The following is a 288358-nucleotide window of genomic DNA, read 5'->3' as shown; positions in this document are numbered from 1 at the left end:
ATTTGCATATGCTGATTCATTACTGCACCTGAAGAATCAATCCCACTTGGTAATGAAGTATGACCCTTTTAATTGGATAGTAGAATTAATTTGCTAGTATTTTGTTGATGATTTTTATAAGAGATATTGACCTATAATTTTCTATTTTGTAGTGTCTTTTTTCTGGCTTTGGTATCAGGGAAAATCTGGCCTCATAAAATGAGTATGGAAGTGGTTCCTCCTCTTCAATTTTTTGAAAGTGTTTAAGAAGAATTAGTGTTAATTCTTCTTTAAATATTTGAATAGAATCCACCAGTGAAGCCATCTAGTGTTGAGCTTTTCTTTCTTGGGAGGTATTTGATTACCCATTCAACCCCCTTAATAGTTCTAGGTCTATACAGATTTTCTATCTTAGTGATTTTAATGGTGTATCAGTTAGTTCGTGCTGTATAACAAACCATCCCAAAATGTAGAAGTTGAAAAGAAGGACTATTTAGCCAGATCAGCTAATTCTTCTTGGTTCTCATGTCTCTGGGGATCAGATGGGAAGTTGGCTGGCAGCTAGATGACCTCCTCCCTCACATGATGGTTGAAAGCTCTTTGCCACCATTCCTTAGTTTTCCCCTATGTGGCCTCACATCCACCAGCTTGGGCTCATTCACACAGTGGTCTCTGGGTTCCCAGGGCAGCAAGAGTGAACACTGCCAGAGCTCACCATGTGGACAATGACACGACTATTTCTAAATATTTCAAGGAAGAGATATGTCTTTGAGATGATTCATTGAGTTTGAGAAAGGGTTGAATCAACATGTAGACCCTGGAAACAATTGAAATGGGGCTAAAGTGGAATACAGGGCTGCCATCATTCAATGGATACATTTTCACTCTAAATGTAATTCATGTATCTCTGAAAACACTGCCTTAGATACAGACTGAGGGAGAACATAGCTCCATTTCTTTCATACTCTCAAGTGGATACTAAAGGATTTATATTCTACCTCCAAATAGCAGACATTTTAGTGAAAACAGTTGTAATAGAATGTACTATTAAAAAGAAAACCTGACTTGTTTGCACTATTAAGAAAAAATTATTTGTTATTGTTTTTATTTTGCTTTCTTTTTGTCTGTTTTTGCTTTTCGCATTTTGTTTTGTTTTTGATGATGTACGCGTACAAGAAAATAAAAACCTCCTCCTTTCTCCACTTTTATCTCAGATAGAAGTTGCCAGCATTTTTGTCTTTAAAATCTAACCTCTCCTTCTACCACAGCTCCAGGAGAGAGTACACAATTTCTCTTATTTCAAACCCACAAAGATAGGATACATCAGAAAGAGTAGAAGGTGATGCTTTGAACTGAAGAAAAATGCCCCAATCTCTAGGGTGGCTTCCTTAAGTTAGAAAGAAGTCAGTGATGACAGGTTCCTCAGAAATGGGAATTGTACACCCCTCCCACCTATACCCAAAAGGCAGCAGGACCCCTGAGAAAGGGCTAGATAAAGGCTTGAGACCTGACCACTTAGAAGTCTTCCTACCCAGGGCACAGAGCCACCCACTTCCTAATGGAAGATGAGGCCTTAAGCAATGAGCATCTCAGAAGAGACGATGATGGACTGAAGGCCAGAGGATCTTCACACCAATCTTCCCGATTGCAAGAGCCCCTTGGTTGCTGTAAAGACCATAGAGGAGGGTGGACAACCACCAAAATATGAGCAAGTTTAAATATCCTACAGAGCTTGATGAATAGAAACAGACAAGTTTATTTCATTTAAAAAATAAATATTGAAGCAAAGAAATATAGATTACGCAGCTTCTTCCGTTTTTATTACCGAGCCTCTCTCTCTCTCACACTTCCTATGATCTAGGCAGTTGGAACTGGCCAGGGATGAATCCAAAAACAAACAGTAAGTCATATTCAGAGCAACCACTTTCCTCACACAACCACTGCTTTGTTATCATGCCAAGCTTATCTCCCTGGATCTCTGTCCCTGAGGAAAAATTCTCTCCCAGGAGATTCAACAGTGTCTACTGCAATAGACCACTGGTATGTCTGCCACATCAGTTAGCCAAATGTGCATCCAGATAGCTCTGAATTCCAGAAGTGGCTATACATGGGACTCAAGCCCTCATGTTGAGGCTCATAGGAAATATGATGCTGAAAAAGTCAGGTCCCTTGACATATTAGTAAGTAGGTCATCTTCAGGAGTTGTACTAAGTGCTAAATGTTGTAAAAACCCCAAAATCTCAGTGGACAAACACATTCAGAGTCGATTACTCTCTCACATCACAATCAAATGAGGTCAGCAAGGACCTCTGCTTCATGCAGTCATTTAGGGATGCAGTCTCCTGTCATCTTAAGGTAGTGCCATCTTCCAAGGATTCATCCTTCTCTGCAGCCAGTAATGGGAGGAGAGTCAACAATGGAACAAGAGCATGAAGGACTGCATGTGAGAAGATTACATGGGCCAAGGCTTGAAGTTGTATGTAGCACTTACCTCCAAATCCCACTGCTGCAAAGTCAAGCACATGCCCACTACAAAGAAAGCTGTGAAATGCATACCCAGGAACTGGTAGAGATTCATTTGGTAAACATCTAGCCAGGCTCATGTCTCAGCCACAAGAATCATAGTTCTTTCTCCCTGCTTATGTTTCTTCATTCTCCTGGATTAGGTGAGCTAATAACTGAGGAAATCACAGAAGAACATATTAAATTATGACTACTTTCCAGTAACCTATACAACTTACAGAATCTTAATTCTTCGTGTGAAAGTTAAGTCCTATAAATAGATGGATCAACTCCTCATTTTAATAATTATTTCAAAGTAAATCTCTAATCATTCTGGGGTTATGATGACCAGGCAATGCAAAATACTGGAAATCCAATTTTTAGTTCCTCAGAAAGGTACAAACACTGCCTCTCCTAATTTCATTAATGTGATGAGAGATTAACATTTGATCTCAAAAGCCTCTCCAGATTGAGGTCACTGCTGTAGGCCCTGGAAACTTCACTTCAAGAAGCCAAACCATAGACCTGAAGGCTCCTGGAACAGAATTGAATGTGCATACCCTTGGGGTAGGAGTATCCTTATCCAGGATGCTAATGAGTCTGCTCCTCCTGCTCTGGAAACCTGAGAAATGATTCTTTGAAGCCAAGCAGGTATTCTAGATGATCTCCCCTTGGGAGTGCTGGAGACAGGGCATGCTTTCCTGCCAGATTCCTTTTCCAATATTCCATGCTGTGCAGCCCTTTTATTTACTACATGCGCTCACAAGTCTACACTGGGAAATTAGTTTAGGAAAGGTCTCAGATAAAACTTCTCTTAATAGTTTAGGATTTCAGTCTATCTTCACTCAGCCTCCAAAGAATGCCTGCTTCCCTAAATATATTTGAATTATTTCATTTATCTTACTGTTAATTTTTTTTCCAAGATCCTGTTCAGCTAGAGGCTGCCTACTATGAAAAATAACTATAATGTTTCAGAGACCATTGAAAATGCTTAGGGGTTCAGAAAAATTGACACAACTTTCAAAGGAGAAAAATTAAAAAACATTTTTATAGTGTGGTCCTCTGATTTCTGCATAAAATTACCTGTACTGCTCTTTTTACAGTGTAGATCCCTGGGCCCCACTACAGGCAGATCTCCACATTCAGACACTAAAGCATAAAGCCAGGGTTCAGATTTTTAAAACAAATTTCCCAGGTGATTTTAATTCACATTAAAGCGAGAATCAGTGAGCTAAAGGATGTTTGGGTCTCTTGATAAAATATATTTATCTCAAGAAAGAACAGGATATACAGGATATATAGGGTAAGGTAGATTTACAGCTGTTCATATGGAAAATAATACAATAATCAAGTAATAATACAAGAATAAACTCTGTGTTTCATGTATTCACAACTGTAAACCTACCTTTGCCCCACCCTGTATTTATGGATGTTTGCTATCTGAATATTATCATTATAATATGGGTAGATAAAATCTATCCATTTATGATATAACTCTCAGCAAAGTGGGAATAAAGGGAAAATACCTCAACATAATAAAGGTCACATATCACAAACCCACAGCCAACATCATACTCAATGGGCAAAAATTGAAAGTGTTTCCCTTAAGATCAGGAACAAGACAGAGATGTCTGCTTTCACCACTCTTATTCAACATAGTACTGGAAGTCCTAGCCACAGCAATCAGACAAGAAGAAGAAATAAAAGGCATCCAAATTAGAAAGGAAAGCTGTCACTATTTGCAGATGTCATGATACTATATAGAGAGGACCTTAAAGATTCCACCAAAAAATTACTAGAATTGATTAATGAATTCAGTAAAGTAGCAGGATACAAAATAAATATTCAGAAATCAGCTGCATTTTTATACACCACTAATGAACTATCAGAAAGGGAAACTAAGAAAACAATCCTATTTACAATTGCATTAAAAAACACACACACACAACTAGGAATAAATTTAACCAAGAATGTAAAAGACCTGTACTCAGAAAATTATAAGACACAGAAGAAAGAAACTGAAGAAGATACAAATAAGCAGAAGCATACACCATGTTCATGGATAAGAAGAATTGACATCATTAAAATCCATACTGTCTAAAGCAATCTACGGATTTAATGCAATTCCTTTCAAGATACCAACAGCATATTTCACAGAACTAGAATAAATATTCCAAAAATTTATATGAACCACAAAAGACTCCAATAGCAACAACTATCTTGAGAAGGGAAAAAACAAAGTGGGAGGAATCACGCCACCTAATATCAAGCTATATACTACAAGGCCATACTAATCAAAACAGTGTCGTACTGGCATAAAAACAGATATAGAGATCGGTGGAACAAAATAGAGAGCCCAGAAATACACCCACACCTTTATGGTCAATTAATAGTTGACAAAGGGGGCAAGAATATACAATGGGACAAAGACAGTCTGTTAAATAAATGGTGTTGGGGAAATTGGACAGATATGTGCAAAAAAATGAAACTAGACCACCTTCTTACACCATGCACAAGAATAAACTGAAAATGAATTAAAGACTTAAATGTAAGGCTCAAAACCATAAAAATCATAGAAGAAAACATAGACAGTAAAATCTTGGACGTTTGTTGTAGCAATATTTTTTCTGATATATCTTCTTGGGCAAGAGAACAAAAGAAAAAATAAACAAATGGGACTACATCAAACTATAAAAAGTTTTTGCACAGCAAAGGAAACCATCAACAAAATAAAAAGACAAATCACTGATTGAGAGAATATATTTGCCAATGATACATCTAATAAGTAGTTAATATCCAAAATTTATAAAGAACTTATAAAACTCAACATCGAAAAAAACAAACAATCCAATTTAAAAATGGGCAAAGATCTAAATAGACCTTTCTCCAAAGAGAACACACGGATGGCAAATAGACATGAAAATTGCTGAATGTCAGTAATCATCAGAGTAATGCAAATTAGCCTTTGCCAGGTGGCCCTGTTGGTTGGAGTGTTTTTCTGTTCACCGAAAGGTTTTGGCTTCGATTCCCACCCAGGGCACATACCAGTCCGGGCAATGACTGAACATAAGTTTCTTGTCTCTGAATCCAGAAATTTTCTACCATACTACATTTTTTTTTCCACACTGTGGTGCACCAAAAGAACTGAGTACAATCATACAGGTTGTATCTGGCTGTGTCTCCCCATTAAAATCAACAATATTTCCTTGCTTTTCCCTCTCTCTTCAAAGAATATAATTTGACTAAGTTAAAAGAAGAGGTTCATAGATAGAATATAATTTCCACAAAATGCTAGAGGGAGGGAATGCGGATATAGTGGGAGCTCTTATCTGACATCATTTAGCATTAAGTACATAGTATAGCAAAGAACCAAAACAGCCCGGCCAGGCGTGGCTCAGTGGTTGAGCGTCGACCTAGGATCCAGGTGATCGGGGTTCAATTCCCGGTCAGGGCACATGCCTGGGTTGTGGGCTGCAGCCGATCAATGACTCTCTCATCATTGTTGTTTCTATCTCTCTATCCCTCTCCTTTCCTCTCTCTGAAATCAATAAAGATATATTTAAAAAATAAATAAAATTTAAAAAAAAAATGACCATGAACTTTCAAAATAAATGTTACAAATTTTCAAAACAAAAACAAAAACCAAAACTTATCATCTCAGTAAAAAAATAATTCACTTATTCACTCAACAATATTTATAGAGCATCTACTAAGTGACAGACACTGTTTTAGGCACTGAGGAGCAGTGGTAAATATGATAAAGTCCTTTCATTCAAGTAGATTACAGTCTAGTTTGGGAGACTGAAACAAAGACATAAAAAGGAGAATTTCTGAGAGGAATGGGTAACCAGGTATATATAAACATGATGCTTAGATATGGGATAACTGCTAGGGGAGAGGCTCCTTTGAAGTGGATGGTCAGGAAAACTTTTCTGAGGAGATGACATTTCATCTGGATCTATACAATGAGAAGGAGCTTGCCATGATAAGCCTTAAGAAATATCATTCCAGGCAAATGGAACAGCAAATACCAAGGCATAGAGGCAATGTGATTTTAAGGAGAGTAAAAAGGAAAATTGAGACAGAGGAAACAGCTTGAGGGAAAGCAAAATGATAACAATAATGTTTTAAAATATGAAAGTACATGGCATGTTTGGAAACAAGTAATTCTGATGTGGCTGAAATATGAGATGGATGGGAATGAGGCTGGAAAACCAGATTGGAGGCAGTTAAAGACATTTGAGAGTCTAGACTTCACTTTTCAGATCATGGGAAATAAAGGGATATGCTGGAATAGATGAATGCAGAGGATGGATGAAAGCATAATCAGACCAGAGGCAGGAGTCCAAGTAAAAGACATGGATTGCCCTGGTCCAATTAATATTGGGAGGCAGAATTAGCACAGTGGCATTGGTCTTCGAGAGGAGGAGAGAGAATTGAGAGACATTTCAGGGCTGGAATCACAGCGTGCACCGCGACCGATTAGGGAGGGGTTATGTTTTCCAAATTGGGCAGCGGTGGAGGGGAGAAGGGCAGTCAACACATGGAGGGGCGATTCTGTGCGACGAGTTCAGCTCAGGCCACATTTGGAGGGTCAGACAGCTGTGGAATAGCCAAGGGGAGCTGTCTGGCCAGCTATTGGGATACAAGGTCAAAAAAGAAAAGGGGAAAGAAGCAGATTTGGAAGTCTTAGGCATATAAAGGGAATTAAAACCATGGGAATGGGTGAGGTCACTCAGAAGAGGAAGGGAGACTGGAAAGAGAAAGTTGAGGAGAAGAGGGCAGGAAAGACGACGAGAAGAAAAGCGTAGGGAATTATTTCATTTAAGGTGTGAGAGAACGACAGGGGAGTAAAGAGGAGCAGAGAGTGGCAAGAGGGAAATCCAAAGAGATCGCGGCAGCAGTGACCGAGTGAGAGAAAGTAAGTCAGGAGTGTCAAAAACTATCAAGAAGAGCGTAGACCGCAGCGGGAGCTGCATAGTTATTATTCCCGTGAATTGAGTAAATTCTATTCAGGGTGATAGTTAGGACTACACTGCAGCTCTGAAAATAAAGGCAAATTATGCCAAAGTACATGGTTTTCTGCTATAGTGTAAGCTTTGCCAGCTGTCAAATACCAGTAGTTTTTAAACTAAATAAGGACATACTTCTATTCCTTTCCCTCCCCACCCCCAATGATTTCATGCAAATTATGAATAAAGAATGTAGCAATTTAATAATGCACTGCACTTTTGAACTTAGCTATAAAAGGAATCCACCAGAAGAGCGATTTAGAAGAAAAACTATAAAAAGTATTCTGCTTGTGTTGATTTGAATTAAGGCTTATAGGGAGATAAGTGAAATAGTAGTTTGCTAAAAATAGGGTGCTTGGAACAAAATAGAAAGTGTCTTGCTTGTCTTGTGTTTACAATTGACATAAAGTAGTGTTATTTAGCTTCTAACCATCGTCACTAGAATTGATGATCGTCTCTGAATTTTTAATTAAAGTTGCAATCTGAGCCCAAAGTTAATATCTATCAAAATAATAAACTTCATTTTTGTCTGCGTTGTGTAATTACCAAAGTGATGTAATATCCTGCATAGAGCATTATCATGAACATAAGACCATGATCTTTCAAACACATCATTTCCCTTGGACTCACTCTTAACGTCAGTCATCTCAAAGGGTCTCTGCTAATGTCGTTACAGAAAAATAGCAAATGGGGTCTGCCAGGCTATTAGCATGGTGTTATTTTGCAAAGAGAAAAATCTAATAGGAATTTAAAGAAAAGGGGTAGGTGGGAATTGCTAGAAAAAACTATCAAAATGTGAAAATCAAGTAAGACAACTTGTTCAGATTCCAACAGTCTGCAACATACCACATTACACCAGTCTCGTAAATTTCCCTTTAGCTTAGGGTAGAAAATGAAATTACCACATTTCTGTGATTTAAGAACTTTGCATTTGGTTTGAATAACGGTGTTTCTGAGGTTGCTTCACTACCTTTTTTCTTATTAAGGTAAAGCTTTTTATTATTGTAAGAATTACACCATAGTTTTGGTCCTCTAAGATCTTAAAATGTGCCGTGTCTAATAATTTTATTAAAAAGGACGTTAGGTAATTATAGTTACTGCTGGTTATCTATCCAACAACTACACCTTCTTTCTTCTACCCTGGGAAAACCCTGGTTAGCCTAAACCAACCCTGAGCATATCAGTGCCCAGGAAACTGATACTGGTTCCAGAATGAGCCTGTGGCCTAAGTTGGCATAATCAAATTGGAGAAAAAGGTTTATACTCTTTCTCTCTCTCTCCTGCTGGGCATGAACAGGGAGCATAAAGTCCCAGTTGTCACGATGAACCATCTTGCTCCCTGAGGAGAACCTGTCTCAGAATCAAGAATGACAGAGCAGAGTTACAGAGCAGAACCTGAGTTTTCAATGCTCCATCGATCTGCTGTTCATTACACCCACAGCCCACTTTACCGTTTGCTCTACCAGAAATGAAAGAAAATAAATGTCCTTTTTAAGTCTATTCCAGTTGAAATTCACTTTGAATTCAAACATTTGCCCCCAAATTACAGATCAGTAGAGAAAAAATTGCAAGTGCTCCTAAAGTACATTTTGTGCCTAATATTCCTTGAAAATATCTTACATTTGCTATTGAAATATGTCAACATGCTCTATGGGGGGAAGCCCAAGTTCCGTGCCTTCCTCTATTTGTCTCTTCTAGTTTTCACCAGTTTCAGTGAGTGCAATGAGTTCTTCATCTGGAATTTGTTTTTGACAAATCAACACAGGCAGAAAAATAAATGAATGAAAGGTATTTGGTTAGCTGCAACTAGTTGTAGCCATGATAGTGTCTAAGTGCATAAAAATTTGGTATAAATAAGAAAAAATGTATTTGACCATAAACAATTTAAAAAGTAATCCATATGAATTCATCAGGAAGAGTAAAGAATATGTTTTCTTTTTCAAATTCATTTCAATTGAATTAAAACCTTTTGGGGGGCAGGAAGCATCTCAGGACAGTGGATAGAACAGTGGAGATTTGAAATCACACATATCAGAACAGTAGCCCAAGTATTTCAATCACTTTGGGACCTCTGCCAGCTTGCTTATTGATTCTCTCTAGGCCTACACTTCCCATCTGTAAGATAAGGATAATAATATCTACTTGATGGAATTGTGTTGTGAAGTGAAAATCTAAGTATTTGACTCATAGGAAGCTCTCAATAAGTATTTCTTCTGTTTGTATTTCCCAGCACATCCAGCTTAAGCTTCACATAGTGGATACTTAATGAAGGTTTCTTAAACAAAATAAATTTTAATACTATATTCGTTCTATGAAATATGTGCTATTATACGAGATCATTACAAATAGTAGGACATTTTTCACTTTAGATTCTTCTGAACTTTACATTGCTTCCAAATGCTCATTTGTATTTATCCCATCTTCCCTTTCACTCCTGAACAAAAAAATGGAAAATTCATGCATGATTACAATTTTTTTTCAAAATGTATTTTTATTGATTTGAGAGAGAAAGGAAAGGAGAGGGAGAGAGAGAGAAAAAAAACACTGATGAGAGAGAGAAACCTCTCTCAGCTGCCTCCTGCGCAGCCCCTCCTGGGAATCAGGCCTGCAGCCCGGGCCATGTGCCCCGGGGAACAGAACCCGCACCGCTCGGCGCATGGCACGACACTCAGCCAACTGAGCCACACCAGCCAGGCCCAGGGTTACAACTTAAATGTACAAACACCAGTCTGGGCTTGGTCAGGAAATCAAAGGCAATATCAGCATTATGGGGAAACTGCTGGAATATAGAAATTAAGAATGCACAAATCTGAGAGGCAGCCGTGAAGGTTTCGGAAGATGGTGGCTACAGTGTCCGTCTACGAGAGAAGGGAAAAGCCATTTATCCCTGTGAAGTCTAAAAAGTTGCCACAACCATGAAGTGGGACCTTGCGGAGAGGTCTGGAAACCACTTCCTCTGCCACAACCTAGAGAAATCATGGTCTGGGGAAGTCTGAGAAAGTGCCAGAACCACTAAGTGGAGCTTGTGGAGAGGTCTGGACTCGGGCTGCATCTAACCCTCCGGACTCCCCCGGTAGAAAAGCATCCACTTCACCTCTACCTTCCCAACCTCACTCAAGTTCCTCTCATGGGCAAATCGTAACCCAACGAGGCACAGAGAAGGGGACGTAGGGAGATGTGGTTCCCTGCCTTGGAAGGAGCTGTTGGTGATGGCACCAAGTTGAAAACGACCAGCACAGTCCCCTGTTAACTCACTGACTCAGCATCCATCCTATCCACACAACCACCTTTAACTTCCAAATAAACATGGTGACATCATGCTTCTAGCTCAACTAAAGCAGCTGTCCTTTATACAACCAAAAACAGGCTAGCCAGTCAACGAAACTGGAGACAGGCAAAAGTCCAAGTCACTGCTAATTCTTTAAAATAAAAAGTAAGAGAAGCCTATTGTCCAGTGGTCATGTAATGCTGGGCTTCAGTGTAAGAAAGATCTCGGTTCAGATCCTAGTGCTCGTATTTGAGCATTGTGTGACCTCCAACAAATTACATACCACTCTGAGCCTTAACTTCTCCAACTGAAAAATGAGGAAACCTGACTTCTGTAGCTACTATAAGGATTAACAATGTGAGAATCCTGGCTCATAGGCAGTGGTCAGCAAGTATTAGTTTTTAATCTCTATTCCTTTTAAGTGGCATGGTTAAGCTAGTATTTCTTGCTGATGAACTGTCCTGATGTTCAACAGTATATTAAATTGTTTTCGTACCCAAATGTATATATGTTTGCATATTGCATAAACTTTCTAGAAAAAGCATTTGCTGACATGCCCAAATTTAAATGATCAACTCCTTGGTCCCGCACAGGTGGTCTAAATATTAAGATACAGAAGAGTGTTTAAACAGTCAGGAGTTGACAACAAAATCTAAGAATAGGAGAGGCTGAAGTTCTGAATTATGTACAAGTTGCAAGATCAGGCCCTGCATAAAAGGAAATTAACTGTTTACCCAAAAAGGCAGCAGCTCTGTTTTATCTAAATTATGCCAAGAGTGCTTCAGGAAGGAATCAGCTTTCCCAGCTACAAACATCTAACCCATAGGTGTGTAACTTAATACTCTGACTTCATGTCAGAGGAGAAAAATCTCAATTCAATTATCCTACCAGAAAACACAAATTTGTTGACTCTGGCAAGCTACAACACCATGAAAAATTATAACTGGAAAGAAAAGACACACACACAAAAAAAAACCTGTGGAAGTCAGAATACTTGAGATGTATCTCTTCCTAACTTGGAAGGTTGTTCTTTTATTTGGACAAAGCATACTGAAGATTTTTCAGTGTTTTTACTGCAACTCATCCATACTTATGATATAATATCCAAAAGGCAGCCAGAAATCCCAACCTTTGAGGCTGCCAACCATCAAAAATTACTTAGCACAATGATCTTTCCTAACCATAAACAACGTTATCTTAGGCCAAGCTTCCTAGATAGTCTTGGATTGAAAAAGCACCTACTGTAGAGCTATTGACTGTGTAATGTGCAAACTGAAAGAAGAAAGAGGCAAACACAAAATGGAAGCGAGCTAAATTAACTCGTAAAATACCAGAAATTTTTAATAAATTGGGACATGGGTGGTAGTCCTCTGAGTTAAGACAAGCCATTTTTTGCTATGTGTGCCAGGTATGCAAAAATCCTAGAAATTATAAGATGCTTAAAATTATGTTATGATTTCAAAACTCAAATGTACATGACAAATGTAGGTTGTATAGACAAGTTTCAGTGAATCCCAGTGTAATATTTGGCTCTAACACTAAAATAGCAGGACTTACGAGAAAAATGACATTAGAGGCATAGCACTCAAAACTTAAACACTTTGAAACCAGAGTCGCCTCTACGGTAATCCTTTAATTTTTGGATGTTTCTAATGGTTGAAAACTTTTCCGTTGTTCCTAATGTTGCCTCCTGGAAAACTGGAAAGAATATTTTTCTATTTGATAAGAACTCTCAAAATGATACCATGTTTTCTTTCCTCTTAGCTAAATATGTTAATTGTTCTTAATATTATCTAGGTTTCAAATTCCTTCTTTATTCTGTGTGACTTTCCTTGAAATTTTTCATTCTATCTGTATCACCTTCTAAGTACAGCATGCAAAGGAAGTGTGATTGATGAGGTGAGATATGGCCCATAGGCCATTATTACTCCATACTTGTCACCTCCCTGTCACTGTGGCCTACCAGTCTATTTATAAAGCCTAAGCTTGAATTAGGTTTCAAGCATACATATGACATCATTGACTTGTCATGAGCTCATGATTGACAAAAACTCCTAGTTATTTTCATAGAAATTAATGTTAAGGCACATCTTCTTCATTCTATATTTCTTCAGATGATTTTTTTTAACTCATTGTAACACTTTATATTAATCCCTATTACATTTTATCTTGTTAAACTTGGTCTTTTATTTCAACCTGATTCCAGATCTCAGTTTTGTTATTCAGTATATTAGCTAAACCTCCAAAGCCCATGTTAACTCCGTTTCCTAAGCACGTCAACGATGTTGAGTAGACATAATCTCAAATACCTGCTGCACGTAACTAGCCACCTCCTCGCAGTCAAAGATATTGATTACTTTCCACAGGTGCACCCTGGCATTCAATGACCCACAAATTCCCTGAAATATTATCATCCTGATCACATGTCTCTTTTTTGTCCACAAATATATTATCTCTATAACAGGCTCATACAGAGTGGGGTAAAAGTAAGTTTACAGTTATGAGTACGTGAAGTACAGAGTTTATTGTTATGTTATTTATTAATTATTACACTATTTTCCATACAAACTGTAAACTCACTTTTGCTCCACCCTGTGTGCCTGTACTATCTTCTCCATCATTCCACCTGGAAGCTTTACTAAACAAAGGAATTTGGGAAATTCGAAAAGCCTTGTTCTAATTGACTTCTGCTTTTCCAAAGGACTCAAAAGATATCTTTTTATTACTCTGTCAGAGTATTTTTTTCCCAAATTGATCATAAAGCTCATCAATCCATAGTGTTCAAAATCTCTTTTTTTTACATTTCTGGATTTTAATATCTATTTTGGCAGCATTGGCTCATGTCTAGTTTTTCAGCACTTCTATCATTGTCTAAGGCACTTCAAAACGCCAGAAGTTGAGAAGCTCACTGCCATGTTCTCCGTTCATGAGGAAATGTAGAAACCAAAGAGGATTACTGGAGAGCAGGAATCTATTCCAAAACCATATCCCCCAGATTCAACATTGCGACATAGTGAAGAATGAGCACATTGGGGTTGGAGATTTTTGGGGTATTTCTAACAAAACAGAAATGGGCAATGGAATAAATACCTCAAGCTCAGCTCAGAGGACGACGTTTTCCACAGTTCACTACCTGAATTACTCAAGCTTCATATCTAATCTTGACATCTGGTAAGGTAAGTCCTTTCACTTGTTATTAATCTTCAGTATTATTTTGGTTATCTTTGACCTTTTTCATTTGCACAGAAGTTTTAGAATTATCCTATCAGCTTACTTCCACATAAATGCAATGCAAGAACATTGAAAAAGGTGCTGAACTTTTTATTGCGACGGCAGTAAATCTAAATCAATTTGGGAAGAATAAAAATATTAAATTTTCATTTATTTAGATCTTTTTAAAATTTTGCTCAGTAATGTGCCGTAGTTTTCTGGTACAGAGGTTTTGCACATCTTTTGATAGATTTGATAGATTTTTGATAAATTCATTTTTATAATTAAAAATTTTATATTATTATAAATGGTATTTTTAACTCTCTTTCATTTGTTTTTACTTGGCATATAAAATAAGAATGATTGAGGTAAAACACAACAACTTTGCTAAATATACAAATTAATTCTTGTAATTTAACATTAGGTTCTTGAATTTTTTACCTAAAACTTAATATCACCTCAGAATAATTATAACTTTCTCGCTTCTTGTCTAATCTTTATAGCTTTTACTTGTTTTTATTGCCTGCTTGAACTGACTAGGACTTCCACTAAAATGTTAAAGTGCTAATAGAGGCCACTTTTTCTTGGTCGTAATCACAAAGGGAAAGTTCTTTCTATTTTACCTCTGAGTCAAATTTAGCTTTGGTAAGTATCCTTTATTTGAGAAACTTTCTTCTTTCTTTCATCTATACTAAGAATCTTTGAATCATAAATTTTCTCAAATTATTTCCCATATATTTATAACATTTTTGTCCTTTGATATTTTAATGTGATGAATCACATTGATTTGTCTTCAAAATTTAAACAAACTTTGCATTTCTAGAATATAAAAAAACTTAGTCGTGGCATAATATACTGTTAGATTTGGTTGGTAATTATACTGGTTAGGGTTTTTGGACACTTGTTAAAGTGTGAAATTATCCCATAATTTTTCTTCCGTTGTCTGGTTAGAGAAGTGCCATAGAATGTGACTGGGGATTGTTCCCCATTACTATTTTTGGAAGAATTTGTGAATCGTTGCCACTAAGTTGTTGTTGTTTTTTTAATGTTTAACAGAATTCATTAGAATTTAGATATGCAATGTTTTATTATAATTTCATTATCATAGCATTCATTTTCAAATATATGATGGTTTTCTATTTTTTATTGATTTTTAGATTAATTGCACTATGATCAGAGACTCTCTCTGTGTATTTCGATCATCCCGAGCCTCCTCTACCTCCTTTCCTGATTCTAATGGAGACCTTCCACCCATGTTTTCTCCCTACTTTGAAGACCCCTCATTTCTCTAGTCGAGCTCTGCTCAACAGAACTTCTGTGAGGACAGAACTGTCCCAGACCTGCACCCCCATCCAGCAACCAGTAGCCACATGCGCTACTTAGCACTTGAAATGTGGCTAATGGAATCCAGAAGCCGAGTTTTAAATTGTATTGCTTTTAAATTACTTAAATATGCATCTAAATAATCAAAGTGACTAGTGGCTGCCATATTGGGCAGCACAACCCTAATCAACTCTTCCTCTCTCTGTCGGGATCCAAGTCAGGAAGGAGTGATTTAAATAGAGAGAAAGTAACAAATAATTGTTAACTAAAGTATAAATTTGTTAATCAGAGAAAAACAACACTCTAAGACATCCCAAAAGTAAAACCAAAGGAGGCAGCTTCCTTCCCTAAAGCTTGAGGAACAAAAGCGAGACTAGAACAGTTAAACTTTGCTTGGGGGTGGGGTCCCCATGAGCGGGGCCTGAGGGCCCTGCGGCAGAGGGAGGCTGGGGGCAGGGGCCGCCCGTGGCAGCTGGGCGGTGAGCGCAGGAGAAGCTGCAGCCCTGCCGTTGCTGCCAAGGTGAAGGAGCGCTGCCGGGGGGTCCTGACGTCAAGCAGGAACCAGCAGGAACCAGCAAGAGGATCGAGTCCCTTCAGCCTCCTGGCCCCGGCGGGCTCCCTCCCAGAGCCACAGCAGGCACACTCTCTTATTTGTTTCTCCATTCTTCCCTCTTCCCTTCCCTTTCCCAAGCCCAGCCTCATCTGGTCTCTGGAGAGGAAAGCAAACCAGTAGGCATGCCTCTGAGAACCTTCCATTGCTTCCACTGTTCAGCTGTGTCTTAGGTCTTCGTTTCAATTTCAGTGGAGAGAAATTTCATGGAGAAAAATTGGTTTTCCGTGTATCAGAGAAAAGGAGGGGAGAGAATCCACAAAGGACAGCTAACTTTAATGATGTAACCTTGATAACTTTTTACCCACTTTTGATAAAGACACTGGGAGAGAGAAATATCTTCTACGAAGAGAGAAAAAGCAAGTGCAATGAGTGGGAACTGACGCCCTCGGTGTTGAGAGCTGGTGAGGGCCACGGAGAACACATGCCTGTCTAGAGGGGGAGCACTGCCCAGCCAGCAGAGCCGGCCGGGGGGTAATGTGAGCCCAGTGTTCCCAGATCTCCTCATTTTTTGAGAGATGCCAGAAATCTGGAGTTTTATGTGAAAGCTTCCAGTTTCAACATGTTGGCTCAGTGATTTTTTAAACATTGTACAAGCCAAATGAAACACTGGGATGGGCCAAATCTAGCCTGTGGGCCATGGCTGGGACTTCTGCAGAGCAGCATGCAGATGAAAGGGGATCTGTGGTAATGTAGAGACCTCGAGGATCACATCACAGGGCCCATGGCAAGAAGAGCCTAGATCAAAATTATGTGATAACCAGAATTTTAACGCAATGTTGGTTTCTTGTGTTAGGTTTCTTTTTGCTCTCCCTCTTGTAGTTTCCCTTTCTTTCTTTCTTTGGTTGTTTTCAGCTATTGTTGGTGATCACGTTAGGACAAGGTCAGCCTAACCTAGCACTGTCAGCCATTAGCATGATCACTTGCTTAAATGTGGAGTTAATTAAAAAAGAAAACTTTGGGTGAAATAAACTGTATAAATCAAATACATAATCATTATTCTGAAGTTTTGGAATTTGCCTCAAGAGAGTTGGCACCTCTTTAGTTTCACTGTGAGAGCAATAGTCAATCATTGAGACATCTAGTAAGATATGTAAACTGGAGGCAAATTGGAATAAATACTAATATATATGCATATATATAAATGCTAATACATACACATATATGCATTGCACGTACTACATAATCATATATTAAATCCCATGGTCTTTGGCAGAAACTTCTGTATAGCTCTCTTACAAAACAATAAAGCATATTGCAAAATACAATGTTTAGACATTAAAACTTGAATTCAAAATTTGGGGATATTTGTCAATTTTTGTCAAAGTTTTCAGTAGGTTCTTTGATGCTTGATTCTTTATTTCAGTATCAGAAAATCTTTTTCCCATATGGAAGCTTTACACATATTCCTAAGCCACATGGAACAGACACTTCGACTTGTACACAAAAGATTTGTGATCTTTCCTAAGCCATCTTAACTTCTCCTGTAGCACAGATGAAGCCACAAATAAATACATGTACACATGTTGTATAAACCACATCATGTGTTTAGTATCTTACTTTCTCTTACTCATCAGAATTAACTCACTACACAGGCCCACACTTTAAAGGAGCCGTAAACAGTGGGTTTCATCAAATACAATATTTCTCTTCCTTTTGGCCGCCATCCAATTCAAATAAGTACTTTACCTAGACAAACTGCCATCTACTTTACCTTTACTGAAGCTTATACTTGTAAAAGGGGGATATTAGGGAGTATTGAAAGTATAATTCATTTTCTCCTAAAACTGTCTTTTTTTAAAATTTCATTTATATAAACTAAAGAGGTAAGATAATCACTCTGCTAGAAATCTAGCAGACTGCATCTTCAGGTCTCCCTCTATTATGCTCTACCTTTGTCATATGTCCATGCTTAAGGCTCTAATGATAATCAATTCACAGGATGAAATTCTCAGAAAGGAAAATAAAGTAGGACTTTAGATGATAACACCATCTACTAGTAGCAAATGCAAGGTTTTGATACACAAAAATGATAGCTTCTGTTCAAAAGTTTACTTTAGTTTTAAAATTCTTATTAGGGTAATAAATTCATAAACCTAACTTCTTCTTAAACTTTTAAATTCAACATATAAAGCTTATTACTTCATTTATAATGCCAAAAATTGTTAGTGGTCATTTTTAAAGAGACTTGGGTTAATTTATAAACATTTAAAAACTTAATTATATAGTTATTTGGGTATTTAATTGTCCAATTAAAAAAAATCTTTCCAAGTGTTTAAGTAATTCTATATACAATATGTTAAACATAAATATAGCGGGCATCAAGTTCTCTTAACTTTTCCAATATTATTCATAAACTTCCGTCTTTGACCTTAAAATCACAAGTCCAAATTGATGGTGCAGATCGTGCATTTTACATTAGAATCTTTATCTACTATTATGTACTGGCTGATGGTAAGCATTAAGGCTAATAACCAATAACCCATATTTCTTCCTTCCAGATTCATGGTAAAAATATGCTTCCCTGTTCATTGAAGTTAGGCCCAACCATGTGACTCGTTTTGGCCGATAAAATATGAGAAGCAACATGTGTCACTTTCCAGTCAGAAAACTTCAAGAGCCAGAGCTACGTTCTCGAGGCCCAGAAAGAATTTCTCCAACAGGCTGCCTTCGCGTTTCCTCTGCAGCATCAGCTCGTCCCGATTCTGCTGCTCTGCTCTTGGACTCAAACTGGGACGTCAGCTCCCCTGGGTCGCCTGCCTTCTGGTCCCCCTACAGATTTTGAACTTGCCAACCTCCATAATCACGTGAGCCAATTCCTTGTTGAAGAGACCTTTCTCCAGGTATCACATCCTGGCCGCCCTGATTCTTGGTGAAGCCTGTCTGACGGATCCCCGTTGTTCCCCAGCCTCCCTGGACCTTTGGGTTGGCTCCCATTTGTCAGGGCTTTGAAAGGAAATAGATTGGAAATCAATATCTTCTTATTCTGCCTCCCGTTTATCTTTTTTTTCTTTTTTTTAACTATTTAGGAAAATGTGTGACTTTGGTGAGAAAATAGTAAAATGACCTTTCTGTATTTAACTGTTATAGTCCTTTCAGAGTATAATCTCAAGATTCTTTAAAGCAGCTGTTTATTTCAGCAATTTTACTGTGCTCTTAATACTAGGAGTTGCTAACCTATGTCTTTGGAGAATCTGACATACAAATGAAAACGGATCCTCTTCTAGGGGTCTTTCTTCCTACCGTGAATTCGTGTGCTGGGTAATTAGACTTGGGGGGAATTTGTAGATCAAATACTGCTTTACACCATGTTGAACAGACGCATGAAATGGTACAATTGGCCAGAGGAACAGTTGAGAATCTGTCCTCTATTTATCCATTGAAAGCAGCAGAGGGAAGATGGTCCTGTAGGTTTAGAATATTGTTGCCGGGCTGGAGAAAAAATTAAAAGATAGTAAAGAGCTTAGATGCTTCTTTTTAGGAATAAGACCTCTCTTGCAGTCAACTCAGTTTAACCATTTATCTCACAATAATGTGCACTTAGGGGAGACTATGGGCATTATCCCTGACCCGGTGAAATAAGCTTGCTACACAGGAAAAGATTGAGAGCCAAATCCATTTCAGAGATTCTTATATTATGTGAATAAATGCAGAACAAAACTCATTTTATGCAGTAATTTGAGGGTTTTTAACAACCCTTTCTTCAAATAAGAGAAGTGATGAGGTGTGAAGGCCAAGACAACAGAATTTGGAATCATGAAAATCAGGTTCAGTTGTTGTTAACAAAGCCATGTGATTTTGTTAAGATCCAACCTCCTTGCCCACAAAAGAAGATAATCATAATTTCTCTGCAGGTTTGTTACTAGAAGGAAAGCTAATATATGTAAAATGCCTTAGAGTAGGTCCTGAATAAATAGATGCTATTATTTTAAACAGTTTTTAAATCACAGCTCTACCCTGTGCGAGCTGCATCTCATTGCCATGAACTCATGGAATATGGGAAGATGTGTTGTTTTGTTGGGTTTTTATTCTAATGAAGTGCTTTGCTAGAAATTGTATCATCTGCCTTCAGGTTTCTGGGTCAAAATGAAATGAAAGGCCTTAATTTTTGTTTCTCTGATGAGGGAATTAGAAAGTGGAAAAAGAAGTATTCTAGACCAAAATGATGGGGATAGAGAAAGAAAGGCAATAAAGCAACAAGTATTGCAACAGACTGTCATTCACTTTCAAGGACGGTTGTGCACACATCTTGCCACAGAGATCTGGAATCTTTCTGTTCTAGGTGGAAATTGGGCAACTTGCTTTCCTAGGAGTATTTATGTTGTTTTAAGTAATGAGGGGTGAAGTGTGGTGAAAATTGTTCCAGGAGGCAACAGCAGAGTGGTAAGAGAACAGCTACTGAAGTCACACTTCCCAGCGCTATGAATTCCTAGTTGTATGGCTTGTGTGAGCCCAACTCTTCATCCATGAAATGAGGATAATTATCGTCTCTACCTCAGAGAGCTGTTGGGAGAATTAAATGAATTAATATATGGAAAGTATTCGGGATGGTGCCAGGCATGTACTAATGTGTATTACTACTTGTTATCATTGCTGATCAACCAAGCACCAAAAAAGCAAAAACTCCTACCCTATCTTGGGGAAAAAAGGCCCTAGAGGGGAAACTTCAGAATCAAGATCAAGCCTGAGAGTGTTGTAGGTCCTGGATAAACCTTTTAGAAGCTAATTTTCTCCTTCCACGGCATTTTCCTACAGGTTAAGTCAAAATAAAACAAACACTAAAGACAGGCTCAAATAAGTCAATTAAGAGACATCTAGAAACCTGAGAGTAGTAAGTGAAAAGGAATTCAGAGTCCCATTTTTGTCCCAATTTGCATTTGCCTTGCTTGTCTTGTTTAGTTATTGACTGTATCTGTCAGCTTTTGATACAATAATGCTGTATAAGAAGCAATCCAAACTCTCATTGGCTTATACAACTAAAATTTATCTCTCACGTCTGAGTTTGTGAGGCAGCTACACTGACAATGCTCCAGGTTCATGTCCGTCATTCTGGGACGTACAACATCCCTCACAGACTGATACACCTACAGCTACCTAGGATAAGTTCTTCTCAGAGCAAAGGGCAGAAAACACAAGAGATAAAACCTAATGACATAAACAAAGTTAAAATATTACTTGAACAAGAAGTATGTCATATTTGCTCACATCCCATTGGCCAAAATCAATATCGTAACTAGATCCAACAACTTTGGAACAAAGAAGTAAACACCTCCGGTGCAGGAGTAGTGGGGGTAGGGGGGCAGTATTTGCTGAACAATAATGCAATCTATCACACTTGCCAACTGCCAGTGCCCCATTAAGTTCAAGACCACTTCAATTAAATCTCTTTCTAGTCATGTGAATCTCAAATGCCAAAGGACATCAAAATCATCTTATGAACTGTTAAAAATATAAATGACTTGGCCCTCCCAGTGATTATGATTAATAAATTTGAGAATAGAACCCAAGATCTGTATTGTCACCAACCTCACCAATAATTTCATCATACACCAAGGTTTGAAATCACTGGGGAAAGCTATGCCTAGAGATCAGAGCAAGTCACTGCTGAGAGCAATTGCCTCCCTCTCCTGTCTTGCTACCCCAGTGGAGAAGGAAGAATCACACAATGACAACATTCCTGCCTGCAGAAAACGAAAAAAAAAGAATTGGGGTTTCTGATGGATTGACTTATTGGCCCCCAGCTCTTTTTCTCTCCAGGTTTCCACACCCCTGCCACTTGACTTTGCACTACCTCCTACTAAAATGTCCTACCTCATTAAGGTTAGCCATATGACTCACTTTGGCCAACAATATATGAGTGGAAGTAACAGCATGCCAATTTCAAGTTTAAGCCACATTCTTGCTTGCCCACCTGAATTTCACCTTGAGAAGAGTGTCCCCCAGTAGCTGCTGCTTCTCCATATGGGGCCCTAGAATTAACACTCATTGACAGACCTAAGTGTAAGAAAGAATTCAAGGCCAGCTGGACCCAGCTGGAAACAGAGCTGCCTAGCCAAGACCTGTTAGATCAACCAACCTCCACCTGAAAATTGTATTTATGCAAGAAAATATGATTGCTATTTTGAGCCAATAAAACCACTGGGGCGGTTTGTTACTCAGAAATGCTAATTTGCACAAGGTTTAAAAGTCACTTTCTAAGACACTCTCCTCTCTTCCCAATTCCTGTATCATTTGTGTAGCAGTAGTGGAAACTCATCCTCCCTACATTGAAATGAAGTTCAGGCTTTAAGTAAAATAATTTTTTTTAATTTTTCTGAAACATTAAGGTTATATACCACTAGAAACATTTTTATCTGAATTTATACTATGCCATTTATTTTAATATACCTGAAAAAGAAAGCAGATGAATGTAGACGAGTGAAATAAAAGAAAAGAAGAATATTTAGGTCATACAACAGCACCACTTTTTTTTTTCTTCAAAATAGAAACAGATTGTTGTACAGAAGCCAGCAATTCTGGTGGAAATACTCTGCAATGGAAGCATGTTTTCCATTAACTTAAATACTATGTTAACCTCAATCAAAAATACACTTTCTTAAACTGAATACAGAATTTATAGCCTAAATGTGCAAAGGGTCTGATGCAAATGACTCTGTCCCACGTGATTAAGAAGAATTCCTAGTTTTATTATATTGAAATGAAATAAAAACCTAAAACAGCATTTATTCTCCCACCCAACCAAGCATTTTAGCATCTTCTAAACCTGCAGAGTGTATTTTCCTTCCTTGCTGCTGTCTACTGTCTTGAGGTCTTAAGAATATGATTTCTCTCTATTCAGTAAAACTATTCATGAGAACTTCTCAAATATACAGTCTCTATCATCTCCAGACTCCTGGATGCTGACACTGCATTGCAGTGATCTTTATGCTAAGCTAGTGAGGCCTAGAAGTATCACGAAAGACCTGTGCTGTTAGAAATTGCCATGACAAGTCATAGTTGGTCTGAGATGCATCCTGGGCTTTGGGGCTAGTGGGGTCATGTCCCTATGGAGGAGAGCGATGCATTCTATAGAGCAAGGTGGTGCCTTCGTGGAGGGACTCAGGCTTCAAAGGCTGCAGCCAGCTCTGGGTCTTGCCAGTGAGTCTGTTATTTCTCATGTGCTTCACCTTTGCCCTTTGAGGTGCCCAACAAATGTGGGAACCATTAATCACATCTTAGAAAGAAATGAAAACAGGCAGTGGAGGGAGGCAAATGGAGGGCTGGATGAAGGAAGTGTAAAGGTCCAATAGTTCTTTTGTGAAAATTTGAGACAAAAAATGAACCCTAATTATGAGATAGACATTTCAGGTTAACCCTACCAGCCTTCCTCCCTTTGCAGGTAAACTCTTCCTCTCATTACTGGAAAAGTCTCCTACAGATATCCAGGCCTGGAGGCAAACAAAGACTGATCTACATTCATTCTATGTAAAATCAACAATTTGTGGGATTAGATGAAGCTATTTCCCAGGCTAGACAGCCATGGAGATGAATACAAGCTGGATGACTGGCAGTGGGTGTGAAAGGTGGATTACCTACTGTTTACAATGTCTTCCGAAGACTCACAGTGCTTAATACTAGTTTCCAAAAAGCTGAGTTCGGTAAAACAACACCAGGGTCCTAGTCATTCCATAAATCTCATTTATGCCCTTTAGTCACTAGGACACTTGGCTTCTTTAATTTAACGGTTGCTTCCACAATTGTAAACATAATCCTCTGAACCATTTCCACTCTTTGGAAATGTTGTTTTAATGTTACACATAAATTCTGCCATAGAACCAATATTTATCATTTAATTTGGAAAATCTTTAGGCCAACATATGGTCTTTTCTATCATTTCAATGGGAAGCCAAAAATTGTTCAAGTCAGTTGACTTCTCCCTTCTACAGTGAACTCTAACAACTCTAGGTCCATCACTCATATGAGCGGTCATGTCCATTTTTTAAAGTGCACATTGTTTTTCAAGCAGTAGACACAAACATTAGAGTAGTCCCACTTGCAAACACTCCGAGACAGGAGCATAAGCTCACATTGTTACCGTTCTCATTGCTGTTATGCTTTAAACATTTCTCTATTCTTTCACTCTAAAACAAATTTTAAATCATTTGGAACTTCCATTTGTTGAGTCCTATCTCCCTCTGGCTCTCTCCCACCCTCTGCCTCACTCAGATTAACAACTGCCCCATGTACCAATCTATAAGGGGTGTGATCTATGACTAGGATGCTAAATTTCCACTGGAAATTTAAGAAGATGAAAATATATATATTTACCATAAGATTTTCAAGGAGAAGACTTAGTGTGTTTTATGAGAACTTTGTTAGGTCCTTTTTGGCCAAGAAAAATCTTTAGGTGGATCCTGGCATTGAACACACATGCTTGTTCAACTATCCCAGGGGTGTGCAGGGCTCTTGTTTAGTAAAGGAAGACAGATAAATTTGGGGCCGGAGCTGAATCGCCCTGACAAAAGAGAGTGAGCTCTGCCACCAGGTAGCTCTCCTCCTCTGCTGTTACCCCAGCAGCGCCCAGCCTCTCCTCTAAATACAGAGCAAATATTTAAAGGTGAGTGGCATAAAGTGGTGTGACACTAATAGGCTGTCCAGGGCACCTGTATCAAAGCACCCAGATGCCCTGCTTTTTCTCTCTCTTTGTTTCCTGTTCTCTTCTCATTTCTCATTGTTTGTTTTATTTAAAGAAATTAAAACCCCAAAGCTTCCTTCACAGATGTGAGCTAAGTCTCAGCCGTTCCCTTAATCTCCTATTTCTGATTCATCTGAGCAAACAGCACTACCTCCTCTATAACGAGTTGCCCCTGGCTCTGTTATTCCTCCTTCCATATAATAAAAGGAAAAAGAAAAAAGAATGACTGTCTAGGTGTTTCACCAAGCACTTAAGTCATATTCTTCATAACTATTTATCTTCATAGAGGAACAACTGGCTTGTTGGGTTTAGGGTTAGGGTTGGGTTGGGGTTAGGGTTGGAGTTAGGGTTGGGGTTGGGGTTGGGGTTAGGGTTGGGGTTGGGGTTAGGGTTAAGTTTAGAGTTAGGGTTGGGGTTGGGGTTAGGGTTAGGATTAGGGTTGGGGTTAGGGTTGGGGTTAGGGTTGGAGTTAGGGTTAGGGTTGGGGTTGGGGTTAGGGTTAAGGTTCTCTGATTCAAAAAAATGAACTTAAGATACATTGGTACCCTCAGCAACAGTCCTAACCAACATTTTGCTCATATGCAAACCAGTTTTATGATATGTAAACACTAGATAAGTGAAAAAATTATGAAAATGTTGACATGTCTCTTGCACTGTAATTGTTAATATCTTTCAAGACTTGAAGAGAAAATATGCATTAGACTTAACTGCTCAGATAGCTTGAATCACAGCTCAGTCAAGTACCTAACTCATTCAGAGGGAGATCAGAATGATTCCCCCAGTGAGACTATCTGGCCCCTCCAGAGATGAATGAGAAACTTGCTCCATGGTCTAGCTCCTTCTTTATCCACATGAATATTTTTTAAGTCATTTTTGTCTCTAGATTCTAGCACTTCAGAATTATTTGCTAAACCCAGTAACTCTGAATGATCAATTAATAACACAGGACCCTAGGAGCCAGAATGCATTGATGAATTATGGGAAGCTTACACTCTGTGTATGATTTAGCACATTTACCAAGAGCTTCAAAACAACTGGCTTGTTCCTCTATGTCTAACACATGCTACAAACAATGTATTTCTTTAAATATGATGTTCTCAGTGAAAAATGCATCCATCCCAAAAGTCTAAAAACTAGGTCCCACTTGGTAGAGGTACCAATTATGTCAGGCAGACCACAGCCTGTTCATACCAGCCCAGTGTCCTTCTTTTGAAAAACCCATATATGTTTTTGATGTGCATTAAATATCCAAAATGACGGCCAGCAAGATTCAGTGATGGGGACAGGGTATCCATCACTGACAATAGACAGAGGGCAAGTTGAACACAATATTATAAGATAGAGGCTGACGTGACACAGCCCAACCTTGCTCTGGACTTTAGGACTGGAAGGACTGATCTGGCGGGGTGGCTAAGTTGGTTGGAGAGTCCTCCCGATGCTCCAAGGTTTTGGGTTTGATCGCCTTTCAGGAGTCAACCAATGAATGCATAGATGCATGGAACGACAAATCAGTGTCTCTCTCTCTCAAATCATTTAAAAAAAAAACAAAAACCTATAAGGACTGGTGATGTATTTTAAAAGAGATATGGGTAATTTTCTTCTCCTGATCTTGGGATCAATTTGGGGTTTATCAACTGCTTGCTTTCCAAGTGATAGGCAGACTTTCAGGGACGGATGACCTAACTAGGAGCTGGGAAAGCCACGAGCCTTGGGCCCTGTCCACCCTGCAGGATTGAGAACAGAACGCTGAGAGCTCATTTTAGTTCCTGTGGTATTGGAGCGTGCTTTTTAACTTGGAGAGAGAGAGTTTCCCTCACCTGCAGAGAAGAGAATAAAAGTAATCCCGAATGTTACATCTCTGTTAGCTCTTCCCTGCAGGGCCTGGAGCTGCTGCAGGAAGTTTCTCATTTGTGAGCCTGAGGTTCTTTCTTTTCCGTAGCCAGCTCCTCCTGCAGGGCCAGCAGGGCACTACACTGCCTTCTGGAACTCACTCCAACACAGAACAGAATGTTTTAAGGAACCTCGAATGCTTACCCCCAGTTCCAGTGGGTGAGCCTTCAGAGTCAGGGGCAAAGCTCCAGCAACAGATAAACGAGGTAGAATCTGAAACAAACCGACCTGGTGCATCAGTTTGGTAGGGCGGCCACAACGAAGGACCACAGACTGGGTGAATTAAACAATAGACATTTATTGTCTCTCAAATCCGGAGGCTGGAGGTCTGTGACCAAGGTGTTGGCAGGGTTGTTTTTTCTGAGGCCTTTCTCCTTGGCTTGTAGATAGCTGTCTTCTCCCGGTGTCTTCACATGGGCTCCCCTCTGTAATTGTGTCCTAATCTCTTCTAATAAAGACACCAGCCCTATTAGATGAGGTCCCACCTTAACTGACCTCATTTCCCCTTTAAAGATCCAATCTCCAAATACAGTCACATTCTGGGGTACTAAGGTCTAGGACTTCAACATATGAATTCTGTAGAACGCAATTCCGTTTATAATGCCTGGAATCTCCGGTGGACCACTAATTCCCCTGAGCTCCCTCCAAACCCCAGATCAAATGGCCAATTTCCCTCCCCTGCCATGATGGCCTGCTACCTGTGGATCAGGCTCTGTTTTATAAGGAATGATGCCGGGGGCCTGACTGATGATGACCTTTCGTGTTCCAAAAGCAGTAGCACCAGCAAGGGAACAAATAGTAGTAACAGAAGGAATAGTGCCAGAAGGATAACAAATCGGTTACGTCACAGAAGTCACAAAGAGCCGTAGCAACAACTCCCTCTTCCTGGTAAATTTAACAAAAGGCCATGGTAAAGGGAAGAAGGAAAAGCTGTGTGATGTGCGCAGGAGAGTTGAGACCCCACTGACTCTCCAGATGAGGTAGAGCCTGTGGTTGAGAACTTGCCCTTTGGACACGCACACTTAGGTTCTTTTCAGAGGCGGCCAAAGAAGGTTGAGACAGGGAGAGTTTCCTACTCTCCCACAACCTGGCTGCGAGATTTTAATGAAAACAAATGTTAGTCCAAATTCCCTCATACGGTCAGACGTTTCTTAGCAAAAACTTTAAGGTAAGAAAGCCTAAAACAGTTTATACGACTTGTTCTACACACTGGATATACACTTTTGGTGGTCCGGGTATGAAAGTTTACCTGAAACAGACCCAGCAAGTTTCTGAGGGAGGATCCTGTGCCTTGAGAGCACCATGCAGTCAGAAGTCCTCCCAGCCGATGTCTGGACTGAGAACCAATTAGGGCCTCAAACTATGAGCATCGTCCCGAAAAAGACCAGTCTAGGCCTCTCTGCCCTGTTCAAAACAGAGTAGAAGCCAATCCATATGTTCAAAATATGTTCAGTTGCATCCGTGAGAGCTACAGCCTATTTCTAACATCCATCACGCTAATGAACCACAAGACTCAGCAATGGAAACCCAAATTCGGAATCAACATGCTAAGCCATAAAGCGCCCATGGCTAGTCGAGGGGACGTAGAAGCAATAGGCCCGTAGAAGGTGCGCGTGCGGTGGGCCCAGCCCCATCATGCGCCAACACCAGCACCATGTCGGACCACACAAAAAGTTAAAGCCTCACTAGCTGGGACATACCAGTGCCACCAGGGCTGTGAGCACTCTGAAGTGAGTTGCAGGGATCGTAAAGCCTGTTGAACACAGAGTGAGGCCCTGGAAGTGGAGAGCACGCTGCACAGGGGCTAGGCACCCAGGGAGGATTCTAGGGCGGGCCTGTTGGACACAGCTTCTCTCTGGGCTCCGTTTTCCTCATTCAGAAAATAAAGGGGTTGACTTAGATCAGATGTCTCAGATTTGTTCTACGTAACCTTGGGCTTTATGGAGGAGCTCCAGGAATCTTACAAACTTGTCACTTATATTTTTATATAATTGAACTATCTGTAATGTATTTTTTCAAAAAAACAGAAAGAAAACGTTATGTGTCTGTAAGCACCCACCGAAATTGAGCAAAGTAGAAACCAGTGCTACCGGAATAACTTGTTTTCATTCAGATCTTAAAATAAAGCTTCTCTTACCATATCTGCAAATGATATATAAATATATTGTAAACATGTGTTTGAGGAGACAAATTGTAGTTCAACATTTTTTTTAAATTTAGGCTTATGCATGTCAACTCATGTAAAAGTACGTGAGAAAGGACATGACTGGGACACATGTAATGCACTCAGATGCCAAGAAAGGCTTAAGGATGGATGCTCTCATCACAGCCTAACTGTCAGTTATGCAACAGGAATGCCTCATACTTTGTGCACTTATTATACGTTCTGGTTACAGTTTGACTTTTTGTGTTAATTATAGAGTTATTGTAAGTCTTGGGGTCTTTTTATCAAATTTTTCTTCTCCCCAGGTAAGAATAAATTCCATTAAGGCCAAAAATGAACAGGCATCACTGGTTAAAATAAAGTTTCAAAGAAAATTTGTTGATGGCTATGATGAATTGATGAGGCTCAAGTTAAAATGTCAAAGTGTTCAATTACCCCTGGCTGATGGGTTAACTAGGGATAGCTCTGATCACAGCATGGTCAAGGAAAGCAGCGCCTCTCAAGTTGTAAGTGGAAGACAATAAAGTGTGATGGTACCTTGCCCAAGTCTTCCATGGGTGGCCTTACGAAGCTGAGAGAGGCTCCTGGCTGACAGTCAGCAAGGAAACAGGATCCTCAGCCCTGCAGCCACAAGGAACTGAATTCTGCCAAAAGCCTGAATGAGCTTGGAGCCCGCAGGTAACAGCCCAGCTGACCAAGAACTTGACTTCGGTCTTGTGAGACTCATAGCAGAGAATCCAGTCAAGCTTACCTGGACTCCTGACCTACAGAACTGTGAGATAAGAAAGACTGTTTTTTTAAGGCACTAATTTTTCAGTATGGTATGGTAACAATAGAAAGCTAATACAATGCCTTGGGAAGCCCTCACCTGAGTCAAGAAACAGAGCTTTGCCAGCCACCCAGAGCCCCTCCACGTGGCCCACCCCAAACACAGCCACCCCCTTCCTCACAAAGAAGCCACTCACTTGCCTTTACAGGTAATTGCCTCATTGCATTTCACAGCCTTATTGCTGACGTGTTAAGCCCCGGGCAGTATCTATAGCTTAGTCTTACCCAAGTTTTTAAAAATCAGCGTGTCTGTTAAGTAACTTTCGATCTACAGTGCCCCTCCACTCCCTTCTCTTTTCAGTGGATCTGTGGAAGAGCCCAGGCCAGCTAACTTGCGGTTCCCCTGAGCTGGGCCTTGCTGACGCTCACAGCGCAGTTCACCACGTTTCTCTGCCCTCTCTGCTTCCTGCGAGTTGGCAGCTGGGCCCTTGATCCATCTCAGACCTGACCCCTTGGTGGTGGCATATTCTTTCATCAGGAAGCACTGTGTCTGTTTTCTCTCTTGTGACATTAGCAGCTCAATGCCTAGATCTGTCTTTCACGTGTGTTGTAAAATAGTGATATTATAATTCTATTTGTGCTTTCTATTTATTCATTGGGATACTATTTTTTATAAAGAGGAGCTTCTCATTCACCATTTGTTACCCAGTGGGACAGTTCACATGGGAATGACAAAATAAATGCTTGGTTCTTTCCTTTTTAAAAAAAATTAGTCTCAAGACAAGGAACTGATCCTATCATCTTCTGAAAATGACCAATTGCTTTTTTTAATGATGGATTTAAGGATTTAAATACATGTGATGGTGTTCACTTTATTAAAGCTCATTTTATCACACCTTGCCCAGTAAGTTGGCCTTATCAAGTTGGCTCCTGGTGGTCTCTGGCCCTGGTGATCTCAGATGGCTTCCTTGAAATATGGCTAACAAGTTGCTTTAGGCTAATTTTGTGTACATCCTGCCCCAGAACCTGGAATCAATCATTTCTCCAAGAAGCCCTGGATTCCTATAGTGGAAATAACATTTCAACACCACAATCTAGGTGCTAGGATTAATGATGTTTTAAAAAATTGGAACAAGCTCAAGTTGGCAATATACAGTTAGTGATTTTCCTGTGATTCAGCAGCAGGTGAAGTGTCAGCAATGATGTTAGATTATAAAGTTTGGACCCAACATGCAAAACAAATACATTTTACTCTTTTGAAACAACCTGTGAATATCTAATAAGATGACATTGGAGATAGCTGAGATGTTTTTAATGACTTTGTTGAATATTTTGCAATTTCTAAAAATACGTGTTTTCACCAATGAAGTAATTTTAAACTGGTTGAAAAATCACTTACTCACCCTCTCCAAATTCCCAATTTTATTATACAGTAATCCAGAAAGCTGCTAGGTATTATTCATGATCTGACTTAGAAACAAATTTCCTATTACTCTTTTTTCAATCTTCCTAAATGGCTTATTCAAAGAATATAGTACACTGGTTCAGTATACAAGTTTAAGAGGCAAAATTATAGTCATTGACTAAATCCACGTTTAACTAAAATACTGTATCATTCATGTTATTTACAGTACCAGCTGTCCCTGAAGATTCTTTTTTAAACTGAAATTCTATGACTACCTATATATTATAAGTTCATTACAGCAAACATTTAAGATTCCTATTCCAGGTATGTGCTAGCTACTAGTGGGGTGGAAGGAAAGGCATAAAGAAAAAAAAAATAAAGCAAAGTAATTGCCCTCAAGAATTATAATTATAATGTACAGAAACATTTAAAATAAAAATTAGATGTATACAATTATTAAAAATCCTTTCCTAGGAATATATTTACCATATATACTTTACTATAGGGAAAGTAAAAATATAGAACAGTATGCATATTTTGCATATTTTGACACAAAATGTGTTTTTATAATGAAAGTAGGCACAGAAGTTTAAAACAAGATAAACCAAAATGTCATTGTATGTTTTTATGTGTTTTAAATATTTTAATACTGTAGCAATTCTTTAATAAATGTTCATTCCATTTTTAATTTTAATAAAATATATATAAATATATAGCATGTTGCACACAAATGCTTGTACATGAACGTTTATGGGAGCATAATTCATAACAGCCCAAAAGTTCAAACAACTTAAGTATTTATTAACTAATGAATGAATAAACAAAATGCATTATATCCGTACAAGGGAATAGGATTCTATAATAAAAAGCAATACTGAGCCCGGCTGGCATGGCTCAGTGGTTGAGCATCAACCTAGGACCCAGGAGATCGAGGTTCGATTCCCGGTCAGGGCACAGGCCTGGGCTGCAGGCTGGATCCCCAGCAGGGGGCGTGCGGGGGCAGCCGATTAATGACTCTCATCATTGATGTTTCTCTCTCTCTCTCCCTCTCCTTTCCTCTCTCTGAAATCAACAAAGATATATATTTTTTTTTAAAAGCAATACAGATACGCACTATAACATAATGAACTTGAAAACGTATGCTCAGTGAAAGAAGACAGTGAGCGATGGCTCCAGTTTGCGTGCTTCTATACACAGGAAAGGCCCAGGACAGGCAAATGGGCAGAGGTAAAATGGATGAGTGGTTGCCAGGGGCTGGGGATAAAGAGGAATGGGGAGTGACTGCTAATGGGCACTGGGCTCCTATGTGCGATCTTGGGAATGTTCTCGAATTAGGCTGTTGTCATGATTGAACAACTTTGTGCAAATACTAAAAACCACTGAAACGTACCCTTTAAAGAGGGGGAGCTTTTCTGGTAGTGAATTATATCTCCATTAAAAACGAAAAATATGCATAACATGAAGAGGGAACATCATTCATTTAACAAATATGTTGTTTTTATACAGACCTATTCAAATGAGAAGGTAGGAGGAACCAGGAAAGTCTTTACAAACAAGGTGGCATTTGTGAGGGGTCTCAGATGTAGAAACATGTCAACACCTGCCCAAATTTTAGCAAGCGTAATGAATTATCCAAGCAAATATTCTCATAGCAATAAGGGCCAGGCTAACAGATTGGTAGCATTTTTAACCTAACAAGGATTCATTTTTAAGCCAGATCAACTGGAGGCTAAAAAGTCCTGCCAAATACCAGGTATTGATAAGCCCCCCAAAAGAATAAGGAATTTTGTAGACTGTGCATGTATTTCTTACGCAAAATCTCTGATTCTCCTTCAACATTTCCATTGCTGCAGTGATGTTACAATGATGCCCATGAAGCATGCCACAGCCTGCCAAGAGTAAACACATTCTTATCTTCTGGAAATCCCATCATTTCGTATCAGCAGAACGTGCAGAGAAGCATGCCTTCTTCCTGACCGTGTTCAACACAGGGAGTCCTCGCGGGCCAGCTCATCTACATAATGTGCCCTGCCTTGGGCACGGCAGTGACACAGTCGCAATCGCAGTCATCTGAGACGCGCACAGATCAATCACATTTTACACGCTGTCAGAAAATATGACAGAAAGCTCTCGTTTTAGCCATCTTTAACCAGTGTTTAGCTGAGTTAAAATTCAACATGGATTTTCCACTTTACTCACACAATCAAAAGAGAATTGTTTTTCAAAATATTTTCAGGCAATATGCCCACTTAAAGATTTACTTATAAATCCAGGACTAGTGGGGTGGTGTAAACAAAACATTGGATCATTACCAAATACAGCTGCTCAGCTATCACGAGGTAACTCCAAAGGCAGATCCTCAAATAAGGGGCACCTCTCTGTCATCACTGGCCTGGCCAACTGTTTCTTGGGCAATTTCATTCCTCAGGCACACTGGGCATTTATATGGATACTCTGCAGATCATTTTCTGTTTTCTTTCCATTCTTTTAACAGTTAATGTATATCTTTGCCTTGATTTTTGTCTGTTCAACATACAGAACTTACTCTGACCTAATTTGCAGGAATGTCTTATAGGTCCATGAGCTACTATCCCATTTAACATACGCATCATCTTCGAATGCTCTAAGTACTATAAGAAACACAACAAATGGAAGGCACAGGATATCATATAGGAGAGCACTAAGACGTCATCAGCATTACAACTTCTACTCCTTAAAATTCTCCAAAACTTCCTTCCATCATTTCTGGTGAAAGTTTTCAATCCTTAGCATGGTCCCAAACCAGCCATCAGCTGGCCTCCGCCTCACGTTCCTGTCCTCTCTCTTGCCACTTTGCTTGATACACTCCAGAAAGTACTTGTACTTGCATTTTCTAAATGTTTAGTCTTGTTTCTCTCTTTTTTCACTTTTTCTTCTCTCTGCTGGGACACCACTCTCTGGTTCTCTGAGTAATTCCTACTTCTTCAAGATTCAACATTGTAAAAGTTCATTCAACTTTCTCCTTTTGGCAAGCTAGGCTGTCAGGAATGAAGGCCAATACTGTGATCTTTCCTCTTACCTTTCTTGTGCCCAAATACCTCCTAACAGTTAATCCTTAATGTATTTTTCTACATGAGTAAATAATGAACTAACAAACATATATTCGGCAGCACATGTAGTTTTAACAGGAACATGGACTTTAGAATCCACTGAGCTCAACCACTTGTTAGCTGTGTGCTGTTGGAACAGGCTTGTGAGTCACTCTTTGACTCAATTTTTTCATTTTTATACTGAAAATAATATGAATTGATTACCTCATAGTTTTAAATTAGTTAAGATATTTTGAAATGTTTAAAATAATGCTGAGCACAGTATAAATCATGTTAGTTTTTATTGTCATTATAATTATAATTATAATTACTAATATTATAGGGTGCATGCCAGGAATATAAAGACTTGGTTTTATCTCTTCAAGGGACTTAAAATGCTTTTGAAAAAAGGAAATGAGGAGTGTTTATATAATACTGTAACTAATACAAGAAACAAACCAAAAATTGCAAGCTCACAAAAGCTAAGACTGAACTATTAAAAGGTTAATGAAAATCAATTATTTCCACTCTATCTTCTAGGAACTATTTAAGTAAAAATATTTTTACCTATTAGATGTATCATAAATAGACCAATTTTTTTAAAAACATACACTGAACCATGAGTACCTACCCCAATGAAACCTCACCCCTTGGGTAGACAAGGAGGGCACACAGCGAAACTCATCAGAATTCACATTATCTCATGGTTTTGCTGTATTCTTTATAAAGTCAACCAAAATGCAAGCATCCGAGGAAGTTTTTCACCTCTGAAGTTTTCACCTCTTAACATTATGCACATATTTTAACCCATATAACCATTGTTCAAAATGTTGTTGGAATTCATCTTTTGGAATGGCCTTCAGTATCACTTCATGAACCACAGAAGAAAATCTAAATTATAGTTTTTAGTTAAAGTCCCATTTTTAATAAAATCATATGTGATCCATTCTATTCAACTGAGTTAAACTACACAAAAAGTTAAAGCCTAACTAACCAGCAGATACCAAATGACAAAAGAGCTAGAAGTACCTTAAAGTAAGTTACTCAGATTGACTACAAATGAGCACTACTCATTTCCAAATTTCAAGCCCCCTCAGAGGATTGAGAGCATTCAAGTCGTGTTCTAAGACCATTGAACAATATTGGAGAAGTTGAAAAAGTTGTCAGAGACATCTGTAATTCAGAGATTAAAAATGCAGATCAGGAAAAAAATATTTGAAGAAAAAATATTCTCATTAATTGTCATCATCCTGTTTGTATAAGTGCCTCTGTGTACATATATAAGGAGATATTAACGAGGATTAGAGAGTACATTGAAATATTTTTTAAATAATTAGCTGCTCCTCCATATGAGTTTTTCCTACTTGCTCGGGCCCTGCTGGTCCCTCCTTGCAGGAGGATTATAGTACTCACTCCATCAACATCTAGCTTAGCCATGAGACTTGCTAGGACTGATGAAATATGAGTGGAAATATCACAGGCCGCTTCTGAACAAAAACTTTTAGAACCAGAGTGTTTCTACCATTGCTCTATGCTTCATGCTCCTTCAGAGTGAGGACATGGGTCAGAGACCCGCCCAAGCCGTGTCCAATGTTACACAAGGGAGAAACACATCTTTGTCGCTGTAAACCTCTGAGGTTTTTAGAGTTCTTTGTTAGTGTATCATAATTTGGTCTACACTGACTTTTTGAGGGGGCAAAAAAGAACAAAAATGAGTAGATAATTTGAAAGCTAAGCTGATTTCATTGTGGCTTTAACATTTAGGATTCCTACCACTCCCCTCTCTCTGGGCCCCAGGGAACAATTCTTATTAGTTATACTGTACATTATTACAGTGCACTTACTGTGCCTCACTTATACTTGCTGTGTAGACACTACACAGATAAAATGCACTGTAGGTAGGTTATTCACTGGTACCCTCACTGAGTAGCAAAAACGAGAAGCAGAGGGCATGTCACAGCTGTTACAAACTGATGCTATGGGACATGGAAAGTAAGAACCAGCGCCCAGGCAAGTCAGGGTGAGCAGTACCGCGCTATGGCACACTCGCCACCCAGCGGGGACCGACTCGGCAGGCCCCCGAGCAGCCGAGCTCGGGCAGGCAGGCTAACGGGGAGAAGGCTTCTCCGCCCCCCAAAACCTAGGAAGTTAAGTCACCGGGTGTGCACCACAGAGGCTCCTAACTCAGTAAAGCCCAAACAGATTATGAGGGCTGAGAAAATACTGGAGAGGACTCTATAACCACATTAAGGGGGAAAACTAAACGCGCTGAAATTATCCAAAAAAGACTCTGAAGACAGTTAACTGGGCCAAAATGTACAGCTAAGTGGATCCGCCTCCTGAGTTCGCATATATTTTAGTGGCATTAATATGGGCCAAACAAAAATAAGAAAGGACAAACATGGTTTTTGTAAAGTCCTATTGACATTTTGAGGTTTGAGGGAGGTAAAAATAAAACTGCATGGCTGGGCTTTAGTCCTGTTTCGGGTTCTTATCGCATTGAAGAGAAATTGGTTTGCCAAGAATATATAATCAATAAAAGGATGGAGAGTCCAGAAACGTATTTAAGGAGAAAGCTTTCAAGCACAAGCACGTCCACCTTCCTGTCAAGCCTGAGGTTGCGGACACCGCAGGGACAGATGGCTCAGATCAGGCTTGCCGAGCCCAGGACACGGGAACAGTAAACACCGGGCTCGTGTGCCAAGGATCCTCAAGCAAACTAAGCTCATAGTTTTACTGTGAAATCTCTAAAATATTAAACATTCTCTCCATTATATTTAGACTTTTTCCATACAGTTTAATAGACTTATGTCAATTTTCTTTCCCCCCAAACATCTAAATGCTACCTAAACCAGCAACTGGCCTGAAGGCGAGAGAGCAGAGCCAGCAGCTCCTGGCCACCAGAGCAGGCGAGCCTTCGCAGAGCACCGGGGAGAAGCTGTCACTAGGGCGTCTGCACCCCTTTCCCATCTTCTCTCACCAGGGGCCAGTGTCAGCTCCACTGCATAGTGTCCCCTGACGTCCTCTACTCCCACCTGCCACCGACTTTGTTCTCACAAGTGCACCTCTGTTGCAACTCTCATCACAATCAATGGTATTTGAAGTATTGGTTATACTTTAGATTTTTTTAAAAAAAAAGGAAGGCAAGAGGATAGCCCTGAAGAATCTCTGGCTAGGGAGAGGGAGTGCTTAAGAAAGGGGGGGAGAGGTGAAGGGATTAAGGAGTAAAAATTGGCAGCTACAAAATAGTCACCGGGATATAACGTACAGCATAGGAATATAGTCAATAAGATTGTAATGACTATCTATGGTGCCAGGTGGGGACTTTGTAAGTTATATAAATGTCTAACCACTATGCAGGACACCTGAAACTAATATCATATTAAATGCCAACTATAATTGAGAAATTAAAAAAAAGAAAGGGGAAGTAAGCATTATCATCGTAGCTCTCTAGATTAAGGCTCAGGAAAAAATAAGTCCCGCCAGGTTAAGCATCAGCATGGCAGGTGCCACACTGGGTGCCCGGCTTCCTTTCGCTAATACAGGCTTTACAGTAATGCTCAGGGCAGGGGTTACTGACACCCCGACTCAGAAGAAGCAACTCGCCTGAGCGATTAGTAAATAAATGCGGGAGTCCCCCTACCCCTTACCCCCAGCTTCACTTTCCAAGGTTTCAGTTATCCGCAGGCAATCGTGGCCCAAAAATATTAATTGGAAAATTCCAGAAATAAACAATCCATAGGTTTTCAATTGCGTGCCTTTCTAAGGAGCTTCATGAAATCTCAGGCAGTCCCGCTGCACCCGCCCAGGCTGTGAATCATCCCTCTGTCCAGCGTCCCCAAGCCCTCTGTGCCCCCCGGTGAGTCTCAGTAGCCCTCGGTTATGGCACACGTTGTCGCAGTCTCACGGTGCTTGTGTCCCAGTAACTCTTATTTTACTTAATAGGGCCTCAGAGCGCAGGAGCGGCGATGCTGGCGATGGGGCTGTGCCAAGAAGCCATAAGTCCTTAGATGTGAGCAAGGACAGTAAGGTGAGAGAGAAAGGGACCACGTTCACATAACTCTACTACAGCATATGGTTAGCACTGTTCTATTTTATTATTCGTTATTGTTGTTCATCTCTTCTTGTGCCTAATTTATAAGTTAAACTTTACCATAGGTATGTATGCAGAGGAAAAGTCATAGTACACATAGGGTTTGGTGCTATCCACGGTTTCAGGCATCCGCGAGGGGACCTGAAACTTATCCCTGGTGGCTAAAGAAGGGACCGCTCTATTTTGCTCATCCTTTAGCTGAAGATAAAGAAAGGCCAAAACCCAGGCCTCCCTGACTCCGGTTCCAGTGCTCTCCCCATGGATCCAAGACAAGGGAGCGCCTCCCTGAGGCAGCTCCCCCTCCACCCCGCTTCTTACGTTCCCCATTCCCAGCATTTTATCAGCATTCTCTGGCCCGGGAAAGAACACGGTTTTTATAGAAGTGCGTTCACCCCGTGTAAAATTTATTGGATGCTCTGATACAGAGTTAGTTACAGAAAAAAAAAAGTGACAGTGTAATAACATTATATTTAATGAGGTGAAACATTTTTCCAGCCGTCCCCCGGTATCTTGGACATCCTACTCTTAGGCCAGAACACCAGCATTTTACCCCGTGTTCATTAGCTCGCAGCTTATTTGATCATGGTCAATGTTAATTGATATCGTGTACCTATGACACAGTGTCTGCCAATGTCACTTTACAGTGAAAGTGCTGTCTAAAGTATTATTTGAGACTGTAAGGGATGGAAGAAATAAAACCCTCAACCTACAAACATTAGCTGGGAGATCAAGTTCATGGAAACTTCTGGAGCCTTGGAAATTAATGAAATTAATTGAATCTTCCTAGACCAGTAGAAGAAAGCCCGGGGTAGTTAAAAATGCTGACTTTCTACAAGCTAACCCTAGTTGGGGGGTATAATTCAGACCACAAAGAAAACTCGTTTCCTTCCCACTCTGGTTCCTTTTCAGCTCTCCAAATTCATAGCTTTTGCAATTAAACCTCCTTATACTCATGAGGCGTTTTCTAAGTGCCCTGAGACTTCAAATAAAATGTGCAGCTGGTTAAAGGTTTGCTTTCTTTGTCTCCTGATAGAAATTTATATTGGATCTGGGACACCATCTGGGTAAGACACGAGTGATTACGGTGGTAGCTCTAAACTTCTTGCTTAGCAATTTTACTAGATGTTATGTGCTTTTTACCATGATGTTCAGCATGTTCTGGGAGGTTCTGGCAAATACTTATTCCCTTTCTGCTAGGCTTATGAAAGGCAGGTAGGCTTTGAATGGACACAGTGGGGGAACGTTGTCTCGAAATCAAATTCTTTCAGGTTGGCCTAATTCTCCCCAACTTCCAGCTGTCGTCTCCTAGGAAAACTGTTGGCCCTAAAACGTACTAGAATTATTCTTCAGTAATTAAAGCCAATCATTTAAAATAAGTGATTTACTTTAAATAAAAATCAGGGACAAAGTGTACAAAGTTTCAAAATAAAGATGCTGAATGTAAACGTAACTGAGAATGTCCTGGTCCCCATACCAGGGGAGCACGTGAAGGCAGCAGGCGCTGATGTTTCCATAGCCTGGCAAAGCTCCCGGCTGGCTTCGAGCGGCTCTGGCACTTCTAATTTTACATCCAGAGTAGCTGCCTTGTTCCCTTCCCGCTGCTGCTATCATTTGTACATTCTGGTCTTTCCTCTGGGCACCTTTGGCCCTAAGTCAACACAGTTGCATAAGGATGAAGAAACAGAAACTGCTCTTCTCACTCCAAGCAGCTTAGTACATTTTGGGATTTTTTTTTTCTTCCATTTTTCATGTCCCACCTTGACCCTTCACTGTCATATTATTGTACCAAGGCTTTAAAAATTAACCCCCCAAAATTTATTTACATGCCTTTGGACTCATTCTCATGTGTAAACGACAACTTACATATCTATGTGCCTTAAACACAATGAATTATATGGTTAATTTAAGTAATTTTTAAAACTTAAAAATTTGTGACTTCCCTTCCCTTTACCCCCTGAAAGGAAAGGCAAGCTTTGGGAATGACTTTCCCAGGAAGCTGCCTTCCTGCCTCACTCACTGCTGATCCCAAAGGCTTAGAAGCAGTTTCCAATGGGGTCCTCATGAAAGAAATAGAAAAGCAACATGTGCCGTGTTGGCCGCCTATCGTATTATTTGGTCAATTGATGTAGATAGCATAAACCCCAAAACAGTGCATTTAAAGAGAAAATGAAGAGCTGGGGGTTGAGTGATCAATTTCAATCCAGCTGTATTTATTTTCTACCATAACAAATTACCACAAATTTAGTAGTATAAAGCAATACATTTATTACCTTGCATTTCTTAAATTAGAAGTCCAATAGGGTCTCACTGGGACACAATCAAGGTCTCCACTGGGCTACATTCCTTTCCAGAGGCTCTAGGAATAAACCCATTTCCTTGCCTTCACTGGGTTCTAAAGGACACCCATGGTCCATGACTCATGGTCCTTTCCTCCACCTTCAAAGCCAGCAATGCTACATCTCTAACATCCTTCTGTAGTTACATCTCCCTTTCTCTGACCACAGTCAGGAACGGTTCTCTGCTTTTAAGAACCTATGTGATTAAGTTGGATCCACTTGGATAATCCAAGAAAATGTCCCCATTTCAAAGTCCTTAATATCACATCCGCAAAGTCCTTTTGCCACATAAGGTAACAATATTTACAGGTCCTGGGATTAGGGCATGGACATGTTTGGAAGGTCATTACTCTGCTCACCACACCACCTGTCAGAGCTTCATTCCTGGTGGGAAGAGTCATAGCTTTGTTGTTTCACTTTGCAATAAATAAGTCTAACTTCTAATGGGAAGTCTCAAGCATGGAACAGACTGAGGAATCTCAGAGGGAAGGTGGGGGTGGCTGGGTGAGTGGGGAGAGATTAACCAAAGAATTTATATGCATATATGCATAACCCTTGAACGCAGGCAATAGTGTAGCGAAGGCCTGGGGTGGAAGTAGGTGCAGAGTGAAAGTGGTCAATGGGGGGGGGAAAGGGACATCTGTAATATTTTCAACAATAAAGATAAATTTTTTTTTAAATCAAATCTGTCTCTAAATCCCATCTGTTTTCATCTAGAAGAGCCCCTTGGTGTGTTTCTTGGAGCATTCAAAAGCAGTTGGTTGCAACTACAATAGCATTTAACCTGCTGCACAATTTTTTTCTCCATGATGAAAGATCATCTGAAGACTCCATAGTATCTGGTTGTATTTTCTGAAAAATTGCTGACCCTTGTTAGATCTCAATCAAATGCTGCTGGCGTCTTATCTCACATGCATCTGGAGGAAGGGTGCACTTAAGGTACGAGATGGCGCCACTCTGGCAACTTGACTCATCCTGAGAGCAGGATAACCCAGCCGGTTTTATAAAGGTTCCTTTCTTGCATTGTTCAAGTCTCTCTAAAATGTGAAGGCTTCTCTCTTACCCATCTTTGAAATCACAGAACTTCCTAAACTTTTTAAGAAATAGATGACTTTCCCAGACTTTACACTCTCTTTTTTATTTCCCCCTCTTCATGGTCACAATCACCACAGAGAAAGAAAGCCTGTACTTTCAAAATAATAATCCCAGTTTATAAAATTATTATTTGGAAGCTAAATACTGAATTTTAGGTACTCACTCTGAACCACAAAAAGGTAAAATTGGCATGACTCTTTATCATATTATTACTACTGTATCTTCTTCTTGTCACATGTCCTCTAGTCTACCTTGGAACTCTAGGCCAGTAGGAAATTGCTTTCTGCTTTAAGATAAATGTAAACACCCTAGAGACTGAAAGAATATGACAGGACCTTTGAAGAAGTATATAATCAAGTGCAGAGAATGTGGGAATGATATTTGGATTCTCCAAAGTCCAAAGTTCCCAAACTTTTTGGCTTCTGCATCCCTTTACACACTCAAAAATTACTGAAGACCCCAAAGGGCTTTTGTTTATATGGATTACGTCAATTGATATTTCTTATTGGAAATTTAAGTTGAGAATTTTTAATGTTTATTTATTCACTTTTAAATAACAATAATAAACCTATTAAATATTAACATAAATAATATTTTTATGAAAAATAACTATGTTTTCCAAAAATAATTCATGAGAAGAGTAACATAGTTTTACATTTTTGCAAATCTCGATTGTATGGCTTAGAAAGGCAGCTAGGCTCTTAAATCTGCTGCTGCATTCAATATGTTCAACCTGTTGTTTTGGTTAAAATATGCAAAGAAAATTCAGATATTCGGTTAGAAATGGGGGGAGTTTCTTAATCACCTTTTCAGATAGTATGGATATTCTTCTTTGATACTACACCAAAACTCAAAAAATGGTAGTTCTCAAAAGTTAGCTGCAATGACCATTCCAGACTGTACACTTGTGAAAGAATGTAAGCAAAAAGGTAAATCGTATCTTAACACTATTATGAAAATAGTTGGGACTTCACAGACCATGTGACTTTATATCAGGAACCCCTGGAGGTCCCCACCCACCCTTTAAAACCCACTGCTGTGTCTGCTGGCTGCTTGATAAGCAAACTCAAGCTTTCATTGTGTTAACCTTCCTTAAGTCAAAATAAGTCAGGACAGAATCACTCTCTTGAAAACAAAGTTTAGTAGGTTCTCTCTTCCCAATAAAATGTTCTACCACATAATATGAAACTTATGTGTGGAGTTAAAGAGCTTTTGTTAAAGATCTTTTGAAAATCAAATTTTACTTTGGTTTGGTTCCTCCTCATGAAAGTATTTTTGTCTTCCTCTCAAAGGGAACCTTCTTCCACCCATTGTGTTATCCATGCTTGTACCTTATCTTAGAATTTCCATCAGGGTGTTCCTGGTTATGATCCCCAACACTGATTATGATCTCCAGGGAATGGAGAAAAACAGCAAATAATCCTTCATGTGGGTACAGGTTAGGCAGGGGCAGCAATGGGCTCAAACCACATTTCCAGGAGGATAGTGATAGCATCAGTTATGACCTAAGAAAATGGGGTACAAATCATCATGATGTGTTCTTTAAAGATATTTATCCCTTGGGAAGGCATAACAACAAAAATAATACTGGGCATGAGCAAATAAAGAAAGATGCTAAAAGTAAATCGTAAAGCCTGTTGTTCCTCATGCAAAGCTGACTCACGCACCTGGAATCCTGTAACTAATTCTGACGGCCGTATCGCAAAGAAAACATAGCTGAACTGGAAGAAGTCCAGGGAAGTCAACCAAAATGCTGACGAGAGCGAGCTTAAAAATGGAAAGAGCGCCTGGCTGGCGTGGCTCAGGGGTTGAGCGTCGACCCATGAACCAGGAGGTGATGGTTCGACCCTGGGTCAGGGCACTGTCTCAGGACAACCGCGCCTGCCATTACCGGAGTGCCCCTTGGTGCAGTAAGGTAAAATATTTTCCTGTACTCCTACTTATATAGTTTAAATACAAAGATTATTTTGTAAGGATCCCTTACCTTTCCCACTCTTCTGTCCTATGAAAAGGGCTTTAGCTTTACTCTGTCGTCCTATCTTCTGACCTCCAAGAAGCTCCCACTTCTGCCAGACTGGCTCATTGGGGCTCTTTTAGGTAGAATCAGGTGGGCAGAAAAGCACAGGAAATAGGAGGGCTGGAGAGAAAAGCACAGGAAATAGGAGGGCTGGCGCCAGGGGAGGAGTTTTCCCAGGTGACGGACATTTGAAAACTAAAGGCCCAGATACACCTGCAGAGAATATGCACCGTGGATGGGAGAGAAGTGGGAAAAGGAATTTTTAAAAGCATTGCTTTCAATAGATGTAAAGGATTTAAGTTACTTTGAAGCAAATTTTGGTTTCGGCGCTATAGTCTTTTGACCACAGTATACCTCGGGCCTGACCACACCAGTCAAGACTTTGCAAACATTCCCCAAGTGTGCTCCTCCGGTAATGCCCTTTGGAATTCCTTGTTAAAACACCTAGAATGCTTAGTTAATCTTCCTGCTCTCCCACATGACACTTTGCAGTATAAAGTGGTTAAATTAAACCCCTTGGAGGACCTCATCAGTTAGGTAATTGGAGCATAAGAAAGAATCTGTCATCAGATGCCTTTCACTGAGTTAATTACAGATAAAACCAACATGCAGTGGTTAGAAGCCGAGGTTAAAATTTCACTCTCTTGGACTTTGTCTAATAATGAATTAAACTGCTGGAGTGTATGGCGGTCTGCTGAGAACAGGATTTGGAAACAGAAAACCCAACCAATGCGTGGTTTAAAGGTAAAGTCACACAAGCCTACCAACACTATACCTCCCCTTAATTTTATAATGTTCTTTGTGATCGGAACTGCCAGATGAATCAGAATCTATATACACCTTCTCAGGTAGAGATATTTTCTCTCTATATCCGTGGACAACAAATCGCCAAAATACTCGATAACTCAGGCACTGTGACCGCAGTTCAACACCAACACATTTCTTGAAAAATTAATGAATCCAGGAATCGCCTTTAAAAGCAGCCAGTACTAGGGAGGGGGGCAAGCAGTAGAAGTGGAGAGAGAATCGGAGGACAGCGAGTGCTCCAAACATGGAAAAGGGACTGAAAAGGACCAGTTTTCTGTTTTCTCTATTGGGAGAGAATCGAGCCTGCTTGGGTGCATGTACTTCATGTGAAATACATTTGCTGGTTTTTAAGACTTTGGGTAACATTCCTAAAGTAAGAACCCATCCAAATTCCACGTCCTTTATTAGACGGGCTTTGCGTGGCATAGTTGGGGAGGAAATTCTCCTGATTTTAACTACGTGGTTAATGCCTCCGGTGTTCCGTGATAAGGTTTTATAGCCCTTCCTTCTGCTGGTGGCACTTACTGAACAGCCAGACTCCAGAGCCATGTTGTTTTTCACGCTCCTTACAGTCGCTATAAATTCCAGACCCTGATTTTTAATATGTTCACCGTTAAAATATATTAGCTAAAAACTCTAGGTACATTTAATAAAAGTCCCAGGCCTCTACCACATTCCCCTCTGGTAAGACCCTCTTTTCCTTCTCAAATACCACCTTCTCTTAATTGTCTCAGAGACGCTTTCATTACTGTATCTGACTCAGAAATAAAAAATACTTTCTGTAGGTACGAAAGGCACTGTGGATACCATCAGTGAGTTCAGCTCTCGTTTTCCCCTGTTCACTAACAGCTTTCAGCTGCAAGTATCTGCAGCTCTGCTTGAGGGGCCTTCTCACTGCGGAGTGTGTTTGGCCCAGGAGCAGAGCAGGCCAGGCCAGGAGTGCTGGGGAGTCCAGGCCCCTTGATCAGCCCTCAACCACTGGCCGACTGACTGATGTTAAAGGACTCTCTCTCCAGCGTCCTTGCCTTCAGGGCAACCACCCTGAGGCATGTTCTACACAGCCTCCCAGGAGTCCCGGAGGGAATGAGCCATGGTCGCCTGCAGAGGCTACCTGGTCACCTGCCTCGCTGCTCAGGATGCACCTGTCCTGGCTCCCTCTCCCTGAAAGGCATTTCCTGGGACTCCCCCCGACAGAGAGGAATTACTTGCACCCCAATCCTTATCTCAGGATCTCCTCCTGGGGGAGCCCAACTTAAATCAGGGTATACGGAACAAGCTTCACTGATGGGAAAGAAAAGTAATTTTTTTTAAAAACTTGTAAAAACTATTCATGTACAGAAGGCTGCTAGGAACAACTTTAATTCAAGTCTATCTGTGGTATGAACTCACAACAGAACAAGGCGGTTTAGAAACCACTTGACAGGGATCCAGAAAAGCTTCAGCAAGGAGGTCATGCTCCAGAGGTCTCAGAGGATGGCTACAAGTTCATCTGGGGCAGAAGTGTTCAGAGGACATCCAAGGCTGAGGGACAACAGATTTAAAACCAAGAAAACACAGCGCCCTTGGGGTGAGAGGACAATGATGTCCTCGAGGCAGGAAAGTGGCTCGGGGCCTTGAACACGACTTCGGATTCTCAGATCTCTCCGGTTCATGTTCTCCTGACGTCCTGCTGTTTCCTTCGCCACCTGCCATTACCCACCTGTGTGCCGACTGGATCGTGTGCCTTCTTCTCTAGCCCATCTGCTCTATGAAATGCATGTAGCAGAGGCTTAGAAGGATGTGCTTAAAGGAACTATTTTAATAAGTTAGCTTGCCTCGGGTATCCCGTTAGTTGCTATACATGCGTTATCTATTTAGGACCATATACAGCTAAGAAAACTAAAGCCGAGAGACCCTTAAATGACTTGCTCAGTCAGTAATGATGAGCCTGGGTTTGATTCCCAAGTCCTCTGACCTGAGCTGACGCTCGTGACCACCACCCTGCCCTGCCCGGGAGAGCAACAGGCGGCACTGACGGGGTTCGTGCGACTATTAAGAGTTGTGGGAAAGTTTTTCCACTTGGTATTTTCTGTTATATCATTGTCTTGACCCCTCTTCAACAAAAATGGCCTTCTCTGTGACAGGGAACTTTTTCTAAGCTCTATGGTATGCAGATTCTAATTTACTAACTAATTTCTTAGTGTGCTTTTCCAACTTGGTTACCTGGCTTCCCCCTCTACTACAGTATGTCATTCCAGATATGTCTTTCCTACTCTTTGCCTATGTTTTCCCCTAATTTTTATAAACATGCAATAATTTTACAGTTTAATACACTACCACTAAGGCTCGTCAATTGTGGTACAAAAGTATAAATACATTTTCCAGTACAGGTAGGGTATGGAAAGTGTTTTAAAATAAGGCAGGAAGAGATGGTGAGACAAGGCTGAACTATATATCGAATAAAGACTAGAAAAAAACCAGTTCCAGTTGGAAACAATGAAACCAGCTAACATTTCCAGTTAAAAGAACAAACTGCTTGAAGCATGCCTACAGTAAACACCTACAATGCCTCCAGTGGGATCAAGAAATACGCAGAAGGCTAAAGACAATCTTTACTTTAAAAAGGAAAATAAATCGTTTGATGGTCACCCAAATGAGAGTTCAGTGTAATGGGTAAACTTGTATAACAACAGCATCACTATGTATTTTAAATACGCTGCTGTTTTGTTAATGAAAGTAGAGACATTTACAATATATATATATTCTTTTGTTAGTTTCAAACAAAATGTGATTTGGCCCCGGCCAGTGTGGCTCAGTGGTTAGAGTGGCAGCCTGAGCACCGGAGGGTCTCGAGTTCTATTCCTGGTCAAGGGCACGTACCTGGGTTGCAGGTTCGATCCCCAGCCCCGGTCAGAGCGAGTGCGGGAGGCAACCAATCGATGTGTCTCTCACATCAATGTTTCTCTCTCTCTCTCCCCACTCCACTCTCTCTAAAAAAAATTAATGGAAAAAATATCCTCAGGTGCGGATTAACAACCAAAAAAGTGGTTTGAAGAAAGCAAAAGGGTGAGGTCCCAGTGAATTAAGAAAATCAGGTCAACTTGATTAATGGTGAGACAAAGCAGTAGATGAAAATACCAGCAATTCTTGTCTAATCTGTCATTGATTGTTTGCGACAAGCTCAGGCATGGGCCATGGTATTGTACTAATCAGACATTTTATAATTTTACAGGTAAGTAGTATAGTGTCAATAATAAAAATAAAGCAAAAAAATAAAATAAAACTGTTACTCCACTCTTTTAAATGTTTCCAATCAAATATAAATCCCAAAGGAAACTGATACCATTGTCCATTTATAAATATAAATGTACATACATATCTTGCTTTATAATGTTCCTTGAGTTCATATTTCCATTTCATTTTCCCCATAGAACTTTATCCTAATAGAATAATATATTATACTTGAAAGAATTTCGCTAAATAAGCCTGTCTCATCATTGGCTGGAAAAAAGGGTGTAAACTGACATTTATTTTTTAATTTCCTGTGACCATACAGGTTCAAGTGTTTTCTTCTGACAAGACATCATTATACTTCTCAGTTAGTACACAATTAATCAAAAAGTTACAAATATATTTTTAATGTTGATAAACAAACATACAAATCCAAATTCTACTAGAAATTCAGTTATCAGTGAAATGGACAGGGCTGGTTTGTTTCCTTATTAGTTCATCTCTTCATGAAAGAATATTACCTGTTGCTAGAATGGGACAGAGGCCATAATTAATGTTATTCCTCATTTAAAATAATAGCACTGAAAGGACTTGTTTTAAAAGAAAAAAAAAAAAAAGTAGCTGGAAATGGAATAGATTCTGTTATAATAATATCTTTCAATACTTTGAACTTTTTCAAAGTTACATCCAAACATAGCACAGTGTTCTGTCGTCAAAGGTTATTTGGAATAATCTGAGTAGCTCCTCAATGTTGTTTGCAGCAAAGAATTAAAAAACCATCTAAGTTGTAAGAGGGCGTGTTTGCCAGGCCCAGCAGTTTGCTTTCTCGGTGTCAGTATTTCACAGAGCCCCGGGGTTTGGCTCTCAGGACAACAAGAACAGAGGTGAGTAAGGGGGGAATGGGGAAAGGGCAAGTGTGAAAAGAAACCCTACAGATCGCGAGTGTGTCTACAGGCAAATCCACTTGAGAGGACATAGGAAATTTGAGGACCTGGAGCTGGTCTGCCTGACAGTGCCCATGTCCCGGCAAAGCCCCTGGGAAGTCGGAAACCCAGGGAACACACGCACAGCCTGTTTACAGTTCACTGGCCTTGGAGCAGACTGTGATCCCCAAGTCCTTCTGAACCTGGCCTTGTGGAATTCAAAGGCCAGGCTTTTGAAACCCAAAAACTGAGAATGAACTCTTTGGTCTGGCCATCCTTTGGACAAATTAATAAAACCCTAATGCTCTGGCAGCTGCCTGGAAAGGAAGAAAGGAACAGGGGGCAGATAGTTACCAGAGAGAAACAGTGCATTAGTCGCATCGCAAAGTTGCTCCCTGCCACAACGTGAAAGAGCCGCCTCAAAACAGCACGTGAGCCGCGCGCATCCCGGGTGTCACAGGGTCCCCCAGGGCCAAATAACCTGAGCTGGGCTTTCAGCGTTGAAGGAAAGGCAGAGGGCAATACGGTGGCAAAAGTCGGGGCACTGGAAATCACCAAGGATGTTCAGAAAAAAGTGGAAGGAACAGTGTTGGTGATGTTCATGTGACAGAAAAAGGCGAGGCAACAGAGAAGTAAAGGGGCAGAGCAGGATCCATGGGGATGTCCACGGGGTGCCCGCCGTGGCCGTCGTTAATGATCGGTAACGTTCGTTAAGGCCGAAGAAATATGGATTTTGTGCCATTGGAAGTATGTCAGGAAATTAAATAAAAGCCACAGGAAGATAACTCAGGAGAACAGCCTGTGTAAACTTTCCCGTGACTGGTTTAGGCTTCTATGGGTGTTAAATGTACCTTAATTGTACATGTAGTGTGTGCAGGCAAACATGTAATAACCTGAAACAGCCTGCTGCTGTTTAATTACAGCGAGACGTGTGTGGTTTCAGGCAGCCTCAACCAGGCGGTTGCTGATGATTTCTTTCAAGAACGGTTTCTTTGTTGAATTCAGAGTGATTCCTTCTATCGTGGGGCAAGTGGGCGCACCAAAGTGGTCTCGGTTTGAGTTCACTCAACTCCAATAGTGCATTTTACCTGGAAGTGTAAAAGAAAACAACAATAAAATGTATTCTATCTTTTCTAAACAATAACAACGGTAAGGACTTGGTCGCATCCCGGCCTTGATACCCACGACTACCGACCTTCAGATAGAGACACCGGGACTCTGACATTATGACACTGCAGGCAGCATTCTGACAGTGCCGTGGTGAGCAGAGTAATGCCCCTGCCCTGAAGGAGGCCCACGCGCTCACCCCGGACCTCTGACGATGTTATCTTCCGCGGCGAAAGAGACTGCGGATGTGATAAGCTAAGGACCTTGAGACCGAGAGGTTTTCCTTCATTATCTGAGTGAGCTTCATGTAACCACAAGGGTCCTTAGAAGTAAAAGAAGGAGGCATGAAGGTCAGAATCAGAGGAAATGTGATGACAGAAGCAGAGATTGGAGAGATGTGGGGCCACGAGCAAAGGGATGCAGACAATCTCTGGAAACTGGGAAAGGCAGGAAAACAGACGCCTCACCCCCTCCCCCAATCTTCAAAAGGAACCAGCCCTGCTGACACCTTAATTTCAGCCCAGAAAGACCCATTTCAGACTTCTGACCCCCAGAACTTCAGGGTAAAAAATTGTGTTGTTTTAAACACTCAGTTTGTGGTAATTTGTTACCATGACAGTAGGAAATTAACACAGTACCCTAATTAAATGACAGGTATTCTTACAAATTAACTATGTAGACATAGCACATATTAACTATACATTAAAATGCAATCCTTTTTAATAATTATTACCTATGACTTTTGATTACCCTATGTAATCTAATTAAGACATGAAAATAAATATATCACCAGGGTAGGCCCGAAGGAAATTGAGGAGGGTAGCAGAAATTGAAGATTATTAAAAATCATGAGCCCCCCTAAAGGGCAGGAAATTTATCAACTGTGCTTTTCTTTTCTACTCAAGAAATTACATATATTTGCCCAAAAATCCAAGAATATGAAAGAACTCTAAGTATAAAGTATATCTTCAGTGGACAAATACATGTTTTTTCCCTAAATTCATGATGTAGAGAGCAGGATCAAAGGGCCAGAGATTACTGGAGGTGGGAAGGTATCAGATCTTTATTTTTTATTTTTATTTTTAAATATGTCTTTATTGATTTCAGAGAGAGAAAGGGAGAGGGGGAGAGAGAGAGATAGAAACATCAATGATGAGAGAGTCATTGATCAAGCCCGAAACCGGGAACGTGCCCTGACCGGGAATCGACCCCGATCGCCTGGATCCTAGGTCGACGCTCAACCACTAAGCCACGCCCGGCTGGGCAGTATCAGATCTTTAAAAATGGATATAATCCCAATGTCATGGGCCGGCTTGAATTTGGGTGAACCTAATGATTTTTTGAAAATTTTCTGTTAGAACTGCTCTCCATGCCAGGCCCCAGGGGAAAACCACAAGTTTTGAAATTGATCTGTTGTATTTTATAAAATCCAAATGCTGTTTTCCTGTTTTTAACTTTAAAAAAACACACAACAGAATCTGAAATAGGATATAAGGGGAGAAATCCAGACGGCACCTTTTAACCTCCTCTGGCTGCCAAGCCACGAATCTCCCCGCCTTCCCTCCACAGGGGGTCAAGCAGTGCCCACCCCCCGCCCTCCAGGGAGCCGCGACCCCTAAGAGAGGCAGCGCAGTGTCCCTCCTAGGCCGTGTTTGAAAATGCCCAGGAGTGGCCAAAGCTTAGGCATCAAGTGCGCACTCATTTAAACACACTAAGCTGAGAAAGACGGTGAGAAACAGAGGACGCTGAACTGGTGGTAGCCTCGTTAATACTTTCTGGAAAGTCTCTAACTATTTAACGGTCTTCTCGGCTTCTCTCTCCATTGCATGCCGCTGTGGTCGGAGGGGAAAGCCTGTCTCTTCTTGAAGTGGCCTCAGCAGCTGCTTACACCCAAAATTCCTCCTGCACTGTGGTCATCTAAAGGTCCAACTGGGTGAAGACTGGCTTCCTGTCGCGGACTGTTGGCTGGAAGTAGCTCCTCGCAGGCTGTTGGACTTGGGGCCACAGCCCCTTGCTGGCCGTTGGCCAGAGACGTGAGTCCCTTGCTCTGTGAACCTCTCCATGGGACACTTCTAACACAGCAGCTTGCTTCCATCCAGAGCAAGGGCTCTAGGAGAGAGAGAAAAGAGAGGGCCAGAAAGACAGTCACTGTCTTTTTGTAACCAAATCTCAGAAGCAAAATCCCATCATTCCTGCCATAGTTTGTTAGAAGCAAGTCACCAGGCCCAGCCCACACTCAAGGGGAGGGGAGATGACACAGGGACTTGGATACCAGGAGACAGGGATCACAGGGGACCGTCTCAGAGGCAGCCCACCATGGCAGACAAGCCCTCCCTCTGAGCAGCTTGCCTCCAGGAGAGATGCAGAGACTGGGGTGCTCTACACATGCTCTTGCACACCCACTCGTGGGTAAATAAACTGACTGAGGGAGGGAATGGTGCAGAGAGGCTATAAATACAGGGAGCAGCGGTTCCCAACACTCACAGTACCCTGTTTATACTACAATGTCCATTTTAAAGAGAGAGAAATTAAAGCTTGGAGAGAGCGGAGAACCCAGGGTCACACAGATACTGCGTGAGGGAGCCCGAATCTGCAAGTACCCACGCCCTGAAAAGCTGCCCTGCTCTGTATTATAATTATCCTTCCCCGTATTCAGAACCGCTTGGAAACAACTATCTGATGAAGACACTTACACTTGCCAGTGAAAATACCTCATTTCAAGAATGGGGCTAAATAAATCATTTCTTCCGTGTCCTTAAATGTCCCCCAAACCTACGTTTTATGGCGGCGATGAAGCAACAGCTCTGCGGGGAAGTGAAGCGCACACCTGGCGTGGAAGCGCCGGTCACCGAGAGCGCTGCTCCTGGAGGTGCTGCAGGACCCGGAGCTGCGGGGAGGCTGCCGCCCAGGGACTGCCAGCTGCTCGCGGCACAGAGCGGTGCTGAGGGCCAGAGCTGGTCCCGAGTGCTCGGGTGGCGCGTGTCCCTCCCGATAACAGGTCGCGAAAGCACTGCCTCGAGCTCGAAACTAGATACCTGCTTTCAAGGCCTAGCGGTCTCCCGGCCCTTTGTTCCTGGATAAAGGCTGTAGATCCCAGAGGGCAACACGCAGCCTCCCCGGCCTTTGAAGTGCAGGGTCTGTGAGCAGCTCTTTCTGGCTCTGCCTGCTGCACAGCGACAGCCCGGGGACCTCTGTCTCGCACGATTTTGCACCCTTTTTTAAAGGAAATAGACCCCAAAAAATGACAACACTGTTTTAACCGCGGTGTCACTATGTGTGTACTCTCATATTTCGTCTCCTTTGTTCACTCGATATTTGAGTGCCCACGTGTGCCAGGCACTGAGATGTGTGCTGAGGGTCCGAGAGAAATAAAACAGAGGACTTGCGTGCCAGGAGCCCAGGGCCTGGCTTGGGGGAGAAACACGTTGACTCCCAGGGACAAAGCAAGGAGCGCTGTTGTGAAGGGTCATCCCAGGCCATGTGGGGTCTCCAAGGAGGGCTGCACACGTGAAGGGGACTCTGGGTCATGAACATACCTGTGTGTCTGCCCCTGAGACCAGGTCCACTAGCCTGTTCTTTCCTCGGCCAGAGCAAAAGCCTAGGATGGGGGGGGGGGTGGAAAGGAACCAGATGGGGGCCCGCAGGTCAGGACAAAGGAACTCGTGTAAATAAGTTTTTCTACCCAGAGAGGCAGGTGTAAAGGGTGACCCGCGCGGCTGGGATGTGCACCCAAATCCTGTGAGATCCCCACCCCCGATGGAAAGGTTCCATCTGAACGCGAAAAACCCAGGCATTTGGCGAGTCTCAGTCCTGATAATTATTCCCCTCCGCGGGATGCCCCACAGAAAGCTCTCTCCCTCCGGGTCGCACTTTGCTGTTGGTAATACACAGATTCTTCTAGAATAACAGCTATGCCAGACTGAGGCTCTGCTGGGGGTCAGTCCGCCCTCTGCTCCCCGCCTCCCCGCCAAAGAGCAGCAAAGCGAGCAGCAGCGAGGGCGCTGGGGCAGCTCTCGGCCTTCACTTCCCGGACAAAGCAGAATTCCTCCCGCAGCAGCCCGCAGCAGCCCGCAGCTGGGGGCGGTCCAGCACCCCGAGCATCCAGGAGTCTGCTTCTCCCGGGCCAGGCCTGCAGGTCGCTGTGGTATCGGCGAACCCAACGACGCAGTGGCCTCGCATTGCTCAGGTCCTCCATCCCTGCCTTACATTTGCTCTTTTCTCTCTGGGTTACTAATGTTTTGAATTAAGTTCCCTACCCACTGCCCACCGGCAGTTTTTTCACACACAGATTCTTTCTCCTCTGACCTTTTAATGGCCTGCTTGTCCTCGCAAGCCACTGCCCACTGCTCTGCCACGTCATTCTTCCCACCCAGCCCACGCTAGTCTTCTAGCGACCCCCATCCCCACGTCGGTCCCCTCATTTCCTGGCTCCTTGGGATGCTGGAGGTAAGCCCCCATCACAGCCCTTTGAAGGAGATACTAACATTAAATGTGAGAGCAGTCTTCCTATTGCTAAAATAGCACAGGAATTGAAATTTCTATATCCAAGGTCCCCAATATCCATATCGGGAGTTCAAAATGAAACTGAGCCACCCACATGTTTGTTTCACAGACCTACCTGTGCATCCAGGGGACATAAAATAGGCTGTAGTCCGCCGAAGGAGAGGCCCAAGTTTGCAAAACGGCCTCCCTGAGTTTACGGAGGACACTTCAGACCCTCATGTGGAGACACCTTGCACTTATTTATAAATGTCTGTACAACTCTCCACTCTAACACGAGCACACCACTGAAATCTTTTCATCTTGATGTTTCACAGTTGTCTGCCACAGCCTGTCTGCTTTTGGCCATAATCGGAAATTTGACAACTTTCTTTTATTTTTTTATATTTGCAATCACTATTTACAATTTTGAAAAGTTGGGTTGTTAAAATAATTTACCCTGAGCTTCTGCTCATAACAAATGTTTACAAATTCACTATGTTTCATGAAGTGGAGAGGCAAGGAGGCATTCTGACACGGCCTGTGTAATAGTCCTGATCAAAACCATGCCATAGTTTTTATCAGCGCTAAGGCAATATGCTGCCTGAATATCTCATTGAAATGAGGTCTTCACATGTTCAGCACAGCCAGTTCCGTCCTTTCTAAATGTGATAATGTGCCCATTAGCATTAAGTAAAGGCATGACTGGGTGGCTTGGAAACAACAGGTATTCATTTCTCACAGTTTGGGATGCTGGGAAGTCCAAGACCATAATCCCAGCAGATTTGGTATCTGGCCAGGGCCCTCTTCCCGGTTCATACTGTATGGCCATCTTTTCACTGTAGCCTCAGATGGCAGAAAGGACAAGGGATATCTCTGGAGCCTCATTCATAAGAGCATTAATCCCATTCACAAGGTTCTGCTTTCATGCCTTAATCACCTCCCAAAGGCTCCACCTACCAATACCATCATATTGGGGATTAGGATTCAACATGAGAATCTGGGGAGATACAAACATTCAGACCATAGCACTCATGATTCTGCAGGTCAGCGACCTAGACGAGAATAAGTGGGTGCTTCTTCTCTGGGCTGAGCAACCTCAGGGATCTGGGGTCAACTGTGGTTGGTTTTGTGGCTCTGCTTCTAAAGGTCAGCAGGCTGTCAGCGGGATTATTCAGCTCTGCTCGATGTGGTTTCTCATTCTACAGCTGGCTAGTCTGGGTGTGGTCCCATGACCTTGGAGAAGCTCCAGGAGAGAATGGAATTGCATAGGTAATTTGAGGCTGTCTTGGTTTCCTATTTCTGCATCATAAATACAATGAACTTAGCATCTTAACACAATAATCATTGATTAGCTCACAGTTCTGTAAATCAGAACTTCAGCACATCATGACTGTCTCTGCTCCGGGCATCACACGGCTAAAAACAAGTCAGGCTCCATGGAAGCATGGATCAGACTGATGAATGTCAGAGGGATGGAGGAGGGCGGGTGGGTGGAGGGGGAGAGAGTAACCAAAGAATTAATATGCAAATATGCACAACCCTAGGACACAGACAATAGTGGGGAGAGGGACTGGGGAGGGGGGTGGGATGGGGTGGGATGGGTCATTGGGGAGACAAAGGGACATCTGTAATATTTTAAACAAAAATAAACAAAACAAAACAAAGAAAAAAGATGAAGGGATTGAGAAGTGCAGATTGGTAGTTATAGTCAAGGGGATATAATGTAGGGCACAGGGAATATAGTCAATAATATTGTAATAATTATATATCATGCCAGGTGGGTACTGGAAATATAGGGGGACTACTTTGTAAAGTATATGGTTGTCTAAACACTATGCTGTACACCTGAAACTAATACAAAATAATATTGAATGTAAAAAAAACAAAAGAAAACAAAACAAAAAAAACAAGTCAGACTCTTAGCTAGAGCCTGGGAGATGGTGGGAAATCCGCTTCCAATCTCATTCTCGGCGTTGGCAGAATTCAGTTCCTTGTGGTTGTAGGACAGCGGTCCCTGTTTCCTTGCTGGCTGTCAGAGTTCACTCTCAGCAACTGGAGGCTACCCACACTCCTTACCACAGGGCCTCTCCAAGGCAGCAAGGGCAACTCAGTCATTCTCATGCTTCAGATCTCTGACTTCCTCAGTCTCTGACCCCTAGATGCAGCTTTAAGGACCCCTGCGAGACTAGGTCAGGCCCACCTGGATAACTTATCTTCAGGTCAACTGATTTGAAAAGTTAATTATATCTGAAAAATCCCTTCTGCTGTAACACAGCTCATCATATTCACAGGTGCTCGAGGTCAGGCAAGGAGATTTCACAGAGGGGGAGAATCCCTGCGGGTCATCTTGGAATCCTGCCTACAGCAGGGGCCTGGACTCCAGCGGTTCATCATCATTTCTGCCAGACTCTAAAGACCAAAGCAGATGAGCCCGAGCACAACCTGTGGGGAAAGAGAAGCTACCTTTTTGATGGAAGGAACTGCAGCCACATTGCAAGCGGGCATAGACACAGGAGGGGTGAGGGATCGAGATGATTTTTTTTAATTTTTTTTTGCAATCTGCCGCAAACAGTGCGCCCGAGACTTGCCCATACCTATAGCAGCTCCTGTGGCAACCAGGCGACCTGGAGAGCAAGCCCGTTTCTGTTTACGAGGCTGAGGCTGAGGCTGGACGGCAGGCAGTAAACGTCAGGCGCACGCTGTCGGGGCACTAGGCCCAGCTCCCTGACTCCCCCGCCTTTGCCTCCTGCCCTCTCATCAGCAGTAAAACGTGAGGATGCTTTTACACCACACCTGAGGGGGCTCCAAGTGAGGGAGCGAGCTGTTCCCAAACTGGAAACCTGAGCATGTTAATATCCTTTCTAGAAGCCCTGCTGACTCTGCTCCCAGAGGAAGGGGTGAGAGAGGCAAGTGCAGAGGAAATAAAAGCCGCAACCAGCCCAGATGGGAAACTCAAAACGGGCAGATGGGGTTCCTTTCACCTGTTGATATTTCAAGATTCCTGGGGTTTTAAGTGTTATCTTTATCATAAGTTCTAAGAGTTCTCATCTCATGGCCATACTTAAAATTGAGGAGCTGGGGAGATGTAAAAGAAGCTACCCATCAATTCTGAAGTAGAAAGAGAGAAGAGCCCCAACTAATACAAAACTCTTAGAGGGAAAGAAAAAAAATATTTTCTGTCCTCGGTGAAGTTTTATCTAGTCATAGTTAATATTTTTGAGGCTTTGGGGGCAAGGCCAGAGAAAACAAGACTTGAAATAGCAGCCTCTTTTTTATTTCTTTATGATTTTGGAAGTGCTGAAATCATGGCCTGCTTGTGTTTAAATGGTTTTTCAGAGCTTAGTTAGTTCACAGAATGTTTAAAAAGAAAAGAGAAAAAAAGATAAGCTGCTCTAAGATTTGGGGGCTGCCTTGGAAATAGGCACCCACTTTAGAGTGAAAGCTTGTAGGGAACATATAATTTTTTTAAAGAACTTGCAACAGCTGTACAGAATCATGCCTTTACATACATCACTTTAGTGCTTTCACATCTCAGCCAAATGGGCTAAACTTACCAAGCTCTGCACAATTTCACAAGCCGGGCCTGCCAAAACTCTCAGAAGTTTCCATTGCTGATTGGAGCCTAGCCAGTGATATACACCTAACATTCCAGAAGGGCAAGAGGGGAGCTCCAAATAAAGAATCATTCTCAGGGAGAAATGCAGTCAAGAGCAGGTTGAAGGAGAGACACCGAGGAGCGAACTGCACTGCATTTGTATTTATTTGGAGACAGAATTATCGGAGGGCTTAGGGTTGTTTTGTAGCTTCTTCAGATGGCATTCGGATCATTGTTGCAAGTGGAGAGATCAGAATAGCAATAACTTGCTGGCAAATTGAGCCCCTTTTTACGTATTAATCTTTTTGTCACCTTCCATTTATGTATGTGTTATTGAGGTAGCGAGAGACCTGTTTAACTTTCTTTTTCAGAAAACTATTAGTTTCGCTGGTGGTCTGTACTATTTCCACATTTAAGCAATAAACCAGTCTTTCTTTCTAAAAACCTGACCTTTTTCCAGTTAAGTTTGTTGCCAGATCTCCCCAAAAGACAGCTGAAGTCTATTAAATACGTTGGTCGCTATTATTTAGGGAAGGTGTTGGCAACCTTTTGAGTGGGGCACGATGTTGCTGATGTATTGGTCTTACAACGCCAAGATGAGATGAGATGAGATGAGATGATGAGATGAGATGAGATGAGATGAGATGAGATGAGATGAGATGAGATGAGATGAGATGAGATGAGATGAGATGAGATGAGATGAGATGAGATGAGATGAAGGGCAAGGGATGGCAAACTGGGTTTTGCTGTGGAGCTAGGGGGTGACTCCCCTCTCACTGCCATCCTTCTACTGTCCATCAGCCAGAAAGTCGATTATCTCTTTAAAGAGTAAATCCCAGCAGGGACCCTTGGGTCAGACTTTCAGAAACCAGTCTGTGACACAGGAGACAGCCACATGGAGAGGCCAGGAGCCTGGGCCCTCATCCTTGGGCTATTTAATCTGAGGCACAGCCTGACCCTTGGTCCCCAAAACAGTAGGGCCTAGGACCTAGAAAAATCATCCTGAGATGGCCCTGATCCCCAGTGCTTCTAACTTATAGCGTTTCTCACCCCGTAATAATATCCGAACTGACTCTCACATTTAAACTGCAATAGGAGCCAACAACAACACAGGCACTTTGGGGATACTCTTGGGTTAACAATGGGAACAAAACAGACAGCACTGGTCCTTGGGGAGCTTGCTTCCTAGTAATTTTAATGCATTTTGCTTTCCATTTGTTTTTCCAATAGAATTATCAGAAAATGACCATTTTGACCTTTTTTATTTTTATATTGTTCAAAATATTACAGACGTGCCCTTTTCTGCCCATTTACCCCATCCACCCCGCACCCACTCCCCCTTATTTTGACCATTTTGATGGCATATGATCATTTTGAGATCATTAGCTACATCCCGAAATGTACTTATACTGACTGGGTTGTAAATTATGGTTAAAAATTAAAGGTCACTTTTTCCTGAAGTTAATGTGTACTTAAAGTGAAACAAAAAAAACAACAACTAAATTAGGTATTCACAGATATCCTCTTGAGAAATTACCGAGAGCAACAAGGTAAATTGACATGCACGTTTCTGACTCCATTTACCTAAAAAGTTTCCTCCCTCTTAATTTTCTTTTGCTAAACCACAGTGTTTTCCTGTTTGGCACAAATTAAATTAATTAATTAATTAAACACTAAGACAGGTCTTTCTTTTTTGCCTGTTTTTCCCAAGGAAAATATGGAATGAGCCACTCAGTTATCACACTAAGGATTAGTGCGGACATTTCAAGCACAAGTAATTAAAGAAGGGTTTCCTAGAATTAGTGTATTAAATTTAACTACATTAAAAGGAACTAAATATAAAATGATACACATAAAAATAAACAGAATTACTCAAAAGGAGCACGGAGGTTTTGAGTGAGTGCTAATTAGGGCTGAAGAAACGGGGGTTTCTGAAGAGATGTTATTCTTTTTTAAAATGTCTCATTGGAAGAAAACTAAGTCTTCAATATTCAAACAACTCTGAGACTCAGAAGCCTGGAGCAGACTGAGGGATCTCAGAGGGAAGGCAGGGAGGGGGAGTGGGTGGGGAGAGATTAACCAAAGAACTTGCATGTTTATCAGCATAACCCTGGACACAGACACTGGTCTGGGGAAGGCCTGGGGGTGGGGTGGATGCAGGGTGGAGGGGACCAATGGGGGTATAAAGGGGGCATCTGTAATATTTTCAACAATAAAGATAAAGAAACTTAAAAAAAAAACAACCATTCAAACACATGGAGGCTAAATAGCATGTTCTTAAACAATGAATGGGTTCCCAATAAGGTCAAGAAAGAAAGAAAAAACCTCCTGGAAACAAATGAAAATGAACTCTCAACAACCCAAAATCTATGGGACACAGCGAAAACAGTCCTGAGAGGGAAGTTCGTAGCACTGTAGATCTCCCTCAAACAGCAAGAAAAATTATTAGTGAACTCTCTAACCCTACAACTTAAAGAATTAGAAAGCTCCCCTGAGAAGCCACCCGGACCAGGGCTTATGTTTGCTAGGATTTTTTTTATTGCTGCTTCCATTTCATCAGTTGTTATTAACCTATTCAGGTTTTCTGATTCTTCCTGATTCAGTTTTACGTGGTCTCACTCATATGTGGAATCTAATAAACAAAACAGACCGAGGAACAAAACAGATCCAGAGACACAGAAGCGTGGAACAGACTGATGCGTCTCAGAGGGTAGGGGGGTGGGGAGCGGGTGGGGGGAGATTAATCAAAGAACTGATATGCAGATATGCATAACCCACGGACACAGGCGATGGTGTGGGGAGGGACTGGGGGGGCGGGTGTGAGGTGGAGGGGATCAATGGGGGAAAAAGGGAGATATCTGTAATACTTCGAACAATAAGATAAATTTAAAAAATCAATCAATCAATCAATAAAAACAACTCTGAGCAAAACTTTGATCTGCCACAGGGCGCTGATCTCGACAGGGCGCTGGCTAACAGAATGTTCTGGGCAACAAAAATGTTCTGTATCTGCTGCCCAATAAGATAGCCACTAGCCACGTGTGGTCATTTAAATTTAAACTAACTGAAATTCAATAAAGTGAACAATTCAGTTCCTCAGTCGCAGTGGCCCTATTCTGAGTGTTTAACAGCACGAGGCGAAGTGCTCCCGTGCAGGGCAGCACAGCTCTGAAAGCTAGGAAAGGCGTTTCGGTATATGGTGAAAATACGTTTTCAAACTTCACCAAATAAGGGTGGAAATGGAAACTCTTTCCCCAAAAACCTATATGGAGCTAAGAGAAAAAGTCCACTTTGTATCACCTGAAGGATATTTTTCTCTTTCCACCAAGCTTCAGCCAATAAGTAAACCAAGTTAGCGTCCCCACGCCTTGAGCAAACGCTCAAGTCCTCCCGGGAGAACTCCCCTGATACGGGTTTACGCGGCCTGTCCGGAGAAAGCACGCTTTCCAGGCACCCAGTGTATGTTTCATGTGAACTCACTTCTCTGGTCCTCTGAGTATATTTACCATGGAAACTCCCCCTACATAAAGCCTATCTATATCTCTGCAACCACACTTTCCAAGGCTGTTCCATGAAGCAGGTTTCTCTATTTAGTTTTGTCTATTTCTGCAACCCAGACCAGGCAACAAGATTTCCAAACTGGCCAGAAAGATGGAAATAGACAAAGTCCTCGATTGTACCGGGAAGGCCCTGGAATGCCTTTACTTCTCCGTGAGGGCTGACACAAAGCAGGAATTCAGACGACCCCGTGTCAGCATGTCAAGGCCAACCACAGACTTTAGCCTAGGTTTCAGTCAGTGGGTATCATAGTCCACATACAGATAATGGACTTGATTCATAAACTCATTCATACCAAGTATATTCATACAAAGTGTAGTTTGAGGGGATTTTGCGTGAGAGAAGAGGTACCTTTAACCAGCCTCAGTTTCATGCCCAAGGGCTACACTCTTATAATGTTCTTATAAACTTAAACTCAAAGTGAGACCAGAAGCTATCAAAAAGCATCCTTCCATCTCTATGTGCCCCTGAAGAAGTTTACCAGAGTCGATGCCTGGGTATGATTTGCTTTATTTACCTGGGCCCTGCCTCAGTCTGGATAGGTGGGAAATAACCTAGCAGGTCAATCCCCTCAAGGGAATCTCTTCAAGAAGCAAAACAGTTTGAGGTCACTCAGGTCTGCCTTGAGGTAGCCTTGAGGAGCTCACATTTGCTGATTTCCACAAGCTCATCGGCATTATCTACATTTGGACCATCTTCAACCAAAGAACTGACATTGGCAAGTGGCCTCAAGTGAACCACATTTGTAATTAGCACCTGTAGGATCTGCCTATTAATAAATGCATCACCTTGTTGAGAATTTCTTAATGCATTTTGTTACATATGGGGCACTGTTCATGGATAAATGTGTATGTCCGTGACATCTAATATAATTACTCACGTAATCTACTCCCTAAGCTGGTTGTTCATTAATAAGCACACGCATTCCCTCCAAGGTACCTGAAAAGCATTTGCTCCACTATCTTCTACTTACTTGGCCAGTTCCAAGCATAATCTCAAGTCTAAACCCTGATTCCTAAGGTGGAGCCCAAACCATATGGTGCATGGGAAGAAATAAGGAAAAATGAGATATGCCCAGGCCAACATTATGGTTAGACTCCTCTGCAATATCAAGCTCAAGAGTCAGTTCCCTACTCTACCCGTCCTGACATTTTACCTCCAAAAGAAATAACACAAGATCATGCTTGAAACATATGTGGAAAGTAGCATATTTGAGGAAAAAGGCGGGGAAAGCGAGGGTGGGCAAAATGTCTACAGAGGAATTCAAATCTAACGCAGAGGGAGTCTTCCTGAGAGCAGATGTTGGCAAGCTATTGCCCACAGCCAACTCTGCCTGCCTGCTTTTGTAAATAAAGTTTTATTGGAACATAGCCACGCCCATCTGTGTCCCTATTGTCTGCAGCTGCTTTCCAGAAACAACTACAGAGTAAAGCATTTGCCATAGAGACCACATGGCCCAAAAAGCTGAAAACATTTACTGTGTGGACCTGTCCAGAAAAAGTTTGCTGACCCCTAGTTTGGAGTTTTAGATTTTGCTGAAAACAGTCATCAATGGAGTTTCCTGAAGCAACTGCTCTCTCTGATAGGAAATGCACACAGTCTGTACGTCCCTTGAAGAGTAACACATTTGCCTCAGCCTGAAAGGCAGTCCTCCGTCTCATTACTCTGTTGCCCTGAGGTCTGAGAATTATTATTTCTTTGTTAACATTTGGTAAACTTATCTTCAGGAACTTGAAAGGAGGTTGGGAACATCTCAGGTTTAATTTCAAAACAGATTTCAATCTAAAGCTGGGATTCTCCAAGTGGGTAGCTAGAATAACAAAGTATTTGCCTAAAGGCTTTTCGAGGGGCCGGTGCTGATTGGGACTTTATAGTACAGGCCACGGGAGTGAACTTGAAAAACAGGCATAATTGCTTTTCCAAGTTTTCACCATAAATAATCATTTTTTTAAAGGTTCCAGTAACTTGCCCACTAGGAAAAAAGAAAAAGAAAAAGGGGGGGGAACAAACCTACGTGGGACAATGACACGGTGGTTTTGCTCTAAAACAGTCATTCGTGATGTCGCGCTGCCATCTACAGGATTGTGCTAGTTCTACCCAAACGCGGGAGCTCAGTGAGCTCTGTGGGTGCGTGGCCATCTGCGCAGGGAAGCTTTCCCAGCAGAACAGCACGGGAACGTTTTAGACCCAATGCTCTCTCAGGTCACCGTCCTCCCTCCCCGCCACCATTTCCTGATGGCGCTCATGTCCACGGTGACACCGGAGAGCGCCGTGAAGGGGCGAGCTGGGACTCTGCCTCTCCCAGGCAGGCAGCTCCCCGGAGCCGGGCGACAGCCTCCGTGGGGCCCGAAACCCAGGAAAGCCAATTTTTAAAAAACTTTGGCACCTTTGGGGGCTGAAGACTCTGAGGGGAGCGCTCATTCAGCAGCACGTACACTAACGTTGGAACAACACGGGTAAGACTGAAGTAGGCCCTGCGCAAAGATGCGGCACAGATTCCTGAAGGGTTCCGTTAAAAAAATAATAATCTAAGGGGATGTATTGGTTTGCTAGGGCTGCTGTAACAAAGTGCCACAGATTGTGGAGTTTAAACAACGGAAAATGATTGTCTCACGGCTCCGGAGGCTGGAGGTTCAAGGTGTCGACAGGGTTAATCTCTTCTGAGGTCTTCTCCTTGGCTTGTAGATGCCTCCTTCTCGCTGTGTCCTCACGAGGTCTCTCCTCTGCACCTGTGTCCTCATTTGCTTTGTAAGAACATCGGTCATTAGATGAGGGCCCACCCCCAGTGAACTCATTTCATCTAAATTACCTTTTTAAAAACCCAGCCTCTAAATACTGTTACATTCTGAAGTTCTTGGGGTTAGTTAGGACTTTAATGGGGGTGGGGCACAATTCAGTCCATAACAGGAACTAAGGAATTCAATAAAGTACTTGCTTCTAATGTTTGGATCTAAAATGAATGGAATACGGTAAATAGCAAGGCATTTGGAGCCAAGAAAGAAAACAAGGAGGGAGGGAGGGAGGGAGGGAGGGAGGGAGGGAGGGAGGGAGGGAGGGAGGGAGGGAGGGAGGGAGGGAGGGAGGGAGGGAGGGAGGGAGGGAGGGAGAAGCTTGATGAATGACCAGAGCCTAAATTGGTCCAAACAAGGTCTTGCTTAATTAAGGAATTCACCCTATCTGTGCTGTATCGTCCAATAGTGTTTTAAAGCCACAGTCACTATGGCCACCAGGTTCTCTACTGCGCTCTGAGGCTATCAAAGAAACCATACGCTAGGCAGACTCCAGAAGGAAACTGCCCCCAGAGGTGTCCTTTTACATTTACACTGGAGATTCAATCCAAATTGAGCAAAAGAAAAAAATATGAATTTGCTATTTCAAAAGGTATTAAGGGTTCATTGCTGAACGCTGTGGTCTGCATATCTACTAAAGGGTAGAACCCGAAGTTGTTTTTTATGCCCTGACATAGTCAGCGAGGGAGGCACAGAAGACAGCTCACCCTGTGATGTTTCCGCTAAAGCAACGGCCTGGTTCATTGGCCTCTCCTGAGCCACACTAGTAAAGAACTGTTGCATTTGCTCCCTAACCTATTATTTCTTCTTAATAAATAGAAGAGCGGCCTCCATTTATCACGATCCCTGCTATGCGTGAGGTTTGTGCTGTGTAGTTCACGTACATTCTCTTATTTGATAATCACCTTTGCAAACTTTTCAACCACATAAATGCACTGAACAGAGAGCTATTTTATATAAATGGTTATAAAATATGTAAATTATAAAAACCATATTTTGTAACCACTTTGTTTTACGCTCTCCTAAAAAATCCATAGGCTGCGAATCCAAGAGTAAATTATGAACTGAACAGTTTCGTGTTGTTTTTGTCTTGCAATGGGGCAGAGTTCATATATTCTGGCTGCGGGGATGTTATACATCAACTCACATGCTGCTTAGTTTGTTTCTGTGTTTTTTCACTGATAATGTTGAATCATCAAATGCACAGTCACAGACGATACAGCTTTTAGACTCCCATCTTCCTAAGACAATGACTGAAGTAGACCTAAAGCAGCCACTACTAACAACAACAGCAGCAAATGTATTATTCATTTGGGGGGAAAGTGCTTGTTATAAACTTAATTCCAATTACTACTGCAAATAGGAAACACGTGATTGTAGTAGTGTTTAGCTTTCAAGATTGAACCTTTTGGTGCAGGCTTTTTGTGGGGCAACACTGCCATCTGGTGGTGCATGTAAAGTATTTCACATCAGTTGGAGAGAGTCTCTCCCAACCCTTCAAAATGTTCTGGGTCTCCTTTTACCCATTCTTTTTTTTAATATATATATATGTGTGTGTGTATGTACATATATACATGTATATATATATACACATATATATATATATTTTTTTTTACTTCAGAGAGAGGAAGGGAGAGAGAGAGAAAAACATCAGTGATAAGAGAGTCATTGATCAGCTGCCTCCTGCACGCCTCCGACTGGGGATTGAGCCCGCAACCCGGGCATGTGCCCTGACCCAGAATCGAAAGGTGATCTCCTGGATCCTAGGTCAACACTGAACCGCTGAGCCATGCCGGCCGGGCCCTTTTATCCACTTTATTACTTCCCTGATCTATAATAGATTCAGAGAATCTGATTTGTACACATAAGCATCACAGAATCTACCTGTTATCCAAAGCTTAAGGGTGACGTTCTGGCCTTCACTGCCTTCGACCCAAACAAGAGGGGACCTGCTCTGCGCCCACCCACCTCCTTCTTTAGAGGGTTCAGCTCCGACCTTCCCTGGCCGTGACCCTCCCTGAGGGTCAAGCAGTCTTGGGGCCACGGGACATGCGGCCCAAACCCACACCCTTTTCTCCCTGCTCCTCACGCTCGGCCTCACCTCCCGCCAGCTCCACCTCCTTGCGTCCTGTTAATGCACTAATGCTCTCATTTTGCCTGGGGTTGTAATGAATAATAGCTGGCTCCCGCTTCCCAGATATCATTTGCATTAGAGCAGCTTCCCGAAATATGACACACCCCTTCCCAGCAACAGCAATAACGAGAGGGAAGTTTACAGTGCAAAAATAGACCCCTGGGACAGCTTTCCTCGCCCCTTCAAACCCTATATTGCGTCTACCAGAGCCCGGGGGCACTTTCCAAACCTCAGGCCTCTGCTCCGCCTTCAGAACGCTTGTCCTAACATCATGTTCTACTGCTGCCGTTTACGTCATCAAAACTGTGACAAAGTTTCAGTCTACCGGATGAGTGAGTTGTGGAGACCAGTACTGTGTTACACACTTGAAAATGTGTTAAGAGGGTAGATCCATGTGTAGTCTTCTTACAATAAATTTTAAAAAGCTATTTAAGACAGGAAGAGGGGGAGGACGGGTGAGGACCATCGGGAAGGAACCCGTCTGAACTGCCGTGGAGACAGCTAGGAAAGGAGTGCCCGGCCTTCCGTCTGTGGTATTTCACCAATCTTGTGACACATGTTATTTGCTACTTTATCAAATAATAGAATTATAAAAATAGCTAACACTCTAAGCAATGCAGATATATATGTCATAAAAACATTTAAATGTCATGTTTTATATATACAACAAAACCAAATGGATATAAATGACGTACACACCCTACAGTCAGAACAGCTGGTGCTGACACGGTGCCTACCTGCGGGGGCAGGGTCACCCTCCGAGGGTGGATCCTATTATTAGCCCCACCTACTTACAGAAGAGGAAACTGAGGTTCCGAGAAATTAACGTGTCTCGAGTTCCGCAGCCAGTGCATGACTGAGCTTGGATCTCAGGCCTGTGCATCTGCCTTCTGAATACTGATAGGGAAAGAGGAGAGCGGAGATAAAAGGAGAAATAAAAAATAAAGAAGAGAAATAGAGCCCGGCCGGGTGTGGCTCAGCAGTTGAGCATCGACCTAGGATGCAGGGGACCGAGGTTCGATTCCCGGTCAGGGCACATGCCCGGGTTGCGGGCTCGATCCCCAGTCGGGGGCGTGCAGGAGGCAGCTGATCAATGACTCTCTGAGCATCATTGATGTTTCTATCTCTCCCTCCCTCTCCCTTCCTCTCTCTGAAATCAATATATATATTTTTTTAATTTTAAAAAAAAATAATAGAAGAGAGAGGAACAAGAGAGGAGAGGAGAGAGAAAACAAAGAGAAGTGAAGATGGGAGAGAGAAGAGAAAGGTGAGAGTGAGGAGAGAAAGGAAAAGAGGGGAGGGGGGAGAGAAAAGCAAAAGGAGAGGGAAAAAGGAGAGGGAAGCAGAGGTGGGGACTCCAAGGTGGCTGCAGAGTAGCTGGAAGATGCACCTACTTGCTCCCAGATTCAAACTGGATTTACAGCTAAATTACAGCGCAATCACCTTGAAAAACAAACTGGCATGTCGCTGATCTGAAATATCATAACCAAGGAGCACAGAAGGAGCCACGTATAGAGACTGCCCAGAGGGGCGAAGACAAGGAAAGGGACGGCCCCCTCCCACAGGTGTGGCGGCTGAGAAGCCAGAGGAATATTTCTTTTGGCTGCAAAACTTCCCCCCCCCCCCCCCCGCCATGAAGACACCATGCAGAGGAAGCCTCAGGAATTACTGATTCTGGTGTATCAGCCAGGGCATTTTTGATTGCAAGAAACTGGACCTACAATTTTTAGTTGATAGAAACAAATTAACACTTGCAAGAGGCAAGTTTAAGAGTGGATTTGGACCTGGCAGGTCCAGGTTCTTACACTCCCACAGTGGGACCGGGTCCCTCTCCAACCCTCCATCCTGCTAAGAGCCTTTGGGTGGCCCCATTGACAGGCACAGTCTCTCTCGACAATGCCAAGCTGACACCCACCCCCTGTCCATTCTACTAGGAGGGGCTTCTCCTTTCCTTGGGTTCCATGAAATAAATGCCTTTGGCCTTGCTTGGGTCACAGTCTCATTCTGGAACCCAATGGAGCACCCAAAAGATGGCTACATGTGGGGTCAGGACTGAAGAACTGTTTGGACTGGAAGCAGGTGACGTCATTACCAAAGGGAAGCCTAGGTGCTGGACATAGGTGCTTGAGCATGGGAACAGATGCTGGCTCCGGGAAAGCAGCAGATTCCACATCACTGACGGCCCACTGAACAGCTGTGGGACCTGAAGCCCACAGAAGGAAGGGGTTCCCCTGGGGTCATGGGCTGCAGACACACGTTCAGTGCTCTTGCTGTCCTCCCATAATGGCAAGAAGCAATTCCACGTGCTGAAAAAGCAATGTTGCTGTTGGTGATACACTCAGGGTTCCTGCCTTGGGCATCAGATCCTTGCATCTCAGAAGAACCCATGTGCCCCGGGAAGGCAAACAGAGCTCATTCGCGTCCCTGGGAGATGGGAGCCCAGGAATCACACCTGGCCCAGCCGCAATAACCAGCCATCCCCAAAGAACAACGCGGCTCATTCCCGTCTCCTCTCTCCCTTACCGAGAGCAGAGACAACGGCGAGGGTGGCAGGGAAATGCTTGCTCGACGAAGCAGCGGGAGGCTGAGGGATTTATTTCACACCATGGAATCCAAGGTAGGCCAGCTTTCTAGAGGCCACAGGGGCTGGACCACGGACACATTCGGGTCGCAGAGACTGCGGCCTCGAGTGAAACCTGTTGGGAGATGCAGTTGCTGCCATATCTTTGATTCTTAATGAGTATGAATGTCAGAGGTTTGTTACAACCGGAAGGCCAAAGGATTGCAGGGTAGCAGTCTGCTATATGGTTGTGGCCACGGCCACATTCAGCGTTTGGAGGGTTATTAATCTCCCTTGGCAGGCTGAGGCTGTGAAGGAGATGCTTGTCTCACCCTCCTGGATGTTGGGAATTAAAAAATCCCAAGGCACTATGTTGCCCAGGTAACCGTCCAATTGCCCAGCTGCGAGGTCAGCTTGACAGAGCCCAGGCTGCCCGAAGCTGCAGGCCTGTTGACGCTATCCCAATGGCCAGAAGCATGCCATTCTGAGGAATCTGGTGAAACCCTGTGCTGTTCCTCTGTCCCTCCTGGGAGATGGGTCATCCCTTTGTCTAGTGCATCTGCACTGGATGCACTGCCTGCTCCTGGGTCCCTTAGCGGCCCTCTCAGTTCTCAGATCAACGCAGGACTGCAGTGCCTGTGTTCAGTGACCGTTGTAGGAGCCTAATCTACATCACGAAGCCCAACCATTCATTTCATCACGCAGGCATTGCGTCACCTCACACCACCACAAGAAGAAAAAGCGAGCACAGTACAATGAGGTGTTTTGAGGAGAAACCACATTCACACAACTTTTATTACAGCATATTGTTATAAGTGTTCTGTTTTAATCTTAGCTGTTGTTAATTTCTTACTGTGCCTAATGTACAAATTGAATTTTATCATGGATCATGGATATGTATTTATAGGAAAACACTAAGTGGGGATCTCTGGTGAACCCTTCACCATCACCGAAATCAGGTGGCAGTGCCACCGATTCCTGGAACTATATACCCTTTCGCAGTTCAAAAGTGCTCCACTCTGCAGCCCTGTGAAAAAGGCCCTGTGGGCCGGGTGCCTAAGGGAGGACCGAGGGGCCATGAAAATTGATCAGGACCCAATGGGCAGGGCAAGAATAAAGGGGCTCCCAACCTGTGCGCATCGGTGCTTTGGGGCTGAGGGAGGAGTCCTGCCCGTTCCACTCCTGGACACTGGACTCAGTTCCATAAGGGGGGAAGTTACTTCTATCGTTTTAGCAATTTAACATACTCTTCTCTTTTCTCTGCTCATTATGTTTGGGGTCTGCTTTTTCTAGGGGGGGTTGAATTTCCACGGCCATCTTAAATTCCTCCCTCAGCAGAACAATTAAGTCAAAGGATGACATCCTCGTGTCTTCTTGGCTCACCCTGTTTGCCAGTGCAACACCTCGCCAGCCACTCACCATCCTGGAGCTCCAGAACAAAACATCTCTTTTCCAAACAAAACATAAATTGGATTTCACACCTATGGCCTGTGATTCCAGGTACATTCTCCTAACCAGAAATCATGACTCCAAGGAACCCAAGAGTGCTCCAAGACTAGTTATGGCCCAAATCCTGAGTCTAGAACCAAAAGCAAAGCAAAAACAATTATTCACTCATGTCAAAATGGGTTCTGTAAAGCAAGCAGATAATAGGCTGTTTATAAGGTATATAGCAAACCTTCCACGTGGGAATATGGGGCTTGGGTTAGAGTGTGATGCAGACAGCAGATCCTGGGAAATACTTGTCTCTCTCTCAGAGACGTCCACTAACAGATCAAAATGAACCTACAAGTCCCACTGTGAAGAAATCTTATTATTTGACGCGATTGTTCCCAGTTATTAGACCACTGAACCTTTGTTGGGGAAACATCAGTTAACATGCCACAATACCAGTGCCTTTTAGAATACATTCTAGAAAGCCCTGGTTCAAGACCATGTGGCCCAACATATCGTTAGTACTGTGACTTGCAAGTTTTCTCTCTTATTCAAAACACCGGTCCTTAGCACACTGGGGAGTTACAAAGCCCTTTGATGACAGCCACCAGAACTTAACAAAAACTCCTCCTGTTCTTCCACATGTAGTTTTCCTTCCGCATGCAGTTTTCGTACAGACCCCTGCTCTCCAGCACAGAAACTGGGCGTGGGCTTCCCACAGGATTTGGGACATGTGTGGCAAGAGTATCTGAGAGGGCACAGCCCTCTTCTCAGTGCGGAGGCCTCTTCAAGGCCCTGCCCCAGCCCTGCTCTGCAGGAGTGTCCACAGGAAGATCGCTCCTCGGCCCTGGGTCAGCATGTGATCTGATGGGTGGGTACACGGCTAAAAGGGCTGCCCCACCATGGGGTGGCGCCTGACTCTGATCCTTACTGTGAGGCGGTAAGGTAAGGATGTGGGTGTCTCCACAGGCAAGGTGGTCCTGGGTTACCCAGAGAGCGAACTGTGCAGGAAGGGATGGGACTACCTGTTCATTCACCTCGCGGACATGATACACTGCGCAGAGAATCATGTGCGCAGAGTGGGGCCCCCGTGGGAACTGGGGAAAATGCTCGCGTGTCCCTGGACTCCAAAGGGCTTGAGGGAGGGCGGGCTTGCGTGTGGCGGGGCTCTGATGCGACCTCTCCCCACAGTGATGAGGATGGGCCAGAGCGGCCTCAGTGTTGGGGACACTCACCAAGGGGCTGGCGGGCCGAGGGTGCAGTCCAGCACCCCCTGCTGTTCCCGCTGCGGCCAGTCCCACTGCATCATCGCCCAGGGGCTCACCCTGACGTGCGTGGGGCGGCAACCAGGGCCCAGGGTGACTGAGAACCCACAATTAACAAACTTGAGGAACATGACATATTTAGAGCTTCGCACTCAACAGCAGTAGGACACACACTGTTTTCAAGTGCGTATGACTACAACTGATATACTGAGTTATAAAACAGGAGTCAACAATTTCAAGGGATTGAAATCACCGTTTGCTCTCTGACCCTAGTGAAATTAAGCAAGAGATCGGTAAGAAAAGTTAACTAAAACATCCCACCTTTTGAAATTAAGCCACACACCTCTGAACAGCCCATAGTAAAGCAGAAGAAATCATAACAAAATTTTTTAAATGTTGTAAACTGCATGGTTTCAAAAATATATCAAAATAATGTTGTTGCAGCTAAAGCAGTTCGAGAGGAAATTTCGGTTTTTGATGCATGTAATAGAAAAGGAAAGAGGTCGGGAATCAAACAATCCAAGCGTCTGCCTCACGGAGGAAAATAAATCCTACCCCTCCCTCACACCGATGACAGAAGTCAACTCCAGGTGGAATGCTGGTCTGAGTGCAAAGGCTAAGACAGTGCAGGCTGTAACAGAGAATACAGAATATCTTCGTGATCTCGGAATAGGCAAAGATTTCTTAAACAGGACACAAAAAATACTGAAGAACTTCCGTTTATCAAAATACTCTAAAGAAAGTGAAAAACAAGCCACAGAGTAGAAGACAGTCACAAGATAAATATATGATAAAGGGCTCCTAGTCAGAGTATATCAAGAACCCCTGAAAAATTAATTGGGGGAAAAACAACCCTAATAGTAAAAAGGGCAAAAGTCTTGAACAAGCACTTTAAAGTAGGATAGCCAATGGCCAGTGAACACATGAAGCTGCATTAGCCATCAGGGAAATGCAATTATCTTCACACACACACACACACCAGAACAAGTGAAAGGAAAACACACAACAGTCGGTGTTGATGAGGCCACGGAGCACAGAGACATGAGGTTCTTTGACTCTGAAAAACTGTCCATTTCTAGCAAAGCTGAGCTCCTTGGTGTATACTCAGCAGAAGCATGCACCAAAACCCACACAGAAATGTTTACATTTGCACCAAACATAATAGCTGGGAACTGGAAACAACCCAGCTGCCCACCAAGAGTGGAATAAGACACGGAAGTTGTGGTACGTCCATACAGTAAAATACTACATAGCAACGAGAAGGCAACCACACTGCACACAACTCATAGACAATTCTCACAAACATAATGTGAACTAGAGAAGGCAGACACAAAAGAAGTCTTAGACCATCCAGCTGCCATACCAGAATGCCAGAAGGGGTGGCTTACACAAAAGACATTTATTTCTCACAGCTCTGGAGGCTGGAAGTCCAACACCAAGAAATTGACCCTTTTGGGCTTTGGTGAGAGCCAGCTTCCTGGTTCATAGACGACCACTTTCTCAGGGTGTCCTCACATGATGAAGGGACAAGGCACTCTCTGGGGTGTCCTTCATGAGGGCACTAATCCTATATGAGAGATAATACCCTCATGACCCAGTCACCTCCCAATGGCCCCCGCCTCCAAATAATATCACATTTGGGGCTAGGATTCAAATTACAAATTTTAGGACACATTCGGTCTATAACAAATATACACTGCATAATTCCACTCACAAAATGTCCAAAACTGGGTAAAAGTAATCTATAGTGTCAGAAGTCAGGCATAACTCTGGGGAGTTGGTACTGAGTGGAAGGGGCACTTGGGGGCATCATGTGTGAAAGCGTCTTGACCTAAGTACTGGTTACGTGTGTCTACATTGTGAAATTTCATGACTTGTGCGGCCTGGGGTATGTATTTTATATTTCAATAAAAAATTAACTAAAAATCCAAACAACACACACAAATATGGATGTGCACCTACTAGCATGGAAGTTTCATCCTAATATTAGATGAAAACACAATGTTCCTAGTATGATCCCATGCTTGTACAAATAATGTACATGCACAGAAGCAGGACCTACATGGACCATTCATTTATTTAAAAATATTTATTGAGATGTACTATGTGCCAACACATGATTTATTTGGAAGACATCTCTACAAGGTACTATCTCATGCAGAGATCCAATGCATGCATTGCCACCTCGAGGTCCTGCACGGCTCTGTGCAACCCCACATTCTGCGTGTTGAGTGGATGAACTGAGGGCAGGAAGGACACCATTAACACATGATGCACGAACAGTCACTTTCACAGGAGTACAAGGTTGACGCGTGTGTCCTATGAGTGTAGAACTAGACCTAGCTTAGGAACACTGTGCCCCCAGCCTACCCACAGGGGGGCAACTGTGGACACCACTGGTGGACACCTGGAAACACAGCCTACTTCTAGAGGACAGACACAGGCAGTGACAGTGGCGAGGGCAGCTGAGCGTGTTTGTCTGTGGAGACCACAGAGAAGGTTGGTACCACCTGCCAAGCAGAGTGAGCATCCGCAGGCTTTCACAGTAATTAATGAGTATTCACATCAGGTGTGATCTCCTTCGTTCATGTGCATTCCTCCAACAAACTCACACTGCTTCCCAAACAGAACTTCAACTGTCATCTCCAGATTGGAAAGACTTTTTCTCCAACCTAGGAAAGATAAAGAAAACAAATCACTCAAATAATAAATTGTTAACGTTTGATTAACACACAGTATTTCCTACTAATAATTTAATATTGGACAAGAGAACGGCAATCAGGTGCTAAAATTTTTTAAATGACAAACTTTTAACATAAAATTACCGTAAAGCCAAGCACCAAACAGGTATCAAAAATAATGGAAAATCATTTGATGATTTTCTTTTCCCTCCTACATTAACCCTGAGTCTGAAGAAGAGAATCCATTTTCCAGTGGCTTCTGAAGCCTAAGGCCCCACCAGCTGCACTGTTTCACCTGTGGGAGCAACGGCTCCTCAGTTCTCAAACCACCACCTGGTCAGAACATGCCCTTCACACTGAACAGCTGCACACCCATGGCCTGTGGGCACCAGGAGTGTGCCAGGCTACATGGTGGCTCAGCCCTCGGCCATTTCTCTCCACCGAGAGAAATCGATACAAAAGGGATGGCCCCCGGCCTGGTCTGGGTCTCCTCTCACTGACTAGCTGTGTCACAGAACAAACCACTTACCTCCCTGCATCTACGTTTCCTGTTCTGGAAATAACAGCAGCCACTTCCCATCATGAGGGTTAGAAAAACGATGCAGACAAGGCATGGCCATGGTGTCAGGCCAGGGCAGGGATGAGCACCCACCACTGTGATCACCACAGACCCATCCCCCAGCCCAGCACCACAGCACATGACTTTATAGCTAAATATCTTACTCTCTGCGACGTGGGGTCCTGTCTGGAAGTGACAGACCAGCTCAGAGCGACAGACATGTGCCTCCTCCACACTGGGTTTCTCTGCAGCACAATCGAGCCTGTGAGCACATCCCCTGCGTAGACGGGGACGGGCTCATCCATCATAAACAGCACCTGCTTCCAGTGGGTGGTGCTACAAGACACAGGGGTGGCATTACTGGAGCTCCCTCCCTGGGCCCAACTATTCAGGGTTACTGCAGGACAGACACAGCCCAGTGAGGACACAGCACCTGGACACTGCTCAGGTTCCGGGAGAGGCAAGGGGGCTCACCCTGATGGCCCAGGGGACACTGGGGTGCTCAGGCACATGGTCAGACACAGGGTTCCCATGTGATGCCTGTTCCCCGGCCCCTCAAAGGGTCAACCCAGCCTCCACATCTGGGCACAGCAGGCATCCACCCCAAACCACCCAGCTCCTTCTCTAAGCCACTGATGCCCGCAGTTCCAGTTTCTGCAGTTAAGAAAAAATGCACACTGATGAAACTGTCCAAAATATGTTGTTATTTCTGTGAAAGTTAGGTTTTATGTGTAAGAGACAACTCTGACATCTGGGGGAAACAGTAACACTCTGGGACCCTTTAAGTTCTGTAGGCTCTGGCCCCGGACATGTACCCCAGCACCCAGTGTGGCCTCATGGTCATGCTCAGCTGAGGCGCTGGCCGCCTCGCCCTCCTCCTCGTACACCTGTGTGTAGTTAACCCCCTTCAGACACTCAGGTGGAGAAGGGCCCAGGCACACACCGCTCACCATTGGTTCAGAGGTGAGCGCTCACATCTGCGCAGTGGGTGCGGCAAGGACTGGCTGCAGTCCCAGCCCTGCAACCTCCAAAGGACGCTTTAGACAAGCAGCTCTTAGCCTCACCCTCCTTTCACAGAATGCCAGCCGGGGTCCTTCAGGCCCAAATATCACAACGACACCCCTCCCTGGTACCTTGCTCACTTCTGACTGACCCCTGTGCCTGAGGGGAGTGTCTAGGGCAGTTACTGAAAGTCGCCCACAAAAGCAGAATTTGCACGGACTGCTGGGTCAGCACCGTGAGCAGACATCAACTCCCGGCGTGGGCACGAGCGTGCAGCCACAAAACTCTTGCACAGAACGTGTGTCTCAAGAAACATCTGCCTTCCATAAGAAAATCTGAGTTAAAGCCCCTGGAGTGCTGCTAACTGTGAGAAGCTGTAGCAGCGTTTAGGGCAACTGAGAGAAGTCAGAGTCTGCTCATCCCGAAGCCCCGGTTTGTTTATCTAGGGGGTCCAGGAGCAGTCTGAGCAAGCCCAGAGCAGGGACAAGTTGGGGCACTAGACCCCAACTCACCGCCACACAGCCTGGGCCCCGGCGCCCACCCGCCTGCACACCTAGCTCCACACCTCAGCTCCCAGCCCAGGGGTCAGCTGGTCTGGAGAGATTTTAAGTCAACTTTCAAAATTACTAGATCTTTAAATTCATGACTCGGTCATGCTTTTTGTCATGCCTAAAACTTGAAGGCAAACCCTTATACACTCCACGGAGAGCCACCCGTGTACCCGCGGGAGGAGCAGAAACTCACGGGTGGAACGGTCCCGTGCTCAGCACCAGCTGCGGCTCCTCCTCCTCTAGGTTCTGAAAGCGGACACTGAACCAGGCCGTAAATCCATGCAGAGTGCCAGCTTTCTTGATATCAAAGCACAGGTCACCTTTCATTGTCTATGTTTAAGCAAAAAAAAAAAAAAGAAAAGAAAATGGAAACGGATGCACAGGCACGTGACACAGGCTACCTCAGGCTCTGTCTGAGCGAGGCTCAGTCACTTCCTCTGCTTGGGCACATTTCACAAACCCTACAACACTGCCCAGAACCAAGATCTGTACCACCTACCTCAGCAACTATGAAACAAACCTACAACTTGCTAGTTTAGCTGAACATATTGAAATCCATATAGAATTTCCTCCTAGGGAAAGTAAATATTAACACTTGGCATTGTGAATTCAAATATAGCAGACAATCAAGAAAGGTTTCAAGCAGTCTGGGCCTTGTTTGCCTAATTTTCTGCCCCCAAATTATGAATACTGTCTCTTCTCAGTTCTTTGCATAGAAAGTTCAAGACTGGGTTGCTACAATTGTAGCTGAAACTAGCTAAAGCCTCAAAACTTCAATTCCCACACTATTTTGCCCATCAAAGTTCCAGTTGGGGGTTTTCAAACATTGGCTCCCCCAGAGGTTCCTGAACCCACACACTCCCCCTTGTGGCAAGAGAGGGTAAGTAAAAGAAATAACTAAGAATTTTGTAAAAGGTAGCTAAAATAACTTAGAAAAAAATTGTAATTCAAATTCCATCATGAAATTGGATATAATTTATTTGAATCTGGAGATGCTGATAATATTAAAAATAATGGGAGATGTTAAAGAGGTTAACTAGAAAAAAATAATGGAAAAATATAAAAGAAAATCAGAATAGAACATAAGAAAAAAGACTGGGAAAATCAATACCAGAAAGTGTATGAATCTGTTTATTTGCATAAGTTTCACACATGTGCGCACCGACTATATAGCCTCACCTCCAGATCAGCGATCTGCACTGTCCTCATGTCCAGCTGTAATATAGTGCACGGCTCAGAAAGACAGTCTTCTGGTTTCAAAATGTGGTTATACTTGGGCTTCGAAAAAAACTCCTTAATTGCTAAAGATCTGGGAAAAAAGTCAGAATAATTACTCAGTCATCACCAACAGCTTAGGCTCTGACACAGGTGTGACAACAGGGCATGCTTTCTCCTCTGTATTATCAGGAATTCTAAACCTCTGTCTGTGGCCCTGGGAGCCCAACTCTGGGTCTTCCCTCCAACAGCCCTGCAGGCCGCAGGCCGGCCTGGGCGACAGGCAGCCTGTCAGATAACACGGCCCTGGCCCTGGCCCTGGCCCTCCCCCCTCCCCCTCCTCACCCCCTTCCCTCACCTTCTCTTCCCTTCTTTTCATAAGGTCAGAACACAGGGAAACCAACCTTCACCGAACACCCAGAATATACAGGGCTGCAGTGTGTTTTCTTCAGTTTTAGAATCTACCTTATTATAAAATAATTTTCATGGATCTTCTATTACACAGCAAATAAAAAAGATATTCCTGTTCTAGGTTACTCTGTAATAAATGCAAGGAATCAGCAGGACTGAAGGCACCCACTTGGGCCTAACTCAGGAGACACAGCTGGGCCTCTGCACGCCCCCTTTGCAGGCCATCCCGTATAATACTCCATTTCACAGGCTGCCCCTGTGCTTGCCCGAAAGTAATCAGTTATTTACTACAGAAATGTTGCAAAAATTAAGCACAGCAGTAACTTCTGAAATAGCAAATAAAGGTAACCATTTTAATAAAGATTCCACTATATGTACACATTTTCATATTTTTTTCTTATGATAAAAATAATTATGCACTTAAAAGGAATTTAGAAAATATAGCATATTAACACAAAACTCTTAAAAATCCACATGGAATTAAGTTTTAATATGTGGTGTGAGAGAAGAAAAAAACTTTCTCCAAGGAGCAAATCAATTGTCCCAGGATAATTGCCTGCCTCAGCCCTCACGCCCCACCTCTCCCACAGACTCCAGTTCTGCTGGACCTTCCTGTCCTGATTTGTTCTGCTCATCTGTCCTTTCTGGGTGCAGGACCAAACTGCTTTAATTAACCTGACCCTATCATAGACGTTAATACCTGAGGAGAATAAGAACCTCCTCATGGCTCTTTTCATAACCTGCCCAGCCCTTCCTACCCATTTTTTCCTAGATGAACTACAGAACAGCTGTCAGGACCTTCCCTCTCCACTCCCTCTGGGATCTGGGTTGAGAGTACAATGATTCAGGGTTAACTTGGGAAGATTTCATACCTCTGCATTACTATTATTGACCCTGAGAAGAATATACCTGCCAAGGACTCCCTGTGGTAAACTGGGCTCCAATACAGAACCAGAGTCTAGCAGTCATTGTTTGCCAGGGGCCTCTCAGACACAGCGCATCTCAGGGAGGAGCAGCAGGCTGACTGCCTCTCCTCCCTTATAAGAGAGCTCCTGGTATCCAATTCAACCAGTGGGCTGAAGGCCTGTGGGCTGAAGGCCTGTCCATCCAATGAGATGTGCAGCTATATCCTCATTTGCATCTTTGCTCACCAATCAGAATTCATGAAGCTGACCAATTAGAACAGTGCTATTTGGACCAATCAAGCTGTACAAATTAGGATTCCTCGTTTACATGAAAATAAACCAATCAGGGACGGGGGCAGAAACCTCTCTGTATAAGCCAGCCTCCCCTCTGTCTCAGGGGAGCACCATGGCTGCCTTCCCAGGTTTGCAAACTGAGCTGCAACAGGAGCTGTTTCACTCAATAAAGTCTTTCCTGTAGCGCACTCCTGTTGGTGCTGAATTGGCAGCAGTAACCTTTGGTTGACACTTTTCTCTTATAATAAACCAAAAGGCCCAGAGGCCCGTCTTGCTGTCTACCCCCCATCTGGATGTCTAGCAGGCATCCAGGTTCACCTGGTCCTTGCTACGAGTGGAAGTTTCTTGCAGCTTCTGATAAAAGGGAGCCCTTCCTTAATTTCCGGGCCTGATACTGGGTTTCTCCTGCCTAATTCCCATGGCACTCTCAGAAGGAGAAGCAGCCAGCTTATGTGGCCCCCATTCTCAGAGGAGGCAGCATAGAAATATGAAGACCTTATCAGGAAATCAAGCCTAAAGCTCAACTGTACAAGTGTATCATCTGTTAAAAACCAGGAAATCAACTATTTTGAAGCATTTCTTTCTCTGCAGAACTCCAGGAATGACTTTACTAATACATTTTCTGATCCTTATTTGAATTTATAGCTCTCCGTGGGAATATACATTTGTTGGAATGGCCCACACACTTATAAAGGCCTCATCTGTAAGTGTGGCCTTATTTTCCCCATTATATTTGGGGCCTTAGAATGCAAAAGACAGTTCAATTCCCATCACAGCTGTTATCAGTTTAAAGGCATGAAAGGCAACATGCAAAACTCTTAGGCACGTGAGCAAATTTAGATAGTTTCATGGCAAGTTCTACAACAGCATACATTATTCTGCCCTAGAAACGCCTGCAGCTCACACTGTGGAAGGACCCAGGATGCCTGTGCGGGCCTGAGCCACGGACACTCACTTGAGCGCGCTGAGGTTGAACTCGTAGGCGTTGTCCCAGAAGAGAACCTTGCTGCGGTAATCTTTGTCGGCACTGCAGGGGACGAGGTGCAGTGCGGCCGTGGTCGGCCAGATGATCCCGTCCTCCTTCAGCCACGCGTCCCGGGCGTACAGGATGGACTCAATCATAAACTCAAACTGCGCGAGAGGGACAAACCCATGGGAGACATGGCACCTGAGGCCAGTGTCTGCACAGACCTCCCTGCTGCATTTGGATGGTCTGGGATCTTCACAAGTTTCACCCTCAAGAGTGTTACCAGCCAGGATGAGCCCTGCCCAGCCAGCAGGTCTCAGAGGATTTCTCTTACACCCACACATTAACGGCCACTTCCTATCACATCGCTCCGTGTTAGAATTCAAAGCTGGGTATGGCTAAAGGTTAGGATAGATCTTCACTCTCGTCCCACCTCAGCCACTCAGTAGTTACTACTACATTTTAAAAGCCCCGAAGTTTTGAAAGGGTTTTAACTGTCCAATGAAATCAATTTGGTCTGGGGTATTGTCAGAATATTCACAACCCTTTAAGTTGACTGAAATCACTGCTTAAAAACATAAAAGGTCAAAGCAGGAGTGCCACAGAGACTCATGTGGCACTTAAGTCAGAGGAGCAGCCAAACGCCACCTCGTGTCCCCTCAGAATGCCCCCAGACACAGGTAGCATGTGTCACCAACAACTGAGAACCCAGCTTTGTGTTTGAACCAGAGAGTGTGCCAGGGAGTGAGGAGGAGGCTGGAGGCCCTTCATCCCGTGGCCGATGGGAAGCCACAGAGGGTTCTGTTTTTCTTAACCTCAGGCAGGTTTACTGTAGAAGTCATACATGTTCAGTATGGGAAAATTTAGAAAACTCAGAAAAGCACAAATAAAAATAAAAATTATGAATACACCCAGCACCCAGAAGGAACCATTGTTACTGCTTGAAAATTTTCTTCAAGGATTTTTCTTCAAACACACACACATACACAAATGTGAAAATTATATGTGTAATTTTTAATTTTATTCTTAAACTGTCACACAGTAAATCCAGTCCTCCCAACTTCCTCCTTTCCCTCCATAAAGTCTCCTCTGTTGGACTTGCCTATGGCTTTGCTATAGCTTGCTTGTCCCAAATTTCAATTCTTTGCCATTCCTGAATAAGTCAACTTTTGCTAAATAACTGACTTTTATTTTTAGGGTCAACAGTCCTTTCCTGCTAACTTACTGAAGTTATGTATGCAGATAGAACCAGAGAAGGAACAATGATAAACTCAAGACCAGGTCAGCGGTACTTCAAATTCTGGTCTTTCCCAACCTACCTGCTAAAAAAGGCATTTTTCACAGTTCTCAAGTAGCTTCTCCCTGCACCCTGTCCTGACCAGCAGCTGTACTCAGGGGGAGAGACAGGGTGCGATGTGCTCGCTCCATCTCACCTGCAACTGAAGCTGGGTCACTGCTACACACGATTTTAAAAATAAAATTGCAATCATGCGCCTGGCCAGCGTGGCTCAGCGGTTGAGCGTCAACCTAGGATCTAGGCGATCGGGGTTCGATTCCCGGTCAGGGCACATGCCCGGGTTGCGGGCTCGATCAATGACTCTCTCATCGATGTTTCTATCTCTCTCTCTCCCTCTCCTTTCCTCTCTCCGAAATCAATAAAGATATATTTTTTAAAAAAATAATAATAAAATAAAATTGCAATCATACTGCAATTATTTTTTGTGCTTTTTTTTTTTAAATCAACAAACTGTCACTAACTTTTCTCTAAGTTTATTAAGAATCTTTCTAAAACATAAATGTAATGGCCATAGAGTACTCTCTTATATGGAATGCCGCAGTTATTTGTACTTTTTCCAATTTTCTTCCATTTTAAGTGGTGTTGCCATGTACATTTTTTTAGCATAAATTTACATAAAAATCTGGTTATTTCCTTAGGATAATTTCATTTAAATATTTGTAATGCTTCTTGATATATCCCGCCATTTTCCTTCACAAAGCGGTATCAGTCTACACCGTCAAACAGAGTATGACAGTTTCCCCAAAACCTCAATGACACAGTATCATCAGATATTTGATGATTTCTCAGCCAATTTGATATCTCAAAAATCTTTAAGTTACCTCTTTGATTATTAGTGACATTAAACAATGTTCATGTGTCTGGTCTTGTGCCTTTTCATGCCCCTTGCCCACCTTCCTGGAGTTACCTATCTTATGCTTTTCTTACTGCCTTATTGGAGCTCTTTATGAAACAGGATATTAGTCCTTTGTGATATAAGCTGCAAATCTTTACAGTTTCACTTACCTTTTAATAATCTATAGGTTGGTTACGTACAAAGCATACATCTTTGGTCAAATATTTTATTTTATAGTTTCTTAATGGGCTTTGTTCTTAGAAAAACCTTCCTATCCTAACATCAGATAATTTTTTTAACAATTGTTTTATGTTTTATGTTTATGTAAATCACTCATGAAAGAGATCCAGATTCTTATAAAGGCATTTTTTTAATCAGTTAAAACTAAGACATTGGGCCAATGTTCACATAAAAAAATAAACTGCACCTGACCTTAGGGAAAAAGTCAAAATTAATTATGATTTGTGAAGATTCCAGAGACCAGACCAGCCACTTCCCACCCTTACCAGCAGGCAGGTCCCCATCCACTCGGACACCAGCACGTCCACCTTCTCCGGCAGCACCACGTCCTCGACCTTCTGCTGGAACACGGTGATGATGTCGGCGAAGCCATTCTGCATGACCAGCTGCCCCGTGTGCTGGGCCATCTCGCTGGCCTCCACCGCGTACACCTGCATGTGGCAGAAGGACCATCAGTGCACAGCAGCCTGTCACCACCTCGACTGAGTCAGAACCAGCATCAGACAACATGGCAAATGGCAGGAACAGCAGGAGGCGGAATGCTGCCAGCGGAAGGGCCAGTGTGCTGCCTGTACCAGAGGGAGCCCTGGAAAGGAGCTGCACCTAATCCTAACTCCACCTTCTGCCTAAAACAGACCTGGGGCTGCAGGTGGACAGAAGCCTCTGCACCCACATGGGGCCTCTCGCCCGCCCGGCCCTAGGGCTCCTCGGTAAGGCCAGCACCCAGCAACAATCCCTAACCGCTGACGCAGAAGGTCCTTGGAACAGTCCAACTTCCAGAATACCAGCGGCTTCTGACATAATTTCAAATCCAGGTTCTCAGCGGACGATCCTGAGCACTATGTCCTGGTTCCAACAGGATCTGAACTCAGGTGGTCCCTGCACTGCAGCCTCACCTGTAAACTAGGAACTATCTGCCTGGTTTGGGGCTGCCAAGGTGCTGCAACTCTGCACAGCGCAGATGTGCTTTAAAGAGAGTGAGGTCTGTTCTGTCGCTGCCAGGCAGTCACTTCTTGGGACAGGCACGACACTTGGACGGTGACCTATACACATGGGATGCATGTTTCTATATTAAATGGAAATAAACATTTCACAAAAACTACCACCACATGCAGCTCACTGGGACATTTTCTACCTGTCCTATCCCACTCTGTGCTGTTTGTGGCTCGTTAACCAATGCCACAACCTCTGACCAACTCAGCCTTCAAGGACATGCTGCCCGCTTTGTCAACACGATGCCTCGTACACAAAGGACATGTCACTGAGATGTAGCTCTGAAGCTCCTAAAGGGATGGCCACTTCATTCTCACCGCTTTGGGCTGTGCGTAATGTGCACAGAAGAGGCTGATGATCCCGGTCCCACAGCCGACATCCAGAATCACTTTGTCTTTGAGAGACTCCCTGTTCTGCAGGATCACGTGGTGGTATTTAGTTGTTCGTGGCTGGTCTGTTAGCATCTCCAAGTGAAGTTTCTATAGGAGAAGCATATTAAGTCATTGCCTATAATTAGAGCTACGCCAAGCTGTGCTTTAAGGTGGAAGATGGGGGCCTACGTTGACTCTTTCGACCCCACACATAAAACATGAGCAGTCAAAAGACCAAAATGTGCCAACAGATAAATAAAAAATAGACAGTGAAGGAATAACTGGAAGTTTCTGGAATCCTTTGGCCTTGGTAAGGTGCCTGCAGCTTCTCCTTGCACCTCCCAGTGAGCCAGGTGAGCAGAGAAGCAAGTGTGGACCACTAGGAGGCGGTGGAGACTTCACCCTCCTGATCCCTATTCCCACCTGAGACAGAAGGAACTGCCACATACCAACCAGGCACAACCTGGCTGAGTGTTACCCAAGAGAGGGCAAAGACAAGCCATCAGGAGAGATCCCAGAGGAGGCACACAGGGCCCCACCCTAGAATCCTCTTCACAAAGGGCCCAAAAGTCACTCTCACACATAAATCTGTTCCTCATTTGCTTGAGGAGTATAAAAACTGTAGCTCTGGAGGGAGGTGACAACCCCACCTACCTTGGAGGTTCAGCTCAAGGCCCCCAGCCATGTCCAAAATCTGAAACCCAAGGACATACCCCAAGGGAATTGGGCCAATGCCCAGAGAGGCAGAGAAAGGCTCCTTTAGATGGTTCATGAAGCCAGATGTCAGTCAGAGCCCTGACTGCTGGTAAAGCTGTACCCACAGCCACATCCCCCATGCCCTACTGCTCAGGTCACAAGCTGCAGAAAGCCTAGCCTATAAGCAGCATCACTCAGAGGGAGACACACAGCCAGGCGACCCAGACTGTGTTAGCATAAACTGGGGGTCTGAATGGGCCTTCACAAGGCCATGTTGGCTCCTCACAAAAACAATGTTGACTGGGGAAAAAAGGGACTCCACCAGTGGAGTCAAGACCCAGCTATCCTGCCTGCAGCAATCACCTCAATAGAAAGTCAGAGCGAGGATATGGGGGCATGCTGAGGCCAGGGGAAGGAAACTGGGGTGGCAGCATTACAACCAGAAAAAATAACATTCAGGGCAAAGAATGTTCCCAGGAACTTTTGTTCCTAATAACAGAGCTTCAAAATACACAAAGCAAAAACCAACCAGATGCAACAAGAAATAGACAAATTCACAATGATGGTCAGAGACACCCTTCTTTCAGTAATTTATAGAAGTGGACAGAAAATCAGTGCAGACATGGACCTGAACAACATTATCAAACAACTTAGCCAAACTAGGAACAGGTTTAACAAGAAAGGTACACAACCTTGTATGATCAAAACCTTAAAACTCAGAGAGACATAGCCTGGCCAGGCGTGGCTTAGCAGTTGAGCACTGACCTAGGATCCAAGAGATCGGGGTTCGATTCCCAGTCAGGGCACATACCCAGGGTTGCAGGCTAGGCAGCCGATCAATGACTCTCTCATCATTGATGTTTCTGTCTCTCTCTCTCTCCCCCTCCTTTCCTCTCTCTGAAATCAATAAAGACACGTTTAAAAAAAACAAAAAAATCAGAGAGACATAAAGCAGGCTTCAGAAATGGAGTCAGTGTGATATTACAAACATGTCACTTCTCCCTAAATTAATGTACACTTTCATCCAATACCAATTAAAATGCCAAATAATTTGGCATGGGGAGGAGGGGACACAACAAATGATAATAAAATTAGTTTCTGAAAAACAGACAAAGCTAGCAATGATAATGCTAAAAAAAGAGATGCTCAAGGCCTAGCTCCCCCAAAAGTTAAAAAGCTACAATAATGAAAAGCCTCTGGAACTGCAGAAGAAATAAACAGATCAATGAAACAGAAGATTCCAGAAACAGATCCTAGAAATTTAACGTATGATAAACGCGCATTTCTATGTCAGCAGAAAAGAAAGTTCAGTAACCAATGCTGGAACAGCTAGATATTTGTGGGGAAATCAAGTCGGAATTTTACCTTATTCTTTACAGCAGGTGAATTCCAGATTGACTTAACTATTTTGTTGTAAAAAATGGAATCACAAAAGTTCTAAAGAAAAGCTTGTTATACATTTATATTTATAATCTTGCAGTGAAGGAGGTCTTTAAAACCCAGAAGCCACAAAGAAAAGAAAGACAAATTAGACAATATAAAGATAAAAAGTTTCATGGGGAAAAAAGAGTGGCAAGTGATAAGTTTAATAGATATCATAAATATAGTCTAAACTGCTTGTTTAACATTTAAATCAACAGAAATCAGAAGAAAAATGGGAAAATTGTATGAAAGTTTTCCCAAAAAGGAAGAAATACAAAAGGCTGATAAAATATAAAAGATGATCATTCTCACTTTTAAAAATGGAAATCAGAGATACTGTATTTTACCTTTAAGACAGAAAATTGTTTCCCTTTGATGCTTTGCAGTGGTGAAATAAGCTCCCACACACCACTAGTGGGTGTACAATCAGCAAATCTTTTGGGAGGGCAAACTGGCAAGATCCACCAAAGTAAAAAACACATACACACACCCTACAAATCTACCCAATGGAAATTCTAGCAAAAGTTTAGCAGGATTCATGTAGGAGGACATCCATCACAACATTGCTTGTCATGACAAAGAGCCATTAAACAAGCACAGTCCACCAACTCGGTTTTTTTATAAGGAACACAATACTCTGCAGCTGATGGAAAGAACAGACCTTCAAAATAGCACAGGTACATGCAAAGAGCGAGGTGAGAACAGTGGGTGCTGAATACTCCTTTTCTACAATTTGAAAAACTAAAACCATTGTAGCTTAGACCTGGTGCAAGCATAACCAGTGCTGCTGAAAGGAACCTCAAGGCACAGTGACCTCTCTGGGGCGGGAGTGAGAACACACACTCTGGATCCTCAGAGGAACTGGGCCCCTGATCTCCTTCAGAGTTTCGCCACTTGTATACACCCATCACAAACAATACCTTTTCACTTCATATAACTGAATCAAATGTTAGTTATTCTTTGATGTCTTGCTTCTTTCACTCCACATTCGGTTTGTAACATTCATTCTGCAAGTATCTGTTTTTATCTAGTTTTAAAATATAAATGGGGTTGTCTGGACCATAGGATTATGGATCTTTATCCACACTGAAAAAAAACAAACTAATAAGTTAGTTATTTAGAGATCGTATTATTGTTGCTGTGTCTTTTTTGTATTTTCTTTTTCAATGTATAACTTTTTTTTAAAATACTGAGAAAAGTTCATAATCTCATTGCTCAGATAATATCCCTAAACCAGGGGTCAACTACACTACAGTCCATGGGCCAATCTAGCCCACCACCTGCTTCTGTATGACCTGCAAGCTAAGGATGGCTTTTCCATTTTTAATTGGTTTTTAAAAATCAAAGGAAGAATATGACACATAAAAATTATATGAAATTCTAATTTCAGTGTCATAAAGTTTTCTTAGAATACAGCCATGCCTCTTTATGTCTTGGGGGCCGCTTTCACACTACAACAGAGCTTAGTAGCCCCAAATCAGAGGGTGTGGCCTAATAAGTCCTGTTTCTACAGTGAGTAGAAGCCCAGAAGTTATTTTGAAAAGTTAGAACCTAAAACTAGAGAGAAGAAACCACCACCTGGCGAGCTGAACAGGGAATCTGAAAGCAATACCAGAGTTCCGTAGCTGCCGAAGTACTCCTCATCCTGCCATGTGTCCTCAGGGTCACACTCCTCCAGGTCCTTCCCAAGGTGGTTCGCTGGTATGTACCCACAATAACCGGCGCGCTCGCCCCACCACCAGTCAGCAGTAGTTTGTCTCAGGATGAGAATTTTCTCCCCTCTTAGAAAACTGAGCTGTAAACACATATATAGAAGTGAAAATTTAAGAAAAAGTTGTAGTTGTCATTTCAACTGTGGCTCTGTGATAAATCCCCGATCACTGGGGCCCAAATCACAGCAATTTCAAAAAGAAGTCAATGGGTAATTATACCAAGTGACAATTTATGGAAATGGTACCAGGATTTAGAGGTTTTTGTGGAACATCTACACGAAAGAAAATCACAGCTTAATTGATTTTTTTTTTTTAAAGATTAAACATTTTCAAATGGCTTAGGACAGAAATTCTCAACAGCCTCTCCACCGTAACTCAACTATGTGGTAGCCGATTCAGTGACTGGAGGCTTAGGCTAAGAAATTCCTGTTACAGAGTAAAGAAAGTCCAATTCAAACAGATATTTTTATTTATAGCCTTACTTTTTAGTAATGAGAATAAGTTCTTAATCAAGATTGCCAAGTAGAAACTGGAACAGGTGCTTCCTCCCCCATTCCTCACCCAGGTATCTGTCACATCAGGCTTGGGATCACAATTTGTTAGGCTGGCAAGGGAAGGATCAGCCACTCACAGGCCTCATGTGGCTCTAAACATCTGAATACTTCTTTAACTTTGGAATGGCTTCTGGAAAACTTCACCTAATTCTGAGCATGCTGGAATCCACAGAATATGGACCTGATGCACACGGCTACCTGTGTCTCATCGGTAGCAGAATAGTCTGCGATGGCCACAAACTCCTCAGGGTGCATAACCTCCGGGAGGTGCTCTTCACAGTGTTCCACAGGTTCTTCTCCCTCCTGCTCAAAGCCAAGGAGAGAAGAAAAAATGATTATGGGGCATTTATTTATTTATTTATTTATTTATTTATTTTTGTGGCTCCAGGTTAATTAGGGTGGTTTCATGAACATTCAAGTTTTTATCATACAAACAACTGGGTCATCCTCACTAGCAGAATTAAGGGGGCTCACCTGCACTCCGCCTGTACTTCTTATCTCTAGTACAAAATGATTTGCAACCTCAAGAGAACATCAAACAAAGAAACAAGAAAGAGGCACTTTTAGTGTCTATGAGGTAAATGAACCACCCTGACCAACTGAGACGCTCAACAAACTGAGCCATACCAGTTGGGCTACCTGAGACTCTATTAAATAACTAAGAAAATGTGCTTGTTTCACCAACACAGGTACCAAAATTAAACCTCAGGTTCTTGGGAAATGTTTACAATGCCAAGTTCAGAATGTCATCTGTAATCCTTACAAACACTGAATTTCCTGTATTTAAGCATCCCATGATTGGGAGCCACCTTCCTCAGTCTAAGGAAAACGCCATCACTCTGGGCTGATCTCAGCTCTCTGTAATGTTGACGGTCTTTAAGTATAGACTCTTACAGACCAGAACTGAAATTACCTGAGATTCACTTCCGGGGCAATCACCTGATGTTGCCATGGTTCTTTTAGGATCTGCCGCATAGCTGCCACTTTTAATGTTTCATTTTCCTCTCCATTTCTACATTAAAAGAGAGAGAATGAGAAAATGATTTGTTACATCGCATAATAATTAAGTTCACTTTGCTTCTAAGGTCCAGGGAAAGGTCCTCTACTAAATGGAAATAAAACTTATATATGTAAAGAATGGAATAGAAATAAAATTTATAAATGCAATTCTTTACAAAAACATCTGAAAGCAGCGAAAATGTATGAACTTCAAAGAAGTGTGTGTTTTCTTCACCAGTCTGCAAGGTGTTCGTCTCAGTCATTGGCAAACGAAGCCTGTTAAGTTTCCGTCAGATCACTGGGTTGACTTAAAGCACAGCACTGGAAAATCTTTTCTTGGAATCCTGTTAGTTTTAATTCCAATTAAACTTCCCTACCTGAGGCTTTAAAGTATTTCCACTAACATGAACCAAGGTCTGCATCTTCCAACGGCTTTTCCTTCTCATGCTCAAGTCTTATTTTTCCAGTGACAGTAATCTGTATTAGACTCCGAGATGAATGTGTGTTTTCTTTTCAATTCAGTTCTGTTTAAAATACGTGCTTCATTTATCAATCAAGACCTAATAATTATTTTTGTGACACTTATCATTACAAATGCTAATACACGTACGTTACATTTTCATTGGAAAACACTGCTTTGGGACCAGGGTGGATCAGGGCCTGGGCGGGGCGAGTTGATGGGGCGGCGCCTGGGCGAGGCCGGGCTGATGGACGTGGAGCTCCAAGGCGGGGTGGGGCCAGGTGATGCCCAGGCCTGCACAGGGGCGCAGGCTCCGTGGGCTGTGCGATGAGTGGCCCCGGGATCGTGAGGGGCACGAGAGGATGTGTGGCAGGTGGAGGGAGTGGATGGGTGGGGCGGCGCATGGGTGCAGCAGGTGGGGGAAAGCAGGGAAGAAAGTGTGACGTCGCCTCACTGCGGGCAGAGGACGACAAGGGGGCGCAGACCGTAGGGAAGTGGGCGTGCCCGCGAGGGGCGTGGCTGGAGGGGAAAGGGCGTGGTTGGAGAGGGCGGGGCCCTGGAAGGGGCGGGGCGCCGAGCTCGGAAGCGGCAGCCACGGCACGAAGCAGAGAGGCGGGGAAGGAGCCGGGTGGTCTCAACGTGGGGCGGAGGCCTCAGTCCACTGGCCACGCACACACCAAACGAAGACCTGTCACTTGGCCCGTCCTGCCTACGCGCGGTCCCGCGGCCGGAGCTGCCTCCGGGAAACCTACCTCAGCCGCGTCTCTCCGCTGAGTCGCGTCCACACCGCCAGCACAGAGGGGCGGACGGCGCCGAGTAGCAGCCGGAGCCACCGCCCTCAGCCCGCGCAGGCGCGATGCACGCAAGTCGTCAGCGGAGAAGGCCCGCCCCGCGAATGCGCATTCCGAACGCGCCCCCCGTCGGAGAAGTGGAGTCAAAGTACGACTCGGCCCGCGCAGGCGCGGTGCGCTCAGGCCCGTCGAGAAAAGGCCGTGCCCAGGGGCCCAGCGCCCTACGCAGGCGCACGCCCTACGCAGGCGCACTTCATGTGGCGTGCCTCCCGGCGTGGCGCGAAGCGGGGGCTGCGCCCCTGGTGAGAGGTCCAGCCTGGCGTCTGGGCGGAGCCGAAGCGCCGGAGCTCCCTGCCCGACCGCGGGACGGGGTGCGGGCCAGCGGACCGCGTTGGCCGCAGGGCGGAGACCTGTTCAAGGGCGGCAGAAATGGCAACGGGTTCGGGACCCAGAGCCCGCCCTCTGCTTTTCCTGGAGTAATTCAGTTACTCTCACCTGCGATGTGAAGTGTGACTCACTTGTCATTCTTTCCACTCGACGAATAGGAGCAGAGTGATTACGTTTCCATTTCGCCACAAGGAAGTTGAGGTTAAAGGGAGCCGGCGGCGGTAGAGCGCGCGGCGGCCGGAGCGGGGGGCGGGGCCTCAGCCTCGCCAGCGGGGAGGGGGCGCGGGGGGCGGCGGGAGCAGGAGGCAGCGCGGGGGCGGCGGCGGGCGGCGGGAGCGGGGCCTCGGCCTCGCCAGCGGGGAGGGGGCGCGGGGGGCGGCGGGAGCGGGGGGCGGCGGGAGCAGGAGGCCGCGCGGGGGGCGGCGGGAGCGGGAGCGGGGGCGGCACGGGGGGCGGCGGGAGCGGGGCCTCGGCCTCGCCGGCGGGGAGGGGGCGCGGCGGGCGGCGGGCATGTGTTCAGTGCATCGCCTGCGGTTACGGTGGTAAATTTCACGGTAACGTGTGAAAGGAACAGGAACACAGAGTCCCAGTATGAGGAATGGAAGAATTCACCACAGAGTCTATAAATTTTTTAAAGATGATGAACATATTACAAAACTTTTGAAAAAATTTAACAAGTTAAATTCCACAAATTTATTGAAAAAAACAAATTACCAAAACTGAACAAGGATATTTAGAAAACCTGTATAGTTCTATATCTGTTAAAGGAATTGACTTCATAATTTAAAGCCTTCTTAGGAAGAATACTCCAGGCCCAGATGGTACCACTAGTAAATGCTTCCAAACATAGAAGGAGAAAATAATACCAATGTTACATAAATTCTTCCAGAAAAGAGAGAAAAGTGAAATACTTCCTAACTGGTTCTATGTGGCCAGGTTACCACTGCTATAAAATGTTAGCAAAAACAATCCAATGATATATAAAGTGATTACATACCATGTCCAAGTGTGGTTTATATAATATATATATATATTTACATCATTTAATGTGCTATTTAAAAAACCTTCCCACAAAGAAAAGTCCAGCCCCAAATGGTTTCACTGGTGAATTCCATCAAATGTATAAGGAAGAAATAACACCAATATTAAACAAAATTTTAAGAAAATATGGGATAGACACTTCCCAGTGTTTTATTAGGCAAACATAATTCCAATACAAATACCTGACGTACAGGGAAAAAAGTACTAATATACCTCATAAAAACAGATGCAAAAACCCTTACCAAACATTAGCAAATCAAGCCCAACAATATATACTGAGGATAATACATTATGGCCAAGTGGAGTTTATCCAGTAATGCAAACTTGGACTAACGCTTGAAAATTAATGTAATTCTCCACATTAACAGAACAGAGGAGAAAAATTATACAATCATTTCAATAAGAAAAAGGATCTGACAACTGTCAAAAGGCATCTATCAAAAAACCAATCACTAAAATCATACGTTATATTGAAAGTTATTATTAGAAACAAGGCATATGCATCCACTTTCACCACTTCTAGTCATTTTATAGGTGTTTGTTGGTGGCAAAATTATGCTCAGAGACTGAGAGTGTCTTTGCCAATCATTTATTTAACGTAAGTTCACTACAGGAATTATATCTCACAAGCCAATGGCATACAGGAAAATCTCTCTTAATAAGCCGATAAAGAAATATACTCCAAACCAATGATAGATTAATTATACTATTCCAGGCAAATAAATGTGTGCAGCAGAGAGTTCCACCAAAGGGGAAAAAGCAATTTTCCTTTCCCTGGCAACGACTCAGCACTTCCTCTCACCAAGAGGAGACCCAGTTCCCTGGGCAAAAAACCTCACACACACACAGCAAGGCTGAGGGAAGCGTGCTCACTGTGCTCCCAGCTCCAGCTCCTTCTCAAAATTTACAAAAAAAGAAAAACTTGAACAACAAAAAACAAAAACAAAAGCCCTGCTGTTTTGCACTGGCCCTGACGTTGCCATGGATCCAAAGCAAACCCCGACAGCTCTGCTCACGCTGGGCTGCCCATCTGGAAGGGAGCAGCGATTCTTTTAACGACTGGTTAGAAACCAAATGGATTCATGGAATTTGATGTGGTATAAAAATAATAAAACATGATACTCACGAAATACAGATACGCTATCACAGTTGGCCAAATTGGGGGCCTCCTGGACTCAAAATATTCTAAGTTAGCCAGTGAGTTCATTCTGCACTTTTGGACCCTCATATGCTGGCTCAGAAAAAAATCTGTCCTGTTTTTGCTTTGCTTTGTCTGCCTTCTGTACCAGGAGTTCACCTGACAGGTCCATGTTCTTTTGATAGACAAGAATATACCTTTTATGATGATAATGACCACTAATTGAGTGGATTAGGCACTTCACACTATACTCGAGACATGTGCGTGCACGTGTGCAAAATTTCATTTTCTCCACCAACAATCCTGAGGGGTAACACTTTTCCGCTTTCACTGAGGCTGAGAAAGGTTAAGTCATTTGCTGAAGGTCTCTCCACAGAGGCAGGATTTGAACCCAGCCCCACTACTCTAGCCACAAGCCCTCACTCCTGGCCGCCTGCAGCTGGTAGCAGCCTTCTTTAGAACAGGAAAGATAATTAATTCTCATCACCTCCATACTTGCAATTACTACAACAGAAGCCTTTGTCCCTTCTCCCACGTCCCTTTAGAACACAGGCGTCCTTTTCTCCCAGTGGGTATGGGTCACTGTAACCAACCTCGTGAGCAGCTTGGTGGCGCATGGCAGTCCTTTGTGCAAGAGAACAGTGTTGCTGCCCACAGCCTTTCCTCCTGGAAAACTCGAGCCAGAATGACTCCTCCTGCCTCCAAGCCGCAGCAAGGCTTAGGTCTGCTAACTGAATTAAATGGTGCCATAGGTTTGCTGAGCAGATGAAGGGTGGCTGAAGGGAGAAGGAGCCTTTAAGTGACTGGAGAAGACCTTGGCAGAAGCTTTGTGCCCACTGCCTGGATGAAGAAAGCACTCCTGCCTGGAAAGGCACCCCATCCCTATCACGACCAGTGCTGACGCCCACCCCTAGCCCGCTCGGAGAGCCAACCCCTCAGTAGACCTTTACCATTAGACCACATGAGGTGCCTTTGGCGTTGACAGCGACTGTGGCCTAGAGGTGGGAGGGTCTGAGCCTCCATCATCTCCTGCCAGTTATCCCGTTTTGCAGGTGGAATTGCTTGGCGTTTTTCAACAGCACCACGAACACCAACCAAGCAGATAGCTCTTGGCTACAAGGGATTGCAAAGCCAGAAGAGTCAGTCCAGTGTCCCCCACAGTAGACACCTTTCTTCCAAGGTCACACATAGCCAGGTAGTGATCGCTATCCAGCAACCATCCTCTGTTGGTTCTGTCTCCCTAAGCTTGTTTGGGCAACAGTTCATATGCCTTTTCTAGGTGGGCTGTGTACATTTACAATGTCATGTTACATCATGTGGTAGTGTAATAATAAATACATATTTGGTCTTCATCCTGTTTCCCGGCACAATGCTTTCAAACCCTGGAATTCCCTGGGTGATGGGGTGAGAGGAGCATCTTCTGCTATTCCCAATAAGCCCCTTTCAACCACATTTGAGATTATGCTAATGAGGTGACTCTGTGGACTCCTACAGAGCTTCAGGATGGGGTCTGGTCACCGGTAAAACCAAACCTGCATCAGAAGGTTGGACCTTTCAGCCCCACCCCCAAATTCAGGGCTGAGTTACTTACCAATGGCCAGTGATTTAATCAATCATGCCTATGTAATGGAATCTCCATAAAACCCCAAAAGGAAGGGGTTCAGAGAACTTCCAGGTTGGTGAACACATGGTGGCAGTGCTGGGAGAGTGGTGCACCCGGAGGGTACAACGCTCCACCACCCCTTCCCGGGAACCACACCCTACACATCTTTTCCATTTGCCTGTTTCCAAGTTATAGTCTTTATAATAAACAACTGTAAATAAACTGCTTTCCTGAGTTCTGTGAGCTGTTCTAGCAAGTTATTGAACCTAAGGAGGTGGTCATGGGAACCCCAATTTATAGGCAATCAGCCAGAAGTACATGTGGCCAAGACTTGCAATTTATGGGGGCAGTCTTATGGGACTGAGCCCCTAATCTGCGGGGTCTGCATTAACTCCAGGTAGACGGTGTCAGAACTGTATTGAATTGTAGGACACCCTGCTGGTGTAGGAGATGGTGGATCTGAGGAAAAAAACACACATTTGGTGTTGGGAGTGTTCTGTTGGTAAAAATAAACAAACAAAAAACCAAAGGAACAGATCATAGTATATCAGTTTGGGGATTTTATACATTCAAAAAATACCTGTTGACTTCAGGCATCAGTGCTACTGTTCTCCATTTTGTTCCTTCTAAGTTTACTTTTTCCATATAGCATATTTTTAAAGATTTTATTTCAAAATCACTTTAGACTAACAAAAGAGTAGTAACAAATTAATAAACCTTTTTATTTTTCTTGTTGCCTAATGTATCAGTCTGGGTCCAATCAAGAGACAGAAACCACATAGCAATTTAAACAGGGCAAGTTTTACCCTGGCTGGTTTGGCTTAGTGGTTAGAGCATCGGCCTGTGGACTGAAGGGTCCCGGGTTCAATCCCTGCCAAGGGCACATACCTCAGTTGCAGGCTCGTCCCTGGACCCAGTCCAACTGATGTCTGTGTGTGTCTCTCTCTCCCCCTTCCACTCTCTCGGAAAAGCAATGGAAAAAATATCCTCAGGTGAAGATTAAAATAAATAAATAAAATAAACATGAAGAATTATGAAACTGTGACAGGACAGTAACTGCACAGAGAAATCCAAAGGGCAGCCTATGGCTGAGGGAGAAAACCAAGGAAGAACAGACTTAGCAGGGGGACCCCTTCCCAAGCCTGGGGTTCATACCACATTGGAGAAGTTTGCTGCCAGAGCTGGTCCACAGGCAGGGGGGCAGCAGGAACACCTGCTGGGACAGGAAACCCCCATGGCCCTGAGTGTCCTGCATGGTACTGCCAAGCATGCCAAGCACGCAAGGCCCTTGCCACGCTTTACCCAGGCCACTGCCCAGGGCTGTTGCAGGAAAGAGCCTTGAAGGAGGCGGACAAAGGGCGGGCTCATGTGGAGGCAGCAAGACCCCAGCTCAGTGTGTCCTCCCAGAACACGTGCCCTGCGGGTGCACACCCTCACCCAGGCCCTTCGCCTCACAGCCGCGGACTGGGGGAACCAAGCGAGCATGGAGCTCTAGCCACTGGCTCCTCTGCAAGTAAACTCTGACCCAGGAACCTCGTGCCTTCTGCAGCATCTGCGAAACAAGAATATGCCAACTGGTTAGCTTGCAGCAGGTAACAGTGCAGCCCTTCGCAGTTCTTGACACAGCCATATAGAGCCCAGGTAAGCCCAGGTAAGGAGTGGGTGCACAGGCTGGGGTGTCAAGCCTGGACTTTGCAGTGACCAACCAGGAAGGTCATAAGAAACAACCTCCAAGGCACAGCACACTGAGGCTGGTGGGTGGCCACGTAGAGAAAGTGGGGAGCTGATGTGAATGCCAGTTCTGGAGTGTGCTGTGTCCATGTCAGGAGAATCAGGGTGAAATGGCCACTGGGTCCAGGCCAGGCTGCAAGGTCACCAAGGGCTGCCCTCACTGGACATGTGGTTGGGGCAGAGCACCACCAGATGCTGCAGAGGACTGTGAAGGAGTGAGGCAAAGCAAAACATGGAAGGAAGCCCCTACCTCTTCTAAAACTCTCACTACAAAACTTCACATCACGCTCACTGTAAGGAGTCACATTAGAGTCTAGTCCATGCATGCCACCATGCAGGTGCTGATGCAGAGAATCGGACCTGAGAGGCAATAAAGCCACAGCAGCAAAGTCCACCCTTTGGCTACTCAGTGTCCATCAGCAACATTCTACACACATTTGTACTCCCTTACAGTGACTAAATAATTCTTTATTTCTCCCTAAAAAGACATAGGCAGCCCGGCTGGGTGTGGCTCAGCAGTTGAGCATCAACCTAGGATACATGCATGGTTGCGGGCTCAATCCCCATCGGGGGCGTGCAGGAGGCAGCTGATCAATGGCAACTCTCTCATCATTGGTGTTTCTCTCTCTCCCCTTCTCCCTTCCTCTCTCTGAAATCAATAAAGATATTTTTTTAAAAAAGCCATCTTTGGGAAAAGTGAAGCTGTTCTTCTCCAAATGAGAAGATGCACAGACCCAACAGTCATGGTACACATCGCTATACTTAATCCTCAGATTCAGTTATGCTTCCACTGAAAATTCAGTCACCTAAAGATTAAACTGAAATGCTAACCTCCAACAACTTGTTTATAAAATAAAAGTTGGTGAGGAGAGAAGAAAATGTTTAGTAAACAAACACATGCATGTAACAAGCAAAAATATACGCAAAGCTGCTACAGTCCTCATTTATATAAATGGTAGTGAGGTTGTAGGTAACATCATGCATGGCTTCCTTCCTCAACTTTCCATCCAACAGCTCCTCTGCCCCCAGCTAGAACCTGCTCTGGGTTCCTTGGTGGGTAGAGTGGCCCAAACCTTCATTTCTGAAGGACCTGAGTCTTCAATAGTCTTGCTGTATTTCTTTTTTATTGTTCTTGTTTTTTACCTTTACCACTGGTCATGAAAGTATTTCATGCATTTCCTTGGCTTGAAATGAGTTCCTTGATTACATGCAATGTTGTCCAGAAGGCCATTACAGTGGATACGGCTTTAGTGAGGTCATGGATGTTGGTGCTCACAGAAGCAGGACAGAAATGGAAGTCCAATCCACACCCAGAATATATGTCTATTCAGTGAGGACATATCTCTCTGCCCCTTCTGTGATGGAAGAAGTCCAAAGTAATCCACCAGGTGTATGGCTGGTCACCACAGGACTCAACGCTGTTCTTGGCTGTTGGCAGCTCGGGCACCCAGCAGCAGCAGTAGCCTGGTCAGCTTTGGTGAGAGGAAGGCCATGATGATGAGGACATGCACACATCCAAGCCTGCCACTTGGTCACTTCACTCATGGACATACTGGGCAACCCCTAGAGTGGAGGCAGGCAGAGCTGGCTGAACAGAGCACTTGGATAAGACATGTCTAGGGCACTGTCCAGCTCTGACACCCACAGGGTCAATCACTTTCCAGGTTATAATTCAGAGCCTCTTCTGCAGTGTGTGCCTGTTGATGGGCATTCACTAGGAACACAAACGTATTCAGACTGTGCTCATTCAGAGGTCCATCCACATGCCTCTTCCAGAGCCAAGTTTCCAATCCTGTTCCTCCCAAGTTGCTGATCAAATATTAGGAGCCTCCCCTGAATTAATACACACACATACACCAGCCACTTCTTACTCCAGACATAGTGGACAAGCCAATGTGCTGCTCAAAGTTCAGACCCTGAGAGGCCTTCCCTTCACCACTGTTTGCAGCATCCCCTTGAGTGGGGCCATAGTGCTGCATCTGTCCACTTCAGGGTAGTACCAGCGTGTCCGGCAGACCCACCCGTAAACCAGGCTCACGTTTTTCTTCCACAGTCAGCTGCTTATAAGAAACAGGCTGGGAGGTCCAGGCTGGGACAACTCAGGTCCCAAAGCTCATAGCCCTATTTCCAGGCCACACTTCTGGGTGTTGATTAGACAAGAAGCTTCTGGTAAAACAGATAACAAGACAACCGTGTCCACAGACATCTTTGTGCATTGGATCCTTCCGTGGCCACTGCGAACCTGAGTCAGAAGGACCCTGATTCTGGTTTAGGCATCTTTTGATGACTTTGGAGCCAATGCTTTTTCAATTATCGTGTAAAAGAATGCCTGCCTATGGGGTTTGTGCTTGGAAACGTCTCAGGTAGGGTGCCAATGAAGATGGGTGGAGGGGAGGCTAGGCCTGGCTTCCCTATGGCTGGCTGTGGGGCCTCAGTCTCAGGGAGGCACAGAATCTGTACCTTTGCAGAACAGAGTACTTGGACAGGACAAGTCTAGGCACTGTTCAGCTCTAGAAATCTGCGACCATTCACCCTGGGGTGAAGGAGGAGGCCTTGGGGTGTGCCTGGCATGTGCCCTCAACCATATTAAACAAGGATTTTCCCCTAAACACATCAAGGATCTACTTTGCCAAACATTTCAGTCCCTGCAGGTGCTGGGCTCAGTGGCTTCTTGAGGCAGCCCTTAGCTCAGGGTACAGATGTCCATGAGGCATCCTGCCTGCTGGTGGGGGCCAGATGGGGGAGCTGGAGGCAGGAGAGAGCTCAGGGGCCTCTCCACTGGAAAACAGCATGGGCCAGCCTGCACTTGGACACTTCGCGTTCTTGGCTGAACATTTGCGTTGTTTGAATCAATTAATCCATCTCTCTCCTCCCCCCACCCCCAACCTTGCTTTCAGAAGAACATTAATATTCATGGATAAATTTAAAATAGCACAAAAAGCTGACTCCCCACTTCCTGCCCCACAGGCCGTTTTCTTCCTTGGCCCAAGTGCAGTCCCCGGGTGGCAGCTTGGTCAATGCCGCCCTGTGTGCAGGCCTGGCCGCCTCAGCCACCCCCACTCTGCTCTCAGCCCCCATTGGCTGCCTGGGCCTGCAGTGGGACTGCACAAGGGGCCCACGCCCAGAGGAGCGAATAAAAGGCTGCCCCTGCCCACCACTCCTGCCACTCAGGACGCTGCAGTCAGGAGGTGACCACGAAGAGCGACCAAGATCACAACGTGAGGGGGAGAGCCTGCTGTGTGGTGGGGGCGGGGAGGGGGCAGAAGGCGGGTTGGAGAACTGGGTGGTAGTTTCAAAAGCCCCTTTAGGATAATTGCTGCATTTCAAAAGTGTGAATCTTACAACTGTGTGTGGACATGACTGCCTTAACCCTGGACAGCTAGAGGTTCATTTTGCCTGTGTTTTTATTACCATAAATCAGAGAGATGTCAGGTCTGGGGCTGAGAGGGGATCGCTGACATTTCCCCAGAAGCGCCACAAATATTGATTCTTCCCTTGAATATTGAATGTCTTCTCTCCTCCTAGCTCCTGCCCTGGCCTGGGCACGGGGCTGCTTTGTTTCCTTCAGAGGGAAATGTCAGGGTCCTCTGGACCCCACTCAGAAATCCCATAAAAACTAAGAGGTCTTTACAAGTGAATTATAAATTGAGTCAAAGGAATCGGGGTTTATGCTGGGTTTAACTTTCATCAGTCTATAACTTCTCAGGTAGGTAGGGCCCCTACCTTAAAGGGGACCCTCAAATCACATGCGATCATAACTCCTTTTAAGGAGTTAAAGCCCAAAAGTTCTCGTTTTCGACGTAAAAAGATTAACAAGGGAGTAAGAGGCTAATTGACGCAGGAATAACACAGAATGAAGTGAAAAAGAAACATGGGTATTTGCTTTTCATTTCTCTTAAAAGGTAAGCTTTAATCCATCATTTGTTTCTTAGTCAAAGGGGAGAATTTAACATGAAAAATTTTTTAATTAACTTGTAGTATGGTTGTAAAGAAAATCACATTTTATGGAGTTTTAAAACATAGGAAGTTTATGTTTTATGCTTTTCCTTTTAAAAAAATCCCACTAGTCATACTTCACACACAAAAATAATTTACCTTCCTCTTCCCCAAAACACCATGGACTCTGAGAAGCATCAGGATGATGTAAAAGTTTTTCGGTGGTTTGGTTTTGTTTCTCCCTTTTTTTAATCACTGAGAAGAGAGAGATTTGTTGTTCCATCATTTATGCATTCACTGGTTGACTCTTGTACGTGTCCTGACTGGGGATCAAACCCGCAACCTTGGTGTATCAGGGCAACAATCTAACCAACTGAGGCTTGTTTTGTTTCTTTAAAAAAAAATAATTGAAATTTGAGTGCAAAGGATAAGAAAGTAGGAAATGTTAAAGATTTGAATCCATTTGAATTGTTCTATTTACATATGATAGATCCGATTATTAGGGACTTAAGAGCAAAACAAAGTATACTGATAATTAACAGCGTGACTTTAGCAAAGGTCAGGTCAAGACAAAAATCCTCAATTGTCTTTCCCTTGGGAAATCAGAAATAAATAAAAATTTAAATATTTTATTCCAGGTTATTTTTAAAACATGACATATTCGACACGGGAATGATTTTTCAACAATTAGATGTACTTCTTGAATTTATTTTTAACTATGAAAGTGCTAAGATTCTTTAATGGTAAGAATTCAAGGTCAAAAATTGGTAAATTTCTCTGGCTGAGTGTCTCAGTTTTATGAAACAATTGAAAACCTGTCCTTTGTAAAATATGCCTAATCCCCAGGATCAAACAGTTTTTTGTTCAGTTTACAGGCCACAGCATGAGGTGTGTGTTGAGGGAAGCAGAAAGTTTCTTGCTTTGACAACTGCAGAGAAACACTTATTAGTGAATAAGTGACATTTCCCCCATTCACTGGAGGCAGCCCCTCCATGGATACTGAATAAACACCTGGCGATGGCTCCTGCTGCACTTGTCTGTTCCTGTAGCGGAACCAGCTTCACTGTATAACCTGATCATACACTTTTGTTTCTGGTAGGTCAAGAACATTTCACTGACCTTCTTTACCAAAAAAAATTGTGGGAATTCTACCATATTTATTTTTCCCAGTAAGGATTTTTTTGTCAAAAAATGAGTTAAATTTATAATATTCAAAGAAAAGAAAATTCCTACATCTTATGATTCTTAAAATCTTTTGGAAGGACCTGCACTTTTCATGCTCAACTTATTTTTAGTAATATGTAATAAACGGGATTCTCCTCTTGTTTTCCAATTGTTTATTGACAGAATATAAGAATACTATCCATGTGTGTACCCTCATTTGGCTCCTGGTCACCTTACTTCTTTCTGATTAATTCTAACAGCTTGCAGCCACTGCTCTGCTCACCTGCACTGTCACTGACTTGGAGCCCTGCCAGGGCAGAGGGTGGCCCAAGGGAGGAGGCAGGGATCAATCCCAGAACTCCCTCACTGCTCTGCCTTCATATATATTTTTTTAAAGATTTTTAAAAATATGTCTTTATTGATTTCAGAGAGAGGGAGAGGCAGAGAGAGAGATAGAAACATCAATGATGAGAGAGTCGTTGATCGCCTGCCTCCTGCACGCCCCCTACTGGGGATCCAGCTGCAAGAGAGGCATGTGCCCCAATCGGGAATTGAACCTCAATCTCCTGGATCATAGGTTGTTCAACTGCTGAGCCACACCGGCCGGGCTAAAGACTTTTTTATTGACTTTTAGAGATAGAGGAAGAGAGAGGGCGAGGGAGAGAGGGAGAGAGAGAGAGAGAGAAACACCGATGTGAGAGGGAAATATTGATCAGCTGCCTCCTACACACCCCCTACCGGGAATCAAGCTGCAACCCAGGCATGTGCCCTGACCGGGAATCAAACTAGCAACCTTTTGGTGCACAGGACAATGTCCAACCAACTGAGCCACACCAGCCAGGGCTGCCGTCATAGTTTTGCTGAAGTTTCCCATTGGCCAAACCCAACCAGAAGCCAGAGGGCCTGGGAACTAGTCAAGGTGCTGACAGGAACAGAGAAGGGAGGCACGGAGGGGTGAGTGTATCTAAATGGTGGATGGGAGGCCAGTGACAACAAAGCGAGTTCACAGAATGCCCTGTTCCAAGCTTGACATGAGAGATGCACCAAGGCTGGCCCAGCCCCCTCCTCTGAGTCGAAGTCTATATAGGTAACATGTTAACTATTCCATGTAAAGCAAGGCAAGAAGCATGAGCAGGCATCTTTCCTCTGTGGACCCCTAGGATGTCCGAGCTGGAGAAGGCGGTGGTGGCCCTCATTGACGTTTTCCATCAATATTCCGGAAGGGAGGGCGACAAGCACAAGCTAAAGAAATCCGAACTCAAGGAGCTCATCAACAATGAACTTTCCCATTTTTTAGAGGTGAGTCTTTTTAAAATCGACAGTTTATGCATTCTCCTCTCCACTTATAAAACCACCTGCGCACTTTCTCTTCTGAGCGGCCATGAAGGTGATTCCAGGTCTGTTTCAGGGCCCCTGGGTGCTTCTGAAAACTTGTTTGCATGGCTGACCATCATTATGGAGGCTAGCTTAGCTGAGCGCCACTGTCTTCATTTTCATTTGTTTTGTGTATAGTAGAAACATCAAGGAAAAACTGCTGTCTCAAAGGCACAAGTACACATTCCAAATAATGCTGAAGTTTCTCTGAAAAATCAGGACTTACGGCAATGATGGCAAAATGGATAGAAAATAGACCCATGACTTATCATGGACCATGGTGCATATAAAAAATACGGTAAAGATAGGTTTTTGTTTGGAGGAAAAGGACTATTTTAGCTTTAGCTAGATGTTTAGCATCCACCATGGTGATAAAGATGCTATTTACTGAGCAAACATTTATTGACCACTCATTACATTCAATACTGGGAGAGACACAGGCCCGAGAACATGGCCTCTGCTTCTAAGGCACCCAGGCTGGCACATCAATGAAGGGCCACAATGTACCTAAGGGCATGAGGGCGCTGCACTCATTGGAGGCCTGGGGGCCTTCCAGGGGGCTTCATGGAATATGAGATGTTGGAGAGGAGCCATCTTCATTTAGGACCCTAACTTAGGAAGTGGTACAAGGGCTCCTGATGAGCCCTCCTTCCCCATGCAGGTCCCACTCTGGCCTGTGGTAAAAGGATGTCCAGACACCTCATCGAGGACTCACTTTCCTACCCACCAGCTCCTGCCTCTTGGATCAGCCACCCCTCGTCACTACTACACACTAGTCTTGTGCCCTGAAGGCAATGAACTGCAATCTACCTGGCACCTGACCTTCCCTTAGTGCCCAGAACCAAGGTCACTGAAGTGATTGATCACACACTGGGGAGAAGGCCAGCCAATGAACCAGTGCACTGATGTCTGACCAGGAGCTAATTCCAGGGAAGATACCAGAGCACCAGGGCAGGGCCCTGGGGCATGGTGATGGTGAAGGGGAGCCACCCTCCCAGCCAGCTGAGCCTCTCAGCGCAGGGTGAATCCCAGATTCAAACAGGGCAGCACCCATTGCCTGCAACTGGCTGGGGTTCTCCTCCTCACCCCCACCCAAACACTCCAATGCTGTGAATGGCACTACCAGAGCAGAGAAAGTGACCCGCAGGCTTGAGGCGGGGCCGGGGAGGCATCTCCTACTCTGATTCTGGGACTGGTTTCTCAGGCATTCGAGTCCAAGTGGCAGCTGCCTCACTCACATGTTCAATTATCCAGTCCCACCACTTCTACCTTCTAACTTAACAAAGTCCCAGTTTCTTCTGTAAAAAGGATTGTTGACAGTGTTGGTCAAGTGCTTAACGTATAGTGAAAGCTCAATAACCAGTAACTGCTATTATTGATTTTAAAATATAGAAAAAGCTTAACGTGGTAACCACAATTTATAAAAAATAAGTAATTCAAAGTAAGTATACCAAGGTACCATGAACGTTTGTTAGCCTAGTTTTATTAAAGTAATTTCGGTTTGGAGGAAAACCTATAACACAATTGATATAACACACTGCTTATACGTCCCGCCCAACCACCATTGGAATCTCAGTCTTTTACATGTTTTAGGCTGCAGGCAGCCACTGAACATTACACCTCACTCCTTCAGGCCGAGCTCTGCTGCACTAGGGGCAGTTATTCTGAACAGCCTGTACTGATGCTTTTCTTCAGTGCTCGATGCCACATTCTTTCCACCACATTTATGGCCCTGCACAGTGTTTGTTCCCCAGAGACTGCAACACTATTGCTTGGCGTCTGTGTTGGGCAGAACTATCAGGAAAAGTTCCATGACACCCAGAAAGCAACTCAAGTGGCAAAAAACACACATTTAAAAAATTTAGGCATGCACCCAAGAGTTACTTCCACGACAACAAAAAAACCTTTCCAAACATAAAAATCCATGGACACCTTCACTGTAGGAACTTTCACACTCAGAAACTGAAAAATTTAGAGGGGCCGAAAGTTCATTTTTTCTTTCAAGACATTTGCTGTTATATGCTCTGGCTGATCAAGATGCTATTCTTCTTTTCTGGGTATTTTAAATATACAACCTTCAGGTTTTCAGATTTTGGTTGTTCCAGCATCTTTACAAGTAGCCCAGGTCCCACTGGACCTAAAGTAAGGTAGAGAACGCACAGACCCCCAGCCAACAGTTCCCTGGTCACAGGAGAAATCTTTCTGGTATTTGGTATTTTATATCTTAGGTTGTTTCTGATACCAAGGTACCATGAACGTTTGTTAGCCTAGTTTTATTAAAGTAATTTCGGTTTGGAGGAAAACCTATAACACAATTGATATAACACACTGCTTATACGTCCCGCCCAACCACCATTGGAATCTCAGTCTTTTACATGTTTTAGGCTGCAGGCAGCCACTGAACATTACACCTCACTCCTTCAGGCCGAGCTCTGCTGCACTAGGGGCAGTTATTCTGAACAGCCTGTACTGATGCTTTTCTTCAGTGCTCGATGCCACATTCTTTCCACCACATTTATGGCCCTGCACAGTGTGTGTTCCCCAGAGACTGCAACACTATTGCTTGGCATCTGTGTTGGGCAGAACTATCAGGAAAAGTTCCATGACACCCAGAAAGCAACTCAAGTGGCAAAAAACACACATTTAAAAAATTTAGGCATGCACCCAAGAGTTACTTCCACGACAACAAAAAAACCTTTCCAAACATAAAAATCCATGGACACCTTCACTGTAGGAACTTTCACACTCAGAAACTGAAAAATTTAGAGGGGCCGAAAGTTCATTTTTTCTTTCAAGACATTTGCTGTTATATGCTCTGGCTGATCAAGATGCTATTCTTCTTTTCTGGGTATTTTAAATATACAACCTTCAGGTTTTCAGATTTTGGTTGTTCCAGCATCTTTACAAGTAGCCCAGGTCCCACTGGACCTAAAGTAAGGTAGAGAACGCACAGACCCCCAGCCAACAGTTCCCTGGTCACAGGAGAAATCTTTCTGGTATTTGGTATTTTATATCTTAGGTTGTTTCTGATACAGATTTTTTAAGCCAGCCAACTTTTAACCATGTTTTGATGGCCTTAAGTTTCATTTAAAAACAAGCTGGGTGACTGTTCTCTCTTAGGAAATCAAAGAGCAGGAGGTTGTGGACAAAGTCATGGAAACACTGGACAACGACGGTGATGGCGAATGTGACTTCCAGGAATTTGTGGCCTTCATCGCCATGGTTACCACTGCCTGCCACGAGTTCTTTGAACACGAGTGAAGTAGAGAAAACAGCCAAGCTGTTCCTGTAACAGAGATGAAGGTCACACAAGGAAGCAGAGAGCAAGGGCTTGCAGGCTAGTAGGAGCTGAGCTTTCCAGCCGTGTTGTAGCAATTAGGAAGCTTGATTTGCTTTGTGAATGAAATATTGAAAACCTCTTGCCAAGGACTGTTTTTAATGGCCCCTATCATTACTTCTGCTATATTAGGCATACGTGCTAGCTGACTGGTCCCAGGGACTCCTGGTAATACCATGTAAGAAAGTCAAATCCTCAGTCACAAAGCCTGTGCTATCCTGGCTGCCATGGCTGTGCAGAATCCTAACCCTGAAAAAACAAAACTGACTACCAAAAAGGACTCTGGGCATTTGTGGTTTCCTTAAGTCTCCACTACATTTGGAACTACAAAGCTCTGCGCACCCTTTGAAAACGCTGCATTTCTTAAAATTTGTTCATCATCAGTGCAAATGGAACCTAAAGTAGTTAGATGGTGTGACAGTGCTGTCCCACCAGCCCTTAGAGCATGGTCTTATTTAGATCCCTTTTATCATGAGCTGTGATTACTGAGTAGATGTTTATCTAATGCTAACAGTTCTAAATGGAAAAAAATGTGTCTCATGAACCAACCAGTACTAAAACTTTAACTCTAATAAAATTTTGGAGAATCAAAATTCTACATTCGGGGGAATTCTCCGGCCGGGCTCCCACTTGGCCGGGGCTGCGGGGCGCGCTGCAGGAGGTCAGGTTCAGGGCCAGGCTCGGGGCGGCCTCCCTGCAGACGAGCGCGCCGCCGGTCACTTCGTTTCTCCAGCCTCCGCTCGCGTCCCTGAGAGGATGGGTGACTGCCGCTGCGTCTGCTCTGCTGGCGACTGTCATTCCTGACTCGTTAGTGCTGTTAGTAAAGTCGGTGTACTTGTAAAGCTGGAATTTAGGCTGCTGCATCCACGAATCCAGATAAATCAAGTTTCAAATAACCAAGTTACAAACATTAAAAATCACTTCCAGGAAAACTCAAATGAGTCTTATCCACCTCTTTCCCTGTTTTGTTACATGTAAAGACACGCACTTCATAAAACAATGGGTCGCTGGCGTTTGCATTAAATAAAGAACAGTGACAGGAATCCGTAGCCGTTAAACATGAAATAAAAGCGAAATACCTGCAAAACTGGGAAGAGCAGTCAAGTAGAGGGGCCCGGCTTTCCTCACGGCCGCAGCTACCGCACTGAACGAGGCCAGGAAGGGTGCGGAGGTGGGGACCGAAAGCCGGGCGGGGGACACATTGGCTGCGGGCAGGGAGCGAGGGGCTGGGTGGAGACGCGGGGCGCGCAGGGCGGGCGGGGCGGGGCGGGACGTCAGGGGGTGGGACGGCCTTTCCTCGCAGAGGTTGGCGTCACGTGGGCTTCCCTGGACCAATCGCGACGAAAGGGAGCTGCGATTGGTCCTGCTCAACCGGAAGGGGTGGGCCGGCGCGCGGGGGCAGGCACCGAGTTGAGGTCTCCGGGTCCCGCTCCGCTGCCGTCCCGCCCCCTCCCGGCCGGCGTCTGCGGCGTCGTCTCTGTTTTGGAGGCTTTGCGCCCGCGGGGTCGGTGGTCCCTGCTGGGTCCTCGGTCCTGGCCGCAGGCCCAATAGAGAAGGCTGGGTGCTGTTTGTCGTTTCAGAAGCCCCTAGGGGCTGGACTGGGTGAACTGCCCCTCCGAGGAGACCCCTGCACGGCAGGCGCGCGGGGGTGACCTGTCGGGCCCCCCAGACAGCTCCTGGCCGAACAGGTGCAGCAGCGCCAACACTCCAGGGGAAACGCGACCCCTGCGGCTGTTGCTGGGGAGATGCGCTCCGCGGTGCGCACAGGACGCAGGCGGGGGGCGGGGTGGGGGTGCTGGGGCAGAGCAGGGAGTGAGGGTGCCCTGGGCTTGGAGGGCTGAGGGTAAGGGGCCAGAGGAGCTTGGCCTTACCCCCGGGGAGGGGCGCTCCTCGGCTTTCCAGCCGGGGGGCGGGAGCAGAGGCCGCCACAGCGGGGCATCGCTTGAGAGACCGGCGGGGGGAGAGGCGGGGCCGGCCGGGGGTGTTCAGGACGCCGGGGTGAGTCGGCGCCCGCCCGGGGCACTGTCCGCACTTCAGACGGGCCCGCCTGGGGAGACCGCGGGCCCACGCTCAGGCCAACACTGCTGTTGCTGTGCGGAATTTGTTGGTAATTTATGGACAAGGGACCTGGCGTTTTCATTGCATTGGGCCCCGCAGATTATGCTCCCGGTCGTAGGCGGCACGCCGGGGTGCGGAACACAGGACGGGGAGCAGGCTTGGGAGGCTCGGGGTGGGCACAGCCCTGTGCACGGAGGGGAAGCAGTGAGGGGAAGGCGGGGGGCGGGTTGGCTCTGGGCTGCAGCGTGAGGTGTCTGTACCTGTCCAGCTTGCTTTCAGGCCGCATCTCTACACCTCCATTCATCACCAGAGGACAGCCCTGCTGCTTTGCCAGAAATTGAATAGGTCCTTCCTGGTACCTCCCTTGTCCCCGTTGATCGCAAGAATCCCAAAATGACTCAGTTCCCAGGTGTCCAGCCTGCTTCCTAACCACAGGAAAGAACTGGAGTGTACCGGCCCCCCAGGGAGTCTGCCTAGGGCAGCTGCTGTTTGCCTTCTGACCCCAGGTCCAGGGGATGTGCCTTTACCCCAGGGAGAGAGTCTTCCTCAGCACTGCACAGTCATCCTCAGGTACTCCTGGGGGCTTCCTTGCACAAACTGTGGTGAGCTCCAGGTTGTAAAACATCCTCTCCTCTGACCAGTCCTCAACTGAGAGGCACCTGCTCTCAACAAGAGACCCTGTCTGGTTCCATGAATGGGTGGTGATGGTCCCCACACACAGCCCACTGGGCGCTGCCTCAGGCATCCCCAGGGAGAATAAGGTCCCTGTCAAGGGAACTGCATTTAAAATGACCCCCATTGTCCCACTCTGCCTTTCCCATCAAGACCCAGTTTAGCCAAACAATTCCCTGTGTCCCATCAGTTTATCACTTGAATCCACAAGACTGGGCCACAAGTAGCCCAGAGAATGTCCCTGACAGCAGCATTGAGGCTCTCAGGACAGAGACAAAGGTGGAGCAGAGGACCCCATTTGTTGGCCCTGCACTGACAAGTGCTGTCCAACCGTCTGGGACCTGCAGGGACCCAGCCTCAACCCTCGATCATGTGGACCATCCCAGCATGCACTGCTGTCCCTGCCCCAAGTCTGGGCAACACAATTGCCAGACTTTCCTGCCACTGAGAAGAGGCATTTTCATTTCAGGATCATCGGAGGGGAACACATGTTCCCCTTCAGGAAGGCCCTGGATTCCTGAGCCCTGGGCCATGCTCCCACCTTCACCCTGGCCCTGCCCCAGGGGGACAGTGGGGAAAGGGGGATTGAGGTTGGGCAGGCCAGGGTTCCACCTGCCCTCCTTGCCTTCTCTGGCCCTGGGGTAACTCCCAGGGGCCTCTACCAGCTGGCTCTCTGTCACAATTCAAGATCCTCTCCCCGGGATTGGTCCTGTCCTAAGCAGACCCTGTCCCTGGCAGCCACCAAGAGAAGTGAGCTTTCCTTCAGGCCACTTGGGGCCCTTCTCAGGATGTCTCTCTTGTGGGGAGTTTGTATTCACTGTGAGCTCCATGAGCCTGAGAGCTTCTAACAATAATTTTCGCCGATTATATTGGCTAGCGTGCCCATAGAGCTTCTCAGGGCTGTCACGACAGAAGCTGATCTTTCCCTACTTTTTAATGTAAAGTAAATGCTAAACATTGCTTATCTTTGAACTTGTGTTCCACTCTATCAGCGTGCAACAGCCCATAGGGGAGCCTACTGCAGCATCTGGGTGTACCCACCTGAAGTCCAGTTCACTGCTGCTGGGAGTGGCAATGAGTAACAATGCATCTGCACACCCTCTTCCCCTCAAAGCTTCATCTGGTTCCTCATGGTCCTGTTTCAGCTTTTGCTTTTAAGTGGTTATCTGTAATGAACATTCATGACATTTGGCCTTTTCAGTCTCTTGGAGAGTCTGGGGAACAGGATACCCTATACTTAGTTGGCACTTAGAACGAATAATAACCTCTCAATTTCTCACTTTCACAAGCCCTTCCTAAACATTTCACAGACTCATGTAAATAGGTTCCCTCATTAAAGTGAAAGGAGAGCTGGATGCAGGGAAACCAGGGCAATGGGCACCCAAAGCTTCAAACCTGGCATGAACTGTGGAACACCCACATACCTGTGGGAGCTAAGCCTGAGGTAGTAATTGTGACTGCAGAAGTGCACACACGTCTGTGAGGAGGTTCACTGCAGCACTGTTGAAAGAACTATGATGGACAACAACTGAGCAAAAGCTACCTTTAGTCATGACAAACCTGTATGATACAGTCATTAAAACGTAGAATATATGTAACAGATTAAAAAGTCTAATTTATTAAATACAAAAGCTCATTATAAAAGTATATGATCCTAATTTTGTAAAAAATTTTAAAAGGAAAAAAATTAATCCCTGAAAGGATTTAGGTCAAATACTAATGCTGCTATATTACTCAGAAGTAGGATTATAGATTTTCTTCTTTACACTTTAATGTGCTTTATAGATTTATGCTGTAAGCATAAATGCTTTTATATTCAGAAAAAAGGAATGCATAATAAAATACATCCTATTGGGGGTAATTTTAAAAACCTTTTCACACATTTCAAAATGCAGAATTACAAAGTCAATAACTTTTATTAACATGATATAAAAAAATTTTAGTGTGATATACAGAATTCCCAGAGAGTAATCTTAAAACATTTTAATGTGCTTCTTAAAGTCTTAATTTACAAGACACCTTGTCTTAGTGCCACTGGCCTTTCAATACAAAAATTTTACAATATTTGCTACAAAACTACAACATTAAGATTAGGGTTAGGTAGTTCTTTCCCCTGCCGGCCATTCTATTATAAGGAATATGTTATCTGTATGTCAAACAATAAGTTACACAGATTATGTACATAATTACAATAGGTTATTACAATTCCAGTATGTTGTAACATACTAACTGCAGTCCACCACCACAGGCAAACAGCTACAATGCACCTGCTATAAGTAGCCAAATAAGAGTAAGATGTGAGAGGCAGCCTAGTTAGCCAGACCTATTTGTGGAGAATTTAAAATGGTAGAGAATCAAGAACAGCTTTATTAGGCACAGATTCAGGCTAATTCCAGAAAAACCTGGTTGTTTCTATGAAGCATGCATGATCCATAAACTTTCCTATCCACAGTTCCCCCCCAAATCCAACACCTTCGTAACATACTCTTTATTAGCTATATAAAAATACTCTGTGTCTTAGATTTGAGCTTCACTTCAAATTCTATGAAGTCTCTAAAGAATTTTGTATTCTCTTTGACTTAGGTTTACTATGACATTAGATCGCTCAGTTCAGTAATAACTGAATATGGTCTGGACAAATTTTATAGGCATACAGCTCAAAATGTGAAAGCCAGGGCGAGGGGGACCATGCCCACCTTCTATGTGGGGTAAGGCTGTCCCCACAGTGCAACTGCACTGCGTACAACACTGAGGGCATGGAGACCTCAGACGCTGTCACCAATGCTTCCAAATCTGTTGGAATACACTTCCATGTATTGAGAAGAATTTATATTGTGATGTTATGAAAACAAGCATTCAACTAAAACAGCATTAAGTTACACACCTAGGAAAGTGGTTTAAAACTAAATATTGGTTTATCTTTCCAAAACAAAGCATCTAACTTGAGAGCCCCAAATGGCACTTATTGAGTATTAGTGACAACGTGTGCAGACAATCGGGCACACCTGTTCCAATAACGAAACTGGAAGAGAGGAAGCATCCTGTGACTGGAGTGCCTGATCTGGGGTCCAAGAGTAGGAGGGGCAGGCAGGCAAGACTTGCTGCCCTTTCCATCAGTCTTTTGGGCTCTTTCTCCCTGTGAAATGAAAGTCAATCAGCTGTACTGGGGCCTCAAGTTCTTTCTAGCTTAAATTCTACATATGAACTTGTTATCTGAAGTGGGAATAAATAATTGAATTTTAAAAATCAAGAACTATATTTTTAGGGTAAAAAGTGCAAACTTGCAATACAGTAGAGAACAAATTGCACACCTGCAGTTCCTCACGGTATACATGCTAGGCCTTTCATTTCCCAGTCACCCTGTTAAAATACTGACTTTAAAGTTTTTGTAAATGTCCTTGAAGATTAAAATATTTCTTCAAATAATTCAGGAAGTGGCTTCTCAAAGGAGATTTGGGAAACTTTCAGACAAATCTGTAAAAGTAGGGCAAGGGGTACAGTATTCCCTGAAGACTACAGTCCTTTCTCCTAGTAGCTACAGACACACTGCAGTGTCTTAATGTGTCCAACACCTTCACTTGGTTCCGACTCCTGGAAGCCTGGGTCACGTCAGTCAGAGCCCTGGGGCTGGTGAGTGGTGCTCACATGTTGTAGGCAACGTAGATTGGGTCCAGCTGGTCAGCCAGGAAGCCATCACGCAAGTGCATGCGTTGCTTCTCACCCCGAGAGTTGATGGGGATCACACCTGGGTCTACAATGACCACCACACCCACAATCAGGTGATGCTCCTCCAGCACCACATTCGTCACCAGGGCCACCAGGTCCAGTGCATCCTGCTCCAGCCCGTCCAGCTCCACCACTACAACCAGCAGGTTGGTCCAGGTAAACACAGCACTGCAGGGAGAAGACAGATGGCATCACAGGGCATGGATATCAGCTTCTGAGGGCCGACAAATACATGGAAAATGGTGCCAAACAGAGCAGAGTGAAAAGACAAATATATTTATTGACACTGCACTGCTGCTGAACAATGCTCACAACTGAAAGGTTCGGCTAAATGTGCTTCCTAGGACTATCTATTCTAATTAAAGTTTAGCTCTTGCTAAAAATCAAGAGCATTCATTATTTGATGTTGAAAGTTGAACCTGCCCCAATGCAAGCTCCCTACAAAGTGAAGAAATTGAGTCACAACCATTTAAATGAGAAAATACACATTAAAAGCAGAAACAGCCCTGGCCAGCGCTGCTCAATGGTTAGAGTATCGTCCCATGCACCAAAGGGTCACCAGTTGGATTCCCAGTCAAGGGCCTGGTCAAGGGCATACCTGGGTTGCAGGTTTGATCCCGAGCCTGGGTGAAGCATGTGCAGCAGGCAACCAATCGATGTCTCTTTTACATCAATGTTTCTCTTTCTCCTCTCTCTTTCCGTGCCTCCCCCTCCCTCTCTCCCTTCCACTCTAAAAATCAATGGAAAAAATGCCCTTGGGTGAGGATCACCACAAAACGCAGAAACGCTTCAGGACAACTGTGGAGAGGTCATGTATTGCCTGTGCATTTGGGGACAGATTCTTGGTTTAAAACTGATTATGAAAAGAGGAAAACCAAGCAAAACCAAACAAATGGCCACAAGGCGTCTCTGGTACGTGTTTCCAAGAGCACATCTGGAGAGACCGGGGGTCAGCTCCTGGAGAGGCAGGCTTTGCCAGCATGTGCCTGGTAGACAGGGTCTGCTGGAACCAAGGTGACCAGGCAGATGGCCCGCAGTCCCTGGCTCTGCCCCAGGGGAGGGGCTGAGTGGTACTCGCCTTCCTCGGGGCTCTTACCACTCGGCAATGCTCCTGTGTGCTCGGATCACAGACGTCTCGATGTCAATGGGATGGTATCGCATGCCTCTCAGCTCCAGTGTTTCATCCAGAGACCCAACCACATACAGTGCATCATGTCGCTCTGTGGAGGGCACAGTTTACACACCTCAGAAAGGCACAGTGCAATCTGGGCACCCTGCGCGTGTCTGTGTCAGCCTCAGTCGGGTTCTCTGGGACAGGGAGCTGGCTATTACAACATCACTTGAAAACCGAGCCTCCTAATGGGCGAGACCTGCAGCAGAGGCTGATGAACGTATGTCCATCCCCTCGATTCCGAAGAGTTACGTCAATGTGTGAATATATCTTTTAAAACAGCATTTTATTATTTCTGGAAACAAAACAGCATTTACAGGGGCTACCAAAAGTTCTGACTTGATCTAGCCAGACTGCTGTGACCTAAGGGACTTTGCAACTTTGAGAAGTCATGTGTGGGGAGGGTGCCACCCACAGCTAGTGAAACATGCAGGTGGTTCTGCCTGAGGAGGACCTGACAGGACACTAATACTGCCCACATCCTCAGCAGAGAGGGCAAGGGTCCAAGGATAGTGAGGGACAGCCAAAAAGGGAAAAGTAGTAATTTTCAGAGAACACCACTGCCAAAGCACATCCTTCACCCCACACCCAAAGACACAAGCTCCTTACAAGGGGTGCAGTGAGTCAGCAGGAATCCCTGAGATGCTACATATGCCTGTTGGGCCCACGAGCTGCAGCAGCAGACCCTGTGGGCTGTGGACAGAGCCCCCCACCCACAACAGCACTGACAGGGGGTCACTATAACCCCTCACCTCCACTGGCATCGGTGAGCTCAGTTCTCCGAAGGAAGCCCAAGTAGCCAGTCCTTGCCCAAATGGTCTGGGTGTCTCCAAAGCTCAAACGGGCACTGAAGTGATCAGCGTGAAGAGCTTCCTCCCCATGGACAGTGTAGTAGCCTGTGGCATTGTGGGGGCTGCTAACCCAGATCTGTGGGGCCCAGAGAACAAGAATGAGCTGAGCACAGATTCTGTCATGAGACATCCACTTGCCAAGAGAACTTAAGAAAATACTGCCAAAGGCAGGGGCATTTTCAGTGTCTCTTATCCTGTGAACTAAGTTAATGTTACAGGTATGTACAGCAAACAAATAACTTCTCTCCTTCAAATGGAGTGTGCCTCTCCAGGACTCTGTGATGTGGATGAGACCACAGAGGTGACTCCCGCTCCTGCACATCAAACTACTGTTGTCAATAAGGACTGGGAGTGATGTACAAGTCCACACAGGGACAAGTAATGGAGTGAGGCTCACTGAGTAGGCAAGCCCTGCACCAGACTTACCCACATATGTGTGAGTTTATATACATCCATGCACCCTCGTTGGATGCACATGTACTAGCAGTACCCAGTATCATGGGGCCCCTCAGGGTGTCCTTCTAAATACAGGGCCCATCCAGGACCACAGCTGGCTCCCCAGATCAAGCACCTGGCTCTAGATATTCCCATAAGGCAGCATCCTAAGAAGAGACAGGGCCCTCTGCCACAAGCGGTGGGGTCCAGGCCTAGAACAGACCCTCCGTGTCCATCTTGGGGTCACAATGTTGCCCTAACAGGCCTGGGTCCAGCTGGTGAAAAGGGAGGCCCCACACTGACCCCACCCAGCCCTGGGATGGGCGCATCTTCCCATTAGGACACTGAGCAACCCTTGGGAGACCCCCAGGCTCACTCACACCCTTGTCCCAGTTAGACTGAGACTGGGCAGTGTCTGTATGACTACCTTTGAGTGCCATCTACCAGGACCCCGAGGGTTCTTGTGCCCATCTGATGCCAGAACACTGGTTCCACAGCATGTCCCTAGAGCCTGTAACTGGAAGCACAAGACTGTTCTCATGTTCCCACCATAATAGGACCAACCTGGGCACTCAGGTTGTGATCTGTGCTCTCCCTGCCATCCTGGCCTCTGGTAGTAAGTCTCACCTGTCCCAACTTATTGCATGTGTAATAAATGCAGGTTTATCAACACAATGATTCCTGCACAATCCCAGGCATGTGTTCTCAGGAGTAGAGGATGCCCACCTCCTACCTCCATGTCTGTCCCGTGCCAGCCCCTCCCCTCAGGGCTGTGGCTCCTGGCTTAGTGCAGGAACTGTGTTTTAAAGGATAGCTTTCTCCATACTGCAAGTTCCTGTGTGGCTCCTAGGGCCTCCCAGTGCCTACAAAACTCAGGTTTCCTTCTGCTGGTAAGGACCCCAGAGTGGGGCCTCATCCCATGTGACCCAGGTACAGGGTACAGGAACACAAATGTGCCTGGAGGGAAAGGACCAAATAGCTTGGCAGATTCCCAAAAGCATGTGTGAACCCAAGGGTTTAGAATTCCCAAATCTGGGGAAGGAAGGGGAAGGGGGGGAGCAGCTCCTGAGGTGCATATGGCTCCAGAACCCAACCCCTCAGCCTCACCTCTCCCAGGTGCGAGTCTCCAAGAGGCCCTTTGGTCTCAGTGTGCGCAATGATAACTTTCACTCCAGGGAGGATCTGGAAGGAGAACCATGTCCATGTCAAAGACAACACGAGACTCCTGATTCAATGACATTAAAAACTACAGCCCCCAGAAGCTGATCCAAACAACATGATATGCACATGTGAGTGATCTGGAAATTTAAAGCCAACTTGAATTTGAATTTTAACAGAAATAACAGACTTCAGTAGATAAATATATATGTGAATCTTAGAAAAATTATCCCAGTTCATAAGAGAATCCTATTTTGACTATCATGAGGGACAGAGAGAGTCTACATAAGCATCTGTTCTACCTGGGATCTTTCAGTAAGGCCACTCGAGGGCCGCCTGCCTCTTGTGGGGGCACACAGTGCAGAAGGCCATACAGCCCCACCACTTAGCAGAGCCCCAACTCAGCCACGCAAGGGCTCTGTCCATGGGCTTTAGCAAGCCTCCTAGTTCTGGGCTGGGACTCTAACCTTGAAGAGCCCTTTCTGCCCATGACTCAGTCCAACCACTGGTCACCTGCTTTGTGTCAGTTCAGACAAATGGATACTTCAGCTTTTATCCAGGAGACATGGAAAACATTCCAGGATAGGGTGCCTCAGGTCAGGGAATCCCCCAACCCCCACGCCCGGTCCTGGGGAGACCTCACTGGGCTGCTCCAGGCACGGTCACCTGTTCTATGTCCTCAGTTTCCTCATGTATAAAATGGGAGATGTCAGTGAGGTCCTTTAGGCATTTGGAAAGGAATGAGGGGTCACAGGAAGGGTGTCAGTGTAGGCTGTTGTCCACAGTCAGTGCCAGGCCTTCCTCTCCTCCTACTGTCATTGTACCCTTGTCATATGCTGCCCTGTGGGACAGTCCTGTTTCCTGGACACTCAGGAGCCTCTGACCTCTCTCCATGGGACCCACCTGAACCCTGAAGCCAGAGCTCTTTCCACAACACAAATCTATCAGGTACAAGTCATTGTAACAGCAAAATAGGGAGGAAAAAAGTCCATCAGAAGAGGGAGGGGTGATTAAAACAATGACAGAACTACCATAAACAATAAAATATGAAAGGCAAAAAAGAATTGTTTTGAGAATAACAGAGGGAAAATATGCTAAGTATACAAAGAGGATAAGCAAAGCTGTTCACTAAGCATGCATTCCAGCAATGTGCTCAAAAAGGGGAGGTCATCCCCCATATTCACCTTTCAGCTGGTCTCCTCCAAGTGACGCTAAAGACAGGCACGTGGGAGGTGTGCTTCCACAGCCCTGCACCTGGTATGTGAGTTCACTCACTCCTCCTCTTCTTCCCCCAGCTCAGCCCCAGCTATGTTCATCTCCCTGTGACCATGCTCCCTCCCCAGGATGTTTGACCAGCTGAGCCCTCTGCCCCGGGTACCTGTGGTTGCTCCTCCTCTTCCCTAGTACATGCACATGGGCTCCTTTTGGGGAACCTCGCTGCCTCCCTAAAGGCAGCTAAGGCCACGGGAGTGTGTGAGCAGTCAGGTGGCCCTCTAGGCTGTGTGGGCTCAGGGCTGTCTGTTCCTGGCCATGCTGGGAATACAGCCCTGCCAGCTATCCTGCTGTCTCCTGGCTGTGGCACAGGGCAACTGCTAAGTCACAACATCATCACAAAGTCTCATCAGGCCAGGTGGGCTTTCTTTCTTCCTTCAAACATCCCCTGGTTCTGAGGACGCCTGTTCTCCTGGCTCTGTGGCTGCTCACCCATCTCACGGTACTCAGAGTTTTAACCTGGGCACCCTCAGGTGGTCTCACCCCTCCTACCCTCACCCCTCCCAACCAGTGTGGGCTCCCAGTGCCTCACCAGGCCTGGACTGACTTCAATAGCAAATTGCAACCTGATGTCCAAAGCCCTGGTGGGAACCACTTCCCAGCTGTCACCTGGGCCAGGGGCTGAGCTGTGTAGCTGTGCTGGCCCTTGCTCCAAGACTGTGTGAAGACACTGGGCCCTGACCAGAGGGGCCCTGCAACCTTGTGCCCCAGCAGTGGGAGATCTTTCCATGTTTCTGCACCTGAAGTCCTCCTTTCTTGGTTCTGTGCTCAGATGTGTACTTAAGACTTAACCTAGTCCTTGCATGTGTTTGCAGCGAGGAGAAGGCCTCCTACATCAGCCAAGCCCAACCCAACCACAGCCATCTGCATTCATCAGGAGAACTGCAGCTTCCACTACCTTTCCAGACTCGGTCAACGGCAGACTGTGCGGAGAACCCCGTTCTACCAAACGTACCCTAAAAATTAATAAGGGAAGAATTTCAGAATCAAATTTGCTGCACAGGTAACAATCTCTAAAAAGGCAACTCATAAGATAATCAGAAATTATCACTATGATGGTCAGTCTATTGACAACAGCCAAGATTTTAGCCTTTCACATGATCTTACTGTGACCTTGGAGTGGTGACTTCAGGGGCCACAGGGGACACACCCCCTACTTGTCTGGTTCACCTGGCACAGCTCAGGGTAGGAGCTTGTTCTAGGTTTCTCTGGGGCCATCCCAACCAGCTGGCCTGTCCACAGTAACCTGTCTACCTTGAGCTATAGAGTGGCCACTTTTGAAGACCCAGATCAGGATCTGAGCTTCAAAGCTGGGAGTGACCTGGACCCACAGGCACACACTGTGGCCCCCAGCACACGTTTACTGATGTAAAAACTAAGTCCTGCCTTGAAATGGTATCGTGTAAAAAAAGTTCTTAACGCTAGTTGATTTGCTTGTTCTCAACCCCATAAAAATCTAAATGTCAAATGTTTGTTCCCTCCTATTGCTCTTCCTGGTCATGGGAATGAAAGATAAAGGGATACTGACTAAGCTTCGAAGACACAGGGGAACACACAGAGGGATACCCAATCTCCCCCAGTAGAGCTTAGCCAGCTGTCTGCTAGCATCCAGGTGCCAGGAGGTCCAGTCAGGGCAGACCCAGCTGCACAACTTCACCAGTGGTGTTGACGGCTATTACCTGTCGTGGCGCAGCGCCCTCATGTCCACGTAGACCGTTGTGGGGTCCGGGCCCGCCGTGCCCTGGAAGGAGAGCAGCATGTCTACATCCACACAGCACAGCCACCTAACAGCTCCTCCCCGCCGCCAGGAAGGCAGCAGCTCTGCTCCAGCAGTGAGTCTGCCCAGGGACACTGATGCCTTCTAGCCAAACATCTACATGGCTTGATAACACCAAGTGAAACACTAGTAACACTGAATGTACATGCCAAACTGTACAATTTTACATTTCAGTTCTCACATCTGGTCTCTACGTTATGGTAAAAACACCACAACAAAATTTGGGGGCATTGCACCCAGCCATCGGTCAGGCCTGGCCTCTCTCCAGCTGACCTAATTCTACTGAGGGCTGAGCACAGCAAAGGCTCAATCAGTGTCAACAGAGTAATGTTCTCCTTTCCTCACCTCTAACACTTGGACCCTGAGTGGAGGATGTTATGTTCCGTTTTATTAGATAAGGAGCATCAAGTTAAATGGACACTCTGCTTAACATCACTCTCTGAAGATCCCAGACAACATAACAAAAACTGCTTCATTGAGATTCAACAGCCCTTTCCTCCAGAGGCAATGCTATGAATGTTAAATTCTTTTGAAAACAGTTGTCCTCTTAAATTTTATTACACAGGAGATTTTATAATATGTAAAATAATATTCACTGTGAGCAAGTCAGAGAGCAAAAGAAACGTGTTTGTCTGGAGTTGAGGAGAAGGCCACATGAACTCATGGGGGAAGCACAGAGGCACCTCAAGGTCAAGGTCAAGGTCGTACCTGCTCAGCCAGCTTTCCCAGCCTGTTGGGCTGACAGAAGCAAAGGAGGCCAGCAGAGTGAGACAGGAGGAGACGGCCACAGGAGACAAACAGAAAGCAACAGGCCACGTGAGAAACACATAGTAGAGACAGCAAAATGCGTCACTGCATCTCAAAGGGCAAATGTGATTACCTCATTAAGATTTCCACAGTCACACATGGCATCCCATATGCCAACAAATAGAGCAGATAACCTTCAAATTCGAGTAAGGAGGGCACACCTTCACGTACAGCCACTGACCACATACCAGCAGCCTGATGCTCAGCCCTACTTTTTACAACAGGAAGGGTGTGAGGAGGGCATCTCAGCCCACCTCCTCTTGCCACATGGCAAGGGTCTGAGGCTTGGGGTGGTCAGCACAGTCTTTTCATGATTGAGAGGACATCAGCATAAATGCTGGGGAAAAGGAAGATGGTCCACGGCTGGCCCATGACAGGAGTGCTCTGGGATGAGGGCCAAGCTGAGCCAAGGCCCCAGAAACAGCTCCACCCCAGGGCCCTGCTCTGGTTCAGATGCTGCTTTTTCCTCCAAGAAGTCTTGTCTGTGTGGGTGAGCAGGCATTTAATATATTTTTAGAAATAAGTGAAATTCATATACTATTACAAAATCTGGAAAATAATTGGAGTCACCTGAAGAAGCAGTATAAACAGCACTGCAGTTAGCTGTTCAATTTCTGAAACTTCATGTTTCCTTAACATGAAGGAAACAAGTAAAATACCTTAACAAGTAAAATACCTTAATGTTTCAAATATGAGTTACAGCCAATACCAATTATCACATTAATTAATGTTTCAATTAAAAGTTGCTAGACGTCTTAAAACAATGTTTATTGTTGCTTTAAAAAATTAACTGCATATTTTATCCAACTTAGATTCTTCCCGGTAAGAAATAGCCACTGTTCAAAAACAATTTGTTTTTTCCAAATAAGCCTTGTTCATGAAGAGAAGAGAATATATTTTAAAATAGAACCCTCGTAGCTCTCCATATCTGGAAATGAAACATCAAAGGCTCAGAGAATGAGAAATGGACGTAGCGGGCACAACAACGAACAGCAAGGATTCAAAAACTGTCTGTCTTGGGTGCCCAGCCGGCCACCTTACCTGGAGGCAGATGGCCACGTTGACCCTGCACCCAAACGTGGTGCTCACGGCACGTGCAGGCAGGCCCAGGTCCTTGAACAGCTTGGAGAAAGACTGTGTGAGCGCAATCCGGGGTCGCTCCTCAGCGACCACCATGCATGTGCGCACACAGGATAGGTTCACCCCCTTCATCTGTGGGAAGAAGCAGGGTGAGACAGGCCCTGAGCACTGTTTTAGGAAGCTTCTGAGGGGACCCATGTGTGACCTGAACATATACCCCACCTCCTCTGCCATGGTCTCATTCTACAAAATTCTAAGTATGGAAGTGCTAGAGGGTACCCATCTACTCCACATCCACACCAACCCTGCTGCTCATCTGGCCATAGCTCCACAGGGCTCTCCCAGCTCCTGCCCCAGGTCTTTAGGGACCCTGAAGCCTCCAAGATGCAGCCAGAGCTAGTGTCAGACCTGCCCCATCCGCATGCTCCCCCACACCACCCACCATTTACCTGCCCCAAGCTAGTCCCACATACCTGTCCACCCCACTCTCTTATCTCCTGCCAGATGAGTATGCAAATGAAGGGAGCAACCACCTTCTGCAGAGGTGTGGTGTGGGGTGAATGAGGAGTTCCCAGCAGGATGGGCACCGGGAAGAAGGGATATAAAGCCAGCATGACTCAGTGCCTGGTAAGGGTTTTCTGTTTCCATAAACTAGTTGGAGCTGTGTTGGGAGTCTTTTTTTAGGTTCCAGTGGCCTAGTTTAGAGCCAACCTAGGAATTCCTGGTTTGGGCACTTCCTGAGAAGGGAAGCAGGACAATAGGATGCAAGCAAGCCTGGATAGACACACTCACCCGGAGGACACCTGTCTGCGTGCCCAAGCCCTTGGTGCACATCTCCATCACCGAGTAGGAGCAGAAGGTGACACGAGCCTTGTACTGGCTCACGGCTGACAGCCACAGGGAGACATTGCTCTCCAGCTCCAGTGGGGGCACCAGCACGGACTGGTGTCCGGAGTAGACACTGTGGGGCCATGAAGGGTCAAGTCAGCTATAGGTGCTCTGCCCAGGTACGTCATCTGCACACCCCAGGTGCCTTGCCCAATGGGCCTGGGATGGCTACCTCTATCCTTTTTCAAGGACAGAACAGGGGGCAATGCACAGGGGGTCGTGGTTTCCCTCCAGTACTTCATAAGGATCCAGAGTCACAGTTAGGGACAGGGTCTGCTGGCTGGGGACTTGGTGTTCTGATTCTAAAGACTTGTCACTACTTCCTAGGGTTTGATGGAATTAAGTAGTCTCTTCCCAACTAATAGTAATGGATAATGTTTGTATTTAACAAAAATGTATTTTTATTTTTTTACTCAATTTCAGACCAAGACTCAAACCCAACCCACCCCAAACAAACCCACTCACATGTGTATCTTTGACTTCATGGCCTCAAAAATGGATCTTAGAATGTTAAAGTTCTAAAGAACTACATGCAAGTCCAACCAAGCATGTGGGTGCAGCAGCAGGGGTACCTGAACTCACCTGCACACTCTACCTCCATTCACCTGCACACTCTTCCCACACTCACCTATACACTCTACCTGCACACTCTTCCTCCACTCACCTGCATACTCTACCTGCAAACTTACTGGCACATTCTTTTTTTTTTTAAATATATCTTTATTGATTTCAGAGAGAGGAAGGGGGAAGGAGAGAGAGAGAGAACATCAATGATGAGAGAGTCATTGATCGGCTGCCTCCTGCATGCCCCCAACTGGGGATGGAGCCTGCAACCCGGGCACATGCCCTGACTGAGAATTGAATTGCGATCTCTTGGATCCGAGGTCCATGCCCAACCACTGAGCCATGCCCGGCTGGGCTGGCACATTCTTCCTGCATGCACCTGTACACTCATCCGTACACTCTACCCGCACTAACCTGCACACTCACCTGTATTCTTTACCTCCACTTACTTGTTCACTTACTTGTATACTCTACCTGCGCAATCACCTGGACACTCTACCTGCACACTCACCTACAGTCTTTACCTCCACTCACCTGCATACTCTACCTGCACACTCACCTGCAAAGACACCACAGGGCGAAGCCAAGGCCACAGTAGGGGTCAAGGCAGATGGCGATCTGCCTCGAGGGATACAGCTCACACTGCAGCTTTATGGAGCGGCACAAGGCACTTGTGGCTGCATGTGACATCTTAGGGGGTAAAATACAAGGTCTGTTCAGTGATGTGCAGGAAGAACAGGATTAACAACAGTGCCTGCCGTCCACCGTGGCCAGACACATTTACTTCCTTAAAGGACGACTGGCTTACAAGCCCACATAAACCAAACAATACCCAAGAACTGACACATTAAAAATCTTCTACATGAGATTTCAGGATAATACAGAATTTTAATGAAGCGCCTGGCTCCTGGTAAGGATATGGACTCATCAAAGCCAGCTGCTCCTCAAGGCAAGTCAGCCATAAATCCAAAAAGGTCAAACATTGCCATAAAACATCAAAATATGCCATTACTCTCAGGTTAACTCAACTTCAGAGTTTACTGGTATTAAACACACACTTTAAGGAACAACGCTGTTGCTTCCAGCTCTGGGTGAGAGGAAGGGCCTGTACACACCCACACCCAACACCCTTTCCACCCACCCCTGTGTTGAGGCTGAAGCAGAAGGAGAAAAATCAAAGGACCCACCTTCACACCTGCTAAGATCCCCGTAGTAGACACGCTGAAGTCCAGATATGCCAGCACGTCCGGGGAGGGAGGCCTGAACACATGAGCCACCTTCTTTTTCGGTATGTCATCTGTTAACGGATACGTCTATTAACACTCTTCAGGCTCTCACAAGAATGAGACACCATTTCCACCAGGGAGTCCTAGAGAGCACACTCAGAACAAATGTCGGGCTACAGGAAAGCAGACTGTGTATGTGAGTGGGAAAGTTTATTTCAACCCTCAAGGAAGCATCACAATGATAGTGCTGATGGTATGGGACAGGGTCAGTGGGTGAAGTGGATGTGGAGGGGAGGAGATGGGCCATGAGAGCAGCAAGGGAGTCCTCTGGTCACCGGTGAGGCCAGAGGAGTGCACAGTTCACAGAACCTGGGGTGAGCCAGGATCAACAAAAACTCTGGCCCGTGTGAGTGCCTTGGACTCATTCCCATGCCTGTCAATAGGTGTTAGGCAGGTGGCCAGAGACAACACAGTCCCTGACCTCCTGTCATAGGTGACACCCTGGAACAAAAAGGCAGACAAATGTGATGCAGTAAGAAGGACTCCTGTCTGCTCATTGCCTGGCACTCATGTGGCTATGTACCTCAAGTCACCAAAGGAGCCTGTGTGGTGCTGCTCATTTGGGGTGTCTTGATGAGGTACAGAGGCGACACTCTAAGCCCTTGGCTGACCTGATGGGCCAAGGCAGGGGGACAGGGGTTTTCAGCCCTTCTCAGTTGTCCCACAAGCATTTCATGGAGATAGCATTCACCAATGACAGGGATGAGGGATGGGTGTGCATTGGTGCATGCATGTGCGTGCACACACACTGCAGGACTGTCCATGTCCCCACAACTGTCAACTGCTGTGTAGGCATGAGAGGCAGTAGCATGAGCTGCGGGCCACAGGTGCATAGGCCTTGAGCAAGGATCTTCACTTCCCCCTGGGGGTAGAGACCCTGCCGTGATGGCAGCTGGGCTTCATTTATGCCTCTGTCCTGTGTCCAGCTCTAGTGGGTAAACACGGGCCGCTGGAAACCAGCCATCAGGCTTTTAACAGCTTCCTCACCATTTACTTCAGCTGCTTTTACCTAACTTATTTTTGGTGGCAACAATGCAATCCCTGCAACAACGAAAGGAAAGAGGGTTTGTCCCTCCTGCGTGCACGCCAACGGTGCTGAGGACACGTACCTGTATCTAGAATGATGGGCCAGGTCCTGACATCTACAGTGGCTGCTGCCTCTTTGGACTTAAGCAGTCGCATGATGGCCTGTGTAGTGAGGACACATGCAGACTTGCTGACCTGCAGAGCACAGGGATCAAAGGTGCAAGTGAGACATGATGTCTAGGAGCAAATCCCTGTGTGGGGCCCTGAAAAGATAACCAGATGCTGGGAGGAGAGGAGACTCTTGGTCCGACCAGCACTCAGACCCACAGTGAGGTCTTCCCTGTGGGGCCACTGCACACACTCACCTCCACAATCATCTTGACAGTGGGAAGAGTGGTGGCAAGGTTCTGGGGATGCGGGGGCCGCACAGTGACAGGCACACAGCCACAGTAGAGGCAGCCATAGAAGGCAGCAATAAGGTCCACCCCTGGGGAAACATGTAGTCAAAGGGTCAGTGTGGAGTTGACTGCAGTTCATTGTTGTCTACGGCCACAGAATGGTGAAAAAGACACAGGGATGCAATCTGCTTTACCTGGTAAAATTGCTACTACCCCAATAGTGAAACATTTATCGAACACAGCACTGTTAGGGAGGGACAGTCTATCCCTACTGCAAGTAGACTCCCCACAGATCCTGCAGGCCAGGGAGGAGTGTGGGTGCAGCCTGGGCCTAGTAGAACGGAGAGCTCTGACCATCATCACTGTAAGCGAGGACAGCAAGGACCTTTGAGGGCCAAGCTGTCCACAAGGAGACATAAGAAGGAGCTGGGGCAGCACATGTGGACCGCTGTACCTCCTTGATGCACATCTGCAGGGAGGCCCACACCCCTGGGGACAGGCCATGATGTCCCGCCTCATTCCCAGCCACATGATGTAACAGAACCACCACACTGTTCCTTCATCTTTTCGGTATGTTTAAAATTCCCCACAATTTCCCAGCCGGGCGTGGCTCAGCGGTTGAGCATCGACCTAGGATCCAGGAGATAGGGGTTCGATTCCCGCTCAGGGCACATGCCCAGGTTGCGGGCTGCAGCCAATCAATGGCTCTCTCATCATTGATGTTTCTATCTCTCTCTCCCTCTCCCTTCCTCTCTCTGAAATCAATAAAGATATATTTTAAAAAATAATAAAAATTTTTTTAAAAAATTCCCCACCTTTAACACTTGTGGGGAATCGTACCACATTTGATTTTCTCTTCTTGAACTCAGTCCAACTTGAGAACACCTGTGTCCCCACACCCTAGAGGCCTTTCTAGATGCTGCCCTCAAGTCAGAGAAGGCCCCACCTGACAGGCTACAAGACATCAGAGTCTCAGGCTGTTTCAATTCCAGAGTCAAGATAAATAAGCCACATTTAACCCAGTTCATGGATTTCACCAGATTACAAATCCCAAGGCTCCACCAATAACTAGGAATGTGACCACTGGGGTCAGGGGCAGCTCAGCATGATAATTAGTAGGGGCCTGAGCCCACCCACTGGGCTAGGCTGGTCCCACCAGCACTGTTGCATCTGGACCACCCATCTGCTCTGTGCCTGTAGGCGGCTGGGAGGATTAAGTGAGAGCCACACTGAGGACTGGCACACAGCAGTTCCAACACACATGTAAGCGTTCTCACACCCAGCATGGTCACTCTGTAAACGTGCCACAAACACATCACCAAACCGAACACAAAGAGGTATCAGCAGGAACTCGTTTTGTGAGCTAGCATAGCTCCTGCTGTCCCTGCAATTCAACCCAACAGCAGGCAGGGCCCCCCAAGGCAGAGACACTGCTAGAAGGGGAGGACCTATTCAGAGTGTAGAGACAAGACAAAGGTCAAGGAGAGAAGGGGACAGGCAGCAATAAGTTTGGGGAGTGGAGGGAACAGTCACGAGACCTTGGAAAGCTGCCCACCATATGAGGTCACATTTCCACAAAGTTATATAGACAGCAGATAAAAACTGTAATCATCTATTTTTAAATGTGCTAAAATACATTAAGAAGATGACACAAGAAATAACAGAAATCAGAATTATTTGAAAAATCAGAAATGAGGAAAGAACTAGAAATTATAAAAATCATTTCAAAAAATGAAGATAAAAGTAGGAGCACAAGAGCAAACAAAGACAACAAAGTCTCAGTAACAGAGGAAGGGAGGGAACTGTTAAAACTCAAAGAAATTCAGTAAGAAATAGAAACATCTCAACAGAAAATGAAAACTAATGAAGGCCAAGATCTAGCACGTGAACAGAGAACAGAAGATCAAAGCAAGGGAAGAGAACAAGTAGAAAAATACGTGATTCTAGAAAACTTCCTTGAAATTAAAAAAAATTTGAAGCTGCCTATTTAAAAATACCTTCCTTATACAAGAGAATATTGACCCATAACAACTAATATCAAGAGTATATCCTGCCCAGCCGGCATGGCTCAGCGGTTGAGTATCCACCTATGATCCAGGAGATCGAAGTTCGATTCCCAATCAGGGCACATGCCCAAGCTACAGGCTCGATCCCCAGCAGGGGACATGCAGGAGGCAGCTGATCAATGACTCTCTCATCACTGATGTTTCTATCTCTCTCTCTCCCTCTCCCTTCCTCTCTCTGAAATCAATAAAGACATATTTTTTTTAAAAAGACTATATCCTGTAGTCTTTTTCCTTTAATAAAAGGAAAAATTCCCTTTAGGTACCTAGGCAAAAACAGCAAGTATGTCTACGGATCAAACTATAAAGAAATGGAGTGAATGACAACGCAGGAGTCAGTACAGGCTGCTTTGGGGAGGATGGAGAAAGCTGTGGCCGGGACAGGAAGGCAAAGGGACTTGCGGCAAAGATCTATTTCTTGACCTGGCTGGTGGTGACAAGGGTATTAGCTTTATAATAATAAAATGTAGGGGAGAGGCAGGGAAAGAACAGCCAGGTGAAAAGGTGAAAGGATAATAAAGGCTACACTACTAAAAAAAATCTTGAGTCTAACCACAGTAGATTACAACTATTGACAAGGGGTACAGACATGTAAGGAAGCTAAGTGTAACTACTAAGACCCAAGGTTAAGTCTCAGAAGCTGGACTGTGTGGTTGCAGTGGTGCAGGACTACAGCCCAGGAGCCTACCAGAGTCCCTGCAACAGTCCATGGTGACTGTGACACCAGCACCACCGGGACTGTCCCATGAGAGCAGACTCAAGGGATATGGGTATGTACAGAGGAGGGACCCAGGTGAGTTCTGGGATGTCTTGTTGTGCTTACCTGGGGGGTAGACCAAAGCCACATGGTCCCCAATGCTCAGTCTTGCCTTCTCCGTCAGAGCAGCAGCCACCCTTTCAGCCTTTCTGTGCAGCTGGACACAGGTTGCAGTGCTCGTCACTGTGCCCTAGAAAGCCATCATTGAGTCACACTGAACTGGAGAACAGAGGGTTTGCTCCTCAGGTACCCCGGTATACACTGTGCATGGTCCACTGGCCCCCACAGGGCAGCTGGGTTGGCCTCACCTTGGCATTCAGCAGCAGAAACAGCGGGTGGTCAGGAGTGGTGTGGGCTCGCCACTGCAGCACATCGGGCAGGAACAGGAACTGTGCAAAGAGGCCAACTCAATCCTCCGCAGCTTCATGCGAGAGGTGCCCTCCTCGCCCTCCCAGGCACTGGCTGTTACCTTTCTGGCCTGGTCACTGTCCTCCAGGTGAGCCAGCTCCCGCCCAGAGGCCTGTGCAATTCTTTTCCCAGCAACAAGATTCCCAACAATCATGGAGGCCGGTCCAACCTCTAGAAAATGGGAGGATGCTGAATGACAAGCTGATGACTTCTACTGACATATAACACTGTTTATTTGAATTAGGTATTCAACTCTTTACTATGATACAGATGTTCAGGAAACCAGCTACAAGGTTTATGCTAAGTGACAAAGAGAATCTCTTAAATATAAGCAATGCCAGATTGAGGAATTTACCATATTGCACCTATCTGGGGGACATGATTTGACTTCAGCCACAGCTAAACTTGTAATATATTTCATTGTTTTACTGTATTTTATGTATAAAACAGGCAATTAAAGCTTCCTGATTAAATGTATTTTAGTTCATAATATTTTAGTGTCCAATAATAATAAAAAGAAAAGCCAGCATCTACTAAAACTTCACAGAACCAAAAGAGTGAAACACTGTATATAAGGGTTAATCCAGGGAAGGAAAATTGACCATTTGTTGAGACTTCCCAGGTCCCATCAACCTGTGGCTATAGCGGGTCACAAGGCTGAGAGAAGAAGCACACATACTCTGGCCCTACCATGGCCTTGGCGTGGCTGCCTGCCATGAACACTGCAGTGGCCGAAATAAGCTCTTTAAGCCCTGGAGTTCCAAGTCTGCTCTTCAGCAGCATTTCTACTTCCCGGGAGTGACTGCCTCACTGTCCAAAGCTAAGATGCCAGGCTTGAATTGAGCCACTGAGATGGGTTCTAACAGGCAGCTGGAAGCCACCATACTGGTAACGTGGTAAAATTCTCTCCTACATGGCTCAGTTCCAAAGGGGGAGGAGCTGGTGACTGGTGTGGTGTGCCAATTGCTCTGGCTCTTAACCCTAACTGGGTTGTACCATTTAACTATGATTGTGGCTGCCACCCATTTTAAGACTGCTATGCACAACTAACCTGGCTGTTTCTGGCGAGGTTTGGGAAGGTTGGTGACACAGGTGTGTGGACACATTAGCACATTGCACGGGTGCAGCATCCCCTCCAGAAAGCGCTGCTTGGCTTCAGAGACGTGAACCCCTCCAAGAGGAGCCTTGGGCAAGGTATTGGCAGGAACCAGAGCCAGACAGTACACGCCCACCTGGTGGATGCTGTCAATGGCCTGGAAGGGAAGACACAGGACAGGACAGGACAGGAGGGACTTCTGAGACCCAACATACGGCCTAGCAGTGTTGGAGCACATGCTCACCAGCTGAAGACTGCTGGGAAGATGAAGGCTGGGTGAGGACACTACAACCCAAAGGTCAAGGAGAGAGATGACCTCAGGACATTTTGTTAAATGAGAAAACAAGATGGACATGTGTACACTTTCTATCATTTAACACACACATGTGCACGTACACACACATACAGTGTCTGTATACACATGTTCTTAAACCTGTAACCGCTTCCATAAAAAAATGTAAAGTTAGAAAACCCATAAAAGACGTGTTAAATGTTCTCCTGTGGGAGGAGTGACCAAGCAGGGGCAGAAGCTGGACTCCTCTGAATATACTTTGCTTTCAGATTTGACTTTGGAATCACATATATATTTTACATACAAAACTTAAAATATTTAAAAGCAATCCCTAACTGAAAGTAAAATAAAACAAATGACCTCAACCAAACTGGAATCAGGTTGGTGGCACAGTCCCACAGAGAGTCTATTTAAAGTCACTTTAAACACAGTGATTTGATTAGTCCACCCTAGTGGGATATACCCTGTGGGCAAAAAGAATTGAAAAAACATCTTCAGCTGCTCTCAGAAATCTCAGTTTTAGAGGCAATGCACAGACTGCTGTTCTGTGATTGTAGGGTGTGTGGAGTGGCTTGAGGTAAAGGAGAGATTCTGCTGGAGTCATTCAGTATGGGAGAAAGGAGATCAATGAGTTAAGTAAAAATCCTGTGGTCTTGAATTTGAGTTAAAACTAGCAACATAAACTCATAATGTAGGTAATCTTGCAAAAAGACATCATTTCCTACTCTATCTATTGAAAAAAACCCAGAAACAGTGACTAAGCCAGCAACATCAAGTGCCCAGATGGTGGTCCTAAATTCCATTTCTCCTGGAAGCAGCTGAGGCCCCAGCACTGACAGGTCTAGGATAGAAAAGGTGCTGCTTCCCCAGGCAGCTGAGCTTTCTATTCTCTGCTATGGCCTCAAGAATCAGGGGTGTTACAAAAGGCCTCACAAGCCAACCTGAAGAGGCTCCATTTGGCCACTGAAAAATAACTATAATAATCTGCAACACATCCAGTATGTTTAAATCCACTAGTTCACAATGAAACAAATAAACAAAACAAAACCCAGCAGGCACTTTTAGAGGATTCTAGAAAACTAGCTCATTACTCTGAAATCAATCCCTGACCTTGTTTTCCTACATGACCCACCCTCCAAGTCCCCAGGGGATTCAACAGTACAGCACTCTTTGTAGAAGAAACTTCTAAAGGTGCTCCAGTGAACGATGAAAAAGGAATGACAGCATCAAAGAAGCACCACTATAAAGTCCTAACACATCACTGGGTATAGGAGTGCTAACAACCAGGCATCATGTACCATCTTCTACAAAGGATCATCGTCAGAAATCCAAGCCTGAGCCTGGTCAAAACTCTATATCTAATACCAACATGCATGAACAATGGGACAGAGGAGTACATTAAATGTTACCACAGAGGCACAGTCATCAGAATTCAGGCTGGCCAAACATACTGGACACACAACCTGGTTTTCTGTCAATAAACAAATTGCAAGAAAATGATTACAGAGGAGGAGTCTATATATTAAAAAAGACTTAGCACTAGCCGGCATGTCTCAGTGGTTAAAGCGTTGGCCCTCACAACAAAGGGTCATGGGTTTGATTCCCAGTCAAGGGTACATACCTGGGTTGCAGGTTTGAGCTCCAGCCCAACTGGGGCACGTGCAGGAGGCAACCAATGAATGTGCCTCTCTCACATCTCTCTCCCCTTCTGTCCCTCCCTCCCTTCCACTCTCTCTGAAAAGCAATGGGAAAAAATATCCTCAGGTGAGGACTAAAAAAGACAGGGAGACAATGCGGAATATATATGCAAGGGAATATTACTCAGCATAAAAAGGATAAAGCCCTGCCGTTTGCAGCAGCACGAATGGATGGACCTGGAGGGCAACATGCTCAGAGAAACAAGTCAGGTGGAGGAAGTCAAGTCAGACGGAGAAAGACAAGTGAGATCGATTACTGTGTAATCTCACTTATATGCAGAATCTGAAACAAAAATAAAAATAAACCAAGCTCACAGATACAGAGAACAGACTGGTGGCTGGCAAAGGCAGGAGGTGGGGGGTGAGTGAAATGGATGAAGTGTGTCAAAAGGAACAGACTTTTCCAGTTACAGAGTAAGCCCTGGGATATAATGTACAGCATGGTGACTACAGTTAATAATAATGTACTGTGTATGTGAAAGTTGCTTAAGAGAATAGATCTTAAAAGTTCTCATCACACAGAAAATTCTGTAACTGTGTGGTGATGCCAACTAGACTTACTGTGGCGGTCATTTCACAATATGGACAAATATCAAACCATTATGTTGTCTACTTCGGGCTAATGTTTTATGTCAAACATACCTCAACAAAATTTTTTTAAATGCTAATTTTTAAAATGTAATAATGATTTATTTTTAAAGAAACAAATACAAAAATCTTTACAGATAAAATGATGTGAAGTCTTGGATCTGCTTCGAAACACTCCTGAGGGAGGAAGAGGGTGGGAGGCGGGGGACAGATGGGACCTGGATTGACAATTGTTGATGCAGGATGATAAGAACATGGAGGGTTGTTATACTCTTCTTTTTATGTTTGGTGTATTAGAAATATCCCATAATAAAACACTAAAACTTTTATTAAAAATAAATGTTGTGAATTACTCTGAAGCTCAGGGCCCCCTGATATGTGGACAGTGTCCTTTGGACTACACCTGCTTTCATACAAGTTTCCTTTCTTAGGTGGCTGTGGGGCTACATGCAACTGCACACAACAGGCCTGGAGGTGTTGGGTCACCAGAGAGCATCTCTAAAGAACGGCCAGAACTGAAATTCACCCAAAGATTTGTACACTATTATCCAAAGCAGCTTTATTCATAACAGCCAAAAAGTAGCCCAAATGTCTATGATGATGTGAACATAAGAAGGAACACACCTCAGCAATAAAAAAGAATAAACTGATCGCTACAACACACGGAATCTCTGAAACATTATGCTGAGGGAAGAGACAGACCGAGGAGCAACCCCATGTGATCCCAATTACAGAGCACGTCTACAGCAGGAAGGAAAAGTTCATCTGCAGTGACAGAGAGACTGGTGGTTCTCTGGGTTGGGCAGTCAGGGTGGAGGTGAGGGCTGGGGACTAACTGCAGAGGGACATGAAGAACCTGCTGGAGCAATGGAAGTGTTCTGTATCTTAATTATCATGGAGTAGCAGTCACCTGGGTGCACATATTTGACAGAAGTCATCAACCTGCAATTTAAAAATGGGCTTATTCTGGCCCTGGCCAGGTAGCTCAGTTAGAGCGTCATGCCGATATGCCAAGGTTTCAGGTTCAATCTCTGGTCAGAGCACATAACAACAATCAACTAATGGATGTATAAATAAGTGGAACAACCAATCAATGTTTCTCTCTCTATCCCTCCCATCCTCTCTCTAAAAATCAATGAATAAAAAATTTTTAAATGGGCTCATTCTATACAGGGTGTGGCAAAAGTAGATTTACAGTTGTGAGTACTCAAAACAGTTTATTTTTGTATTATTTATTAATTATTGTATTATTTTCCATTCAAACAACTGTAAACCTCCTTTTGCCCTACCCTATATGTAAATTACATTCAATAAAGTTGACTAAAAAACCCTCACTGAATGGTCCATTTAAGGTTTGTGCATCATTTACTGAATGTAAATTCTACTCCCTTCTCCCAAAGAGTATGTTGAACTCCAGTTCAAATTTCAAAGATATGAATGTGCCCCTTCTTCCCTCTGAAAATGTATATGCATATATGCAAAACCCATGGACAGACAATGAAGGCCTGGGGAGGGAGTAGGAGCAGGGGGGAGGGGGTCAATGGGGGGAAAAAAGGAGACATCTGTAATATTTTCAATAAAAATAAATTTTAAAAAATTCAATATATAAGTTTAAACATACAATGTAAAACATGTAAGGAAATTAACTAAATTTATAAGTATAATTATTGATTTGAAAGAAAAAAAAAGATATGAATGTGCAAATGTAGAGGGGAGGGGAGCTGTAATAAGTGACAATACAGCATGCCAGAGGAGCAGGCAGAGGGACAGGCATGATATAAGCAAGTGTCACTACTGTTAGTCACAACCTGCAACCACTATAGAATCTAGAGACTGGGTATTAGAAATTCATGGTATAATTCTTTCAACTTTGCTGTGTATGTTTGAAAATTTTCATAATAAAATGTTGTAAAATAACTAGTACAGAGGTGGACAAGTGCTCATTTTTCAGTCTTCCCTGGGGGTAGGCGGTATTTTCATTTAAAACCATTCTAGTTGACAGCAGCTTTATGGGGCTGCTATTAGATAACAAGGACACAGTAACCCTTGCTATAGATTACATAGTCTCAAATGCTGTTTCCTCCTCCTCACAAATCACACCTTTATTTAGTGCCTACTGTGTGTGGGTAGCACAGGGTGAGGAAGGGGTTCTGGAAGCCATGAGTCTCAACAAATCATCCCCATGAGTAGGGGTGGGACGAATGGACATCTGGTCTGCTCAGCACGGCTCCACAAAGGCGAAGGTATTTCAAACACCATGCAGGAGCAGGGACTCACCGCCTGCTCTGAAGGAATGAAATGGGGAGTGCTGGGACAGGTGGACTCACCGGAACCACACACCAACAGAGAGGCAGGAGGAGTGTGCCCCCACACCCACCTGCAGCACACGGCTCATCCACTGGAAGCTGTCCTCCTCAGAGGCGTCCGGCCGCTGCTCAGCCACCAACACGATTCGGTCATCATGCAGCACTGTCACGGAGAACACAGCAATCCTGGGGGAGGACAGACAGAAATGACCACCCAGCAAAGGACGCCAGGGGAGATGCAGATATCTCTTCTCGCAGACACCTCTTCTCACTTGGTGCTTAGAGTCAAACAGTGGGCTTTAAAAAGTAACCAGTCTCTAATCTCCTTGTTGAGAATTTAAAAAGTAATCAGTCACTAATCTCCTCAAATATGACTGAAAACTCACTAAAACAGAGAGGACTCATTCAAGAAAAACCACCAGTACACAGTTTAAATTTTTCCTCAATTGTAATATTAATAATGTAATACATTTCTTTGTGCAAAAAATCTTTGTCTAGAAGTTCTATGAGTTATATTTTCATCCAACTGATTAAATCTGTCTCTCACTGAATTAATATGCTTGTGTTTACTGGACTTGTTTCTCCTCTTACTTGAAGAATTTCAACATGTTTTCTCTGTGTCACCTTTTTCTTCTTTTAGACTTGAGATGATATACCTTTTTCCTATAAGACAAGATGCTGGTCCCCCCATCAAACCATCTAATTCTGGGCCTTTATGGACAACTCCTTTGGCTGGTATGCATGTGTGCACGTGTGTGTGCACACACACACATATACTCTTTTATACAACAAACTTTACCCAGTGTTAAATTTTCCTCTTTTTATTTTTATTGATTTTAGAGACAGAAAAGGGGGGGGGGGGAGAGAGAAACACCAATGTGAGAAACATCGATTGGTTGCCTCCTGCACTCTCCCAGACCAGGGATCAAACATGCAACCTGGGCATATGCCCTCACCAGGAATCAAACCTGCCACCTTTTGGTGTATGGGACAACGCTCCAACCAACTGAGCACACTGGCCAGGGCAAATGTTCCTTACTTTCATATATCTTGTAGCATTTCCTGAATTTGTTTCTTAGTACCTCATTTGTAAGTATTTTTACAAAAAGGATCTTTTGGTAACCAAACTTCTGAAATTTATAAACCCATGAATATTTTCATTCCAACTGCACAATTAAGTGACAATTTGGATAAATACACTCTAAGTTAAAAGTTCCTTTTAAAAACTTAAAAACAGGCATGGCTCAGTGGCTGAGTGTCAACCCATGAACCAGGAGATCACATTCAATTCCTGGTCAGGGCACATGCCTGTGTTGCAGGCTTGATCCCCAGTAGGGGGCGTGCCGGAGACAGCCAATCAATGACTCATAGTTGATGTTTATCTCTCTGAAATCAATAAAAAAAAACATACCAGCCATGTGGACCTTTCTCAAGTTGAGAGAACTCCACCTTCCCGTTTTGCACACACTCCCTCCTTCTCTCCCAAGTCTGATATCTGGATTGCCAGCCCTTCTTCTCTCCCCATCTCTTTTAATTTTTCTTTAAAACTTACTCTTTCTTTACCTCTAGAGTAGTTCCTTAATCTGACTTTCCAACTTATCAATTCTTTCTCCAGCTACATCTATCCTACTATTTATTCCATCTATTGTGTTCTTTGTGTAAACAATTGTTATGGTTTCTTAATTTCATTTCATGTTATTAATATCCCAGTGGCACACAATCAATTATAGTTCTATTTAAAGATGGTTGTGGTCCTCAAGCTGTTCCCTGATGGGGACAGGCAGGTTATGCTGTCCACTTGCAGAGCAATTGCCCCACACCCCAGGCTGGTATCACATCATCAGGTAGCTGCTCAGAAGACGACCTTTACTTCTAGGTACCATCAGGTTCTGGTGGCCATGCAAGGAGGCAGTCTCTGTAATCCACCCCAGAAGTATGGGCTGCCCTGATGTTACCCCATGGACACCTGTACCAACAGTGTCCCTGGTTTCTACTGTGAGGACAGGTAGTGATGTCCTGGGACACTCTAGACTGCATGCACCTACAGAACTGCCCTGCTGGTCTCTCCTGAGCAGTTATCCCACACCCATCATCCTCTCCTGGGGGAAGGTCAGCAGCCCATGCTGACTCACCATTTGGCAGGATTCCCTAATGATTTCTTTAAGGTATATTCAAAGGCAGGATCTGGCCAGGCTCACAGGCACCCTAGTATGAGTAATAAAAGCACTTCCTGAGAATAAAATTTTAAAATGCAGCCAGCTGAGTGGACTAACTAACAGAAGGAGCTGCTTCCCCCAGGACAAAGAGCTCAGGAGCTAGACAGGGGTTTCCCTTCCTTGCCCCCAGCCACTGGGACCTAGGCAAGAGGTCCATTCATTTGCTCAATGGAGATGAGATTCTTTAAAGTGTTGCCTAACACATTCAGAAAGTTGGACTGATTCTAACCCAGGAACAAGGCAGGGTCTCTGCATGTCTTGCTAAACCTTAGGAGAAAAATAATTGGCCTCTGCTGGTTGCAGAGAACATGGTACTGGATGTTTCAATCTACATCTGTGAGGTCATGCACAAGGCTCCCTCTGTGGTATTGGTGCTGGTCCCTGTGCCCAGTTATACATTCAGATCACATTGTCTTAAAGGACTGCATGAGCTCTGGGGACACAAGGACACTAACTCTGCTGTCCTTGCTGCAAGTGCCATCCTTTTCTTTGTGAGGTTTCTCTAAGATGAACAGGAATTTTTAGGTTGGTTTGTTCAAATCACTGGACTTTCCTTCCACTGCAAACAGGCTTCTCCAATCTCAAGTGGAGAAAGGTCCTAAAGCCATAGCACAGGGACCCGCAGCGCATCACCTGCCTCTGTAGACAAACTTCATAGGCTCCACAGCCAGTGCTGTGGCCACGATGTCATCTGCATTGTGTCTGCGAACTCCGACCACCATCAGCCCATCCAGCTTGCCCACGACAAAGACCAAGTTATCCTGAAGGCAAGGAAGCTGGTCAGGACTCAGGACACACAGGCAGGTCCTGTGGGTCAGGCCTTGCTACAAGGAGATGGGAGCCCCATGAGCACGCACACAGTGATAGGCAAAACTTGGGGCAGAGCAACTGTGGGACGAAGGAGCACTACAGCCCAGTGGGCTGGGAGGGGGAGGGCACCCAGGGAGGGAGTTGGCATGAGAAAGGTCAGAGGTACGAATACAGCTGTAGGTGAAGTTTGTAAAGAACTCTTGAGTGCTACAGGACAATGGGCAGGGTTCCTAAACTTGGCACCAGTGATGTTTTGGGCTGACAGTACTCTGGTGGGCACTGTCCTGTATGCTGTGGGGTGTGGCATAGCATCCTGGCCTCTAGATGCCCACTACATACTGGCAGCATACCCTCCTGAATGGTGACAATATGGGGGACCCAGGTTCTGGTGATGGGACTACTCACAGGACCAATGAAGCCCAGCAGCCCAGTCCTGGTGAAAGGCCTGTTGGAGACAGGTGTTCCCCCTGCAGTGACCGGGATAGTCTGCACAGAGTAGAGAGGGGAACAGTCAAGCTGTGGTCCACAGATAATCAACCAATCAACCAAGAGTCAGCAGGCAGGTGGGAGAGCTCAGCACTCGCACTCCCTGACAGCCAGGGTGTGGTTCCTCAGGAGGGCTGTCACCCATGTTTCCGGAGGGGAAGAGGCTACCCCAGGGCTGGAGTCTCTGCTGACTGATGAGGCCCTCCTCGGGTCCCCATGCACAGTGTGGCCTCCACAGGCTTGTGTTCCTGCTTTATCCCTTCATCCCTGTGCTCCCAGTGCCTGGCCCAGAAAAGTGGGCACTCCCTGGGCTCTCCCAAACCCCAAGAACTCCAGTACACAGAGCACTGGCTTTCCTGGGCAATCCAAACTCCCAGTGACATTTTGGGCTGCAAGGGCAGCCTGACTCAGAGCTGACCCAGCAGAGCAAGAGTCAAGAAGGCTGGCCCACCACCCACTGTGCCCCATGGAAGCTCTCGAGACTTAACTTCAACATAAAGCACAAACCTCAAAGACGTTCTTTGTGATCCCAAGTAGTCCGTAGTACGCCGTGCCTGTAGCACTGGAGTCAACACATATTTCTCCAACCTCATCGGTTTTACAAAGATACGGGGCACCATCTACCTTCACAACACATACATTAGCTAAAAAGAGAAAAAAAACCTCAAAAGCATAAATACATTGATGTGGATCATCCTCAAGGATCTATTTGCTGCCATATCTGTAGTTACGGAAACAAAATATTACATGTATAGTATGTTCTTACAATGAGCTTTCTGATGTGTATCGTACACACTCCGTTTGCTCGTGTCGTTATATCTGATATACACTAAGGTGAGGTGATGGAACGTTTAGCACGTCCTCCCTGTGATAAGCAGACACACAGGCTCTGCATGACTCTCCTGCACCCACATGAGATGTCCGCTGACCTGGCTGCCAATAGGCAGCCATCTTGAATGTTTGCTCTGAGGCTGGCTTCTGCTCCAGAGCCTGACGGACCCCACTTGTACCAGGGCCCTTCCTGTCATGCAGGTCTCGGTGTGGCCCCTCTCACAGCCCAATCACCCCTGTTCTATTTTCACTAAGCAGCACTCCTACCTGATGCTCCTGCCTACTGTCTGTCCCTCGGGACCTTGCCTGTGTGGTCACTGTGGTCCTGGGCACCCCCAGCCCTGCCACAGAGCAAACATCCAGAAACAGCCTCCAAAAACAGAGCAGAACGCACACGAGATCATGCAATGGTCCATCAAACAGAACTTGGTCACTCAGTATGAATTAAATAGCCTGCAGTCACCTGGGCCTTTTCCTTCCTTTGCCCCTTATTGAGTTTTTTTCCAATGTATTCTCATCTCCAAAGATGTGAGCAAGGTAAAGTTACAGGAGGGCAACAGTCACTTAATTCCGTTTGTGCATAAATCAGTCAAAGCCTCAGCAGAGAGAAGATTGGGGACATTCACTAAAGGAGGCTGCATTCATGTATCTCACTGGGCAGGTGGCCCTCAACTCACACACAGACACTCACATGATGAGAGCCACACCAATTTAAATCACAAAAAGGCACAAAAGAACAAAATCCACTTCATATCATGGTCAATGCAAACCCAGTAAGATTAACACGGTGGAGGTTGTACATCTGCTAAAAGCAAACACTACCAGCCCTCACCAAGCCAGTCTTCAACTGTTCTGGCTAACAGACCCCACCTAGGGGAGCACTGTGCACACACACTCACCTAGGGTAGTACCATGCACACTCACACAAACTAGGTGAAACCATGCACACACAGTCCATCCTGGTCCATGTTTTACTAGTAAAAAATGAGCACTACTATGAAAGTCCCTTATTTTTTCATTCAGAAAAACCAAAGATTATATTCTACCAGTCTTTTAAAGAGTTACTATGCTCTCCTCATAACCACTAAAAATAAGTGAAACTCCTGATCTTTGCTCTTTATAAAATGTTTCACCCTCATGTTCAAGTTACTACAGGACCAATGAATCCATATTTATAGTAAAATTATGGAAAGAATACATTTCATATTGCTAAAGTGTAGCTAGAAATAAAATTTGAACTTCCATTCTTGTTCTTAAGAGTCCCAACTTCTCCACACATGCAGGGTCAGACATCCTTGCTATGGGTTCTCCCTCTGGAGCACCTGGGCACCAAGCCCCAGCAGCACATGTCCTGTGCCACCTGTGGAGGCAGACCTGAAAACACAAGGGCCAGGACACTGGACAGCCTGCAGACCCTGAAACCTTGAACCCAGACACAGCAGCACTGGGATAAAGGTAACTGAGAGGTGGAAGCCTGCCTCTAGAAGTCACCAGGGTGGGTCAGATAGCTGCCCATGAATCACAGATGGGTCAGCATGAAGAGGAGGGGAACTAAAGAAGTTGCACAGTTGCTACAATGAGGGGTGACCTCAGAGCATTCCCCCACTCACAACTGTTACTGGGGGCCTCCTGGGCCTGGCCCTGCTCATACTTTTCCACATGAAACTTTGCACCAGCATCTCCATGTGGCCTTGCCTGCAGAACAGCAGGAAGATGGCTCCATTACCCTCTCGTCACTGTACTGCCATGGGGATGACAGGGAAGCTCCAACAACTCATGAGATAGGCCCATGGGACCCGATGTGCAGGATGACTCACATGGCATTTCTGGAGCCCACAGGAATTTCTGTGAACCTCAATTTAAGGTCTTACTCCTAACATACCTGTACTTTCACGATTTACTAAAATAATTTAATTATCAAGTTATTCAGACATCATGGGCGCCATGGGATTTATGCCTTGATATGTGTAAAGTATGAAGACTGTGCCTGGTGCAGCAGTGTGAGCTACTGTCACCATTACCCCAAATACTGAAACTAGAAGTCAGGTTCACAGACCATAAACACATCTCTGTATTTTAGCTCAACTTAAACTTAATACAAAAGGAAGCAAAAAAACTGAAAAAATGTTATAAATTAAAATCCCAATTTACATGGAAAAACCCTTTTAAGAAATCTTTTACTTGTGTGCTTCCAGATCACTCCTACAAAGCCTGGGGCTGGTATGACTTTTCATCATGTTAGTTGCAGGTGCACCCCTTACCTCCAGGCATCACTTGACCAACGTCCTGAACAGTAAGGACTGACAACTTTTCTTCAGTATCAACTCTGATCACACCATAACTAAGGCCGTTCATTGAGAGCACAGCTTTTCTTGGAGGAGGTCCTCCCAGGTCAGGTGGCCTAGAAAACAAAACTAGATTAACTGACAAAGTATAGAGTTCTTGGGAAATGAGACCTGTGGCCCACCTTGCCTGCAGGATGATGCTGCTGCGCCCCGGGCCCTGCTCTGCATCTGTGAGAACACTGGCTGTAGGACTGAAGCGTGGCAGACTGCATTTGTGAAGATGCCACCACCCTTCCACCCCACGCTCTCCTCTGCAGTGGGACCTCAACACTCCCTTCATCTGGTGGGCCTGTGATGATGGTGGAAGTGATGCAAAGTGACTTCCAAGGGAGGTCATAAAAGGTAATTCAGTTTCCACCTGCTTGTCTTCAGAGACTCACTGGGAGCCCTGGGCAGCCAGGTAAGCAGAATGACATAAGGTGAGGAAGCCCAGAGCAGTCGGATCCAGGGACCAGCAGGAGAGGCCCTGAGACTCCACACACGAAGTCATGTCTACAGCTCCCCCAATCCTAGTCCAGTCTAGAGAGCATCCAACTGCAAGGCAGCACCAAAGTCCTGACCATAGCAAGCACGAGAGATATGATAACTGTCCCACCAAGTTTGTCAAGCAGCATTGGTAAATGCAACACTGAGAAACAAAAGTATTTTTCCCAGTAAGAAAAAACTACGCAGACAAGCAAAAGAAATTACTGTAGAACAAAGGAATAAAAAATACTTCATAGTTTGTAAAGGATAAAGATGTTATTTTTAATGCTAAGTTGTTTCTAACATTTTAGGATTGCTTAATGCTTGCACATAAAAGCACACACTATTTATGGACATATGAACATGAATGATGCAGGACCACAACTGACACTAATTTTCTAACAATGGAGTTGAAGATGCCCTCAACTGTGAGAACACTGCCCTCTACTCCAGGATGGCAGCAGGGCAGCTAACAACAAGAGCCACAGGGCAGGCAACAGATGACCCAGGCAGGAAAAATGGACCATGGGCACACCTCTAGCCCAGGATGGTACTGGGGCATCCATTAATGTGCAAACAGCTTGTGAAACTGGTACAGGATGGGGCACTGCTTCATGATGGCTACTGTTCAGAACAAATTAAAAGCATTTGGTACTGCAGGTAATTCAGGAGTAAGGGTAAGAATTAAGTCTCTACAAGACAGAACAAGTAATTAAGTTACCTGCGGATGGCAACCGTTAGTGCCTCAGAAGAACATGCGCAAGGACAGATGACCTCAGGCCTCAGACCTCTGGACTGGAAGACATTGAGGAAGGCATCACAGGAAGATATGGACCCTGCGTGAAACAGAATGAGACATGAGAGTAACTTCAAGGCTGATGGGTGGGGCTCCCGGCCAAAATGCTGGGCAGACAAGCTCTGGGGGACAAACACTGTGGCAATAAGCCTGCAGGCTGCTCACGCTAACCTTCCATCATTTCATATTTAAACCACCATAATGTAAGATGCTGTCACAACACAGAAAGCCAAAGCCTCATGGGGAGAGAGTGGGCTGTTTCCATAGAAACATGATGCCTTTTCAAATCAATAGGAGTTAGAAGCCAAAAAACATGCATGAGATATACCAATGGGTCACCAGCAAGTGGTAACATGTTAGAGACCATTACAAGACACTCACTTTTACTGTTCTGGGGACAACATGGGCCCAGCCCTGGTCAGGGGCTTACTCACATGGGTTAGCGCCGTCGGCCACAATCAGCATGCGCAGTGAGCTGAGGCTGACATCCCGCTGACCTCGCTGAGCCAGGAGAGACCAGTGCATATCACGGGATTTTACCAGCGCTGTCTGGGCTGTAGTGGGACACAGATGTGAAGGTGGCATCCCCACATCATACAGACCCATATGCAGTGCTTGCTGCCCGGTGCAGTGCACATGCAGGAGCACAGACACACATTCTGTGTTTTAGGCCACACGTTCTCTGCAGCCATGTCTCATTCATAGCTTAGCCCACTGTAACCCATTTTACTTAAAATCAACTTTGAGGTTTGGTTTAGATAACATAAACTCAGATCCATGTTCAATTTTGATTTTCTCTTAGAAGCTCTATCTTGCTCTTTCCACATCTGCCTCTTCTGTCTCATCCAACCCTCCCCAAGCTGCTAACTCATGCAGCTGTGTGGCCAGCAGAAGCCTCAAGGATACAAGGGGTATAAGCAGACAGATTCAGCCCTCAATCCTGGCCATACTAGTGGGCAGCAACCGCCAACCCTGAAACTAGGCTTCAATCTTCCTCAGTAAAAAGGATGAATAGAGACAACTACCCCCTCGAGGCTGCCCTGATGATACCCAGTCAGAGCACACGTCTCATGTCCACACTCAGTAACTCGCAGTACTGTCAGCACAGGTAGACCAGTAAACAGGGTACCCAGGATTAGTCAGTGTGACCAAAGACCGTAGACCCAGGCTCAGAGGCTAGTGAAGGTGCCCTCAAGCTCTGCCAGAGCAGAGCCACAGAGATGCCTGGACTGCAGGGGTGATTGACTGAAGGTAGAGGATGGGGCAAGGCCCCACAGGCAGCCCCATTGCTCATAGGCAGCTTCATCTGAATAAACAGCTTTGCTGCTGGTGGCTTGAAAAATCCTAGCTTCAAATTAAAACCATCTCAACTACTCAGAATTGATGTAACTGTAAGGAAAATTTTAAGAGAATAAAATTAGGGGGTTATGGTCCTTGCAGAAAAGAGCTGTCACTGAACAGTGTGCAACCACAGTTCTCTGCCTGCGGTTGCACACCCAGGCCTTGCACATACAGGGAAGGTCTTGCACACACAGGTCACGACAGCTTGCAGCCAGCACTGGTGATTCAGGACCACCACAGATGAGTCTAAGACCTGGTCATGTTACATGCTGGCAGTCAGGCCCACATCTGCAGCTCTAAATGTTGGCTTTATTTTTTCCTTACTCACCTAAGATTAATTCAAACAGACTTCTTTAATGAAGGATGAATCAAGAATTGATGCTAATTCCCTTACCTTTATACAAACACACTTTCTGAATCCAGGAGAGCGGGTTCACCTTCATCAGTGCATACGGGATGCTGATCACATGCATCTTGTTCATAACACTCTGTGAAAGACACGGGTGCTCAGGGCAGGCCTCACTCCTCCTCCAGACAGCAGAGCACTAAACCATGCCGAAAGCGGCAAAGGTAACAACAAGTGCTCACAACACTATTTCAGTTCAGATATACTGGTCAGGTGTATCAGCAGAACTAAGGATTAATTACATCACCTAGAAAGTAGGCTCTGGTGTCATGTATTGATATGAAACATTAGAAATCTCTAGCTCCAAAATTAAATCATTTAGCATCAACACTCACTGTTAACACTCCATGCCACAGACCAGCATCCCTTTTGAAATCCAGCACATTTGTTAGTGTTTCAGCTGAAAGTGGACAAAGATGGTTAAACTGCTGAGTGAACCTCTTCACAAGTCACGTGCATTTTTAGAGAAACTCTGAGATGAGCACATCATTGACATATAAGAGTTTTAGGAAACATACAGCATTTCCAAATACCATGCACTAATTAACCAATCATCTCAGTTACCTATTCAAATTACCAAAAAAACATAAAGTCAGTCATACAATTTTGGATTACAACAGAGAACTATGCTGATCACCAATCTGAAAACAAAGGACCAGTCTCTAATTAAGAGACTGAGTGAGGCTGTCAACATTTCAGTTAGAATGTGGATGATGACTGTCATGGGTGCTCTTACTTCTCAACTTTACATCCAGTTCCTCCATTTCTCACACCCAAGGCCATTATCCTGCATCTTCAAAAAATGTCACATGCTGGTGACAAACACTAACAAGCCTGGAAACTGCACATGCTGACCTTCCATCATTTCATATTTAAACCACCATAATGTACCCTTAAACCTTCAGAAAGGTGCTCATTCTCCCCTGCCCATTTTCTCTTCTAGAGGGTATGACTGGTAGATATTAGGAAGCAGGAGCAAACAGGAGTCCCCAGGCTTCCCAGCACAGCCTTGTACTCAGAGCGTCTGGCCGCATCCTCTGAGGGACCTGGCTCCAGACCTCACAGAGGGCAGGGGACAGAGCCTGGGGCTACAAGCAAATCTGGTCCCTCACCGAAGCTACAGCAAGCCCTAGTGCGCCCCATAGGAGAAACACCCCAGGTGAATACTGGGAGTTGGGTCTGTGTGCCAGGATGCTGTTGAGTTCTGAATAAGCATGCTGTACAGGCTCCCTGATCACCTGAGGAGCCAATTATAGGTGACATATGTAAGGTCACCGCTGGGTCTGAAGAAGACTTGATTGATAGGTCTAATTTTTAAAAAATTATCCAGGCCCTTAAACATATCTAAAATCCTCTTCCAAATCTCTACTGAAGTCTTCAGCCCTCTACTACCCCTTGCATTTAAGCACCCATATCTTAGATATTTAAACATACCACTCAATTTACTTTTTAGTTTTGTTCAAGTACTGCAATGCAAAAAAACCTTCCGTGTATACATTTTAATATTTTTTGGAATAATAGTTCTCTAAGTTAAATATCTGATATTTAACAGTATATGTGGCACTACCAAGAGACAACCTATGACCATAAGATTCCAACTGTATATCTGTATGCAGGACAGCTTAAGGCCAATCCACAGGCATATTAAACAGCAATAGAAAGTGACTCCCAATAACACAGTGTTCCATACTTTTTAAATGTCAATTCACTGCCCCTCAGCTCTGTTGCAAGTTGAACCAGCCAACTGGGCATTGATGAACTGGTGAGATATGGACTTCACACTCCAGAAAATCAACATACACGTGAGTTTACTGTAAAGGGCCCACTCATCCAGCACGAGGAGAACCCCAAGCATTTGGCACCCGGAACGACCCAGATTGGAGGGTAGGTCCTGCTCAGAACTGGATCTGATACCCACAGCTTCAGATCCCAGGTACCTTGTGCACGGCTGGAAGAGCCGCCCCACATGCCCTTACCTTCCAAGTAACCACACGCCTGGGTCAGAGCCCGGCACTGCGCCAGCAGGGATGAGTGGGACACTGTGATCCCCACCGTGCTGCCTTCTTTGCTGGTTTTATACTGAAAGATTTCAAGAAAAATATCCATTATGTGATGTTTCTGGAGGCCACGACAGAGGGAATGGAGGATGACGGATTTTAGAGAGAAGCTGTCAGCTTTCTCTCCTTCATTAACCAGCCCATTAGACTGGAGAGCACTTTATGCCCTGACCCTTGAGGTAATACCCTTGGATGAAGTTAGGATTTACCCTAGGCAGGTGCTGAGGGCAACAGTGCATGCAGGCTCCCTCATAACTGTCCGCACCCCCAGGGTAGCCAGTGAGGGGAGATTAGGTAACAGTGAAACTAAAAGGATCTGAGAAAGTTTCCATATGACACTTCAATGGGGTGAAGATAAAACATAAGTTTTAGACTGTAAACTAAAAAAACTCAGCAGCTCATACTCATGTGAAAACAAGACCTAATCCAAGGTGCCTGCTTTAGAAGTCATCACCTCAATGTAGGCGGTCCCGGCTCCTTCGTCCTGGGCCAACGGGTGCCAGTCCTTGGGGGGCTTAGTCAGATGCTTCCCATCAATTACCAGCCAGGTGAGGGGGGGCCAACCTGTGAGGGTACAGCCAGGGTACATGGCACAGGACAGTGTCAGAGGGTCTCTGCTCTCCACACTTCAGGCTTAGCCGTTAAAGATGCAGCTCTAGCTCCTAAGTGCCCGAGGAACAGACGTCTCAGTCTCCTTTAATTCTTACTCAATTCATATTAAACAGCAGGGTGAGCCAGGTAAGAAGTGAGATTCAATCAAGGACTTTACTTTTGTTGAAGGCCCTTTAGCCTTTGTAAGTTTAACTGCTGAAAAACTACTAGAGGACACAGTTTAACACAGAACACTGACTCCCCTTCCCCTTAGGGGCTCACCTTTAAAAGTTGCCACCTCTCCAGTCTGTGCCTTGGGCAGGCCTTTCTGACAAGCATCTGTGGTCAGGGCCAGGGCAACACCACAGCTGCCCAGCAGAAACCCAATCTGCTGGCTGCCAGCATCCTGCACAAGACAGAGTGAGGTGGGAGTTAGGAGCACAGGACCTTTCCCATGCAGGCCCATGCACAGAAGAAAGTAGAGCACTTTTTTCCACCCCACCCCCCTGGGAAAACTTCTAGAACAGTTGAATTCTATATACCAGCGATTTTCAATTGGTGTGCCACCAGATATTTTAAAACATAAAATACCTGACTATTTAGTTAGGGGCACTGACCTCTCTTGCCTTAGATTGTCAAAAAGAAAATGACAACAACCAATACAACAATACCCATATGGTGCGACTGAATCAAAACTATACCAATTTTTTCTCAGATAAGCAAAAAATAGTATTTTTTTATATTTTAGTAATTAGTTTATATGATTTTTAGTAATTAGTTTGTGTGCCACGAGACAAAAAAGGTTTAAAATCACTGCTATATACTATACTGTATTTTTACATATTGCTATATATTATACTGTACTGTATTTTTGTGAAAATAAAATACAATTGTTTTTAAACTTAAAAGATGTATTTTTTACAGTGAAATATAAAGTTCAAATAATGGGCTAATTTCTCAAGTTGTTTTCTTGCAAATGATGTTTAGCAGCATTTTAATAAACTCCAAAAATAATAGCATTGAAATTTCCACTTGATTTGTGCTTGAAATTTAAGGTTAACCTGAGGAGGCCTGACCTTAACAAAACCAATTATTTCCGCACAGAAATGCACATTTCCTTTTAGTCAAGTCCTCTTTTACATATGTCCCTCAGTGAAATGTTATCATTTTCTTCTTGTAAGTTTGACAAATCTCTAGGTTTTTCCTAAGAACCCCCTGTATTCAAATATCTGTCATTGCTTATTATCTATGGAAATGTACTGGTTTTACTTGCAAACTTTACTATTGAGATTCTTGAATATTTGTTGCTGACAATTTTCATGTCAGCAACTGCCTGAGTACTGGGATACATTAGAAAACTCTGATTTTCTAAAATACATGCTTAGTCTACTCCTAAAATGAGAATTTTTTCAACAGTCAGGTTACTGACATTTGTATGTAAAATAAAACAGCTGCCTAGACCATCAGAACCCCCACAGCAATCATCTGTCAGTAACAAAAACTGCCTGCTGTGTAAGCAAACAGAAACACAAGAACATTTCCATCCCACATATTTAAAATCATCACTGAGAGGTGAGCTGTAATAAATCACTGTACAGTGTAATGATTTATCAAGAAATGAAACTTATTATCAATAAACATATGGTTTTGAGAACAAGTTTAACAAAGTGTTATCAAACTCCAAATTCTATTTATCAGAGGAAAAAATACTCATCATTTCAAACAGGTGATATAATAGCTCCATCTACAGCTGTTCTAAGTGTTCCTTCTCACCAACAAGATACATTAAAAAATATATATATATATTTGTAAACAAAATTGCATCTACTGACTGCTCCCAGAACTGATGTGTCAACTTCAGAATAAAACGTCATAGAACCTGAACCCATGGTCCAGGCCAAGTTTGCTACCTTTCTTGTTAACGGCACTTCTATGGGGACAGGAACCAGCTCTGCCAGGAGACATCCATAAAAGGCAACCATGAACATCACAGGGTCACTGTTTGGAAACACCAGCGCCACCTACAGCAGCACAAAGAACCACCATGGAATTGAATGGAAAAGGACTCCATCTCAGAGTATCAGCTGATTAGATGGAATTGAGACATTTTAGATTATTTTATAATCTGGGAGTTAATTCTTAGTCCTTAAATTTCCTCAACCATGTAACTTTTAATAAATAGTTTTTAGGTTGAGGTCTTTACTCCACATACAACAACATAAGTTTATATTTCTGGATTTAAAGACAGTCCAGTCTGGCACAGCTCTGGTGTGGGATCTGGATACAGCTCCCATCCACTCTGACCATCTATCTGGACAGCAGCAACTCAGGACTGGACTGTCACCACCATCAATTAGCCCAAGTGAAAAACACTTGTATCAACACAAAAAATGAGAAATCAAGTTATATCTAAAATATCTTCCAAAAGAAAAAATTCTAACACCAAAGTTTTAGTTGAACAGATCTCCACTCAAAACTTAAGTGTAGCCCAGCCAGGCATGGCTCAGTGGTTGAGCGTAGACCTAGGATCTAGGCGATCGGGGTTTGATTCCCGGCCAGGGCACATGCCCGTGTTGCGGACTCAGTCCCTAGTCAGGGGCGTGCAGGAGGCAGCCGATCAATGACTCTCTCATCATTGATGTTTCTATCTCTCTCTCTCCCTCTCCTTTCTTCTCTCTGAAATCAATAAAGATATATTTTAAAAAACAAAACAAAAACAACTTAAGTGTATTCACAGGGAAAGGTGGTGGGTACTACTCCTCAGTTGAGACCTCCTACAAGCTGCTCCCTCCCTCTGAGTTCCTCCTCTCACCTGCTACTATTTAAATTATATATTCTATTTTATCTAGCTTACATTTTTATTTTTATCAAAAATTTTTAAATACAGAATTTAAAATGACCCAAAAAGTACTAATGAAAAACAATACCGCCCATGCTCTGCTCTTCCCCATCCTCCAATACAACCACTTTTAAAATATTTCACATGTTCCTTTGCTATTTACTCTATTTTCAAATATTTTGCTTACACTGTTGTTTTATCTTTGGAAAATATTTAGGTACTAATTTTATTTCCTATTATTGGAGATAAATATTTAGCCCTCCTCTTTCCCCCCCTTCTCTTCTCCCATCACCCCAATTTCCATTTCTTATAATAATCTGGTTACATGAAAAGCTATTTATGAAATTAGATGGCCTAGAGTAGTGTAATAAGTGTGCTTGAAACCATAGTGGTGAGTGAAAATATTATTTCAGTAGATTTTTAACACAGGCCTCTGAACACGAAACAATATATAACTATTAACTGTCCACTGTGTAAGGTAAAATTTAAGCTTTATCTATATTTATTCTGTAAACTTAATCAAGTTTCCAGCAAGTTAGTTTGTTGAAATGGGCAAAGGTCTTCTTCTAAAGCTGATGTTAAAAGGGACTGTTCCAGAACTGTGACTTATAGCCTTGTGACTAGACGTTTGGTATAGAAAGTATGTTTTCAGAGAATCTGTTATAAAAGAGTTGAGTCTGTTTGCTTTTACCAAGTGTATTATCACAAGAGGATGAATTTGCTACTCATCTCTGATAATGAACTCACTGTGATCTTGTCAACCTTTTCATAATTCATCAAGTGGATTCTCTAGCAAGTCAAGAAAGTATCTTTGTCCTTGCAAGAATTTTCTTTAAGAAAAATAAATTAGTGATTCTTAGACTTATTTTAAATCACAACACAAATCAGGGATTCTTTCAGACTCACTCTAAAGCACAACACATTATAAAGTATCACTCTTGTACTGTCTGCACGTTCACAGCCAGGTACATATCTCCTTTCTTTCTGATGGTGACAGCTACCAGCATTCCTACTGGCTCTGCTCTTTACGTATGCACTGGCCAATGTGTTCTAAATGCCCCACTACATATATAAATATCTATCAGTAGTATTTTCCAAATAACCAACCAGTCAGGTAAACTCAGAAGTTTGGCCAGCTGGGGACCTGCCCCACACCTACCCTGGGCCAGATCCTCCTACTCCTGGCTAAGCTGCTCCTGGGGGACTGCCCTGTGGCTCTCCTGTTTGGGCCCCACTCACTCATTCGGCTAAAGCACATCCTTTAGGAACTTCCCAAGACTGAGTGCTTGGGAGTCCAATTTTTTTGAGTCCTGCATGTCTGAAAATGGTTACCCCATCCTCACATTTGTTGAATATCTAAGAATAGAACTATAGGTTAAAATCAGATTCCCTCTAAACTTCTGAAGTGTCACACTGGTCTCGTCCAGTATGACTGCTGACCCCCTGTATATATTCTGCTTTCCCTGTAGACTCTGTACCCCGGTCTTTCGCAGTAACATGGTTATGTGCTCACATGCATTTGTGGGGCTACTGTGTTCACTGCAGGTCCTGTCACTTTGAAGCATTTGCTCTCCAGCTCCAGAACATTGTCTTAAATTATCATCATCACTGAAAATGTTCTATTCTCTTTCTATTTCTGGAACTGCTGTTAGATGTTGGGCCTTCTTGATCAATTCTAATTTTTGCACTATTTTTCCTTCCTACCAACCGTCTCTTGGTCTTTCCTACTAGCATATTTTTCCCGATTTATTTTTCTTTATCATAGACTCTAGGAATATTTTCTGATCATTTGTTTTCTGTATCTAGCTTTCCTCCAAGTTTGTTTCCTCTTCCTCCTACTCCCTTCCCCGTTCCTTTTTCTTTAATTTCTTTGCCCTTTGGCTATCTTCTTTCACATTAAAGTTTCCCACCTTAAATGTAATTGGCATCTGGTTTTTATATTTTAAAAAATGAGGCTAAGAGTTGCTTAAAACTCTGTCAGCTCATCAACTTAGAGTTTCATTGTTGGGTGATCTGACCCTAGGTCACCTTTCTCACTAGGGGATTTCACTGGTAAGTATGTTGATTTTTACCATGTTCTCCAGTTTTCCATCCTGGACCTTCTGGTATACCTGGGTTCCTCAAGTCTGGTTCAGTTTGCCAAGAGCAATGCTGTCCAATAAAACTTTCTACAGTGATAAAAATGTTCTATTTCTGAGCAATAGAATATGGTAGCCGTTAGCCACATTGCCTTCTGAGCCCTTGAAATGTGGCTCATGTGACTAGGGAACTAAATTTTTCATTTTATTTAATTTTGGTTAATTTAAATAGCCTCATGTGTCTACTGCCAACTATTTGAGGAAGTGTGGGGCAAGGAACTAAGCCTCCAGCCTCCTTTGCATGCTATTGGGGCTGGCAGGCAAGAGGGGGTGGCCTGGCCACATGGAATATGGAAGCACACAGAATTTCAAAGTAAGGTTGTTTCCTCATAAAACTTAAGCTTTGGATATTTAACATCTATTCATGTCTGATATTAATATTTTTATTAAAATCAACATATATGAAGTCAAAGAGAAAAGAAGTTGAAGAATCAGTGGACAGGCAATAAGAATAAAAAAGACATTTTATCTACATCATCACGAACTTTTCCCATATTTAATATTTTTTCATGCTGACTTTAAATCCCTTGTATTAACAGTATAAGTCTAACCAGCTGATAGAATACTGATTTCAATGCAACAGATTTCTGGAGTCTCTGTTTTTGCTCACTCCAATAAAGTTACATTCTAGTTACTTACTCTGTCTCCAGGTTTAAGTAGTGGTTCATTCTTACTAGTCAGTTTATTAAGAAGAGTATAAGCTAGTTTTAAACTCCGACTCCAAAGTTTGCCTAAAATGAAATAAAAATACTAAGCAATGTAAAATTTAAGAAACTAATAATTAACATTTTAATAAAATAATCATAATACCCCACAATGTACTATTACTCATTTACTGAAAAGTCAGGCAGTTTCCAAGCACAATGCTGTAATAAACATCATAGTTTTTCTTAAAAACAATTTATAGGTGTATGTTTCTTAACACAAAAATAATACAGGATTTTATTATAGAAAATTTAGAATATAGAAAAGCCAGTAGAAAAAAGTCAGCATTCTTTGTTATATATGTGTATATATAACACACATATACATATATATACACATACATATGCACACACACACACATATATATACATGTACGTGGAATTTTCAAGAAATGAGATCATACTCCACCCTGCTTTTTTCAACCAACATTGAATTGTGAATGCATTTTCATCTCATTAACTTTGTCTCAGTTACATCCCTTATAATTCATGTAACTTTTACAACAATTCATGAGGTAGGTCATATCTTTATCTCCACGCAAGACAAGACAGGGAGATGTTAAGTAACTGCCCAGAGCCACCAGCTGCTGGAGGAGTGCATCTGGACCCTCAGGATCCAGCCTTCAACCGTATGAGGTCCTGCTCAACACACTTCCTCTCCTGGCACACAGTCTCTATATTCAGCACCCAGCCCTAATGAATGCTCAGCAAAGAAGAGCTTCTTTGAAGAAGATGATAGATGAGATTAAGGAAAAGAAAAGAGGATTGAAAGTGTATGGGGACATAGCAGAGACACGGGTGATAATGGAGTAGGAAGACAGAAAAACCTGAGTCCATCCCCAACACCCGTGGCAGCCTTAACATTTACCCTATTCAGTGTACCTAAAAAGTAACACCAACATCCTAATTCAGTCCCTCTCAAATTCCTGTGACACAACCCCATGCAGTCTGAGAAGCCATGTCCTCTAAATAAATGCTCAAATTTCATTGCAAATAATACTGATCTCAAGCGCAACATTGTGAAATAAGTGAATTGTGGGACACTAGAAATAAAAAATTATTCAACTCAAAAACCACTGTTGTTGCTTCTGTCTATATAAATGGTCAATTCAAGATGTTAATAAATGTAATTCATAAAGATTTCCAAACTGAATCCAGCTATAATATAAAAAGAACAATGCGTCAAAACCAAGTTAGTTTTATCCCAAGAATGCAAAGAGGTTTAATAGAAAAATCAACATAATTTGGCACATTAACAGAAGGTGAAAAAAATAAATTTAACAAGCATCAGGATTTTATTTTAAATTATTTTTAAAATCCTTCTTGCCCAGCCGGGCATGGCTCAGCGGTTGAGCGTTGACCTAGGATCCAGGCAATCGGGGTTCGATTCCCGGTCAGGGCACATGCCCGGGTTGCAGGCTCAATCCCCAGTCAGGGCGCGCAGGAGGCAGTTGATTAAAATAAACATGCTAAATACCTAAGAATAAGTGTTACAAAAAACATGCAAATTTTCCCCATAGAAGATTATAAAATATTATTGGCAGAGGGTGGAAAGGATATGAATGTAAGGACAGATCTATTATATCTCTGTGCTGGAAGATTCAACAATGGAAAGGTGTTTCTACTCCTCAAACTATTCAAAGCAATGATTCTGAAGTTTACTTGGAATGCAAAGGGCCAAGAACAGTCAAGGAAATCTTAAGGAACAATCACAGAGCTAATGGGCTTCTGCGCCAGAGACTCATAAAACTATAATGATTCCGGGGGTGCAGACAGACAGCACAGTGACTAAACAGAACAGAGTCCAGAAACGCAGCCACAGGTGCATCTTCCACCAGATACACAACAAAGCAATACCTCAGAGAAAGAAATGGCTTTCCAATAAATGACAATGGATCACAGATGTTCAAAAGGAAAGAAAATGGCTCCCATCTCACAACACACATAAATTAAATTGCAGAGCCCGGCCGGATGTGGCTCAGCGGTTGAGCGTCGACCTAGGATCCAAGCGATCAGGATTCGATTCCCGGTCAGGGCACATGCCCGGGTTGCTGGCTTGATCCCCCCGTCGAGGGTGTGCAGGAGGCAGCCAATCAATGACTCCCTCATCATTGATGTTTCTATCTCTCTCTCTCTCCCTCTCCTTTCCTCCCTCTGAAATCAATAAAGATTTTTTTTTTTTTTAAATTGCAGATGTATTTTAATACCTAAATGTAAAAAGTAAAACAAGTTTTTAGAAGCAAAAGTAGGAAAATATCTTTGTGACCTTAGATTTGGCAAAGACTTCCTAAATAGGAAAAAAAGCACTATGATAAAGGAAAAAATAGGTAAATTAGGCTTCATTAAGTTAGTACTTCTCATTTACCTAAAACCACAATTAAAAGTGTTGAAAGGCAATACAAAGAGTGGAAGATTTAAGCAAAACATGAATCTAAAAAGATGTGTATCTAAAACAGATAAAGAAGAAAACATTAGCAACTGAATAGAAAAATGAGCCAAAGATTTGGATAGTTCATAAAAGAGAATATTCAAATAGCCAATAAGCATGTGAAAGCATCATTGGTCAACAGGGAAATGCAATTAGCACCATAATTTGATACCACAACACACTTACAAGAAAGGCTAAAATGAAATAAATAATGTCAAGTGTTGGAAAGGATGTGGAGTACCTGGCACTGCACACACTGCTGGTGGGAGTGAAGACTGCCGCCACCACTTGGAAAGCTACCTGGCAGAAAGACCTAGAGCTAGACAATGCTACCTCTGCGTTTACACCAGCACAAGCTCCGACCTCCACATGTTTACCAACAGACCCACAGGAAAATGTTCATAACAGCACTATACACAATAACCTCAAGTGGAAACAACCCAAATGTCCATCTACTGCAGAGTGCATAAACAAGTTTTGGCACAGTCACAGAATAAAATCCATGAATAAGAACAAACTATTACACTTCACACACATCATGGATGAGTCTCACAAACAACGCTGAGCAAAAAGAGTGCACACCCAGAACACCTTTCATGTAATCCCATCTACATAAAACTCAAAGGCAGGTAAAGCCAGAGGTGTTAGCAGTCAGCACAACAGTCTGCCTCTGTCTGTGAGAGGACGAGTGCTGGAGGGGACACACGGAACCTGGGAACCTGGAAATGCTTCTCAGCTGAGTGCTGAGTATATTTACTCTGTGATGATGCATCAGGTTACGTGCTTATGATCTGTATTACATAAAAACACCATATGAAACCAAAAGATGCCAAACACAAAAAATACATACTGTATGATTCATTTAAACAAAATTCAAAATTAGACAAAACTAAACCCCATTGTTCAGAAATACATATATACATGCGAACACTTGAAACCAAAGCAGTGGCTGGTCACCATCAGTCAGTGAATGGTCCCCTCTATTGGGAGGAAGAGGCAGTGGTCTGGGAGGGCCACCTGGAGTGAGGCGATGTTCTATTTATTAGACAGTTGTTAGTTTCTCAGCAAATTTGTTCTATCATGTTCATCAAGCGTATGTCTATGTTGTAAGTATGACACAAGTAGCATTTTACAGTTAAACCAGAGCCCAATTGCCTTCTGTTGACACTTGCCATAGGTTAGGGTGTAGATGGCCTTCCCAGTTGTGTCCAGGGCGGTTAGACAGGGGGCTTTGGGCTGCATTGTGCCCCACCGCTGCAAGGCAGTCAGCAGTGATGGCGGCAAGGGAGTCCCCACGGCCAGAGGTTCCCCTTTCAGCACTACCATCTGGCTTCCCTCAGGCTTTGGCTGATTTGGATCTGGTTGCTGAACTAAAAGCAAAATTGAAATTTTAAAATCAACATTTCATAGTATCATGCACACATTCTATTTTTAAGCATTTATATTACTTAATATTGTTTTTTAAATATATCAATTATAAAAAGGTTAGATTTCCTTATCATTAAAATAGTCATAGACCAACTGACCAAAGGACAGATGACGATTGAATCATGGATAATAGTGGAGCCTGGTAACCATAACACCACATGACAATCCCCAGGGTGGTGGCAATGATGGCCAGGCTTTCACCGGGAATGGCCAACTGTGACAGCACCTGGGAAGCAGGCACTAGTCCCTGCTTATAAAGAATGAAAGTGAGTAGAATCACCACTTTGCTTTGGGCACTCAAAACAACCATCACCATGTTGAAAGAAAAAATAAGTTGTCCCTTAGTTGCACCTAGGAACAACTAAGTTTTTGGATATATAACCAAAATTTGCCCAAGTGTAAGAAGACTGCCCTAAAAAGCATTCATACAATTGAACTTTTAATTTGAAATGCATTATCTGATTAAAAAAAGGAAACAATGCCCTAAAAGCAGTGTCTAATCCTCAAGTATGAAGGAAACACCCAGAGTTGGTCCTCCATGGGGCGGTGACAATGCACAGAAGAGGTGTGAGGAGCTGAGGGGCTGGCCATGTGCCCCCGTGGCTCTAACACATTCACATGCTTATATGTTGTATGGGTTTTATTTCTGTTCCTTATCTAGAAATTTATACTTCTATTTCTTGGTAATTAATATATATATATACTTTCTTCTAAATATATATCTCACTCATTAAATAAGAGGCTAAAATTCTGAAAAGGAGCCAAAATTATGCTGAAGATATAATACTTTAAAACCATGGGAAGAGGAATATTTCAGATTTAAAGTTTAAATTAAAATTTAAATAATGGAAGTAAAATGAAATCTTAAGAGTATTCTTATAAAGTACTAACCACTGGACCAGAGGCATAAAGAAATGTTAAGTGTCTTAACTATAAGCAATGCATTTTCCACCTGTTCAAATAAAGCTAGCAGTCACATGTGACACCTAATTCACCGTCATACACGGTGACTACAGAGGCTCCCTACAGAGAGAATATCACTTTACTGTGCTATAATGTCACAGTAATAACCCACATAGGATGTACATCTGCCTGTATCTCCAGATGTAATGGTCACCCTATTCACACACATGAGCCCAAGTCTGAGGGTGCTCACCTTCCAACAGCTCCTCGACGTCATCCACGAAGAATTCCTTCAGTGGAGGGCGCTTTGGCCTCTTTAGGGTGTTCAGAAGTTGCTGGATTTTGGAGGACACTCTGCTGTTTACAGGCACACCTGTCATGGGAAGAGGAGTGCTGAGGCTAGAACATGCCACATTCTCCGGAAAGCAGGACATGGAAATGAGGTCCAGTGACCAACTACATGAATAAAAGGCACTGGCCCCATCAGACAGCCATTTTGGAATTTATTAATTCATTAACAAATACTTACTGAACGCCTTTTAGGAACTAGAACTTGCTCTAAGCTAGTGGTTTTCAAAGTGGTCCAGGGACCCCTGGCGGTGCCTGAGATGCTTTCAGGAGGTTCATGAGGTCAAACTACAGGTGACCCTTGAACAACATGGATTTAAACTGTGCGAATCCACTTATATGCAAATTTTTAAAAATAAATACCTGTACTGTTTTCGATCTGTGGCTGGGAGTCTAAGGATGCAAAGGGCTGACTCTGTGATTTGATCTATGCCACTTTATATGGGGAACTTGAGTATTGTGGATTTTGGTATTTGTGGAAGGTTCTGGAACCAATCCCCTGTAAGTACCTAGGGACAACTAAGTTTTTAGGGGGTCAAGTTATACGCTGATTTTCTGCTGTGTGGGGGTCAGCACCAGTGTTGTTCATGGGCCAACCGTCCTTCCCTAGTCATATTAAGATATCATTTCCCTTTTCACTCTCCTCCTCTCAGAAGAGCATAGTGGAGTTTCTCAGAGGCCACATATCATGTCATAGCACAACAGACTGAATGGGGACAAGACACAGAACCAGATGCTAATATTATGCCAGCCAGGAGACCGACTGGCAACAATACAAAACAAGCCCATTCTTCCCCCTAAATTTTCATTTTATAAATTTTTTCATAAATATGAGCTATTTGTGTTAAGCTCTAATGAGTTTATTTTTTTTTTAATGAATACATATTTTTTTAAATCTTTAGTTTTAATTTCTAATATGGTAAATATCAAGAGCTACAATCCACATAAACTAAAAGCTCTTTAGTGTCCTCAATAATAATTAAGAAATGCTGTTCTGGGAGATGTAACGTCAACAAAGAGACAGATAAATAACAGTCTGCCCTCAATCAGCTCACCATTTGCTGGATGAAAACAAGCAAAGACATGTGTCCTACGAATAAACAAGAACACCTGACGTGGCAATGAGTGCTCTAAGGAAAACTAACATGCAAAGACAGCTGAGAGTAGGAGTAAGCAGGACCCAAGCTCCAGCACACCTCACCCTCCTACTGCAAGTGTGGCAGCTGATACCACAGTGTCTTTCTACAGCATGTTCCCTTCTCCAACACCGAAGCCAGACTAGAACCAAGAAATGTGTTTATTTGTCACATCTCTTTAGTCTCCTCTAATCTGGATTTTTTTTGTCCTTTATAACACTGACATTTTGAAAGAGTACAGTTCTTGCCCGGCCGGGCATGGCTGAGTGGTTGAGCATCAACCTAGGGTCCAGGTGATCAGGGTTCGATTCCTGGTCGGCGCACATGCCCAGGTTGCAAGCTGCAGCTGATCAATGACTCTCTCATCATTGATGTTTCTATCTCTCTCTCTCCCTCTCCCTTCCTCTCTCTGAAATCAATAAAAATATGTTTAAAAAAATTAAAGAAAGAGTACAGTTCTTTCTTTTCCTTAAGTAGAACATACCTCCATTTGAGTTTTATGTTTTTCATGATTCAACTCAGGTGCTGCATTCCTGACTGAAATGCTACATGATATCACCTTCAGATACATGAGAGACCCATCTACCCTCGTAGGGATGCTGATTTCATCACCCAAAGTGCTGCATGGCTTCTCCACTACATCATTACTGTTGTTTCCTGTGCAACTAAGCATTGTGCAGAGACACTTCAAGAGCAAATGTATGCCCAGCTGGGAGTGGCTCAGCGGTTGAGCATTGACCTAGGATCCAGGAGATCGCGGTTCAATTCCCAGTCAGGGCACATGCCTGAGTTGCAGGCTTGACCCCCAGTCGGGGGCCTGCAGGAGGCAGTTGTTCAATGACTCTCATCATTGATGTTTCTCTCTCTCTCTCTCTCTCTCTCTCCCTTTCTCTCTCTGAAATCAATAAAGATATATTTTAAAAAGAGAGAGAGAGCAAACGTATATCCCGACCCTCATCAAACTTTCTCCCTGCATTTCACAGCCATATATCATTCTTGCCAGAAGCAATTTTTACTGCAATGGTTGCAAAGTTATTTTGCAACTTTAGCACCTCATTTAGTCAGAGTAGTCAATACGTGGCATCCTATCTGTCTGTCATCTATCATCTGTCTGTCTGTCATCTATCAACTATCCAACAGTCTGTCTATAATCAGGAAGGACTCATGGATGGCTATTTTCTCAATTGTTATAAATCATCATGGTTCTATCTGATGCACAAATTGTCCCAGATTTAGCCTGTGCAAGTTGATTTGCGGCATGCCTCCCCATTCTTTAAGCACTTCCTTACTTTCCATCATGAGATGTTTCTGTTGTTTATACTCCCCTGCTCTGCCCTGGAATCACACATTTCTCCAAGCAGGTGTAGCTCTCCTCAGTGGGAAGTGGAGTCAAGACCAAAATCTGGTCACCAGGTGTGCTCACTGCTACTGCAGTGTCCTTGCTTCTTTCAAGAGATGCAGCTAAAAAGTACACTGTATATATACACTCATATATTCATAGATATACATGCGCACCTACACAGACAATATACATGTGTATTCAGAAAAGCATAAAATGACACAGACTCATATCTTCTTAGAAATCAAGTCCATACCAATACCTCAAATCCCAATCTTCCCCACAGGGTTCTCTCTTGCCTTTTGTAACTCATATTTGGATGTCCCTCTTCCACAGTGAGAACCCTGCTCCCAACAACATCAACACCTTTGCTCAATACTATCAAGTGTACAGAATAATTTCCAAATTACTTCACGCACAGCACTAAGAAAACAACCTATTAACAAGAGTTCAAGCCTTATTTGCTGTGCTTCTCATCCAACTTCGTCCAATATTGTGTTCACAACTTCCCTATATTAGCTCTCTCTCCATGATTACCTTGAGTGTGACTATGGTATTTCTTGGAAATATAATCATGTTCATTTATTTCCACTTGACTTCAATTTTAGGATTTCCCTCCTTCATTCCATACTTTAAGTTTATGTTTTAAATATGTAGAACATTTACAAACTTCTAAATTTCAAAACTACGTCTTAAGTCGAGCCTGGTCCCAAGTGCCGGAAGCTCCACAGGAGGCAGTGGCCTGAGCTCTAGGGCAGCCTGTTCCCTTCCAGTCTCTCCTCCCTTCCTCATGGTCAACATGAAAGCCTTCAGTCCTGTGAGGTCTGTAAGGAAAAACAGCCTTTCGGACCACAACCTGGGCATCTCCTGGAGCAAAACCCTAGTCGACGATCCAATGAGTTTGCCGTACAACATGAATAATTACTACTCCAAGCTCAAGGACCTGGTGCCCAGCATCCCCCAGAACAAGAAGGTGAGCAAGATGGAAATCCCGCAGCACATTATGGACTATATCTTGGACCAGCAGATCACCCTGGGCTCCCACCCCACTATTGTCAGCCTGCACCACCAGCGACCCGGGCAGAGCCAGGCATCCAGGACACTGCTGACCACCATAAACAGGGACATCAGCATCTTGTCTTTGCAGGCTTCTGAATTCCCTTCTGAGTTCATGTCAAATGACAGCAAAGCACTCTGTGGATGAATAAATAGTGTTTATTACTTTTTTTTCTTTGCACAGCAATATATCCACAGGAACTTATTTTTCAACTATTTCACAAGCACTACAAGTTGAATGGACCTTTTTGAAAAATGGAAGCAAAACTAAGAAGGATCAGATCACACTCCCCAAGGTGTTTCTGACCTGGACTGCGATATTAGTTATTTATGAAATAGGCTTTTAATGCTCTTTCTGCAGTTGGAAGGTTTTCTTTAAACACTATTCCCACCACGGGGAGCAAAAACATTAAAATCACAAGGAATTGCCCAATTTAAGCAGACTTTGCCTTTTTTCAAAGGTGGGGCATGAATACCAGAAGGATCCAGTATTCAGTTACTTATATAAAGTCTTCTGGTCAGAAATTATCTTTTTGACAAAAGCCTACTAAATGCTGTATGTGTGTGCGTGTGCCTGTGCGTGTGTGTGTGTGTATATATATATATATATACACACACACACATATACACCTAGAGAGAGAGAGAAGGTGAAACCTGTGAACTCTTTAATTACAGTTGTCTTGTATAGCGGCAGAGATGTATATTTCTTCATACTAAGTGTAATGATGTACTTATTCATGCTCAACTTTTAATAAAAGTTTAGTTGTAAACTTAACCCTTTTATACAAAATAAATCAAGTGTGTTTATTGAATGGTGATTGCCTACTTTATTTCAGAGAACCAGTGCTTTGATTTTTATTATATATTATAACTGAACTCTAATCAATACAAGTTCAATTTAGGTAGACTGTATAAGATTATAATAAAACATGTCTGGAGTCAAAACTAAATATCAAAACTATAGTCACACATTACTGACCAACGGGGATCTATCCCGAGAAATGTGTAGTCAGGTGATTTCATTGTGCAAACATCACAGACTACACTACACACACCTAGATGGTACAGCCTACTGCACACCTAAGCTGTATTTAACAAACTACAAAAGAAAAACTGTATGATGAGCTTGACAGGTCAAAAAAATCATTTAACAAGAATTGTGATAAAAATTTTCAGGAAACTGGGAAAAAAGAGAACTTCCTCAACCTGATGAAGAGCATCCTTAAAAAACTCAAAAATAACATCACAATTGAAAATAAAAGAGTGAATGCTTTCCCCCAACAATTGGAAATAAGGCAAATTATGCTCCCTCTCAACATTTCTAATTGACAAAACTGGAAGTCCTAGACCCTGCAATCAGTCAGAAATATAAATGTTCCTACAAGAAAATAATTTGGAAAGGAAGGTAAAACTGTGTTTATAGACAATATAATCATGTATGCATGCAGTAAAACTTAAGAAATCGGCCAAAAAAGCTACTAGAACTAATATAAGGTCAATATTAAAAAAAAAATCAACTGTATTTCTATGGAATAGCAACAAACAGTTGGAAAAATATCTGAATACCATTTACAACAGCATCAAAAATATAATATATTTTGGGATAATTTTAACAAAATATATGCAATATTTGTGCCCTGAACACTATAAAACAGTGCTAAAAATTTTTTATAACAACTAAATAAATAGAAAAATATACTATATTTATCAGCTGTAGTATACAATACTGTTAAGATGCCAATTCTTTTCAAATTGGTCTAGAGAGTCAATAAAATAACAATCAAAATCTGGCAGGAATTTTGGTAAAAATTAACAAACTAATTTTAAAATACATATTACAATGCAAAGGAGCTGGAATAGTCAAAGCAAATTTTAAGTTGAAAAGCAAAGTTGAAGACAAACTACATGATTTCAAGATTTATTATAAAACTACAGTAATCATGACAAGTTGCTACTGATATAAGGATGGACAAATATAGCAACTGAATAGCACAGAGAGCCCAGAAATAGATTCCTCTGGTATATGGTCTACTGATTTTCATTAAAGATGCCAAAGACACTTGGTGGGGACAGAATGGTCTTTAAAATACATGATGCTGGAACAGCTGGATAACCATATACAAAAGAATGAAGTTTGATTCATACCTTGCACTTATGCTAAAATTAACTCAAATGCATCATACGCCTAAACATAAAACCCAAAGCTATAAAATTCTAGCAGAAAATATAGGAGAAAACTTTTATGACCTTGAGGTAGAAAAGTATGACACAAAAATAGGATCCATAAAAGAAAAATGTAGTAAACTGGACATCATCAAAATTTTAAATTCTACTCTTTGAAAGGCCCAGTTAAGAGAATGAAAACACAAGCCACAGACTGAGAGAAAATACAAATTATAAACCTGATAAAGAACTTGTATCTAGAATACAAAAAGAACTCTCAAATCTTAACAAGAAAAAAAACAACACATTTAAAAAATAAGTAAAATATTTTAACAGACTCTTCTGAAGAGATATAGAGATGGCAAATAAGCACATGAGAAGATGCTCAACACCATCAATCACTAGAGAGATGCAAATTCAAACTATGAGACACCTCTATACACCTATTAGGATGGTTAAAATTTTAAAACCACAATACCAACTGTTGGCAAGGATGTGGAGGAACCAGAACTCTCACCACTAATGGTGGGAATAGGAAATGGTGCAGACACTTGGGGAATCAATGTGGCAATTTTTTTTTCATTTTTTTTTTAAAAATATAACTTTATTGATTTCAGAGAGAGGAAAGGAGAGGGAGAGAGATAGAAACATCAATGATGAGAGTCACTGATCAACTGCCTCCTACACGCCCCCGACTGGGGATCGAGCCCACAACCCAGGCATATGCCCTGACCCGTAATCGAACCCCGATAGCCTGGATCCTAAGTCGATGCTCAACCGCTGAGCCACGCCCGGCCAGGCGGCAATTTCTTAAAGAGTTAAACAAAGACCTACTACATGATCCAGCTATTCCACTCCAGGGTATTGAACCAAAAGGAATGAAAGTACACACCCACACAAAGACCTGCATAAAAATATTCATAGGAGCTCTATTTGGAATAGCCCCAAACTGGAAATAACCAAAATATAGTGATAGGTAAACAGATAAACAAACTGTTGTGCATACATAGAGCAAAATCTACTCCTCAATGAATGGAATGAACTATTGATACATGCAAGACCGTGAATCTCAAAGTAAGTATGTAGAGTGGCAGAACCCAGACAATAAAGAGGAAATACTATATAATTCTATTTACATAAAACTCTAGAAAATGCAAACTAAACACAGTGCCAGGAAGTAAATCAGTGGTTGCCTGAGGGGAAGCCAAAAAAGGGTGGCAGGAGGTCTGACAAAGGGACACAAGAAAACTTTTATGAGGGCTGGATACGTTCACTGTCTGATTGTATGGATGGTTTTACGGTTGTACGCATATGTTAAAACTTATAAAATTGCACACTTTAAATATGTGCAGTTGATTACATGTCAATTATACCTCAACAAAGCTCTTAATTTTTTTTTAAATATAAAGAGTAATAAATCAAATAAAAGTCTAACCAATGGAAAGCCTGCTTCATGTTGACTCAGTGTTTTCCTTTTGCATTTGAACAAGAAACCAAAAGACTTCGACAAAATTTGACCTACTGGTTAGAAAGATCAAAATACACAATCAACACTTAGATCTGAGAGCCTCTAGAGTTTTTTGCAATTCAAATCCAGAACATTGGAAAGAAAACTTCACATGACTTTGATAAAATATATTAGAACTATTTCAAAAGGAAACGGTATTAAGCAGGACACTGAAACTGCACTGACAGCCCTAGGCCTATACATCAGGAACTGTAAATGCTACTGTACCCATTTCACAGGCTGCAGAGGACAGTGAGTGCAGGGACTGCTGTGTTGCATGAGTGGCTGCACTCACACTAAGACCTGCTCCGCTGAACACACCATGTCCAAATAAAAACTTTCCATGTTTCTCATTTTCCTACAATATTGTAGATCCAAACTCCTTTTGCGTCCAATTTAAATTTGGAGGTTTTCTCCTCCCTACTCTCCTTGGTCTACTGAACCAATTCCGCAGATATTTTTGATCATTTCTGCACATGGTACTTTAAGTGATAACATGCACTGCACACACTGGTCTCAGTTTACATGGTCTGAAGGGTTATAACTGCTGACTGGTTCAGGTTTGCTATAGCAAGTACACTAAGGGATGTTTAGTACCTGAAAAGAACCTGTGCTCGGCCGTCTCAAAAGGAGAAAGAAAGACATGCTCACCACCTGCTGTGTCCAGGAGGCGCCCGCTGCACCCCCGAGGGACGCCTCTCATAGAGGCTGACTGTGGACGCTCACAGTGCGAATACTCCACAAGGCCAGTGGTGACATCAGGAGGGGCAGAGTGCAGATCTGCTTTTGAAAAACAAACCCAAAACAAGAGTGTTGTTAATTCAAAAGACCAATAAGTTGCTGTTTAAACCCCATTTGACTGATGATTCTCTAGCTGAGCTCCAAGCAAGGAGCATGGTATTCCAATTAATTTTGGTTTTTTGATTGACCAAGGCACATGGGGACCCTGTGAACTCTCAGCTCCTAGACATGGCATGTAGACCTGTGTGCATGAAGGCTGTCCAGTTCCCAAAGGGATCCAGACTAGAACCACCAACCACAGCACAGACACAGGTGCAAGTGGACTCGCCTTTCACATGAGGTTTTACTCAGAAATTTCCCTCAGTGAAGCAGAAACAAATTTTAAATCAATTGTTATTGGACCATTTTTTGTTATATTATAAAAAAAATAGACTACCCCTCACACCCCCAAAGAGTATGTTGGCTGTCCCGAAGACAGAAGACCTTCGCAAGCTTCAAAGAAAAACCTACAAAGATGAAAACTACCCTCATGGCCAGTTCAACACATCTCTGTTAAGAGACTACAACCAAGGTCTTAGAACAAAAAGTATTCATTTAAAAACAAACTAGTTACAGAAAATGTTTAAAGTCACTCCCTCCCATTGTCTCAATGTACATTTTGGTGAATTTTCATTGTATGGCACATTGATCTGTTCAGAATGCTGGCTGACTGAAAGTTGCTACAGCAATATTGTTAACAGTCAAGTCTCCCACTAGGAAAGGCACCATGTCTGCACAACTACCAGAAATTGTGCCCTCCCATGACACTAGAGCAAATACTTGTCTACTTGTAAGATCAATATTAGCCTGTCAGTGGTAACCTGTAATCTGTTTAATCTTCTAATGAATGCTCCTGCCATCACAATGGCACACTAATATTTTACATTTTAAATTCTGATCATTTAGCTATCATTTCATAACCTAGGAAGAGAAATTTTAAATATGTAGAAAGATGAAATTATATGGAAGCAAAATACGAACTCACTATTTACACAGCCATTTGGAAAAAATCTAGCTTTAGTTAGTTTTCATAACCTTTAAAAATGCTTGATGTTGATAAAACCAGCAATTTAAAGTATGCCTATCATAAAGTTCTTTCAGTTTGAAAAGAAATCTCCCCACCTTTCCAAATCTAGCAAAAAGAATAAATGACTTTAACAGTATTCATGAAAAAAGTATAAATGCTAATCTTAACTGGCCCAACTGGGCGTGGCTCAGCGGTTGAGCATCGACCTAGGATCCAGGAGATTGTGGTTTGATTCCGGGTCAGGGCACATGCCCAGATTGTGGGCTCAATCCCCAGCAGGGGGCATGCAGGAGGCAGCCAATGGCTGTTTACCTCTCTCCCGCTCCCTTCCCCTCTCTGAAATCAGTAGAGATATATATATAAAAAAATTAAATGGTAACCTTAACTAAAAGCATTTTTTAAAATAGTTGCATAAAAGCAAACTACATTAAAAATAAAAATTCACTACTATAACTAAAAGTACTACTTTTAAATATATGTATTTACATTTGTGTCCAAATGTTTTATGTATTTGATTTCCTTAATCCAAAATTAAAAATGATATATTTTTAAAATTACCTTTACCTAACATATGCTACCTCAAAAGTTTTACCTAAATATTCTTGTTCTTTCTGTATTTCTTTCCTTAACCCAAATTGAAGAATTCTTTAGTGTTAGACACTAAAACAAAGGATGATTTTTATAATAAGAGAAATTAAATATTTTCACATTTAGAAATTCAAGCAACTATATCTAGCAAACATTTAGCATATGAAGGTTATAATCACAGTATGGTATCAAACAGAGTCCAAGTTAAAAATTTTAGAAGTTACTAGAATTAATAACTGTGTATGCCAGCTCAAGCGAGTGGCGTGGGAGAAAGACAGGCTCAGCCACACCAGCAGAGGCCAGGAGTGCTCATCGAGAGGTGATGCACCCACCTCGTGAATCTTCACAGTCAGAGCCTCTCCAAGAATGAAAACACCTCACTCAAACACACTTACAGTTAAGTGCTTTGTTAAAAGACCCACAACCACTGGAAAGTTGAAGGCTGTCTGGTTAAACATTCTGACCTATGGGCAATTTTTCAATATATCAGTACAAAAACTGTTTTTCAAGCTATCCACTGTCAATCTCCTTGAGGAAAGATGGACAGTAACCACTGGCCATTGGCAGGACAGCCAGGAAAGCCACCAAAACAGTCTGGGCGGGCTGTTTTCCAAAGGGGTCTTTTCTCCTGAAACACACTCCCTGGGGCAGCCCTGACAGTCCTGACAGCTGCCCTGCCACCCAGTGGTCTCCGTACACTGGAAGTAGAGCACGGGATGTGAGTTTTCATCTAAGACTCACATCGCAGTAGAAGACACATGCTCAACAGAAACCTGCTTCATGCACTGATGCAACAAATTTAAAATGAAGAGCCTCAGTGCTGTGCTGAGAGAGGACGGTAAGACTAAAGCTGTTGGCCACTTAAAACATCCAATTTACTCCCAGCCCAGCCAACCATTTACTCTCAGTCCAGCCAAATGACCAAGATTTTACATGAAGAAGCTCAGCACCTGAGCCCAGAACCTACCCACTGTGACCCCACCAAAAACACCAGCCTGTCATGGGTACACAGTTTCAGTGTTAGCAGAACAGCAACCAACAGCAAAGAAAATAAAAAGGAATCAAGAAAACTGTCAGCCTGGCTTCAACGTTAAGCCAGCTGCACAATCTCAGGTCGGTTTTCAACCTAACTTCCTGTCCTCCCTCCACATCTAGAAAACAGAGGGGTTACGATCATACTTTTTAAAGATTGGATGATTTGGAAAAGTTCTATGCATCTTTATGACTTAGCTTTAACTGAAATCCCTATTTAGGTTGAGGGGTTGTTTAACCTGGACAACTGATGGACCCCAGCTGTGCACACAAGCGAAGAGCAAAGGTGGAGACAATGTTGAGGCTGCAGACCAAGAGTGACCATCAGGAGCAACCACAGTCACATCTAACTTACTGTCTACTCTGTACCTGCCACCTGTGCCAGCCCACCCTCCAAAGCAGGAGGAGGCACACATCATGAGACACAATACACTTCTCTCAGTCCAGGGGGAAGGCTCACATACCAGAGCATCTGGGATCACCAAACCTCAGAAGCATCAAGAACTACTTTTGTAACCAAAAAGCCATTTTCCAGATAAAAAAGAGGTGGGTCTTGATGGGCATAGAGGCACCCCTTTCCTAGAGGGGCCACAGCAGCTGTTACTGACCTATGAGGGTGTGGGCCGTGGGGCCTGCGAGCGCGGCAGCGGGTCTCCCTCCCGGGTGGGATGAAGTGGAAGATGCGGAGGATGAGGTGGACGAGCCCTGAATGACCCGATCGAGCCAGGGCTCGACGCTGGAATGGCTCTGGAGCGGAGTGGAGGTGAGTCGCCCGGGTCGCCGTAAAGAGCCCTCATCTTCTGAGGCAGAGGACGTGTCTGTGGTTAAAATAACGATGACAGGCATGATGTAGGGATGGGTCACCAAGGAGGGCGGGTTAACACACTGGCAGTTGGGCCTCCCAGCCTGTGCTGCACTGCTCTGTATATCCATACAGCTGCGCCCACACATGGCCAAGGGGTCATCTCAAAGGTCACCCTCAATCTACAAGGGCCTGTATCAACCAACTCTAAGATCCAAAGGACCCTACCTGGGAAAACTGGCTCCATAACCCCAGCTTCCCCCAGAGGACTTAGTCTGGGGGCACCACACACTGGGAGTGAAGACAGGCCCAATTCCTAAATGGCTTCAGCACATTCCTTGGTGGGGTCCCAAATATCAAAGGAGATTCCAAGTGTCAAATGCTCTGTGAACATTGAGTGTTGCTATGGAACATCCACTCTGAGCCCCACGTCACCTTCACATGGTTGGACACCCTGCAGGGAAGGTTGAGCTCACTTCCCGAGGAAGAGTTGGGGCTGTGGGAATGTCGGGTTGTGTCTCCAGGCCTCACCCTGTTCACCTGCATCCTCTTAAGCCTTAAGGGAAGCAGGAATGAGCTCTGGAAAGAATTCCTTCCCCAAGACAACTGCTTCAGTCAATAAAATTAACTGTCACTAAGGTTCTATTCAAGTCTACATGACTGTGCATTTTATTATAGGTTTCACAATTATTTTAAAGTTCTTAAAAAATCAGGTAGTACCTATAATTATATTTAGAAAGCAGAATTTGACAGCCATTTCTAAGATTTTTTTTTTCAACAATAAAAACTTTTCTTTTTTATCAAGAAAGCATTACCGCCCGGCCGGACGTGATTCAGCAGGATCCAGGAGATCGAGGTTCGATTCCTGGTCAGGGCACGTGCCAGGTTGCAGGCTCAATCCTCAATGACTCTCTCATCATTAATGTTTCTATCTCTCTCTCTCCCTCTCCTTTCCTCTCTCTCTGAAATCAATAAAGATATATAAAACAAAAGCATTACCAAAACCACTAAAATGTCTTGTGAATATGGTTTTTGACTCTCAGTCGCTAGTTTTTTGACTTATATAACAAGATAGGCAACAGAAGTCATTAAACCAACACAGTGGGATAGATTAATAGGAAGCTTAACACACATCACTGACACAGAGAAATTCCATTTAAAGGTTTCATTTCTAATCATAATAACAACAAAACAACAACAAATTAAAATTTAAAAACCCTCTAGACAGTCTTCTACTCTCCCATTTATGGCCTGGTAACAACACAGTAAATAAGTGAATAATTAAAAAAATTTTAATCCAGGAAACCCTTGCATTCCACTAAGTATCCATTTTAGGTTCTTCCCTTCCTTAAAAGACATAAATAGCATCTTAGTAAAAAAAACTAAAACCTACACAAAATGTCCTGTAGGAAGCAATTATCTGTTTGGGTAAGAGCCATACTGTGTACACCACAAATTTTCAGGTAAGGAATACTGCACATATACAAACATTTTTAATCTCAATTTCTTCAACTATTTACTACAGGTCAGAAGGATATTCCAACTCAATGGGAAACAAAGTTATGACACCAAGATGTGAAACACCTGTGGGCCATTCCTGACCCAGTTTTATCAGTACCTGGTGGGGTGCAGGTTTCCACAGACGAATGCACGAGAACAGAGCGTCTTTTCGAAGGCAGAGGCACCTTTCTTTCTTTGTATTTGGCCAAAGCTGCTTGCACGGCTTCAGTGTGAACATCTACATAGAAAAAAGCAGTAAAATATTTTCACAATATTGGTTATGAAGTAACAAAATTAAGTGTCATGGTGTTCAATGAGTGTGCCTACTCGTGGGTCCCACATGTTGGTCCTACATTTCTTTAAATATTCCTTTGTAGATTTAACTTCAGAACCATGTGAATATTTTTCACAGTTATAAATGAAAACTAAATAAAAAAGAAATCCCCCAAGTTGAAAATAAGATGAAACAAATGAACTTGAATGTGTCTCCAGTAGTTGGTATAAACTACTCCAAATGACTTTAACCTGCTCCTCTAGAGAAACATACTAAGGACAAAAAGAAGTGCATGAGACCACTTTCATACATTAAAAATTTTTCTCTAGTAAGATGTTTTTTAAAACATTTAAAAACCTTACAATGAAATGGCCTATAAAGTGCTAATCAAGAAAGATGAAAAATTCACACGTAGATGTATTAACTAAAATTTACAAACACCAAAGGCAACAAGACAATTCTAAAAGCTTCCAGAGAGAGTAAACTGCTATGAGGAATCAAAAATAGAGGGACACTACTCAATAAATAACCACCAGCTGCAAAAAGGTAACAAAGTATCAAAGAAAATGTTTTGAACCTATAATTTTACATCCAGCCAAATTATCATTGAAACACAGGGGTCTAATAAAAATATTCCCAGACATAGAAGTTAAACACTTGTGGAAGAAGGTGCTTGAGGGAGAGACAAATCCAGGAGCCCTTACAATAGATACACCAGTGACTATAAGCACACACTTTAAACTTGATTAGTGTCTTAGAAATGAACAAAAACAGATAAAACAACCCAGAACTAAAAATCTATACAATATCAACACAATAGCGGTATAAACCAACAGATATAGGAAGCTTAATAAAGCACAAGAAACATAAAGAAAACTACACCAAGACACATCATAATCAAATCATTCAAAATCAGTGATAAAGAGAAAAATCTTAAAAGATCCAGAGGAAGAAAGACACATTACATACATGGGAACAATGTAAAGGAACAAACTTGGAGAACTAATACTACTGATTTCAACAATAATTATTAAGCTACAATCATTGAGAGCTTGGTTTTCCATAAAGACGAATATATCCACAGAACAGAGGAGTCCAGAAAGAGAGCCACGCGTGCATGTGTAACTGCTTTTAGACAAAGAAGCAAACTGTATGCTCTACAAACTGGACAGCCACATGCAAAAAATAAGCTTTGATCCATACCTTGAACTCATATGAAAATTAACTAAAATATGGATCATAGGCCTAAAGGTAAAACCTTAAAATTATAAAACTTCCAGAAGAAAATAGAGATAAGAATCTTTATGACCCTGGGTTACGCAAAGATTTCTTAGATACAAGATCAAAAGCACTATCCACTTAAAATAACTGGTAAGTTGAACTTCATTAATATTAAAACCTTGTGCTCTTCAAAAGCCACTTTAAGAGAATGCAAAGACAAGACAAAGCTTAGGAGAAAATATTAGCAAACCATATTTACAATACAGGTTCTTATATTCAGTAAATAAAGAATCAGAACTAGAATAAAGTTCACAAGGACAGAAAAGTTTATTAACATCAGTCACATAGAAATGGATGGTGGGGAGGATGGGGGCACACAGGAAGACAGGAAGGGGAAGAAGACCCTTTACATGAGATCCCATTCATGGACTGCATACATGTGTATGCGTGTATCTGCCTCCAGGGCTGAAGATGGTGTTCAGTGAAATGCTGAAAGCAGTTGTCTTGGGATTCAGAGACTTAAGGTGCCTTTTACTATTGTCCTTACAATAGGTGTAACACTTTATACTACATGTATTATTTATATCATCAGAAAAGAAACAATTATCAGTATGACAAAGTTTTTTTAAATGTGTATTAAATTGGTAAGGAATTATCTGATCAAAAGTTTCTGAAATCACTTCATTACACATCCTTGTTGATATAACATTTAAAATCTTAATGTTCTTTCTAGATATTCTTAAAACAAAATGGCCATTTCTTTTTTTTAAATTCTTAAATTTTATTTTTCAATTAAAATTTACATGCAATATTACTGTAGTGTGATACCTCCAACTCTGTTCTTTTTTTCTCAAGACTGCTGTGGCTATTCGAGGTCTTCTGTGGTTCCATATAAATTTTTGAATTATTTGTTCTAATCTGTGAAATACGCGATTTGTATTTTGATAGGAAATGCTTTGAATCTATAGATTGCTTTGGGTAGTATAGACATTTTAATGATGTTAATTCTTCCTATCAATGAACACTGTATATGGTTCCATTTATTTGTATCTCCTCCAATTTCTTTTTCAGTATCTTATAATTTTAGCCCCGTTTACCTCTTTGGTTAAATTTATTCCTGGGTATTTTATTTTTTTGATGCAGTTGTAAATGGGACTGCTTTTGGTTTTGTTTTTCCCCTTTCTGATAGTTCATTTTTAGTATATAAAAATGCAACTGATTTCTAGATATTTATTTTGTATCCTACTATACTGAATTCATTGATTAGTTCTAATAGTTTTTAGGTGAAATATTTAGGGTTCTCTATATACAGTATCATGTCATCTGCAAATAATGACAGTTTTACTTATTCTTTTCCAATCTGGGTGCCTTTTATTTCTTCTTCTTGTCTGATTGCTGTGGCTAGGACTTTCAGAACTATGTTGAATAAGAGTGGTCAAAGTGGACATCCCTGTCTTATTCCTGATCTTAAGGGAAACACTTAGTTTTGACTATGAGTTTGTCATATATGAACACTGTATATGGTTCCATTTATTTGTATCTCCTCCAATTTGTACCTCAATATTATGTTGAGGTATGTGCCCTCTATTCCCACTTTGCTAACAGTTTTCTATCATAAATGGGTGCTGGATTTCGTCAAGTTTTTTTCTGTATCTATTCATATGATTTTTATCCTTCAAAATGTATATTTCTTTATCTCTATTTAAAGTTTTTCTTTATAAAAAAGGCTTATTAAAAGAGCTTAAATATAAGGAAAATATACAATCACACATGGTGAAAATGTTAAACAGGTGAAACAGAGTGCTCAAAAGTTACTGATATGTAATCTATAATTGAAGACATAAATGTTTTCAATGGGTATTCTGATAACTCAATAAAATATCAGAGACAAATTTAAATATTCATAAAAGCACTGAAAAGTGGCAGAAATCTAAGTAGAAGTAAATCTCCAAAATTAGAAAGAAATACAGTAAGTAAAGTTGCTCCATATATACAAAAGCTATGAATACCAACCCCAAAGCTCTAAATAGAAAAATGGACAAAACGTTTAAAGAACTATTTTAAATGTGTAAGTTTTATAAACATCCCCTAAGAAGCAAGCACTCACACTACTTACTGTCTACACTAAAACATACTGTGGTTATATGAAGATTAAATTTTTTTCTAGAAAAATATGATGTGGTAAATTATCATTCAAGTGAAAATTTCTTCAGCAGACATTTTTAGCAAGAAAAAAATAACCCAAAGACTTTTGCCTCTGTTCCTTACCTGACCGGAAGCGCTCATCCCGCGAGTTGGTGGGCCGCGGCTTCTGCTGCTTGGGTGCCGCAGCCGTGGTTTGTGAGGGCCCAGGGGTCCTAGACTCTACTTGGAGGGATGGGTCCACTCCTGAAACACAATTTTATAGGTATGTCTTGTGTCAACCATCTGCTTTTCCAATTGTGGAAAAATCCATTTTAAACAACACGAACTGTACCAAAAACAATGATCTAAGCACACGCACCCTGTGCTGGACCTCACACACCCTGAAGACCCAAGTTGGGAGGTCAAGGGGAAGCCATGAATGTCCACGTCCAGCTCTCTCCCCACAGTTCCCAGCCCAGCCCTGTGTCATCATCCACCATTCGCAAGAAAGGTGACCATCACATAGCCCAATCCTGAGCCCCATAAGCACCACACATGCAGCTGCTCAGGCAGACTCTCTAGAGAAGGTCCTTTGAAAGCGTATTTCTACACCATAAACATTTCCTGAGTCAGTTTTCCTGGCACTGCCCATTGTATCAGCACACTCAGTGAGAAACAGCCCACTAAGCAATCATGAGGGTGTAATCAGTTGTCCTTAGACACAGGCAGAAAAGAAGTGGACTGGTGGAGAAAGAGAAGAAAGAGGCATAGATGATAACAATGACAACAGACCACAATGCTCAGACTCAGGCCCAACTGCCTCAGCCCACAATACCTGCTCGCTGTCTCCACACTCAACACGCTTGTGGCTCTCCACATTCATAGCCAGGCCCATAGCTCTCATGTCCACTGCCCCTGACTACACAGGCCCTCAGGACACAGGGCAATGAGTAAAGGAATGGGGTACAAGCGTGCAGGGTCATTAAACAAAACCCCTGGTGTTGTCTGAGTCCTCATTTGCTGACATTTGAGAGCAGCACAAAGCAAAACTGTCAGTTGTGAGTCATTAAAATAATCAGCTAAATTTAGCCTTTGGTTCAAATGTCTCATAAAAATGGCCAGCATGACTTCAGCCCCACTGACCCCTCTGGTCCTTACTGCTCCCAGAAAAGAGGCACATGCCTTGGACTCCGGTAGTCAGTGATTGCTCAACGGACACAGTGTAGCAGGAGTGATGCTATATGACTTTTGAGGCCAGTCATGAAAGGCAACATAACTGCTACCTGTGTCAATGTGTCCTCTCAGTGATAACACATTGAGAGGACAGATGAGAGAACAGAGGGGGGCAGAAGCAGCACAGAAACCCTGTGCTTGGCTCCCTAAGTCTCCCAGCACTAACACCACAGCTGTGACTGAGGAGCCCCCCCAGGACACCGGCTCTGGCTCTGTGGACAGGGTGCAGCTGCCTTCCAGCCCATCCAAACTACAGATTTGTGAACAGAAAGAGGCTGTCACTGTTGTTTTAAGTGCTACATTTTAGGGTGGTCAGTTATTAGCACTAGAGAATGGGAACCCCTCTGGAAATCAATGTTCAGCTCTTCAGAATTTGACCATTCATGCACACATATATACATACATATACAAATGCATCCATAGCAATACTAATCAGTATTGCTACTCGCTTTTTATCTTGTGACCCCATTCCTTTACTCATTGCCCTGTGTCCTGAGGGCCTGTGTAGTCAGGGGCAGTGGACATGAGAGCTATGAGCCTGGCTACGAATGTGGAGAGCCACAAGCGTGTTGAGTGTGGAGACAGCGAGCAGGTATTGTGGGCTGAGGCAGTTGGGCCTGAGTCTGAGCATTGTGGTCTCTTGTCATTGTTATCATCTATGCCTCTTTCTTCTCTTTCTCCACCAGTCCACTTTACATTCATAATGGAGTTGAGAATGCACAGAACCTTATGCACTGTGGATTATAAATAGGCATGTTGCAAACTGATGTACATGCAAATGAACATCCCTTCACTTACATTCCAATATATGGGTGCTTTGATTCTTTGAGATTGATTCACTCATTCAACAAAGTCATAAAACCCACTGTAAAATTACTAGATAAAAGAGTAAGCATATTTTTAATTTTAATAGATATCAAGAGGTAACTTTCCAAAAAGGTTACAGCAATTCACACTCTTACAAGCAATGTATGAAAGTACCACTTCCCCACATCCTTATCAGCAATGGATGTTATAAAGTTTTAGAATTTTGCCAAGCTGGTAAGAGAAAAACGGTTCACTTTAATTTGCATTTCCCTATCTACTACTGGAGTTGAACATAATGTTTATTGCCCATCCGTATTTCCTCTTGTCTGAATTTCTATTCATTTCACCTAGCTAATAAGCCCCCCAAAAGAACTACAGGAAGCCCTGGTCTGCTGGGGACACTACCCTGCACTGAGTGCACTTCCCAGAGCCACAGCCTGGCTGGTGAGAATTCTGGAAAATTCTCATTTCTAGAGAACCAATCATACCAGTTTTTCTTTTCCTTCCTAACTTCTAGGTCTCCTATCTTGTAACCTCTGCTCAAGGGTCATTCAAATATTCTCCTGAATTTTATAGACTCTCATAATTACAGACATGTTTAGAGCTGTAATCCTTCTGAAGTCTATGTTCACTAACAGTGGAGAGGAAAACGATCCCAGCCTGTTGCTTCCCCTCTTTCAATGCTCCTGAGTCACTGCTAGACCCCTTTCTCTTCCACTGATTTTCTTTTACCCCCTACACCAAGACCCTCTTGTTGTGACTACTAAGTGTACACAGTCAGGTTTATCATCTTAGGGCCAGTTCTTTCTCACTAGCATTCTTTCTCAAAAATGTACTGGCTACTCTCAGAACTTTCCTCCTTCAAATGGGTTATTATTTCCAATCCCAGTTTTGGGGGGGAAAAAATCAACCACTGGCATTCAGACTGGCCTATATTATGTTCACGCATACCTTTTGAAACTGCTCATTTTATAATATTAAGTTTTTCCACTTAGGAAATTAGTATTTCTTCTATTTTAGGGTTTTGGTTATTTCTTTCAAATAAATTTTATGACCCTAATATAGATTAGGGCTTCCTTACTAAATGTATTAATAAGCAATTAAAAGTTTATTGCCATTATAAATGTTTTTACATTAACAGAAATCCTGCCAGAGAAAAGCTATAGATTCTTGCATATTTATCTTATAGCACCAAAAACTCTTACTAATGCTAATAGTTAATAAGCAGTCACCTGGGTTTTCAAGGTATAAAATAACACCATTTGTAAGTGAAAATGTTTATCCTGCTTTGTTTCTCATCACACCATACTGGCAGTGGCCACCAAACAAAGTGGCCTAAGAATGGGCACAGCGAACACTCCTGTCTCACCCTGCATGGGATGGAAATGCTGCAGTATGGGATCACATAAAGTGATGGCGGCTGTCAATGTTTGCAAATAGACTGTCAGATGTTTCCATCACTTCCTTAAATTCCGATTTCACTCAGAAGTTGTTTTTGTTTTATTCTGGAGGAATGAGTGTCAGAACATAAAGAGGCTCCTCACTATTCTTTTTTTGTTGGCTGTAAATATATCACTCTGATACAGGCAGCATAAAGCATGTTTTCAGTTTAAGAATTATTATAAGGGAACAATCAATGTAGCGACGGTACTGGTTAAGAAATAAACACTCAAGTGCCTCAGCATCCCCTGTGGTCCCTCTAGTCTCACTCCATGATGAAACAGCATGCTGACTTCAATGAAAACCACTTCCTTGTGCCCTGGCCGGTGTGCTCAGTGGTTAGAGCATCAGCCTGTGCACCAGAGGGTCTCAGGTTTGATTCCCGGTCAAGAGCATGTAACTGGGTTGTAGATTCGATCCCAGCCCAGGTTAGGGGCAGAGGGGTGTCGGAGGCAGGAAATCTATGTGTCTTTTGCATAGATTTTCTCTTTCTTTCTCTCTCCTCCTCCCTCTCCCTCTAAAAATCAATGGAAAAAATATCCTCACTCCTCAGGTGAGGAAAATAAATAAATAAATAAATAAATAAATAAATAAAACCACTTCTTTGTCTTTCTTTACCAACTATATAAAGGTTCCTAAATAGTGCTGTTCGGCATGTTATTAACTTATACTGCTTATATTCCTTTGCAATTGTTTCTTTCACTTCCTGTATGTTTATGAGCTTCATCCTTGCTAATATATGTAGGTCTTCAGCTTTCCCCGATATGAATTCTGTTGGTTGCTGTTCGCGTTATTAGCATTTGAAGGATACAATACACACTCTTGTGCACAAGCAAATACAAGTGCAAACATCTGAAGTTTCTCAAGGGCACTTGTGTACCTGAGGGAGAACTGCTGATTACCTATGACCTCTTCAACTTTACCAGGTAATACCAGCTGTTCATACCCCACCATCTGAATCCTTTACTACAATCCAAGGTAGATTAAGCTTTAATCTGCATTTCTCTGATTACTGCTAAGGTTGAGGACCTTTTGTTTGCTTGCTGGCCATTAGGGTTTCCTCTTACGAAATGCTCACTCAAGTCTTCAGCCCATTTTTCAACTGGGCTTTTCCTATTTTAATCATGTTGGAGAACTTTCTGGCTATTTTTTAAATTAATTAAAATTAAATTAAAAATTCAGTCTCCCACTACTAGCCATATTTCAAGTGCTCAAAGCTCTATGTGGCTAGTATTCAGTACAATGGACACTATAGCCTCAGAACACTTCCATTACCCCAGAAAGTTCTATTGGGTGGTGCTGCTTTTAATTATTTGTGTTACAATTCTCTTCTCCCACTCAATGGCTTGTCTGTAATCTCTTCATGGCAACTTTTGATAAAATAAAATTCTTAACTTTAACAGAGTCCAATTTACTAATCTTTTCCTTCATGGTTGCTGCTTTTTGGTGTCTTTAGTGGCTTAAAGAAATCCTTCCTAGCTCCTATATAACCTCCTAAAGGTGCTATAGTATTTGCATTTCATATTTAGGACTATCATACACTAGAACTGATTTTTGTGTCCAATGTTATGTCTCACATGTGGGTAAGGAACTGGGCCAGCACCATGACCTGCAATGCTGTCTTTACCATAAGTCAGGTTTCCACCACATTCACATCTATGCCTGGGCTCCATGTTCTGCTCTGCTCATCTAGCTGTCCACCCTTGTGCCAAGTCATGCTGTTTTACTGATGACAGCTTGACATTCATTCTTCATACCCTGGTAGGGAAAATCTTCCCACCTCATTCTTCTTTTTTGAGCATATCTTGAACTCTTTGGCCTTTTAAATTACACACATTTAGCTTGTTAAATTACACACACACACAGGCACAAAATTCTGTTGAAATGATGAATGTGCTGACTCTACAGGTCAATCTCAGCTGAGAATAACTTACATCTTTACAATCTTTGTTTCAAACTTAAGTAAAAAAATGTTCCTTACTAAAATAATAAAGATAATCATGTTCTATATTCATTAAAATAAATTCTATTTAGAAATAAAATCTGTACCAAACCAGAGCTGTAAATTATAGTCTATGCCTTTGGATTTTATTATTTAAAATTAGACACATTATGTGCCCAGTCCTTCTTAATAGGAAACACAGGAAAAATAGGAAACATATCAATGTTAGCTCTAAAATCAACTTTTATGAGACAATATAATTGTTACAAAACACTTGAGTGTGCTGACCTTACCTTGAATAAGTGGTATATAACGTGCAAGCAGCTTTGCCCTTTTCTTTTCATATCCTTTTTGCGTGATGTCACCTAAATGATAAAAGAGAATTATATTTCTTCTAAAGTTCTAAAATTCTTTAATTAAAGATTAATTCATAATAGAAAAACTGGAAACACTAATGTCCTCCAACTGGTGATTAGATAAACAAACTATGACACATCTGCACAAATACTATTCAACAATAAAAAGGAACAAACTATTGATATATAGAACAATTTAGATAGCTTTTATATGTATATTGCTAAATGAAAGAAGCCAGGCTCAAAATGCCATTTACATAACATTCTGGAAAAGATAAAACTATAAAGACAGAGAACAATGTGGCTGCCAAGGGATGGGAGTGAAGGAAAGGGTGATTACAAAGGGGGATTAGGGAATTTGGGGGGGGATAATGAAGCTGCTGTTTTGATTATGGTGGTAGTTCTATGACCTTGTTTGTCAAAAACTTGTGAATTACACAACATAAAGGGTGAATTTTACTGTATGTAAATAATTCAACTTTTAAAAATTGTGATCAGCATCCGGAGGAGCTCGTCAGGACTGCAGATTCTGAGGCCATGCCCCAGAATGACAGAATCTGAGCCTGTATTTGTATTTTATCAAGAACCCCCCCCAACCCCTTTCCCCCGCCCCCAGCAATTCCTGCACAGGTTCAAGTTGTGGAAGCACTGGTGTAAGGGACACAAAGGAAATGAACCCTCCCAGCCACGGGTGTCCCTGGTGAGGACTCAGGAAAAGAAACTGCTGTTCTGATACATTATAAAGAACAGCCAGAAGTGAATTAAACCAACCAGGAACAAGATAGGAAACACTTTTCAATCTAAGCACACCACATGGTTTCCCAGACAGAACTTGGGTGTTCATAGTGGATCTGCCATGTTTTAGAGACTTTATTTAGACCAGAAATATATATTACAATTTCCATTAGTAGCTTGTTCTTTGGGTGAACTGCCTTCAACAGAAAGCTTTTAGTGTTTTGCAAGCCCTCCTCTCGCCCCCTCCCTGCCCCCTCACTCCACCTCCCTCACCCCAAACAAACAAGCAAAGCTGTCAGACTGCTATCACTTAGTGAGTGCTTCACAAGTATTTCCTTTAGATAAACTCCTGACAGTGGGATTTGTTGTGTCAAAAGACAGACACCTTTGGAACATCTGCCATCTAAGTTAAGCCTCACTGAAAGCCTTTGGGTAGACATTAATACACCATCCTACAGAAGATGAGTCTGAGGTCAGGGAAGCACTGAGTCCTGCCCACCAAGCAGGCAGTTGCTCTGAGATGGGCCAGGCTACCACAACCCCCCCCCAATGGCCTGAAGAGCCCCCCAGTCTTGCACAGATTCCCCTGATTTGACAACAGCTCATTCAGTCAGGCCCTCCCCAGAGAGCCCCGCTAGTTATTTCATCTATCCTTCCCTTTATTTATCCTTCTGTCCCCACTATTCCCCTATCCCTGGCACAGGAAAATATTCTATTATATTTAGTGTCTTTTAATTTGAATGTTCTGCACAATGTACACTGCCTTATGTCCATGTGTTTTTACTTTACCTGAATGCACTATATTATGAATCTCATTCTACTGCCTATATTTTCTCTAAGCTCTCCATTTTAACATTCACCCATTCACAATGCAATGAGAACACAATCCATTGCTGACTGTGATGGCCCTTGGGGTACATTGTCCTTGTCCTACCCGCTCATTTGACACAGACCCTGATCAGATCCAGGATACAATTGTGTAATTTCACTTAAGTGGTACCTCGGTTTTCTAATGTAATCCCTTCCAGAAGACCGCTGGAGTTCTGAAACGTTCGAAAACCAAGGGATCCACAGCCAACAGCTAGGCCTCAGGATCCTGCCCTCAGGGGAAGCCGTGTGGCATGTTTGACTACCGAGGCATGTTCGAAAACCAAAGCATTTACTTCCAGGTTTATAGCGCTTGTGAACCAAAATGTTCATCCACAGAGACACTCAAAAACCAAGGTGCCACTGTATTATGTTTCAACTTCTGAGCAACTTTAAAGCACAACTATTTTTTAAAGCAATATCTACTAAAAAAATTGTTTCCTCTGGAATATATAAAAATATGTAATAAAGACAAATTTAAATGAACACTAAATACTGCTATACAAACTAAAACTGATAAATCACTATTTAAAATCAGACAGCTTGCTTTTCCAGGATATTTAAAAATTAAATATTCATTTCCTAGAAAACAGTTTCTTCTTATGGTCCCATTTCAAATGAACATTTATATGGTGAAGGTACCCAAAGAGCATTCAGAAATAAAACATGCTATAACTTCCCTGTTGCATATTCATGATATCCCAAAAGCTGTCTCATTTTTTTTTACTGAACCAATTTACATAACCAACCACACATTTTCATATGTAACCAGTTACTATATTTTCACATATAAACTTAGACCCTAACTCAATATGCCATTGAATGTAAAGTTTACATCCCCACAAAGAGCAAAGTAGAATTCCAAAACAGAATCGAGACACAAGACTACAGTCATAGCTGCAAAATGATGTTTCAGTCAATGATGGACAAAACACAGGATGGCAGTCCCATAAGATTATAATGGAACTGAAAGATTCCTATTGCCTAGTGACATAACGTTGTAGGGCAAAGCGTTTATGGTGATGCTGGTGTGTAAATAAACCTGCACTGCCAGTCCTATAAAAGTACAGTGTACACAATTATGTACAGTACATAATATGTGATAATAAACAACTATGTTACTGGTTTATGTGTTTACTATACTATACTTTTTATCATTAAGAGTGTACTACTTCTAGTTACAAAGAAAAAGTCTGCTGTAAAACAGTAGCAATGTTACACCAGCAGCAGTCTCATACATCTCATATTTACCATCTTTTAATTGCATCATTTCTCTCGTGTCTGATTTAATCTCATGTTTTGTATAGTAACAGGCTGTACAGGCCTATGGCCTAGGAGCAACAAGCTGTACCACACAGCCTAGGTGTGGTAGGGTATACCATCTAGGCATGTGTAAGTGTACTCTGTGATGATCACAAAAGGACAAAATCATCTAACAACACATTTATCAGAATGGGTCCCCATTGTTAAGTGGTACATGACTAATAAGCTATTAGAAAAGGGACCTAAATCCAAGTTTTCTGACCTCAAGTTCAGTAAACACTAAAAAGACAAACAGCTGAGGCAAGCTCCCCAATACACTGCACCAAACTGGAGTAACCCTGACATAATAGCCATAGCACCCAGGCACCTGGGGGGACTTTGGAAAAATGCCAGCGCCCATCCTCACAACTAGCGTCTCTGGTGGTCTGAGGGATAGCAGGTGTTCTTACTAGCCCTCTAGGTCAGCAATTTTCAACTGGTGTGCTGCAAGAATTTTTTTTAAGTGCAATACCTATTTAGTCAGGGGCATTACCTCTTTTCCCTTAGATTGTCAAATTAAAAAAATGACAACAGCCAACACAACAATAGACATCTGAAATGAATGAATCAAAATTATACCTTTTTGCCCTGGCCGGTGTGGCTCAGTTGGTTGGGCGTCATCCTGTGCATGCACAAAAGGTTGCTGGCTCGATCCCCAGTAGGGGGGGCGGGGTGCAGGAGGCAGCCAATCAATGTTTTGCTTTTACTTCAGTGTTTTTTTTCCTCTCTCTCTCCCCCTATCCCTTTCTCTCTCTCTAAAAAATGAATTAAAAAATATTTTTAAAAATTATACCTTTTTTGTTAGATCGGCAAAACCATATTTTTCGGTGTGCTGCAGGATTTTAGTAATTAGTTTGTGTGATACGAGATGAAAACAGTTGAAAATCACTGCTCTAGGTAGGGGTACGATGTGTGGCTCAGGTTGACCTCCACTGTCACAAACCAAACTCACTCTGGATTACAAATGCAAAATCCCAAATATAAGTCAGCTTTCCATATTCATGGGTTCCACAGCCACGGATCCAAGCAACGGCTGATTGAAAATATTCAGAAAAAAGTCATGTGGTTGCCAATGTGCACTGCTATGTAGTTAGGCCTATGATGGCTGTATCTGTATTGAACATATACACTTTTTTACCTTGTCATTATTCCCTAAACAATACAACGTAACAAGTATTTACACAGCATTTACATCGTATTGGGTATTATACATAATCTAGAGATGATTGCAAGCATATAGGAGAATGTGTGTACATTATATGCAAATACTGCACCATTTTATAAAAGGGACTTGAGCATCTGTGTATTTTGGTATATCAAAGGTCCTGGAACCAGTACCCCACAGATACCAAGGGACGACTATAATATCACCCAAGTCCCTAACTCAGTAACATCATTTCTAAAAACCTACTCTTGAAAGCACTCAAGAACTCCTCAAGGTCACAGAAACAAGGCAGTGATAGCAAATAATAGCAAATAATAGGAGACAACCTTTGTCCACCAAAAAAAAAAGGAAGAAGTAAAGATGCTGCCATCCCCGATTACTACAGAATACTGTTGGCCCTAAAAAAATACCATTATTGAGTGGCAGGGATGTGGGTATCACATGGATTTATGATAACCTATTGAGTAAAACAGCAAGTTGAAAAACAATGCATATACAAAATGATCTAACTTGTAAATATAAACAAAACTATATTTACGTACATATAGGTGTGTATATCTCTGTATATGCAGAAAATATTCTGGAGGGATGCCAAGGAAATCACTAACAGAGGTTACCCCAAAGAGTGATTTATTTATCTGACTTTGGGTGGATGTGAGACAGACTTCACTTTTTACTTCAAACACTTTTAAACTCTTTAAACGTTTTAGCACAATAAGCATATAATCCTTTGTAATTAATAAAAATGGAAGATGGTTTGATAATGTACTATGGTTATATAAGATGCTATTGCAAGAAACTAAATGAATTCTATGTACTATTTTTGCAACTTTGAGACTAAAATTAATCTAAAAGTTAAAAATATATATATGAGAGACTATATAAAATTGGCTTTATTCCTTTTTAAAATGTTTGATAAAATTTGTCAGTGAAACCATCTGGGCTTATAGATTTTCCAGAAGGTGTTTTTTTCTTTTGCTTTATTTTACTTTTTAAAATTAAGACTTCATTTTTTTTTTAGAGAGGTTTAAGATTCACAGCAAAATTGAGGGCAAGGTACAGAGAGTTCCCATATGTATTCCCTACCCCCAAAGATGTGTAGTCTCCCCCATCATCACTAGAGTGGTACATTTTTACAACTGATGAACTACACTGACACATCATAATCACCCAAAGTCCATACGGTTCACTCTTTTTTTTTCTTTCTTTTTTTTTTAAATATATCTTTATTGATTTCAGAGAGAGGAAAGGAGAGGGAGAGAGAGAGAGATAGATAGAAACATCAATGATGAGTCACTGATCGAGCCCACAACCTGGGCATGTGCCCTGACCGGGAACCGAACCCCGATCGCCTGGATCCTAGGTCGACGCTCAACCACTGAGCCACGCGTGGCCAGGCCATACGGTTCACTCTTGATGTACATTCTATGGGTTTAGACAAATGTATAATGAGATGTAACCATCATTATGATATCACACAGAATCTCACTGTGCTAAAAGTCCTCTGTGCTCTGCCTATTTAACCCTTCCCACAGGCTCCAATCCCTGGCAACCATTTTTTTTTTTTTACAGTATCCATGGTTTTCCAGGTCATATAGTTGGAAAAACTTCTTTTCAGATTGACTTCTTTCATTTAGTAATGTGTATTTGAGGTTCTTCCATGTGTTCTTTTGATAATTCAATTCTTTTTAGTGCTAAATAATATTCCGTTGCATGAATGGACCGATTTATTTCTCAACTACTGAAGGACCTGTTGGTAGCTTAAAAGTTTTGGCAATTCTGAATAAAGGTCCTATAAACATCTGTGTACAGGTTTTTGTGTGGACACACATTTTCAGCTCCTTTGGGTAAATACCAAGGAGCATGACTGCTGGATTGAATGGTAAGAGTATGTTTAGTTTCATAAGAAACCTCCAAACTGTCTTGCAATGTGACTGCACCATTTTGCTTTCCCAACAACGACTCAAGAATTCCTGTTGCTCCACATCCATGCAAACATTTGGTGTTGTCAGTGTTCTAGATTTTGAGTATTCTAGTAGGTGAGTAGTGGAAACTCACTGTTACTTTAATTTTCTTGATAATATATGATATACAAAATCTTTTCATATGCTTATGGAAAATCTGTATATCTTCTTTGGTGAGGTGTCTGTTAAGGTCTTTGGCCCATTTTTTAATCAGGTTGTTGTTTTCTTATTGTGGAATTTTAAGAGTTCTTTCTATATTTTGGGTAACAGTCCTTTTCAGATGTGTCTTTTGCAAATATTTTGTCAGTGGCTTGTCTTCTCATTCTCTTGACACTGTCTTTCACAGAGCAGAAGTTTTTAATTTTAACGAAGTCCAACTTATCAATTCTTTCATGGATCATGCCTTTAGTGTTGTATCTAAAAAGTCATCGCCAAACCTAACATCATATAGGTTTTCTCCTATGTTACCTTCTAGGATTTTTTACCTTTAGGCTTGCGATTCATTTTGAGTTAACTTTTGTGAAGGGTGCAAGGTATGTATCTAGGTCATTTTTTTTTTTTTTATGTAGATGTCGGTTGTTCCAACACCCATTTGTTGAAAAGACCATCTTTGCTTCACTGTATTGCTTTTACTCCTTTGTTAAAGATTAGTTACTATATTTATGTGGGTCTGTTTATGTTCTTCATTCTGCCCCACTCATCTATTTATCTAGTCTCTTGCCAATAACATATTCTTTTTTTTTAAGAATAAACTTTTTTTTTTCTTTTTTTTTACATTTAGTGAGAGGAAGGGGGAGAGAGAGGGAGAAGGGGGGGAGAATCACTGATGTGAGAGAAACATCAACGGGTTACCTCCCGCATGTGTGCCAACCAGGGATCCCAGGGATTGAACCTGAAACTTGGGTATGGGCTCTGACCAGAAATTGAACCCACCACCTTTTGGTGTACTGGATGACACTCCAGCCAACTGAGCCACACTGTCCAGGGCCATGTTGTCTTGATTACTATAACTTTATAGTAAGACTTGAAGTTGGATAGTGTCAGTCCCCCAACTTTTTCTTCTTCAATATTGTATTGGCTATTCTGCTTCTTTTGCCTCTCCCAGTAAATTTTAAAATCAGTTTGTAACTATCCACAAAATAACTAGCTGAGATTTTGATTGGGATTGCATTAAATCTATAAAGTTGGGAAGAAGTAACATCTTGACAATATTTAGTCTTTGTATCCATGACTACAGAATACCTCCACATTTATTTAGTTCTTTGATTTCTTTCATCAGTGTTTTGTAGTTTTCCTCATATGGATCTTATACATATTTTGTTTGATTTATACCTAAGTATTTAATTTGGGGGGGTACTAACAAATAGTATTATGTTTTTTATTTCAAATTCTACTTGTTCATTGTAAATAGAAAAGTGATTGATTTTTGTATTTTAACCTTGTATCCTGCAACCTTGCTATAATTATTAGTTCCAGGAGTTTGGTTTTGTTTATTTTTTGGTCAGTTCTTTAGGATTTTCTACATATATGATCATGTTATCTGCCAACAAAGACAGTTTTATTTCCTCCTTCCCAATCTAATATACCTTTTATTTTCTTATTTTATTAGCTAAAACTCCCATTCCAATGTTGAAAAGGAGAGGTGAGGGAGACATCCTTGCCTTATATCTGATCTTACTGGGAAATCTTTGAGTTTCTCACCATTAAGTATGGTGTGAATTTTTTGTAGATATTCTTTATCAAGTTGAGGAGTTCTTATCAATTCCTAGTTTGCTGCGTTTTTACCGTAAATGGGTGGGGGATTTTGTCAAATGCTTTTTTACATCTATTAACCTGTTCGTGTGATTTTTCATTTTTAGCCGGATGTGAGAGATGCCAACTGATTTGCAAACATGAACCACACTTGCATACCTGGGATCTATCCCGCTTGGTCATAATGTATAACTCTTTTTATACATTGTTGGATCTGATTTCTGGTATTTTGTTGAGGATTTCTGCATCTATGTTCATGAGAGATATTGGCTTGTAGTTTTCTTATGTCTTTGTCTGATTTTGGTATTAGGGGAATGCAGGCCTTAGAGTGAGTGAGAAGACATTCCCTCTGCTTCTGTCCTATGAAAGAGACTGTAGAGAACTGGTATAATTTCTTCCTTAAACGCTTAGTAGATTTAACCTGTGAATCCATCTGGGCCTGGTGCTTTCTGTTTTAAAAGGTAATTAATTATTGATTCGATTTCTTTATTAGGTGGATGCAGGCCTGTTTAGTGAAAAATTTTGTTTCAGCAGATTCTTTAATACACAGTTGTGAATATTAGACTTTAATTCAATTAATTGTCTTCAAAGATTTATTTTTCACCTATGAATTGAACTGGATCCTGAATTTATCTAGTTTTCTTAAATATTTACCTATAGCCTCCAAACTAATGTTTCATTTTTTCCCTATCTTTTGACTTGGAATCAGTGAGAATCAAAACATTTCTTCCTTCCACTGGACCATTCTTGTCATTATAGCTTTTGCCTCAGTAATACTAAGATTTGTAACACAGTTTGTCTCCACCAGGTTACAAGCCCTACTCGTACTCAGAGAATATCACCTCCAGGCACCATTACCACCTCCTTCCATGCCCGGGCCTCACTGTCCCTCTGACAGAGAGCAAGGATCTCTTGGCTCTGAAGGAAAACTTTGCCCCTCTTCAGCAGGAAGCAGGCACAGAAGAGACCCTGAGCCCCTTTTCTCTGAATGAATTCAGAACCAAGATCCTTGAAGAGGGGATGTGGTAGGCAGTTAGACAGACATGAGCAGAACAAAGATGATGGGCCAGGTACAGGTCACCAGGGCAGAAAGTCCTGGGTGCCCAGCAAAGGACAATTGTAGGGTGGGACCTCTTCCCCAGGGTGACCTTATCTCCCCTAGCACATTGCTTATCATGGGGTTTGGACCCCTTGACCTTTCCTCCCTAGAGATAACATCTAGGCCTCAGTTGCATTTCAGCTCCAGACCCAGAAAAGCAGCAAAACCAGACATGCAACACCACTCCATGGCTGACCTCAGGACCAGCTGTACTGAATAATGACCCCCCTCCCTGGCCCTGACCAATCAGTGGAAACACCTGGAAAGCTGATGAATATTCTAGTAAGATCTTTCCCTGGAACCTCCCCTAAAATTTCCACCGTTAAAACCCTTTGCTCTCCCTCCAGAGCACACTGGTGCCTTTCCATTCCCCTTCCCCCTCCCCCCAGGTGTGTCACCTTTACCTTCCTCACTTCTAAGGGCCCTTCTTTTACTATAACTTGTTTCTAAGCCCATTTCTTCTATGAATTACTTTTACTTCTGTGACTTTCCAAATAAGGGTTCTCTTATAGTTTGAGTCTTGGTTCTGCATTCTTTCCTAGCCAGAACTCAAGTACAGAGGCTGCTGAACTCAGGTCCGGTCTGACTCCATAGGTATAACACCTGGTGCTGTTCGTGCTTCCCCCAACAGTATTGTTTAACTTTTACAAGTCGAGTTGATATCTGGCTTCACAGAAGACAATTACATTCTCTTATCTGCTTCAGCATTTGATCTGTTGCAATATGTGGCTTTGGTTAAAGTTTATGAAGCAAATTCAGCCTCACAGAGACATGTGCTGGAAAAGGAGTATTTCAATGTCGGATCATTGCAGACATTCTTCTTTGATATGGCACCAACATTAGGCAAGTGGTAGTCTGTTGTTTTTCAAAGTAGTAGTTTCTTAAAGAATAGCTGCAGAGTAGAGTCCAAAACCACAGCAATGTACTTTTCATACTGTTACATTACAATTCATTGGTCTATCTTTTGAATTGATCTTTTTACCCATGTAAGAATTTGTAACATGATGCATTGATCATTTGGAAAATAGTGCTTCACAGAATTATGCAGATCTTTCAAATGCTGACACATTTCATTATATAATATAAAAAACACATTCATTAATATTGCCATTGATCGCATCAAAAAGTCAGTAAGTACTGGGAAGCTGTCATGCTCATGGTAGCAGATAAAAGTTTTAAATTTTTAAATTTTTGCTTGAAAGCACAAATATTATCATTGGCGATAAATTCTGACAGTTGTTCTCCATTTATTTTCCAGAAAATGTCCACCAAATACCCAAGTATGAATAATTGTAGTTTGTCTGCCACTCATTTTTTCAACTAAAAATGGCATTCCACAACAGAAGTGACTAGTTCACTTTTCAACTCAAACAGCACACTTGCTGTTCCTCAGAGGTCCTATACCTCTACTTGTGGCAGGAATTCTCCTATTTCCTCATGCAGATGATTAGAGAGATGAGTACTTAAGGGCCAAAATTTTAAAAAATTAATTTTTACTGCTTCACCAAGGTAGGACATGTTTAAGTGAAACTACCCCCTTTTTTTACTGCAAGTGTGAAGTGGTGAAGAATGCAATTGGGGCCCCTGCCTCAATTCATGCTAAGGTACCAGCAGTTTTACCCATCATTGCTTTTGCACCATCAGTATAAACACAGGAGAAACAGAAATGACATCTTAGAATTATTATGAAATTAGTTTTCCCTCATAGGCCCCAGAAGAGGTATCAGGGACCCACAGAAGTCTATGAACCACAGTTTGGGAACCACTGGCAGATTACTTCTGCAAAGAAACACAAGAAATAAATACCAGAAGCCGCCACCTCTACAGAGAAGCCAGGGGTAGAACAGAGACCCACTGGACCCTATCTTTCCTTAGAACTGTTTCATTTCTCTGCAGTGTGTATCTGAATTACTTTTTTAATACAACATTTTGTAAAGCCTTATGATCAATGGAGTAACAGATCTAAACCAGACCTTTGATGGACAAAACATTACCTAGCACCCAGTAGGCTTGCAATCATTACTGAATGAATATACTATATAAATAACAAATGCAAAAAACAGAAAGTGGCAAAAACTCCAAAAGAGGGGGCCAGTGTGGTGAGAAATTTCAAGAAAGTAGCCACATGAGAGATGATCAGGAAAGGCTCAAAATAAGAAGGCATTTGGGCTGGGCTTTGACATAGATGAGAGTTTAGATGAATGAGAACTTTAATTTACCACAAAATATTTAGGAAGCACAACAGAAGTTTATTGATGTGAAGGCAGTTATCAGTCTGTCATTTTGAAAACTAATAATTATATCACAAATTTTAGAAAGTAAAAACATTTAAATAGGAAAAAAAGTCTTTGTGAAAGAAGTCCTTTCCTCTACACCCACACACGGAGCTTTTCCCTATTTCCTTTGACACCATCACGGCTGGGACTCCTGTATTATCAGAATGCAGGAAAACAAAAAACTAAAGTTAAAGCTAGGGAACAGATCTATTAACCAGAATAAAGAAACAGGAGTGGGATAAATGTAGCCTATTGTGTAGGGATTTCCTCTCTAAACCACAGCAGGCCACTAAAACAAAAAACAAATCTTACACTATTGTCCACATTTTTAAAGCAGTTCAGGAGCAATAGCCCCAAGACACTGTATAGTACCAAAATCAGTTGTGGTATATCTAAGGTAATTTGATACAATAATAGGAAAGCACAGTGTTTGGTAATTCTTTTTTTTAAAAAATGTCAGGTTATACCTCTAATAACCTCATTTTCATCCAAGGACATTCTAATATGCTTTGAAGAGCTACATGTGTGAATTCTTGAGTGTGTTCATGGGGGGGAGGGGGGTCTGAGAAGAGAAGGGTTCTGTGCAGCTCCACCCTTAATCCTCATCTTAATTTGAGGGAGACCCCTAAATCAAGAAGGGTGAACCACCCTTCTTGGAAGGTTAAGGAGTAAGACCACATCTGTGCTTTATTTCCCTCTTTAGTATCCATAACAAAAAGTCAGCAAACCTGCCCTATGGGTAGAAATCAGTACATTCTAGGACCAGGACCTTCCCCAATTACAACAGTGGGTGACAAGAATCCAGTGAAGATATTGGAGAACAAGGACACATATGAGTTATAATTAAGGCAGGAGCATACTTTCAACTAGTCACTGTTGGTGTATAGGTTGAGGGGAAGTTGTGCAGGATTGTCCAGATTGTTCAGTACCTATCACTCACTACCAGCTTCCAGGTAGGCAGCGTTTTGTCTGTTAAGTATTCTCTTCTCTCCAACCTACCTAGCAGTGTCAACTCTAACTTTTAAGCAATGTCTCATTCAGACAAATGTGAGTACTATGAAGTCATCTTATTTGAATTACTTTATTCTGAATTAGAAGTTTGTCTCCCCCCAAAATTGGGGGGGCACAGGACAAAGTGAATCCTACTTTTTACTTCTACTTGATCAAAACATCAAAATAATGATAACGAAACTAACTTTAGTTGCTTTAGGACTGTGCTTCATTAATAATACCTTCCTTTAATTATATAAATAAAACCTTACCAGTTTCAAAGTACTTCCACATAAACTATCTGACTAAATCTTCACAAGAACTGTAGGACATCAATAAGGCAGGTGTTCCCCTCCTTCTACAGCTGATCAAATCCACGTTAAGAGATGTTATAATTCAGTCGAGATTCAGGGACACTTACCAAACACTGTGTGAAGATGCCAAAAATCTGCCTAAGACACAGTCCCTATCGCAAAGCATCTCTAAGTACAATAGGGAGGCCCCCATGTCAACAACAATCACACACAAACTAAAGAAGCCAGCATCAAAGGTGTGGAAGCACCTGGGAGTATGGCCAAGCATGACTGTACTCAAGTAATCACTGACCTATTTGGGCCAAAAGAAAGGTGTCAGGCCAGTCAAAGAGCTGGGACAGAAGCCAGGGCTCCTGTCCCGTTGGCTGCAGCTTCACTCTGCTGTCCCTTCCCTTTGATATGTTGCTCACCTCCTTTCCCAGCTTAAGCTACATTTCCAGGTTCCTCTCCACTTATATATAATATTACATCCTTTGCTTAATGTAAATCCTCCATATATGTATGAAATGACAGAAGTATAAATAGATCCAATAGACAAGAGTCATTTATTTCACTAAAGTACTTTATGTGTGTTCTGTCATACAAATTATGAAGTCCTTTGAGGAAAGATCTAATCTTACCTAACTGTCAACTCCTAGAAACTACTCAAATACACAACCACGAAAAAATAAATTCAGGGGATAACGAATACTCTGGTGCAGAAATTAGGAGCAATCAGCAAAAACATATTTCAAATGCATAAAATCTAAACTGCACTGACATGATTTTCCCTGGATGAAAAGCTACAACGAATTCAAGACAGTGGTTCCAGTCAGAACCATTTCTACTGGGAGTTTTCCAGGCTTCGCAAGAGCATCTAATCACCAAGAATTCAAAATCAACCCATTTCTTATTGCATTTCGTGTTGTTTTTTTAAGTGTCAAATATCTCAGAACTTTAAAAAAATTTGCATGTTGAATTCAAAACAATTGCAAGTAGATGTTGTATTATCTGTGAAACAAAGATAACAACAGAAACTACCTCCCTAAGTTTGGCAAGGATTAAATGGGTTAGTACAAGCCAGTGCATATTTTATTAGATGGTAGTAAGAATTCACTACTCCAAACACTGCAAAACATCAACCTGAAGCCTAAAGTAAGGACATTAAGACTTTGAAAACATGAATTCTGAAAGCTGAAAATGCATTTAAGTTTCAAAAACAAAGTTAGACATTAGATGCTTTTCTTGATACTACACAAGGACTTTCTCTTTGAGCAATGACATCGAACAGAACATTAGGACACAGGTTTGGGGAGTAATAACCTCCAGATGGGTAATGCCACCCACCGCCACTGAAGCGGAATCACTCGAATATTTTCTAAGCAAAGAACCATTTATTGAACTTTTTTTTTTTTAATTTTTAAAAATTCCGTAAAGAGGCTAACAACGTCGTTATACGTGCCTCCAGAAAAGGAAGGTGCTGTTTTAACAAGGTTTTACAAGGGAGGAAACTGAGGCACACCGGCGGAGATGGGCTCACAGGTCCGCACCCAGGTGGGCGGCAGCTGCCTGGGTAGAGCCACGCTCGGGAAGGCCAGACCTGCGGCCTCGGGCTGGGACAGCCACCGCCTAAGCTGAAACAAAACAGTCACTCCCGTCCAGGTTCACGCGCCCGAGGTCAAACCCACCAGTCAACCCGCCCGGCAACCAAAAGTCCGGGCTCCGATTGCGAGAAGCCGGGAGGGGCACGGGGGTCCAAGGGGCCCGGTGTGAGGGACCAGGCAAGCTCCGTGACGGCCGGCGAGGCGGAGGTCCCGGGTGTGAGAAGCATGGCGGGGGCCCCCGGGGCCCGGGTAAGGGGCGGGGCTGAACAGGGGTGCGGGGTCCCGGGTGAGGGGCGGGGCAGGGTTCCCGGGTGTGAGAAGCATGGCGGGGGTCCCGGGTCCGGGATGAGAGCCGGGCGGAGCCCCGCGGCCGGGCTGCTCACCTTCCGACAGCTCCAGCTCCAGCTCGGCCAGGCTCTCCCGCACCTCGGCGGGCAGTGGCACCGGCTGCAGCGGGCACCCGCGGTCGGCCATGGCCCCCTCGCTTTCTCCGGCCGCACCCCGCGACTGCCAGGTCGGCTCGAGCCCTGACGGGTCCGGGGTCAGGTCGGGGCCGGGTCCGAGAGGCTGCGCGGACGGCGGCTACGTCGCTCTTCTCAGCCCAGCGACGCGCATCGGTCAGGCGGGTAGCAGAGGCTGCAGGGTAGGGGCGCGGCCCCAGCGTCTCCGCACCGGCGCGAGCGCGGGCACGATCACAGGCGGCTCCTCAAGCGCCGCCGCCCCGCGCGCCCCCGACAGCTCGGAGGGCCCTACACGGAGCGCGCGTGCGCGACGGGAAGGGCGGGAGGGGAGCGCGCGTGCGCACAGGGTCGTGGGAGGGGCTGGGATTCCCGGGCCCGCCCAGCAACACGGAAGGCTCGCTCTCATTGGCCCCGAGGACGCGGCGAGGTCGCTCCGAGCTCCTATTGGGAGAGACCGGAGAGCGTTACTCCCGGTAGGCTCTGCGCCGCAGCCGAGTTCTCGAGGGGCTCCAGGCGCAGGAACGGCTTTTGGGACAAGGGTCTTAGGCTCAGGTAGCCCCCACTCCTCGTCCTGAGGTCAGGGGACCCTTTCTGCGACGATGCACTGCGCTGCCGGAGCTTTTTTCTGGTTCTCGGCAGCCTCCTGGGACACCCTGGACACAATTCCCGCCCTGGCTTTGCATTGCTGCCGGAATAATAACAGAGGTGTGGGCCAGGTGTTTTCCCCAGGGTTTTGTGTGTTAACTCATTTGCTTTTCAAAACTGCTTTCGAACATATAATACTGACCAGGAAGGAGCTCTGGCAGCCATTTCAGATCTTGAGGTGACCTTAGGAAGTGGGAGGACAGATGAGGAACAAGATGTTAGGAGGACTCAGGTGGAGTTGAAATTAGAGGCCCACAGGATCCTGAAGGAGCTGATCCCCACATACACACGGGACGTGTATCTCTGCATATGTAAGGGTCGACCTGTTTGGTGGTCATTTTCCCACTCCCAACTGAATAATTGGCATTGACATTATTGGCAGTTAACATTACTCTCACACTGGGTCCCTGACCTGTAGGTTCAGAGCAGTCACAACTGGAAAGGCCATGCAGAACCCTCTGAAACTAACCCCATCCCTACCAAGATCATAAAACAATATCACATCCGGAGATGGAGAGGGCAGAGATTGGAGCCACTTTTAAGGATCCAAAGGATGCAGAGTGGTGGTCCACAAAATTTTTAATTCACCAGCATGACCCCTTTAGAAATTGGAAGGATCCTGGAAGATAACAGTACACTACTGCAAACTCAACTAAGTAGCAGCTCTGATACCAGCCTCTCTGCTGGATATGGTAGGTGGCTATTGATTTGATAAGTATGTCTTTTCTGTCCCTATCAGATCAGAAATATTTCACATTAAAGTGTAACAAAGATAGTTTTGCCTGTAGGCTATGTTACCTCTCCTAGTCCAAAGACATCAGCACCACCTAGGCATCCTGGAGAATGTTCCATTGTTCCATTACATCAATAACATTACGTACATAAACCCTATCAAGATTCAGGAACCGGCTACATCCTTAACATTTTTAGGGGTCCAGTAGTCAGTGGTGCCCTAGGGCATCCTTTCCAAAATAAAAGACAATTAATTATTACATCTTTCATCTTCAACCATTCAGAAAGCAGGACACTCTTGGGACTTGAGGTTCTGGAAGCAGCATACTCCACACCTAGGAATACTGTTCTGGTCCAAATACTGAGTGATTTGAAAGACTGCAGCTTTGACAAGAGCCCAGAACAGGAAGTTTCTGTAATAGGTCAAAGCTGTGATACAAGTGGCTCTGCTACCTGGGCTATGTAGTCTAGCAGATGGTATTGGTTATTAGTGGTGGGGAACAATGCAATGTGGAGTTTCTGGCATGTCTCAGTAGGAGATTCACAATGCAGGATCCTAAGGTTCTGCCATGCCACTCAGAGCAGAGAATTATGTGCCTTTCGGAGGTAAAATATATCTTGGTGTGATACTGTGCTCCAATATAGATGGAACACGCCTGATCTTGGGACACCAAGTATCCATGCTGCTAAAATCACCCATTATGAGGTGAATTCTGTCAAACTCACCACAGCATAAGGTTGGCTGGGCCCAGCAACAATCCATAAGATGGGAGTAGTATATTCAAGATTGAGCATGAAAATGTACAGAGGTCACAAGTGCGTGCAGAATAGGTATCCTAGACCCACATGGCATCCACTGCTGTTGTATTAGCGCCTTCTCTGTCATTTCACACCTATAACCCTATGGGGGAGACTTACGATGAGTTAGTTGTCAGAGGAGGAAAACTCGGGCTCGGTTTATAGACAGGTTGGCTTGATGTGAGTTCAGAAGGAAAGTGGACAGCAGCTACATTACAGCCTCAATCAGGTGGCCTTCAAAGATCTCCTAGTCATTCACTTTTTTAAGTGGCCCAAGGGGAGACTATATATGGACTTATGGGCAGTGTTGGGTGGCCTGGGTGACTGGTTATGGGCCTGGAGGAAAACAGTTGGGGATAAGGAGATCTATGGTAGAAGTTTGTGGGTCAATGTACTGGAATAAGTACCAAGAGGGACTGATCTTTGTATAAAGTGCTAATGCCCCCCACAGAGCATCCATGAAAGTAATTAAAAACCAAGTGGAATAACTTGCCCAGTGGACACTGGACAGCATCTCACTGGCAACTCCAGTACTTCGTACAAGGACAAAATGGCCAAGGTGGTGGAGTTAGAGGCCATTCATGGGCCCAACAGTGTAGATTCTGACCAAAGCTGAGCTAGCCACTAGCAGCCACTGAATGTCGAACCTGCCATCAAAGACCAATGCTGATCTTCCAATATAGCCTCTTTCATCAAGAAGGCCAACCAACCAAGTTTACTATATTGGAACTCTTTCATCCTGGATGAGCCAGTTTTTTCCCACAGGAATAGATTCATGTTTCATATATAGGTTTGCCTTTCCTGCTCACAAGTATCATCAGGGAGGCCTTCAGGAGTGCTTGTTTCACTGACACAGGATCCCATATGGCATCACATCAAACAGGGGCTTCACTTTAAAGTGCTTCCAGTCCTCCCAAGTTTAGTAAGGCTAGAGGTCCTGGTCCCCAAAAAGGGACACCAGGGAACACATGAAGTGTGCCATTAGATTATAAAGTATGGATGACGCCTGGGAACCTTGGAGTCACATCTAGGAACTGACAGGCACATGGGGTCACCGTCAGCAATGGAGAAAGCAGGGCTGCTATTGCACGCATTACACCTGCAGAGAATGTGGGACCCAGATGACCCGCGAGGGAGTGTCTTGGTCCTCCTTTACTCAACTGATTAAGAAACTATAGAATCCAACTTGCAAGTCTGTCATTTTTTTGCTATTGTTTTTGTTTTATTGTCGGCTAAATTTATTAGTTTGACATCAGTGACACTGACATACCCCCACCTGACCTGTGGACCATGCTCCAGCGATTTTGATGTGCCCAATAAAATACAGTATGAGTGGATGACTACAGGAATGCATCCACAGCTTTAACTACAGTGATTCCAAACTGCAGCCACAACAGTACAACAGAAAGGGAAAGGGGAAGGGGAGGGAAGGGGGAGGGGAAAAGGAGGAAAGGGGAAAGAAAGGGAAGGGGAAAGGAAAAAGGAAAAGGAAAGGAAAAACAGGTGTAACTTGTTCCCCAACTCAATTATTTGTTTCTTGTTTTAAACAATTAATGCTGCCAGACACAAATAGTCCTACATGTTCTGTGCCATATAAATATGGAAAACATTTATAGTTTTACCCCAAGTCTGAAATCATATCTGCTGCTACCCGTTACTGTTAAGGGTGATGCTGTCTCGGAAGGGCTCAGTCTTCGACACTTCCTGAGCTGTCCTCTTGCCCCTGTCATCTTTGCTCACCACCAGCTTGACCCAGGACACACAGCTCGGCTGCCACCAGCCCCCTTCAGCCGATCCTGTGCCACCTTCTGGCTGAGCTTGATCTTCACTTGACCGAGCAGGACTCAGATCCAAGCCTTCTTCCTCATCTCCTCGCCTTGTCATCTTTTTCTGCCACATGCTAGCAAAGACCAACACAAGACAGTGGAGTCTTGATAGGTCAGAGAGCCCTCCAGGTTGAAGGTTCTGGCACAGGCCACTGAGGCTTCAGTTCTTGTGGCTACAGATGAGCTCACAGTACTGGGGCAACTGGATAAGCACCTCACTGAGCTGACATCCTCCACCATTGTCCTTGTCCTTGACTATGGCACCACCACCTTCATCTTGGTGAGGTTGGGTGTGTTCGGGGAGAGCTTCTAGGCAGACAGCCCCCATGCTGCTTCTGCTTCTTGCTCTCCTTGTCCTTGTTGCTGCTGTGGGTGCTGAGGGTGGTTGGCCTCTGGATCCCCAGACCCCTGCAGTCCAGCTGTAAGGGAGGTAGTGTGGCACATGCGCTACTGAGTTAAGGCATACACCAGTTTGAGGCACTACCTCAAACATGTAAGACATGATTCCCTAGCTGGTGGTGCTAAAGAGAGCCTTCAGCTGGCCACTCCACTCTTTGGTCAAGGCAACTGCTTCCAGCTGATGGGATACATGATGTTGGTTCGTAAATTGGCTCCTGTACATGGAGGGGAAGGAGGGACTGAAGAGGCGGACCACTCCAGACTGAAACTGGCAGGTTTAATAAACAGGGGAACTTAGGACCCTGGCCAGATAGCTCAGTAAGTTAGAGTGTCATCCTGAAATGCCAACAGTGCAAATATCATACCTGGTCAGGGCACATACAAGAGTCAACCAATAAATGCATAAATTAGTGGAACAACAAAATCAATGTTTCTCTCTCTTTCCCCCTTCTCTCTCTAAAAATCAAAAATAAATAAACAAGGGAACTTAGATTTGTTTTAGGCAAGATGAGTAGGTCTCTGCACCCACCCACCAGAGCCTTGAGTTTGCACAGAGGCCTTAACTGATGACCCAGTTAAGTCATGTATACAGTTCAGATAGTCTCCCTTACTCTCTCAAGGCTGCATCCTTGAGGCAGCTTCTACTGAGGGGAAGGCAAGTGGAACACACATTCCAAGGATGGGAGGCAACCAATCCATGTCATATCCACATTTCTTTCTCTCCTCTCTCTTTCCCCTTCTCCCCTCCCTTCCACTCTCTCTGAAAATCAATGGAAAAAATGCCCTCAAGTGAGGATTAACAAAAACAAACACACACAAGGGCTATTCACAAATAAAATAGTGCTTTATTATATTCTCCTTTTGTTTTTCATTTGTGTTATTTTTAAACCAAATGTCTATCTGTACACTTTAAGAAAATAAAACAACAGGGAGCCATTCTCTGCTCACACTTTTTGGAGGGAGGCAGGGTGGCTCTGCCAACATGCAAAGAACGGGGCAGGTGACCATCACTCATGAGCGCACACAATACCTCATGAAGGTTAAGGAGCTAAAACGTACTGAAATTACATAAAAAATACTCCATTTGGCTTTGTAGCAATGCACAAAGGTGAGAACACTTAATGGCACTCTGGGGCTGGCATCTCAGGCACTTCTCAGTACACCATGCCACACCACAAGCTTTCCTTAGAAAAATGAAAAAAGGAATCTTTTCCTCATGTAGAACTGCCACTGGTAAGAGCCACAGGACTTTATTTATTGTTTAGTCTTCTGGCGGCAGGATTTCTTTGAAGTGGAATCTAAATATAAATAAAAATGATGCAGCAATTTGTTAGAAGGTTTCACATGTCTTTTAAGAAGAATTTCACAATTTTGAAACACTACCACTGAATTAGTTTCTCATTTTTGGTAAAAGTATGAATAATTCAAATATAGAGCAGTTTAAATTATGGTTAAAAACACTGGGAAATTATAACCTGGCTGAAACAACCTTTATGTTTTCCTGTAAGAAGAAGGACCAGAAGGCCCAGCTGGTGATCAGGTCAAACCGAGCTCGAACCTCTGATTAAGTACACTGTGACTTAATGACACTCACAATCATTCTTCCGATACTGTTAGCGACAGCTAGTTATCAGGATTGACACACAATTACTAAGGTGAGTGCTAACAGGCTTTCCCACATTATTTCACATTATAGGGTACATTTACATTATTAAAAAAAATAATTAGAAAAGGACTTTTACCTGGTGGTAACCCCCCTAGTCTTTGCTGGATTATTTCTAAATGGTGAATATATTCTGTTAAAGAATGTTCTGGATCTTGAGAAGCAGTCAGGGATCTTTCTGATCTTGAACTTGGAGATGGATTAGACCTTCATGCAAACAAACCCAGAAACAAAAAAAGAGTTGACTGCAACAGATGGTGAATGCAGTGAGCATAGAGATAGGAAGTGGTGTTGGGTCCTCTGACCAAACAAGCTGTGGGAAATGAGGTAAACTACATGGCTGTTTCCTTTGTATTTTTTTTATACCACAAAAGAAAAAAAAATAAGTGGTACACAGTGCTTTATTTTTTGTTTGTTTTATGTTTTTGTTGATTTTTTTTTTTAGGAAGAGGGATAGAGATATAGAAACATTAATCAGCTGCCTCCTGCTCGCCTCCTACTGGGGATCGAGCATGCAACCCGGGCAGGTGCCCTGACTGGGAATCGAAACGGTGACCTCCTGATTCATGGGCCGATGCTCAACCACTGAGCAACACTGGCCAGGCAAAAAGTAGTACATAGTGCTTTAAAAACCAACTTCTATATAATGGCTGAGTTACAATGAATACAAACTATTGCATATTATTTTATTCACTAAATCTTCATAGATTATGTATCTGCACCCCTCAGACCTATCTCTGCGCCCCAATCATCAATGTGGGTATGCAGGCTATCCGTTCTTTCTGGTCTCCTGCTGGGACCAGGGAGCTCCACTGTGTCATCCCTAACATTCTTTTCAAGGGAGGCACATGTCTTATCCTTGTCATCCACAAAGAGGCCTTGGCCACCATTTATTCTCTCAGTAAATATTACCAACCTGGGCACTGGGATGCCACAGCCACCAGGCAGAATCCCTGCCCTCCCTGAACAAAACAGGGCTCTCAGGCCCTCAGGGACTCACAATGGTGCACCCCCTGCCTTGCTCTGGGGTTCAGCTAAAGCCAAATTTTCAAAATATGTTCCTTTGAGGAACCACATATGCTGGTGGGATGTGATTAGCAGAGGTGATCAGAGCTAGATGCACAATGGCGCCTGATGTTTATGTGTATTATTTCTCCTGTCAGGATGGTTACACCAGAGTTGGTTACCTCATAAAATGCAGCTTGAAGAGAAGATGTCATCATCAACCAGAGGCACAGAGGGAAAAAGCAAAATAGAGCATTTCACCCCCTGCTAGCCTGACAACAGAGATGATTTGTTTTGCTCTGGTAAGAGTAGGACATGCTCATTTTAGAACAGGGGAAAGCACACCCATAGAGAAAAGAAAGGACACACTTACTTGGTTCTTAAATACCCGCAAAGACGCAAAGTGAACTTTTCTATACACTTTAAGGGTATGTTTCAAATATTGGAAAAGTCACAGTTGAAACAAACAAATGACTCATAATCTAGAATTCCTCATTCTAGCATTTGAATGGGATTACTATTTTTAATAGGGTTATTTTACATGGTTCAATCTGAAGAAATGAAAATGGAAATCCCATCCTTCCTAAGTAAGACTTGGGTGAGAAATCTCATGGTGAGGAAAATGGAGTGTAAACTGTGATGAAGGTAATTAAGATTCACCACACCCTCTCGCAATAGGCACAACCATATTACATCACATTTGAACACAGGGCCTCAGAATGTGACAAGTACATTCAATCACGGCTCAAGCCATCAGTCATTAGGGAAACCCATTTCACTTTAATTTTTAAACTAAATTACATTCCATAAAATTGAAAAGGTTTTTCCCCAAATAACTTATCTTTAACACTGTCACTGTAACATCTCAATTGTCACCTGACTACTAAGTAGAAAGATACATTATGGCTGTAATAAACCCAAATCCCACAGAAAAAAGACTGAGTAAAGCCAACCTTGCATATGTGTGTATGTGTCTATGTCTGTGTGTGTAGGGATTCCCAGGCACACGTAACCTGTCTCTCTCTCTCTCTCTCTCTCTCTCTCTCTCTCTCTCTCACACACACACACACACACACAGGCACACGTAACCTCTCTCTCTCTCTCTCTCTCTCTCTCTCTCTCTCTCACACACACACACACACACACACACACACAGGCACACGTAACCTCTCTCTCTCTCTCTCTCTCTCACACACACACACACAGGCACACGTAACCTCTCTCTCTCTCTCTCTCTCTCTCTCTCACACACACACACACACACACACAGGCACACGTAACCTCTCTCTCTCTCTCTCTCTCTCTCTCACACACACACACACACACACACACACACACACACACAGGCACACGTAACCTCTCTCTCTCTCACACACACACACACACACACACACACACAGGCACACGTAACCTCTCTCTCTCTCTCTCACACACACACACACACACACACACACACACACACAGGCACACGTAACCTCTCTCTCTCTCTCTCTCTCTCTCTCTCACACACACACACACACACACACACACACACACACACACAGGCACACGTAACCTCTCTCTCTCTCTCTCTCTCTCTCTCTCTCTCTCTCTCTCTCACACACACACACACACACACACACACACACACACACAGGCACACGTAACCTCTCTCTCTCTCTCTCTCTCTCTCTCTCTCTCTCACACACACACACACACACACACACACACACAGGCACACGTAACCTCTCTCTCTCTCTCTCTCTCTCTCTCTCTCTCTCTCTCTCACACACACACACACACACACACACACACACACACACACACACACACGGGCACCCACACAGATCTGCCCAAAGACCCTGCCATGCATGGCCACTTGTCTCTGCAGACTGGGCCTCTACTGATGACTACACCCCAGGTCCCACCTAACCCTTACAGTGGAAAAGCAGTCTGAAAGAACATCTTACCTTTCCCTCCTGCGTGGGGAGGCTTTCGGCACAGGGTCCCTGGTGTGGCTGAAAGACTCATCCCGGGTTGGTGGGGATTCGCTGGTTTCAGGTCGGGATTCACTGGTTTCGGGTGGGGATTCACTGGTTTCGGGTGGAGCCAGCTGTTGTCGTATCACCGGGAATCCTTCCCCCAGAATTATTCAATAAAAAAGGGATTAGTTAAAATGAAAATGCATTTTAGTAGAAAGGCTCATCTACCACAATTTAAAATTTGTAAGTTTTAAGAGTCTGCATGGCAATACCAAGACATTTTTAGAGTACTAAGTTATAAAAATTATATTTTAAAAAGCTCTGGAAGAAACCTGAGTTTTGATCACCTTATAGCCTGACTGACCCCCGGCATCAGTATGGGCAGCAGCCCTCGAGAGGCTCTCAGTGCCTGATGGAGACAGCAGGACACTGGGGAGCCTGGGATGGGGATTCTCCTCCACACACGTGAGCAGTGGGCTCAGGAGGCAGGGAAAGAAACTCTGGAGAACAACAGCTATGCCCCAGAGAGGGAAAAACTTTCCTAAAGGCTGACCAGGCATTCTGATTTCAAGAAGTAACGATTAACACGTGGAAATCAAAGATGACTGACTGGCACCAATTTTCACCACCCCTCCAGGCAGCAGCATCCCTGTGCTGAGGGGGAGGAAGTTCTCCACCAATGTTTCCCCAGGGCAGTGGCCTGTCAAAGGCCTGCACTTGGTGACCAGTGCAAGTCCTGCGACTGGGGGCAGCAGCAGAGAACCTTAGACACAAGACGTGACTGAGAAAGCAAGCAACAGTGCTCTCACAGCAAAGATGTGGCAGTCTGAAGAACTCTACTTCATTTTGGAGAAAAACGACCTTTTTATTGAAATTTAATTATAAGTCGATATATTTATCACTTCTATATTCTTCATTCACTATGCTCCTCTGAACAACTTTTACTCATTAGCATTAACTATATGAGCCATGGTTTTATTTGTGCTTGTTCACAACATAAACACCATTTCCCTTCAAAAAACATTTCGCCTCTGCCAACTGCACTGACTGAATTTACCTATTTCTTACTGTGCTTCATTACATCCCCACTGAGTGATGAAAACAACCAGACGTTAATGAAACGCTACAGCAAATGGAAGACAAGTTTGCAAAGGCAAGGTTAAGGGGTTCCTGCAGGCCCACCTGGGCGAAGTACTCGGCCTTGCACCAAAGCTCCTTTCCGATCTACTTCTTGCCATTTCTTAACCAAAAAACGTAATCTACAAAAAAAAAGAAGAAAAAGGCATGAAACACTGAAACTAGAACACAACAGCAGTGACAAAAGCAATGAAAATCCTGATGTAACCATCAGCTAAAAGGGTTTTGGTGGCCAACCTGCCCAGGGCAGCAGGTCCTGCACATTGACAGGGTAGCTACCTACCTCCAATTCTCTACACAGGGCCCCTACCCCACCCACTCCCAGGCCCGCCTAGCTCCAGTTCTCTCCCAGTGGAAGCCCGGTCCTGCCACAGCCCTGGCCTACTTCTAGTCTGGCATTCCCTGAGCCTGTCTACTCCCAGACGCCCTGCTTGGGGTCTCCCAGACTCCAGTTCAAAATCAATCTGCAATACCCTGGGCTCCCTTCTGCTACCAAGGCCACAAGCCAGTGAGTTGAGTGTTGGGGTGAAGAGAATGGTGGTACAGAGTCTCCTAGGCCCAAGACCTCCATCCAAGGTGCCTGCAGAGGCTGCCTTCCTGGGCACCACTGCTTCTCTGAGCCCTGCCTTCCTACAAGGCATTTCCTGTTAAAAATGTTGCTGCTTGCCCTGGCCAGTGTGGCTCAGTTGGTCAGCCCATCATCCAGTATACCAAAAGGATGCAGATTAGATTCCTGGTCAGGGCACATACCTTGGTTCTGGGTTCAATCCCTGGGCGGGGCACGTACGGAAGGCAACTGATTGATGTTCTCTCTAACATCGATGTTTCTCTCTCTCTCCTTTCTCCTCTCTCTAGAATCAGTAAGCATATCCTTGGGTGAGGATTTTAAAAAAATAATGCTGTTGCGCTTAGATGATCCTCCCTCCTGGAAAAGAAGGCTGGAGGTGGGGTTTGAGCCTGTTTATCTGACTCCATCCAGCGTCTAACCCATTTCCTGGCACAGGGATGCTATTCTCTCAGGATGGGCAGGTGGGTGGGTAGATGGGAGGACAGCTGTGGTCAGAACTCAGAGTGAGGGGACTAAGTGCCCTGAGGCTGGAGGAAGCTTCTCCACCCCACCGGGGACTCCCGGCATGGGACTTGCACCCACTCTGCAGCACAGTCTGGAGAAAGCCAAGGGAACCAAAGCAGACTGTCCCGCAGACAAAGACCAGCATGGCCAGGAGAGGGCACCTCTGCAGGAGTCACAGAGCAGTCACAGCTGCACAGTTCTTAGTGGGATACACATTTTTAGGAATTCAGCAAAATTAAAAATTATAAAATGGATTTCATCACTGTTAATTTTGAAATGATCAAAATTCCCAATCACACCAGGGAGTCACATCCCTGCTCCAACAAAGGCACCCTGTGCAGACACAGTGGCTGTGGAGAGTGAGCAATGCCTCTGGCTGGGGGGTGGGCAAGGCTGAACAAGGCAGACACACAGTGGAGGATGTAGATGAAGGCCCCCTTGCACGGTGCAGTAGGGGGTCTTCCTCCCCTCCCCCATCCACAGGCAAAGACTGGAAAGTACCTGTGCCACAAATGGCCACCACCCTGGGTGGATCACATACGCATTCTTATGCTCCTGACCCCTTATGTAACACAGATTTGACTAAAATATAGGAAACTGAAATTTGCAGAAGTGAAATACAGTTTTAAACTTGATCATATATGCCTGTCGTCAAAAGCAACCCGGGCAAGAGACCCATTAAGGGGCAAGGCGTTATTTTTGGATAAAAAGGAACCCTTAAATCTTTTCCTTTTAGGTGGTGACAGTTTCGCACACCACAATTTCCTGAAGACAAGTATCTACATTTTCTTCAAGGCCTCAAATGTCATTCATCTTAAAAGAGCATACTATTACAGAGTGTCAGAGACTAAAACCATCTAAAGCCACTGAAACGCGCCTCCCACCTGTAAAGACAGTGGTGTCACATGCCTCCCCGTTACCTTGAAATTGCAATCACCACCCTGACAGCTGTTCGGAACCTTGTGAAAGGCCGCGATGTGGTGATTTTCTTATCTGCTTTGGAAGGAAACACTCCTAAATGAGCGATCATGGAGAGCGTCTCTTGTTCAGAGTCCTGGAATCCACCGATCAATAGTAAAAGATACTTCTTCTGATAAATTAGAGCTTTTCTAAAGCTCTCTGCTCTCAAATAATGCAGGTACAATTTTTCCATCTAAAAAAAAATTGGAAAACTTAATCACAGAACAAAGATGTCTTGCTGACAAATCTGTAAAACATGTCTGCACTGTTGTGCTTTTTCCTCAGCAAATCATCACACAAGTCAGCCCTGCACAAGATCTGTAACCGGAAACAACTTGCTGTTCAAAGTTCATCTTGTTTATTAGATATGTAGGCCACATGTCCTTTCCACAGCATCAAAGCAGCCCGCTTGAAGTCATGTGAATGTGACCACTAAGTCAGGTCCAAACTGGGGGAGGGTGGCGCATTTCATCATGGGTTCATGGATATTTCAGGGTAGGGAAGGTAGGAACCCCTGAAAGTGTACACAGAGGTTGATCCCCATCTTAATACGTATTTTTCCTTCAGGAGAAGGCCCATCATTTGTTCTACATTGTCAAAAACGATGACAAATGAATTTTTTCAGGCTACAGAGACTTAACCTAATGACTCAAAGCATCACACATTTTGCCCCTACTCATGAGCACAGAAATGTAACGGCTATACAAAACTAGGCCAAATTTCAAATGAAAATTCATTCTCTTTAACTGCCCTTATTTGTCAGGACTTGGTCATTAGAACCAGCATGTGGTCTTATTGTGAACAGACACATTTGCTGGCAATGATGCCCAAGCAGAGGAGGACTTTGCAGGTGTGAACTGCTTTTACTAGTTAACCACCCAAGGTTTGTTTGTTTTTTAAATACGTTTTTATTGATTGCAGAGAGAGGAAGGGAGAGGGGGAGAGAGATAGAAACATCAATGATGAGAGTCACTGATCAACTGCCTCCTGCACACCTCCCACTGGGGATCGAGCACACAACCCAGGCATGTGCCCTGACCAGGAATCGAACCATGACCTCCTGGTTCATGGTTCAACCACTGAGCGACACCGGCTGGGCAAACTGGGATTTTTTAAATGCTTCTCCTGGGAGGGTGGGGGGTGAACAGATGGAGCAAAGAGGATGTTTAAGGCAGAGAAATTAACCTGTGTAATACTATAATGGAGAACACATTACACATTTGCCCAAACCCACAGAATGCATACCACCAGGACTGAGCCTGATGAAAACTGTGGACTGTGGGTGATGATGACGTTATCAATGCAGGTTCACTAATTTAACAGGTGCGCCATCTGGTGGGGACAGACAGTTTGGGAGGCTGAGTGTGTGGGCAGGGGGTATATGAGAACTCTCTAACCCTTCCCCTCAACTTTGCTGTGAAACTAAACTGCTCTAAAAATATGAAGTCTTAAAAACAAACCAAGAGCAGCATCCCCACTTGATGCCCTCATGCTGCCACAGGCATGGTCTCACCTTGACATTGCGGGTGTTTGCTTCCTCCCTGGAAGCTGACAGGGGCAGTCCTGGGTCTGGAACTCCTGGTGAGCTCTGCAGGACCGTCCTGTCCCTCCTCCTGTCTGACCTCTGCAACAACAAACAGCACAGTTACAGAGCTGTTCTCACATAAAAACATCTTGAGAAAAATGACCCCTCCCTACTCCAACTCCAGGAAGAAGGACACATCCAAATACCTCATTCCTTTCCTGGCTGTCCCCCCGGAACCTCTGCAGGGTGAGGTCTGCCTTGAGCAGAGGGGAGCTGGGCCTATGGGAGGCTGGGTACAGGTCTTCCCATGCTAGGATAGAGGCCACACCTGTGTCTCCCTTCAGTATCTTTTCAGAGGTGCTCAAGTTGTTATGTGACATTATTAATCAGATAATTAACACTTAGGGGGTAATTATTATATGCCATTTACTGAAGTATGATTGCATTAAAGGCACATTTTTATTAAAAACAAAAAATCAAATATCTGTGAAATAACCACAAATTCAAAGCTTTAAACATTGAAAACCCTCTGGTCCTAGAAATGCTAACTGCAGGAAGATGCAAATATCTAGTTCTGCTCTAGCAGCATCAAGTCATACGCCTGGAAACCTCAGCAAGTGCCCCACACTGGAGTCATTCACACCAAGGGACGAGGGACGGGCACCTCCAGAGCTCCAACAGGGAATACGCTAACAGAACGAGAAGGATTCCACAGTGAGGGGAACAAAAGGGCCACCTACAACAGACAACCAGGACCTGCCTATCACGGAGGCAAAAGGGAGCTTGAGGCACTGCCAGAGCCAGAGAGTCAGTGGCCTCTGCCCAGCAGTTTGGAAGAGGAATCAAAGGCAGCCTGGTCATGCCACCCACCACTGCAGGGCAGGGCTGAGAGGATGGGCCTGTGAGTGGGAGATCCTGAGAGGGGCTTCCACATAGCCTACGAGGCAAGAAAGACCAGTGGTTTTCCTGATTCAAGCACAGCTGGGTTGTTCCTAGAAAAAACACTCTAGGAACACATGTCATCAGTCTACCTTCAATTTTCTCATCAAGAATATTTATTTCCCAGTTTCTCTGTTAACTTCCATAAAGGATAAAAGTGTTCTGCTGGGGACTGCATTTTAGTCCACACAGGCCCAACGGGGTACCCTAAACACTTTCTGAGCAAGTCCCAGAGAAGCAGACGGGGCAGCGCAGTGACATGAATGGCAGCTCTTGTCAAAATTAAAATGTGGAGCCTTTAGAACTTCTCCCATGGGAGAACATAAGTAGTGGGTCCACTTGGTGTTTGGGCCCAACTCAACAGGTACAAAGGTCCCTTCACCTTTACCTAACAGAGCTTTAAAATTGACAAATCCATAATCTTCATGAGAGATGTCAATACCCCCATCAGTGACTCACAGGCAGGAAGAAGCTCAGTTGGGTCACAGAAGATTTGAACCCCATCAACCAACTGGATCTAACTGACCTTTACAGGACACTCTACATGACAATACCAGAAACATCAAACCCATCACTAAAAACCTTTGAAAAAAAGGAAACCCTAGGCCCAGATGATTTCACTGGTGAATTTTAACAAATATTTAAGAAAGAAAGAAATACCAGCTCTACATAATCTCTCTCAGAAAATAGGAGAGGAGGAACACATCCCAACTCATCTTATGAGGCAAAAACCAAAGACAATACAAAAAATTCCACATTAATGGGCCCAGATACAAAAATGCTCAACAAAATATTAGCAAATCAAATCAGGCAATATCTAAAAAGAATACGTCATGAATGTGGGTTTTTTCCTGGGATGACAAGGTAGAGTCCCAACTCAAAATCGATATGATCCATCATATTAACGGACTAACAAGAAAATCACATCATCATATCAACAGATGGAGGAAAGCACAACAGATTTCAACATGCATTTATGACAAAAAGTCTCAGCAAACTAGGAACAGAAAGGAACTTCTTCAAACTAACAGGGGCATCCACAAAAGCACCTGCATCATCCCTCATGGAGAGAATGAGGATCCACCTCTGATGGAAACAGGTGAGGATGTGCTCCTCACCACACTTACCAGACAATGTTCTTGATGTCCTGGCCAAACAGGCAAGAAAAAGAAACCAAAGTATTCAAATCAGAAAGAAGGAATAAAACTCCCTATTCTATAGAAAACCCAAGAAAAGAGCTAAAGTGAGGCTACTAAAGTTGAAAATCACAGGCCAACCTACAAAGATCAATCATGTTTCCATACATGAGCCCTGAGCAACGAGAAAACAAAAGGTTTGAAAAGTATGATTTACAACAGTGCCCTGCATGCTGACAGCTACATTTAGGAAAGCAATTTTTAAAAATCTAAATACATGAAGAGACACGCCAAGTTCAGGGATGGGAAGGTTCAATGTAGTTGAGATGTCCATACTTGCCCAAATTTTTTATAATGGCTTCACTGAGATATAATTCACATACCATAAAATTTAACCTTTTAAAAGTTATCAACTTGCCTGGCCAGACGTGGCTCAGTGGCTGAGCATCGACCTAAGATACAGGAGATCGTGGTTTGATTCCCGGTCAGGACCCGTACCCGGGTTGCAGGCTCGATTGCAGGCTCAATCCCAAGTTGGGGAGCATACAGAAGGCAGCCGATCAATGACGACTCTCTCATCAATGATGTTTCCCTCTCTCTCTCCCCTTCTCCCCTCCTCTCTCTGAAATCGATATATTTAAAAAATAAAAATAAATGAAAGTAATCAATTCAATTGATTTTTAGTATACTGGTGGTGTAACCATTACCTAATTTCATCACCCTCCATAAAACCCTGTCCCATTAGCAGATTTCCCTCTTCTGGGCATTTTATATAAATGTAATCATACAATATATGATCTTTTGTGACTGGCTTCTTACACTCATAATAACATTTTCAAAGCTCACCCACACTGTACAATGTTTATCAGTCCTTTACTCCTTTTTATTGCTGAAAAATATTCCATTTATGGATATACTATTTATTCATCCATCCATTTGTGGACATTTGGGTTATTTCTACTTTTGAGCTACAATGAATGATGAAAGGAACATTTGTGCACAAGTTTTTAAAAATTGTTTTCTTTTTTAATCCTCACCAGAGGATACTTTTTCCATTGCTTTTCAGAGAGAGAGAGAGGGGAGGGAGGGAGGGAGGGAGGGAGGGAGGGAGGGAGGGAGGGAGGGAGGGAGGGAGGGAGGGAGGGAGGGAAACACTAACATGAGAAAGACACATCAATAGGCCACCTCCTGCTCGAGGACCGACGCAGGCCTGGGATCGAGCCTGCAACCCAGGAACATGCCCTTAGCCGGAATCAAACCTGGGACCCTTGAGTCCATGGGCCGACGCTCTAATCACTGAGCCAAACCAGCCAGGGCACAAGTATACCTAGAAGTAGAACTGCTGGGTAAGAGAGCAGCTCTGTCTATTCTGACGACCAGCCAGACTGTTTTCCAAAGTGGCTGTACCACTTTACCTCCCCCCCACCATTGATCCATAGATTTAAAACAACCCCAATCAAAATAGGCAGCAAGATTCTAAAGTTTATATTGAAAGACAGAGGAACTAGAATAGCCAAGTGATTTGAAAAAGAAGAAAAAATTGGAGCATTCCTTCTACCTGACATGAAGACATAATATAAACCTACAGGCGGCTGGTAAAGGACAGACATATAGACTAGTGGAACAGAAGAGAGTGCCCAGACACATATACACAAATATTGCTCACTGGTTTTAGACATAGGCACAAAGGCAATTCAAGGAGAAACAATAATCTTTTCAACAAAGTGTGCCAGAATTACTGTATATCAACACGCATAAAAATAATCCTCCACCTATCTCTCAGACCATAGCAAAAATTAACTCAGAGTAGATTGTAGACCTCAAAGTAAGAAGTAAAACTATAAAACTCTTGGCACCATCCATAAAAGAACAAATTAACACATAGGACTTCACCTAAACAAAAAACTTTCATTTTGCAAAGGATACTATATAGAGAAGGAGATACTATATACAGAAGAACATATTAGCAAACCACATTCTAACAAAGGCATTTTATCCAGAATGTAGAAAGAACTCTCAAAACTCAACAAGAAAACAAACAATCCAAGTTAAAAAGAAGCCAAGATTTTAACCAAACAAGATACACAGATTCCACTTTATACCCACCAGAATGTTGATAAAAGTACCAAGAAGACCAACTGTGAAGGCGCAGAGTAACTGCAACACTCACACTGTGCAGCCATCCTGGACAACACTGTGGCATGATTGACACAGAAGTTAAACGCAAACTCACCATAAGACGAAGCAATCCCAACCCTGGGCATTTATCCAGAGAAATGAAATTTATGTCCACACACAGCCCTGTACACAGTGTTTACAGGAACATTATTTGTAACAGTGAGAAACTGGAAACAACCCACATATTCTTCAGTAGATGAATAGTTAAACTGAAGCACATGCATGCTTCGAACACAGCTCAGCAATAAGGAGGAATAAGCTATTGAGGCTGACACCCAGATGGACCTCAAATGCACCATGAAGGAAATGAAGAGCCTTCAAAGGCTACACGCTGTGGTTCCAACTTACAGGACATCCGGGAAAGAAAACCACAGAGAAGGGGGCAGAGCCTGGGTCTATACACATGTGAAAACTCAAGTGACATCACACCAACAAGGGACAGATTTTACCATATGTAAATTAGAAAATAATTTGCAAAAGGTTTTCAATAAAAAAGTGAAGCAAGCCAGGCCGGGCGTGGCTCAGCGGTTGAGCGGCGACCTGGGATCCAGGCAATCGGGGTTCGATTCCCAGTCAGGGCACATGCCCGGGTTGCGGGCTTGATCAGTGACTCTCATCATTGATGTTTCTATCTCTCTCTCTCCCTCTCCTTTCCTCTCTCTGAAACCAATAAAGGTATATTAAAAAAAAAAAAAGTGAAGCAAATCACAAGCAAAAAACAACCTAAAATATAAAAAAGAAAAAAATTGGAAATTCCAAATAAGCCTATCAAACTACACAAATCAGGAAAATTATAAATTATTTTATTAGGTACAAGTCAAATAAAATTATTATTTCATCAGGTTATTTATTATATTCTTAGTCAAAATTTCCTTTCCTGAGCATGTATCGAACACCATCTTATGGCAAGGGCCATGTGTGACAGCACTGTGTGCTTGTGTCTGTGTCTGTAAACAAGGCAGGTAATTCACTAAAATGTTAAATAAGATGCTCTGGCCATTACGGAGGAAGGAGCCCAGAGCGGCTAGCTAGGAAGAAATGACACTGCCCCAGCCAGCCAGCCATGAAGGAAGCCCAGCTCACTTCACCCCCAGCCCCACAGGAGTCTGAGTTACGTACACTGAGTGCACAGCCCTTTAGCAGGTGGTGTTTGAGTGTCTTCTCCAGCCGGGACATGGCCCTACACAGCTCCGCCTTCTCCTGGTTCATGGTGCTGAGAGCATTGGTAAGAGTATCATTTTCTTTCAGCAACACATCCACCAGTTGAACCTGTACTTCTGCTGTCATTTTTTTCTTAAGAAGAAAGCAAAAATGAATGTACAGGATATTTTGTTTAAAGGCATGCAGACTACTTGTGTGTTTTATTGCTGGTTATTTTGAGGTATTATTTTAAACAGTTTCTGTGGGAAGTTTGTGGGACTGGAAAGAGTTGTCCATCTGTGGGAAAGGAAATAATAAAAGTTTTCAAATCATATTTCTTTCCAATCCTCTACGAAAGACTTGGCACAAACCAGGCTATATGAACAAAGTAGGCCTGTCACAGATACAACTCTCTTTGACTGTGATAACACTACAAAGAGGCAGCACCCGAGGTGACCAGAGAACATCATGTGCTCATCCCTGAGGCCCAGTGAGTAAGTCCCTTAAAACAGGCTTATTGTTCTCATAATCAGAGGAACCTTCAGTCTGCAGAGGGCGAGGGACACTGTGGAAGGCATGGTGCCCGACAGACAAGAGGGCAAGGATGCACTGTAGCCACCCGCTGACTGCTTAACGAGCAGGTGAGAGGGAGGACAGGTCAGAGAGTGACTGAGTCAGAGGGTGAGGTCAAAGGGTGAGTGGGTCCAAGGTGCTCACCAAATGCGTGCTGCTTTTAGATAAACATCAAGATTTCATAATTTCTGAGAACATTTATAAGAAATTCATATCAGCGCCCGGCCGAGCGTGGCTCAGCGGTTGAGCCTCGACCTAGGATCCAGGCGATCGGGGTTCGATTCCTGGTCAGGGCATATGCCCGGGTTGCGGGCTCGATCAATGACTCTCTCATCATTGATGTTTCTATCTCTCTCTCCCTCTCCTTTCCTCTCTCTGAAATCAATAAAGATATATTTAAAAAAAAAAAAAAAAGAAATTCATATCAGCAACTTCAAGTGCCTTCAGATGCAGCTGAGGGGGAGCTCCCCCAGCAGTCTCACAGGTCCAAATCACTCAGGCTCTCAACACAAGTGTTCAAGGCACAGGATGGGCTGGAGCACGACAGACCGCCAGGCTGGGAGGCATCAAAGAAAGCGGGAGTGAGCACCTAGCCCCTCCAAGACATGGGAGGAGGCACATGCTCGCTCATCCAGACTGCAAACTTTAAAACCAAGAAGGAGGCAATGAGGGAGGAACAGCCAGTCACAATATAAAAGAAACCAGGCCCCAGGTGGTCCGAGAAGCCAGGCTGAGGAAGCTGTCTCTCCCCTGGAGGAGCTGGACTCTCACCTGGGGAGAGCTGGATGTGCTTAGCTGGGACTTGAGTTCCTCTAATGTCCGCAATAAAGATGTCACTGCTTTCTCATTTGATGATGTCCAATCATTAATTGTCCTATAAAAATAAACAAACATTTAAAAGGTTCATAGGAATTCCAACTGACTGTCAACCAATGCCACACAGGACACTATGAAGATGAGCTTGTGAGTGCCAGGGGTTCCGGGAGGACCTTCTGTGGACCACCAGTAACATGCTTATCAAGCATTTCATCAAGCCATGTGCTGTCCATAAAGGTGGCTGCTAGGAGTCCCTTGATGGTGGCAGCCATAAGGCAGTGCAGCCCTGGGATGGACAGCCTGTAAAGCTCAGAAACCTCTGGCCACTGACCACTGGGGCTCCCTCGGCGCTTCCACTCCTACTGCTGCTTTCTCCTGGGATTGTGTTGGTACTGGAACAGTGTCCTAAATGAATCTTTTCTGCTCTATAATTTAAACCCTACTGTAGACAGACTTGTGTTTGCTTAGTTTCTGTGCATACAGAAAAGGGCAAATGTCAACATTAATTGTTCTGTTCAAACAAAACACCTCAGTCTTGGCTCCTCTCAATAGTGAAAACACATTCTGGTCGAGTGAATGACAGCCTCAGAGCCTCGGTTGAGGCAGACACAGGAGACAGTGGCACCACCCCACTTGGCAGGCTGGCATCCGGCCTCTGGGTGGTTAACTATTAATTATAAGGGGCGTGGGGAGAACCAATATAAAAGAAACCTGGATTTTTCTGTCATATTAGAATGCAGGCAAGTGCTGCCCCTAACTCATCCAAGCACGTAGGACGAGAAATAGAATCAGTTTCATTAAAACACTGATCTAAAATTACAGGCACACCCAAAGCTTCAGAGTGTTCACATGAAAGACACAGGGTGACATAGAACTCACTGGTTCTCCACAACTGACCTGTCTACAGTCTGGTTGATGAAGCTGGTCAGCAGCCCTGCCGCACAGAGCAGCTGCTGCCGAATTGTATCCAGACCCTGCTGCTGTTCTCGGAGATGCTCCGACTCCGGGGACAGGCGCGCCACCTCCCTGGCCTCCAGCTCCCTCATCTTCCGCTGAAGCTGCTTGATCTTGTGCTCGTGGCGCTGGCGCTGCAACTCTAACTCTCTCTGTTGTCAACACAGAGCAGAAAAGACCATCACACACTGGTACAATGCCCTCCACCGAGGAGGTGCTGGGAAAAGTCAGGCAGCAAGGATGCACTCCCTGCCCAGCACACAGGACCTGAGTCTCCACGGGGAGAAGAATTTACCCTTCTAAGGTGACCAGAGTGGGCAGAAGCAGTGGGGTGAAGAGAGCAAGGGGCGGAAGGGGCTCCTTACAGGGAAGGGAAGTCCATGTGACTGGAAATGTGCAGACAAGGCTCTGCCAGGCTGGGGACAGAACCTCTGGAGCCCAGAACCCAACCTGAGCCTCTAGCTACACACCCCTGCACCATGAGGACCATCAGGTGTGGTGTTTACAGACTTGTTCTTTCAGTGTATCACAAAGAACAGTTATAAATTTAACTCAGGAAACATTTCTTTATAATTATGTCTTTTAAGCAATCATGTTACCACTCAGCCCATCCTGTGAGGCCCGAATCATCCTATATCAAAACCAAAGATACCACAAGTAAATAAAACTGCAGACCAACATCCCTTATGAACATAGATGCAAAATGCTTAGCAAAATACTAGCAAAATGAATCCAGAACCATATATAAAGGATTATATACCAAAATCAAGTGGGATTCATCCCAACGAATGCACAGATAGTTTGACATGAATGAAAATCAATGCAATACACCATATCAATAGAAAAAAGTACAAAAACCATAGTCCTCAAAAGACACTGAAAAAGCAAATCCAATACTCTTATGATTAAAAATGAAGACTGAAAAGACTAGAAATAGAAGAGAATTTCCTCAAATAAAGGGCATCTCAAAAATCCCATAGGTCCCATGGTACTTAAAGGCAGAAGACTAATTGCTTGCCCTACAATCAGGAACAAGGCACGATGCCCCTTCACCATTTCCCTCAATGCTGCACCATAAGCTTCGGCCAGGGCAGTAAGGTAGGAAGAAGAAATAAAGACACAAGGTGGAAAAGGAGGAAGTAAAACTATGCCTATGTGCAGATGACATAATTGTACATGGAAGAATCCATTAAAAAATACTGGAACTAATGAACAAGTGTAGCTAGGTTAAGGGACACAAGATCAACATACTAAAGTCAATTGTACTGCTGTACTCCAGTGAACAGTCTGAAGTAAAACTAAGAAAATAACTCCATTTACAGCAGCATCAAAAGTAATAACGTACTTAGCAATAAATTTAACAAAAGAAATGAAAAGCTTATCATCTGAAAGTTACAAAACACTGTTGAAAGAAATTATAGAGTTAAGTAAATGAAGAGCCCTTCTAATTTCACGGGTGGGAAGATGGAACATGGTTAAGCTGACAATAATTCTCAATGTGACCTCAGAGTTGGTGCAATGCCTGTCAGAATACCAACAGCCTTTTTTACAGAAATGAAAAAGTAGGTCCTCGAATGCATGTGGAACTGCCAGGGCCCCCTACATCCAAACAAAAGAAGGAAGTAAAAGGATGTGAAAAAGAAGTAAAGGGATGTGCACTTTCTGACTCCCAACCCTGCCACAGAGTTGCAACAGTTACTGCTTCTAGCATAGGACCATACAGCCTACAGAAAAGAAGGGACCAGAACCAACCCCCCACCCTGTGGGTCATCGTAACCCTGCTAACTTGGCTGCTAAGTGCTAACATTGGCTAAGGGCAGCTGCGGCTCTCACCAGTTTCTCTTTGTCTCTCTGCCATTTCTTCCACTTGTCCATGTCTGCCCGGCTCTGCCTTGTCTCCACTCTTCTCATGTCCTTGAGTGCTCCTTGCTCTGCCAGCCTCGTGTGTAACTGTTCTAACTCTGCCTGCAACCATGTGGGCTTCTCCCTCTCCCTGTACAGATCACAGCTCAGCTCTGGTTTGGGGGTCTGCAGGGCCTGCACAGTGGACCTCAGCCTGGTACTCACCTCCTTCTCTCTCTCGAGCTCTGCACAGCGCCTCTGCACCTCAGCCTCCAGCTGCTGCTGGGCGCACACAGCATGCTGCTGCACCTTCTCCAGTGCTGCCTGCAGCTCTGCCACCCGGGTCGTCTCATCCTTCAGCTTCCGCAGCAGAGCACGGTGCGCCTGTGTCTCTTGGTGAGTGCAGGCCTCCTGTGCCCGCCGGCTCAGCTGCTCCGTCAGGACCCGCTCGTGCTGCAAGGCCTCAGACAGCTCCAAGGAGCGGCCCTGTGCAGCCTCCAGGTTCCTGTGTAGCTTGGAGAGCCGGCTCCGCTCCTGCGCCAACAGTGCCTCACAGCGCGAGGACTCAATCTGCAGCTCCTTCTGAAGGTTATCCTTCACTGTCTGCTCATGTTTTAATGCTACAGACAGTCGACTATTCTGAGCATATTGCTTCTCCAAAGATATCCTTAACTCCTGGATCAGGGAAATATAAGATGGAAAAATTAAATCTGGAAAATAGTACCTAAAATAGTTTTCCTGCCCAAGTTTCTGTTTCTATCCTTTGACCAGCAATTATACCTTTTGAAATTTACCCTGTGGATGAAAGAAGTATGTACAGCTGACCCTTCAACCACGTGGGTGTAAAGGACACCAACCTCTCTCAAAGTTGGGAATCTGCATGTAACTACAGTCAATCCTCTGCATGTCAATTCCCAACTGTGAAGTTGACCCTCAGAACAATGCAGGTTTGAAATGCCCCCAGCCAAATGAACAACGGTCAACTCAAAGAACCCACATATAAGCGGGCCCACACAGTTCAAACCTGTGTTTTCCAAGAGTCAACTGTATAATAATTTTTGTTACATTTTTGAGTAAATGCAACACACATCCTGGGTTCATTCTCCCTTCCTTAGAACCAGAGTACTCAGGACACTGCAAGACATATAGATGCAGTTTGCGCTGAAACCTGGTCTGTGTTGTTGAAAGGCAGCTTTGCCCTAATGGGAACTGGTCAGCTTGCCCAGGACTACAGAACACCTGCTGGACACATGGTCATTAAACTGCCAAGCAAAATGCCGATTCACACACATGCTGTGCATCATGCACAGGAGCTGGGTCACTGCAGTTTATCTGGTTGACACAGGCTTCTGAGGCTGTGCCTTGTGCGGAAGGCCAGCGAGGAGTCTGTGTCCACCCTGTAGAACCAAGCTTTCAAAGATGGTGGGGACTACGTGTGGCACATCACTGGCATCATGGTCATTACACAGTTTGTTACTGAAAAGTTGCTGAGTGTTTTACCAGAAGACACAGCCCTACTTCACTGCCTCAAAACCCTATCACCCAGGCTCACCATCCCCAACAAGAATAAGAGGCAGCATCAGAGAACGGCCTCCCAGCTCCCATCCCTGGCTGGTGTGGTGACTAGGCCATCCCTGGTCCCCTCACCTCCAGGGCCTTGGAGTTCTGGCCCTCTCTCTGCAGGTGCTGCAGCTGCTCCTGCTCCAGCTGGCTCTGCAGGGCAAGCTCCTTCCCACGCTCACTCTCCAGCTCCTGAAGTGCAGCCTTCAGGTCATTCTCCTTGCTGTCTAGTACGGACCTGTGTGGGGGGAGAGGTCATCATGCGCCATGTTGCACAACACTCTGAAGGGACACAGGCCGGCCCTCAGGGTCCATGGGCTCCCAGGACAAGGTGGGTGGGCCCTGTCGCTTCCTTACTATCTGCATACATGCTCAGTCCTGCCTTCCTACTCTAAACACACGGGAGCGGGACACCTTTGTCCAACACCTACTGAGCATGCAGCACAAGTCATGGCACCACAGATTCTACTACTTCACTGCCAAGAAAAATGTGGTGTGAACTATGTAACTTCCATTTATTCTTCTACAAAAGGTCTGATGACAGCCTGGGGACTATCGGGCTGCATAGCACGAAGGCAGTGCTGTACCTCAACTGGAGAACCTCCTTCTGCACGTCATTGAGGGACTTCAGCAGCCTCTCGTTGTCCTGTTTACACTCACAAAGCTCAGATTTCAAAGCTTTGACTGCGTTCTGCTCCACCACCAGCAGCTTCCGGACGTTATTTGCTTTCTCCTGCTCTTCACTGAGGGTTTTCTGTAGATCGCTTACTATACATTTTTCCTGCTCAACCTTATATGCCAACAACTCAACTGAAAAAAAGATTAAAGAACATAAAATAACATTATTTATGAGTCCAAAGAGAGTTGTACAGATGATTTAATTACAGACAAGCCAGTAAGGGAAAGGGGAGAACGAAGTTTCTGTAACCTAAAAGCCATTGCTTCTGATGGTGCCAGGACACTCAGGTACACATTCCTTCTGCCTGTTGCTGGTTCCTCCACCATGCACGGAACCAGGCCTCACCCTATAGGCCAGAGAGCACCCAAAGACTCATGGGCAGATAGTATGCATGATCCACACAGGCCATGCGAACACAACGTGGTACCCCAGGGTGGGCCACAAGCCCTCTTGGCCCCTGCAGCCATTCAGATCTGGGGTCTCCCTGGAGGCAGAATTTGAAGCTAAACCAAGATGAACCTGCATGTGGGGGGCCGCTCAGAGCCCTTCTTGCCTGGTGCAGAAAGGCCAGGTGTGACTATCCCTGTGGTCATCCTAAAATACCATCCACTTGCCACTCCTATGCTAAATGCTTCCCAACAGATACAACTCCAGTCCAGATGGCTTCACTGAAGAATCCTCCCAAAACAAGGAAGAAATAAACCTAGTTTTATAAAAACTCCTCTGGAAAACAGAAGAGGAATAGACAGATGTCAATCCTCCACAAGGCTGGCACTGCTCCAATACCAAAACCAGAAGAAAGAAAACGACAGACTAGTGTCCCTCAGGAATGCAGATGCAAAATATGATCAAACCCAGCCCAGAAATGTACAAAGGATAATGGACCACAACAAGGGGTCAAGGCCAAGATGCAAGACTGCTCCCACTAGGCAGATTCAGCTTCCAAAACTGAGACGGGACTTGCCAGAGCTGACAGAGAGCATCTGTAAGGACCACAGTTAACGTCCTATTTAAGGGTAAGACATGGAGGGCTTCCTGCGGCCACAAGGATGGCCAGACACTCCATTCACCACATGCTTGAGGACCTGACCAGTAGTGAGAAAGAGAAGGGGGTAGATGGGAAAGAAAAAAAGAAAATATTCTTTTACTCACAGGTGACATGAGTGTCTATACAAAAAAGCCCCAAAGAATCTAATTAAATGCACAAACTACAACAGCTACTTAAGCCCAGTGCAAGCTCCAGGGAACCTCCCAGATGTGGTACTGCTGGAACCCAGCACACCTGCTCAGACACCAGCCCCCCTCACAGCCTGCTGGGACCCCTGGCAAAGCCTCTATCCTGACTGGTCTCTCAGAGCCATTTTTACACAGAGTTCTATGAACTGAGAAATGTTGCAGTCACAGTGTTCTAATGACGAGGCTGACAGTCCCAGCACTTAGGGACCTGGAACAACCAGGACGTCACCTGCCACCAGATCCAGCTATGGGTAGTTCAGAGGAGCTTGGCTAACCTAGGTGCCACCTTACCCACCAAGTGAACCTCAGGTGGGCACGATTCTCAGGGCAGGAACTTGAGGGGCTGCACCCACCCTGCCTGCGCAGCTGGTGCTCTTGCCGGCTCCCACGGGCCTCCGCACTGGTCAGCGCTGCGCACAACTGCTGCAGCTTCTCCTGGTTCTGCAAGTGCGTCAGCCGCAGTTGGGCTCGCAGGGCCTGGATCTCAGACAGCAAGCTGCTCCTGTCAGACTGACGTAGGTGCTCCAAGGACTTCTCCTGCAGGTCTCCCTGAAGATGGGGCAAAAGAGGAATAGCAGTCAGATAGGAAGGCTCTGAAGGGAGGGGGAGCCCATCCATATGGGGAAACAGGATGAAAAGGGAGCATGTCCCAAGTGCTGGTGGCTCTAGGCAGGAGCAACTCACCCTCTGCACACTCAAGCCCCTACTGTCGCTGGTATGTCAGTCCCTGACTGGGGTAAGAATGCACTCGCTGAGACAATGAGTGACCCTCCACACCCAGCACCTTGGTCTCATTCTCAGGCCTAGTCTGTGCCCACGGGCTGCTCTGACCTACTGTGAGCCCTGATTCTGGACTCGAGCCCTCTTCCACAGACCTCCGACCCTGGGCTCAGCACTCACAACCTGGGGCTGGGCATCCTGAAAAGGATTTTGCTTTCAAGGAAAGGCCAGTTATTTCTAGAACAGAATGAGGTGTAAAGGAGGGTAAAGGCATATGACTTTCCTCCCATGTTGTAGAATTCATGCAGAAACATGCAGTATTACACTTGGTCTCAGTCATGGGCATGAAGGTCAGCTAAAACAGGGGTAAGCTCTGGGGTAACCCAGGCCCAAGTTTACCTGCTCCTGGACCACCTTCTGCAGTCTCTCCACCAGGCCGCCATGGGCCCTGGTATCAGAGCCACAGAGTTGAGGCTGCAGCTGCACTGTCAGCATGTCCCGCTCCTTTTCAAATGCATCCTGGACGACCTGCAGGAATTCTCCTCTCCAGTCAAGGCAGGTGTCAGAAGGTTCCTGCAACTGAAAGAAGCTCAGTGTTTGCAACAGATGCATCTGCAGGTTACAACAAGGGCCACCCAGACAGGAGACACATGAACACCCAGGACCATCCAGGGCATGAAAGGCCCATGCTGCCATCCAAGCAGAGAAGAAAACCATTGATGATGATGGTGAAACAAGGTCGAACAGTCACCAGGCAAACCTTTTTCCAATACAAGGCCTGGGTCTGGGGTAGGTCCAAGGCCAGAAGTGACCCCAATGTGCGCGCGCCAGAGCACATGACTACAACAGTAGGGGTACTGGGTTGTGTGTGTGCATGCACACAGTGTGGGCGTGCACAGGCGCCCACCCTCAAGCCACCTGCTCTGGACTTCCTCCCCTGCAGGTCCAGCTTAGGGTCCTGCCCACTACTCCCTCCAAAGCCCATGGCAGGTTGGCTGGCTCCCCTTAGACATGGTTCACATTTGGCCATCGCCCCTGCACTGCCCCCTCCTGGCCACCCTGGCTCCTGGGCTGCAGAATGGACACAGAGACCATGTGGGTTCAGGCACAGCACCCAGAGCCACCTCCTGGAGGCCTCTGCTGCCTAGAAGAAGCTGCCATGAGGCTGGTGCCCAGAAATGAGTGAGAGAGTGGCTAGTCAAGATCACAGTCTTCCTGCTACCACTGACCACCTCTTATTCCCTGTCCCTGCTTACTTGGCAAAACAATTCCCTCAAGTTGCTCTAAGCCCACTATTTCTCTTCTCTTACATAAACACCTCTGTACCTTCTCTCCCTGTTGGGATGCTGGGGTCAGGTGCCCCCTCAGAGCTGGCAATGCCTCCAACAGGCCCTGGCCTCCCCTCAGGAAGTGCTCGATGGGTGCACTTGGCTCGCCCTTGCTCAGTGCACTGGGGTATCCATGGTATTCAGACAGGGCCAGGATGTGGTGACTCTCATCATACACCATCTGCAGCAAAGCCTACAACAGCACAAACATTTTAGAAAGAATCAAAAGCAGCTTGAAAGCACAATGAATGGATATTCATTGTCCTGCCTTCGTCGTGAACACTTACTGGGACCACATGACACTCGCATGGTCTTTGTGCCAAAGAGCAGAACCTGCTGTTCTATGAGGTTTTCAAACCTTCCTCCCCCACAACCATCAGACAGCAGGAAACTGGTTTTGAAAGAGTGAATTTCTGTATAATCCACTCCAAGGATGACCTCCATGATTCAGCCATCCCATCTGTTCTGTACAGTAAATACCATCCCTCCCCTAAGCCTGAGAGCAGCTCAGGCCAGGGCCTCGGGGCAACTTCTGCGAAGAAGTCATGAAGGCTCCGAAGACTGCGTGCACTTTCCTGGCTCTCCTGGGGCTGCAGCTTACACACTATGAGGAAGCCCCAAGGGAGGTGTGTACACAAGTCCCAGCTGATGAATAATGCCTCAGGGAACAAGGTGCCTACAGATGGCACCAGGTCAGCTACTGACCACTCTGGCCCTCCAGTGCCCTGACACAGGGTGCAGAGAAACAGTCCCCAATATGCTCTGAGTCCCTGCCCACAGGGTATGTGAGAACAGGAGAGGGTCCTTTATTATAGGGTGATGGGGAACTGGGACACTCATGTTGGGCATCTATGTCCATCCCAAAGAGGCTGCAAGAGGAGGAAGGGAGCTTCCCAGAGTTGTCCTCGTGGAGAAGCTGGTGTTAGGACCAGTATGCTCCTCACTTACATAAGGTATAAGGGTAGGACAGAGCTGATGCTGACCTGTCTGAGCAGAGCGTGATCCTCGTGCAACACTCTGAGGCCAATGGGGTGCAGTTACAGCGGGCTAGAAATGGAGCCCACCAATGCACTTCACCCTGCGCCTACCGCCCGTTACCTTAACTTGCTTCGGGTGGACTTCCTTCTCCTTCATGGCTTCCAGTGGCTGTCGGAAGCTTCCCGAGGCAGGGGGTGGTACTGCAGGACTAACAATGGGAGCTTTAAGTCCTCCCAAACTGTGGTTCAGTATCTCTCCACACCCAGAGCCATCACCTAAAAAAACACACACCACCATGTCAGAGTCTAAAACTACAATTCTCTCAGAGGCACTCCTGGGGACACTCTGCAGAGTGCTGAGGGGCATCAGACTCCCCACTGGCCTGTGCCATGTGAGGCTGGACACCAAAACACCCAGAGGCCTACGGATGCAATCTTCTCCCTGAAAAAAATCAATGAACCATAAAGATGGTAAAAATATTTTTATAAAAACATCAGATGAGAACTACATACAAAGAAAAAGTGTATTTTGTGTGTTTAAAATCTTAATGTTCATGATTTGAATGTAAACCTTACGGGTATCTTAGTCATTTTTACATAGATGTAGATGGGTGTTTCCTCATCCCCAAAAGACAGAACCAACCCGCAGGACTCTGCAGAGTGAGCACAGCAGACAACAGACACACACAAACCCAAGGACAGGATAAAGACAGGGCGGGAACCCAGCCCTTGAGGACAAAGAGAGCGGGTGGGAGGACAGGAGGTAGAAGATGCCAAGAGCAAGGACAGGTTGGCAACAGGTGGAAAAGCAGCAGACGTCTGGTCAGGAAAAGCACTAAAATCAGCCATCAGAGCTGGGGAACCCTGAACAAGGTCTAGAATTAGAGGCTCCAAGGAAGCTCTGTCAAATGGGAGGAAGGCCTCAAATCAGAATTCAAAATCTTTCAGAAGAGCGTAGGCCCCCAACCCATTCCTGAGGCCTGCTGCCCTCAGCCAGTCCAGGGAGGCTAAGAAGCGCATGCTCTGGAAAAATGGAAGGGGTGCCCAATGGAAAAGCAGCCTCAGCTCTTCTGGCTGCTCCTACCCACCAGCAGCCACCTTGGAGCAGGGAGAACATCAGGGGGCTGATGGCAAGGCCCTTTGGCACTGAGAGCCGTTCAGGCCGCCCTGCTGAGTAGTCCAGTTTCTCAAACAGGCCAAGGAATATTCAAACACAAAAGACAGAAAGAAATGAAGACAAAAGAGAAAGATAGGCAGCACACACAGCAAACAAGGTAAGTGTTAGCACTGTGGGATCTGTGGAGAATATACAGGAATTCTCGATGCTCTCTGGTCTCTGAAACTATAAAACTAAATAATTTTTTAAAAAGATAAAGAACTCACTGTTTTCGCTTCCATTGCTTTTTCCTTCTAACCCAAGAGGAGGTGATCTTGACTTTTCTTGAAAATCAAGAGACGTTATGATAAAATCCTCAACATCTTTCTCCTGTTCAAATAGGCAGAATTTTAAATGGTTATAAAATAACATTACATCATGGAATTGAACCTGCCTAATGGAAACTTTCTAAGATGAATTTATCATCTTCCCACAAAGAACTCAAATAAGCCTGACCCAGGGCGTGGCTCAGCAGTTGAGCATCAACCTAGGATCCAGGAGATCTCGGTTTGATTCCCGTTCAGGGCACATGCCCGGATTGCAGGCTCAATACCCAGCAGGGATGTGCAGGAGGCAGCCGATCAATGACTCTCTCATCATTGATGTTTCTCTCTCTCTCCCTCTCCCTTCCTCACTCTGAAATCAATAAAAGTATATTTTAAAAAAATAACTCAAACAAAAGTGTTCAAAGCTTAATGGACACAATAAGGTCACACGCCTCTAATAATGTAATCAAATTCACCTACAGTGCTCTAGGAATATTTTACAGAAGTCACTAGCAAATATTTCAGATTAAAATATTTTTGCATGAAATGGAATATGGATACTTCAAATAAAACATATCTCCTAATTTTATTTTATCTAACTCAAGATAAACATAATATCAAAACTATGTTAGGAAAAACAATCTAGCAAAAATAATAAACTGAAAAGTTCTTGAAGTTAATTAGCATTACATGTGGAACCTGTTAAATATGCTCTACAACTAAAAATACATCTAAAAAACATTCTAAATGAAGAAGCCATATGCAAACCACACACAAAGATGAGTTTATGACTGTACTTCTCAAAGTCAGCATTAAGAAATAGTCCTGGGGTAAATTTCTGAGTAGGACGAATGCATCTCACAAACTTCCAAAAGTCACTTAAGTGTCACATGTTCATATTACAGTGGATTAGGGTTAGTCCTGCAGAAAGCTAACCATCCCTACACACAGCTGACCAAGGGACTGTGAAGAGCTCACCCACACCCAGCCCACAGGCCTGCAGGAGGTGAACCAACAATGGCTGCTGCTGTGACACCATGGGCCATGTAGACACAGTCCCATGGGAACACACTGGGGTCCTGGGCACCATACAAACACTGAACCAGGACAGCACCCGGGGAAGCCAACCTACCACAGCCGTATGATGCACGTGGTCAGCGCAGGGAGCCCTGTCTGTGGCCAATGAAGACTCTGCCGAACAAGGAGCCTTTACTGTGGCTGACCCACTGAGGGAACAAAGCAGCCCCGATTGGTCAGCCTGGAGCAGTAAGGGACTCGTCCTATTCCTCAGGGAGGTATCCAGGCTGTGCTGGCTCACGGTGTCCAGGCAGGGTGTCAGGGGCAGGCTGGGCAGTGGCTCGAGCATCGAGTCCTTCCTGACAACCTCAGGGGAGCTCCAAGAGGACAGGTCCATCGTGCTGAGTGCATTCTTCAAGGGCTCAGCCTCATCAGTATAGGTTAAGTCACAGGAGTCACTAGGCAAGCTCCCCTGTAAACAAAGTGACCCATCCTGCAAATCTACCTTGTCTTCTATGGAAACATTTGGCATTTCATTTCTTATCAATGAATCCTGATTTCCAATAATGTCCATTAGATCCCGTGTGATTTTATTGATATTAAACGCATCAACAGGAGACAATTTGTCAGTTTCTTCACCATTACTGGAACTACCTCTCAAACTGTTTTCTAAAACAGGAGAAAATGCCAGTGGCTGTTGAGAGTTGAAATCCTCTGTCTCAGTGTTCTGGAAGTTCATAGAATATACCAGACGGTTCAGTTTTTCTTGAAGCTGTTCCACCTGAGTTATGAGATCAACTTTGTACAGCTTACGATCTTCCCGTTCTTCCTCCTTGTCCTACAGGTCAGACAGAACATGAAACAGTAAAATAACTGCATTACACCATGTAACATTTGCCTGCCCGAGCCAGTTTTATGAGCCAATTTCAGAGACTGAGCAATTAAGAAAGAGATTCCATAATGAGCCCTTTGGTCCTGCTAGACTCTTAAGATTTCAAATTTTTTAACTTCCTTAAAAGGCAGAATCAAGACTTAAAGCTCTGTGTCTAAGAGGCAAGTGTTGGAGAGGATTCTGGGCAGATGGCGCAGATAAAGTACCAAGTCTGTCTCCCCATATGGACATCAACTGCGCTGGCAGAATCTTGTCTGATGTAACTATAGCCAAACCTTGGTTCTCGAATGTCTCCCATCTCACAATTCACTTCTCAACCCAACAACCCTTTCATGCTGATACCTCTATGATCAGTCATGTGTCTCTCAGGCGACAAAGGAGAGAATGCTTGAGTATGAGTCAGTTTACCACTAAACTTCACATTAACATCTCAAGAAAGAGGTTCTAAGAGACAAAGAAGGAGACAACCAGTATTCAAAAATCTTCCAACAGCCCGGCCAGGCGTGGCTCAGTGGTTGAGCATCAACCTATGATCCAGGAGATCGAGGTTCCATTCCTGGACAGGGCACATGCCCAGGTTGTGGGCTCAATGCCCAGTTGGGGGCGTGCAGGAGGCAGGCAATCAATGACGACTCTCTCATCACTGATGTTTCAACTCTCTCTGTCCCTCTCCCTTCCTCTCTCTGAAATCAATAAAGACATTTTTTTTTAAAAACCTTCCAACAAACCAAAGCCCTGGATCTGATGGCTTCACAGGTGAATTCTATCAAACATTTAAAGAAGAACTAATATTAATCCTTCTCAAACATTTCCAATAAACTGAAGAGAAAGGAGTACCAGGTTCAGAAGGCTTCACTGGTGAACTCTACCGAACATTTAAGGACGAAATTATACCAAATCTCTAGAGTCTCTTTCATAGGACAGAAGCAGAGGGAATGCCTCTTAACTCATTCAATGAGGCATTACCTAGACACTAAAGCCAAATAGTACAAGAAATGAAAACTATAAACCAATATTCCTTATGAACATTTATGCAAAAATCCTAGACAAAATACTAGAAAATCTAATTTGACAACATATTAAAAGGATTATATACCATAAACAAGTGATGTTTATTCCTGGAATGCAAGGGTAGTTCAACATAGGAAAATCAATGTAATATACCACATTAACAAAATAAACAAAAAAAATCACATAATCAATTGATGCACAAAAAGCATTTGACAAAATTCAATGCCTTTTCATGATAAAAATCATTCAGCATGATTAGGAATAGAAAGAAACTACCATCAAAAAATGATTTTAAAACGAGCAAAGGACTTCAACAGACATTTCTCCAAAGAAGGGACCAATAAGCACATAAAAAGATACACATTACTGCCGTGGCCAGGTAGCGCAGTTGGTTAGAGCATCGTCCCAATACGCTAAGGTTGGGAGTTTGGTCCCCGGTCAGGACACATACAAGAAGCAACCAATGAGTGCATAAATGAGTGGAACAACAAATCAAGGTTTCACTCTCTCTACCCCCTTAAGGAAGGAAGGAAGGACGGGAGGGAGGGAGGGAGGGAGGGAGGGAGGGAGGGAGGGAGGGAGGGAGGGAGGGAGGAGAGAAGGAAAGGTAAAAGGAAAGGAAAAGAGAAAGGAGAAAGGAAAGGAAGAAAGAAACCCACTATCATTCATAAGGAAATACAAAGCAAAACTAGCTCCTAGAGAATGCTTAAATGAAACATGCAGGAAATTTCAAAGCAAATTTGAACAGCTATGAGTATGATGGATTCAGATGTCACTGTATACAGTCTACATAGTATGTGTGTCACCTCGGCAAAAATGCCAGAGAGAAGACTGCCCACGATCAGCTCCACGCCTGCTGTGCCCTCTCTCCTGAAATGGGCCTATGTACCTTCATTGTCCCTGATGCTTTGCCATGGTCCTCAGCACTCAAGTGCATTTCATTTTTCACCAGGAGCAGCTCAGACTCCAGCTGCCTCTGGCAGACCGTGAGCACCGACATCACACTGTCTTGTTTGTGGAGACCCATGTGGTTTACCGTCACCAGGGCTTTGGCAGGCTGGAGATCATCTTTCACTGGACTCTACAAGAGTAAAAAACAATGATGACGCTATAAAGATGATGCAAAACACACATAACGTCAGAAGTGCAGGAAGGCTAGCTGCAGGGTGGCTTCAAAGCATGAGACAGAGCCATGCTGCAGTCCAGCTGCCTGCTCATAAACCACAACGGGTCAAGATGTGCTGGAGGCTGAGGGCTCCAAGGGCAAGGGTGTCAGCTGTGGTAGAATGGGGTCCACTCGACACAGAATCCCGAGCTGACGGGGGGGGGGGGGGGGGGGGGTCAGGTGGTGAATTCTCAGAGTTCTACTCAAACACAAACTAAAGCATGTGTCCCCCCCCCCCCCCCGCAACAAATGAGCTTGAAACATTTTACACTGGAAATGTTAAAAGATAAACCATTAGACGTCTAATACAAGGTTGCACTCCACATCACTGAGTGTCCCCTATCAAAAAAAGAAGTGTTTTAAAAAGCTTAAATAACTTACAACAATAATAAGTTTAAAACTGTCCAAACAGCAAGACCCAATCTAATCTTACTGCATACATGTGTCCTTACTTGAGGTTTGATGGATCCTAAATGGGCCAGGGTCCCAGGCGAGCACGAGCTGCAGACTCAATTCCCCTCCCAGGCACAAGCCACCCATTGGAAACTACATCCCCTATTACCCAACACAGAGAGGAGAGTCATTAATTAAAAGAGAAACAGAGTAGGACAGTAAGAAAAAGAACTGTTTCCTTAAGAGAACCCCCAACTCCCTACAGTCCAGCCCCAGTGCTCGGCCAATAGCTGCCTGGGTCAGGGCCTCCTGCAAATACACCCCAGCTCTGCACACAAACTGCACCTGTGGGACTACAGGGGAACCAGGCCCACCTGTGGATCATTGCCTTGGCCAGGGGAGGCCACAGTTAGCTGCCTGCTGACCACATTCTGTTCCAACTCTTCATCACATGAGGCCTCATCACTCCTGGCCACCAGTCCCTGGAAGTTGCCTTTTACACGATGGAGCACAGGGGCCCCACATGTCTGCTGCTTGTCCAGCTCCTTCTGGCACCTCAGAAACTGATGGTTCAGTGCCTGCAGCTGGTGGCTGAGGCGAACACACTGCACTCGGAGCCGCTGCAGTTCAGGGGGCTCGCGTGTGGCACGCAGGAGCTGCTGTTCCAGGGTGCGGCGGAGACAGGTGAAGGCCAACAGAATGGCCTCCAGTTCAGTGGAGTGGGCTGATCGCCTTTTGTTTATAGCCTCAATTTCCAAATCCCTCTGGGCAATCTCTGCATCCTTTGCTTTAAGGGCAGCCTCAAACTCTTGAATCTGGGAGGCCAAGCCCTGAATCTCAGCCTCCCGGAGGGTCGCACTGGACCTCAGCTGGGCCAGATGCCTCTCAGCAGCCTCCTCCGCAACCCGCAGGCGCTGCTGTAGGGCCTCCAGGGACTGGCTGTGCTGGCACTCCTGCTCAGCCAGCAGCTGGCTCAGGGCCTCCTTGGCTTCAAGGGCAGCCTGGAGATCGGCCCGAAGCACGGCCTGGGCCTCGGCTCCCTCAGCCTGCAGGCAGCAGAGCCCACGCTCCAGCTCGCTCTGGAGGTCCTCGGCTTGGCTGTCACCAAGCTCATGTTCAGCAGGACCCCCAAGGGACAGCTCCCGCTGCAGCTTCTCAATGACCTCATGCAGTTGCTCGATTTCCTCTGCTTTATCCTTCTGCAGCCGATCCTGGTTCTCCTGCAAAGTCTCAATAACGGACTTCAGCTCCTCAACTTCAGAGCTTCTATACATAACCTGCGGAAAGAGCACGTATCAAAGGCAAACTACATAATTGACTTCAGAACCCCCTCTCAACTTACAGCTCTGAATTCGTTGTCAGAAAGAGGCTTCACAGCTTGAAATACAAAACAGCTGTAAGAACAAACTAACAATGTCACCAAGTTAGTTATTATTTGAAGAAAAAAAAAAACCAAAATGCTGTACCCCAACTACTTTAAGTATCTCAAAAGGAAAATCCTGCTGCTGCCAAGCAGCTCGTTCAGACACTCCAAACGGGGCTGCCGTGAGCTGCCAGCGCTCAGCCCCTCCATCAAAATCCAGAGGAAGCTCTAATTTTCCCACTTCTCAGTCAACAACACCTTCATACTAGTATTTCGCCACCTTTTAAATGTGTATTTAGTTAATATTTAAACAACTCTGATTTGATTTTCCTAAAGGGAGAATTTAGATTTTAGGTGTCTAACAACAGAAGAAGGAAAGTGATAAAATCAGGCTAGGGAATTTACGTAATGAAGAATGTGAATGAGTCAGGCCCACTACCTGCCCCCATGCTGTGTGTACATGCAGGAACATGGGGACCTCAGCTGTTGCCCAGACCACCCTATACTGAGCACCATGCCACACCAGGCACTGAACAATGCTGCATTACTTCACCTATAGTAACTGCTCCCACTATTTAACTTAATCCTCAACAATTTTAAGGTAAGTAATGTTACTATTCCTATTTTAAAGAAGGGACAATTAAAACTTAGATATTAAATATCTTGCCAAGGCCACAAAGACAGTAAGTGGAAAATGAGTATTGAAATCCATGTCAATATGACTCCAAACTCCATTCTGTTAAGGTCACATCACCAGTAGTGACCAAAAATTTAAATATTCTAACCAATTTTTATTCTAGTTAACAATCAACCAATGTTTTGCTTCCTAAAAACTGAGGTTGCCCAGCCAGTGTTGCTCAGTTGGTTGGGCATCGTCCCATGCACCAAGAGGTCCGCTGGTTTGATTCCTGATCAGGGCACATACCCAGGTTGTGGGCTTGAACTCCATTAGGGGGCGTGCAGGAAGCAGCCAATCAGTGTTTCTCTCTCATGCATGTTTCTCTCTCTCTCTCTCCCTCCATCTCCCTTCTCTCTCTCTCTCTCTAAAATCAATAAAATTTTTTTTTTTTTAATTTGAGGGTTTCATAACAATTCTTGATTTCACTGGTACTACTTAACAATTACTTTAAACTCGTATTCAAATCTAGTGTATGGTTAAAACAAAAGAAGAAAACTGATTAACTTTTGGTTTGGATAATATCAGCTATCCATTACACCCACACTTACTATATTAGAATGCTGTACTGTATATTTAGCAAAAGACAACTTCCCAGTGCAAGGCGAGACCCTCACACCAGTTTTGGTTTACCCATTCCCCACCTAGGTGCTGAGTTCTGTGACAACATGGATGGACCTAGAGGGTAGAACACGTATCAGGGGGGTCACTTCAAAAGGTATATACATGCCTAATCACTATGCTGTACATCTTAAACTAATACAATAAATATTGTATGTCAAATATAATTGAAAAATAAAATTTTAAAAATTGCTGGTTTTAATATTCCTCAAATATAAAATAATATTCTTAAATTTTGCCAAATATGTAAAATACCAACACAGATCATTAATATCCCAATAGCCTCTGTCACTAAAATTTGGAGACATAAAAAACTGTAGACAAAACTCCTTTTTATTCTGCCACCACTGTCCTTATCCTCTCCATCAAAATTAATGGAAAAAGCCATTATAAACTTTACGCAGTGTCATCCCAGAGATCTCTGTTGATCTGAGGTCACACCTACAAACTACCAAGAATTTAATGCCTAAGATGCCTTCAGGGCCAAAAGGAACACCTACCTCTCTGAGAGCACCACTTCCCATCCCAGCCAGCTGCGCCTCCAGCTGCTCGCTCATACACAGTATCTCCTTTTCTTTGTTTTGCAGAAATGCCTGTTGAAATGATAATAATAAAAATAGTGAAGCCAATAAAGCATTACTATGAGAACAGTCCCCAGGCCTTGCAGATGTACTAATAAATAAGACTGTAGTTTCAAATACACTCAATTTGAAAATGTTCTTCTATTAAAGTACTGTTTAAAGTGACATATTAGTTTGGTTTTCTAAAATCAGTTTGGTTTTCCTGGCATTTTTCCAGGAAACTTGTTTAAAGCAACCACCAAAAAGCAAGTAAAGCCTGTTCTTACATGCTCATCTAGTAATTAAGGATGAATTCCCACTGAGAAGATAAGCAGTGGTTCTAGGATTGCCCTAAAACTCCATTTTCACCAAAGATACTGTAAATTATGCAACTGAGACCTTTGGGAGGATTAAGCACAAATGACATAGCTCCTAGAATTTCTTTCAATGCTATCAGTTCACTACTCAAACAATTGCCAGACTGGCATCATAGGCCATGTTTCTAAACTCAATATATTTCAAGGCCATCTTTTAAGATTGCTTTCTTTTTGTTGTTGTTAATCCTCACCTGAGGATATTTTTCCATTGATTTTTTAGGAGTTTCGGAAGGCAGGGAAGAGGGAAAGAGCAGAGAGAAACATCAATTGGTTGCCCCCACAGGTGCCCCAACCGGAGCCGGGATCAAACCTGCAACACAGGTAGGTCCCCTTGACCAGGAACTGAACCTGCAATCCTTCAGTGCGCAGGCCAACGCTCTAACCACTGAGTGATGCCAGCCAGGGTGATTATGTTTTCTTTACAATTTTGATTATCATGTCCACTATATACAGGTTGTTTTTCTTTTTTGCTTGAAAAGCACAATTGCATTAAGATAAGAGAGAAAGTTTTAAAAAGCAGACTTTTTTACATCCTGAGCTGGGAAGAATGACGATGAGTGACCATTTACTAAATGTCACTGCCTCTAAAGCAGGCAGCCTGGTAGTGGCTATCGTTTTCAAGTTATGATTTATTTCCTCAGCAGTCAGGGAAATGATTCTCCTACAATCTAACTCCAACAAGCAACCTTCAAAAGACTTGACTGTCATCAGCACTGCAAACCAAAAGCAAGAGTCCGTTGTGGAGGTGAAAGCATGTGAACTTCACCGTCAAGGTGACTCTGGTTTTTCCACCCATAATTCCTAGAAGCTGCCTCCACTACACTTTCTTGAGCTGCCCCAGGTGCCAATCTCAATGCAAAATGAAGTCAGGCACTTCCTGAAATCACCTGCCAGAGTAGGGTCCTATCTTCAGAAGGAAGCCTCATGTCTCCTGCGAAGGCCTGAGGTACCCACCACTCCCCGTAAATGATGGTTCCACGCTGGGCTGCAGTACTTACATAACCAACAGAAACTTAGATGTCAGTGGGTCTGTTCACTATACCTTCAAATTAGCATTCTCCTCTTGTAGTCCTCTGACACTGATGGCAGTGTGGTTGTTCTGCAGGTCTAATTTTAAGTTCAGATGCAGTACTTCTTCATTTTTACTAACTAAGTCATCTTTAATCTTTTCTAATTGTTCTTTTAAGTCCAAAACCTTTTGGTGAAACAAAGGAAGGTAAATATTAAAAATTACCTAATACTATAATTGATTCAATAATTATTAAAATCACACTAAAGGATTTAAAAGTGCATGCCGACAAAAGTTATTACTATCTCATAACATATAAAAATGCTAACATTACAAAGAATACGCAATATTTACAAACCCACCTGATGTATTGTTTGGACATCCTGCCACTTACACAGCAATGCAGTGGATGCATGGGTCAGGCAATGAACAGAGGAAACCACCCGTCCATTCTCTCCCCCTCCCCTTACCTCACTCTCCCGCTGAAGGAGTGCCCTCTGCATGGCCTCTAACTGGATTTCTGGGCCCTCAGGGCAGCTGTCCACAGGAAGCACAGAGCATTTGCCCTCATCTAGTTTAGATTGCAATGTGGACACCAGAAGCAAGTTACTCATCTGCTGTTGCTGTAATGCCTCCTTATCCTATTTAAGAAAAAAGATTTATTTTAGGCAAGTATTTCAAGAATCAGGGGCCTCAAAGTGCTGTCTGTTAAAATGTGTATCATCCCCAGCTCTTCCTTCACACACCTGCACGTACCACACCTGATCCCCAGACCCAGCCATGCTCCAGAGCAGAGATCTGCTTTGTGAAGGATGCAACCCCAAACAGAGAGCCACTGGCAGCCCGCAATTCCACTAGGAGGAACTGATCCTTAGTAATTATTCAACAAGGTAGAAAAGTAGTTTCTAGACTGTTAGCAATTATAAAAAACTGGAAAGAACTTGCCGAAGAACAGGGCAATGGATGACAATACATGCATACAAAGAATATTAACAGCCCAGTAAAAGTTTTCAAAGAAAATTTAATATGGATAAAATGGTCACAACACATTGGTCCAACTTTGTGGAGGGAAAAAAGGCATTTCATATACCCCTGGCATCTAATAATTCATTAAATGTTTGCTTGGGGGGCCTAGAGGAGCAGCCCCCAAGCCAGCACCAAGCACCACTCCCCTCCTGGAGGGTGAAAGGAAGTGAGAAGTGAGAGGAGGTGAAACAAGGCCAGGTTGGTGTCCTCAGGTAAGAGCCAAGCTTGACTCCTTCGAAATGGTTCTCATGGGCATTTTCAAGAACCGAACACACCTGATAAACACTCTCCTCCTTGAGGCAGAATTTGTCTTAGGACCAAACCAATGATTCTAAAATAAAACTCCTCATGGAGCATCACTTTTCACATAAACTTTTAACCTCCATCATCATTAAATAAATGAAGCATCAGTTTAGTTGCTTTTGAGGAAATGCTGAATGACCAGAAATGCCGGAGGCCCCCCACCCCCAGCACACAGCACAGCCCCTCAGCCTCATCCTAGCATTCAGATACAACCAAAAGCATCCAAACACCACCATGAAAACTATCACTGGAGGCATTTTCACTGGGGGAGTTGATATAAATTACTAAACTCAAGAATCAAAATAATTGTAACTAGCTCTAAGTATTTAATGAATTAACTTTTTTAAACCTAATTCTTCAACATTTACTTTATGAAATTACTAAGTACTACAAAAATTATTATAAAATGCTATTACAGTACATGTGATATTGTGATTTATAACAAAAACATACATTGTTCTTCATCCAATTCCTGGCACAGAACTCCTAAAACCCTTGGAATTATTCCTGAGTGAGAAGAGTGATACAGGTGTTTGATATTCATAACAAGTCCCTTCCAGCCACACCTGAGTTTACGTTACTGAGGTGACTTTTGGAAAGCCCCCAAGTCCCCTAAGGATGGTTGCCAGGGGAACAAACCATGTGATTAGAAGGTTAGACCTTTCAGTCTGTCCCTAACCTCAAGGGAGGGGAGAGAGGCTGAAGGTTGAACTGATCACCAACAACCAGTGATTTAATCAACTGCGCCTAAGTGATGGGACCTCCAATAAAAACCCAAAGGACAGGGGTGCAGAGAGCGTCCAGGTTGGTGAACACATAAAGATAAGGAGACACTGGGGCATCTGCACAGGGCACAGAAGCCCTGTGCACCTTCCCACATACCTCACCCAGCAAGTCTCTTCCACCATCTGTTCCTGAGTTATATCCTATATAACAAATGGGTGACCTACTGAGTAATCTGTTTCTCTGAGTTCTGTGAGTGGCTCTGGCAAATTAGTAGAAGCTGAAGAGGGGTTGTGGGGACCTCTGATCTATACAACCTGGACTTGCGATGGGCATCTGACTTAAGGGGCGGGGGGCTGAGCCCTTAACCCGTGGGATCTGACACTAACTCCAGGTGGATGGTGTCAGAACTAAGTTCTAAGACACTCCACTGGGATATGCTGAGAACTGAATGCCTATCTGGTGAGTGGGAAACCCCTGCACATCTGGTGACCAGAAGCATCATCTGTGAAGTGATACAGCAGAGGACTGATTATGCAGGAGCATTTTTCCTTGAGAGAAAATAAAAGCCAAGAGGTCAGAGGGAACTGTGCAAGCAGTTGGTCTGAGGTCCTCACTAAGTCACAGTCTTTCTGGTGAATAGGAGGGCCCACCTCACCCATCCACCCACCCCAAGCAGCTCAATGTTCTCAGTGCCATGCACCAACAACGGGGACCGGGACAGAACCCCACACAACAAAGCGTGTTTACCTGCTGTAGCTCCTTCATAGCTTTCCTCTGCTTCTCCAGTTCCTCCTGGAGCTGGATCACTTTCCTCCTGGTGTCAGCATTTGTCTCCTCCAGATGTTTAATTTCCTTTTCCTGGATCAACACTTGTCTGTCTGCTAATTCTTTCTTCATCGCCAATTCAGTAAGTTCATCTGATTTTTCTCTCAGTTTTTCCTGTAACAATTCAACCTAAAACGAAAAGGAATGCTTGAGAAATACAACAGTTAAAAAACCCAACCATCTCCCAGATAAAAAATACCCAAGACAATTTAGAGAAAACTGATCTTCTACATGGCTTTGTAGACCTAGGCTGCACAACAAAGCCTGGGAATTCTCTCAATAAAAAACATACAAATATAAAATTTATTAAATAAATTTTGATAGTGAGGACTAATAGACTGCTATTCAGCAATAAAAAAGGAATGAAGCACAGAAACAGCAACAACCCAGAGGAATCTCCACAGAATCTCTAGGCTAAGTGAAAAGCAATCCCCAAAGGCCACCCACTGTGGTCCATTTGTATAACCATACGGAAAGAACAAACTATTATGGAGATCAGGCTGAGGGCCCCGTGGGGCTCTGTCTGTACATCAATGTCCTGGCTGTGACCTCAGGCTGACTTCTGTAAGGTGTCACCACTGGGGAAACTGGGAGAAGTACACAGGATCTATGTGTGTCTTATTTCTCACACAACTTCAACTGAAACCACAGTTATCTCAAAATAAGTTTGATTTTAAAAAAGAATAAGCAAACCGACTATAGCTACCTCGGACAAGAGGAAGCAGACAGTTCCAGACCAAGCAGAAGACGTGAGAAAAAGCAGCAAGACACAGGAGCAGGTGTGCCACCACCCATGTGCTCACGTACACCAGCCATGCAGGTGGACAGGGCACGGAACAGAGGACACATACCTCCTTATCCAGCTGTGCCCGCTGTCATTGCCGCGTACATGGAAGGCAAAAATATTTTTAAATATAAAGCTTAAAAACACTGTAAAGAACTGCTATCCCCTGAGTATGGCACATGGCGGGCTGACTTACATCACTGTCTCGGGGGCCCCGGGGCTGCAGCTGGGCAGCTCGGCGGAGCTGCTCCTCCAGCCTCTGGATCTCCTGCTGGAACTCCTCCCGCTCATGCTCCCTCTCAACGGCCTGCTCCTGTCACGAAAGGCAGACTGTGTGGGTCGCTTACTGTGATGTCACTTCCCAGTCGCACCCACTTCCCTCTGAAGGGGACCACTAAAAAGTATGAAATGGACAGAGAACGCTCTTGGTCCGAAGCTACAGCTGGAGCTTCCATTTCATACACATGACCACTGCCCAGTACCATGGGCCCCCCTCATGTGGACACTGTGTGAAGCAGATCTAAGTGAGGAGGAGGGCCTTCCCATGGGATGAGGGGGAGGCTTCTGGAATGCTGAAAGGAAGGAAACAGAAAGAACAAATAGCACAGGTCTAAACTGACACCAGGTACATGGGGTCTATAACTCAACTGCAGGAGAGCCTGCCCAGACCACAGAAAGGAGCTTGGCCACAAGACCAGGGGGTGTTCCCTCAGAATCACCTATCACAAACGTTGACTGTGTCTAAGCTATCTACCAAGAGACGCAGACACATGAAGGTCTACTATACATTAATCTTCTCACTGGGTCATAGAAGCTTATTTAATGACCTGGGAAAGGCCCAGGCTATAAAGATGACTTCCAGGGAGGCAAACAGTGTTTATACAGAGCGCTTACGTCCATGAACTGCCGCTGACTGCGCAAGTGCTTGTCCAGGGACACCATCTGCTGCCGCAGGGCACCGAGCTCCTCAGCCTGCGAGGCACATGCCTGATGGCGCAAGAGCTGCTCCTCCAGCTCTGCCTCCAGGAGCTTCACCTGGGCAAGCAGAGCTGAGCGGTCTTTCTCACATTGCTGCCTGGTCTCCAACCGCTCTGTGATGGCAGCTTCCACTTCCCTCCGAAGAGCTACAGACACAAAGAGAACAGAAGGGAAGCCCCACAGCACAGGGCATGGTTCTTAATGGTGCACCAGAAACACCAAACACACGCTTACTAACAGTGATACCCACATAGCACACACCCCACATGACACCATATCTAGCCTCCCTGGTGGTTCAAGACCCAGTCCTGGCTGGAGACTGGAGCACAGGGTCCCCAAGGCTTCCAGACCCCCAATAGATGCAGAACGGATCTACCCTTCATTCCCTCTCCTCTTGCAGGACCAGGACACAACTCTAGCCGTACACCCTGCAAACCAGAATGGGCCTGTGTTCTGTCAGACACTGAGCCCATGTCCTAACCTAATATCCACTGAAAATAAACTCCAGCACATTTGCAAACATAAATAATTAAGTTTTAATATTGAAGCTTTTATATGAAAATTGCTTAAAATAAAAAATTTTCAAGCCTCAGAAGAATCCATTTTGGTGTTCCCAAATGACTCAGGTCACTTTCTAGAAATTACACCTTCACATATAACCCCCAATAGGGAAAAATAAAATGTAACCTAAAAGTTCTGAGGGAACACAAGCACTGATAAGCTGCTGGCAGTAAAGCACTCACTATGAACCCAGGGCCAGGGTAGGATCTTGGAGAAAAAGGGTGAAGCCCTCAGTGAATCAAAAGCCAATTTAAATTCACGGTACGATGGTGCAGGCTGCAATCCAAGCGGAAGCTGTAAATCAAGCAGCATCTAAACGGAGGCTTGCCTCTGTGGAGCCCCGCGCGCTCAAACCACCCAAAACTGAAATATTAAACAGTACTTACATTTCACCAGCTTTCAAAGCTTAATTATTTTGGTTTGTAAAAATCTGTCAATCTTTTATGACAAACTACTATCACCAATAACATTCTCAAAAACTTTTCATCCCTTAAACATGCAGTTAGGTCAATGTCATTCACAGCCATTGGAGACACAAAACGAGGCTCACATGTCACTGCTGTGACAGTCAGTGATGCCTGGTCATCCACCCAGACACCACTACCTTTGCAGGTACATGCTGCAGAAAAGATACTGGCTACCAGCACACATAGCCTACATGGGAGCGGGACTGAGGGGAAGGTGTTTGCGTGGCGACCAAGGCAGAGAGCACAGGTGCTCCACTGGGCCCACCCTTCTCCCAGCCTAGGCCCCCAAGGCCCCAGCCCTGCACAACGCACACACTGTAGCTCAGTAACTGCTATAGGCATCGCTGGAGGAAAGCGTGCCCATTTATACATACGAATATTGAAGACTAAAGTTATCATTTTATTTAATAGTTTGCTGCAAACGCTCTGGAGTTTTTTCCTCTTTAGTAAAATACTTGCAAAACCTGGTACAAACACAGCATATAGCACAGAAATCATTCATTTGTTTTCACAAACCTGAGTCCTTGTGCGCTATAGTAACAGGAACGCCTACAAATGAACACATAGCACTTTCAGAGATGAAACAGAATATGTTACCTATAAAGTGACAGTTAGAAACAAGAAAGAGGACAGTGACAACAGCAAGAAATGTCGTTGGCCCTGGGAAACCCCTAAAACTTGTGCACCACTGCTTAGGGGTCTAAAACGTCTGTTTCCAAAAATCATGTTGAACCCTGACCCCCAATGTGGTGGTATCAGGAGGCAGCCGAAAGGACTTAAGACAGGACTGTTTGCCCAGATATCACAGCAGGTCCTGGCTTCTAAAGGCTTTTAAAGGAGACAAAGAAAAACACACAGGACAGCTGGCATAACCCTGAAACACACCACACGCCACACAAACACAAAAGGCAGAGCTGAATTTCCCCATAAGATGCCAGGACCTCCCAAAACTCTTGGAAAGCTGATCAATGTTCATGAGGCCCCAAAGCTGAACCAGGACCAGAGGTCCCCAGACCACACCTGGGGGAGCCAGTGGTAAGGGCAGGGTAGGTGTTGTATTGGCAAGCAGCAAGTCAAACAGGTCACACAGGATAACTAGCACCTTCAGTTCGATGGCACATGCCAAGTCCCTAGCTGGGATCACATGACTATGTGGCAGCCTTTCTTACCAGCTTCTCTCTCTTCTGCTTCTGCAGTTGCCACCTCCTTTTGGTGACACAGGACAGAGTTCTCCTCCTTCAGCTCTGCCTGCTGCCGAGTCACCTGCTGAAGCTGCTGATTTAGGCTCTCCAGCTCAGCCACGAGGCCCTGCTCCGATGCCTCCTTCTGGCCTAGTGCCTCCTGCAGGCTGGCCTTCTCCACCTTGAATCCCTCAATGATCCCTAGGGAGACAGGAGAGACACAGATGAGGAGGCCCCCCCTGGAAGAGCAAATGGAGCCACCAGGCAAACAAGGCTGCCTCGGCACCAGCATGAGTTAAGTGGTCACACCTGTGTTCAGGTCTTAACTGATAGGCACAGGGCTGCCTCCCACCCCAGGAAGGTGTGGGAACTGCCAGACAAGGTGACACACCTGTGAGCAACCCTTATACAGACCCCCCCTAGTGCCAAGTGCCCCACACACATGGCCATTGTGAGAGCCAGACACCAGGATCTAGGGGGTCAGAAGCAGTCACGAGGGTGACTTCTTGGGGCACTCACTGCCCATCATCTGTGATGGGAAGGGAAGACAAAAGTTCCCATCTTGCCACACCATGAAACACTCTCAGGTCTTCATCCCAAAGAGCAACAGGAGTTAAGTACCAGGGAACAGGACTGCCCCTTGAGCCTGTCTATTGCAACCCTGACCATCCCCCAAAGCTACCACAGCTCCTCAAAGGTGCTTGATTCCACTGAGGAAAGTCACTGATGCCACAAAACTGTTCATTTTATTTTTACATTTGCTTTAAAATATTCTGTGCTAGTATTTCCCCTTAGGCAAGGTGGTGCCTGTGTTCCAGCCCATCCCTGCCAGCCCACCGGCTGCTCACCTTCTGCCTTGTGCAGCTCCAGCATCAGCCGTGTCTTAGCTGAGTTCTCCTCCTCCAGGCGTTCCAGTAACTCCTGGTGTTTTCTAACAACCTGGGCTGTCTCCTCATTCTTACAGCTAAATTCTTTCTCAAAACGAGCATGAATTTGACGTGCTTCCTCCAGCTGAAAATTAGAAAAATTGGAACTGCATATTAAAAACAATCAAAGCTTACGTTAACCCCAATAGAATTCTACTTGCTTAGAATTCTGGTGAAATCACCAATATTCCATAAGAAACAAGTTTCCACCCAGCCAGGCATGGCTCAGTGGTTGAGCATCGACCTCGGATCCAGGAGATCGGGGTTTGATTCCTGGTCAAGGCACATGCCTGGGTTGCGGGCTGCAGCCGATCAATGACTCTCTCTCATCATTGATGTTTCTACCCCTCCCTCTCCCTCTCCCTTCCTCTCTCTGAAATCAATAAAGATGTATTTAAAAAAGAAAAAAAGAAACAAGTTTCCATTGCTTGCTGTTATGTCAATTACTAAATAAAGTCGCTCATGAAACAAATTTTCAATTAACAATTCTATGCGCACAGCACCACACAGACTCATGCACTTATGAACCATAAATACACGTGTCTCTGCACAGTAACACTGTTAAGGACACATGACAGGAAGCCAACCACCAAGAGCCTGGCACGTGGGCAGGGATGAGCTGCCAGCTCCACGGTTGGAGGAGATGGAAAAGGCCACAGGGGTGGGAAAAAGAGGCTCCTGGGGCCAGTCACCACACAGGGCAGGAAACCTGATGGTCTCCACCTCCCTGACTAGTCACCACGAGGCCCCTCCCTGGCCTAGTTGGATACCCCAACTTTCTGGTTCAGCCCTTCCTTCTCTGCTCCCCTGGCGGTGTGTCCATTCTGAGGCTCCCAGGCCATCTACAGGCTGAGGGGCCCTGATTAATCTCTGAATTCAAGATTCGTGCTCTCAGCTATCCCCAACAGACAACTGAGCACCTAGCCTAGACATCCCAAGTTGTACTTGATGCAGCTCAGCTGCTAAGGAAATCTGTTGGTGTTACCTTGAAAATGGATCCCAGGGCCGCCTCCCTACCACTGGCCACCTCCCACAGCTTCTATTCTCTTGAGACACTTACCCACCAATCAGACCTCATGGTGGGCAGCCCATCATGACCCTGGTCTGAACAGGGAGGGCCCCTCATTCCCTTCCTGCCACTGCCCTGCCCACCTCCCACAGGGCTCTGCTCCACTCACTCCTACCTCCCCAAAACCTGCCCTGCTTTCTCTACCACATACCCCACCTTCTCCCTGCTGTGGAAGTGGTTGGCCTCCCTGCAGAATGCACTCCGTGAGGTAAACTTCTAGGGAGCAGGACACAGTAAAAGCAAGTGTGGGCCCACAACAAACAAGGGCACCTAGTCAGACACCAGGCCAGGGCCATGGCCAGGTGATACCTGCAGATGCCAGATGTTCACAGGAGGGTGTCATAGCATGGGGGGGGCCACACACACAATCAAAAGCACCTGATGGCCCGGCTGGGCATGGCTCAGCGGTTGAGCATCGACCTAGGATCCAGGCGATTGGGGTTCAATTCCCGGTCAGGGCACATGCCTGGGTTGCAGGCTTGATCCCCAGTGGGGGGCATGCAGGAGGCAGCCGATCAATGACTCTCTCATCACTGATATTTCTATCTCTCCCTCTCCTTTCCTCTCTCTGAAATCAATAAAGACATATTTTAAAAAAAAAGCCCGGTCAGGCGTGGCTCAGGGTTGAGCATCAACCTGGGATCCAGGCGATCAGGGTTTGATTCCCAGTCAGGGCACATGCCCAGGTTGGGGGCTCGATCAATGACTCTCTCATCATTGATGTTTCTATCTCTCTCTCCCTCTCCTTTCCTTTCTCTGAAATCAATGAAGATATATTTAAAAAAAAAAAAAAAAAAAAGCACCTGATGACTTCTTTATTGCTGCCCAAACCTGTCCACGTTTTGAGAGAAGACGGGAGGTGAAAAGGAAAAAGGCAGTTGGAAGGGTGAGAAAGAGACACTTCAGGTCCTCAAACTGTTGCTCTGCCCACCTGCCCTGAGGAGGGGAAATTACTCAAGTGTTTCTGAAATGTGAACAGCAAAGCTTCACATAAGAGCACTTTTTTATTTTTTAGAGAGGGAAGCGAGAAAGAGAAACACTGATATGAGAGCAAAACATCTATCAGCTGCCTCCTGCATGCCCCCTACCCAGGATCAAGCCCTCAACCTGGGCATGTGCCCTACCAGAAATCGAACTAGCAAACTTTAGGTGCCAATCAACTGAGCCACACCAGCCAGCCAGAGTTAGAGTGCTTATTTTTTAACTGGGCTAACTTTAGAATCTCTTTACCACTTTCAACTATTCCTATTTAATGTCTTTCATAACTGTCTTAAATGTTCTAAAAGGGTTAAAAGAACTCCCTTTTTCAGTGATAACCTTTGAATATGAATATATTCAATGTGGAATTAAAATATTACATAAAGAAAAGTAGAAGTAGGCTAAATTACTTGTCATCTAAGTTAAGGATGCTGAAGTTTTATTTTTCATTCACAGCAAGTCCACCTCCTCAAGAATTTTGGTTCAGAAAAGACTTCTCCTCAAGGAGACCCTCAGAGGAAGACACCACTGGTAGTGACCTGGCGAGGGGGGGGGGAGTGATGAGCACCACAATCAACAGTTTCTGTCCCCAAAGGTCAGGTGCAAGAAAGAACAGAGAGAGGCCTGTTCCACCTGGAGAATCAAAGTGTCCACCCCCACCCTGAAAGGCTGGTGAGAATCAGAAACGCCCAATGAAGAAGGTCTGTTAATCTATCCAACCTACTTACTCATTCACCCACTGCCCTTCTCTGAGGCAGAGCATCAGTACAGGGGACAGAATGGGGCCACACAGTAAAGAATGGGTGGCGAGGCTGGTGCTGACTGGGCCATGGCTCACCTGCCTGGAGGAATCCAGAACCATCTCTAGGAGGCCGTCCACTGCCAGGCCAAGGCTCCGGTAGATGCTCCTGATGGGCTGCTCACACTCCAATGTACTTTCCGGGCTCATGAAAAAGCTTTCACAGATGTGGCTGCTGATGTCAGCCATGGAAGACACCTCAGTGCATTCAGTCAAAGTTCTATCCAGCTCCGGCAGGGCCACATCAGGCCCAGGCCATGTCTCATCCAGTGCTGGCGCTATAAAATGAGCAAACACAGAAGCCTGTGCCACGGAAAGACCCACACACCGACCCCGACCTAGGCATCAGGGACAAGCATGCCCATGTCGCTAGGGACAGCACCCCATCTCAACAAGGAGTGGACTCGCCAGCGCTGGGTGGAGGGGTAAAGCCCAGGGAGCACTTGGTGCCCTGGGCCTGGGGGCTGCACATGGCCTGTCCAGTGCTCACCTACAGATGGAGCCTGGCCCCCTGGCCTCACGTCGGGCAGGCTCTCGTCCTCCAGGCAGAGCCCCACGCGGTCACTGATCCGGCTCTTCAGGGAGATGGCAGCCTTCAGCGTCTCTCCAAATAGGCCCAGCAGCCTCCGCAGGGAATCCTGGAGAGCAATCCTGGAGAGGGAAGCACAGTGTGCAGCGGTCTTCAGCCTTGACCCCAGCTGGGTGGCTCTGCGACAGGAGCAGAGCAGACCTTGTCACTGCTGCTCAATTTTAAAAGATGCTGTTATTGTTTATTCAAGCATGTCTCTCCAGAATCGGCCTCCAGCCAATCAGCACAGAGCAAGGGCTTTGCGGAGAACCATCCCCACAGCTGCTCTCCCCTCATATAGGAAAGCACAAACCTCATCCATCCCCAAGGCACAGCCTCCCTGAACCTAGGGACCTTGCCCTTCGTGAGACACCTGTTCATATCTGACCCACAGCCCAAGTGCATGGAGATTCTCCCATGCCTCTCCCTGAAGCTACATGGACTATGGAGGCTGGTGAGGTTTGTTCTTCACAGGACCAGGACTCAGCCTGCACCCTGTCTACAAGCTGTGCCCTTCCAGATCAGCCCCACCAGCTGGGGCTCCTCTGTCACAGTGACCCTGTCTAGGATGTAGCTACGGGCAAACTGATACAGCTTGTGTGTAGGGCAGACAAGCCACCTGGAGCCAAAGTGGGCAGGACACATGCTTGCCCACCCCAACCTATTCATGCACACATTCCCTACCAAGGGCCCCACATGGGCACTGCTCCCAGCATGGGGAGAGACATCACTGAGCAAAACAGACAAATAGCCAGAGGTAACATTCGTAGTGAGGGACACAAGCAGAAAGTGAGAGGAGAGAAGAGGAGACAGTGGGCAGGCTGTATGAAGCATAAAAATCTTGGGGGGGTGTGGGCAGAGAGCCTGACAGCTCCCTGTCTGCTGCCCAGGGCCCTACAAGTGGCTACCAAAGACACAGGGAGGGTGGGCACAGCAAATTGGAAAGCCCTGGGTTAGTGTGCAGAAGGAGAAAGAGAGGATGATCACAGAGATGGCGGGTCAAGGAGGACAGCTGTTGGCTTTGCTCTGAGAAAAAATGCCAAAAGGCTCCCTCGAAGGCAGCCCTCTTCTTCCTCACACCCTGCCCAGGTCATGCTTACTCCTGGTCCCTGTGGTAATCCCCAAAAATGCCTAACCCCTGTGGGTGTCTGGGCATGTGCAACTGCTGCTCACCTGACTGGACACACCTCCAAACACCCGGGGGTCATCTGCTCTCTGCCGTGTTCCTCCCACGTGCAGAGCTGGTGACCACAAAGTCTGTCACACTCCACCCTGCACTCACTGAGGAGTCTGCATCAAACTACAGGGCAGCCACAAACAAGTGCTAGAGGAGCATGCCCATCTTCACAGAGAATTACAAGGCTTTCAAAAGAAGGAAAGGAGACCTGGCAGGGATCCCATGCAGCAACAAAGTCATGAATCCTGCACATCAAACTCAGGAATAATCCAGGCCGGCCTGCCCTGCCTGGTTTCTCTTGACCCTCGAGGTCAGTACAGGAGAACTGGACAAGACACTGGGCAGAGACAAGTTGACAGGTACAGCACAGATGGAGAAGCCCAGAGAAAGACGTGCCCACAAGCAGGATGCTGAGCAACTGATCAGCAGACAAAAACGAATTTCCTGATATCAGATGCAAATAAACAAATAACTGAACAGTTCCAGACATGCTCCAGACCTACATACAAGAAAAGAAAAACTAAAACTGAGACGAAATACCGGGGGGGGGGGTGTCTGTGTGGCATCAAAATAAAAAACTCTTTCTCAAATGAGACCCCAAGCAAACAGAACAAAGGGGCAGATCGCGAACTGCGCCTGCATTATAGCATCAAATTTTGTAATTTGGAAAATGTGAGGCTTTGGCAAAGCAAGATGGCGGGTATGCAGGTGTCTGGACATTACTTAGTATCTTCCTGGATGTTTTTAAATGATAAGAATCACATAGCACAAGGGCTCCCTTCCCCAACATCATTGTGTGCTCAGGCAGCAGTGACAGAGAGGACACTGACCTTTCGCTGTGAGACAGGTCCACATCGGACTTGAGCATCGAGATGAGGTTTGTGCCTTCCTGGTTCTCCCTGTCCCGCCTTTGCTGTAGGGTCTCCAACTCCGAACGACGCTCTTCTATCTCACGATTCAAGGATAAAATTTGGTCTTTTAGCTGTTGAGAAAAAGTTGTTAAAGCTTTAGTTTAAAAATTTAGTTAAAAATAAACTTCTGTAAGAAACTTTCACCGTAACTTTCATCATCCCACTTAAGAAAATATGGCTATGACAAGGTAGTGATTAAAGGTAAAATTCTTAACACAGTCTTTGCTCCATTATTTTTGGCCTACAAAAACAAACGTGCAACCCTCCGAGCCTGCCAGCCCTGAGGGGGGGAGGGGCAGAGTCAGTAGAGGTTATTTCACAAATAATAACTCAAAACAAAATCGCTTTTCTAGTCATTCAGAATAAAAATCAGTTGCAGGACTAGTGAACATCCCTCTTACAAATTTCTCTCTAAAAACAAAAAGTCAACGATTACAGTGTCTCAGTGGGCTGGGTGGGTGGGCGGCACCAGCTACCTCGGGCTCCTGTCCCACCTGCCCCCAGCAGCTTAGAGAAGTGACTACTGTTTTCTAGCAACAAGGCAACGTGAGCCCCTGAGCCCTCTCCCAAGTTTAGCACCAGCAGTAGAGACTTCTCAGTTTCGTTCCAGTTACCAACGAGAACATGGGCCCTCCCCATGGAGGATGAAAGAAGAGAGGGCAAAACAGACCACGCCGAGCCCAGTAGGGCCACCAGCACCCCAGTCCCAACTCTCTAGAGGGCCACCAGACAACCCATAGCCGCAAGGGACCAATGAGCTGACGTGTCCATGGCCTCAGCCAAGATGAACAGGGAGAAGCGACAAGTAGATGGAGAAGCAGTGCAGGAACAGCGCCACAGTGCCATGGATGACTCTTCCAAGGGGGAACACAAGCACAGGACCATATAGTAATGTTAAAAGATACAAAAAGAAAACACAAGCCACGAGGAAAAGAGTGCAATTTTGAAATCAATTTACTGCAGGGAAGAACAGCAAACTAAACACAGTTTCAATGTTGTGCTTGGAAGAAAATTAGAAAAGAACAGTGATTCTATAAACCACTGGTTATACCCAGCCAGCATGGCTCAGTGGTTGAGCATTGATCTGTGAACCAGGAGGTCATGGTTCAATTCCCGGTGAGGGTATATGCCCGGTTTGCGGGCTCAATCCCCAGTAGGGGGCATGCAGGAGGCAGCTGATCAATGACTCTCTCTCATCATTGATGATTCTCTCTCTCCCTTCCTCTCTCTGAAATCAATAAAAACATATAAAAATTTTAAAAACGCACACACAAGAAAAAAACAGTTTAAACCACTGTTTACATCAGACTGACACATAGTAGCTGGAAAAATGAAATAGAGAACTGCAAGTTTCAAAATGGCAAAAAATGACCCAAAAATCAACAAAAGAAATCCAGAAGATGAACTGTGTACACCAAACGCTGCCAGCACATGGACCTGCATGTCCAGACCACTCAAGACCTGGCTGTGCCTCAGCTTTGGAGTATGGATAGTGGATGGCAGTCAGTGGATGGCGGACACTTAAGGGCCTCACTGCATTGAGCCCCACAGCCATGACCTTTAGGTTGGCCATGCCCATGACTGGTGGCCAAGGCACACAGGCCATCGTGATGGCCAGTTGTACTCAGAGGGCCTATGGAACAGCAGACTCTCCTCAGCCTGTCCTGCTCCCTCCCCCTGCCAAAAGCACACAGTAGGTGGGGGAAAATCCTAATATATGATCAAGAGGAAGATAGGGGCAAATAAACAACCTAACAAAACTGACTAGAGAAAATAGAAAAGAGAAATAGTTCTATTAAAATTTAAATTCCTACTTTAACATCTCCCACCCTCCAGAGACATGATCTTGTTAACTATCCTGTAATCTAATCCCCACCTTGTCTTCTCCCACCTTGATGTCATCTTCCTCACTTCCGTCCTCAATTCCAAATGCATAAAAAGAACTACAAACTCTTCTTCTCCAGAGCACCTGAGATCTTGCTTTAGGGGTATAGTCAGTGTGGCTCAAATAAACTCTAATAAAAATTCTCAACAGGTCTGAACAGTTCTTACATCAACATGTACACAAAGGAATATTCAGCCTTAAAAAGGAAGGACATCCTGAAACCTTCTACAACATGGATGGACCCTTGAGGAAATTATACTCAGTGAAATGAGCCAGTCACAAAAGGAGAAATACTATATGATTTCACATTGTCGGAATCATAGAGACAGAAAGTAGGTGGTAAGTGCCAGGGGCTGGGAAAGGGGTAAAGGGAGTTAGTAGTTAATGGGCACAGAGTTTCAGTTTGGGAAGATAGAAAAGTTTTGGAAATGGATGGTGATGACGGTTGCACAAGAGTGTGAATGTGATTAATGCCCCTGAATTGTACACTTAAAAATGGTTAAAGTGGAAAATTTCATGTTATGCATATTTTACCACACACACAAAAAGTAGTAAGAAGCAAAGATATGTCCACACACCTGCAGAATTTGGTTGTTCTTCTCCTGAAGCTGCAAAGACAAAGACTCCTTCTCTTTTCGGTGAAGAGATTGTGCTTGCTCACACTCCAGTCTGTGTATCTCCTTTTTTTCATGCAAAGCAGCTTTCTTTTCACGTTCAAGTTCATTCTGTACAAAGGTATATTTAAGGGGGAAAAAATGTCATTAAGGTATAAAACTATGCTTGTTCCATTTCTTTGCTCTTCACTAGAACTTAGTTCATTCAACAAATATGTACTGATCCATACTCTGTGCCATAAAAGGTAATCAAAAGGGCCAAGGCTGCTACCCACAATGAGCACGCATTCAAATGCACTATGATACCGAATATCAGAGAATCAGTTCGCTGTCTTTCCCAAGTGGTCGCATTAAGAAATGCTCCATCAAGAGGGTATCATGATCATCAAAACCTCAAATATTTAGAAGCCTAAGTTCCTTTGGTTTTAAAAAAATAAACCGTTTTTTCTTAAATAAAAAATGTTTAAATAAGGTACACCTAACAAGTTAAACTATATTAATGACATAAGCTATTTTTTGCCTGGCCAGTATGACTTAGTTGGTTGAGTGTTGTCCTTTGCAACAAGGGTTGCTGGTTCGATTCCCGGTCAGGGCACATGTCTGGATTTTGGCTCAATCCCCAGTAGGGAGCATGCAGAAGGCAACCAATCAATGGTTCTCTCTCTCTCCCTCTCCATTCTTCTCACTCTAAAATCAGTAAAAACATATACACAGTATCCCCCAAAAATGTATACACACACTTTGAATAATTATAAAAGCAGTGTTTATTAAAATACATTTCACTTTCAAAGTTGAACTATCAGCTGTTGAAGTGTATATACATTTTGGGGAGACACCCTGTATTTAAAAAAAGAAGAGAAGAGGGGAAGGGGGGAAGGGGAGGGAAGGGGAGGGAAGGGGAGGGAAGGGGGGGAGGGGAGGGGAGGGGAGGGGAGGGAAGGGAAGGGAAGGGAAAAAGAAAAAAAAGAAAAGAAAAAAAAAAGAAAAGAAAAGAAAAGAGAAGAAAAGAAAAGAAAAATTATTTCTTTTCAAAAACTACAGAGGTAACACTTTCAGAATGAGAGAATAATGATCTCCAGAAGTCTACTCTTCTATAAAAGCACTCTGGGGAACATTGGCAAAAACTGTCAAAATCAACTTTTTCAGAGCTCTGGAAATTAGGAAAGGCCTGCAACAAAGGCTGAGTCTCTTATCAGAGTACCAAGCTTTGGGGTATTTGAACCTGCCCTAATCCCATTACTCCAATCTCAGGGACGGTCTTGAAAACAGCAGCCATGGGGGCTGCAGCTGGAGCTCCCCCAAAGTGCCACCCCAGCTACTATCAGTAACTGACCTGTCCAACAGCTCAATGAAAAGCTCCGCTTTCAGAGTGGTCTTTACCTGATCTGAGACAGAGGACACTCTGTGTCAACAATTCTATTCCCAGTCCATTTGTCACAAACAATCAACAGCAACTGCTTAACATCATATGGCCTGAGGCAGTGATAACAGTTGGTGCTAAAAGAAGCTGACCAAAAAACTTAAAAGGAAACACTAGAAAATGGATGTCAACAGGGGGCTTTTAAAAGCTCTAACATACTCCTGAGAATTTAGAAGGCATGAGCATATGCAGCACTGTGCACCTGCCCAGAGAGACCTGAGAAGGCACTGAAGCCTTTATCTCTCCCTTACCTTGCAGCTCCACACACAAAGGAGTTAAAGCTGAGGCAGAGTTAACTGTCTGCCAGAGTACTGACAGCATGATCCAACCAGAGCCCCTTGCAACAAAGAGAATTATAAAAGGAACCAAATAGACATTCTGGAGCTGAGAAGTATAATTACTGAAATGAAAACTTCACTAGAGGAGCTCAACAGCAGATTCAAGTCCAGTGGACAGAAGAATCAGTAAACATGAAGACAGGTCAAATGAAATTACTCAGCCTGGGGAACAGAAAGAAAAAAGAATGAAAAAAAGCAGAGCCTCAAAGGCCTGTGAGACACTATCAAAGACCAAAATACACCCAATGGGAATCTCAGAGAAGAGGAGAAAGCCAACAGGGCAGAAAGGACACTTGAAAATAAAAGAGCCAAAATCTTCACAAATTTTATGAAAAAATACTAATCTACACATACAAGAAGCTCAATGAATTCCAAGTAAAATAATAAGCAAACTGCTGAAAAACAAAGAAAGAATCCTGAAGCAGCAAGAGGGAAGCAACACAACACAAGAGACCTTCAGTCAAGAGGCAGTGAGATGACATATTTAAAGCGCTGAAAGAATAAGACTATCAACCAAGAATTTGATATCCAAGAAACTACCTTTCCAAAATGAATAAGAAATTAAGATATTCCCAGATAAATAAGAACTAGGAGAATTCATCACTAATTAAACTGCTCTGAAGAAAACACTAAAGGGAGTTCTTCAGGTTAAAATAAAAGGGCACTGGACAGTAACTTTAATCCACATGAAGAAATAAAGAACACTGGTGTAGGTAACCATAAAGGGTAAATATAAAAGACGAAACAAATGTAGTTTTTGCTGGTAATTCTTTTTTCTCCTACCTGATTTAAAAGACAACTGCATAAAGCAATGAGCATAAAATATGCATATGTACTTTGCACGACAACATTAGCACAAAGGAGAGAAGAAGGAATGAAGCTATATATGTAGAATAATTTTTAAAACTATTAACTATTAAGTTGGCAAAAAAACCAAAGAACCAGCCCCCAATGATGTCAAGCCCCTCTGTCGTCTCACCCCCAACGCAGAACTGCAATTCCTAAGGGCAGTTTAGAAGCTAAGCATATCACTTATTTTTTAACCTTCACTTTGTTTTAGAAAGGGTTTTAAGGCACTTGACAGGGACACACAAAGTCTAACAAGACACACCAACTAGACAGAAGAGCAGCAAACTCAAAGCACCCATCCCAACTATCCACCTGCGAGGAACAGTGGGGATGCTGTGTGCCTGTGCTGCCCAGTGTGCCACAAGGCTTGGTGCAGGACCTTGCAGAAGTGCACCATGACAGAGGCCAAGACCAAACATGGCAATATCCTGTGGTAGAACATCCATGCAAGACATGCAGGAGCCTGGCAAGGCAGTTTTGAGGGTAGGGGAGAGTGTGCCCTTCCAACCCATGCAGGAGGGTGTCCAAAATACACTCAGGAAAGGCTGCAGAGAGCACCCAATATGCAACCTCGAAGACCCAATACCAGGGATAGCTTTGGACATTGGGCAGGAGTGCATGTCTTCAGGCCACCCCGCAACATGACTGGACAGGATCAAAGAAGGTTTGACTCTCGAGACTATCCACTCATCAGATCTCTTACAATTGCTTCTAGTTCCAGACTTGTGTAAAATTGTGTTTAATCTGCCATGTTCTGATGGTAAGGCCAATATAAGAAAAAGATGTTCTTAGGTCTTTCTAAAATTCCACTGAATTATAGGGAAAATGTCGTGTGTGTGTGTAAATCATTAAGAAAACACAATAGATATGCCTAGGGAAGAGAAAAATAATAAGTAGTACTGCACAAAGAACATCAACATAGTAATAAAGACAAATTCAACTGATAATGAATTAAAGACATTCAAACTATATCTAAACTTACCACAGTTTCTCTTAATGTTTTCAAAAACTTTCATATAAGTAGATCTTTAATATATATGTATTATTTACCAAGAAAAAATGAAACTGCCTTAAGCAATCAGTACTGGTAACACTACAGTTTACTTTTCTTTCCAGACCCTGCTTGTGTTACTACCCGAGGGAGAGTCCTTCACGGAGGCACATCTCCAAGAAAAGAAAACTGAGCTTACATTTTCAGAGCACTTTTTTCACCACCACACTCCAAAGGGAGGGAACCTGGAGAGTGACCCAATCACCTCACACACGCACATTAAGTAACTTCTGATAAGTGACACTGCTTTTCAAACAGGTGCAAAGATATTTGTAGCCCAGAAAAAACTTTTTGCAGAGGAAGGACAGCGTGTCCCTGCTATTTTAGGGACCGTGATCCTGGCATCCCAAGAAATGCCCAGCAAGGTTTTATGTAGTATCTGTTTGCAGTAAAGCCTGAGGGAAGACCACAGGAACATACCAGCACCTATAAGTGTTCCCACAAAGTCACATACATGAACCCAATCACATGTAAAGGTCTGTAGGCATGTTTACAGGGAAGAGGGGGAAATGACAGCCGATACCCCAGGAAGGAAAAAAAAAAGACCCAGTGCAAATGGGACCCTGAGTGGATCCTGACATGAACAACCAGAGGAAAAGACAACAACTTGGACTGGATATGGAATGAAATTTTAAAATAACTTAATTTTTTAGGTTAGAATGAATAATGGTTATGTTAAATTGGGGAGAAAAAGACCTTACTTGATAGAGACAGATACTGAAAACACATGACGTCTGGGATGTGCTTCAAATAACTGGGGTGAGGGTGGTGATGCACTATGATTGCGACATACTCCACCATGTAGCCAGATACAAAGTTTTACTAAACTGTTCTATTTGAGAAGCCCCAGGAGGCACAGCACCCTGTGAGGGCCAGAGTCCACCCCCTGGCCCTCCCAGAATCCTCTTCTGCCCAAGAAGGGGCCGCACGGCACACTCGGAGCGGCTCACCTGCATGGCCCTCTCTTGCAGTGCCTGCTGCTCTGCCCGCTGCCTCTGCATCTCAGCTGCATGCATGTCACCAAGCTCCTGCAGGGCTGCTTGGTGCTGCTGCTCCATGAGCAAGACCTCAGCACGTACCTTGTCCAGGGCCACGCTCTTCCCCTCCTCCAGCAGGTGCCTCTGATCGAGCAGGGCTGCAGCCAACTCCTCCTGCCAAGAGAGTCCACAGGGCACTGCACCCCACCCACCCCATCTCAGCACCCACACCCTAGAACTGAAGGCACATGTCCCACCCTACATGGGGCAGTAACTGACACAGTCTGCTCCTGAGGGCCTGACATGCCCACCTGGCCCACAAACTGGGCAGAGCAGCCCCATCCACTGCAAAGAGATGAAACCCACAGTGACTCTATATATAGACCAAATACACATGTCCTGTTCACGAGACACAGGTGTGGTGACAAGTGGATGCCAGCCCAGGGCACCTGAGCCTTCTCCAGAAATTCCCTTTCATATCAAACTTAAAGCCACTGCTCTTGACACAGGACAGCGGATTTAATTTTATGAAGCACCCACAAAGGAAAGCCGAGGCTACATATGCACAATAGGAAAACCAAGCTGAGGCCCTGGAATGCCAAGCTCACAGAGCCAGCACAGCCATGAGAAGCATTCTGACCAAGTGAGATCATTTGCACACTTCCCCAGGGTCACAGAGCCCAAGGGTCTGTGATCATGCGACCAAAGAAACCCTTAAAACTCACTGTTCTAGACCTACCTCATGAGGAAACCAAAGTCACCGTTGATAGGAACAGTGTGAGACACACACACACATGCAGACATGGGCTTGCACAGACACTGACACACTCATGCAGGAGCACATTCATGGATACACAAGAGTGCACTGCATCACACAGGCAGTGTGAAGAGACCTGTCCTGAGACAGGAAAAGGGCCTGGTCCTCACCTGGTGAGCTCCCTGAAGCTCAGTGGCCAGGGCCCTCAAACTCTCGGTGTGTTCAGTGCTCAGTCCAGCTCTCTGGCCGCCCTTTGCAGATTCTAGCTCTTCATGTTTCCGCTGAAGTTTCTCTAACTCCTGAGTCAAAATCATTTGGTGAGAAGAGTCCTTTTTCTGCAGTTGTTCCTCAAGGTCTCCTCGCAAAAGCTCCAGGGCCTGCCTGTGCTCATCCCGGAGGGTCTGAATTTCAGACAGGTAACAAGACTCCACAGAATCCAGGTGTGACAAATGTCTTGTCTCCAGAGCATGGATTTCAGCAGCATGTTTCGTCTGCAGTTCGGCCACACGAGCTTCTGAAAGAGCCCACTGCTCTCTTTGAAACACAGCCTTCAGTTCCTCGACATTGGCCTGGTGCTTGGCCTCGAGCTCCGCTGTCAGGGACAGAATGTGCTGCTGGTGCCTCTCCTGGAGGAGCTGGAGCTCACTGGCGTGCTTCTCCTGGGCCTCCCGCAGGAGGGCATCTTGTTCTGCAGTGAATTTCTCTGTGATTTCCTTACGTTTTTCTAAAAACCTGAGATGATATGCAAAGTGAACAGACAGCAAACCATGCAGTTGTAAAAGCAGGCACCTCTTCACATTTCCTGCAGGAAACACCGCTTCTATCGACACAGTCGTCCTTCCTGGTTTAACTGTCCTTACTCCTCCTCCCTCTGCCCCAAATGGCTGAGCACCACCAGGAGTAAGTGGGGTGAAGGAGCCATGTGAAGCCAGAGGACTCAGAGGCCACGGCCCAGGCATCCCTGGTACAGCCTGAAGTGGAGGACACAGGAGCCACAGCAAGAAGCCACATGTATACTCCCGACAGGCACCGCGGAGAAGCAGGCATGACTGTTACCACAAGAGAAGGATCTGGACAGGGAAGGCATGGCAGGACCACTCCCAGGAGCCCACAGGATCACAAAGAGCACTCAAAAGACCTCAGAAACACTCCTCAGTGGTAAATTAAGGTACGTAAATTAAAAGAGCTACAGGGGGCCCAGGAGGCACTGGCCAACAAAAGCAGGGGCAGCAAGATGTACTCTCCTTAAAGTGCCCAGAATCCCACCAACAGGGAGGAGCCTGGAACCTCTACCAGTACAGGTTACATCAGTGACGCTGCTTTGTGAGCTCACAGAAACAAAAGCTGTGTCTAGTTTTAGGAGCTATCTACCAGATTCTATAAAGGCATTTCCATGGATTACTCCACTTTACCTTTATCTGAGAGCACTCAGATTTCTTGCCCATGTGGTGTGTCAGGAGCAAACTCAAGTTGTCAGACCCCAGAGCAGAAGCTCTTGCACCTCACTCATGATGCTGGGGAGCAGCTGACACACAAGAAACAGCAGAACCAACAGCATGTCCACCAACCCCAAAATTCATTACAAAAACCACAGCCACAACAGGCCAGGTTTACAGAAAAAGTCGGCACCAACAGAGGAAAAGAACCAAATCACATTCTAAATCTATTTAAAGCCTGGAGATGTAAATATTTTAGTAAAAATGTTAACTTTTTTTAAATATCTATTTTTAAATCACTGAAAACTTACATGGATGAACTACATGTCCTTATAATAAATGAGGTCTAAAGTTTTGCTACTGAAAATTTAAAATGTGCCAAATACCAAAAAGGATGTGAATGACGTATGCATAGTATAGCACCCATCAGACTGCACGAGAAGAATTTGAACATCTTTCTGTCAGCCCGTCGTTTACAGAGCTACATATCCTGTTCTCATCTTAAGGTGAAGACCAAGTGTCCAGGACTCAGGACGTCCCTGAGAGCCCATAGCACATCTTCCCAGAAGATCCGCCTCCCACCCTCTGCCAGGTGTCCTGGGTCAGATCTAACATGGGAACATGGCAGACAAGGTCATACTGACAAACTGCTACAAGAATGTCACCCAGCCCTGGCCAGTGTGGCTCAGTTGGTTAGATTTCGTTCTGTCCACCAAAAGGTTGCTGGTTCGTTTCACGGTCAGGGCACATGCCTGGGTTGTGAGCTCGATCCCCAGTAGGGGACGTACAGGAGGCAGCTAATTGATGTATTATTCTCACATTGATCTCTCCCCCCACCCCTTCCTCTCTAAAAATCAATTAAAAATCTTTTAAAAAAAATAATTTAAAAAAAAAAGTCACCCACCTATTCTGGGCCAGCATCATCTGGAGGGCACAGTCCTCCTTCAGATGGAACGTAGCAAGCTCCCGGTCTTGGTCCTGGTTCGCAGGGGCCAGACCACTGCTCGGCCCCTGGCCACACTGCAGAGACTCGTCCCCAGCAAGGCCAAGCTCTAGCTGTCGCAGGCGGCCCTGCTGCTCCATCAGGGACCCCTCCAGGTCCACGATCTGGGCCGCTTGCTGATCCTGCAGTTGCCTCATTTCAATTTCTCGAAGCTCAAACCTGTTTATTATTGACTGTTTCTCCAATTCAGCCTGTTCTCTCAGGTCAAGGAGCATCAGGGTTAACTTCTCTTCAGCTTCTCTCTTTAGGACTTCACTTGTACCTTTCCACTCTGCCTCTCTTTCTTTGAGTTCTTGATTCATTAGCTGAATCTGCTCCTTAACTTTCCCCAGTTCTTCCCTGTGATCTTCAACTAAATTATGTTTTACCTGTAGACAACAATTTTATTTAAGAAGAAAGAAATTAAAGGAAAAGATTATTTGCAGCAAAAACCCAAATCCATCTCTGAAGACAGAGAAGCTTCCACAACATGTAGGCATTATGCTGAGCAGAGCAATGGGACTGCTTTGTGTGTTGACGGGAACAGAATAAATGAACAAACTCGAACTACTTGTTTAAGTAAAAGGTGTCCACATCCTGGCACATGGAACCAACAGCTCTTTATGTCTGGAGTCAGCAAGCCTGGACAAAAACTAATTGAACACATAGATGGGCTAAAGTCCTTCTCTGTTGCACCAAGACCAGCAACAGGGGGGAAAATTTGATGTTAAGCATTCTCTGTTGAGCAAAAGGCCAACTGGACCCCCAACAGAACGGAACCACCAACAGCAAGGAGATTAGAAGTCTAAGGGAGATGAGAGCAGCAGACAGTGTCATGAGTTCAAGTCTCTGAACGTGCACAATTTATATTCCAGGATAGATAGGAACCTGAGCAAGAGGCTGATGAACTAAAACTAGTATTTTTAAAGGTATCTTATGAAACGGAAGATGAATCCGAAAGCTGAAGGTAGGCAAATATCCTGGCTTTCAAAAAAAGGGAAAGAAAGTCAACAAACTACTGAACATAATCAAAAACAAACTAAACCAAACCAAAACAGGTATGAAAGACTAACCTCAGCTCCTTATTTAAAAGTTAAGGTATCAAAAATAAAGTTTAGGGCCCTGCTTCCGATGATGGCTGAGAAGCTCTAATGAGAACCAACCTTCTCAGAGATAACAACTATAAACTCTGGATAAAATATAATGTAGAAACTATTAAAAACAACCCAATAAAAAGTCTAATTGTTAATTGAAAAACACACTATCTGAAATTTTAAATTCAACAGAGAGACTTAAAAGCAGATTGGAGATGACAAAAGAGTCACTAACTTGAAGATCAACAGAATTTAACCAACAAGAAGGGGAAAGATTAGAAAAAACAACATGAACAGACCTCAGGAACCAAAAAGATATAGCATCTATGTTAATGGAGTTCTAAAAGGAAAGAAAAGAACAGGACAGAAATAAAAACTAAAAAAAATACTTGGTGACTATTTCCCAAATTTAGTGAAAGACATAAATGTACAGGATTTCCTGTTATTAAATGACCACCAGTTCAATATCATCATAAAATTTTAAAAAGATGATGTCAATCTAGTATAAGTTTGTTTTGGTTTTTTTTTAAGCCCGTGCTATGACTTTTTAAATTTTTTTAAAACTGATTTTAGAGAGAAAGGGAGAGAAACATCAATGTGAGAGAAAAAAAAACATCAATTGGCTGCCTCTTGCACACACCATGGCCAGGGATCAAACCCGCAACCCAGGTATGTTCCCTGACCAGGAATGGAGCTCGTTATCTTTTGGTGTACAGGATGATACTCCAACCAACTAAGCCACACAAGCCAGGGCTAGTATTAGATTTTTTAACAGTAACTATTTTTCTTAGAATCCCTGTTTCCTTTTCTCAAATATTCACAATCAATTTTATGTACTAATTTTTAGACTGTCAAGAGAGGAAACAATGTCAAAGATAATCAAGCCTAGGCATTCACAGTAAAATGGCTGACAATGAAACATAAAGAGGAAAATCTTTAAAGGGGCCAAAAGAGAATGACGTGACATTCAGAGAAACACTGATTTGAACGACTGACTTCTCATCAGAAACAAGGTCAGAAGGAACAATGCCCTCAAATCCTGAACAAAACCCAGTCACCCCAGACTCCTATATGCACCAAAAATATTCTTCAAGAAAAAAAATAAAATTAAGACTTTTCAGTTAAGAGAAAACATGCATATCCGCACAAGAAATGCTAACAGGGATTCTTCAGGCTGAAGGGATCAAACCAGCTGTAAACTAGATCTTCAGGGAGAAATGAAGAGCACTGCAAATGGTAAATGTAAGACTATTTTTCCTTAATTTCTTTCAAGTACATATGAATGTTCAAAGCAAAACATACTGCAGAATTTACAACACAGAACATAATACATATGAAAATTTTGGCATAAATGAAACAGAAGAGATGTTAAACGCACCTACACAATTATAAACTCTTACATTTTATGAAATGGACTAATATTAACTCTAAGAAGACTGAGAAGCTAAAAATGTCTGTTCTAACCCCTAGAGCAACCATTAAAACGTAATGCAAGAGACACAACTCAGACATCGACAGATATATTAAAATCAATTCTAAAGAGAATTCAAAAAATCCAAAAGGCAAAAGAAACAGAGGAACAGCAACAAAAAAGAACAAAGAAAAACAGATGGACCCTGTAGAAACTAACAGTAAAATGGCAGCCCTCAGTCCAACCATAGCAATAACAACATGAGAAGGTAACAGACTATGCACTCCAATGAACAGGTAGAGTTTGTCCGAATAGATTTAAAAAATACCCCACTATATGCTGTCCATGTGTGTAATATAATAAAAAATATGTTCTCTTCCCCCCCCCCCCCCCCCCCGCTACTGACATAGCTGTTAAAACCCTGATATATGTGCAGTGCTAAGAGGGTCTTGTATTTATTTTCATAAGAATGGTGGACGGGACCCCTCCATAGCTTCAGGATGGGGACTGGTTCCCAGGAAGACCACAGTGTGAGTGGAGGGCTGGAACTTTTAGCACCCCTCTGACCTGCAGGGAGGGAAGACAGCTGGAGACCAAGTTCAACCACCAAATGCCAGTAATTTAATCAATCACGCCTTTGTACAGGAACCTCCATAACAACCCCTAAACGAAGGGGTTGGGAGAGCCTCTGGGCCTGTGGCATGTAGGAGCACAAAAGCTTTGCGCCACTGCCACCTTGCCCTGTGCATCTGCTCCTGTTTGTTCTTGTTTAAGTCATTTGTAATAAACTGGTGACAGTAAGTAAACTGTTTCCCTGAGTTCTGAGAGCAGCTCTAGCAATTATTGAACCTGAGGAGGTAGGGGCAATGGGAACATTCTGGCTTTGCAGCCAAGTCAGATAGAAGTATGGGGTACTTGGGGACCCAATACTTGCAACTAGCCTCTGGAGTGGGGATAGTCTCATGGGACTGAGCTCTTAACCTGTGGGGTTGGACACTAAGTTCAGGTAGTTTCTTTCAATTAATTAAAAGTAAAATGGTCCTGGCCGGGTGGCTCAGTTGGATGGCGTGTTGTCCTGTACACCAAAAAGGCTGCAGGTTCAATTCCCAGTCAGGGCACATACCTAGGTTGCAGGTTTGATCCCCAGTTGGGCACGTACAGGAGGCAACCAATTGATGTTTCTCTCTCACATTGGTGTTTCTCTCCCTTCCTCTCGCTCTAAAAAAAAATTTTTTTTTTTTTTAAATCCTCAGGTGAGGATTAAAAAATAAATAAATGTAAAATGGACAGAAAAAGGTACACCATGCAAACAAAATGCAAAGGAAGGTTGGAGTGTCTATATTAGTAAAACAGGAAGTAGGTTTTAACTAGGAGAGAAAATGGATATTTCATTAATGACAAAAGGATACATTTTTCAGGAAGACACCATACATATGTGTGTAATAACAGAGCTTCAAAACACTTAAAGCAAAACTGGACAGAATTAAAGGGAGAGACAGATAATCCCACACACCTCTCCCAATAACTGACACAAGTAAATAAATGGTCCAAAAAAGATACTCAAAAAATATATATGTACATATGTACATACACACATGTAAACATCAAGACAATGAGGAAAGTCTGCCTTCAGTGAAGAGCACCTGAAGGTCATGTCGGATGACCATGGCCCACAGGGCTGCCAGCTTGGCTTCCACAAAGCTCTCTCCTTGCCTCTATTTTGCTCCACTAATGCCTTAGTTTAGAGAGAATCACATCATCAAACCTGCAGCTACTAATAACTTCCTATGAAACTGTTTTGGTGGACAATGAAAATCCAAAAAGGCCTTCACAGAGAACCCGGGGTGAGAGCAGAGGGCCAGAAGGACAGAGTGCAGGAAATACGGTGGAGTCAAAATACATGTGGAAGAGACTTAAAAGTTCCAGTCACCTTAATTATAATATTCCTACAAAGTGATAAAACTGTGCCGTTGTGTAACGAGGCCCATTCATAATTCAGTGTGTCTATGTTTATGTGTTTGTCAGTAAGCTCATCATGCAGAGTCCCACGAACGTTGTACAGCTGCATGACCAACAAGAGGAAGAGCCTGGAGGTTTGAGGCAACACCACTGAAGGCACTGGGGGAACAAGGCTTGAAGGTGGTCGTGACTCAAGCCCCTTCCTACGTCCTCTGAAGACACCCAGCTGCTCCCCAGCCCCTTGGGGGCTGGTGGACGGAGCAAGAGGAAGCAAAGCTCTGGCCTCAGCTGGGGAGCAGGCTCACTCCAACTGAGGGAAACACTGACCCAACCCACTCCTGGCCATGCACGTGTGCAGCCTGACATCCTAACCACCTTCTGGCCCAGGCAACTGCTCCCACAGGTCACAGTGGAAGTGGCAGTAGTGCCTCTCCACCAGGACTCACAACTACTCACTTTCTCCAAGTCCTCTTTCAGACGGATTTCCCGCTGCAGCTTCTCGTGTAAATTTCGGTTTTCTATTTTTAAGCGATTGATTTCCTCCTGAAGCTCTGTCTGAAGTGAGAGTTTAACCTTGTGCTCAGTTTCCATACCCAAGACTGTCGTCGCCACTTGGGTCTCCACCTCCACGGCTGGATCTTGTGCACCCTGAAAACACACGCAAGCAAGCTCTGCGAGGAAGGAGACAGGAAAGACAGTCAGGCATGACCCACAGGGAAACCCATGTAACAGGCACAGGACACTTACATTTAGATGCCTCCAACAACAGACATTCAGATTTTGAAAACTCCTGTGTGCACTTGGTGTCAGGAGTGGACACAACTGACAACCCAGCAGTCAATGTGCAAAACCACATCCAATGCGGCCCCTGTACAAACCCTGTCCAAGCCACCCACTCTGATCATTCAGTTCAGGTAGCAGGTGACTGTAATCACAGGTGTCCATCATGCCCAATGACTGTAATGTGCCACACAGTGGCCATGGGGCACCTCTCACGCATGATGGAGACCCATGAGTAGTAGAAGCCAAGTGTAGTGTGACCTCGGCTCTCAGGGTCATGCCCCCTCAGCTCTGAGGGAGCCTAGGTCAAGACAGGCGCTTGTGCCAGAGCACAAGCCAGAGCATGGAACCTGACCCCACCATACCCTCGTGTGGGACCCTCTGCCTCACCTCCTCAGCTCCACATGGAACACAACAGAGCCCATCCCCAGGGCTGTCCCAAGGTCCCCTCTGGAATCCGTATCTGGCATTACATTCACTCTCCTCCACAGCAAGGCCATTACCTGTCCCCATCTGCCGCGCCCCTGGGATGACCACAGCTCCTCCACCTGCTACCTCCTGGCTGCCCCAGCCTCCTGTTACTCCTAATGCTACTGCATAGTCAGGTCCTCGCCTGACATACCCAGGCCATGCCCCACCCCTCAACACCAGGACCCGTGTGCAGACACCCTGAGCTGACCACCAGCACTGCAGAGTAAAGGGATAGCATACCCAGATGACTCAGGCAGACTCAATCATGGCTGAGGCTCCCAACCTTCCCACAAATCAAGCCTGGGCTGCTGAGGGACACCCACCTTGGCCAGGCTCTTCCGAGAGCCCCACATGCTGTGTCAACACCTGGGTCCCCGCAAGGTCCACCTCCTGCTGGGCTGCCACTTGGTGCTGGGGGCTTTCTTCTAATTGTGTGTGCAAACACAGGCCCTCCTTTGGGGAAGTCACACAGAAGAAACATTTCAGTGAGCCTCTGCCTCATGGCCTGGTCACTGCCTCCCAGGTATGCCCCATGAGCAGCACAGGCTCATGCCGTCTTCCTGTGCTGCCTGTCACATCCAGAGGGAAACAGCTGACTGTGGCCCTGCGGACGGCAAGCTCTGCTAAAGAGCAGGGCCCGCAGTCAGGGAGTCCTCCTCATGCTGCACTGTGCTTGTAGGCCCAACATGGAGCACCAGCCAGAGAGGCTCCAGGCAGACCCTGCTCATCGGACCCCCTGCCCTCACCTCCCCTTCCCAGGGACAGGCCTCCTCCACTCACTCCCTTCCATCCTTCACAGGCCACTCAGCGTCCCTGACCAGCCTCACAGGCCAGGGCCTCAGCCAAAGGGGCCCTGCTCTGCTATAGGGCTCCCAGGTTTCTACACCCACTTACTCCTGAGCCTCTTCACTCCCTCCTCCACTCTACCCGGGCCGCACTTTCCCTTCCAGAGCCAGTGCTTGGTCTGATGCTGGGCCTGCTTGGGAGCTGCCAGGGGCAGGGTCTCAGGTTGCTGCTGTGAGCAGCCCTGACAATGGGCCCAGCTGAGCATCCTTATGGAGAAAAGGAAAGCAGGCAAGCAGGCTCAATGCTTAAACACTTCCTGTTTGCCTCGCACTGCAACCAGTAAGCCCATTTTCCTTAAAAAATCAGAGGAATCACATCAACCTAAACTTCAAGATTCCTGCCCCTGTGACAACTGAGCACACAAAAGGGCCAAGTTCCAAACTGGAAGGACAAACTCAGTGAGTCAGGCTGGAAAGTAACTCTCCTTTTGGGGGGAAAAAAAACAAAACAAAGCCTACACCTCCCACCAGACAAGAGCTAAGTTCCAGATAGTGAAAGCTAAAAATATAGGGAAATACTGTTATGCTGAGAATAGGGATGAAGAGCTGAGGATGGGGTGAAGAACTCGCAACTCCAAGCCCAGGGCCCACCAGCAGCTGTGTGAAAGTGTTACATCCTGAGCCAAGCAAGGCGGGGCTACCCGAACTATAGAGAAAACAGGCAAAGGGGTGGAAGGCAGATCATAAAAAAGAAAGGTCAGTAAAGAAGCAAAAACATATTCAACTTCATTAATAAACCAGCCTTACCCATCCTTGTTCTCAGACCTCCAGCCTCAGGGACTGTGAGGCGATAAATGCCTGTTGTTATGGTTGCGCAAGGCCAAATGAGAAACAACCTAAATAACCAAGACATGTAGACTAAATCCAGTGCTCACACATTGCAGAGCATATCTGCACTGGACCACGGGTGCTCTACCACCTATGAGCGCTGCCTGCCCAGGACAGCAACCACCAGACCCAAGGGCTACAGACAACACTTCAAGTAGTCACCATCGATAAAAGGAAACCTTGGTCCTCAGTGCTAGTCACACTCAGGTGCTCCCCGCCAGTCATCCTGACCCAGCATGTTCCCACAGCTGCAGAAAGCCCTGTTTGGACAATGCCGGCCTCAAGGGTTAAAACGACAGAAACAAATACCATGGAGGCAACTCAAGGAAGAACACAGAAGTCAATGAATGATGCTCAACATGCAACTCAGAGCAAAACACACTTCACGTTCTGCAGTTGTCAGAAGTGTGGGAGCGCATGGAAGACACAGAAAGCTGGCCCTTATGACAGGTGGAGCAATAGCCTGGCAGGACTGAGGGAAGGACAGCAAACTCTCCTAGCCATCCAGCTCCAATTTACTCCCTTGAACCCAATCACATTCACTGTAAACAAACACACCACAATGCAATGTAAGGCACCAAAGCAATTCATCCGCAAGATACAAAGCCAGCCCACTTCTATGTGATGTCTAAAAAGGACAAAAACTCAGATTTTATACACAAAAGACAGACCACTTCTCAATTAAAAATTAAAACCACCTTTCTCAATGATTAAAATTCGCTCATACAACTCAACAGCAAAAAAACAAACAATACAATTAAAAAATGGGCAGAGGACCTAACTAGACACTTCTCCAAAGAGGACATACAGATGGCAAATAGGCATATGAGAAGATGCTGACTGTCTTGAATCATCATGGAAATGCAAATTAAAACCACAGTGAGATATCACCTCACATCTGTCAAAATGGCTCCCATCAACTATTGGTGGGAATGCAGACTAGTACAGCCACTATGGAAAAGAGTGTGCAGTTTTCTCAAAAAAATTAAAAATGGAACTGCCTTATGATCTAGCAATTCCACTTATGGGTAATAAAAACACTAATTTAAAAAGATACATGCACCTCTATTTTCATCACAATATTTTTTACTATAGCCAAGATGTGGAAGCAACCTAAATTGTCATCAATAGATGAGTAAAAAAAATGTGATATATGTGTGTGTGTGTGTATACTGTGTACATATACATGAGTAAATATTATTCAGCCATAAGAAAATAATCAAATCTTGCCATTTGTGACAGCCTGGATGGCTCTGGAGGCTATTATGGTAAGTAAAATAAGTCAGATAGAGAAAGACAAATAAAATATGATCTCCCTTATATGCGGAATCTGAAAAAGACAAAAAAATAAAATAAAATAACTGAGCTCATGGATACAGAGAACAGACTAATGATTGCCAGAGGCCATGGCTGGGAGAAATGGGTGAAGTGGGTCATCCCAGTAAGTCCTGGGATTTACTGTACAGCATGGTGACTTCTGGGGAAAGTTGCTGAGAGTAGATCTTAAAAGTTCTCATCACAAGAAAATAAATTTGTAACTATGTGTGGTGATGCAAACTAGACTTACTATGGTGATCATTTCACAATATAGACAAACATCGAATCATTACATTGTCCACTTTGGACTAATACAGTATTACATGTCAATTATAAGCTAATAAAACAAAACTAGCCTGTCACCTCATGCTGCTCCACATGCAATCCAAGCTGATCAGGGTGGTCTCTTCCTTCTTTTTCGGAAGTCTCTTCTAAAACCACACTGGATGAACTAAGAGAGAAAATACATCCTGAAAACCTTATACATGGCACTTTCACATCTGAACTCTGCTCCATCCCTGGGATCTGACCACATGAAAGAAAACCTTTCCCGCTTCTTCCATCACAATCCTACTTGCGTCAAGGATAGGACACCAAAGCTGACTGAACTATGTTTGTAATAGTGACCACAGCCAGTGTTACAGTGGCGGGGACCCTGGCGCAACCCAGATCCCGACTGCCTACGCCCACCTCCACCGGCTGCACATCATCTGAAGCCTGTCGTGCGAGTCAGACTCAGCTCTTAGCTCTAATGTCCTCTTGTTTTGAGTTCCTAACATAAAAATGTGTTTCCAGAATATGAGGCTATTCATCTGTATTGGCGTTAAATCCACAAGCAAAATTAGATTTCAGGGGTGGCGAACACACAATACAATATACAGATGATGTATTATAATTATACACCTGAAACCTTTAATTTTATTAACCAATATCACCCCAATAAATTCAATTAAAAAAATAAGAGTTTAAAAAAATTAGCTTAAATGTATAGGGATGAAATCAAAGGATAAAGGAAGGTCAAACTGTTGAAGTACTAAAACTAGACTGTCAGAGAGACAAATTCTTATGCCTTTTCCCTGGGGAAGGCAACATCTCTCAAGTGTACAAAGGTCAGGGCAGCTGTAATCAACTTTCATTACACATATATACTTATTATATTTTGGTGTTTAAGGGTAAGCTCAAAAAAAAAACAAATTAGATTTCAGTTCAGTTCAAGGTTTCCATATTTTAAATACACATTCAAGATAAAAACTGCTTTGTATACCTGATCTCCATAGACTCCAGGAGAGAGTCTTCCCTCACCTCCTGCAGCCGCTGCTGTAACAGAGTCAGGTCTTCCTGGTAATTTTTTTCAGCATCCCTCAATTTCTTTTCAAAGTAAAGTCTCAACTGCTCCAGTTCGGACTCATGCTCAGTTTTCTCCTGTTGCTGCTGCTGCTCAAAGTCTCGCTGCAGGTGTTCTAACTCTTCCACATGAGATGCTCGAGCCAGGAGCTGCTCACGTAAGTCTTAAATAGAATGAAATTACACAATCACCTTAAACAGAAACACTCAGGAAAAACCAGGAGATACTGAAGGTCCTGGAGCATGGTGTAGGGGGCCAAGTTCTAAAGGACCCCAATCCCAGAACCTGTGACTGTGGCTAATGCTACATGACACAGGCGGGCCTCCACAGGGAGATGACCAGCTGCCTCAGTTTTCTCAGGCTGGAGGGAGAAGCCAAAGAGACTGAACATGTGAGAAGCACCCCATGTGCTGCTGGGCTTTGAAGATGGAGGATCCACATGGGGAAGAGTACAGGTGGCCTCTGGGAGCTAAGAGCGGTCAGCTGACAGCCAGCAATAACATGGGACCTGTCCTACAACCAGAGACTGGATTCTGCCATTCCCGAGTGAACCAGGTCAAGGGACAGCCCAGCAACTCAATTTCAGCTGTGGGTGACCCTGGGCAAAAAGCCCAGCCATGCTGCCTGAGACCTCTGACCCACAAATTTTCAAGCTAATGACTATATGTGGTTTTAAGCTAACAAGTCTGTGATACTTTATTAATGGCAACAGTAACACAGGCCAGAAGAGAAAAGTCGCCATCATTGTTTTGATCAAGAGATGACTGCCAGCTGGTCAACAATAATAATCACCCTTCATATAAAGTGACATAAATAATTCACTATCCCAGAGATTTCAAATCAGAATTCCCTGTGAGGGTCCTTACATGTAAGGATAAAGACTACATGCTAGACCTGGAACACATGTGAAAGCATGCATGAAGTCACACACAGGTAAGTCCACCAGTGCCACCTGTGGCCTCCATCAGCGACACATGGACCTGAAGGGAAGACTGAGTGATGGGCTGACAGAGCAAGGGGCAACAGAGATCACCATGCAGCTGACAGGCTGTTTCTGATCCTTTCTCCTAACTCTGGTCTTTGTTCCCAATAACACTCACCCAGTAAGAGCAATCACTAGGTTTAAAAGGCTCTGTCTGGAGATTAGCAGAAGAAAAGCAGAGGTCTGTGTTCCCCTCATCATGTCTCCTGACCTCCCCCAGCTTAAGGTGCTGCCAGAGAGCAGAGGCAGCTCTAACATGGTCCTGTAAGGGACTCAAGTGAGTTGCCCTCAGTAAAGGTGGCCGCAGTTACAGCGTCTGCAGACTTGGGAGTCACCCCCCTCCAACACCAGAGGCTGGGGCAATAGGAGTCTCCCCAGGTGAGCTCATGGGATCCACATGGAAGGTACACCTGTGACCCTAGGTGCCAGCAGCTTCCAGGCAGAGGCAGGCAATCTTGACAGGTGCCTGACATCAACACAAACACGATTTGGCAGCTGCTAGTCAGCTTGCTCAGCATGAAACCAAGGCTCCCCACCAACAAGCAAACTCCACTTCAAACCACATGCACCCATCGTCAGGAAGTACACAAATCACTCCTTGCGCTCACTACAACTGCTACACCCTCATTTGGAGTTCCAACAATTAAAAACGCACAGCTTCAGCCCTAGCCGGTTTTGCTCAGTGGTTAGACCATCGGCTGTTGACTGAAGGGTCCCAGGTTTGATTCTGGCAAAGAGCATGTACCTCGGTTGCAGGCTCGATCCCTGGCCCCGGTCAGGGAAGGCATGCAGGAGGCAACTAATCGATGTGTCTCTTTCACATGGATGCTTCTCTCTCTCTCCCCCCCCACCCCCACTCTCTCTGACAAAGCAATCCTTGGGTGAGGATTAAAAAAACAACACACAGCTTCAGCTTTTGAGGCTCTGAATCCTCAACATGAAACTCCTCACCACTCAGCTCCTGTTTGTCAGTCCTCGTGGACTCAAGCTGGGACCACAGGCGTCTGACTTCCTCTTGTGACTGAGCCTTCAGCTCTTCATAAGATGCTTGAAGGTTCTCCAACTAGAAAAGGAAGGCCACAGTGAGACACTGATGACAGCGAGCCCTGCGACTGACAGGCACAAGAGAAAACGTGGAGTAAAAGCTCAATTCCCAAACATCCAGCCTGGAGAACACGAGCAACAATGGCACCAGAGGAAAACTACCAGTCTTCATGTTAGAGGTGCCAGTTCCCAATCTCAGTCCTGTAAGTGCCTGCTATTTCTCACAGATCACCTTGTTCCCTGCAGAGACCATGTCTTCTCACTAACCAAGGACAAGAACCTTCTCTGTTGTCCCTCTAGGTAGTCAGGGGAGGGCCAATGGGTGGGTGCACTGGCTCCCTCCCAGGCTGCCAGCTGGCACCGACCACATGACTCATTCTTCCAAGAGGTCCTCCAGTTGTCAATTTTAACATGCTCTGCCCCACTGGCCTTCCCTTCTCATCTGTGACTACAGACCTCCCTCATCCCTTGGTATGTGGGTGTTCTCTGCATTTCTTGGTCAACCTTCCTGGGAAGCAGCTTTTTTCAAGGGTGAACAAAGCTAGCACACCAAACCCATGCTGCACGCTAGCCACCGAGAGACAGAGACAGAGACAGAGACAGAGAGACAGAAAGAGAGAGAGACAGAGAGACAGAGAGACAGAGAGAGAGAGAGAGAGAGAGAGAGAGAACCAACAAAGCTGAGAGCAGCTTCAACCTGTGTACCTGCACAGGGGCTCAGGGTCAGCATGGTCGTCAGCCTGACCACATCGCCCCCATCCTGATATGACATTTCATTGAAAAAAAGTTTTGAACACAGAAGCAGCAGGAATGTTTCTGCTTAACTTTTCTTAGAAACTTCTTTATTAAATTGTGATTAGAGCATGTGGCTCTCCACCCCTATCTTACCTAGAGTTTGTAAATGTCTCTGGGCACTTGTAAAGAATGCAAATTCTCTGTATCTAAGATCGAACATAACTGTTAAATCAACTTACAAACTCTACCCTCACTTCATCTACCAGCTCCAGCAAATACAGTCACCTTAAATTATACTTAAATTTTAGCAAATAACAAAATGTGAAATGACCTCAATCTAACACCTTCTACATAATTAAACAGTTAATCGCCCACCTCCAGCTGTTTTTCTCTTTCCTTCTCTCTGACCCTCAGGTCCAGGTCCTCTGCGTGCCGGCAACGCTCAGACTGCAGGTCTTCCTGGAGCTTCTTCACAGCAGCATCATGTTGAGACTGCAGAGTCTGGAGAGATACTGAAGAGCACAGACCGCGCTCAGTTTACAACAGCAGTCTTCTTCCTCAGCAGTATCACTAGTCAGCAGTCTCAGTAGTAATGACAGTGAGCACTAAGAGGGCCACCTCCCACTCGAGGCCCCCAGGCGAGCCAACCAGCAGACAGCTGCTCTGACATGTCAGGTAATAGGCAACAACCCCCATAAAAAGTGAATCCCAATATTACTGTTTTGGTAGCAACTTAATAATGGAACATGCAAAAACTATTTCTGAAACAGAAGTTTCAGGAAGGTTTAGGGAACTTGTGGTCAACAAGGGGAGACCCTGTGGCTGACTCTGTCTCCCAGCGGCCCTGCACCTCTGTCAGCCGGGGGTGTCACATGCACTGTTATCTGGCATTTGAACACATAAACAGTTAGCAGTCAACCACAAATCTGACAAATCACAGGGTGTTTATTCCAGAATTACACAGGAAAATTTAGTACCCCTTTGAGACTTACTCATCTTAAGTAGATACTCACATTCTGCCTGATTTTTGGCTTGAAAGATCTTCTCCAGCTCAGCTTTCTGTTCTGCCAATTCTTTCTTAAACTGGCTTTGTAAATTCTCCAATTCTGACTGATGCTTTGCAGATAACTCTTTGCGCAGGCTTTCTAAGCATAAATCTCTCTCAGACTCCCAGTCTTGCTTCAGGGTCTAATTTAAATAAGGAAAAAAGAGTATAACCAACAGTTGATTACCTGTCATAAAAAATTTTTAATCACACGTATGAAAACTGGGCAGTGAGCCCCTGCCCAGACCAGACTGTCAGCATAGGAAACCAGCTCTGACAGTATAGGACCCTATGTACCCGCAAGGCAAACAGCAAATGAAAAGAAACAAGGCCCACCTGCTCAGAAATAGAACTGTCTCTGAATATATGCACAGGAGCACGGTCACTCTCAGGAATTCATGCATTTGCCCCCACAAAGACCTGGGGGTGCTACAATAGTGTCACTGACCTCTGTGGGAGGGCTGCCCAGATGCCCTAAGGAACAAGTCCCCACTACCCAGCTCAGGGGAGTAGGGGCTAGTACACAGGCCTCCAACCCAGGATAGCCATCTTCCACCAATTGCCTGACCAGAGTGACCAGGAAAGAAACACCCACATACCCCAATGTCACACATCTCCTAACATAGCACGGTCAAGTGCCCTGATGTCACCCATTTCCTCTACCATCACCAGTGCCAATGTCCCCTCCACAAATGTAACTTTCAGAAAGGGACAGGTTAAAAGAATCAGAAGTTCCAGTGAGAGACTTCCTCAGAAAAGAGCTAATTCTATTATACCCTAAAACATAACTCTTTCCCCAAAATGGGGGTGTGGGGTGGGAAAAGCAAGATAATTACAGGCCAGGCCAATGAGGTCGGCACTGTGAACAGAGCCAACCATGGTGTGCACAAGGGTGGACACCCTTGCCTAGCTGCTTCGCCCTTGAGGCACAGCTCTTCCCTGAGGATCCCTGCAGCATCTCAGCACCCACACTGTCCACATCTCAACTGCCAAATGCCGGAGTCCACACCTCCTGTGTGAGGACAGAGGTCTGTGTCCCAAGCACAGCAAGGGCCAGAACACAGCAACCACTCAAAAACCCAAACTTGAGATGGAAGAGACTCATGTTACACAAGTTGTTCTGACAAATTCAAATTGTAAAAAAGCACACTTTACCTCTTAAAGAAAACACAACACACTTCTACTAACACAGCCCACTAAAGCTCTGACTGGGTTTGGTTTGTATCAAGGTCAATGAGGGTCATTTCTGTGGGGGTTCCGAGTGGAGGGAGCAAGCTGGTGGGACGGGCAAAAAAAGAAAAATCCTGCACATACAGAATGGCATTTTCTAATCACGGGTACCTCTATTATCTGGACATTTCTCTCCATTTCTGATTGTAACTTCTCTTTCAGCTCAGCTGCAAGAAAAACATAAAAAGTCGCTCAGATCATTGAGTCTCAGGTTTTTCCATAATCTGATCACCCAGGAGATGGCTCCCAGCTTAGTGGCTGCTCCACAGACACCCACCAGCATCACCTTGACAAGACACATCTGTGAGGGAGCAAGAGTACAATCATGTCTGGCTTAACTAACAAATCATATTCATGCCCAAACCAAGGACTGCAAGATTTCCAGCCAGCAGGACAGTCTGAGACGAGCAGGCCAGGCTGGCTCTGGACTGCAGTCACTGAGAGCCTGAACCTACCTCTTCCTCTGGTAACGGGACCTGTCCACTCCACACCAGGCCAGATTCGGGGCTAGGTGCTAGAAGACAGGTAAAGACATTCTAGGACCCAACAACTCCCAACCCTGAGAGGGAAGAAGCACAAGACAAGAGGAATAGGTGCTGCAGGGTGGAGGAGGAGGATTGACTGGAACAGTAAGCACAGCCAAGTTAGCACTGAAATGTGGGTGCACACCTGGAGATCAGAGTGCCAGGTAGAGATGGCAGGAGCCTCAGGAAAGGTCCAAGGTGGAGCTGGGGAGGGGGGTGCCATACATGCACAGTGAGGGTGGCCTGAGCAAGTCCAGAATTAAGGCAAAGGGCCAGGAGCCACTCTGAAGGCAGGTACCACACTGTCCACAGGGGCCAGGCCATGGTAGAACCTCTCAAAGCAGAGGGCATGCATGGGCCTCTCTATAGACCTGCTCTTGGATGCCATGGAGAAGAGAAGAAGACAACTTTGGGAGGGGCCTAAGGCACAGAATATCTTTTATTTTAAACCCCTGGCTGGTGTGGCTCAATAGGCTGAGCATCATCCCATGCAACGAGAGGCTGCCAGTTCGATTCTTGGTCAGGGCACATGCTCAGATTGTGGATTCAATCCTTAGACGGGGTGCAGGCAGAGGGAACTGATTGATGTTTCTCTCTCACATCAATGTTTGTCTCTCTCCCTCCCCCTTCCTCTCTAAAGTCAATAAAAACATTTATAAAAGGAAAAGAAGAAAACAAAAAAGAAAAATCATTAAAAACATATATATACACATACACACAGGAATATGTATATACATACGTGGAAATAAAATAACGTATTTACGTTTGCTTGAATCTAGATGAAGACACACAAATGGAACTACAAGAACCTGAGAAGAGACCCAGAAAGAGGAGGACTTCACACCTAGAGCCAGCATGCTGCTTTTTTCCCCAAACAAAAAACTCAGCACAAGGGCAGATAATTAGGTGCTCATGCCAGCAGGAAAGTGGGATGAATGCCAGGGGGCGTGGGCTTCCTTCTTGGGTGACAAATGTTCTTATCACAGACTGTGATGTCTGCACGACTCTGACAAACTCAAAGGCACTGACATACAGACTTTAAATGAGTGAACTGTGTGGCATGAGAATTACTGCTCAGTAAAGCTATTATTTAAAAAACATGTTTACAAAAAGTAGTAACTACTTTAACAAAAAATGTACAAAATACATTAAAATAAAAACACAAAAGTATATTTTGGACAGAAAAAGCTCAGTCTAGGCCAGTCTAGGCCAGCGAATCAGGAGATAAAGAGGCTCCTGGGCTGCCCACCAGGAGCACGGTGGCCCCACTGGGCACAGAGGAATGTCTGTGGGATGTCTATATCCAGGAGCATCTGAGTTGGGCTGGACAAAGCTTGGCCACATAGTGCTGTAAATGATGTAGAAACCTCCAGTACATAAGCAAATCACCTCCAAAGATATCATTTCAAAAGTTAACACAAGCCTGTTGGAGAGCTGGAAAGAGGCAAGGGGACTGAGGGCAGGATAAAGCCACACAAAGCCTGCAGAGCAGGATGCATCACCATCAGCCATGAGGTAAACATGGGCCCAGCAATGGTCAGGGACAGGTGCCCACACATAGAATATGCCACAGAGCTTCCACATGGGGAGGGAGATCAGTAAGTGAATGCCTCACCTTGGAGGCACCTCTGGGACACCTGCTTCCCCAAATACAAGAAATGGGATCAGTTCTTCCTGGAGAGTCACTGTACGCCCATGCCTGCCCGCACACACGTACCTGTCTCCCGGGTGCACCGCAGTGCGGCCTCCTCCCGCTCCCGTGCATGCTGCTCCCTAACAAGTTCCAGCTCCAGCAGCTGGCGATTCTGCAGCAGGGCAAGCTCCTGGGCATGCCGGCCATTAAGCATGTCCCGCAGCTCCATTAGAGCCGTCTCCTTCTCCCTCTGCAGGTTGGCCTGCGTCAGCTCCAGCTGCGCTGTGTGCATGTTACTCAGACTCAAGCGCAGCGCCTCCAGCTCCAGGGGCGGCACCGGCTGCAAAGAGAAAGTCAGAGCTGGGTGGCACTGGGGAAGCAGGAGCCAGGTTAAGACGTGGCCCTGACCCCAAGGCCCAGGGTGCAGCAGCTGCTCAGGGGAGTCAGATGTTCCCGGGATGTCGCTGACCAGGGCTTCTTATCCCTCAATGCCCCCTCACTGCCACAGCACCGCTGTGTGTAAATGTGATTGGCCACCAACAGGGAAGTGTGGGCCATGCAGGGAGTGTGTCCCTGGCACCTGGCCCAAATTGCTGCTACCAGATGTCCACATGTGTTCCTCCACTTTCAATGGCCCCACATAAGATGTGAAAACAAAACCAGGAAAGCAGACACAGTAAGCCAGCAGCACACATCCATCCACTGTGACAAATCTCTCTACCTGCTACCCTCCCAGATCCAAACCCCACTGGGTCCTGGTGTGAGTGACAGCATCTGAGTCACCTGGGTCTGCAGCTGTACCTGCTGCATCTCTGCCGGCAGCCCCAACATTGCCCACTGCTCCCTGATAGTCCTGTCTTCATGTCTGCTCATCAGTTCAGCAATTCCAGGTTTACATTCCTGTTCATACTCCTGAGAAAGGAGAACAAGAGACGTGACCCAGAGAATTCAGTCACAAAAAATAACGATGATATGACATAGAGAATGGAAAACATACATCCTTGTTAAAAATGTGCCATGAGTGTTCGCAGCAGCACTATTCACAACCGCCAAAGGTGGAAGCAACTCAGTGTCCACCGATGCGTGACCAAAGAAACGTGGTGCACCCACACAACAGAACTTCAACGTCACCAGCCACAAAAAGCAATGATGTAGGACACACTACAATACTGATGAACCGCAAAACACATTCAGTGAAAGAAACCAGAAACACTCACAGGCCCATTTGCAGGAAACATCCAGAACAGGCAATCCACAGATGAGAAGTAGACTGGTGGTTGCCAAGGGCTGGGGGAGGGAGGAGTAGGGAGTGACAGATAATGGGGAAAGGTTTCCTTTTGGGGTAATGATCTGGAATTAGTTGTGGTGGGCGCATAAGCTACTGAATGTAATAAAAACCACTAAAGTATATACTTAAAAATGGTGAATTTTATGTTATGTGAATTACAACTCAATAAATATAACTATAAAAGAATATGCAACCTGTTTGAGTGGCTTAATATAAAGTTGAAATCCCAGAAACAGGCTGCAGGTATTGTTACTGGGTGAGCAGACCCCTGTGCGCCCTTTGGTCATTGTGGCAGAAACTGCGACATTAAGACTGATCGCAAACCAACCCTCCCGACAGGCTCTGCCTCACAGATCCATGCTGGAGAACAGATGCACACAACTATGTGAGACGAGAGAAGCACTCTGCAGGGAAAAGTCAGAACGTGGCAGCTATCTTCCATGCATGAAAGGAAAACTTCTCTCTTCAACATCCAGGAGAAAAGGCCAAAGATCACAAGGAGGGCCAAATTGGGCTCAACAGAAGGTCTGGAGAGACCTTCCATGCAGGAATAGCATTAAGGACCTGAGGCCTGCAGAGGCATCTCTGCCTCAAGTCTCTGTGCCCTCAATTTCCACTTTTAGAGAAAGGGTCCTTAAAAGACTGAGTCTTCTCTCTGGTTTAGGTTTCTACAGCAGGGAAAAATTCTCTGATAAGGAACACAACTTAGCAAGAGAACCTTAAAGATGAATACCTTTGTGAGGACCCCAGGCTGTTCTGAACCACTGCCATCCAGCTTCTGCAGCGGCTGCTCCAAGTCCTTCGTCCTTGCTCCATCAGGGTTCTCCAGCTAAGAGGGGAAGGGCCAGAGAAAAGCAGTTCAGCAACGTTCAGGGCCATAGCCTCTGGTCCTCCCGGCCCCCTCACCTGCTGGCCACACCAACTCCACCCCACCTGTTCCAAATCTGCACTCTCCTCCTAAACCATTCTCAAGCTCTAAACACTTTTTATGCAACTCATTTACCTAGTGCTGCTGCTGCCCCTCTCTTCAATGAATTCTGCTTAAGTATTTCACTGTGTACTTGACACCTAAATTACTAAATTTTAGTTTCTCAACAAATTCTAGTCTTTCAGACCCATGCACTTAATTTTAATTTCCAAGCTGTTAATTTTATATAAGTACAAATATTTTATCTTCAAGATCTTCCTTTTTTACATAAGTTTTTCCCTTAATAATTTATAGAAATAGTATCTTTAATTATTTCAATTAATTATCTCAAACTTTAAAGTTTTCCAATAAAATTTTCCACCAATAGTTTCTTGACCTGTAAATTCACAATAATTTGGGGCTTTTAATCTGCTGTGCAAACTGAGCTGATGATGACTCTATCTACAAAGAATCTCAGTATGCCCAAAGAGGATCTGTATTTGAAATGTGGAGTCAAAGGAACTTCCACTCCTAAGTATCTCACGCCTTTGTGGCTGTTAAGCAGAGCTCCTTGAAGAAATGGCTGATTACAGGGCTGCAGCAGGGAAAGAACAAAGTAAGCCTGGAGGATTTTGGTGCCAGAAAGTAAGGAACTGAGGTACCAGAAATGATGAGGACATGCTAAAAGGACACAGAAGCCAATTCAAAAGTTCTCCCAATTGTCAAATCTATGTACTCCAGCAACAAAATAAACATTAATATAGATGATTATGATTGATTAAGTTACCCACATAATAAAATAAAAACTCTTGAGTTCAAACTGAGATAAATAATTGATTAAATAAATTAGGGGGAGAAGCAACAGTTCTTCCTTAAGGTAGAATGCCAATTAACACACGCAGATAGAATAATGGAAACAGAGTCATCACTTGGCCAACACTGCCATAATAACTACTGTGGGCAAGAATCATCAATGGAAGCTAAACTTAATGTAAGAAAGTATGATGAGAAACAGGATATTTGCAGAATCTCAAAGTATCTCCATACAATATACTTATTAACTACACAGGGAAAAACAGAAACTTTTCTATCAAGAAAAATCTGGCAAGCCCCATATAACTAAGTGACCAAAGTTAGCATCACTAGCAGGAAGACATATCAAGTATCAATACCATGTGCCTCTTCATGTGATGCACTGAGCAGGGAACATCATCACTCCCACAGTGTTCTTGCCAAAACACAAGACATGATTTTAATCAGGAGGAAACATCAAACAAACCCAAACTGACAGGTACTGTACAAAACAATTAGCTAGTACTCTTCAAAAATGTCAAACTTATAAAAGACATGGGAAGACTGAGAAACTGTCCCAGATAAGTGACATGGCACAGATAAGCAATATAGAATCCTAAGCCAGAAAAAAGGCATTAGTGGGACAATGGGGAAAATCTGAAGAAGCTCTATCCATTGCTGCAATGTAAATGAAACTGATAGTAATAATTATACAATGATTACACAGGATGTTAACATTTTAGGAAGCTAGGTAAAGTGTATCCAAGAATTCTGCTATTTTTTGCAAAATTTTTGTAAGTCTGACATTATTTTTAAAAATATAAAATTTTTAATTTAAAATTAGACTTTTCTGATTTGAAAGTAAAAGCAAAAAATTAATAAATGTTAATTATACACTATGAGCTTTTCTCTTCAAAGAGCCCAGGAGGGAACATACAGAGAAAAGCCATTGGAAGTAAATGCCTAGGCCTCTCAATGCAGCTTTCATTTTCTGTGACCAAGACACTGCCGCTAAGAACTGCTACTCTACCCCAAGAGAAACAAGACGATGCTGATGAACAGCAACTGACATCCAACCTCAGACCTCAGGAGGACAGGGAATAGAGAGAGAAAGAACTAGGCACAAGCTGGTCCACAGGCAAAGCCACCAGAGTAATGGTCAGCTCTTCCCCATATGGTCAGCTGGCAAGGTGAGAGCACTGTGGCTCGGTCTTCCAATTTTTCAAAAGAAGCAAAATTCCAGATTTGTAGGTAGTATATCGTCAATTTTACACACTGGTAATCATTCCATTTTTTTCAATAAGGCAGGCCAGACACATCATGATTTTGAGTCAAATTCTGCCCTCAGCTACCAGCTTTCCAGCTCATTCTAGTAAACACCTAAACCTGCACCTGCCCTGTTGCACACTATAGGGGATACTTACAATTCAAGGCCCCTTATTTATAAGGCACACAGGCAGAAGCCCCAATGAAAGCCAACTTACGGTTGATCGGGAGGCCCAAGGGAAGCCACACAGGGCCGGCACCCTGAGCACTCTTGATGCCCAAGTCCACTCACCTGCTACACCTGACCCCTGCAGCTCTCAGGGCCTTGAGTAGCAGAAGGTGGTGCCTCCTCCAACAAGACCACATTTCCACACCTTCACCCCTTCCCTCCTCTTCCCACATTCAGAAAGAAAGGCAAGGACAAAAAATGAAAAGTAGGTGGATTTAAGAGTAGGTGAAGGGGTATTATGGTTTAAGTGCCCAAAAAAACACCTGTTAGAGGGGCTGATGCACACAGTCACACCTGATGAACTCATACTTGTAAAACTTCCACCACCAAAGCAAGCACCAATATTGACGCTGCCTTCAAATAGTCAATCCAAAATTTCTCACAATCATACAAACATAAAGCATTTATTAGAAGTAAAACCACAAAAATATACTCCCTTTTTGTGAACTAAAATAAAAACCTCTTTCCCCACTTTTGAGAGGCAAAGACAGACCAAAGACCACTTTTTGTAAATTACGCTACCAGTAACTAGAAGATGAGCAAAATATAAAAACATAATGCAAAATAAACTTACCTGAGCTGCTGCTGCACCATCAGGGGTGTCACTACACGATGTGGTTTTACAAACATCCCCTCCTCCCAGGAATCCACCATCCTTGGTGGCTACCGGACTCTCCTCCTGGACAGGCGCATCGACAGTCGAGCCCTTCCTCTTCGCCGTCTTTTTCTTCGAATGCGCACAGTCACCTTTTGTTTTTCTCTGTCGGAAGTGAGCAAGCTGTGCAAAAACGTAGAGAGGTAGTAAAGACAAAGGTAAGTGAGAAAAATGTAACAGAACCACAAAGTCAGCAAGCTTGTGGGGAACATGAGGCTCTGGGGCTGGCTCAGTCCACTTGGCCACACCTGGCCAGATTCACGTCAACCAAAAGATCCCTGTCCCCCACACACTGCCTTCATTGATACCTATGACGCCAGGATCTAAGCTCAGAATTATATCGAAAGAGCCTAGATTGAAGACTGTTAATTATGCCTGTATACAGACAAAAGAAAGCAAGACAGCCGAGTGACAGAATAGCTCTCCTAGCCACTGGAAATTTACAGAAAAATAGTATTTTTAAAAGTGCATCTATTTAAAAAATGGATAGCTCAATCAAGGCATGTTTAAGGTTTAAAACTAGATAAAAGCTAAATCTCTCCCTTTTGTCCCCATTTTCCCCCAATCAAGAAAATATATAGCCTAGCCAAAACTTCCTAGCCATAGATTCTGAGACAAGGTGCAGAAATAGCAAAAAATTAATTAAGCCAGGTCAATCTAACATCCTCCTTTATGGAATCAGATGTTCTAGTTTTCATGACACAGCTCACCAAAGCACCAGGGACTCTACAGAACGTTGCCCATAAGGCACAACCTGGCTCATTCTGTCCCTCAAATCTGAGGGTTTCAGACTCTTCTCACGCTCCCTCTCCCACTAACAGCTTATTCAAAAGGTATGAGATCTAAAATCAGTTTTCCACAGGGGGACATCTGTTCCTTCAAATGACAACTGTGGTCATAAAAGTAAAGGCATTTAACAAATGTTTGTGCACAATTCCATGGACACAGGGAATTACATAAGCCATTCACATGAGAAAAGCTGTCTGTCAAGGTCAGACAGTGCCTTCAAAACCAGCCTCATTTATTTAATTTTATTTTAATTCATTTGTTTTATGCCACACTCCGTCAAATCTAGCCATCTGAGATCCCTTCCAGCATCAGTCCTCGTTTCTGGCCTGTAGTTGCCCAACAAGAGGTATATTGTTTCTTCTCAAGATGAAGTTAATCACCACCCTCAATGCTCCTTCAAGCACATTTCCTCACATTTACAAACCATAGCAAGCTCAGGAACACGGAGTTAAACTTAGGATCACTTTCATCTCCCATGTGTGCCAGGCACAAGGAAAGGGAGCAAAAAACAGGCCATAGCCTCCCTATTCAAATCCTAGTCATAAGTTTCACCTTCACAGGAAATCTGAATTAGGCCACTCTGTCCTCTGCCCGTCATCCTGCCATTAAACACTACTGTCCCTGTCTGCCTCACACCAATCACTGTGTTGTGAATGGTTTCTTTAATGCAGTGGCCCTGTGGTTTCCTCAAGGGAAGGAACTAGCACTGAATACTTCCTACTAGCTAATCCATATGAAATCCCCAAGGTTTGGCCATATCCGACCTCAAATGCAGCAACTTCATGTGGCTCTCCTTACTACTAGCTGGCACTGTACCAGCTCTCATTCTTTCATTCCTGACAGAGCAGGTCACTTCCCACAAGCAGAATGGGGTGGGGCAGGAGTCACAGCAAACATGTCCATACCTGCTCCACTCTGCCTCTAGAGCCCAGGTCTATTCAGCATGTGGTGTAATCCCGACAATATGCCCCCAAAACAGTGAATACCAGAAGGCATTTTGTGAAAACCTCTGCAGAAGAGAGGTGATTAAAGCCAGTCTGGAATCACATGACTCCAGGAACACTGAGTTCACTAGGACATCATCCACAACCCTAGGACACAACACTCCTCCCAGGAGGCTCGAGCCAGGGTGTCTGTAGCTTCCCTAGGAATCTAGCATTGGGGTCAAGTGCTGGGCAGGTAGGTCCACCACCCTCACCTGGCTCAAGACTGTACACCTAAGTCCCAAAGGGCAAGGAGGCAAGAACAAGAACTTCTGGACCCCGAGAATATTAAGCAGTAAGTCAGCAGGAAGTAGTATTCGCAATGTAAATAAGTCTCCTGGAACACCACTGGGAGACCTTTTATAAAAATATATACATATTTTTATTGACTTCAGAGGGAGAGGGGGAGGGAGGGAGGGAGGGGGGAGGGGGAAGGAGGGAGGGGAGAGGGGAGAGAAACATCAATGATGAGAGAGTCATTAGTCCGCTGCCTCCTGCACGCCCCCCACTGGGGATTCAGCCGGCAACCCGGGCAACTGCCCTGACCGGGAATCAAACCTCCGTCTCCTGGATCACAGGTGGATGCTCAACCGCTAAGCCACGCCGCCGGGCTCGGAGACCTTTAAACATTAAAAAATACTGCAGAATTCCAAGTAAAATGAAAATCTGCCTGTAGTTTTAAACGGATGGAAGCAGCCTTGAGCCCTAGGGAGTGCGCCTGTGCCGCTCAGAGCTGCAAATAAGTCACAGGTCCTAGAAGTCCTCCAGTAAACCTGAGCTGTGATGAGGTGGAGCCGCAGCAGGTGCTGGGAGGTGCAGGTAGGTGCAGATGTGCGCAGGTGTGCACAGGTGTGCAGGAGTGCCACGTGGGGGCCCAGGAGAATGAGGACACACGGTGTGGTGAGAGCGCCCTTCCCTTCACTACCCGCCTACCCTTCACTTTCTATTGTGGTCCGGCAGTGGGTGGGCAGTCAGGGACGCGACGCGTTTCTAAGCCACTACAGTGCGTTAGAGCGTCTCAGAGCTGGGCGGGGACTTCACCGCGAATCCGATAAAGGCCTCCACGGCAGCCTCCCTGGAAACGCGGGAAGGCTGGGTCCTGGCAGAGACCCCGGACCAACGGCACAGCCTCTCCGGGAAAACCACAGTCGCCACGCCCCCGTTCCGCGCCCTGGAGCAGCCCCTCGAGTCCCGGCGTGCCCCGCGCCCGGCCTCCCGGCGAGACGCCAAGCGTGTCCCCCGCCGCTGATTGGCAGCGACTGCGGCAGGGGCGGGGTCGGACAGAGGGCGGCGGATTCAAGATGGCGGCGGCCAGGAGGCGGCCACCAGCCGAGTAGACGAAAAGGGCAAAGTGCGGCGGTCTCCGCGTGACCGCGTCCGCTTCTGGCAGGGGGGGTGGCAGGCCCAGGAGCCCGCCCTCAGGAGTCCACACCGGGGCAGCGGGAAAAGTCGGCGCTACCGTTTACCTTCGCTCTCCCAGCTTCCACCTTTCTGCGTCGCTGCTCCTGCTCATCTTCTTCCATCTCCCTCCACGCCTCCTCGCGGGGCTGCCCGGGAGGTGACGGGGCCGACGCGGCGCCGCCTTCGCTCTATTTACACTCCCTCCCCCTCGCCCGGGATCAGCCCTCCCCCGCGACAACTGTCACGCAGACGTGAGCCCACCCCTCTTCCGGCCGGTTCTGCCGCCAATCAGGGGTCAAGTTCCTGCCCTCGCGCACGCGCGCTCGGAATGGCGCGGCCGAAGTGGAACTCCGCCCCTGCCACCGATTGGCATAGTAACGCTCCAATCAGCGGAGGGCGGTGGCCTCGGCACTCGCTGTGGTTGGTCGATTTTAAAGGAGCCGAGGCACCGCCTTGTCTGCGCAGGCGCTGGGGCTGCTGTCCTGCTCGGGGACACCGTTGCTGAGCATCTTGTTCCAATGCATCCAGAATCGGCTGCTCTCCCGGCAAGGCTTCTGGACCGAGTGTTGCCGTCAGTTTCATCCCTATTCGTTACTCCGTTGTTGGATGTGGATCCCTAGGGAGTTGAGACCTACCCCCAAAGGAGCCGGGGCGCTTGCAGAGGCAACCCCACCTTCCTCTTCAAGGAAGGGTTTCCAGGCTGCCCACTGTTGTCTCCCCCCGCATCTGCTCCGCAATCACCCAGGGCCCAGCTCCTGCAGCCGGTCCCCTTTGCCTGGGAAGCAGTGACTGGCCAAAGCGCCGCAGTGGGCATCTCAGATCTCGCCCCTGCTGTCAGTCAAGGTCCCTTCACCCTCGGTTCCTCGGGACTGAGCCCCGGTCGCTGAGCCCTTCCTCGTCAGGATCCTGTCTTTGTTCATTTCACAGTCAGCCAGCCTGCAAAATTACTTGAATCCTTTCCTATACCTTCCCGGGCGGCCAGTTAGGAATTCCGTGGGGATCTGGGTCCAGACATCCAACCAAAGCCCAGAGTTGCAGGGACAGGTAGCTACTGGGACTGGCGCCACTCCTGGACGAATGTCTTCTTCCTAATGAAAACAGTGCCAGGCTGAGGTCTGAGTTAATGTGTCTTCCTCCAGCTTGCAGCTTCTGGGTAGTGCCACATAGGCTTTGACCAGAGGGTCCCACAGTCATGGGTCCACTCCAGCCTCTCTGCCATAAAGCTGTCCTCTGGATCAAAGAATGTTAGGAGGGACCCGAGGGTGGTGGGGAGTTCTGCAGAGAGGGGCACGCTGAGGCCCTGCAGGCAAGAAGGGAAAACCCATACCTGTAATGCGCATCTCTTGCTGTTAGAACAGTCTCTTGAACCCCAGGATGGAAGAGGAGGCTTCATAAGCTGACCTACCAGATGGCTTGTGGTCTTGAGAAAAATTCGGTGAGGATTCAGTTTTAAATAATACAGTAATTGTACCCAGTTCTAGATCACTAGAAAGCAAGCACTGGTTCAGTGAAAAGCAAAACCGGTCTCTTCTCAAGTGGGAAAGGATTAAGTCTTTGAAATGTTTGGGTAAATCATTCCATATATATTGTAAATGGTTCTTAAAGAGGAATGTGCTGTACTTATCTGTTCAATTTTCCTGTGAAACTAAAACTGCTGTGAACAGAAAAGGGGCCACGTACTAAACCTGACAAGCTTAGGTGAGACCTGCATGGCTGTCTTACAAACTCAGAGACCTAAAGTAACCACATAGGATGGTCTAAAATTAAAACGTTCTAACTTGAAGCAGTTCAAGGCAAGTAGTCATGTCCTGGGGTAGTACTTTTTCCTAACAAAGGTCAAGCATCACGTTAACTGAGCCTGTCGTCTTTCTGCATCTAAAATAACATACCTGATAACATACGTTTAAAATACCAAAGTAATGTCTCCCCCCAAACCAAAGCACTACCACAGCACCAGAACAGAGACCAGAAACCCTCTCATTGTTATTATCATGCTAATTGTTAACTGTTACCTATCCTATAGTCCGCTATGTAAAAGAAGTATATATCTATTCCTTTTACTTTTTATCCAGTCCCAGAGATCACCGCCCCCCTCAGATTTGCTTTCTCCAGCCTCCCTAATCTGTCACCAGTGGATTACATGTAATCCCCTATGTCTTCCCCTTTGAATTCTGATGTATAAAATAATTGGTAAAACTGCCATTTTCCAGAGCATTTTTTTCAATCCCTTGAGATTTCACTTCCTGGCAATTGTCAGTTTGGCTCAAAAAACTCATAAAAATTCTTACAGGTTTGAACATTTCTTACATTGACACTGCTCTAAAAAGTAAAGTATTAAAATTTTTTTAAAAGAAGAGGAATGTGACTAATTAATAATTCATGGTCTGGGTGGGAATCAAGTCTCATGAGATCATTGTTCCTTAGCGTCAAACTTCACTTGAACCTGTTTGTACAGATGAGGAAACATTGCAAGGTTTTTATTCCTAGCCTAGGGTTTTGATTAACAATCAAATGCTGGCTGTGTAATCAAGCTCATTGGAAGCTGATAGCCTCTGATTAATTGACAATCCAAAGCATCAGGCCTGCACCTCTTGCAAAGGCCCAAGGTTAGAGTCTGTCAATAGAATACACTACATTTCATTGCAGGATTAGGACACCACAGAGTTCAGGCAGATGACAAGGACAGGGTGGGAGTTACCAACTCCCAGGGAGACACAGGAGACCACTGAACAGCTATGCCTTGACATCCTTCTGTGAGAAGTATAAACACCCATGAAACTCACCCTGTTACAGATCTGGGCCATTGTAAAACCGGATAGAATGACAGTACTTCAAGTGGCCTACAACTAAAGATGTGGCATAAAACACAAGATTGGTGTGAGTGATCTTGTACAGGGGATATTGTGGCAAACATACCATGGTGTCTGGGTTTCTTTCTGTTTCATTCATCCTTTCCTGTGCCTTTACTTGAAAGAGGTTTGTGTGGAGATTGTGTGCCTCCTGTCTGGTCCCTTCTCTGAGGTGGACTAACAGTAATAATGCCTTTCCATTAACAAGCTGTGATGACACCTGGTTGACACAGCTCATCTCAACCTCAGCGAGAATGTGTGATTCTAAGCAACCATGACTTACACAAATATTCTTCAGGAAGCCCAGGAGACTCAACTGCCAGAAAGCATTCATGCTCTTGCATGGGACCATAGCCCTTGGCGTGTCGTGTGAAGTTTCCAGCCTTAGCTCACAGAAATGAACAGCTTGAGCAAAAATGAGGTGGTGGGCTCATAAAACCAGGGGCCAGGCTGACCACAGGGTCAGACTTTCCAAGAGCAGTCAGAGACCCAGATCTATGCCTAAATCTCTCAAACTTTACATGTTGCAATACACCTAAAACTCTGTGGGGGCCCATGTTCACAGTTTGCCCACACAGGTTTGGTCAGTGGTCAGTGGTTTTCAAATTGTGTTCCTCAGAATCCCAAGATCATGTCTATGACCAATCTAAACAGATTCTGTAATTCCCTCACCCTCAAGAAGGGAAACATAACTCACCACTCCTTAAATGTGGGCTGTGCATAGTGACTTCCCCCCATAGAGGACAGTGTGGGAAAAGAGAAAAACAGTAACATAGAGTGGAAAAACTGGCTGACACGATCTCTGTCAGGTGATCAAGGTCCACACCAACAGTGACAGGTCATGTTGACAGCAGCCACTCTGGTAAGGATGTGATGGAAAGGGGGCTGCACCTCTGTGGGCTTCCTCCCAACAAACCATAAACCCAGTCCAATCAGAAGGAAAACATCAAACAAATCCCAAGAGAGGGACATTCTACAAAGTCCCTGACCCAGTTTCCTCATGACTGTCAAGGTCATCAAAAAGCAAGAGGAGACAAAGAAGACATGGCAACTAAATGTCATGCGGTGTCCTGAATGGGATCCTGGGACAGAAAAAAGACAAAAGAATAAGGAAAGGAAATGAAGTATAATGATATGTATCAATATAGGTTCATGAATTGTAACAAATGTGTCGTACCAATATAAGATGTTAACAAATGGGAACCACATGTGGGATCTCTACTATCTTCTCAATTTTTCTGTGAATCTAAAACTGTTCTAAAAAAAATAGTTTGTTTTATTTTGAACTGCCAAAGGAGCTCATACTCCCTGGGATGTATATACCCCTGGAGTCACCTCCTATCTACATTGAGTTGCTAAGTTAACTAGTTTTTGTACACAATCAGACCTCCTATTTGAACGTCAGCGTCATGACACATATAAAACCTAAATACTAAAGGGCAATGTAAGAGATTTTAGCCCAATTTTGGCCACCTGATGCAAGTTGCTGGGTTGGCTGCATTGAGGAGAGAGCTGTAAGCTGCTGAGCCCTGCTTCTACCTTAACCCCGGACTGCGTGGTCACTGCTTCAGTTTCAAATCTACTATATCTCTTCGTCAGTCCAGTTGACCCACTTGTAAACCTGAAATGGAAAGCCATGCGAACGAAAGACCACTTCCTCTGTTCCGAGCCCTGCCCTCCCTGCCATGGACTGGCTACAAAGGTCTCCCCTGCTGGTCAAACCCTCCTGCTCACACCTGCCCCAGGTGCCCTCTCTGCATAGCCACCAGGATGC

At 44.3% G+C, this 288358-nt stretch overlaps 4 protein-coding genes and 1 pseudogene across 23 annotated transcripts; 2 read left to right on the top strand and 3 right to left on the bottom strand.

Annotated features, from left to right (window-relative positions):
- Positions 1-73381: 73381 nt before the first annotated feature.
- Positions 73382-107193, bottom strand: PRMT2 (protein arginine methyltransferase 2). 5 transcript variants are annotated; one of them, XM_081138802.1, is made up of 11 exons: positions 107024-107193; positions 88897-88995; positions 88182-88286; positions 87330-87512; positions 83546-83707; positions 82502-82666; positions 79852-80027; positions 77251-77380; positions 76265-76401; positions 74683-74854; positions 73382-73950 (listed from the first exon to the last, which is right to left on the bottom strand). In XM_081138802.1, exons 2-11 carry the CDS (start codon positions 88933-88935, stop codon positions 73918-73920), a joined length of 1302 nt encoding a protein of 433 aa, XP_080994928.1. In that variant the 5' UTR covers positions 88936-88995; positions 107024-107193; the 3' UTR covers positions 73382-73917. The 5 variants fall into 5 exon arrangements, with proteins under 5 accessions (XP_080994928.1, XP_080994927.1, XP_080994929.1 ...); XM_081138801.1 differs by lacking the exon at positions 107024-107193 and adding an exon at positions 90195-90776; XM_081138803.1 differs by lacking the exon at positions 107024-107193 and adding an exon at positions 89360-89506.
- S100B (S100 calcium binding protein B) lies at positions 99111-107027 on the top strand. Of its 3 annotated transcripts, none has more exons than XM_081138807.1 (4): positions 99296-99351; positions 100938-101164; positions 102394-102532; positions 105728-107027. In XM_081138807.1, the coding sequence occupies exons 3-4, from the start codon at positions 102395-102397 to the stop codon at positions 105866-105868; spliced, it is 279 nt and encodes a 92-aa protein (XP_080994933.1). In that variant the 5' UTR covers positions 99296-99351; positions 100938-101164; position 102394; the 3' UTR covers positions 105869-107027. The 3 variants fall into 3 exon arrangements, with proteins under 3 accessions (XP_080994932.1, XP_080994933.1, XP_080994934.1); XM_081138808.1 differs by having other exon boundaries at positions 100945-101164; positions 105728-106985; XM_081138806.1 differs by lacking the exon at positions 100938-101164 and having other exon boundaries at positions 99111-99351.
- A 3075-nt stretch (positions 107194-110268) lies between the features above and the next one.
- On the bottom strand, positions 110269-194534 carry DIP2A (disco interacting protein 2 homolog A). Of its 4 annotated transcripts, none has more exons than XM_081137600.1 (39): positions 194210-194404; positions 179717-179788; positions 174146-174265; positions 170501-170620; positions 168689-168898; positions 165305-165436; positions 157358-157477; positions 155946-156143; positions 152281-152372; positions 148575-148685; positions 146947-147070; positions 146528-146637; positions 145993-146095; positions 144352-144416; positions 144005-144098; positions 142704-142823; positions 142195-142309; positions 140925-141064; positions 138340-138476; positions 137752-137832; positions 137170-137297; positions 134392-134506; positions 129393-129594; positions 128403-128512; positions 128242-128322; positions 128000-128123; positions 125081-125202; positions 124799-124910; positions 123591-123700; positions 122963-123093; positions 121744-121912; positions 120913-121083; positions 119773-119802; positions 118967-119028; positions 118186-118243; positions 115965-116039; positions 114324-114498; positions 113497-113620; positions 110269-112568 (listed from the first exon to the last, which is right to left on the bottom strand). In XM_081137600.1, the coding sequence occupies exons 1-39, from the start codon at positions 194298-194300 to the stop codon at positions 112316-112318; spliced, it is 4707 nt and encodes a 1568-aa protein (XP_080993726.1). In that variant the 5' UTR covers positions 194301-194404; the 3' UTR covers positions 110269-112315. The 4 variants fall into 4 exon arrangements, with proteins under 4 accessions (XP_080993726.1, XP_080993723.1, XP_080993725.1 ...); XM_081137597.1 differs by having other exon boundaries at positions 165305-165433; positions 194210-194383; XM_081137599.1 differs by lacking the exon at positions 119773-119802 and having other exon boundaries at positions 165305-165433; positions 194210-194534.
- Positions 160727-161131, top strand: LOC308557278 (DNA-binding protein inhibitor ID-2 pseudogene; annotated as a pseudogene). Its single transcript has one exon. The product of its transcript is annotated as a DNA-binding protein inhibitor ID-2 pseudogene (transcript).
- A 4978-nt stretch (positions 194535-199512) lies between the features above and the next one.
- Positions 199513-284009, bottom strand: PCNT (pericentrin). Of its 10 annotated transcripts, none has more exons than XM_081138891.1 (50): positions 283801-284009; positions 280482-280685; positions 277447-277542; positions 276209-276337; positions 275510-275765; positions 273380-273435; positions 272007-272181; positions 271369-271505; positions 270166-270277; positions 268152-268395; positions 267251-267338; positions 264221-264350; positions 263103-263317; positions 258105-258571; positions 255935-256496; positions 254981-255181; positions 250337-250483; positions 247793-247944; positions 245708-245868; positions 245257-245495; positions 242294-242456; positions 241434-241646; positions 240781-240813; positions 239153-239382; positions 238455-238571; positions 238326-238346; positions 237397-237603; positions 235065-235235; positions 234628-234780; positions 233149-233241; positions 230363-231265; positions 229320-229511; positions 226643-227365; positions 225472-225574; positions 224210-224364; positions 223110-223304; positions 222183-222362; positions 221417-221612; positions 219736-219958; positions 219236-219386; positions 217814-218263; positions 215690-215898; positions 214748-214850; positions 213383-213556; positions 207999-208109; positions 206446-206678; positions 204499-204575; positions 203305-203470; positions 200430-200557; positions 199513-199985 (listed from the first exon to the last, which is right to left on the bottom strand). In XM_081138891.1, exons 1-50 carry the CDS (start codon positions 283855-283857, stop codon positions 199942-199944), a joined length of 9945 nt encoding a protein of 3314 aa, XP_080995017.1. In that variant the 5' UTR covers positions 283858-284009; the 3' UTR covers positions 199513-199941. The 10 variants fall into 10 exon arrangements, 9 of the variants coding, with proteins under 9 accessions (XP_080995017.1, XP_080995019.1, XP_080995021.1 ...); XM_081138893.1 differs by having other exon boundaries at positions 222183-222356; XM_081138895.1 differs by having other exon boundaries at positions 255110-255181.
- Positions 284010-288358: the final 4349 nt, after the last annotated feature.

This window comes from Miniopterus schreibersii (genome assembly GCF_964146895.1).
Source record: "Miniopterus schreibersii genome assembly, chromosome: 5".
NCBI classification, from domain to species: Eukaryota; Metazoa; Chordata; class Mammalia; order Chiroptera; family Miniopteridae; genus Miniopterus; species Miniopterus schreibersii.
Note: the sequence above shows the minus strand (reverse complement) of the source record. Positions and strands in the feature narration are given on the sequence as shown.

Excerpts from the sequence above, each read along its gene's own strand:
- PRMT2 (XM_081138802.1), bottom strand. The coding sequence starts at position 88,935 with ATGGCAACATCAGGTGATTGCCCCGGAAGTGAATCTCAG. Across the intron at positions 83,708-87,329 it reads TCGGCAGCTACGGAACTCTG|AAACTTCACTTGGAGATGCT; the intron begins GTATTGCTTTCA and ends CTTCTCCTATAG. Across the intron at positions 80,028-82,501 it reads GGATGGGGACCTGCCTGCTG|TTTGAGTTTATGATTGAGTC; the intron begins GTAAGGGTGGGA and ends CCTCTCGCGCAG.
- S100B (XM_081138806.1), top strand. The coding sequence starts at position 102,395 with ATGTCCGAGCTGGAGAAGGCGGTGGTGGCCCTCATTGACGTTTTCCAT. Across the intron at positions 102,533-105,727 it reads AACTTTCCCATTTTTTAGAG|GAAATCAAAGAGCAGGAGGT; the intron begins GTGAGTCTTTTT and ends GTTCTCTCTTAG.
- DIP2A (XM_081137600.1), bottom strand. The coding sequence starts at position 194,300 with ATGGCCGACCGCGGGTGCCCGCTGCAGCCGGTGCCACTGCCCGCCGAG. Across the intron at positions 152,373-155,945 it reads CATCTACACCCTAACCTATG|GCAAACTTTGGAGTCGGAGT; the intron begins GCAAGTGTCAAC and ends ATTTCATTTTAG. Across the intron at positions 128,323-128,402 it reads ACAGTGACCAGGCCAGAAAG|TTCCTGTTCCTGCCCGATGT; the intron begins GTAACAGCCAGT and ends CTCTTTGCACAG.
- PCNT (XM_081138891.1), bottom strand. The coding sequence starts at position 283,857 with ATGGAAGAAGATGAGCAGGAGCAGCGACGCAGAAAGGTGGAAGCTGGG. Across the intron at positions 275,766-276,208 it reads AGGTACAGCTGCAGACCCAG|CCGGTGCCGCCCCTGGAGCT; the intron begins GTGACTCAGATG and ends TTCTCTTTGCAG. Across the intron at positions 263,318-264,220 it reads CTCGGAAGAGCCTGGCCAAG|AGCTTGCTTGCGTGTGTTTT; the intron begins GTGGGTGTCCCT and ends CCTTCCTCGCAG.